Here is a 214819-nt window from a genome sequence, read left to right as displayed (position 1 = left end):
GATTTGCCTCCACATCAGTGGATACTATGGCAACTCTGCCCCCTTAGGGCACTCATCCAGCTTCCCAGTGACCACACCACTCCAGGGACTTTGAGGGACTGTGTCTCACACCAGGGAAAGAGGCAGATGGCTTTTGCTGCTTCCCAAAATGCATAGCATTGGGATAGACTGGAGTATTTCCCTTCACAGTCATCAATTATAGTGCAAAAGAGGTATACACACACACACACACACACACACACACCCCTAATGCCACACTGGGCAAATAAAATTATTCATCAAAGAAGAAGTTATAAGTTGAGAAATAGCAAAGCACACATGAGCTCCTGAGCTCTCATTTTCTTCACAGAGAACTGTGCTTAAGAAAGCACTTCAAAAAAAAAGAAAGAAAGCACTTCAGCCACATAGCACACAGAGATCAGCTCAGTGCTTTGTGACCACCTAGAGAGGTGGGATACGGAGGGTGGGAGGGAGGCGCAAGAGGGAAGAGATGGAAATATATGTATACATATAGCTGATTCACTTTGTTATACAGCAGAAACTAACACACCATTGTAAAGCAATTATACTCCAATAAAGATGTTAAAAAAAAAAGAAAGCACTTCAGTAGACAGGGACTCCCCAACCCCTGCAAAGAACCGCTACCCAATGCTCTGTCTAGATGAAAAGGGGTCAGAGAATACATGTGACCAATAGCAGTGATAGCAACCTGGTCGAGGAAGTGGCCTTGTTAGAAAGGGGGAGCCTCTGGAGTTCCGGAGCTAATACCAACATGTTCTTCCTCTGAGCTAACTTAGAATCTGTAGAAAGTAGGTAAAGAAAGAGCCATTAGGGCCAATTCAATTCATCTTTTCTCAGCTCTCCATCTAGTAAAATGAATGAGGTAACAAAAGGAAAAAACTCTTCAAAATTGTCAGTGTCAGGAAAGAAAGAAGGCTGAGAACTATTTCAGATTAAAAAGAACCTAGAGAAACAAGACAAATACTCAATCCTGGGTGGGATCCTTTGTCAGGAAAAAAAATAGTATAAAAGGACATTATTGGGACAGCTGATGAAATCTGAATATGGATTATATAAGAATAGTTTTATATCTGAATTTTATAAAATTGTATTCTGTTTATTAAAGATAATGTCCTTGTTTTTAAGAAATACACACTGAAGGATTTAGGGATAAAGGGGCATGATTTATGCAACCTGCTTTCAAATGGATCAGGAAAACACACACAGACACACACACACATGAGGAAAGGAGGGAAGAGGGAGTGATAAAGCAAATATGAAGCAGATGCAGCCCAAATGTCTGCAATTGGTGAATCTGAGTGAGGGTATATTGGAGTTCTTTATCCTCTTCCTGAAATCCTTCTGTAAGTTTGAAATAATCTCAAACTAAAAAGTTTAAAAAATGAGAATGTAGTAGACATATTTGTAATTTGGATTTATCTCCAAGGTACAGTACTGGTAAGTCAAAAAGCAAGGTGCTTAAGAGTTTGCCTATAGTGTGTCCAAATGCTTATACATATACATTTAAATTTATATATTTATACTCAGGCTACACAAAGACATTAAGAATAATCACTTTTTGACACCAGGATAAGGGATCCTGGCAACTAGAGGTGCTAACTGTTGCAGCTATTTGATCTTTGCAGCCTATTTACAGAGGAGTTTCTTGAAGTCACCACAGTGGTGATTCTGGAGGACGTGAACCATATCATCCTGCTCCTTTTGTCAGTGAAGTTCTCCCAAGACCTTCAGTTTCTCCTAATCAATATAGTCTTGCTAAAATTTCATTTTAATTTGATGCTGGGAGGTAAAAATACAATTCATATTCATATGTTGATCTTGTATCCAGGAACCTTTATAAACTTACTTAAGTCTAATTTTTATTTAGGTTCTTTGGATTATTTCCTTTCCAATTTCTTATGCCTTTTATTTTTTATCTTTTGAACTAGCTAGCACCTCTAGTAAAACACTGAATACAAGTGGGATAGTAGGTATACATAGCTCATTCCTGAACTGAGGAAAAGTTTTGTATAATTCACCATTAATTGTGATGCTTACTAAAGGCATAGTTGGGTTTTTTTTTTGGAGAGTTGTAATCATGAATAGATTGTGAATGTGATCAGGTTTTTCTGTATCTTTTGAGGTAATCATGAGATTCTATCTTCTTTATTCTGTTATCGTGGTTAACTATTGATGATGGTCACACATTAAACCCATATTCTATCTCTCGGAGAAACCTATCTTACTTGTGATATAGCATCATTTTCATGAATTGCTGGATTCTATTTGCTAATCTTTTGTTCAAGATTTTTGTATCTATGTGCATGAGTAAGATCACCCATGGATTAGTGTTCTATGCTGTGTAACAAATTACCAAAAAATTAGTGGTTTAAAACAACACCCATTTACAATATTATCTCAGTTTCTGTAGGTTGGAGTCCGGGCATGGCTTAGCTGGGATCACATATTGCATTTTGTTATCACATCTCTCTGGGATCCTTCAACCTGAAAGTTCTTATATATCTCCTTGACTTTCAAGAACTTGACCCTTTTGAAGATTACTGGCCAGTTATTTTGAAGAATACCCCTTAATTTGGGTTTGTCTGATGTTTCCTCATGATCAGATTCACTTCATGCATTTGTAATACAAATATCACAGAAGTGATGCTGTGTTCTTACTGCATCATATTAGGTGCAACACAATTTTGATCTGTCCCAGCACTGGCAATGTTAACTCCAATCACTCAGATAAAGTGGGGCCTTCCAGGTTTCTCCAATGTAGTTACTTTTCGTTTTTGTAATCAGTATTTTGTGGGAAGGACTTAGAGACAGTGTAAATGGTCCATTCTTCATCAAACTTCCACACATTAATCAATGTTGCTTAGCTGGATTAATTATCACTATGGTGGTTGCCAAGTGGTGATTTCCTAATGCTGTTATTCCAATTACATTCATTAGCTGATCCTCTACTATAAAGAGAAGTTTTATCTTTTCCTCATTTGTTTTTTTTTTTTTTAAATCATGGTGGACTCATGAATTTCTGTTTTATTCACTGGATTAGAATCTGTTATTATTATCATTTATTTCTGATGTATAAATCGTCTCAAGATTAGCCAGCAGGAGGCCCTTCAAGATGTTTTCTGTACCCATTTGACATGCCCCCATCATTCTTTGGGCACTTCCTTACTTTTTGGTACAGCAAGGTCTTCCAGACTTACCTTGTCTTGTCCCTGTCCCAGTCCTGAAGTCAGCCATTTCTCAAAGAGCCCTGGTTCCTGTTAGAGGAGAACAGTATTTAGAAGATCTGGGAGCTAGGTATACTCACACTATTACAGTGTCACAGCCCCCCATTACTCTCAATATGTTTCCTTATTTGATCAACCCCTATGCATGTAAATTATCTCCTGTTGCTGCCACCCCTGATTCCCACCCTATTACACTACACACAGACACCATCCCTACCCTGCTTCTCTGACACCCCACATCAAGTCACTGCTGCCCTGCAACAATATGAGACCTAACTAGATTGGTCTCAACTATGGCTTTTAGACTAAAGTGTGAAAGAACGAAGGAAGAGAGGAAGAAAGGAATCAGGCTCTCCCTGTTATTTTCTGCTTCTGATTTTGATCGTTTACTTTTTTTTTTTTTTGGTCTCTTTTCTCAGATGGCTTTAAGTTCACTAAAACTGCACCAGAAATTAAGCAATATGGCTTTTTAGCCTGAGAGTGAGTGTACAAGTGTTGGGGTGGGATGAGGCTGTCAGCAATTGTAGGCAAGTCTTAGCGGACTTTCAGCGGGAACAGACTGCAAAGACGTGTGGGAAAAGAATTCTAACACACGTGGGTAGATTGCAAGTGTTCTGACAGAGGCCAGTAATGCCCACAGGGGCCACTCACACTGTCATGGGAAGAACCCGAAAAACATGGGTCTGTCCTGCAAATGTCTGTTGTTGTACAACTATTTGAAGTATTCTCTTATGATTGTATATCTTATCTGTGATATTGATTGTAACTTCTCTTTCATTTCTAATTTTATTTATTTGGGCCCTGTCTCATTTTTCTTAATGAGTCTGACTAAAGGTTTATCGATTTTGCTTATTTCTTGAGTTAGGCCTGTATTGCTATAAACTTCCCTCTTAGAACTGCTTTTGCTGCTTCCCATAGATTTTCAAAATTTGTGTTTTTATTTTCATTTGTCTCAAGATATTTTCTGTTTTCCTCTTCAATTTCTTCATTGACCCATTGGGGTTTTTCTTAGTAGCAAGTTGTTAGGTCTCCATATGTTTGTTTTTCCATTCTTCTTCTTGTAACTGATTTCTAGTTTAATCCTGTTGTGGTCAAAAAGAAGCTTAATATAATTTCAGTCTTCTTAAATTTATTGATAATTGTTTTATGGCCTAGCATGTGATCTACTCTGGAGAAAGCTCCATGTGTACTTGAAAAGAATGTGTATTCTGCTTTTTTGGGGTGGAATATCTTGTACATATCTGTTAAGTTCACCTGTTCTAACATGTCATTTAAGGCCAATGTTTCCTTATTGACTTTTTGTCTGGATGATCTATCCACTGATGTAAGTCAGGTGGTAAAGTCCTCTACTATTATTGTATTACTGTCAATTTCTCTCTTTATGTCAGTTAATATTTGCTTTATGTATTTAGATGCTCCTATATTAAGTGCAGATAGGCACACATTTACGAATTTATAGCCTCTTTTGGATTGATAGCCACTTTATCACTATATAATGCCCTTCTTTGTCTTTTATTATAGACTTCATTTTAAAGTCCACCTTATCTGATGAGTACTGTTACCCCAGCTTTATTCGTTTCCATTTGCATGGAACATCTTCCATCCCTTCATTTTCAGTCTGTTTTCAGCTCTGAAGTGAGCTTCTTGTAGGCAGCATACAGATGGGTCTTGTTTGGTTTTTTTTAATCCAATCAGCCACCCTATGTCTTTTGGAGCATTTAGTCCACTTACATTTAAAGTGATTATTGATAGGTAGGTACATATTGCCATTTTGTTACCTGTTTTCTGGTTGTTTTCGTAGTTCTTTTCTGTTCTCTTCTCTTAGTCACTTCTTTGTTGTTTAATGATTTTATTTAGTGTTATGTTTGGGTTCCTAATTTTTGCATATATATTTTTGGTTTTTTATTTGTGGTTACCATGAAGTTCATATATATCGACCTATATCTACTTATTTTAAACTGATAGTCATTTCAGTTCATTTTAAAAGATCTCCATTTTTCACTCCTCCACCATGTTTTATGTTTTTGATGTCATATTTTACATCTTTATGTCTATCCCTTTACTGTTTATTGTAGTTACAACTGATTTTACAATTGTCTTTTAATCTTCATGTTAGTTTATTTCAGTGGTTGATCCACTGCCTTTACTGTTATTTGCATTTGCCACTGAGATTTTCCATTTCATATATTTTATTTCTTGTTATAGTTTTTTCCTTTTCACTTAAAGAAGACCCTTTAACATTTCTTTTAAGGCCAGTTTAGTGGTGATGAACTCTTTGTTTTTGTTGTCAGGCATACTATCTCTCCTTCAATTCTGAATGATAACCTTGCTGGGTAGAGTATCTGAGATTATAGGTTATTTCCTTTCACCACTTTAAATATATCATGCCACTCCCTTCTGGCCTGCAAAGTTTCTGCTGAAAAATCAGCAGATAGCCTTATGGGGGATGCCCTGGATGTACCTCTTTGTTTTCTCTTGCTGCCTTTAAAATTCTCTATAATTTCTGCTGTTTCAATGATGGTATGTCTTGGTCTCTCTTTGGGTTCATCTTGCTTGGGACTTTCTGTGCTTACTGGACCTGGGTATCTGTTTCTCTCTTTGGGTTAGGGAAGTTTTTAGCTATAATTTCATCAAATACATTTTCTGCCCCTTTCTCTCTCTCACTCCTCCTTATGGGATCCCTATAATGTGAACCTTAGTACACTTTATGTTGTCCTAGAAGTCGCTTTAACTATCACTAAAATATATATATATATATATATATATATAATTTTTGGCTGTTCTGATCGGGTGATTTCCATTATTCTAACTTCCAGGTCACTTGTACGTTTTTCTGTATCACCTAATTTGCTATTAATTCGTTCCAGTGTATAGTTTTCATTTCAGTTATTGTATTCTTCAGCTCTGATTGGTTCTTTCTTATATGTTCTGTCTTTGTTGAAGCTCTGAGTTCCTCAATTTTTCTCCCGAGTTCAATGAGCATCTTTATGACCATTTCTTTATAGTCTTTATCAAGTAAATTACTTATCTTCATTTTATTAGGGTTCCTCCCCCCTTGAGGTTTTATTTTGCTCTTTTGTTTGAAACATATTCCTGTCTTCTCATTTTGTTTGATTTTCTCTGTCTCTATGAAATTAGGTGAAAGTTACCTATCCCAGTCTTCATGGTGTATGGGAACATACCTATGCAGTGTGTGTGTGGCCAGTGGCTTTAGTGGGAGAGCAGGACATGAAGTGAACAGGGGCCATGTCTTCTCCTGGGGTGTATTGGCAGCTGCCTCCTTGGTGGGAAGTAGGGCTGGGGTTGGAGGGGCTAGAGTCAGTTGCAAGCTAGAGCTTCTCCTGGTTCAGTGGTGGTTGCTGCCATCAGGGGGGTGAGTCCAGGGCCCAAGGGGCTGGAGCAGGAGCCCTGAGGGAGCTGGGCTTCTGCTAGGAGCAATGGCAATCTCTGCCATGGTTGAGGGCATGGCCAGGGTCTGAGGGGGAAAATATGGAACACTTCAAAAATTTGTGTGTAATCCTTGTCCAGGGGCCATGCTAATCTCTGTATCATTCCAATTCTAGTATATGTGCTGCTGAAGCAAGAATTAGATTTTTTCTTTTTGCTTGAGTTTATCCTTAATATTTTCCAAGAGAATTGTGAACTTTCTGAGAAAGCCATTAAATAGCTGGGTTCAAGCTCCCCCTTTTCACTTAACAATATTGCTTTCTTGTCTCCTCGATACTATAGGACAGGTGAAAATTCTTATGTCAATCTGATTTTTCTCTCCTTTGTATACTTACCTTTTTTTAAAAAATTTATTTATTTTTGGCTGTGTTGGGTCTTCATTGCTGCACACAGGCTTTCTCTAGTTGTGGCGAGCTGGGGCTGCTCTTTGCTGTGGTGCGTAGGCTTCTCATTGCGGTGGCTTCTCTTGCTGCAGAGCATGGGCTCTAGGCACGTGGGATTCAGTAGTTGCAGTACGCGGGCTCAGTAGTTGTGGCTCACAGGTTCTAGAGCACAAGCTTGGTAGTTGTGGCACACAGGCTTAGTTGCTCCGTGGCATGTGGGATCTTCCCAGACCAGGGATCGAACCCATGTCCCCTTCATTGGCAGGTGGATTCTCAACCACTGTGCCATCAGGGAAGCCCAGTATACTTACTTTTTTGCTCATTTGCAGTGACCAAAATGTGGCATTAAGTAGGTCTTTTCACTTATTTCCTCTCTTCTAGGTCTTTTAATCTGGAATGCCTATTAAATAGTTATTATATCTCATTTATTAATCTAGAAGATATTTATTGTGACTCTACTTTGTACCAGTCTCTGCGCTGGGTGTTTAGCAGTGAATAAAATACAAGTCTCTACCTTCAGATAACTCACAGTCTACTGACCACTTAGATTTATTCTCTGTGCTTCCAACTCTTCCCACAAATTTTCCATTATTTTGACTTCCGTACACTTGCACTTGTATGGTTACTTGACTTGAATTCTCTTGATGTTTTAGTTTTACCTTTGTGCTTAGGGCAACTTTTTACATCTTTTTTTTTTTTTCCTAATCTCACTCTTAAAGTCTTAAAGGATAACATAAAAGTGCCTTCAATTGTTGAGATGATGATGGAAAAGACATACACTTTGAGCACATTATACACATATACACGTCTCTTAAGCATGTGCTGACATTTTAACTACACTAACAAAAGAAGCTACAAGATAAGTTCCTTTATAAAGAGAGAAATCACTCTCAGAATGTTCTCTATTCATCATACCCTCCTCTCTCTATTAGAACTTCCAAGAGAAAAAAAGGTAGCATGAAGAGACCTATTATTTGAGTACTTTTATTTGCTGAGTACTTAACTCACTGCTTCACAATATGAGACAAATATTGTCAAATAGGCTTGCTCAATAAGTTGGTCAGTCATGGAATAAGTGGCAGAGCAAGAATAAGAATCCGAGTCTATCCAGCTTCATTTTGCACTGTGATGTATACAGTTACTACAGAATTGAAAGGCCCATGGGATGTTGTAGGATATATCAGTACTTCCTTTTATAGCCGGATAATATTCAACTTTTGGATATATCATATTTTATTAATCCATTCATCCAAGGGACATTTGTGTTGTTTCCACTTTTTGGCTGTTATCAATAACGCTGCTATCAACATCTGTGTACAAGGTTTTGTGTAGACATTTTCATTTCTCTTGAGTATAAACATACACCAAAGATTAAAACTGCTTTGTCATGAGCTGTCTTTTTATTGATGCAAGTTCTTTACACAAGTCCTTTATCAGATATACTACTTGCAAAATTTTTCTCCCATGCTGAGTTGTCTTTTCACTGCTGATGGTGTACTTTGAAGCACAAAACTTAAAAATTTTGACAAAGTTCAATTTGTCTATTTTTTCTTTTGTTGCCTTTGCTGTTGGTGCTGTATCTAAGAAACTATCACCTAATCCAATGTCACAAAAATTTACACCTACGTTTTCTTCTAAGAGTTTCATGATTTAGGCTCTGACGTTTAGGTTTTCAATCTTTTTTTTTTTTTTTTGGCTGCATTGGGTCTCAGTTGAGGCCCACAGGATCTCTGTTGAGGCATGCGGGATCTTTCCGTCACAGTGCGCTGTCTGCTTGGGCTCCTCTCTAGTTGCGGTGCGTGGGTTTTTTCTCTAGCTGTGGTGCATGGGCTCCAGAGAACGTGGGCTCTGTAGTTTGTGGCAAGCAGGCTCTCTCGAGGTGCTGAGCACCTCAATAGTCATGGCACGCAGGCTGTTGCCCCACAGCATATGGGATCTTAGCTCCCTGACCAGGGATCAAACTCACATCCACTGCATTGGAAGGCAGATTCTTTACCACTGGACCACCAGGGAAGTCCCTTCAATCCATTCTGAGTTGACTTTTGCATATGGTGTGAGGTACTGATTCAACTTCATTCTTTTGCAAGTGGGTATATAGTTGTCACAAAACAATTTAATGAAAAGTCCATTCTTTCCCCATTGAGCTGTTTTGGCACCCCTGTAGGGTGCCAAAATTAACCACAAATTTCTGGACTCTTAATTCTATTTTATTAATCTATAAGGCATAACACACTGTCTTGATTTGTCTAGCTTTGTTTGGGAAGGAGTATTTTAGCAGGCTTTTCAGATAGTTGTGGACATTCTTATTTGAGACAATACCAAAATTTGACAAACCCCTGTAAACTTCTTCTACCCTGCTAGAGTTTCACTCACGGACCATTTTGTAATCCATGCACAGAGCATCTGGAGAACATTGGTTGTTTTGCAGATCATCCAAATGTTGACACATTTCATATAAACTATCAAAAACAACTGTTGTTAAATCAGCACTGATTATATTGGAAAAGTATTGGGAAGCTGTCATGCTACAGTGTGAAGAGGCAAGTTTTCTAAAATTCCAACTTTCTCTTGAAAGTTCAAATTTTAGCAGTAACAAGTACTGTTAGTTTTCTGCCAAACACTCAAGTCAGAAGAACCCTGGTTTGTCTGCCAGTTGTTCTTCCAAGTAGACATGTTCAATGAAAAAAGTGACTAGTTCAGTTTGTAACTCACACAATTGCATAATTGCCTTTCCTTTGAAACAATCATCACAGTTCATTATGTAGCAAAAGTGCTTTATGTATATTTTTCATTTTGTTCCACAGACTATTAAAGACATGTTTTCAAGATCAAGATTAATTAAAAATTGAAATGAACTTAAGAAAAACTGTGGCATGAAAGTGAAGACTATCATGAACAATAGCACAGTTTGGTGCTACTGTCTTGATTCATGCTAAGGTACCAGCAGCTTTACCCATCAATAATTTTGCTACATCACTAAAACTTTCAACACATTGAAAAAGGTAAATAATAACTTAGAGTTATGAGGAGTTTTGACGTTGTACGCCCCGTGAAAGTGTCCTGGGGACTCTCAGGGTCTATGGTCCACTTTGAGAACCACTGACCTAATTAATACATCTAAACAATGACCACCAAAAAGACAAGGCCTGTGTCTCCTAGTGGAAGTACACACCACCACCAATGAAGCATTCTTCTCAAAAAAATCAATCTTGAATTTGACCAAGCTGCTAAACCTAACAACTAGTTTATGGCATATACAGGAAACATAAACATAAAATGACAACTAAGGAAATAATCAGCAAAACCTTTTATGTGGGAAACTTTTTAGAATGAATGAGCTGGTTCTTCAAAAAAAAAACTGGAAGAAAAAAGGTGGGAGGAGAAACCTATATATTAAAAGAAAATGTAAAGACAAATCAAGCAACTGCAAAACATGAATCTTATCTGGGTCCTGATTCAAGCAAATTATAAAAATTTTTTTTTGAGAATGACTATATTATCTGATATTAAGTAACTTAAGTTTTTTAGATGTGAAGATACTACAGTTCCTGTATTTTAGAAACATATACTAAAACATTTAGTTCCATAATGCAGGACTCCAGACAAATTCCACTGAAAAAACAAGGGCGAGAGCTAAATGTGGGGTGGGACAGTGCATGAAAGAAAGTACCCTGATGAAAAGTACTGTTTACTGTAAACTGGCGCATGTAGCATTTCTGAAGAATAACCATACCCTTTCCCACCCCTCTCATGCCCACTAAGGTAGAATCAAGAAACTCAGGAAGAAACTCTGCTTTGAGGAATTTCCAAAAGGCCTAGAAAGAGGAAAACATATTCCAGAGAGGATCAGAACCTTACCTTGGGATTTCTCCTAAGAAAAAGCTCACAGATCATCTAATATTGGAAATATTCTGTGGTACTTCTTCAATACATACTTATTGAGTACCTATATTGTATGCTACAAAATCCAGCAAGGATCCAAGGGAAATACAAAAATAATACAACTCTTTGTTGGTAACACAGACGATCTAGTTTTGAGAGACACACATAGTGGGTGAGTAGTTTTATTACAATATATAATTACTCAGTATTTAACTAGGTGTTTAACTGTGACAGATCTGAGAAACTGGGTTCCTCAAATACAGATGCCTTGTGTGAAATCTAGCTAGGAAACAATCAGAACAGATGTGGTAAACAAGGAGTACTCAAAAATCCCTCCCTGACCATAGATGCACCCCTTCCTGCAAATAATTATTTCATCTCTCTTGTGATAAACAGCTGGGTCTGCACTGGGTGCTTTTGCCTTCTCTACATAAATACACAAGATGGTATCATTTTGACCTACCTTCAAGAGAAAGTTTGATATTGTGGAAAAACATTTAAAAACTCAATTATTTTTACAAAATGTCTGTCACAAGGCATGTGGTATACAAGGTGGTGGGTGCTACAGGAGCGAAAAATCTTAAGGGTCCTTTCCTCTGTGAATTGTACAGTCTAATGGGGTATAAAGACACATGGTAACTATGAAAGCAACATAGTTCAACTTAAAGGTCGAAAAGGAGGGTAATTTTATATTTTTCTTTACATTTAAAATTGTTTCCATATGTTCCAATACAATCAACGTGCATTACTTTTACAATAATAGTGGCTCACATATACCACGAGACCAAGGAAGGCACATTATTAGAGAACATCTGCAGAAGATATTTTATGAAGTAATACTTGGTAAAGAGGTGGAGCTCTGTTCTAAGTAGGATGCAACTGACAAGAAATGTTAAAGAGATTAAAGTAAATGACACTTTCAGACAATGGAGTAATAATGAACTTTAATCTAAAAACAACACTTCTTTGGAATGAGAAATGTGGTTTTCAGGTAAACTGTTACTTTCTACAATTAACAAAAAAAGTTAATGAAGTAAATTTGTTTCAGAAAAGTGACTAGGAACTGGTACAGAAATCATCATTGGTCATTATGCTTGAAAGTTAATACGGCACGGGGCTTAAAAGCATAGATAAAAGCCTATCTGCCGCTCATCCACCAGAGGGGAGAGAGCAGAAGCAAGAAGAATTAAAATCTTGCAGCCTGTGGAACAAAAACCAAATTAACAGAAAGATAGACAAGATGAAAAGGCAGAGGGCTATGTACCAGATGAAAAAACAAGATAAAACCCCAGAAAAACAACTAAATGAAGTGGAGATCAGCAACCTTCCAGAAAGAGAATTCAGAATAATGATAATGAAGATGATCCAGGACCTTGGAAAAAGAATGGAGGCAAAGATCGAGAAGATGCAAGAAATGTTTAACAAAGACCTAGAAGAATTAAAGAACAAATAAACAGAGATGAACAATACAATAAATGAAATGAAAACTACACTAGAAGGAATCAATACCAGAATAACTGAGGCAGAAGAATGGGTAAGTGACCTGGAAGACAGAATGGTGGAATTCACTGCTGCAGAACAGAATGAAGAAAAAAGAAAGAAAAGAAATGAAGACAGCCTAAGAGACCTCTGGGACAACATTAAACTCAACAACATTCGCATTACAGGGGTCCCAGAAGGAGAAGAAAGGACCCGAGAAAATCTTTGAAGAGATTATAGTCGAAATCTTCCCTAACATGGGAAAGGAAACAGCCACCCAAGTCCAGGAAGCGCAGAGAGTCCTATACAGGATAAACCCAAGAAGAAACATGCCGAGACACATAGTAATCAAATTGGCAAAAATTAAAGACAAAGAAAAATTATTGAAAGCAGAAAGGGAAAAATGACAAATAACATACAAGGGAACTCCATGAGGTTAAGATCTGATGTCTCACCAGAAACTCTACAAGCCACAAGGGAGTGGCATGATATACTTAAAGTGAAGAAAGGGAAGAACCTACAACCAAGATTACTCTACCCGGCAAGGATCTCATTCAGATTCGATGGAGAAATCAAAAGCTTTACAGACAAGCAAAAGCTAACAGAATTCAGCACCACCAAACCAGCTCTACAGCAAATGCTAAAGGAACTTCTGTAAGTGGGAAACAAAAGAGAAGAAAAGGACCTACAAAAACAAACCCAAAACAATTCAGAAAATGGTCATAGTAACATACATATCGATAATTACCTTAAACATGAATGGATTAAATGCTCCAACCAAAAGACACAGGCTTGCTGAATGGATACAAAAACAAGACCCATCTATATGCTGTCTACAAGAGACCCACTTCAGACCTAGGGACACATACAGACTGAAAGTGAGGGGATGGAAAAAGGTATTCCATGCAAATGGAAATCAAAAGAAAGCTGGAGTAGCTATACTCATATCAGATAAAATACACATTAAAATAAAGAATGTTACAAGATACAAGGAAGGGCTCTACATAATGATCAAGGGATCAATCCAAGAAGAAGATATAACAATTATAAATATACATGCACCCAACATAGGAGCACCTCAGTACAAAAGGCAACTGCTAACAGCTATAAAAGAGGAAATCTACAGTAACACAGTAATAGTGAGGGACTTTAACACCTCACTTACACCAATGGACCAGATCATCCAAAATGAAAATAAGTAAGGAAACAGAAGCTTTAAATGACACAATAGACCAGACAGATTTAATTGATATTTATAAGACATTCCATCCAAAAACAGATTACACTTCCTTCTCAAGTGTGCACAGAACATTCTCCAGGATAGACCACATCTTGGGCCACAAATCAAGCCTCAGTAAATTTAAGAAAATTGAAATCATATCAAGCATCTTTTCTGATCACAACGCTATGATTAGAAATGAATTACAGGGAAAAAACCGTAAAAAACACAAACACATGGAGGCTAAATAATACATTACTAAATAAGCAAGAGATCACTGAAGAAATCAAAGAGGAAATCAAAAAATACCTAGAGACAAATGACAATGAAAGCACAATGAATCAAAACCTATGGGATGAAGCAAAAGCAGTTCTAAGAGGGAAGTTTATAGCTATACAAGCCTACCTCAAGAAACAAGAAAAATCTCAGTAAACAATCTAACCTTACACCTAAAGGAACTAGAGAAAGAAGAACAAACAAAACCCAAAATTAGCAGAAGGAAAGAAATCATAAAGATCAGAGCAGAAATAAATGAAATACAAACCAAAAAACAATAGCAAAGATCAATAAAACTAAAATCTGGTTCTTTGAGAAGATAAACAAAATTGATAAACCATTAGCCAGACTCATCGAGAAAAAGAAGGAGAGGACTCAAATCAATAAAAGTAGAAATGAAAAAGGAGAAGGTACAACAGACACCACAGAAATACAAAGCATCCTAAGAGACTACTACAAGCAACTGTATGCCAATCAAATGGACAACCTGGAAGAAATGGACAAATTCTTAGAAAGGTATAACCTTCCAAGACTGAACCAGGAAGAAACAGAAAATATGAACAGACCAATCACAAGTAATGAAATTGAAACTGTGAATAAAAATCTTCCAACAAACAGAAGTCCAGGACCAGATGGCTTCACAACTGAATTCTATCAAACATTTAGAGAACAACTAACACCCATCCTTCTCAAACTCTTCCAAAAAATTGCAGAGGAAGGAACACTCCCAAACTCATTCTATGACCATCACCCTGATACCAAAACCAAAGACACTACAAAAAAAAAAATTACAGACCAATATCACTGATGAATATACATGCAAAAATCCTCAACAAAATACTAGCAAACAGAATCCAACAACACATTAAAAGGATCATACACCATGATCAAGTGGGATTTATCCCAGGGGTGCAAGGATTCAATATATGCAAATCAATCAATGTGATACACCATATTAACAAGTTGAATAAAAAACATATGGTCATCTCAACAGATGCAGAAAAAGCTTTTGAAAAATTCAACACCCATTTATGATAAAAACTCTCCAGAAAGTGGGCATAGAGGGAACCTACCTCAACATAATGAAGCCCGTATAGGACAAACCCATAGCAAACATCATTCTCAATGGTGAAAACCTGAAAGCATTTCCTCTCAGATCAGGAACGAGACAAGGATGTCCACACTCACCACTATTATTCAACATAGTTTTGGAAGTCCTAGCCATGGCAATCAGAGAAGAAAAAGAAATACAAATTGGAAAAGAAGTAAAACTGTCACTGTTTGCAGATGACATGATACTATACATAGAGAATCCTAAAAATGCCACCAGAAAACTACTAGAGCTAATCAATGAATTTGGTAAAGTTGCAGGATACAAAATTAATGCACAGAAATCTCTTGCATTCCTATACACTAATGATGAAAAATCTGAAAGAAATTATGGAAACACTCCCATTTACCATTGCAACAAAAAGAATAAAATATCTAGGAATAAACCTACCTAGGGAAACAAAAGACCTGTATGCAGAAAACTATAAGACACTGATGAAATAAATTAAAGATGATACCAACAGATGGAGAGATACACCATGTTCTTGGATTGGAAGAATCAATATTGTGAAAATGACTACACTACCCAAAGCAATCTACAGATTCAATGCAATTCCTATCAAATTACTAATGGCATTTTTTATGGAACTAGAACAAATCATCTTAAAATTTGTATGGAGACATAAAATATCCCGAATAGCCACAGCAGTGTTCAGGGAAAAAAATGGAGCTGGAGGAATCAGACTCCCTGACTTCAGACTATACTACAAAGCTATAGTAATCAAGACAATATTGCACAGCAAGATCCTTTCTGACCCACCTCCTAGAGTAATGGAAATAAAAACAAAAATAAACAAATGGGACCTAATGAAACTTCAAAGCTTTTGCACAGCAAAGGAAACCATAAACAAGACCAAAAGACAACCCTCAGAATGGGAGAAAACATTTGTAAATGAAGCAACTGACAAAGGATTAATCTCCAAAATTTACAAGCAGCTCATGCAGCTCAATAACAAAAAAACAAACAACCCCATCCAAAAATGGGCAGAAGACCTAAATAGACATTTCTCCAAAGAAGATATACAGAATGCCAACAAACACATGAAAGAATGCTCAACATCACTAATCATTAGAGAAATGCAAATCAAAACTACAATGAGATATCATCTCACACCAGTCAGAGTGGCCATCATCAAAAAATCTAGAAACAATAAATGCTGGAGAGGGTGTGGAGAAAAGGGGACACTCTTGCACTGCTGGTGGGAATGTGAATTGGTTCAGCCACTATGGAGAACAGTATGGAGGTTCCTTAAAAAACTACAAATAGAATTACCATATGACCCAGCAATCCCACTACTGGGCATATACCCTGAGAAAACCAAAATTCAAAAAGAGTCATGTACCAAAATGTTCATTGCAGCTCTATTTACAATAGCCCGGAGATGGAAACAACCTAAGCGTCCATCATCGGATGAATGGATAAAGAAGATGTGGCACATATACACAATGGAATATTACTCAGCCTTAAAAAGAAATGAAATTGAGCTATTTGTAATGAGATGGATAGACCTAGAGTCTGTCATACAGAGTGAAGTAAGTCAGAAAGAAAAAGACAAATACTGTATGCTAACACATATATATGGAATTTAAGGAAAAAAAATGTCATGAAGAACCTAGGGGTAAGACAGGAATAAAGACGCAGACCTACTGGAGAACGGACTTGAGGATATGGGGAGGGGGAAGGGTGAGTTTTGACAGGGCGAGAGAGAGTCATGGACATATACACACTAACAAACGTAGTAAGGTAGATAGCTGGGGGGAAGCAGCCGCAAGGCACAGGGATATTAGCTCGGTGCTTTGTGACAGCCTGGAGGGGTGGGATAGGGAGAGTGGGAGGGAGGGAGACGCAAGAGGGAAGACATATGGGAACATATGTATATGTATAGCTGATTCACTTTGTTATAAAGCAGAAACTAACACACTATTGTAAAGCAATTATACCCCAATAAAGATGTTTAAAAAAAAAAAAAAAGACAATATTGTACTGGCACATAAACAGAAACATAGATCAATGAAATAAGATAGAAAGCCCAGAGATAAACCCACGCACTTATGGTCAACTAATCTATGAAAATGGAGGCAAGGATATACAATGGAGAAAAGACAGTCTCTTCAGTAAGTGGTGCTGGGAAAACTGGACAGCTACATGTGAAAGAATGAAATTAGAATACTACCTAACACCAAACACAAAAGTAAACTCAAAATGGATTTGAGACCTAAATGTAAGACAAACACTCTAAAACTCTTAGAGGAAAACATAGGAAGAACACTCTTTGACATAAATCACAGCAAGATCTTTTTTGACCCACCTCCTAGAGTAATGGAAATAAAACCAAGAACAAACAAATGGGACCTAATGAAAGTTCAAAGCTTTTGCACAGCAAAGGAAACCATAAACAAGACGAAAAGACAAACCTCAGAATGGGAGAAAATATTTGCAAACGAATCAACTGGCAAAGGATTAATCTCCAAAATATATAAACAGCACATGCAGCTCAATATTAAAGAAACGAACAACCCAATCCAAAAATGGGCAGAAGACCTAAGTACACATTTCTCCAAAGAAGACATACAGATGGCCAAGAAGCACATGAAAAGATGCTCAACATCACTGATTATTAGAGAAATGCAAATCAAAACTACAATGAGGTATCACCTCACACCAGTTAGAATGGCTATCATCAGAAAATCTACAAACAACAAATGCTGGAGAGGGTGTGGAGAAAAGGGAACCCTCTTGCACTGTTGGTGGTAATGTAAATTCATACAGCCACTAGGGAGAACAGTATGGAGGTTCCTTAAAAAACTAAAAATAGAATTACCATATGACCCAGCAATCCCACTACTGGGCGTATACCTAGAGAAAACCATAAATCAAAAAGACACATACACCCCAATGTTCATTGCAGCACTATTTACAATAGCCAGGTCATGGAAACAACCTAAATGCCCATTGACAGACGAATGGATAAAGAAGATGTGGTACCTATATACAATGGAATATTACTCAGGCATAAAAAATAATGAAATTGAGTCATTTGTTGCGATGTGGATGGATCTAGAGATTTTCACACAGAGTGAAGTAAGTCAGAAAGAGAAAAACAAATATCATATATTAACGCATGTATGTGGAAGCTAGAAAAATGGTACGGACGAACCAGTTTGCAGGGCACAAGTTGAGACACAGATGTAGAGAACAAACGTACGGACATCAAGGGGGGAAAACTGCGGTGGGGTGTGGATCATGGTGTGCTGAAATGGGCGATTGGGATTGACATGTATACACTGATGTGTATAAAACTGATGACTAATAAGAACTTACAGTATAAACAAACAAACACAAAAGCCTATCTGCCTGTGTTCAAATTCTAGTGCTGCTACTTACTAAGTATAAGAATCTGAGGAAAGTTACTTTACCTAATGCTGTGATCTTCTAATCAGCATCACAGGATAATAATAACACCTATTTCATAAGATTGTTGTAAGGATTAAAAGGGTTAATGTATGTAAAGTACTTAGAATAGTACATGACACATATTAAATACTAAGTAAGTGTTTACTATTATTATTTGTTTTAAAATTAATTAATTTTATTTATTTTTGGCTGCGTTTAATCTTCCTTGCTGTGTGCGTGCTTTCTCCAGTTGCAGCGAGCAGGGGCTACCCTTCATTGTGGTGCGCGGGCTTCTCATTGCGGTGGCTTCTCTTCTCTTGTTGCGGAGCACGGGCTCTAGGCACGCGGGTGTCCGTAGTTGTGGCTCGCGGGCTCTAGAGTGCAGGCTCAGTAGTTGCAGCTCACGGGCTTTGTTGCTCCGCGGCATGTGGGAACTTCCTGGACCAGGGCTTGAACCCATGTCCTCTGCATTGGCAGGCAGATTCTTAACCACTGAGCCACCAGGGAAGCCCTCAACTACTATTATTATCATGTGAAAATAATCAACAAAATATTAAATATCAGTAGACAATTCATATCCCTCTTTTCTGACATAACAAGAAACAGATCCAAAAATAAATAACTAAAAACACAGTAGGAAATCAAGATCACGTTAAACATTGTACAGGACAGGAGATCAAAATGCACAGGCATACAACTGGTTCATCTGAAAAGAACCTGATATTCTGAAAAAAAATTAACAGTGAAAATATTAATTTTTCAGAATGATTACACTCAGTAAAACATCTTTAAACAAGAATAAATTTATTTAATTTCTTTTAAAGATTTAATGACATACAAAATGTATATAGTATAATATCTTTAATACATTTTTTCTTTCTCCCCCCCATCAATATTAAACACTATTTGAACAGCTTATCTCTTTTTCCCTTGTCTGTATCTATGAGATACACTACTGAATACAAATAAGATTTACACTGCTCCCTCCCAAATAAAAATTAAAATTAGTACCTAGGGGAAAAAAAAAGAAAGAAAAATAGTCAAAGCACAGTACTTCAGACAGATGAAAAGCTTTTCTTGTTGTTGAGTATTCAACAATATCTGGGGCAGTTAAATTACATTTTATTGGCATAAAGTTGCATTGCAATCTCCCAACATCACATAATGATAATCCAATTCAATTTCTTAAGTACCACAAACAATATTCATGTTCAGATGTTCCTACACAATTTTAAATATATGCAAGAATTCATGTTTACATTCTGATTTGATATACTGGTCAATAAAATCTTTTGAGAAGTATGTAACTTCCAAGTTGTAACTATAGTAGATATAGATAAGAAAAAAGCACTTTAACTTTTCTCACAAGGTAACTTCTCTTGGACAGTGAGTTAAGTTTCTCCTTTGATATATTTAGGTTATACCAGTCTACCATGGCTTTCTTCTACTTAACAATGTTTAAAAAAAAAAAAAAAAAGCACTAATACTTTGCACAATTTGGGCTCTATTTAACGAAAAAAACTGGCTCTACCTTTTAAATAGGAGCCTAACCCTGATTCATAAGGTCCCTCTTAGAAAATGGTTTTCTGCTTGGGCTTTCTATATCCCTGTAGATCTAGAATTGTAACAAGCCATCTCCTTTCCCATGAGATGGGAAACAACAAGCATCTAGCTGGGCACTAGTGACATCATCACTGAACACACTAAAACACACTGAGGAAGACACCTGACTGCCATTTAACCAAAAGACTGGGTGATTTCTTCATTTTGCTAGCTGAATGGAAGTAAACCAGCTGCCAATAAAATCTGCACGGACACCTAACTTTGGTTAATGGTATTGCACCACATGAAGAGAGGGTATTACCCTCATCAGAACAAAGTCAAATGAAATCCTCTGTTAAAAAGAGCCCTTTAAAAAGTTATAAATACTAATTTTTCTTTACCTTTAAAATTTAACAGCTGCCAGCTGTATTGTATAGGGAGTTCCCGACTAATTTAATCAGGTCAAAAGAATATTGACCTTTTAAATGTGCCAGTTCAGCATATTCAATTAGCACACGCTTTTCTTTGTTACCAAACAGTTCCCTCCTAAATGAAAAGCGACAGTAACATTTTTGTGAGGTGTAGGCAAAACCAATGATTCAGTAATATTATAACATCAGACGAATAGAATTAGTTGATTCTGATTCTTTGGTGGAATTTCCAGGCTGAAGAGTCAAATCAGAAGGCTCATCCTGAGGAAATATAATTTTGTCAGGTGTATAGTCATTCCTCTTCAGATCTATATTCATGACCCCCAACAAAAAAAGAAAAAAAGAGTATCGCTTAGAAACAAAAAATTAAGAACATTTTCTAAATCAATTTCCCTCTAAACATGCCAGATCTATTTTCTACAAGGTTGTTATAAATTCAAAAGTCACAGAATTTATACACATAAAAATGAAATCATTCAACAAATAATTATTACACTCCAACCATGAGTCAGTAACTCATGTAAGTGTAGAAATGCAGCAGTGAACAAGGCAGGTAAGGTCCCTGTTCTCATGGAGCTTATATTCTTGTAGGTGAAGAAAAACAAATAGAAAAATGACAATTATAAGTAGTAGCAAGTGTTTTGAAGAAAATAGTGTGATGAGGGTCAGGTGGGAGACGGTATGAGGTGATTCTTTTAGATAGGGCTCGGCAGAAAAGCCACAGGAGGTAACATGTAAGACCTGAATACTAAGAAATCACCTATCAAAGTCCCAGGAAGAGTACTCTATGCAGAGAAAGTGAACTGCAGACTGCAAAAAGGAAATGGACTTGGTGTGTTCCAAGAATGGCAAGAAGCAGCATGGCTTGCATGTAGTGAATGAGGGAAAGACTAGGAGAAAATGAGGTCAAACAATCATTAACGGTCAGCAGTTGTCAAACTACAGCCTGTGCGCCAAATCTGGCCTACTTGTTTTTGTAAATAGTTTTACTGGAATGCAACCGTAGAAAATTTGTTTACAGATTGTCTATGGCTGTTTTTGTACTACAATAGGAGAGTTGGGTAGCTGTGACACAGGCCATATGGCCCACAAAGCCTAAAATGTATACTTCCTTTGTTTGCCTTTTACAGAAAAGTTTGCTGACCTCTGATTCATGGTTTGCAAACTAAGTATAGATTACGGTGAAAACCCACTGGAAGGTATTAAGAAGTCTTAAGGGAGGAATGTAATCAAATTTGTTTAAAATGACCGTTCCAATCGTCACATGAAGTCTTGTTAGAGGGCTACTGGTAAGAATCCAGGAAACAAAATGGTGGCAATGACAATGAAGAGAAATTGATAAATTCTAGGGAGATTTCAGAATTTGAGCAGACAGAATTTGACAGATTGGTTATGAAAAGTAAGAGAACAGGGCTTCCCTGGTGGCGCAGTGGTCGAGAGTCCGCCTGCCAATGCAGGGGGCATGGGTTCGCACCCCGGTCCAGGAGGATCCCACGTGCCACGGAGTGGCTGGGCTCGTGAGCTGTGGCCGCTGGGCCTGCGTGTCCGGAGCCTGTGCTCCACGGCGGGAGAGACTGCGACAGTGAGAGGCCCGCATACCGCAAAAAAACAAACAAACAAAAAGTAAGAGAACAAAGGAACTGGCTAGCTTTTAGGTTTTGAGCCTGAGCAACTGGGTAACCATTAATGAGACAAGGAAGCAGAATTTCGTGGGTAGGGGTGGAAAATGAAAGTCAAGAGTTCTGGAGTGAAAGTGTTACTTAAAAGTAATTCAAGTAGCAATGTAGGAAACTCAATATAGAAACAGGAGCTCAGGAAAGAAATTAGTCTTCAGTTGAATTTGGTACTATCAGGATATAGACTGCCTTTATAGCTATGGGATAGGATGAACTCAGGGAGTAATAGACATATATGACAATGGTTGCAGAACTGGAAAACAATGCAGTAGTATCAAATTTATACTTTATAAACAAACCATAGTCGTGCATATATCCTTACACTTTTATCTCCATGTAAAATAGAACTAACACTCAGAATATGAACTGTTAATTTTAATTTCAGTAATAGTCTATATTCAATGATCCAAATACATATTTGCTACAGTATGAACAATTTTGTTTTTTGCGATATGCGGGCCTCTCACTGTTGTGGCCTCTCCCGTGGCGGAGCACAGGCTCCGGACGCGCAGGCTCAGCGGCCATGGCTCACGGGTCCAGCCGCCCCGCGGCATGTGGGATCTTCCCAGACTGGGGCACGAACCCGTGTCCCCTGCATCGGCAGGCGGACTCTCAACCACTGCGCGACCAGGAAAGCCCCAGTATGAACAATTTTTGATAAACTTTAAATTCAAGACTTTGCCAGTAAGGCCTTAGGGAATGCAAATTAATTTGTAGCTGAAGTGTACACAAAGAACAATGGACAGAAACACAATTATAATTCAAACACAATTATAATTCAATTCACAATTATAATGCTGTTAACTAGGTGCAACCATGGGCAAATCATGTAAACTCTTATTTTATGTTCTGTAAAACGATGGACTTGGACTGGGTTGCTTTTAAGGTCCCTTCCAAGCTGTAAAATCCTTTAAATGACAATTTAAAAAACAGATATGCTATTAAATATTGCATTGTATCAAAACCAAATAATTATATCTGGGCTGCCTGTTAAATTCATCATTGTGTGTTCTACTTCCGGCTTAAATGGACTAAGCATATTCCATCCTCTCTCTCTCTCACTGATTACAAATAAAAACTGATTACAAGTAAAAACATGATACATAAAGCAACTATCTCAGATTTCTGAAAAGTAACAGCAGACATATAAGAGAAGGAAATCAGAACTTAAAGAACGATTTATATGGTGGTGAACTTCCTGTTTTTTTCCCATCTCTTATTTCTGGGTTTAGACTTGAAAATAGCTCAATCACAGAAACATACAGTGAGCATGAACACAAAAAGCTCCAAGACCTTCTGGCCACAGGATAAGGAAGGAGGACCCTGTGGGATGGAAAATGTTGAGGGGAATTCCCTCTTTTTAATTATTCTTTTTGCTCTTCTGCCCTTTACCTAAGCCCTGGTCATGAAGAGGCATTCCTACAGTGGTGGCAGTTGGGCAAGAACCTACAACTCCAAGAGAAAACCCTTCTCTCTGACCAGAAGAACTGAGAATAGGTACCTCTATGATCCAAAAAGTATTATTTTCAGCACCAGAAACAGACCTAATTGCAGAATGTGTGTGACAGCGCAGGGATGCCAAAATCCTGGCTTTCTAGTCAGTGTACCAAAAAAAAAAAAGGAAAGAAGAGGCCCCCGGGAGTCACAAAGTATGGAAGAAATCATGGAGAGGAGGAAAATGGAGAGAGAGATACCCTAAATTTATGTATGAAATCCCAGACTCAGGCTTGAGTGGCACATATATGGAAAGACGGCATAGCATAGGCTTTGAGAACTAAACTATGGTGCAGACCTTCACTTGTGTCCCAGACTTGCCCTTGTTTGACACACATGTGAGAGACCTGATTAATAATGCCAAGTCTTTAAAAACTAAACTGACAGTAGAGGGACAGCCACACAGAAAACAGACTGGGACTTGTGAACTGAATTTAACTGAGTTGGTTGCCTACTAACACCAAAAACCTCAAGGATTCAAAATTCAAAATTCTCTATAGAGGATTTTTAATAAGACCTCAAAAATCTTATAACATAATATTCAAAATATCCAGGACACATTCGAAAATTACTAGAGATACAACAAACAGGAATATTTCAAAGATTCTCAAAGAAAAAGACAACCAAGAGAAGCCAATCCCAAGGTTACTCAGATGGTAGAATAATTAAAAGACTTTAAACTACCAGAACCATACTCCATGACGCAGGACAAACAGACTTGAAATGAAAGGAAAAATAAGTTTTCAGCAGAGAAATAATCAGTATAAAAAGACCAACAGGAAATTATAGTACTGAAAAATATAACTGAAATAAAAAATTCAGTGTATGAGCTTAATAGCAGAATGAAGAGATAAAGAATGAGGAGTCAGTGAATTTGTGTGTAGATCAATAGAAATTATCCAATCTGAACTAAAGAAAAAAATTAATTTTTAAGGATGTAATCAGAGCCACAGGTTCCTGGGTGACAATATCAAAAGGTCTAACATTCTTTTTATGAGAGTCCAGAAAGAGAAGAGATTGATGCAGACAAATATTTGATGAACTAATAGCTAAAAACTCCCCAAATGTGATAAAAGTCATAAATTGGCAAATTCAAGAAGCTTAGTAAAACTGAAACAGGATAAACTCAGAGAAAGCTACAACTAGACATAACTGCTAACTACAGTTAACGTAACCACAGAATCAAACTACTCAAAACCAAAAATAAAGAATAAATCTTGAAAGGAGATAGATTATAATGATACATCATGTATAAGGGAAGAACAATTCAAATGACTGGAGTTTTCATCATAAATAACAGAGGCTAGAAGACAGAAGAACATTTTTTAAGTGCTAAAAGAAAGAAATGTCAACCTAAAATTCTAGATCCAGTGAAAATACCCTTCAGGAATGAAAGCGAAATACATTCTTAGGTAAGGGGAACTAAGATCAACCACTAAAAAAACTAAAGATAAAACAGAATACTAAAACAGAGTGAGGGCTGTAGGGTGTGGGGTGGAGAAAACAACAAAAAAACCAAACCAGAGACATCAAACAGAAAACAATAAAACAGCAGACCAAAATCTAACCATATCAATAATTACATTAAATGTAAAGGGTCTAAAACAGCTATTATAAGATGGAAATGGTTAGATTTAAAAAAACAAATTAAACCTAGGAACTAACTATATGCTGTCTACAAGAAAACCACTTTAAATAGAATTAATATATACAGGTAAAAAGAATGGGAAAAGATACCTGATGAAACCACTAATCACAAGCTATGTTAATATCAGACAAAGCAGACTTTAGAAGAATGAGAATTACCATGGCATTAATTTAATAAAAATTAAATCACCAAGAAGTCATAACAACTGTAAATCTGTATGTATCTAAGAGCAAAGCTTCAAAATACATGCAGGAAAAATTGATAGAACTGAAAGCAAAGCAACAATTATACTTAGAGACCTTTCTTCTAAGTAATAAATAGAATAAATAGACAGAAAATCAGCAAGGATATTAAAAACCAGAACAACACTATCAAAAAACTTTCCTTCATTGGGACTTCCCTGGTGGCCCAGTAGTTAAGAATCTGCCTGACAATGCAAGGGACATGGGTTTGAGCCCTGGTCTGAGAAGATCCCACAGGCCACAGAGCAACTAAGCCCGTGTACCACCACTGCTGAATCTGCGCTCTAGAGCCTGTGAGCTACAACTACTGAGCCTGCGTGCTGCAACTACTGAAGCCCGCACACCTAGAGCCCCTGCTCTACAACAAGAGAAGCCACCACAATGAGATGCCCGCACACCGCAATTTAGAGTAGCCCCCACTCGCCACAACTAGAGAAAGCCCATGCATAGCAATGAAGACCCAATGCAGCCAAAAATAAACAAAAAAGACACCTGTAATTAATCCACAGATCAAAGAAGAAATCTCAAAGGAAATAAGAAATATTTAAAAAAGAAAAACAAAACTAAAACATACCAAAAAAAATTTTTTTAAATACCAAAATTTGTGGGATGCAGCTAACACAATGCTTAGACGAAAATTTACAGCACTAAAATGTTTTCTTAGAGAAAAAGTCTCAAATGAATATTTAAAATTTTTATCCTAACAAACTAGAGAAAAAACAAACTAAACCCAAAGCAATCAGAAACATGGAAATAATAGAGAATAAGTCAATGAAACTGACAACAGAAAATAGAGTAAAACAATGAAAACAAAAAGTGGTTCTTTGAAAGTATCAATAAAACTGATACACCTTAGCCACACTGACCAAAAAAACAAAAAGCACAAATTACCCTAATGAAAGATGGGATTCACCACAGACCCCCCCACAGACATTAAAAAAATAGTAGTATCATTGACTCTATGTCCATAAGTTTGACAATTTAAATAAAATGAAGACAAATATTGTATGATCTCACTTATACATGGAACCTAAAAAAACAAACAAACTCACAGAAACAGATGACTTGTGGTTACCAGAGGTAGAGGGGTGAGGGGAGGGAGAACTGGAGGAAGGTGGTCAAAAGGTACAAATTTCTGGGCTTCCCTGGTGGCGCAGTGGTTGAGAGTCCGCCTGCCGATGCAGGGGACACGGGTTCGTGCCCCGGTCTGGGAAGATCCCACATGCCACGGAGCAGCTGGGCCTGTGAGCCATGGCCGCTGAGCCTGTGCGTCTGGAGCCTGTGCTCCGCAACAGGAGAGGCCACAACAGTGAGAGGCCCATGTACCGCAAAAAAAAAAAAAAAAGGTACAAACTTCCAATTATAAGATAAATAAGTACTACGGATGTAATGTACAACATGATGACTACAGCTAACACTGTTGTATGATATACAGGAAAGCTGTTAAGAGAGTAAATACTAAGAGTTATCGTGAGGAAAAACATTTTTTTCCTTTCTTTTTATTCTATCTATACAAGAAGATGGATGTTAGCTTAATCTAGTGTGGTAATCATTTCATAATATATGTAAATCAAACCATCATGCTATCCACTCTAAATTTATAGATATGTATATCAATTATTTCTCAATGAAAGTGGAAAAAAACAATAAAATGGACCAATTCCCCAAAAGACACAAACTACTAAAACTCACTCAAGAAACTGACATCTATTTTAAAAAACTAAAAATTAAAAAGCATCTGACAAAACTTCAGACTGATATGGTTTTGCTAGACAATTCTATCAAACATTTGAAGTTGGGATAATATCAATTCTATACAATCTATTCCCCAAAACAAAAGAGGTATAAACACTTAAAACTTATTTTTAAGGTCAGTATTATCTTGAAACCAAACAAGACAAACACAGTACAAGGAAAAAAACCCCATAGACCAATATTCTTCATGAACATAGATATAAAAATCATCAACAAATATTAGAAAATTGAACCCAACAACACATAAAAAAGATAATATACCGTGACAGGGACTTCCCTGTGGCGCAGTGGTGAAGACTCTGCACTCCCAATGCAGGGGACCCGGGTTCAATCCCTGGTCAGGGAACTAGATCCCACATGCATGCTGCAACTAAGAGTTCACATGCCAAAACTAAGGAGCCCGTGAGCTGCAACTAAGAAGCCCGCCTGCCACAACAAAGACCCAGCACAACAACAACAACAACAAAATATATATATTATAATAAATATTATATATAATAATATAATATTATATATATAAAATATACCAAGGGCTTCCCTGGTGGCGCAGTGGTTGAGAGTCCGCCTGCCGATGCAGGGGATGTGGGTTCGTGCCCCGGTCCGGGAAGATCCCACATGCTGCGGAGCGGCTGGGTTCGTGGGCCATGGACGCTGGGCCTGCGCGTCCGGAGCCTGTGCTCCGCAACGGGAGAGGCCGCAACAGTGAGAGGCCCGCGTACCACAAAAAAAAAAAAAAAAAAAATATACCATGACAAAGTGGAGTTTGTCCTCGGAATATAAGACTAGCTCAACATTTAAAAAGTCAATCAATGTAATTCGATGTAATACTAACCAGTTGAAGAAAAACCAAATGATCATACAAATAGATGCAGAAAAGACATCTGACAAATTCAGTGAACATTTAGGATAAGTGTCTTCAAGAAATGAGGCATGGAAGATGTCTACTCTCACTACTCCTATTCAACATTGTACTTGAATTCCTTGCCATTACAAAAAGTCAAGAAAAAGAAATAAAAGCCATACAGATTGGAAAGGAAGTAATAAAACTGTCTCTGTTGTCTACCCAGAAAATTCCAAGGAATTTACAAACAATAAACAAGAACCAAACAAACAAAAACCTCCTAGAACTAAGTGAGTTTAGCAAGAACACAGAATACAAGGTCAATATACAAAAATAAATAATTTCTGTATCTATTAATAATGAACAATTTTTAAAAATTTACAGATAGTAGTATTAACATGCTTACTATGTGCCTGTCACTGTTCTAAGTACGTCACAAATACCAACTAATTTAATCCTCAAACAAACAAAAAACAACAAACCTCTACGATATAGGTATTCTCTGAGGCCCTGGAGTCTGGCTCCCAGGTCCAAGCTCTTAACGACTACTATATTATTGGTCATAACGAGAGGGACTTTTAAAAATACAGCTCAAGGGTGAGTGCCAGGCACCTGTAATTTTGAGAAAGTTCCACAGGGGATTCTGACACACACCAAAGGGTGAGAACAACTGGTTTGTGATATAACTTATGATTCAATAATAACTTGTAATTCTTCGAATATAAGATGAAGTTACTATCGTGAGAGACTGTACCTTCAGTTCCTCTTCCAGTTTCACAGAATACTCTTTTCCCAACTCTTTTCCAGGCTAACTTGAAAGTCTATTCATCCTTCAGTTTTAGGCAAATCTGTTAGTTCCCCAGGTAGCATTCCCTGACTTCTAAGTTTGTGTTAGGTGATCTGCTTACCTGTTCTATTTTTTCTGCTTGGCATTTATGATAGTCCTATAATTCTCTGTTAATCTTGTCAGTATCCAAGACCTGGCTAAACTCCACCCAGTGCAGGGACCATGTTTGTCTTGTTCACTGTGCATTGTTAATATCTAACACAATTCCTGGCATCCAGCAGACACATAATAAATATGTATTAAGTGAATGGACTTTGTGTTTTTATAAGTAATGAATGAAAGCATAGATCCATTTATAACCAAAAATACGTATTTATGCTTCTGGCCTTATGAAGTTCTGTAGTAATTAACTTTGCTAACAATTTATATATTATACTGATTAAGAAAATGCTTACCTGGAAGTTTAAGCTTTCTACAGCAAGAATTACAGTGATGTTTTGCTCTGAAGTTTTTTATTGCATCTTCTCCTAGGTTTGCTGGGCCAAAAACCATATCACAGGATCTGTGGAATTGGTAGTTAAAAGAAAAAGTCAGTTAATGAAAACAGAAATGTAGAATTTGAAATTACAAAAATGTCTTAATGAAATTATTAAAACTTATTACCTCTTTTCTTCTGCCTTTATCACAGATGGGTCAGTCAAATTTTCACCCACACCTTTATTTGTATATATTAAAAAGACAATTTTATTATATAATTGATATAAATACTTAAGTATAATAAAAGTCACAAGAGATTCTATAGCATCATCAACCATTACACGACGTTAAATTATTCAAAAGAGGATAGTTTTTCACTCTTGATATTTCATAACTTGACTTATGACCTCAACATTGCACTAGGAACAAACACAGTTCCTTTGACATGAACAACAGTTAAATGTCAGAATAGGTAGGTAGGCATGTAATCTCCTGGTGACACCAGTTTCTGATGCAACAAGGCCAAGCTGAAAGTAAATATCTCCTTATTTACAATTTGCCCTTGTTTCAGCTTACTTAGCAAAGAACAATTAGGTACATGAAGGCATGATCTATAGGTCATTTTACAAGTCTTTTGGATTTTTTAAAATCATAGGCTAACATATAAATACATTTTCTTGCAAAAGATTTAGATTACATAAAGAGTAAGATTGTGAACATCTTCCTTCACCTCCAGCCCTGTCCAGAGGTGTTAAGTGTGGTTAAATCTTTTCAGTCTCATCTATTCATTCATATAAAGAACTACTGATATTTGAATAATCATAAAATATTTAACCCATTAGAATGAAACCTAATAAAATGGGTAGAATTTCACAATAGGAAAAGCTAGAAAATTAAAACATGAGTCTAATTTCTACTCAGATTGGCAAAGATTAAGTAAATATTCAGTAATGAAGAGATGGCGAAGAAATGGGCACAGTGATGAGTGCTCACAGTGCTGAGTATGAATTCACATAACCTTTTGGAAAAGTAACCTGGCCGTTGCTATTGAAATTGTACTCATCTCTAAAACTAAAAATTGGGTGACTGTCTCATAATAGAGGATGTAAATCATGCTATGCCTCCATACTACAGCTGTTAAAAGGAATGCCTCAGATTTATCAATAATGATCCAGAAGACGGCCATCATGTATTATTAGGTAGAAAAAAAAAAAGTGAAATACACACACACACATACATATATATAGCATGATCCCAGCTGGAGGAAAATCACAACACAAAATGATTAAAAGTAAGTTTAAAAATTTGTAATTTGTCTTCACAAAGGTAGAGGAACAGTAAAGATGGGAACATTTTGTTCTTTATATATTTCTATGCTGTTTAACTTGTTTGTAGTAACTGTCTAAAATATTTCTATGAAAAAAATGGCTCCATGAACACATTAATTTTGTAGAGAACATCACTATTACTCTGCTTATTAAAAATAACTGCCATCTTTTAATTAACAGTTTGGCCTCACTTCCTAGGCATATTTGAAGATGGACTGGCCCGTCTAATAATATACATCAGAAATTTCACTATATGTATCATTTAATCATTTATGTAAAATGATGAATTTACTGAAAAAAGGATAGCTATTTTTACACAGATTTTCTTTCTTGAGTTGGTATTGAAAATCAATACCAACTGTTTGCTTTTCAACAAATTGTTTATATTTGGGAGTATCTATATAATGAGAGAAGTCATCAAGTGATAAATATTCTAAACAATTGTTTTTATGTGATTTGAAATCTGGTCTATGTTGACATTTGAAATTAAAGCTGCTCTTTAGGGGCAAAAAAAAAAATGGAACCTATAATGTGAAAGTGTCATCCAGGCAGAGCTGGCAATTTGCTCAATTTCATTTTTCTTTGACCCTGCTGTGAAGCTGCATAAATATTACTCTAAGCAAATCACTGCTCTCTCCTAGTCATAATTTCTTTTTTTTCCTCCCTTTTACATGTATGAAGGAATCTGTCTACAAAGATGGCTATGCTCAGTTTTCCCCTCCTTGTATACATGCTGCTCTACCTTCCAAGTGCTTGAATCTATTCCCTACCTCTTGAATCTGAGTTGTCCTTATAACTTACCTTGACCAGTAAAATGTGGCAGAAGGGATGTGGGCCCATTCTGGTCCTAACCTAAGAGTTTCTGCTTTCTCTCTGGAGGAAGCCAGCTGTCATGTAAGAAGTCTAATTACCTGAAACTACCATGCTACAAAAAGTCCAAGCTACCCAGCCATGTGGAAAAATCACTTTGTGGTGAACTGAGGAATTCAGCTGTCTTGAACAGAGACCTAAGACATTTGGCTCCAGTCAAGCTGTCCAAACTAGTCTCCAGCCATTCAAACCCTCCAAGGGGACAGTAGAGATGAGCCATCCCCAAATTCCTTAACCAAAGAAGTGTAAGCAAGCAAAATGGTTGTTTTAATCCACTATTAGGTAGTTTAGTTCATAGTAATAGATAACATAAACACCAGGAACAATACAGATGTTATTGTTTTAAAGAAATGGTCTTTATACTTTTAAAGAAATTAAGGCTACAGACCTATGAGTGGAATAGGGGATTTCACATGTTTTTGCTTATTAAAACATCTGTATTACCTAAATAACAATTAAGATAGCATCCCACTCTTCAGGGCCCTGATAGCTATATACTATGGCTGTTACTGACTTGCTTTTTTAACAGCTTCTGCTGACCTAAGATTTTACCTATCCATAAATTAGCAGATTTCTATATATTGCTCATAACACATGAATAGATGAGAACCTAATGCATAATTCCCTTTTAGCAATATTTTAATAAATTTACCTTGTAAATCAAGTACCAGTAACTCCCCTCTTGTATATTCATAAGTCCAATGGCTAAAGGCTAGCATGATCTCTTCCAGTGTATTTGTTGGAATAATCTCATCACCATTATTGTTGTTGTATTTTCTAAATTCTCCAGTCATACATTCTTCCACAGCGAACCACTGTCCTGCTGAATGGCAATACAGCAGGAAAACTTCAAGGAACCTTATGAAAAACAGTTATAGATATTACTAGTAGTTTTTTTTAATGATAAACAACCAAATGACAATTTTTATTGATTTAATCTTAACCAATACACAATCTATGCCATATATAATTCTTTCAGCTCTGCAACCACCTACACTTATTCACATTTTTCAACTCAAGTTCAGTGCCCTCAGATAGGTTCCTGCTCAATTTAGTCATTTTATCCTATACTAGTAGTTTTCTTAACAAAATTCTAATCCACCTTTAAAATGGGTAACTAATGAAATATTCAGCATCAATAATGAAGGTCAAAAGAGAATGCTATCCACATAACACTAAAAGATCTCAAAAATTTTAAAAGATTTACCTTGGAGAATATGGTATGGATTTGGGTTTCATTTGGTTGAAGGCAAATGTGAGCTTTTGTGCTGCTCTCTGTTGTTGAATTTCCTACAGAACAGAAAAAAAAAACCCTCGTTCAACACTGAAATTAAGATTTGATTTATCATACTTTAGAAGTGAAAACATGAAGCTCAAATAATGCTTCACTGTATGCATTCACTAGCACTTACTCTAAGACAAAGATGCAGAACTGTATCTTCTTTATAAATACTTGACCATGTATTAACCACCTCAGGAAGAAAAGATTTGATAATATAAAGATGTCCTGATTTGAGGATATCATGTTCTGACCAAGTACACTGTACTTTGACAGCTCTTCGTAAACCTCCTCCCATCTCCTCTTTACTTAAAAACTCTATTTTGGCACAGAGGCCTAGCTGTGACCACGAAGACATGCTGTTATTCAGTATGTTGGGAGAACTCTCTTCCAAGCGATACACTGTGACAGGCTCACCTGCAACATGAATAGACATATTTTAAGGTCAAAGTATGACTCTGAAAATCACAAGGTAGAAATTGGCAGGTATCTTTGGTTAAGATTAAGTGAGGAATAGAATATGAGATGGACCAAGTTGTAGTTTTATAAAAGAAGTTTAAGGGCAAGAAATACTCAGAAACCAAGGATCTAATATCTCTAAATTCACCTGCATTTGGTAATAATAAGCATTTTTGAAATCGTGAACATTTTCGAGAAAAACTTTTAGAAAGCAATTAGACGTCTAAACACTTCTAAGCTAAACTTTTTAACAGGAGGTTAGATCTGTTCCACAAACCCTGTGATATCAATTTATTAACGCTTTCATTGCTAAACTACGGATCAAGAGCTTTTCTGAATTAAAATACACCACTGCTTCCGATATGCCAGAAAGAGAGAAAATCAATACTTCTGATGTTTCCTTCAGTTTAAACATACCTGAATCTTGTAGTAATCAGACTGATTAAAATTTATATGAAATTAACAATTCTTAATGTGATCCTTCCTCTTTCTGTCACCACCCATGTTCTATATTACAGTTAAAACCACATGTTAATTAAGGGTTTATTTTCCCTCTTATTTCTTTACTTTTTGGATTTACCTCTTGGAGGCACAGGTGTAAATGGAATGCTCTGGGATAATCTCATCAAGTTATTTCTTTCCACAGCTGCATAAAAATGAGAGAGAAATAATGAAATCCCCAAAAGCTCAAAGAACTATTCAATTTTGTTTTTAATATTTACTATTACTAACCTGAGTAATAGTAATTTGTATCCATAACTGGTTTAAATGGAGAAGCAAGACCTAAAATGGTAAATAAACAAATGAGACCCTTTTAAAAGTACTAATGCAGCATAAATTTCTGTTCAAGCATTCTCATTTAATCATCCCAAGTTTCCTTCATGTAAGCTCTGTTCACAAAAACAGAAAAAAACATGTAATAAATTATGTCCCTCATGTGCTTTATTACTCTATTTCATTATGGCAGATTAGTGGTAACTGTGTAGTATGACACCTGGAAGGGAAAAAGCACATGATGGTTCACACTCTCCTGTTATAAACTGCATTCTTCCCTTATTCCCTACTCAAAAAGAAAAGTGTCAGACCTTTGGGGTGTGGGGCTGTAGCCCTGTAACCATTTTAATGGGTTGACCATGAGAAGATATAAAATAACAAAAAAGCCCCTCTTCCAACTCTAAGTATATCTGAGGACTTTACTTTTTTAAATTTTTTTATTGAGGTATAGTTGATTTACAATGTTGTGTTAGTTTCTGTGAGGACTTCATTTTTTTTTTTTGCAGTACGCAGGCCTCTCACTGTTGTGGCCTCTCCCGTTGTGGAGCACAGGCTCCGGATGTGCAGGCTCAGCGGCCATGGCTCACGGGCCCAGCCGCTCCACGGCATGTGGGATCTTCCCGGACCGGGACATGAACTCTTGTCCCCTGCATCAGCAGGCGAACTCTCAACCACTGCGCCACCAGGGAAGCTCAGGACTTCACTTTTTTATTTTTTATTTTTTGGCCACACCGTGCAGCTTGCAGGATCTCAGTTCCCCAAACAGGGATTGAAACTGGGGCCATGGCAGTGAAAGCCTGGAATCCTAACCACTAGGCCAAAAGGGAACTCCCGAGGACTTCACTTTTTAACTGTACTGAGAAAGATGGAGAATAAGTTGAACCAGGAGAATGAATTGAACCTGCTATGTGTTAAGTTTCTAGAATATAAATGAAAAAGAACCTATCGTCTTGCAGAAGAAGAAAGTTAGTTAACAGTTATATCATTGTGTGAGAAATATAAAATATGGTGTGTGTATGTGTGTGCATGTGTATGTGTGTTCTCACACATGCACACAATACAGGACTGTAGAGGAGGGGTACCAAATGTCTCCTGGTTGAAGGTTGAAGGATATCTCAGAGGAAGAGGGCTTTGTGAGTGCAAGGTCAAGGGGGTCAGGAATACCTCCTGCTCAGGTTTCACTTAGCTGACTGAAAACGTACCATTCACTAACACATGGAATATAAGGGAAGAAGCAACCTGAGCAGCAAGGATAAAGGGGAGTGGGGAGACTTTTGTAAAACGATCATCATTCACACGGTGAGTTCTTGTATTTGTGAAACACTTATAATGAAGAGAAACAAGCTGAAGGGAGAACTTTCTACTACCTTGGCTTTTTCAAATATGAAGTCTAAAATTTCTTACTTAGGACAATGTAGTATTTGCTAAAGTAGATCATATACAATCCTCAGTTTTTCACATTAAATCTACCACACAGACTCACCATTCAACGTTCCTTCTTCAGATGGCCTAAAGAAACAACAAAAAATATGTTATAATTTTAGTAACTTAAAATTAGTTTTGGCTACCACAAAACTTTTTATTTTATGAAGTCACTGTTATTTAATATAACATTATTAAAGGAATTCTGAGATTCAGATTCACTTGTTTGAATATTTGCCACTTCCCTTAAGCTTGTACCAAATTCATACACAGATATGTATAAATCCATATGCATATACTTTATCAACAACTTTTACCTCCAATTTATGCCTACATAAATATTATTAGTAGTTTGATGCCAAACTGAAGGTTCAGTACTAATACAGTAAAATATTCCATGACTCCTCTATTTGTGGAGATTCATTCCAGTACTTTAATAATGCCTTGAAATGACTTTGCAGGATTCTAAAAATACTTCAACAGAACTGATGGGCAAAGAACAGAGAGAACAGCAATTGTATATCATTTTGCAAAATTCAATTGCTAATGTTGAAAAAACTTTTTTTTCCAATGTGAATATGTTTATTTATAACAACATATACTGGTACCAAGTGTAGGTTCTATTAATCCCAAAGATTCCAGTGCAAATTAGAGACAAGTGTAGTGGAAAGGAAAGGGGAATGGGAATCAAGAAAAATAGATTAGAAGCTTAGCTCTCCCATTATACAGTTATGTGGCCTTGCTCAGGACTAAAAGGACTAGATCTAGAAAGAACCACTTGAGTAGGAGACCTTGGTAATCTCTTTCTAGCTCTTACATTCTATCTGATCCTGATATTTCCTGCTGGCTTTCACCTTAGTAACATCAATATTTCCTATAGGAAATACTTTGACCCTAGCATCAGCCCTTTGTCTACTGCTGATAAACCACTCTTAGCACACCCAAAGAGTACTGACCAACTCCACCTTTCTGGGTACTTCTATGGGTCAGCATTCTGTAACTCAAAGTTCTCTTGTTAGCCGAATTAACATCAACTTTAAGTACTGATTCTGCATTCACATTCTACAGTTCTACTTATAAAAGACATTATTCTCTGAAGAGGTCTGATTATAAACAGATCTTCCAAATGCCATTCAGGGCCAGGATACCTCCACAATTTGAACAACTGCATACCCACATAGCACCTGGTTTACTCTCTTCTCTATATATTCACATCTATTTCTGATACAGAGAAGGAAATAGGGAAAACACTATATAATATATAATAAATTGGCTCAAATTGGCTTCCCTTCTCAAGCAGTTCACATTGGAGAGTAACTTTACCATGCTTCTAGTATCAAATGGGTGTCAAAACAAGATTACTCTTTTTTAATTACTCTTTTTTAATGTCCTTTGGAATCCTAAAATACTAATTTCGAGGCTGGAAAACAGAGAGATTATCTTTGATTCTTCTTTTTGTTATGTTTCATCTGTACTGAAAATTTTCACTTTCTGGGGATGACTACTTGTAAGATTGCCTTTTGTTTCTACTTTTGGTTCTGGATTATCACATCAGCTTTCTCGTGGATCTTCCTGTATGCAGGCTTTCTAATGTACACTGTGTATTACTGCTCTAATTATCAGTGCTTCCCAAAAGCAGAAGAAAGGCTTGTTGATTAGAACGATGGGCAGAGAAATTATTAAAGTGTCAAACTAAGTTGTTGAACAAGTTTATTCAAAAGCAAGCTGGAAACAGGACTAAATAATAAAATCATAACTGTATCATTATAATGAAAATTTTATTTGAGCTGTGGTTAATATGACTAATATAACTATATAAAATCATAAATTAAAATTTATACATTAACTTATAATAAATGATTCCCCAATCTCTTCTATGTAAAGACAGGAGATCACAAAATAAATAATCAGCAAGAAGTGTTAAAAAGATGATGCAAAGAGCAGGAAAAAAACAACATTCAATACCTATGATACTTTTCACACTAACAATGAGAAAAGGCTTACTTACATTTCTCTATTTGATGGTCTATCTTGTAGCCAATCCTTTAGTCAGAAACAAACACAAACAAAAAGTTAAAGAAAAAAGTCTCTAGATAAAGCATAACTGTTTATCTGTTTTGTATCCTACATGTTTGATGAATGAAGGGTTGAAAAGTTAATATGCATTTGTTTTATACAACTGAATAAAATAAAAAACTGGTATAAAAGCTACCGTTAAGGCCATTCCACAAGGTAGAATAAAGAATTTCATGAGTGTTATTTCCTACAACATAATTGTAATTGCTGACAATTTTATTTTCTTAAAATACATATTTGTTTCTATGACTCTAAAAAGAATATGTGCCTGGTGCCAAAACACATCAAAGTATAAAGATAAAAATTAAAATCATGCAAACTGTGACAAAGAAATCACTAATAACAGGCATATTTCATTGAAGCCCTTTTGTGTTGTGTACGTGGTAGGCTTTATTCTGCAGTTTTATAATTATTTTTCTAGGTGTGGATTTATTTTTACCTCCCCACTTTGGGACTTCAGCTTCCTGAATTTGAATCTTCATATATGTCATCAATTTGGAAAATTCTAAGTCATTTATAATCTCTTCAAATTGTCTACTCTCTTAAGGCCAATTTAGAGGTATTTTTCCATTTGTTTATGCTTAACACATTTTCCACCTAATTATAATTCTATGTTACATTGTGGTCCAATTTAGCAAAATTCTCCATTCAGCTGTGCCCAATCTGTTATTTTAACCCCCACTGAGATTTTTTTTTTTTTAATTAACTTATTTTTGGCTGCTTTGGGTCTTTGTTGCTACATGCGGGCTTTTATCTAGTTGTGGTGAGCGGGGACTACTCTTTGTTGCGGTGCGCGGGCTTCTCATTGCGGTGGCTTCTCTTGTTGAGGAGCACGGGCTCTAGGCATGCAGGCTCAGTATTTGTGGCACACGGGCTTAGTTGCTCCACGGCATGTGAGATCTTCCTGGACCAGGGCTCGAACCCATGTCCCCTGCATTGGCAAACAAATTCTCAACCACTGCGCCACCATGGAAACCCCCAACTGAGATTTTTTATTTTTTCCCAAATTTTCCAGTATTTCTGAGTAATATCTTTTCTTTTTTAGAAATATTTATAATACTTTTTAATGGCTTTAATCAGACTTATAATGTGTAACCAATAATTCTACTATCTCAAGTTGTCAGAGATCTAATACTGTTTGTATAAGCTGGCTCCCACAAGTTTTGTAATTTGGCATTGTGAGGTCATCTTCAATGGAACCTTATTTGTAGCAAAACTGTGCAGCTTAGGTTCAGGATGAGTCCTTCCAGAAAGGAGAATTTGTTACTGTGAAACTCTGCGTTCACTAAACACCCTTCCCATTGAAATAATTTTTTTAATAAAATGATTTTTAATAATATAATCTATCTCTTTACAGCACAAAGTAAGTTAATATGGTTAATGTGTTCTTTTTTTCTTTTCTTCAGGCTTCTAAAATGTTTTAATAAGAATGGGCATCTGGGGGACTTCCCTGGTGGTCCAGAGGTTAAGAATGCACCTTCCAATGCAGGGGACGCGGATTTGATCCCTGGTTGGGGAACTAAGATCCCACATGCCACAGGGCAACTAAGCCCGAGTGCCGCAACTACTGAGCCCACACGCTGCAAAGAAGATGCCGCGTGCTGCAACTAAGACCCAACGCAGCCAAATAAATACATAAATATTTAAAAAAAAAAAAAAAGAAGAAGAAAAAAACGAATGGGCATCTGGGACAACCGGCAGGCGAGTGAGCAGGGCAAACTGGGATCACTGGGCAGCCGGAACTCCTTGCTGGACCCGATCCTCCTGGTGAGCATTTCTCCGCTCAGGGTCACAGACTGCAGACTGGGCAACACTTTTCTCAAATGTTCCTGGGCAAGGTACGACTGCCGGGGAGGGGATGGATTCCTCACTCCCCATGCTGGGCCGGTTCTGGGCACTGGAATTCACTTCCAAGGTTCACTGCTGGCTGGCCTCAGCTGGTGCGAGTGTCGAAAAATTTTTCCCATCATCTTCAGTAAACATCACAACCTTTGTGCATGCGTGAAGAAAGTTTCCTCTCCCCCAACCCCCTTGCTGTGGCCACAACAAAGGAACATGCATAAATGAGATGAATACAGTAATATAAAAAAAAAAAAGAATGGGCATCTGATGGACTTAGAAGATCCTCTTGTTTCCTTTCTGCATTAGATGATGGAAATGAGCGAAACAATAGCAGCAGCAGGTCAAAGGCTTCTAACAGGGTAAGATAAAAAAAAAAAAAAACCTGGAGTACAAATACACTGACTGGAATATCCAAGGGGTTTCCCTTTCAGTTTATCACAGAAATGAATCCACATCCCATTCGCACACTGAACCACTTATAGTGCCCAGTTCTATGCACAAACTGGGATTTCTCCCCCGCCTGCTCTGGCAGCTTCCTGGAATCTTCTCCATCACTTTTGCTTGCCTCACCTGGGGCTGATAACACCTGGTTGAATGACTTCTTTGTCTTCTGAAGAACCTCCAGGCTCTCATGGTTGCCTTGCTTGCCAGGGTGGGAGCAAGCAAGAGGGTGTGAGTACATGTGTAGCGTTCAGTCCAGGGGGATGGGGCCAAGTTAATATGCTCTTGATGATCCAGGATCATAATTATGAGCACTAATTTCTATACTTGACTAGAAAGGAGCAACTGTTTTTGCTTTCTCCCAAGCTATTTGTCTTGGTTGCCAAAGTCTGCTTTTAAGGAGTGTTTGTAAAATCAAATATTACTCCAGTTGGCTGGGAATAATTTCATATCATTAGCTTCAATTCAAACAGAGATTCCTACCTTTCTTTCTTCTGCATACATTTTTCTTTAATAATTCCTGACTATTCACTACAGGAAGAAACTCTTTTCCATAACTGCTACTATGCACTGAGGTCAGTTTTCTAATGTTAAAAAATTTTTGAAAGCTAGATATAATCTCAGATAAAATATCACCATCTTTTAGCTCTTATCTAATAAATAATTTTTTTTTTTTTTTTTTTTTTTTTTTTGGCGATATGCGGGCCTCTCACTGTTGTGGCCTCTCCCGTGGCGGAGCACAGGCTCCGGACGCGCAGGCTCAGCAGCCATGGCTCACGGACCCAGCCGCTCCACAGCATGTGGATCTTCCCAGACCGGGGCATGAACCTGTGTCCCCTGCATCAGCAGGCGGACTCTCAACCACTGCGCCACCAAGGAAGCCCTAAATAAATATTTTTAAATACACATATGTTTAATTGAAATGTACAAACCGGTAGTAAAGCTGCTTTGGAATCTACTTCATGAGTGTCTTCTATAGATGGCCTTCTACTGTTACTTTCCACTAAAAGAAAATTAAAAAAAATAAAAAAGTTATACAAGTAAAACAAATTTTTTTTAATACCAACTAACCAAACACAAAGTGTTTCGAGGCATAATATAACTTACCTAAGATAACTTATCCTCTCTCCAACACTGATGAATGTAAGAGTTATATGAGTCTCATGGGTCTCTTGACAGGATATCAAAATTATTCAATTTATTTTTGTGAAAAGGCAATATGAAATAAAAGAGTATGGAAAAAAAAAGTCTTGCTCTTCCTCTGTTCCCAAATTCCTTGTGTATCCTTCCAAAGATATTTTGTGTTTCTATATATACCCCTGAATCTTCGTTTTTTAACATAAATGCTAGTATAATATATATATCTTCAGGTTTTTTGTTGTTGGTTTTTTAAATTTAAGCTTGGAGATCTTTCAATATCAGTACACAGAGGATTTCTCTATTCTACTTTGATATTATGCTGAACTTCATACACTGGATATACAATAATTTATTTAACCAAACTCCTATTGATGGACATTTGGCCTGATTTCAATCTCTTGCTGTAACAATGTTGCAATTAATAACCTTAAACATCATTTTACAGTAATGGAAAAAAAACAGTTCATCTTTCCCCCCATTTAAGATGCCACTTTTGTCACATTGTGCTTGTTTATGCTAAACAAACTTTAGAATTAAGCCTATTTTCCAAAAGAAGTGAGGATGTTAAATTTTAAACTAATTTAGAATTTACAGCCTCATGATACAATAAAGGAAAACCTCAGAAAGAACAGTGAAGAGAAATCTTAGAACGAAAGAATGAACGGTGAAAGGAAATCTTAGAACATTCCAAGTATAGAGGGCAAAAAGAGCAGATTGAGATATATTAGGGGACTCTGGGCAAAAGTTTTTCAAGATGATGAAACTGAATATTTTGAAAAAATTTATTCAAAGAGCAGAGAATCCAGTGTTGATCTAACCAAAATCATGACATAACTACACTGGTGGGAAAGGGTAAAGACATCTGTGCATGCATGTGGGCTAGGGAATAGAGAGGGGTGGGGACGGCGGTAGGGAAGAGCTTAATCCTTGTCTTGTTTAGTGGGAGGTCAACAGATACTGCCTAAAACTGAAATACGAGGATATAAAATTACAGACATCCTAACTTTAGAAATAATATCCACGTTATCCAAAAATAGTGAGTTTTATTTCTTCCCTCCTAACCCTTCTACCATTTATTTTTCTTCCTTTTCTTCTTTGGCTAAAATGTTAAATAGAATCCTTGTCTTGTTCTCCTTCTGGGGTGTTCAATACTTCACTATGAAGTATGGTATCTGTGGCAAGTTTTTGTTAGATACCCTTTATTCAGATTAAGGACACTCCATTCTATACTTACTTTGCTAGGAGTTTTAATCATGAATGGATGTTGAATTTCATCAAATTCAGCCTTTTCTGCAGCTATTAAGATAATCATATGATTTTCTTCTTTAATTTGTTACTATCATGCCTTATATTTTTGAATGTTAAACTAATTTGCACTCCTGGAATAAACCCAACTTGAAGAGAATAAAAGGAGAAATAATGGTGAGGGGAATAAGGAAATACTGCTTTTCTTAAGGAACCTTATAAAGATTAAATGTACATAACTGAAAAGTTAGATAACAATAAATTTATACGCATATAACTATGACCCCAAAAAAGCATGATATGGAAACATCTCCAGATCATTAAACTTCTTAAATGAAAAATTAAAGATGCAGGACAACATGTATGGTATGCTACCTTTTGTGTAAAAGATGAAGAGGTAAAAAAGACTATTGTCATACATGACTACATAAGCATGAAACTAGAGAAAAAACAAAAATAACAGTGGTTACACATGGGGTTGGTGTGAGACTGAGACTGATTTTCAAAGTGCTTGTGTGTGTGTGTGTGTGTGTGTGTGTATTTTAATTTTGAACCAAATAAATGTATGTTATTTTTAAAGGTTAAAGCAGAAAAATAAGTTGATTAAATGACTATACAGATTAAAATACAACCGATTCATTTGTAAAAAAGCGTATTTGTAAAAAGCGAGTCTTTGCCTTTCATCTTTTAAGTCTAAACAATTTGTTGAAAAATATTAGAATGTTCAGATTATGTATTATTCAAGGTTAAGAACAACAATGATGGACCAGAATCTTCATTTTCTTACTTCTGAAACATTCACTGCTCAAGTGTGTGACATACATAAAATACATTTAAAGTTTAATGATGTCCATAAAATACCTGTAAAGCTTAAATGAGTATATTTGTTAGCATAATTCATGAAGTCAACATACTCACCTTGCTCTGAATGAAGAGGAACAGAAGTTTTGTGACACTCAGTAAATCCAGCATGAGAACTCACAAGTTTCAGAGTGTTTTCAGAAGGAATATCATTCTGCATATTATACATATACACAATTTTAAAACAATTGAACTAAATTTCAAATTATTGCTCTAAGTAGTATAAGAGCCTCTGGATCTATTTAGCTCAATATGCTTTAATCTACCTGGACTCCAAGGGGTATATTACAAATTACAGTTATTTTCTTCAATGTCAATTTCAAAAACTGCCATCAAAACACCCTACTTGCTTATTGTTCATAAATCCATCTGAATGAATCCTTTTTCATAGCAATACAAGTTCATTTAAAAAATTGGAGGAAAATAGGAAACTGTAGGGAAAATAATAAAACATTTATCAATTCACCTTAAAAAGAAAAAAACTATTTTACACTAAAATTGAAACAGCAATACTTTCTTCTTTGGAGAGTAAAAAAGTGGAGGGGAAATTTATTTTGGGGAGTTTTGGTAGCTTTCTTATTGCTTTTTATAAGCTATTTGTATAACAAAGATCTATCTGGTCATTATTTGTCAAATTTCAATTTTTTTCATATTTGTTTTATCTATGCTTTATATTTTTAGGTACTCATCTCTTTTCATCCTTCCCTTAATATTTGTTTTAAAAGCCCTCCTAGTTTAATGACTTAATATTTCTATTTTCTTAAGTTTTTTTTATACTTTGAATTTTTATATTTAAATCCAGAATTCATCTGAGCTTATGAAGCGATATGAAACAGACGTTTCCTAATTTCTACCCAGTTGTCCAATTTGTGTGTTTACTGACAAAGCATTCCTTTTCTCATCAATTTCTAATCCAACTCTTATTAAATTTGTATTTGTAGAAGGGTTATTTTGGAGTCACCAAAATGTTTCACTAAGTATTCATGTTTCAACTGTACCACTTGTTTAGATATTTTAGTATCTAACAACTAATTCTCCCCCATTTTATTCTTTTTACCTATTCATTTTTCCAGATGAACTAACGAAATTCATTAAACTAATGCGGAAGATCTGATACCTTCACCCTGTTTTTTTTTTCAGCTATACACAGGTCATACTACTATGTAACTTTAAAATATTTCCAAACCTCTACCACCCCTCAGAAACAATGAGTTTTAAAATGTTACTACCACAATAAGCTATTACTTTCATTAAATAAATTTAACTTAAACATCTCAAGAAAATTAAGTTTTTCTACCTTTGATGTTTCACATTCTTCACATTACAGCTGATTTATTGATATATAGCCAAGCAAAAAGTGCTAACCTTTTTCCTATTGTCACAAAGCAACTCTGATTTCCTTTCTGATTTTAGTTGTTCCTTTTGGAACCAGTTCTAGCTATTTCTTGATTGTTTTACTTAAGTATTTTCCTTGATATATACTCTTTGATACAATGACACATCAATTTCATAGAACCATCTTTGATAGAAATTCTAGTGTGGGGCTGATGAGTGGGCTTCGAGGTATTTGTAAAACTCTATACTTTAAAAGAAAAAATTTGTATATGTGCATTTGCCTGGGAAGGTGGTCTGTAGTTTTCATTAAATTTTCAAAGGGACGTATAACCCACAAATGTTCAAGAACTCAAAACCTCTAACCGTCAAGAGCTAGAGCTCATTATTCTATTATTACAGTTCTTTTCCTCTAACTAAAGTACTCACAGTTGTTAAATTTAAAACATAGCCACCACTTTTCTTCCCACTCACAGAAACTTGTTATTTCTTCTTGTTTTTACCAGGAAGTTATTTGCTCACTTAAAAATTTTCAGCATACTCCTGTTTTAAGCTCATTTAATAGGTCCATTGTTAAAAGGTGCAATCTGTGGGGAAAACCTAACATCTACCATTTACCATTAGGAAATGTCCATTCATTATAAATGATTTCCCACCATATATCAAGTGCTTCACAACAGCAAAATGCCATCAGTGTCATCAAATTCCTTCAACTGCTGCTGTTGTGACACCTTGTTAAAGATACCTTAAAAGTTCAATGAAATATAAATTAAGAGAATTAACAGCCTAAGTCAGGGTAACTATAACTACTATAACTAAGGATTGAGAAAAGTAGAGGCACTAAAAAAGTATTTAGGAAGCAAAACCAGGTAGACTTGGCTGTTGACTGGAAGGGTAGGATGCTGATGCTATTAACAGAGGTAGGAAATACAGGAAGAAAAGAAATATGTCTGCTGAGCGGGGAGATGATGGTGAATTTGAGGTTTTGACATGATGAGTTTGACAACTCTCAGAGTTCCAGCTAGTTAGCAGTTCTAACCTTTTATTGCGGTGTCATGTCAATTCTCTAAGTCATAATCACTCCAAAGATTTACTTTCTCCATATCCATTCCTAGCCTTCAGAATTTTCCTGGCTAAAATTGAAGTGTACAGGTTTAGAGTCAAACTTGGGGTCAAATGCCACTTAGGCACTAATGCCCCTATTACTAAGTTTTATTACTAACTGCTAAAAGGTATCAATAAATATCTCTAAAATTCTAGGATACCAAGTACCCAACTATAATATTTAAACATTTAAAAAATTACTTTCACTAATAAAAAGTGAACAAATATACTACCCAAATTATCATGTACATCTCTCTTGAACAACCAATTATACTATAAGGAAGGACTAAAATAAGAGGCATTGGGCTCTCTTACACTGACACAAATGGACTCTACAATTGAGCAATATAACATACTGGGTCCATATTTTTAATTAAAGGGTATTTGCATATAGGAGAAAGAGAGTGTGATAGAAATTTTATTAAACTTAAATAATTACAAATTACAAAAAAACTCTATTAAAAGTTACAAAGGTCCATAAAAAACTTCATTTACTATAAAATCCACTTCAGTTAAAACCTGTTCAAGAAAAACCCCATATGGAATGTAGATATATCACGTCTACATTTTAAGAATTATAAAACCAACTCTGGTAGAGCTTTGTCAGTTCTTCTTTCTACTTATTCCTTTTTCTCATTCATTTATTCTTCCCTTGTTTTTCATCATCACGTGTCAGCTAATGCTACCTAAATGCCTTCAACCTATTTATTTAGTTCTCTGTAAGGCATCATATATAATGGAAAATTCAGATCTTTAGAAGTATGTCACAGAATTAAAATGGTTAGAATACATCATGCAAATTAGTCTTATGGTAAGTTTATCTTACCTACTTCCTCCATCTAAATGTATATGTATATTTTAAGTTAACTTTTTGACTCCTACAAGTACTAAAGAGATTTTACCTGATATTTACGCATCTTTGAATATTCCATAATCGTTATTTCTTACATCATTCTGATGGTCTTATTTGAGGTAAGAAATACAAACTTAAAGGCAAATACGGAAAGAAAGGGACCTCATGGAATCACTACATCTCAATTTCCATATAGTCACCAATTAAATCCAAAGTTAACAAAATTATTCACTTTTGTACAATAGTTCAATCAAAATATATGCTATTAAAAATACAAATGTTGGGGAATTCCTGGCGGTCCAGTGGTTAGGACTCTGTGCTTTTACTACCAAGGGTGCAGGTTCAATCCCTGGTCAGGGAACTAAGATCTTGCAAGCTGAGTGGCACGCCGCCCCCCCCCCCCCAAAAAAAGTCAGCATTTATATTATAAAAAATGCACTTGAGTCTACCTTTTAGATGTAGGGTAATAAGTAACATGTCCTGACAGCAATTTCACAATTAACGATAGATCATATGAGAAATAATCATTTATAAAAGCTTATATTATATCATTATCATTTCCTTGGCTCTAGTTTTAGGAAAAACTTTATTTCCGTTATATTTATCACTTGATCATTTCTACAACTTAAGTTCTTAAGGGATGGAGAAGCTTAGCACTTTTCCAGGTCTTCCTAATTATCTTGATGTAGCTGTTATTACCCTTAAAGCTCAAATTAGTTACTGGTAATTTACGAAAGCAACAGTTAAGAAAAATTTTCAGCCAGGAAACACACCTTTTTGCTAGTTGTTCTGTACACTTTAAAACTCATTTAACCAACATTTATTGAACATCTTACACTTGCACACGATACTGTAGTTACTGGCATATTCAGCTTTTTATTGCTAGACCACAGGGTCCTTGAGAAGCAGGGTTATATTCTAATGAATTCTGGGGCCTGGGAAAGAGTTGAGTTCAATGAGTAGTCTGTGGAAACCATATAGGGAGAAGCATTTTTTAAGAGAAATGTTAAATAGGTGATTTTTAACTTCAGTTAAAAAATGCAAGCTATTTGTACATTTTTTCATATTCTTCAACTGTTTCTTCTTTTTTTCAAATTGTGTATAAGCTTCAAATATTTGGAACTCTCATGCTGATGATGGTTTCTGCTAACACTGTATTTTTCCTGAAAAATATGTTTAATTCTATTTTGAACTAAACTCCAAAACAGCAAAATAATCGCACTGCTATAAGGATTTACTTACGGATAATATTTCTTTTATCTTGTTTGACGTTTCTTTAAACCTCTGTAAATCCATGCTATCTCTGTGTCCTTAAAAAAGAAAAAAGAAAAGATTACAACAAAAAATACTTGTTTTTTTTAGTTCTATCAAAATAATGTCATTGCCTAGTCTATTCAAACAAGTGACGTATGTTGTCTTGTGAGTAGTTTTGATGGCTCTGAAGTTTCCTGTAGCTTTCCTGATAAATACTGAAAATAGGTATCAAAAAGCTGGAGAAGATGAGTAGTTCAAGTTTACAGTAACAGGATCCTAAAAGAATCCAACATGTGATATGAAGTAAACTGCTTGAAATTTAGAAAAGGGGGCGCAATCATTTTTACTCTCAATAAAAAAAGCATTATATATAATTATTATACATATATACATATTACATATAAATATAGACATCAAACATGGATATCTATAACTACATATCCATACCAGTGGCAATATATTAACAAACTAAAATATGTTTTTAAAAAATAAATTGGGATAGATTTTATGTAGGAAAAGTTGTCTCTATAAACCCACAGTGAACTCACATAGCCTAGCAGTAGAGATCAGCATGCTCAGTACCTAGATAATCCATGGGGTTGGCCCGAATGTGGAGAATTTTACATGGACATAACATTCTGTGAACCATCTCTATACATGTTCCGTGACTAGGTAAATTCCTAGGCTGGGAAGGCTCATATAAGTGTTAAAGACAAGGTTGGGAAACCACCTGAAGGAAAAATTCTAACTTGAAGAGACAGAGGGCCTTCTTCAAACCTTGGAACATTCTGGTTATGTCCACGAACAACCGAAGTTGTTTTCTAAGAATTCTTTGTTAAATACTTTTATCTTTAATAATCTAAGAGGAAGGCTGTTAGAACACTATATTCTACAAATATTTGGGGCTTAGCTAGCTCTACAAAGCATTCCCTCTTCATCTTTTCCTTCCACGTGGCATAATGTCAACATTTAAATAACAAAACATCATTAAAAACAAAACAAATAAAACCTTAAACATACAAACCACAATATTAGTTCTTTCTTTCTGCCTTCATTGCCAAGCTTTTGAGTCGCCCCCCATCACTCTCTACATTCACTCCCATTTGTACTTTATTTCACTATAATCAGGCTTCTTCCTCTATCACTTCCTTCACTGAAACAGTTTTCACCAAGGTTATTAACATGTTATCATTGCCAAAATAAATATATTTTCAGTCTTTATTTTACTTGAGGTGAGGTATAAGAATGAATCGTTCCTTTCTGAAATGATCTCTGGGTATATACTCTCTGGGTATATAAATGGGTTGACCATAAATACTCATTTTCCAAGTAGAGTCTTGGCTTTCCCTATTCTCCTAATGTAAATATCAGTAACACACCCTTTCACTCTCAAAAGTGTACTGGTTTGGATGAAAAATTATATGGTCAGCCTATTTATAAAACACTGTTCTTTTCCAGTTACTTCTAGCCTCCCCTATACCTTTGTCTTGCAACACTTACACATCACGCAAATTCTTTCAACAAAAGTTGATCAAATTCAAAAGACTATGCTTAAATTCAAAAGACAGAGTCCAGGGCTTCCCTGGTGGCACAGTGGTTGAGAGTCCGCCTGCCGATGCAGGGAACACGGGTTCGTGCCCTGGTCCGGGAAGATCCCACATGCCGCAGAGCAGCTGGGCCCGTGAGCCATGGCTGCTGAGCCTGTGCTCCGCAACGGGAGAGGCCACAACAGTGAAAGGCCCGCGTATCGGGAAAAAAAAAGTCCAAATAAGTTTTCCATACAATTGTTATTATAGTAAGTTGCACCAAAGAGGTATGTGCTAATATAACTAGTAGAGCCCAAATCAACCTACTTCCCCGACTTCTGACTCCTTAAAAAATTTTTAGAACTATACTCTATGAAAAGGTAATCCACTTGTCACACAAGTACATGATTTTATTAATTAGCAATTTATTTTTATTTCTAAGGTGATAATTACAATTAAAAAATAAATAACGTTGATATACAAATATCAGTTTGCCAAACTTACCTACGAATGCTCCAAATTCTACATTATCTCCTTCTGCAGCTTTAGAACAAACAATTTCTTGATCTTTGGTTATAGTTTCCAAGTGGCTTTTGCAACTTGGCTGGGATGGTGTACTAACAAAAAATTTGGTTGGTGGGGATGATAGATGTGGTATGCTATTAGACGAACTGCCTGATTTTTGATTTTTACTAAACATTTTTAAGGTTTCTACTCCATGTTGTCTCTGTCGCAGTTCTGGAGGAGAGACAGCACTTGGGAATAAGGCACCACAAGAGGAACCAGCCTCTGGAAAATTGAATTCTTTTCTCTGGGGTATTACAGGTAAATCCTGACCAGATATGTTAAATTGGGAATCTTTTTCATCTTTCATAAAGATATTACAAAGAAAAGGATTATTACTTTCAAGACCACTTTGAGGAAGAGAGGAGCTAAGTGTATTTACAACACTGTGCTTTTTCCATACAGAAGGTCTTACAGGACCATCATCAATAAGGTTTTGAGCCAAATGTTTGGAAATGCTCAATTCTCGTGTGATTTCATTGTGAACTTTGCTAGCTTCTGAAGCTTTCTGGGCAGTGAGTGTTTTTAATGTATCCACAGTCAGGGCCGAAAGATCTTGCAAATGGCCAATTTGAGAATCTAATGATTGTAATGATCTTTTGATATAGTTGACGCGATCTCCAACTTCTTTAATCTGAATGGACATCTGCTCCACTCTGTAAGGGAAACACAGGAGTTTTACAAATGTTAAAAATTAATGGTTTCGAAATATCTGCCTGCCAATGCAGGGGACATGGGTTCGATCCCTGGTCAAGTAACTAAGATCCCACCGGCGGTGGGGCAACTAAGCCCGCGTGCTGCAACTACTGAGCCCACAAGCTCTGGAGCCCACACACCACGACTAGAGAGCCCACACACCATAATGACTGAGCCTACCCACTCTGGAGTCTGCATGCCGCAACTAAGACCCAACGTGGCCAAAAATAAATAAATAAATAAATATTTAAAAAAAAAAGGATCAAGTGCTAATCCTATTATAATAAAAATATAAGATTTTAAAACACACTTTTGTACCATAGGCTATTTATTCCCCCATCAGAGTAACACAAAACTCTGTATTCAGCTACATACACATAAACTACTATTACCATTATTGTACCTACACAAATACCATATACTTTTAGAACGTAGCAAAACTAATGAAAAGAAACATGTTTTAAAATAATTAAGACAGTTTTACTTTTCTCCACCAACTCTTTTCTGCCCTCTGTAACAAGGGTCAAAAAACAGTTAAGAGACTGACTGACTTACATGAAGTCTTAGAAGTAAAGAACTGAACTGTCTCACAATATATTATGTAAAACCATTACTAAACTTACTTGTTTGACAAACATAAATTGAACAATGACCATGTGTAAGAGACATAACTAAGAGAACCCACTCTGACATAAAATCAGTTACAATTAAAGAGTTTCTGAACCTTTCAAAAGTGACACGAATTCTCTCTTCACTCCCAGAATGGAATTTGTCATCTTTTTCATTAAAATACATCTCAACACACTGCTCTTCAAAATCATGAAGTTTCTTTTGATCTTCTTCTGTTAGAAAAAGTTCTAAGGAGGGAAAAGAAAAAAAAATCAATAGAGACATCAAGATAAACTTTAGCTCATGAGTTTTATGTTATTTAGAGTTCATAAAGCTATGTAAATCATCAGCATTTTTTTTTTCTCTTTTTACTGGTGTGTTTCTAAAGCCCTAAACAAGTATTTCTACTTCTTTCTTCACTCACAGTGTGATGTTGGAAGAATAGTTTCCAGTATTTCCTCCTTTTCGAATCTCCGTTTCCTATAAAATACCCTTCCCCATCTATCTCTCACACCTCTCCTTCCCATACTCAGGTACAAGAATATAAGAACTGATTTGGTAGAATAAAAAGCCACTGTAAAATTTTAGGCAGAGTTTATTATGTCTCACGTAGTACATAGAATGTACTAAAAGTGTTATTGTTTACACAGCAGTCAAAATGGTTTGTAGAATGGCAAATGTTATGGCTTACACTAGCATTTTAACAAAACCGAATTGAGATGCCATACCAAAAGGGAAGTTTAATACTAAATTTACTTTTATAGATAAACATATTGCACTTTAAATTCTTTTATGTTTAGGCAAATTCAACAAAAGGCTTTACAATAACATTAACCAGTTAAGTCTTCTGAATAAAATTAATACTTAGCTTTCAGAGACTTCCCTGGTGGCACAATGGTTAAGAATCTGTCTGCCAATGCAGGGTACAGAGGTTCGAGCCCTGGTCCGGGAAGATACCACATGCCACGGAGCAACTAAGCCCATGCGCCACAACTACTAGGCCTGCACTCTAGAGGCCGCAGGCCGAGAGCCTGTGCTCCACAACAAGAGAAGCCACCACAATGAGAAGCCCGCGCACCGCAACGAAGAATAGCCCCACTTCACCGCAACTAGAGAAAGCCTGCGTGCAGCAACGAAGACCCAACGCAGTCAAAGATAAATAAACTTAAAAATAAATTTATTAAAAAAAAAATACTTAGCTTTCAGTGTGATACCGATAAGTGATAAAATAAAAACATTTGCCTTAATATATCTTACTTACTTGGTCCATCCGAAGTCTTGTCTTTTTTTCTTCTTTTACATATGCAGCAAAACAGAGAAACTATATGGCTGAGAATGATAAGTGGTGGAGGCAGAACTGGTTTCTCATGATAAGCCATAATAAAATGATAACGTTGGTACTTCCATACAATATTGGAAATTGCCTTCACTTGTAAATACACATTGCTTGAATAACAAAGAATAAAAATAAACAAACTTAGCTAATCACATTTTAAAGTTTTAAATACTAAAATTTTATTGTAATTCTGCTCTAAACAAGGATTCAAAGGAGTACTCCACCACAAACAAGACTAAAAGGTAAATGCGAAACTGGAAAAAAACACATGCAACAGTATAAGGCAAAGTTTGATACTGCTGAGGGTCTTAATCATAAACTCCCAGAGAAATAGGCAGAAAATATGATTTTAAGTTTTTTAAATTACATATAAATGACAAAAACAGAAGAAAATATTCAATCTGAGTAGTAACAAAATAAGTGCAAATAAAAACAAGACTCTTATGTACTGTCAAATTAGCAACCATTAAAAAGATAATACCTACTGTTAGCAGAGATTTGGAGACACAAGGCCTATTTTGACTTAAATAGAAGAAGTCTGAAATATACATATATTGAATAGTTCTACTTTTAGGAAAACACTCTAAGGAAATACATAAGGATTAATAAAAAATTTAACCACAATATGGTTTTGGGGAACAAAAAATTATAAACAATCGAATGGAGCAATATAACATATTGGCTTAAAAATTACAGTCTATATCATGGAATACGAGGTAGTCATTAAAAAACTGGAGAGGGATATTTATTAATGTAGGATAATATTCATGTTTTGCTTAGTTAAAAACAGTATACAAAATATAAGAACATTATTTTTAAAAAGAAAAAGTGGTTCATATATATAAAATATAAAAAGGATGTATACCAAAATACTAAGGATGGGATTACTGAAGTATTTTCTATTTGCCTTTCTGTTTTGTATACTGCATGTGTATTCCCTGTCCACCTTGTAATAAATACCAAATAAAGATTAAATTTATTAAAGAAGTGCATGTTGAAAGATAGAGTCTCAAATTTAGAATTAATTTGATTTTGAAAATGCATGCTTTCTTATTTGTAATTTTCAAAAATAATTTTTAGTAGTTTAAGCCTCAATAAAATCTTTATACTTTAAATTTTGTATAGTTCCTTCAAAAAGAGAACTATATATTAAATGATCTCATTACAATAAGCAACCAAATAAAATTCTTACTTGAAAAATGCAATAAGAAGATTGACCATAATGATATACTGTACAAAGAGGTAGACTGCTTGAAGAAATGGAGTCAACCATGTCCCAGGACCACAGATTTCAGTGATAGTGGAATCCTTTGCACAAACTTAAGAAAAAAAAAAAAAATTAAAACAGTAATTTACCAGTTACTGCTTCTAGTCAATATTTGTGTACGTTTGTTTGAAGGAAGTTTTGATTATGTACATATCTGTTTCACAGATTCTAGCAAAAGCTTCTGGGCATGCAGCCATACAAACACCAACTTAACAGTATTCCAAAAGAGAAGAATTTTGTGAAGGATGTGGGTACTATTCTACGACTCTACTCCATACAAGGAAGTATATATTTCTGTATTATGTCTACCCTCCAAGGTAGGGTTTAGCCAGAGGAGCATTAAGAAGAATAAAACTCCCAGATTCAGCCACACATTTCTATAAGAAAAATAACTGAACCAGAAAAGAGTATGATAAACTCATAGTAAATCTACAAACATAATGAATACTGACTTTAGCTTATTATGCCACAAAGGAGGGTTGAAGGAATGGTTAAAGTGCCTCTTAAATATACAATGATTAGATTTGAATTCCTTGCATTTCATTGCCTCCATCTGGAATGTTTCTGAAGCCGTAACACAGCTGAATTAAGGAAGGAAAGAGCTTTAATACCCACCAGACTTATGAGGAATAAAGTAAAATAAATTCAAGTAGGGCAAGGATTTGAATTAAACAGTCTTGAATTAGTGACAAGTTTTATACAAATATTTATAATACACTTAGCACCTGGTGTTTTGTAAGCATTTAAAAAATATACATCATTGAAATTCTCATCATGGCTGTATCATTCCTTTCACATAAAATGGTTTTACGGGCAAACTGATGCATAACGTCCTTTCACTCCTAAAAAAATTTTTTTTTTTTTTTTTTTTTTGCGGTACGCGGGCCTCTCACTGTTGTGGCCTCTCCAGTTGCAGAGCACAGGCTCCGGACGCGCAGGCTCAGCGGCCATGGCTCACGGGCGCAGCCGCTCTGCGGCATGTGGGATCTTCCCGGACTGGGGCACGAACCCGTGTCCCCTGCATCAGCAGGTGGACTCTCAACCACTGCGCCACCAGGGAATCCCCTAAAAACTTTTATGAATCTATTTCCACTCTATTCAGATTAGTTTGTTGAAGCAAATACCCAAGAAAGAGAATGCAGGAGAGTAAAAAACTATATCCAATGCTGTATAACTAGACTAGAGCCACATAAGAAAAAGCAGACAATAAAAACCTGGAAATGACACTAAACAGGAAGCCATTAGACACAAAATTTTACCAGGCTGGTAAAAACCTCACTGTTTTAACCAACATCTCAAAACAACTGATGACTACTATGTGACCATCCCCTGATCTAATCACCTATAAATAGGTGGGTAAGGAGCAACACAGAATGGGGGTGATGGAGGAGTAAAGTAAGATGGGTGAGAGAGAGCAAGAGAGAACATGAACAAACTAACAAAATAAAGATTCTATAACTCAATGTGAAGGTCAGAAGAACATCCTTGAAAGTTGGCAGTATCAACTATGTCCACAAGTTATCTAGCCTTTTAAACTAAAACAACAGAATAGCTTTATGCAGAGAATGTATTCAGAGTTGAATTTTACAATTCAAGAATATATACAATCCGGGCTTCCCTGGTGGCGCAGTGGTTGAGAGTCCACCTGCCGACGCAGGGGTCACGGGTTCGTGCCCCAGTCCGGGAAGATCCCACATGCCGCAGAGCGGCTGGGCCCATGAGCCATGGCCGCCGAGCCTGCGCGTCCGGAGCCTGTGCTCCACAACAGGAGAGGCCACAACAGTGAGAGGCCCGCATACCACAAAAAAAAAAAAAAGTATATACAATCCAACTAATCAATGTAATTCCATTACCCTTGCCCTGGACAGGTAGACTGAAGCCAATCTGAGCTAATGAGATTAAAAAATAGGTTCAATAGAAGGCATCTGGGAAAGGGACTTTTTCCCCTGAAGAGAACCAATGGAAAACAGTGTCTCTTTCCTCCTGTTGCTTGTGACAGAGTCTTACAATTGTAAAGGAAAACCTGTACGAATCAGACACTTATTACAGAGGACTGGGATGAAAAAGAATGTGTCTTTAGCATGAATTAACCAATCCCAAAGACCACAGACCACTCTACCTCTGAACTTTCTGTTATGTGAGCTAATATATGTCCTTATTGTGTAAGCCAGTTTAGGCCAGATTCCATTATTTGCAGCTAAAAAAAATTTTGAAAAACTTTTTTTCAATTAATTTTTGTTATGTTTCTTCTGGGATTAACTAATGTATCATGGGAGGACTTAGGCTGGTTAACAGTTTGATTTGTGAAAATCTGTAATATTACTATAATGCAATTTTGACTTTGAAATATGAAATAACCAAAAGATATATCTGTACACATAAATCCTTACCATCAATTTCATATGCATAAACTTCACCAAAAATCATCCAGTATGGATGAAAAACTATGTCTTTAGCAAGAGTCCAAGATGGTGCTTCGCGAGGATAAAGTATTGCCTTTCTGGGAACACCAAAACTAAGTAATACAAGAGCCATAATCACTACAATGTAGAACATATTGGCCACCTGTTAAAAAATGAACACTGTTAAAATACATGGGAATTGAAACACAAAGACAATTCTTCATCTTAAAAAACAGTTTCTAATGTTCCAACAGATAACTTGAATCTTTGAGTTTCTTTTTATTCCTAGCATTAGCATTCAAGAAACCTCATCACTACATAAACCTTAACATCCAGGAAATTATGTAAAAACTGATCTGTAACATCAGGTAAGTCATAGGCATCTTCTACATAATGAACCATATCACAGGCTCAAACTGGAGTCTGCCTATCTCATGTCCATGAAGATTTTAAAGAAGTAAAGACATAAGGGGCAGATTCAGGGAACCAATTTCCATGAGAGTTCTTTCCTAAAACTGTTCTGTTCTTATACAGGAGGTGCAGACTATCTTTTCTACCTTCCTTTGAGAGTATCTTTTGCCCACTTCACAAAAGAAAGGCATTCTTTTCACCCATCGTGAACCCTACCATGGTGCCTTGTCTCCTGGGCTGTGAAAACCTCCTAGGAGGTAAATAAAACAACAAACTGAATTATCAGTATGGGTGTTGAAAAAATTAGTGATACCCGTATCTGGTTAACAAATTCTTTTGCAAGTCACGTAGTTTAAAATTCTTTAATTTCAACAAAATTGAAAAAGAGCCTAACTGAACTATCACATAATAAATCATTAAAAAACAATTTTTATTGCTAAATCACAATGTGAATTTTGACATCATTACTCAGGAATTCAAAGAATTAAGTGAAATGCTATAATGAAACTTCAATTTCTATCCACTTATTTATGTGTACAAGTGTTCAGCACTTACATCTAAGAAAGTGAATGTAGTGTCACTCTGGTAATATGTAATAATATTCATCCACAAATAATAATCTAAGGGGAAAATCCCATGGAGATCAAGAGACTACATTTACAATAAATCTGTACTTTAATCTACTATGAACTAACAATAATTGCCGTAATAAATCTATCTAAAAGAAATTACTAAGACATTTTCATATGTTTTGAACAAGTATATAGTGAGAGTAGAAATGGAAGGCAGGACTGTGAAAAGAGGACAGTAAGTCTACACTAGATGGAGAAATTATAAAATATTTATTTATAAATAATCATTTAGTCTTGATCCTTTACCTTTAAAATTGTTAGATCTGCCAATAATTTTTTTTAAAATTAAGTTAGAGTCCCTGTGACTTACAATAAAAAAATCCCATACACCGCCCAAGATTCAGTTTTTTTCTTTGTAAAATGGTTAAATAATGCCTTATTTGACCACTTAAGAGAACTACTAAAAGAATATATGTTTTCAATAAACAAAATCTTGGGATAAAAGATTTTTAAAGGCAAATAATTCATCAAAACATTATTCACGGCATTTGCTGTAATTTGAAATCCAAATTAAATAAAGAAAAAGCCCAACTCAAAAGTTCAAATCAAAACCTAAACCCGAAATATTCTAGATTTATTCAAGGTCTGTTGGCTGATGATTCAGAGTTCTCTGGATTTCATACTTTTCGCATAAAGCCTATTGGACAATCTTCCTTATATTTGATCTAAATTTAACTAAAATATCTGAATATTCCATTTCTTATATCTAAAATGAGGGTTCCTAGCTTGAATGTATAGGTATATGGAGTGAGTAGGATGAGTTCAGCATTTACCATGTAATTTTCATTAGTCTGATCTCTATTAAAGATGTCAAATGTGAAGATTTCTTCTACTTTAATCTTTCATATCTTTATGAAAGATATGAAGCTGTTTTCTCTGATTAGAAATTCCCCACTCAGGAAAAATTCCTACCTATTTTCTAAACTTTTTTCAAATACCATGTTCCTTGTGAAAGCTTTGTCTTCACAAAACAGTTTATCATATCTTTCTCTATCTGCTCACATGCTTGTCTTATATACTAGACTGTGAATTCCACGAGGATCTGGACCATGTCTTATTCATCTTTGTAGTCTCAGCTTAGTATAATGCATAGCATATAACAGATGCCCAATGATTAAAAAATGTTAAGTTACTCTAGGAATCTACTACATACTATAAAATCATCTCCTTTATTCATTAAAGGTATACTTTAATGAAGGATTTCTTATACTTTGCAGCATCTACTTTAAGCAGATAATTAGAACATTAACCATCTGAGAGTACTGAAGGAGGTAGAAAGGGAAGATGGCACTAGGAGAAAAACGATAATGATATGATAAATAAATGGTTGACAAGGGGAAAGACATAATTCTGGTGGAGGGTGGCTCTAAAGAAGATCAAAGGTAAAGAAGAAAATGAAATATATATTTCAGCTCCCTATAATTGGGATGGGAGAACCGGTGGGAGTGTTGGGAGTATATTAGAGGTAAGATTCAGATGGAAATCCAGACAGCTCCACTCTCTCTTGGCTTCCTTACTTTTCCCAGCTCCATCTGTTATTAAGATTGTTCACTTTTATACTTCCTGCACCTTCCATTTACTGTATATCACCATTAAATTAACCCAATAATACTAAGTCACTAAATAATCTGGTAGACAATGAGAGCTAGAGCAGTTTTTTGCCCTAAAACGTTCGGCTAAAACCAGTTCCTCCCCCAAAACCTTAACTCCCCTAACTTTTCCTGGAAATATCACTACTTCATGAAAGAATGCAAAATGGATGAATAATAAGTACTTCTTTGATGTGACAAATAATAAACCAGTAATTCTTAACTGGGGAGAGCAGGATACACTCTCCTAGAGGGAAAATGTGTAGTGCGGAAAATCAAGTATAATAATGAAACTCTGTATTCAAAAAATGTAAAAATTTTGTCTTCATGATGCAAAGCAATGCTGATAACCCTGTGAGCTAGTGGGGTTACTTAAAAGATAAATTTAATCTAGAAGACCAATTTTAAAAAGAACTGAGAAACAGCATACACATAATGAGCCCATTTCTATAAAACTATTATATACATTTATTCGTGTGAAGTTTGACACAAATAAACACACGTATTCATATATATGTCTTGAAGGATGGAAAGGTATACATCAAACTGTTAATATTGGATGTCTCTGGAGGGTAGTTTGTCTGCACTTGCTAAAATTTTCTACAATGAATAGTAATTTTAGAACGAGGAAAGGAAAGTTACTTTCACAAAAGCAACAGAAGCATAATAGAGTTTGCCTTTTTCAACTGAAAACCGAAAGTAATTTATGGCAGGAGTAGGCCCAAATTTATGGCAGGAGTAGACCCAGTACATTTTAGATTTTTTCAGCTCAGTGCATAAAAAACTGCACATTAAACTTGACATCTGTATTTTAAAAACAAAACCTGCCAGTTGGTTAAGCCTATGGGAAGAGCAAAATATTGGGCATATTATATCAGGAAAAGATTAGATGTTCTGGATATAAATTTTAAAAGTCTGGATCAGTAAAGATAGGAGGAAAGAGGTACCTAAAGACATAAACCACTGACAGTATTTGTTTAGTTAGCATTATCTTGCAAAGTGCATTAATAAGGGACAAGATTAGTGTGGTGGGTTGGAACTGAGCATGAGGAACCCTTGTGAGACTTCTTCAGACTGCCTCACTGGTTGAAAATCATCATAATGAACAATCTGACTAGCTGCTTTCAATATCCATACACTGAAAAGTCACTCCAAGATGATAAGGAAAGACAGAGAAATGTCAACCTACTTCTTTTATGGTAAAGAAAAATCAAAAATTGGCGGGAAAACTCTTCAATGGTTTCCCCTATATTTTTCTTCTCTAAAGTCCTAGTTTTCAATGTTCTATATACTCCAAGCTACTACGCCCTGTCTAACCAATCTGCTAACAAACTATACCTTATCACAAAAAAATTTCCAGTCAGGCTGTTCCTTTTTACTCCCATCTCTCTCAAGCTTTCGAAGAATGGCTCAGATTCCACTGCTTTAACAAAAGCCTCCACAAATTTCTCTCTTTCCATGAATCCCTATATCCCCTACTCATTAACTTAATCAATAAACCACATTGATAGTTTTACTAATATCTCATATAATTTCCTAAAATACTTTATGTAGGATAGGCTCCTCAAGCTAGATTATGTAACTGTTAAAAATAACTACAGGACTGATAAAGTCAAAAAAGAGCAATGTGGTTTCACAAAGTTCAGGGACAATATCCTAATAACCAATCTGCACTGTCTTACATAACAGTGAAAATATAATAAACATTAAAAACTACTTGGTGAACAATTACAGTTTTTTAAATTTATAATCTGCTGCTAAGGATATAAAAATAAGAGAAAAAAATCTTAACTACCAACCTATGAAAATACAATTAATGTTCAGTATTTTTATGTTGTTTTTTTCCTACTTGAAATGGTTTTATCCACCCAACCAACAAATATTTACTAAGGAGGAATCTACTAAAGTGGTAAGTATTGAGATACTAGAGATATAAAGGTGACCAACATCAGACAAGGTTTCTACTCCAAGGAATTTAAAGTCTAGAGGAGAATATAAATAATACAATAAGAATGTAGTTTAAAATACAGCTAGACACAGATAAATATTCTGAAGGGAAAAACATGGGTCCCATAAAATTATACAGCAAATAAACTTGATCTAGTTGAAAAAGATCAAAAAAGCTTCCCTGAAAAAAAACATGTTGAAGCCAAGATCTGGAGGACAAAACTAAGTTAATTAATGAAAAAAGCTAAGGATATGAGTGTACATGAGGGTGATCATTTTACACAGAAAGAACATGAGCTATTCTTGGTTCTCTGATAGGGGCTGTGTTAAAGGAAAAAGATAAAAGGTCTGTGTGACTAGAACACAAATAAGAGGTCAAAAATGGTAAGAGGTGAGACTTAAGAAAGCAAGGAAGATGTTACTACTGGAGGAAACTAGGTAAAGAGTACACAGAATCGCTCTGTATTATTTCTTACAACTGCATGTTAATCTGTAACTATCTCAAAATTTAAAGGGAGGGAGGGAGGGAGAGAAGAAGGGAAGGAGGGAGGAAGAAAGGAAGGAAAGCAACAGTCAAATTGGACAAGGCTTATGGGTTTCATTATTAAGTACACTGATTTCTAGCAGTAATGCAAAATCATTAAAAGATGTTTTTAAGAAGAACATATCCAGAGAGAACTGACATATCCAGATTTGCATTTTGAAATATTACTCTGGCTATAATATTTGAAATATTACTCTGGCTATAATATTATAGATTGAAGACAGGCCAGAGTGCTTGTGAGTAAACAGATTACTATACTACTGCCCGTGCCAGATGATGACAGATTGGGTTTAGGGTAGTGGTAGTAAAGATGAAAAGAAACTCATAGATTGGAGCTGGCAAGTTCATATTTTTTCAAATAGCCCTAGCAAGTAACATTTAAAAATTAAAGTATTTCAAGAGAAAACAAATAAAATAAGGTTTCCTAACTTTATCCCCTCAAATATTTTCTTCAAAAGTTAATATCTTGGGCTTTCCTGGTGGCACAGTGGCTAAGAATCCACCTGCCAATGCAGGGGACACAAGTTCGAGCCCTGGTCCGGGAAGATCCCACATGACACAGAGCAACGAAGCCTGTGAGCGACAACTACTAAGCCTGCACTCTAGAGCCCGCGAGCCACAACCACTGAGCCCACATGCCACAACTACCGAAGCCCGTGCACCTAGAGTCCATGCTCTGCAACAAGAGAAGCCACCGCAATGAGAAGCCCGCACATCACAACAAAGGGTAGCCCCTGCTCACTGCAACTAGAGAAAGATCACACGCAGCAACAAAGACCCAACTCAGCCAAAAACAAATAAATAAATAAATTTTTAAAAAAGCTAATATCCTTAGGAATGGGGCTATTTGCAATATGAGGCAAATAAATATGAACTATCATTCTCTGGTTCAAGTAAAACTATATTAATAACATATTTTTATGATTTTAAGAAAAAATATCAATAAACCCATGAGTATTATCACACACCTCTCAACTTACCATTTTTCCAATCATCATTACATAAGGTCCTGCCTGTTGATTTACAGCTAGAAAATCTAGCAAACGCACATACCAAAATATTATGTTAAGACAGTAAATTAATCTTCCAGCCACAAAAACATGATTATCATATGCATTCTCAAAGTTCCATTTTGCTCCAAATCTTAGTCCAAATCCAATGAAGAAAGAAATTATGGCAATTGTATCACTGATATTGAAGTAATCACTAAACCACACTTTAATCTTCTGGCTTATTTTTCCAGCTTCAGACATAAAGATCTACAGGTTAAAAAAAAAAAAAAAAAAGGTTTCATCACTTTCTTCCTATTAAAACATATACCAGAATTCAATTATACTGTCAGAGCAGAATTTTATATATCATTTAATATTTCAAAGTATTTTGACTGTCTTGGCATTTGATCACCAAAACAATTCAATAAGATATCAAAGACAGATACTTCTTATCCTCATTCTCTATATATAGGGGAAAAAAAAGTAAAAAAAAGACCCACAAAAAAATGACCTGCTCAACCAAGGTCATCCAACTAAGACACTGAAAATCCTGGATTAGAACACAATTCTCTAGACTTGGAATGTGAGATACCTATCAAAAGTTGTTTTATTTTTCACTGAAACAACACTAGGATATCCAGGTAGGATCTTCCAAAGGTGCCTTATTTGCAGAAAGTAAACAACTCAATGGTTTAAGTAGCTATACTTAGCTCTTTAATATAAAAAATATTTTAAATTTTTTGTGGGGAATGGTAATACATTTAGAGCTTCAAAATCATAGTGTATCAAAAGTAAATACTGAAAAGTCTCCCTTCCACTCTTCACCCCTAGCCAACTAATTCTCCTTCCCACTAGAGGCAATCACTTTTATTACTATCTAATAAATCCTTGCAGAACTGTTTTATGAATAAAAAAATTATATGCAACTTGCTTTCACAATTTAACAACTTAATTTCTTCAAACATGTTAGTAAAACAACAGATTTCATAAACATATGGGCTGTGGCACTCAAAGGCATTTAAAATGCATAAGCTATTAAATTCCTATTATACCTAAGTGGGAGGGAAGTACAATGCCTTCTATCTATTTTTGCAATTTCATGTACTCTCTAAATGTAGATACATGAAATAATTCATATGTATTTAAATAACTGTGTTATAAAACAACATTTATATAGGTACTAGATTAAACAGAAAGTATAAAACTTTTTTAAAAACCTTTTTTTCCAAAATCAGGATATTAGAAAATTTACAATTTTAAACTGAAAACTCTGATGGACAAAGGGATCTAAATGATAATTCAATGGGCAATACAGTACACTTTAGAGCAGTACAACCTAAGAGCAAAGTAAGAATATACTTATAATTTATCTACCTGATTGGCTATATGTATATTTAATACTTTTTGAGAATGGCAAAGAACATAAATATGAATGTTGAGGAAATAAGACAAAAACAAATCTATTTTTTGAGACAAATCATTATCTTTGTAATTGTGACAAAGTTAACCACACAATCTCTATTCTTTGGCCATCACTTTTAGAACAGCAAAACCAAACAATCTATATATTTCAATAACATCACCTACTGGGTGATATAGGTGGGTATATGAATATACTCACCTACATCATGGTTATGTGTGTGGGTATGAATAACACATACCCACACACATAACCAAAACAAAACGTAACACCCTCCATATATACACTAAGTTATTGGTAGGAAAAACTAAAGACATACCTCACGGACTTTCTCAATAGCATAGGTAAAAATATAAGCAATAACAATCCATTCTTGAACTGAAGGTAATTGTTCCATTTGTACGAGAACGACAAATGTATAAAGCATCAGAAATCCTAAGTATGCCAACTAATAAAAAAAAGAAAATACAAGATATGAATAAAATTTATTATAAAATACAATTTTACTATGAAAATTTCCAAGCATACACAAAAAAAGAGACAAAATGAGCCCCTGTGAAGTATCTCCCAGCTTCAATCATTAAAAAAGTTTCAGAAGTAACTCTTCTTCCATGCAGACATTGCATTTATCAATCAACCATTTATAAATGGTCCCCAAGGTAAAAGTGTGTTTAGTTGACTTTTTAGTACTTCTCATAGGAAGAATTTTATAATACCAGGTTTATGTTCTCAGTATAGCCCACATAATTTCACTTAACTTATATTATACCTCAAGTATCATACTATAGAACTTCATCACCATCATCAAGAAACACATAATATGTGGCTCCTCCTTCCCCCAACCAAGTAGTATTCCTAAGAAAGACAACTGGTATTGGGTTAGCCAAACAGTTCCTTTGGTTTTTAAGTAAAAATAAAAAACACATTTTCACCAAGAACTTTATGGAACAACGTATTCACCCTTTTGTTCCACTACCTTCTGCCATTTTTCAGGCAACTTCATAATTCCATCTTCCCAAAATTTTTATATTTTTGAGCAAAGAACTGTTCCAGATGCTTTTTACAGTCTCCCAGGGAATGGACATTTTTTCCATTAAGAGAAGTTTGCAAAGACCAAAATAGATGGAAATCCGAATGTGCAATGTCTGGTGAATACGACAGATGAATGAGAACTACTCAGCCAAGCCATAAGAGTTCTTGCCTGGTCATCAAAGAAACATGTGGTCTTGTGGTATCCTGATGGAAGATCATGCATTTTCTGTTGACCAATTCCAGAAGCTTTTCATTGAGTGCTGCTTTCAGTTGGTCTAATTGGGAGCAGTACTTGTTGGAATTAATTGTTTGGTTTTCTGGAAGGAGCCCATAATAGAGGACTCCCTTCCAATCCCACCATATACACAACATCGCCTTCTCTGGATGAAGACCGGCCTTTGGTGTGGTTGGTGGTGGTTCATTTCACTTGCCCCATGATCTTTTCCATTCCACATTATTGTACAGTATCCAGTTTTCATTGCCTGTCACAATTTTAAAAACGGAATGTTTTCGTTACATTTAAGTAGGGAATCGCACGCAGAAATACGGTCAAGAAGATTTTTTCCACTTATGTGGAATCCAAACATCAAAGTGATTAACGTAACCAAGCTGGTGCAAATGATTTTCAACGCTTGATTTGGATATTTTGAATATGTCGGCTATCTCCCATGTGGTATAACATTGATTGTTCTCGATGTCTTGATTTGATCATTATCAACTTCAACTGGTCTACCCGACCACGGAGCATCGTCCAGCAAGAAATCTCCAGCATGAAACTTCACAAACCTCTTCTGACATATTCAGTCACAGCACCTTCTCCGTACACTGCACAAATCTTTTTTTGCATTTCAGTTGTTTTTACCTTTCTTGAAACAATAAAACATAATATGCTGAAAATGTTGTTTTTCTTCCATCTTCAATATTAAAATGGCTACACAAAAATTCACCAATTTTGATAAGCTTTTTTTAAATGCACGCTGATATGACAGCTGTCACAATACAGCCTAACAAAACTGTTTTGAATGAAGTTAAAGACAACTAAGTGCTACTACAGTCATCTTACAGAAAAGACCCAACAAATTTTTTGGCCAACCCAATATTTTCTTAGCTCCCAATCAGTGAGGTTGAATCCCAAGAAATGTAAACAAATATGGAAAACATTCTCCCTAGGTAAGAGAACATCCCACCTTTGAGACTCTTAACAAGAAAGGTTTTAAGGAGATGATAAGGAACAACATATAATAACATCTGAAGAGTCATTTCATTTCAGAGGAAAACCCAGACTCTCTGACCCTTGAACAATTGTGGCTGAGAATTCTCTCATCATTTTCCTTGCCTCTACCAGTTTTAAAATAAGCCATATCTTTGATTTGAACTATGGCGGAGTAGAGAAGTAAACTGCAATATGCAAAGAAAGAAAAAAGAAATTCCTAGAGCTACCTGAATTGTCCATTTTTAAATAGCTGTTCATACGAATGCAAACATATGAAACCTATGTTATTTCCATTAGTGGAGACAGAATTTGGGGATTATATTAGGTAATTCAGATTTACAATTTTAACATCTGAACAAGATGGAGCAAGAGAATTTTTGTATTGGGAAGGAAGCGTAATGAATTAGTCTCAGGTTAATGGGCATGTGTGTAGGTGAGAAAGCAATGGTTGAAGGAACAAATTCTCAAATGTTCATATTAGCATAAAGCTAACAGAGAACTAACATTTGCATACTTTGGCAATTCAAAAAAAGCCTGATAATGATGAAAATGAAACACAACAAACATGACAACAAAAACCAAAAACAACTTAAAAGTTTTCCTGGGGAGTAAAAACTCATTCACTTGGCCCCTGGAAAAAAGTAGGCACCAGTCTCATGTGTTTCTCAGATGGAGTCCATTCCTCTATGGACATGTATTCTCTTTAACCTGGTAGTAAAATTTGTTCTTCCACTGGCAAGGGAAAAACCAATTATGTGACAGATAACCAAACATGTACTATGATTAAAGAAATAAGCTATTATACCACTGAAAAATAAAACTATATGAATAATCTAGATTACTTTTCACCATCAACTAACACTGCAGAAAGGTTTATTTCCAAAATTTTAACATTATGTGCAAAATCCAAAAGCACGAAGAAATTATAATTGTGTATCAGAGAACGTACTGTTCTTTTAAGTGGAAAATGGATTTCCAGTGATCTAAGTTATATCAAGATTAGTATGGACTCTAAACCAAAGGTACCCTTAAAGCCTATCTTTTAAAAACATTTTGCTGGCTCTGCGGGGACCTGGGTTCCAGCTCCATTCCGGGCGGGGGGTGGGGGGCAGTGGGGGCGGGGCCGCTCCGCCCTCAGTCACTTGGGGGAGAGTGCAGAATGCATGGCCCCACCCCTAGGGGGTTCCTGGAGGGGGTGCCCCAAGCCAGGGGTGGGGCGCGGGCGCCCACAGCGGCCGCAGCCCCAGCCAAATAATACCTAAATGTTGGAGTTTGGAGCAGAGAAAGGTTTACTGCAGGGCAATGCAAGGAGACTGGTGGCTCATGCCCCCAAAAACCCAAACTCCTGAAAGGGTTTCAGCAAAGCATTTTTGAAGGCCAGGAGCTGGTTATTCCTGTATTTCTCCTGAGACAAAGGATGGGAGAAATTGGCCTTTTCAGCATTTCAAAGTCAACTATGAAAGTTCGGCCTGTGCGTAGGAGCTGGTGAGGGAGATGTGCTGACACCTTTGAAGGTATATTCTCAAGATGCTGATGTGTTTCTTCAACATAATATTGATGAAAAAACAACCCAGAGCAGGAGAAAGAACAGGAGGAAATGGCAGCTTCTCAGGGACTGCTGACATTCCAAGATGTGGCCACAGATTTCTCTCAACAGGAGAGGGAATGACTGGACTTTGATCAATGGGAATTGTACAGGGACAGATGTTAGAGAGCTTATAGGGATCTGGTCACCTTTTTGGAGCAAAAAAAGGATCTCTAGGATGTGAAGGGAATGGAGACAGTAGCCACATACCCAACTATGTCTTCTTACGACACCCAGATTTTGATGACCACAAAGTAGGCATGGAAGATTTATTCCAAAAAATGCTGCTGGGAAAACATGAAAGTTGTCAACTTGGAAATTTAAACTGCAATAAACTGTGTAAGGTCTTAACCAAGAGCTCTATTTTTCAATAACTACAACAGCATTTATAATGGAACAACAAGCTATCCCTGCATTGAATCAGACAATAACTTTGACCGAGACTCAAGTCTTATGAAACATCAGGGCACTGAATTTTCAGAAAAACATTCTAAAAGTAATAAATACAGGAATGTCTTTTATCAAAGCTCAAATATTACTACATATAAGAGGATTCATATTGGAGAGAAGACTTACAAATGTAGTGAATGTGATAAAGGTTTTAATCAGTCTTCAACATCAACTTACTCAACATCAGAGTAATCATACTAGAGAGGAATATTACAAGTGTAATAAATGTAGGAAAGTCTTTAATCAATCATTAAATCTAAGTAGACAAAGGAAAATTCATACTGGAGGGAAACTTTATAAATGTAAAGACTGTGGAAAAGCCTTCAAATGGTGCTCAAAATGTACTCAACATCAGAGAATTCATACTGGGGAGAAACTATACAAATGTAAAGAATGTGGCAAAGCCTTTACCCAGGGCTCAAATCTTAAGCAGCATCAGATAATTCACACTGCAGAGAAGACTTACAAAAGTACAGAATGTGGCAGTACCTTTAATCAGCATTTGTATCTTATTCAGCAGAGATCTCATACTGGAAAGAAACCTTACAAATGTAGCAAATGTGGCAAAGCCTTTAACTGGCTCTCAAAAACATCAGAAAATAATAGTAGAAAAAGTAGGAAAAAACCATAATAGCAAAAAACGTACAAATGTAGAGAATGTGACAAAGCCTTCAACCAGAGCTGTTACCTCGCTCAACATCAGAATCCATAGTGGGGAGAAACCCTACAAATGTAATAAGTGATGAAAGACATCAGTCCTAAATATATACTTCAGAAAACACCTGAAGAGTTCACAGTGGAAAGAAACTTGAATGATGAAAATAATGTGAAAGTACTTAATCAAAAATCAAATCTAAACAAATATCAGACTACATAGTAGAAAGCATTAAAGTCAATAACTTTTCTGGCGTTACTCTAATTGAGAATATTACAGAAAATAAAGTTAAAACACTTATAAAATTTGTGGTATTTATCACAGGATCACAGGGAATGATGTTTGGGCAGGTGTAATTATTATCAGCATCTTTTTTATATTGGCATTATTTGAGATTATTTGAAAATAATATTAGGTAGCAATCATTTATTTTTACTACTCCATGGATGTTTAAAGAGCCTGTAATGTAAAATGTACAATGAAAATCTAAATGGAGATGACATCTGTCATTGATTTAAATCATTCCTATAGATCACCATTAGTTAAGTGTTCAAGGAATCATTCTTTGTATTAAAGACAGAGGATCACTGTAAACTTTAAATAGTTGTGACCATTTGCTTTTAGGATAAAAGGATGTTAATTCATTAAAACCTTGATAAACATTCATTAAATCAACAGATAGAAGTCATGAATATTAGTTGGCATATTTGAAACAAATACATCTTCATCAATAACTAAGAAAAATATAGGTAACCCTTCCATAAGAAGTTATAAAATTACTGTAATCCATGTTTACTAAATAACTAGGCTTCTTTGTATAAATCAAAAAAATCACAATTCTCAGATCATTCAAAGAACGAGAATTCTTCTGAATTATTGTAATCTGTATTTTGATAGGGAATCATAGATGGATTGTTAAAGGTTTATTTAGACCATGTGTGAACTTAATATGTTAACTAATAAAACTGAATGGTTTTTAATGTGGTAAAAACAATTTTTGCTCAATTTTAAAATATACCATGTTACTAATTCAAAAAGATACATGCACCCCAATGTTCATAGCAGCATTATTTACAATTGCTAAGATATGGAAGCAACCTAAGTGTCCATCAACAGATGAATGGACAAAGATGTGGTAAATATATACAATGGAATATTACTAAGCCATAAAAAAGAATGAAGTTTTGCCATTTGCAGCAACATGGATGGACTTGGAGGGTATTATCTTAAGTGAAGTCAGACAGAGAAAGACAAGTATTGTATGATATCACTTATACGTGGAATCTTAAAAATACAACAAACTAGCGAATATAACAAAAAAGAAGCAGACTCACAGATATAGAGAACAAACTAGTAGTTACCAGTCGGGAGAGGGAAGGGGGGAGGGGCAATATAAAGGTAGGGGATTAAGAAGTACAAGCTGTTAGGTATAAAATAAGCTACAAGGATATATTGTACAACATGGGGACTATAGCCAATATTTTATAATTTTATAAATGGAGTATAACCTTTAAAATTATGAATCACTATATTATACACTGTAACATATAGTATCAATTATACTTCAATAAAAAAAAATCATACCGTGTTAAACCAGAATTTTACAATTGGTGCATGATAAAAGGCATAAAACTTCCGTGTGATTGGAAGCTTTTTTGATTTTATTTGTATCTCCAATTCATTCTTCCCTTCATTCCTGTCCAATATTCTTACTTCTTTAAATACTTCCTAAAATAAAAAGAACATTTATTGTACATTTATTCACAACAAATTTATATTTACTTTAAATTTTTTCTCCTCCTTACCATGGGAATCTCTTCTGTTATGTTCTGAAAGTTGTTCTCACTATCTTCCATTGTCATTTGATGAGCATCTTGAGATTGTGGAATATGAGACATTTCAGCCTTAGTTTTATATTCTAACATTAATATGGCAGGTGGAACTAAAATGCTGAGTATGACCTAAAAATTTTAGAAACACAAAAGTTTACATTTTAAAATTAATGGCCTTCAAGAATATAATAAAGGCAATAAAAAGGTATACAATCTCCTGATTATTAGTTAGCCATTTTTCCCCTGGTGGTGCAGGGAAAAAACAAAAACTTCACATTTTACTTATATATAAAGAGGCCAGGTTGAATTGTTTTAAACAGTAACAAAACATTTGAGTATTATGATATAAGGGTATAGAAAAGATTTAATAATTATTATACACTTGTCCTGTTAAAAAATCAGGTTACAATTTGTTCAGAAAATACATTTTTGTCTAAATAAAATGTAAGCCTTATGAAGTTAATATGTGCTTAATTTTATCCTAAATCTCTCTGCAAGTGTTCCATGTCACAACGTGATTACTCAGCTTGTGCCTCTATAAACAAAAAGGTTTATTTCCAAAATTTTATGTATTACCTGCAAAATCCTCAAGCACAAAGAAATTATAATTGTTGTGTCAGGGTTTCTATTATAATTGTATATCAGGGTTAATCCTTCACCATTATTTTTAGTATATGATCAGTATTTATTATCCACTTACAATGATCAGTGATTAAACTACTTGCCTGATTTCTGCCTTCTATATTTCTATACCTTTTTTCAGACATAAAATAACAAAAAGGAAAGTTTAAAGTAAAATCTCTCACTAATGAAACTGAAAGTACCAGACAACATTTTACCCCAATTTTTAACCATAAAAACCGAGCAGATCCAATATACTTCAAGCAAATTAAAAGTAACAAATTATTAAGTTAGTAGATAGGTCCTGAATTTTAGAATTTGGGAATCATCTTTTCATAAAGCAACAACTTTTTTTCATGGCTGCTATAAATGCCAATACTCCCATTTGTTGCTCTCATGCTTCTGCCTCAGACTGGGGAAACAATCACTACACACCACACCTGAAAAGGATTCAGAGTGAAGACTAAGAGGGATAAAATGCCAACACCGCAACCCCTACCACCCTCACAAATCAAGGCATTTTACTATACAGCTGAGCTAATTCTTCTGTTCTTTTTTATCTAATCACACACTTTATATTAAATTATTTCTAAGGTATACCTTGTACCAGGAATTTTTCCTCATATTCAGCCTTCCCATCCACATATCAGATAACAACATTTGTGTACAGGTGTGGGCTACAAAAGGTCTAAGTCTTGAAGAAACTGCTAACTTAAGACAGGTGGAATTACTCCAATTTTTCAGTTCATAAGTGAGCAATTTCATAGCCATGGTTTCATCTTGTCTGAAGGATTGTTCTAATAATTCAACTGCCAGTTGACCAAAATCACTATCAAAAGATAAAAGCCAAAACATATTCAGATTACCAAATTGCAGTTTTAAACCATTATCCTTAAGTCATTCATAACATGTTCCAGTTTTTAATATTTTCACACACACACTTAGGGAAATGTGAGGCATCAGAATCATAGTAGCCCTGCGTTTTCAGATATCCACTATGTGAAAATCACAAAATATTAAAACATGCCACATTAGGAACAAGACTGAAAATGTGACTCCGGAGCACTTTCCCCTGGTCCTAGAAATAAACCTATAGACTCACAGGAAACCAAAACTGACAATATTCAGATGCTCTGTTCAGAAAGTCTCTATATAATATTTCAAACATAGAAGAGGGTTGGTACCCAGTAGAGAGGAAGAATAATGTGAATAGGGATTAACCTAATATGAAGAACATCTTAATCTTAAATCCCTGGTAACATGATCACAGGATCTCTATTTGAGTTATTTCCAGTAACAACTCTTACTCTCTTCCAAAGACAGCCCATTTTGGGGGAAGGTGGTCCTATTCTCTATTATAAAGCTTCCTACAAACTACCTTTCTAGCTTAATATTCTATTACTCCCCTAAGTAGACTGTAAAACTTGTGAACTATTTTATTCTTCTACATATGTAGTCCCACCATCTGAAATGCCCTTCCAGCTGAATTAAATTTATTTCCTTAGACTACAGCTCAAACCTCACTTTCTTCCTTTCCCTACCACTTCAAATGGAACTTTTCCTAATCTAATTGCTATTATGTACAACTAATTATTAAACTGATTTCTGGCATTTCTTCTTTCTTGTTGAGATATTTAACTCTTGAACTGCAAACAATATACATGCCTAGGCAGCAGTTTCTTTCTGAGTTTTTTTTTTAAAAACTTAAACATTTAGAAAGTGGGTTTCTCTTAAATTTTCCGGTAAAATTATAATACGTAACCTAATTAGTGCATGGCACTATAATCTCCACTTAAACCCCATCTATTTTGTATTTTAAAATGTTTCAAATGATAAAATGTAACTTACTTGGAATATTGTTTCAATTCCTCTGAAGTATCATCTACGAGGTCACTCTGTTTTGCTTCATATGCCATTGAACGATAGATCTTACAGGCAACTAATGCTTTAGCCATTGATTCTTCACCATGCTGCCACAAAAAACGGGCCATGACCTGCCTCTTCATAAGGCAAGCCCAAATTAGCAGTTCATTAAGTGGATAAGGAAAGCGCTTGGTTTCTGGATCATCAATATCTACAATTTCATCTTTGGTTCTTTTCTTCTTTCCTTCTTCCACAGCTGTATCAATCTTTAAGAGAAAATAAATGTTATAAGGCTCAACAAAATAAGGCCATATGACATTCATGTGAGAATTTTAATAAAATACCCTTTATTCTTCAATTTCATACAGCTGCACAAATCAAAATAGTATAAATTTTACACATTTGATTTTTATTATAGCTATTCATTTTATAGAAATGTCATTTCCAAAAAAATGTCTTTGCAACGAAGTTTTCCAGGATTAAAGAAAGGGCCTAAATATTTCAACTAATATCCAATAAAACACAATATTAATGAAAAGAAAGTTTGGATAACACCTCTGTCTTGCATGTTGTTAATCAAGTAAATATGGAATAAAAGGAGGCAGTTAAGCAATAATCAAAACATCTAAAAATTTTGGTCATTATCATAAATACTAAAAAATAACAATCATTAAGTAACAATGAATATCTTTTGGCATATAGGAAAATGAAGAATCAAGGATATAATACCATATCTAAAACCAAAAGATAATTCTTACTAAAACAAGTAGTTTTTTGCTTCATAATACTAAGTAATTTAGAAAGAACAAAATGTGAAAGCCAGAAAGGGTAATATTTAAACAAATATACCTTTGGTCGGTAGGGCTGTGCTGTTTTAATGAAATGATTATGCCTCATTTTTTCCTTTTTATCTGCTCTATTGCCAAAAGATTCCTGACTCTTTCGCAATTGAGGAGTGCTGCTAGAGGTATTTCTGCCAGACCTCTGAAAACAAAAGCTTATTAGATTTTATAGATTTAAATATGCTGTTATGCTATAAAAAAATCAGTTTTTACTCATGTATGTATATGTAAATATATGTGTGTATGCACACCAAAAAATATATATAGTTTCTTCAGGATTTCAATTACAAAGTATTTCTAAGTACCCTTAGTTTAAAATCTCATGTTTTTAAGGCAATCCCACTTTTACCATTCTAAGTAATTTTTAACTTTTAAAGTGTGTAAGTTCATTTTAAAGCACATCTATAGACGTCCCCCCAAATATTAATTACATACCCGATTATTTCCACCAAGACTATTATATATTAATCGAAAACGTTTCCGAGTGTAGGTGCATCTATAGGTTCCTCCCATAAGATATTCAATAACAAGTCCTATATCAATTAGAGTGATCTTATATCCTGGAGGAAGATTTCCCTGAAAACAAAGCATTAGTTTTAAAAAGACAAAATAGTATTTCTCAATATTTCTATGCCATGCCTAGAAATGTGCCTACTACTCTCCAAAATAACAAATGTTTACTTGTTACAGGAAGCTGGAGTTGCCAGCAGCTAACTTTACAGAAGAAGGGAGTGATTTGTTTCTGTTTCCTTTTGTAAGAAGAGAGATTCTTAAGTTTTGAAGTCCCAACGGTGTGGCTCAGGACAGGAGTATGGCTTACAACAGGAAGATAATTTGATCTCTCCACTGTACTAATACTTCACACACACAGGCAAAGAAACCTCTAAGTGCCAAGTATTCTGTTTCACCGTGGCACATAAGTTGCATTTTCCTGCATAAATAATGCTATAAATGTTTCCTGAAGGGCCCATTAATACTTATAAATATTTTTAACCAAAATTATATTGGCCATATTGTAGATTACACGTTTTTATAGCCTTGACTAGAATTCAACTGCCGCCTATAACATTGTTCAGGGATAAAAATTCATTTTCCCAGGGCATCAATTTACAAATAAACTTTTGGAACATAATCCATTTGTGAGTTTGGAAAGACAGTTTCAGAATGAATTACTGGTTAAAGGGTTTAATCATCAGATGAGTTACATATGTTAACCAATTCTGCCCTCTTACACCATCCATCACCATTCTTTTCATTTCCCTAACTATAACTTCATGAACTTAGTACTTTTTAAAATGCTTATACTTTTTATATTTTGGCTGCATCTGTGAAGCTTCTAATTTCTAGATACCTATATTCTTTAGATTGCTAATTTAAAAACTAATCAAAAAACATATTTTCACCTTAAGTACAAGATTTTTGTTTTTAATTTCATCTTAAGCAACCTCAAAATATGCTCTATGATTAAGGATGTCAGGTATGATAGATATTTTAGTTTTATTTTTTTTTAATCTGACAAATACCCTTATGTTATGAATTCACTTGTATGGGAAAAACTTAATTTAAGGAAAATAATGTGAGTTATCTAAAAAAAAGATAAGCAATTTCTCAAGCTATACAAATAACTCTTAGAAAACTCATTAATTTGAATTAGAAAATATTCAATTACTGATTTTACTTCAGGATTTTTCACTTATGCAAGTAGAAAAACTGGGCTTATTATTACAGCCATCAATGTAAAAGAAGTTAACATATAACAAATCTCCTATGTGAGGTTCCCAGAATTAACAACTACAGTTCTGCTAAACCACATAAGTAAATCATAATGCAAATGTGTTTAATAAATCCCCGGACTGAAGGTCTCCCTCATTATTCAAGCTTTCTGGGAAGAAAAAGAAAAAAAAAAAAGAAAGTTTTAGTTACTTAAACAAAACAAACAAAAATTAATGTGAACTGTCCAGAATAGGAAAATCCACAGAGATAGAAAAGAATTAACAGTTGCTTAGGGCGGGCTCAGAGGCAAGGAGTAGAGAAGGAGCAGGAATGGGGAGAGACTGCTAATGGGTATGAAGTTACTTTGGGGGGTACTGTAAATACTCTAAAATTGTGGTGACGGTGGCACTACCCTGAATATAGAAAGTCACTGAACTATATATACACTTCACGTGGATGAATGTTATGGTATGTGAAATACATTTCAATAAAGCTACAAAGAAAAGCACATGGAAAAAAATAAAAAAAATTTTAAGTATGACAAAGTCTAAGTTCTTTCTATGAAATGTTAGTTTAGTATTAAACATATTAAAAAACACAGAAAATGACATTTCTATCAAGTTTTCCATTTTTTAATAGTATACTCACTCACACTTAATGGCAAGTAAAACAGTTGAATGAAGAATTCTAGAAGGAAAGCATTTCAGTTCAGAAACTTTAAAAATAATTCAATTAACTAAATATGAGTACTTTTTCACCAAGGGAAATAAAACTATTGGATATCAATAGTTTAAATTGTTATAATTTTTAAATAAGTGTTTAAAACTATTAATTCACAGAGAATTCAGTAGAAAAGAAGAGGAATATCAGTGTATCAAATTTAGTCACCACAGAATGGCTTCAGACCATATGAGAGCCTTATATATGAAATCACTACCAATACTGAATATAAAAGAAGGGGGAAGAGGGAGACAGAGATGGTGGCAGGGGGGCGGGAGAAAGACATACACAGAAAGAAAGACAGAACATTTTCAGCCTTTTTATTGGCAAAATCTGCCATTGAAGATCCCCAATCTGTGTTTCTCTCAATGTCCTTTACATGCCCAGGGAACAAATTTCTTCTTAACACAGAGAAAGAAGACCTTCCTTTATGAACAAATGAGCATTAAGAAATTCATCATACTGTATCCTGGATGACTAGAAGCTCAGGTCTTAATTTCATAAACTTTCCTTTCTCTTGATTTCTGATACATTATGCTCTTTACTCCTGTATTACTATAAATTTATCCCTTATTTTAATCTCGATCTAAAAAAAGTCACTTTATTGCTAATTTTAAGATGCACTGAAATGCTTTCTAGAAACAGATGAAGTATAAATGACTTTTTTAAAATAACATTTTTCGAAAACAAAAATAATCTGTTACCTGTTTGACATCTCGAACAAGATGAAATAGCATTGGATTAGTTGGGCCTTGTTTCTTTAAGGAGAAAATAATTAGAGCAAACTATTATTTTTCTTCTAAAATAACTTAAACAACTTCCTTTTTGTTACAGGACTTTTGTACTTACACAAATTATATTGTTTTTGAGTTATACAAGTTCTGTTCATAAAATGGAACAAAGAAAAAGATGTAACTATTTCATGTTGTCATATTTACCTTTAACAAGATATATAATTTCTTATGCTCTTACATTTTTACTTATGCAAAACACAAAAGCTTTTCTTTTCTAAAAGTCATGCAAACATTGCAAGCTTCACAATTATATGTTAAATTTAATTTATATTTCATTGATAATGGAGGCATACATTCTCTTTCCTCTTGTTAAAATGTCTGTACCTCTGTTTCTGCCACTAATCATCAAGCTGTAGCAATACATTAAATATTTTGGGTAACAAACTTTTAACATTTATATAGGCCATTTTTCCCTATTATCTTAATTCTATTTAAATATAATATTACAGTACACTAATGACAAGTTTCATTTTTACATTAATCTTATTTTGATGGTATCCTGTATTTTAAAAAATACCCAGGAGTATATGTCCCCCCATCAAAACTGAGATAAATGGGCCAAAAAGATATTCTTCTAAACTTTTTGGACAGTGCTCTGATCTATATGAAATTTACTGCAATTGATTCTATGTAGCACAAATCAAGAGAATTATTGTCAATACTTTAAATCTATTGTTTAAAAGAAATACCAAATGAGATTTTTCTCCCACCACTGTTACTGTTAATTTTTATGAGGTTATTTTAGTAATCAATTCAATGTACTTCTCCATTTTGATTACATATACTTGGTAATACATTTTCAAATCTAAGTGGGTAAACTTATTATTCCTTTGAAAACAATATTATTTTCTTTGATATTACTGGCTTTCAAATTCTATATAATATCTAAAGATGGCTATAACTGATACTGCATTCTTTTTACAGTATTTAGTCTATAGACTTAAGAGCTAAGTTCCCTCAGCTCATTCTCCCCTGTAAGTTAATTTTTCTTTTATTTAAAATGTCATTTATTTTTAACATAAAGAAACTTAGTAGAAATATTTACAAAAAATTGGTAATATTTTAGTGCACTTAGACTTACAAAATATTTACAGCTCAAACATTTCTGAAATGCAAAGGATTATAAAAAATAAAGACAGAAGGCCTGTAAGTTAATTTTTAAAAAATAAATGTGTCTTCCAAGTGAATGTGAATTATTTCATACTTTTTAAGTATTAGGAAGCTTCATTGTATTTTCTCTAATAGTATATAATCAGAGAGAAATGCAATTTTTGTAATTCTATTTTATCTTAATCCATTAATGTTTATTCATTAAATATAACTTCCTAGTAAAAAATAAGTATACTTTAACACAGCAGTTCTCAAAAGTACAATCTGGGGACTCCTGAAGGCCCCCAAGACCCTTTCAGGAGGCCCATGAGATCAAAAGTGTTTTCAGAATCATGTTAAAATGTTATTTGCATTTATTCATTCTCATTCTCTCAGTGTTCAGTGGAGTTTTCCAGAGGCTTCATGATGTGTGATATTAAACTCAAAAGCAAACATGAGAATCCAGCTGCCTTCTATGAAACCAGACATTAAAGAGATTTGTAAGCCATAAAAGTATTCTACTCTCCTCACTAATTCTTTTTTGTTTTCTTGAAAAATGTTATATACATTAACATGTAATGGATTTATTATTTGTATTGAAGTACAAATTAATAAATATTTTTAAAATTTCTTGGTGTTACATTCCAATATGGTACATATCAACACACATAAACAAAACCTCTCTAGAACAGCTCTGTGATGTCCTCAATAATTTTTATGTAATAGGATCTTGATAACAAAAAGTTTGAGAACCACTGCTTTATCATGTTATATATAACCCTTAAACTTTAAAAAATTTTATCAATAATTGATGCTGAATGTTAACTATTATCTTAATAACTTTGAGTTATACAGTTAAAAAAATTACTTTCCTTGCTAATGGGACCAATTTTTATTTTTAGTGTTTTATATTTGCTTTACATTTCAGGGATAAACCTTACTTCGGCACAATGAATAATTTTTACATCTATTTGCTAGAGACAGTAGAACGCCAACAAATCCCTACTCAGGAAATTTACAATCCACAGTGGAAGACATAACTGTACTTAACAAACTGCACCACTGGGCTTCAATGTAGTACTGCCTTGGCATTTTAACTAGGTTCCAAACAAAATAAAATCCAGTAAGTGGGTAGTAGTAGCTGGAAGAAAAACACATACCAGCACTGTGTAAACAACTAATGCTTTTTTAAAAAGTTTATATTTTGGGGAAATAACACGTAGATGACATAGTTGAAATATCCACTATGCGGAGGTGGGAGATAGGAATTAAAAGGCCAAGTGAGAGAGATAGCTGAGGCAAAATTTCAAAAGCTGTAGAGCTCTGAAAATCAAGTGAAGGGTTTGAGTATTATTCTATACATACTGGGGAGCCATCAAAAGTTTTTAAACTGGGGAAAGATATGATAAAATATGTCACTATAAGAATATTTAGGTTAAAGATCTGAAAATAGACAAGGAAATTAGATTACTGAAGTAGTATAGGCTGGAAATGATTGAGTAGTACAAAGACATTAGGAATGAAAAGAAAGAGATAAATAGGTAGAAACTGATAAATAAAAGGAAACAGCTTTGCAGAGAAGTCAAAGTTAGAAAGCTAGGATTTGGTCCTAGTATTCCTCAAGGTATACTTCTATTAGTAATGAAAAACTATTAAGAAGAGTAGTATTTACCCTCTCCAATGTTAGTGATATGAAATTTGAAACAAAGTGAGAAAGGCTTTGTAAAAGGAGTAATTAGTTTTCAGGAGCTCTTTAAAAGAAAAGTTGAAAAACAGTACGTAAGCTGAAAGTATGACACCACAAGGTCAAAATCATGAATGTAAACAACAAAAAGGAGAAAAGAAAAAGCAATGTGTAATTTCTCCATTGGTCAAAGGAATCAAAAGAAATTTGGTGTAACAAATGACCACCAAGAAAAAGAAGAAATATAATGACTCTATAATTAAGAACTTGATCTTATAGTTTTAAAAAGGGTTGAGGTGAAGGAAAGGGTTAACACTAACTACATCTCTTTCCTATGTGGCTATGGTGACAGAGAAGGTCTCCAGAAACAGGAAAAGGGTTTCAGACTGTCATATAAACAATCTATACTAAGACTGGCTGTAATTTTTCCATGTAATCCAGCAAAATATTAAAGGTTTTACCAATAGGAATGAATATACTCAGGTAAAATGACACTTTCCAAAGATGATAAAACTTCGTCCACAAAGAATTTTAACATACACTTACAGTGTTGTAAAGTTCTTCCAGTCTAGGAATGGTAAGGAATTTATGCATGCTTACTCCATTTTCAATAAGAAGTTTTACAAATGCAACTCTATCCATTACAAGAGCATCAAGCATAGCTTGTTCCAAGGATCCAACCTAAAACAGTATCAAAATTAATAAAATTATACAAACAGTTCTATATGCAAGTCCTTAGGATTTATACATATTTGTTCCTAAACAGTTTTAAAACAAAATTAAAAAGATGCAAAGTAATAAAAGACTAGGACTTAAGGTATATAGGGAATAGATAAAAAGACCTCACTAGAGTAGCATTCCCTAAAAAACATTCTGTAGGACAGCAAGGGTTACGTGGGGGGGAAAACAAGAAAGAATCCACCATCAAGTAAATTTTGGGAAAAATACCTTAGAGCAATGGTTCTCAGTGTTTAAGAAAGGTTTTTTAGAGGGATCATTTCAATAATTGGGGGCCACTACTACATTTAATGGACACGGTCAAAAGATACCAGAAATCATGCAATATGCCAGACAATGTCACTCAAAAAGGAATTGCCTTGTATCTCATACAACTTTCTATTATCCTGTTAGATTCTCACAAATGAAAATCCAGTAATTCTGCTTTACATATAAACACAAAGTATTCTGTCACAAACTTTCCAAAAATACAACTACTATATAAGTCAGAAAAGATTATACTTAGTTTTCTTTAGAACTTTAACAGAAACCATTCACCGTCAGAGAAAAATCATATCTCTTAACAGCAATACAACATGTGGCACTACAGTTTAATATAACACACGCATCAGTCAGCATTTGTAGTGCTCCCTTGTAAGTTTTTAGAGACACTTTTACAGACTTCAACAGACACTGAATCAAATACTCTAAAATGAGTGAAGACACAAATACAGAAATTTCACTGAGAAGCATTATAAAAGTCATCTTATTAATGTAATAATATTAGTATGTTTAGTATTACTGATATATTAATATTTTAATAATACCTCATTGCTTCTGTATAATTTTAAATATTTTGGTATCATAGGAAAAAAAGCTTTGTGAAAATCAATACCAGAATCACTGGGTTTGGGCTTCCCTGGTGGCGCAGTGGTTAAGAATCCGCCTGCCAATGCAGGGGACACGGGTTCGAGCCCTGGTCTGGGAAGATCCCACATGCCGTGGAGCAACTAAGCCTGTGCGCCACAACTACTGAGCCTGCACTCTAGAGCCCATGAGCCACAGCTACTGAGCCCGCGTGCCTAGAGCCCCTGCTCTGCAACAAGAGAAGCCACCGCAATAAGAAGCCTGCACACGGCAAACGAAGAGTAGCCCCCACTCCCCACAACTAGAGAAAGCCCGTGTGCAGCAACAAAAACCCAACGCAGCCAAAATTAAATAAATAAAATAATAAATTTTTTAAAAATCATTTTTTTCACCTGTTTTTAAATCTTTATTGTCTTCGAAAGTTTACCATACAACTATACAACTTCTCTACAGCAGTTTCTATTACCATTTCTTTACCCAATCTACCCTTGATTTCCATTACTTTGCAAAGGATAGGGTCTCCAAAATCTTTTTAGTATACAGACTAAACGCATGCCTTATGCATGATGGATGATGATGAGACGGCAGATATGTTTTCTGTCATTTTTTTTTCACCACTCAGTTCTATTTCATAACAAGGAAAATATTTTGGCATTACACTTAAAAACAAGGCACAACTAACTTATAAGAATGTAATACGTATTCAATTTCTCATATATTAACGGCCTGTAATTGATCATGGCATGTTACTCCTATTTTAGTTAAGATTATCTCCTACTTTCTCGTATCACATACAAATCTGATTTCTTATTAACTTATTCTAACATGAACAACCTTTACTCTATTGCTCAGTTGGCCTTCTCTCCTTTCTTTTCTTATCCTGTACTTGTAAGGGGTGTTCTTCTGTTCCCCATGGGTTTTAAGTTACCAACAATAACATTCCTGTATTAGTCTGGTTAATTAAAAAAATCATCACCAAAACCTATGTCAAGGATCTTACCACCTATGTTTTCTTTTAAGTTTTATGGTTTCAGGTCTTATGTTCAAGTCTTTAACCCATTTTGAATTAATTTTTGTGTGTGGTATAAGACAGTGGTCAAGTTTCAGTCTTCTGCATGTGGCTGTCCAATTTGCCCAACATCAATAATTGAAAACACTGTCCTTCTCCCATTGTATATTCTTGACTACTCTGTCATAAATTAATTGACCATATGTGCATGAGTTTATTTCTGGGCTCTCTATTCTGTTTCACTGACCTATTTACCTATTTTTATGCCAATACCATACTGTTTAAATTATCATAGCTTTGTGACACAGTTTGACATCAGGAAGCATAATGCCTCCAGTTTTGTTCTTCTTTCTCAAGATTGTTTTGGCTATTCAGGATCTTTTGTGGTTCCATACAAATTTTAGAATTGCTTGTTTTATTTCTGTGAAAAATGCCATTGGAATTTCGATAGAGATTGCACGGAATCTGTAGATTGCTTTGGGTAGTATAGACATTTTAGCAATACTAATTCTCCCAATCAATGAGCACAAAATATCTTTCCATTTCTCTGTATCTTCTTCAATTTCTTTCATCAACATATTATAGTTTTTAGTTCACAAATCTTTCACCTCCTTGGTTGAATTTATTCCTAGGTAATTTATTCTTTTTGATGCAATTGCAAGTGGGACTGTTTTCTTAATTTCTCTTTCAGATATTTTGTTATTAGTGTATAGAAACACAACAAATTCATGCATATTTATTTTGTATCCTACAACTTTGCTGAACTCATTTATTAGTTCTAACAGTTTTTTGGTGAAGTCTTTAGGGTTTTCTACACATTGTATCATGTCATCAGCAAAGAGTGACAGTTTTATTTCTTCCTTTCCAATTTAGATGCCTTTTATTACTTTTTCCTTCCTAACTGCTGTGGCTAGGGCTTCCAATACTATGCTGAATAAAAGTAGCAAGAGCAGGCATCCTTGTCTTGTTCCTGTTCTTAGAGGAAAAGCTTTCAACTCTTCACCATTGAATATGATGTTAGCTGTAGGCCTTTATTATGTCATATACGCCTTTATTATGTTGAGGTGCCTTCCCTCTATACCTGCTTTGTTGAGAGTCTTTATCATAAATGGATATAGAATCATGTGAAATGTTTTTTCTGTATCCACTGAGTTGATTATACGACTTTTATCATCGTTTTTCTTAATGTGATATATCACGTTGACTGATTTGCAGATCCCCAGAATAATCCCACTTGATTATGGTATATGGTCCTTTAAAAGTATTGTTGAATTCAGTTTCCTAAATATTCTGAAGATTTTCAAAAGATGTTGTCTGAGGGTATGGATTCCAGTCAGTCTGAATCTGGATGCTGAAATACTTCCCTTAGGGACCCTGATAGGTAACTGCACATTCTCAACTACTGGGAGCTAGTAAAAATACAATACGTTGCTTAAACAAGCAGAAAGGTTTGAGAGAGAACAAAAAGCTGAGTCAAGGTTGATTGACAAGGCTCATCCCCTACACAAGGCTACTTCTTCAAGACTTGAAGAGGTGGTTATTTCATCTACTGTACAGAAACCAAAACACAGTCAAGTAAAATGGAGAAACTGAGAAATATGTTCCAAATGAAAGAACAAGATAAAACCTCAGGGAAAAACCTCAATGAAATGGAGATAAGTAATTTACCTGATAAAGAGTTCAAAGTAATTATTATAATGATGCTCACCAAATTGTGGAAAAGAATGAACACAGTGAGAACTTCAACAAAGAGATGGAAAATCTAAGAAAGTACCAAACAGAAGTCGCAGAGCTGAAGAATAAAAAACTGAACTGAAAAATACACTAACAGGGTTAAAGAGCAGACTAGATGAAGCAGAAGAAAGGATCTGTCAACTTGGAGACAAGGTAGTGTAATTCACCCAGAGTAGCAAAAAGAACTTTTAAAAAAGTTAAGTTAGCTTAAGAGACTTATGGGACAACATCAAACGGACTGATACATTTTAGGGTTCCCAGAAGAAGAGAGAGACAAAGGGGCAGAAATTGTATTTGAAGAAATAATGGCGGAAACCTTCCTAACCTGGGGAAGAAAACAGACATCCAGATACAGGAAGCTCAGAGAGTTTCAAATAAGGTGAACCTATAGAGACCCACACCAAGACACATAATTGAAATGCCAAAAGTTAAAGACAAGGAAAGAATATTAAAAGCAGCAAGAGAAAAACAACTTGTTACATACAAGGGAACCTCCATAAGACTATGAGCATATTTTTCAGCAGAAACTTTGCAGGCCAGAAGGGAGTGGCATGATATATTCAAAGTACAGAAAGAAAAAACTTCCAACCAAGAATACTCTACCTGGCAAAAATTCTTATTCTGAATTGAAAGAGAGAAAGACTTTTCCAAACTAGCAAAAGCTAAAGGGGTTGATTACCACTAAACCAGCCTTTCAAGAAATGTTAAAGGAGCGTCTTTTAAGCTGAAAAGAAAGGGTGGTAATTAGTAACAAGAAAACACATGAAAGAAATCTCACTGAAAAGGTAAATATATAGTAAAAATAGTAGATTAATCACTTATGAAGTTAGAATAAAGGTTGAAAGACAAAAGTAGTAAAAATAGCCATGATTACAATAATTAGTTAAGGGATACTCGAGGTAAAAAGATGTAAACTGTGACATGAAAAACAGAAAAGAGGAAAATAAAAATGTTGAGATTTAGAATGGGATCAAACAAATGGTTATCAACATAAAATAGACATTACAGATATAAGTTATTATATGTAACCCTCATAGTAAACACAAAGCAAAAACCTATACACAAAAGACAAAGAAAAAAAAATATAAGCATATCACTAAAGTCATCAAATCATAAAAGAAGAGAGCAAGAGACAGAGAAAAAAGGAACAGAATGGAACTACAAAAACAGTCAGAAAACAATTAACAAAATATCAGTGAGTACATACTTATAATAATTATTTTAAATGTAAATGGACTAAGTTCAACAATTCAAACACACAGAGTAGCTGAATGGATAAAAACACAAGACCTATCTATACGCTGCCTATAAGACACTCACTTTAGATGTAAAGACACACATATAGACTGAAAGTGAAGAAATGGAAAAGGATATTCCATGCAAATGGAAACCAAAAGGAAGCTTACTTATATCAGACAAAATAAACTTTAAAAAAAAGACTGTAATAAGAAACAAAGATGGATGGCACATAATGATAAAGGGGTCAATTCAACAAGAAGATACAATATATGTAAATATTTATGTACCCATCATAGGATCATATAAATACATAAAATAAATATTAACAGTCTTAAAGGGAGAAACAGACAGCAATACAAAATAATAGAGGACTTTAATACCCACTTACATCAGTGGAGAGATCATCCAGACAGAAAATCAGTAAGAAAACATCAGCCTTAAATGACACATTAGACCAATGGACTTAACAGATATACAGAACGTTCCATCCAAAAGCAAGAGAATACACATTCTTCTCAAGTGCACACAGAAAATTCTGCAGGATAGACCATGTTAGACCACAAAACAAGTCCTAATAAATTTAAGAAGACTGAAATCATGTCAAGCATCTTTTCTGACCACAATGGTATGAAACTAGAAATTACACAAAGAAAACTGGAAAATTCATAAATACATGAAGATCAAACAACATACTACTCAACAACCAATGGGTCAAAGAAGAAATCAAAAGAGAAATTAAGAAGTACCTTGAGAGGGCTTCCCTGGTGGCGCAGTGGTTAAGCATCTGCCTGCCAATGCAGGGGACACGTGTTCGAGCCCTGGCCCAGGAAGATCCCACATGCCACAGAGCAACTAAGCCCGTGCACCACAACTACTGAGCCTGCACTCTAGAGCTTGCGTGCCACAACTACTGAGCCCGCGTGCCCCAACTACTGAAGCCCATGTGCCTAGAGCCCATGTTCCGAAACAAGAGAAGCCACTGCAATGAGAAGCCCGCACACTGCAACGAAGAGTAGACCCCGCTCGCCGCAACCAGAGGAAAGCCCGCGCACAGCAACAAAGACCCAACGCAGCCAAATAAATAAATAAATAAAAAGTACCTTGAGAGAAACAAAAATGGAAATATAACATACCAAAATTTGTGGGATGCAGCAAAAGCAGTTCCAACAGGGAAGTTCACAGCGATAAATGCCTACCTCAAAAAATAAGAGAAGTCTCAAATAACCTAACTTTACACCTCAAGAAACCACAAAAAGAAGAACAAACGATACTCAAAGTTAGTAGAAGGAAGAAAGTAACAAAAATTAGAACAGATATAAATGAAACAGATTGAAAAGACAACTAGAATGAAACTAGAACTAGTTCTCTGAAAAGATAAAATTGACAAACCCTTAGCTAGACTCAGGAAGAAAAAAAAGAGAGGACTCAAATAAATAAAATCAAAAATGAAACAGATGTTACAACTGATACCACAGAAATACAAAGGATCATTAAGAGGTTAATATGAACAATTACATGCCAACAAACTGAACAGCCTAGAAGAAACAGATAAATTCCTAGAAACATACAACCTATCAAGACCAAATCATGATGAAATAGAAATTCTGAACAGTCTGATTACTAGTAAGGACCAGACAGCTTCACTGGTAAATTTAACCAAACATTCAAAGAACTAATACCAATCCTTTTCAAACTCTTCCAAACTCATTTTATGAGTCCAGCATTACTCTGATACCAAAACCAGACAAGGACCCCAGAAGAAAAGAAAATTACAGGCCAACATTCCTGACAAACACAGATGCAAAGAGCACTATTTCTAAAACTATTTTCAGTTACAGGATTTTTAAAGATCTATACCCTATAAAAAACACAGTTTTTATCAAGAGGCAAATAGAACTTATTAAATCCTAAATGGATCTGAATGTTGCAGAAATGTTTGGCTACAATAAGTTTGCACTTTTGACTGACAGGTAAATGTCAAGTTAGGTAACAGTTTCAGCAAATACTTTGATATTAACTTAGCTTAATTAAATTACACTGTTTATATAGATTATTTACATACCAGCCACTGCTGTCCATAAACAAATACATGATTTTTGGCAATGTCAACTCTATCCCATGCCAATGTAAGGATGAGCTGGTCAAATGCAGATGCATTAGTGCCTAATCAAATAAAGAAAACAGTCGACAAGTTCAATTAATTTATCTCCATAAAATATGAACACTTATGAATTCCCCTCCTCCCCCTTTAATTAACTTACACAGCTGGTGTTAGTCACTATTCAGAGGTAGCCTGCCTCAGAAAGATAAGGTTACCCCAGGGTTGAGGACTTTTATTTTCCAACTATAGAAAAGACACAGCCTCATCCATCGCAAACAATTCAGAATGCACAAGAATGAACAGAAAAGAAAGATGATCTGTTTCTATCACAGCGATAGTATTGACTGTTAATATTATGAAAAATATCCTTACAGGTGTTTTCTGTGCATATATAAGTTCATACATATACTTACAATTGTTTATGCAAAAGCAGGTCATACTATACAAAATACTCAGCCTGCTTTATGTATATTTAGTTTTCAATAACAGTACATACAGATGTACCTTATATATATATAAATACCTTTTAAAGGTGAACTAAAATTTATTCAACAAATATTCTAACTAGTGGACATTTCACGTTATTTTGAATTTTCTGGTAAGTATATCTTTGTGCACATATTTAACAGGATGAATCTGTAGAAGCCAAATTGCTGCGTAGAAGGGTATATAATTTAAAACTTTTGACACACTGCCAAAATATATTACAGAAAGGTTATATCATCCATCAGGAGTATACAAATACCCAGTAGGAGGATAAAAAGCTTTTTTTTTTAATTTATGTTTTTTAAAAAATTGTAACATCTTTCCATCATTTCCACATTTCCCCCAAGTATCTGTATTCTGCTAAAATCTTTTACTTAAATTTTGACTCATTTTTCCATGAGGTATTCATCTTTTTATTACTAATTTACAACACCTTTTTGTGATCCTTCCACATTCCTGTTCTTAGTTTTCTCATCTATAAAATGAGAAAAATAATAGGAAATCTTCATCTTAAGGCTGTCACAAGGGTAAACAACATAAACCACTAAAGCACAGTAACTAGTACACAGAAAGTACACAGCAAATATTAGGTGCTCTCTTTTTATTTTTATGCAATCGCATTTATTGATCTTTCCCTTTATGGTTTCTAGGCTTCCTATTATGATCTCTTATTCTCAGATGATGTAAATATGTTATATTTTATTATAGTATTTTTCAAATGTCTGATCTATTGGCAATTCATTGTAGTCTAATATTTGGGAAATTCTTGTGAATGATAAGATAGTGCCCTCTTGCTCTGCTACCTCACTGCATGCTTGGACTTTCAGGTACTCGGACAAAACAACATTTTAATTTCTAATTTTTGAAAAGATTTTTCACTATAGTATTGTTTGTCTTATCAGTTAGATGTCTTTGGAAAGATAATAAGAGGAAAACAATTCAACTGCGTGTGCATTAACCCCTTAGTCCTAGAAGATACCATTAGTTTTCTTTCCAAATTTTCCTCCCTAATGAAAATAGCACATTTAAGAATGCTATCCTTAATTTCCATTAACTAATACTCTATTACTTTTAAACAATTATTTTTCAGCCAATTAAAAATATGACGTTTGACACATTCTTAACAGGATAATTAAATAGCTCTAATGGCATAAATCCTGGTATGAACTTTTTAAAAAGTTATAAGATTAAAAACAAAAGCAAATTTGTCAAAGAAAGTGAACACTGTGTCTTTTTCAAAGAAAAACTATTGAAAAATTCAGTTCTCAAACATTTGGTCAAATTAAAAAATCCTAACTTATATAAAAACACTATAAATGAAAGACCTAACAAATGAATTTTAAGTCTTACCTTTAAGCAGTGCAGTAAGTATTGCTACATCTATATCTTGATGTTCATCTGATCCAATGTGGAAAACAGTAATCTATTTAAAGATCAATTCATAATATTATGCCTTTATATTTTATAAGCTAAGACATAACGCATATAAATCGCAAAGTAACTGCAAACTACTTGGCAGATATAGTTTTTTTGAGTCAGGAATAATTTCATTACAATCAAAACACAGAAAATTAAAGAATTTGTATCATTTACCAAATAAAATTCAAGTAGGGACTTCCCAGGTGGCAGAGTGGTTAAGAATCCACCTGCCAATGCAGGGGACACGAGTTTGATTCCTTGTCCAGGAAGATCCCACATGCCGCGAAGCAACTAAGCCTGGGTGCCACAACTATTGAGCCTGCGCTCTAGAGCCCGTGTGCCACAATTACTGAGCCCACGTGCCACAACTACTGAAGGCCGCGCGCCTAGAGCCTGTGTTCCGCAACAAGAGAAGCCACTGCAATGAGAAGCCCACACACTGCAACGAAGAGTAGCCCCCACTCGCTGCAACTAGAAAAAGCCCACGTGCAGCAACGAAGACCCAACGCAGCTAAAAATAAACAAATAATAAATTTTAAAAAAATAAAATTCAAGTATATTCAAAATGTTTGGTTTCATATTATATTAATTTTTTATATATTTTATGTCCATTACTAGAATAAGCAATTTATGAGCTAAGGCTATAGATTACTAATCTGAGTAAATACTGCTGTTTCTTCTGCAGAGTAGACACTTACTCAGTTCAAGTAAATATATGTGTTCTTGAATGAGAAGTGTTTTGTTGAATCCTTTTACTGGAAATTTATTTAAAATTATTTGAAACATAATACCATTAGAGAGAGGTTTTCATTTAATAATCTTTTCATAAAATAAAAGTCTATTGTTATAACCCCAATACAAAATTTTCAACTAACTTCATTTCATAGTATACAAAAATGAAATGCATGGAAGAAAACTGCAGATCAAACCATGTTATCATCCACCTACTTAGAGAACTGTAAAAATTTTTTGTCTCTGTAAACTTAAGCCCATGTCTAGATGACTGAAATTAAGCAACACTGGTCTCTATTTTTTTTTTTTTTTTTTTTGTAGTACGCGGGCCTCTCACTGTTGTGGCCTCTCCCATTGCGGGGCACAGGCTCCGGACGCGCAGGCTCAGCGGCCATGGCTCACGGGCCCAGCCGCTCCGCGGCATGTGGGATCTTCCCGGACCGGGGCACGAACCCGTGTCCCCTGAATTGGAAGGCGGACTCTCAACCACTGCGCCACCAGGGAAGCCCCTATTTTTTTTTTATTGGAGTATAATTGCTTTACAATATTGTGTTAGTTTATACTGTACAGCAAAGTGAAACAGCTATACGTATACATATATCCCCTCTTTTATGGGATTTCCTTCTCATTTAGGTCACCACAGAGCACTGAGTAGAGCTCCCTGTGCTATACTATACAGCAGGTTCTCATTAGTTATCTGTTTTACACATAGTATCAATAGTGAAGCAGCACTGATCTTTAATTTGAGCACTCACTCAGAGGAAAATAGGGTTTTTTCCTCCAAATATATTTTAGAGAAGCCAATAATAACTCTTTAGAGTTCTTCCTTGATCCTGAACATAATCTACTGAGGCTCAGTTATGAAACTTTTCCAAAAATAGAAGTGTAATAATACATGTCTCCACACCATATAAAAACTATATTCTAGGGGCTTCCCTGGTTGCGCAGTGGTTGAGAATCCGCCTGCCAATGCAGGGGACATGGGTTCAATCCCTGGTCCGGGAGGATCCCACATGCAGCGGAGCAACTAAGCCCATGCGCCACAACTACTGAGCCTGTGCTCTAGAGCCCATGAGCCACAACTACTGAGCCCACGTGCTGCAACTACGGAAGCCCGTGCGCCTAGAGCCCCTGCTCCACAACAAGAGAAGCCACCACAATGAGAAGCCCGCACACCACAACGAAGAGCAGCCCCCGCTCACAGCAACTAGAGAGAGCCCGCGCGCAGCAACAGAGACCCAACCCAGCCAAAGTAAATAAATAAATTAAATAATTTTTTTAAAAACCCCATAATCCTTCTATGCTATCTCTTAGCTTGAACAAAATTATAAATGACATCTTTACATGGTTAGAAAAGATTTTAAAATTTTAAATCCAAAGTTTTTAAAAAAAGTATTTCTCCAATTGGGAATTCTCTGGAGGTCCAGTGGTTAGGACTCCATGCTTTCACTGCAGAGGGCCTGGGTTCAATCCCTGGTCAGGGAACTAAGATGCCATAAGCCATGGGGAGCAGCCAAAAATTAATTAATTAATTAAAAAGCATTTATCCAGGGCTTCCCTGGTGGCACAGTGGCTGAGAGTCTGCCTGCCGATGCAGGGGACATGGGTTCGTGCCCCGGTCTGGGAAGATCCCACATGCTGTGGAGCGGCTGGGCCCGTGAGCCATGGCAGCTGAGCCTGCGCATCCGGAGTCTGTGCTTCGCAATGGGGGAGGCCGCGGCAGTGGGAGGCCCGCGTACCGCAAAAAATAAAAATAATAAAATTAAATTAAAAAAATAAAAAAGCATTTATCCAATTTAGAATGTACTTTGAATGAAATAAAAAGGCTTATTCTGGGCCTCCCTGGTGGCGCAGTGGTTAAGAATCCACCTACCAATGCAGGGGGACACGGGTTCTAGCCCTGGTCCGGGAATATCCCACATGCTGCAGAGCAACTAAGCCTGTGCACCACAACTACTGAGCCTGTGCTCTAGGGCCCGTGTGCCACAACTACTGAGGCCCACGTGCCACAGCTACTGAAGCCCATGTGCCTAGAGCCCGTGCTCTGCAACAAGAGAAGCCACCACAATGAGAAGCCCACTCACCACAACAAAGAGTAGCCCCCGCTCGCTGCAGCTAGAGAAAGCCCGCGCACAGCAATGGAGACCCAATGCAACCAAAATAAATTTATATTAAAAAAAAAAGGCTTATTCTGTGAAATGTACTTACGAGCTCCTTTCTTTTCATACATTCCATCAGGGTTTGAAATAAATGAACTGCTTCACTCTGGCCAAAGTTAAATGTTTTTTTGATGGTTGAAATAATATCAGGCTCTGCTGCATCATGAAGATTCCTGAAGTAAGAGGAAACATAACTCAATCCACTGATTTCAAATTCCATTATTTGAAGAATCTAATATCAAGTCCTAGTGGATACAGGCAAGACATTTAAAGATACTGTATTAATATTAAATACTTGACCCTGAGTGAAATTTTCTCCTTCATTAGACTCCTACTATAAGTCATAAGGGTGGAAAATGGAATGGAGTGATTTTTCTCTTTGAATTATTTCTTAATTTTTTATAAGGCATGTGTTAATGTTATCAGTTATACAGTATCTTATCATGTAAGACATTGTATAAAGATAATTTTAAGATAATATGGTGTAAAAAGCAGTATTTTAACAAAATGTGTTAAATACCAGCACATTTGCATTTTTATTTCTTTTTCTCAATACGGAATATATTTACATGCTCAAAAATATGATATAATATAAAATATAAAACTGTGAAAATTCATAGTGAAAGTGTCTTTCCCACTGTCTTCCATCAGCCATTCCATTTCAACTGCTTTCAAGAAACACTATTACTTTGTATAACATTTGAGGATCTCTTTCAATACATACAATTATCTCCTTGTCTTTTTTCCTACATAAAAGGTGTCAAAATATACGTTACTGTACATTTTCCTTTTTTTACATATATATTTTGGTAATCTTTCCAAATCTAATATACAGATACCTGATGTAACTACAGACTACTCCGTTGTGCAGATGTACCTTAAGTTATTTATCTAGTCCCCTTGATATAAATGTTCTATTTTGTTCCAATCTTTTACTGTTACAAACCACACTGTATTGAGTAACTTTATATATGTTATTTCACATGTGTGCAAGTACATTTGTAGGAACAATTATCAGAAATGGAACTGTTGCGTCAAAAGATACGTGCCTCTATTTAACAGGTCTTTGAAAACTGTCCACTACAAAGACTTATATTTTAATTCATTCCAATAATGTATCAGACAGGCTATTTCCTCAAGACTTAAGAAGGTATTTTCATATTATTAAAACACTGAAATGAATCTAATATTCTAAAAACCACAGCTTCTTTACATAAAATTATTAAAAATATGTTGTAATCATACACTTACCCTCCTTCTTCTGTCTGTTTATGAATATATGCTAGTAGATCTGCAGCCCTGCCTGTTCCTTCACATACGACGACTGGAACAGGAGGACTTTCCTGAAGGTATTCTAAAACTGTGAGGATAACATTTGGCCCACCCTCAAATATAAGTGCCACCACAGGAACACCTTGAACAATTCCTTAAAAAAGGTAAAAGATTAATTATGATATTAGGCAAAATTCAGTAATTTAATCTTACTTTTCACTCAATCAAAAATAAAATGCCAAAATATAATTTCTTATAAGACTATGTTGACTTAATATTACGTACTCAACATGATATATAGTCTGATATAAATAAATTAAATACTGAATAAATTACTTTTGCACTGACTTTAAGTCTGTTCTAAATAACAAAATTAGAAAATCCAATATATAATGAGGCACACACTATAATTTATATATTCACTGAAAAGCAATAATTATTTTGTATATTTCACTACTTTAACTCGACAAGAAATTAAAACACCAATTTGGTTTTCAGTTTTTTAATACTTTATGAGTTGAACTTCTCATATGTATTTGTCTTTAATCACTTTTAAAATGTCTATTTTTGATTCCAAATGCATTGAGACATTAATATAGAAATTAACAGAATCAGGATTACATAGACAAAACAGATCAAAAAAATCCAAGACCTCTATTAAGAGTAACAAAAAATTTAGTGAATACCAATTTTTGTTTTACAATAACTTGTACTGCAGTGAAAGAATCCAAAATATAGGCATTCCCTAGTGGGGTATGAAGGATTCTAAGATATTCCTAATTTTTAGGAGATGCTATGACTCCATCATAATCTGAAAATACAGTTCTATGAGTTTGCATTTCTATTTCACTTTGTCATAGAGCTCACCTCCTTGGTCTCCTAAAATTATTACATTTTTTTTTTTGGAAATAAAAATCCAGATGTTGAACCAGAAAGTTTGACCATGGTCAGAAAGGAAGACCAGAGGACGAAGGGAAGATGGCGGAAGAGTAAGATAAGGAGATCACCTTCCTCTCCACAGATACACCAGAAATACATCTACACGTGGAACAACTCTACAGAACACCTACTGAACTCTGGCAGAAGACCTCAGACCTCCCAAAAGGCAAGAAACTCCCCACGTACCTGGGTAGGGCAAAAGAAAAAAGAATCAACAGAGGCAAAAGGATAGGGACGGGACCTACAACCAGTGGGAGGCAGCTGTGAAGGAGGAAAGGTTTCCACATGCTAGGAAGCCCCTTCGCGGGCGGAGACTGCGGGTGGTGGAGGGGGAAAGCTTCGGGGCCATGGAGGAAAGCACAGCAACAGGGGTGCTGAGGGAAAAGTGGGGAGATTCCTGCACAGAGGGTCGGTGCCGACCAGCACTCACCAGCCCGAGAGGCTTGTCTGCTCACCGGCCGGGGCGGGCGGGGCTGGGACCTGAGGCTCGAGCTTCGGTGGGAGCGCAGGGAGAGGACTGGAGTTGGCGGCTAGAACACAGCCTGCAGGGGGTTAGTGCACCACGGCTAGCGGGGGAGGGAGTCCGGGGAAAAGCCTGGACCTGCCGAAGAGGCAAGAGACTTTTTCTTCCCTCTTTGTTTCCTGGTGCGCAAGGAGAGGGGATTAAGAGCACTGCTTAAAGGAGCTCCAGAGACGGGCGGGAGCCGCGGCTAACAGCGCGGACCCCAGAGATGGGCATGAGACGCTAAGGCTGCTGCTGCCGCCACCAAGAAGCCTGTGTGCGAGCACAGGTCACTAACCACACACCCCCTTCCGGGAAGCCTATGCAGCCCGCCACTGCCAGGGTCCCAGGATCCAGGGACAACTTCCCTGGGAGAACGCACGGTGCGCCTCAGTCTAGTGCAACGTAACGCCGGCCTCTGCCACAAGCTCCTCCGCCAACCCCCCCCTTCCCGCCCCAGGCTGAGTGAGCCACAGTCCCCGAAGCAGCTGCTCCTTTAACCCCGTCCTGTCTGAGCGAAGAACAGACCTACACGCAGAGGCGAGGCCAAATCCAAAGCAGAGCCCCGGGAGCTGTGAGAACAAAGAAGAGAAAGGGAAATCTCTCCCAGCAGCCTCAGAAGCAGTGGATTAAAGCTCCACAATCAACTTGATTTACCCTGCATCTATGGAATACATGAATAGACAAGGAATCATCCCAAATTGAGGAGGTGGACTTTGAGAGCAAGATTTATGATTTTTCCCCCTTTTCCACTTTTTATCAGTGTGTATTTGTATGCTTCTGTGTGAGATTTTGTCTGTATAGCTTTGCTTCCACCATTTGTCCTAGGGTTCTATCTGTCCAGTTTTTCTTTTCTTTAATTTTTCTCTTAATATTTTTTGTTTTAATAACTTTATTATATTTTATCTTACTTTATCTTCTTTCGTTCTTTTTTCCTTCCTTCCCTCGATCCCTCCTTCCTTCCTTCCTCACTTCATTCTTTCCTTCCTTCCTTCCTTTCTTTCTTTCTTTCTTCTAATTCTTTATTTCTACTTTTTCTCCCTTTTATTCTGAGCCGTGTGGATAAAAGGCTCTGGATGAAAGGCTCTTGGTGCTGCTGCCAGGAGTCAGTGCTGTGCCTCTGAGGTGGGAGAGCCAACTGCAGGATACTGGTCAACAAGAGACCTCCCAGCTCCACATAATATCAAATGGCGAAAATCTCCCAGAGATCTCCATCTCAACACAAACACCCAGCTTCACTCAACGACCAGCAAGCTACAGTGCTGGACATCCTATGCCAAACAACTAGCAAGACAGGAACACAACCGCAACCATTAGCAGAGAGGTGGCCAAAAATGATAGTAAGTCCACAGACACCCCAAAACTCACTACCAGACGTGGACCTGCCCACCAGAAAGACAAGACCAGCCTCATCCACCAGAACACAGACACGAGTCCCCTCCACCAGGAAGCCTACACAACCCACTGAACCAACCTCAGCCACTGGGGACAGACACCAAAAACAGCGGGAACTACAAACCTGCAGCCTGCAAAACGGAGACCCCAAACACAGTAAGATAAGCAAAATGAGAAGACAGAAAAACACACAGCAGATGAAGGAGCAAGATAAAAACCCACCAGACCTAACAAGTGAAGAGGAAATAGGCAGTCAACCTGAAGAAGAATTCAGAATAATGACAGTAAAGATGATCCAAAATGTTGGAAACCGAATAGAGAAAATGCAAGAAACATTTAACAAGGACCTAGAAGAACTAAAGATGAAACAAGCAACAATGAACAACACAATAAATGAAATTAAAAATACTCTAGATGGGTCAATAGCAGAATAACTGAGGCAGAAGAACAGATAAGTGACCTGGAAGATAAAACAGTGGAAATAACTACTGCAGAGCAGAATAAAGAAAAAAGAATGAAAAGAACTGAGGACAGTCTCAGAAACCTCTGGGACAACATTAAACACACCAACATTCGAATTACAGGGGTTCCAAAAAAAAAGGGAAAAAGAAAGGGACTGAGAAAATATTTGAAGAGATTATAGTTGAAAACTTCCCTAATGTGGGAAAGGAAATAGTTAATCAAGTCCAGGAAGCACAGAGAGTCCCATACAGGAGAAATCCAAGGAGAAATACACCAAGACACATATTAATCAAACTGTCAAAAATTAAATACAAAGAAAACATATTAAAAGCAGCAAGGGAAAAACAGCAAATAACACACAAGGTAATCCCCATAAGGTTAACAGCTGATCTTTCAGCAGAAACTCTGCAAGCCAGAAGGGAGTGGCAGGACATATTTAAAGTGATGAAGGAGAAAAACCTGCAACCAAGATTACTCTACCCAGCAAGGATCTCATTCAGATTTGATGGAGAAATTAAAACCTTTACAGACAAGCAAAAGCTGAGAGAGTTCAGCACCACCAAACCAGCTTTACAACAAATGCTAAAGGAACTTCTCTAGGCAAAAAACACAAGAAGGAAAAGACCTACAATAACGAACCCAAAACAATTAAGAAAATGGGAATAGGAACATACATATCGATAATTACCTTAAATGTAAATGGACTAAACGCTCCCACCAAAAGACACAGATTGGCTGAATGGATACAAAAACAAGACCCATATATATTCTGTCTACAAGAGACCCACTTCAGACCTAGAGACACATACAGACTGAAAGTATGGGGATGGAAAAAGATATTCCATGCAAATGGAAACCAAAAGAAAGCTGGAGTAGCAATTCCCATATCAGACCAAACAGACTTTAAAATAAAGACTATTAGAAGAGACAAAGAAGGACACTACATAATGATCAAGGGATCGATCCAAGAAGGTATAACAATTGTAAATATTTATGCACCCAAAATAGAAGCACCTCAATACATAAGGCAAATACTAACAGCCATAAAAGGGGAAATTGATAGTAACACAATCATAGTAAAGGACTTTAACACCCCACTTTCACCAATGTACAGATCATCCAAAATGAAAATAAATAAGGAAACACATTCTTTAAATGATACATTAAACACGATGGACTTAATTGATATTTATAGGACATTCCATGCAAAAACAACAGAATACACATTTTCTCAAGTGCTCATGGAACATTCTCCAGGATAGATCGTATCTTGGGTCACAAATCAAGCCTTGGTAAAGTTAAGAAAATTGAAATCATATCAGGTATCTTCTCCGACCACAACGCTATGAGACTAGATATCAATTACAGGAAAAGATCTGTAAAGTATACAAACACATGGAGACTAAACAATACACTACTTAATAACGAAGTGATCACTGAAGAAATCAAAGAGAAATTAAAAATACCTAGAAACAAATGACAATGGAGACATGATGACCCAAAACCTATGGGATGCAGCAAAAGCAGTTCTAAGAGGGAAGTTAACAGCAATACAATCCTACCTTAAGAAACAGGAAACATCTCGAATAAACAACCTAACCTTGCACCTAAAGCAATCAGAGAAAGAAGAACAAAAACACCCAAAGTTAGCAGACGGAAAAAAATCATAAAGATCAGAGCAGAAATAAATGAAAAAGAATTGAAGGAAACGATAGCAAAGATCAATAAAACTAAAAGCTGGTTCATTGAGAAGCTAAACAAAATTGATAAACCATTAGCCAGACTCATCAAGAAAAAAAGGGAGAAGACTCAAATCAATAGAATTAGAAATGATAAAGGAGAAGTAACAACTGACACTGCAGAAGTACAAAAGATCATGAGAGATTACTATAAGCAACTCCATGCCAATAAAATGGACAGTCTGGAATAAATGGACAAATTCTTAGAAATGCACCACCTGCCAAGACTGAATCAGGAAGAAATAGAAAATATGAGCAGGCCAATCACAAGCACTGAAATTGAAACTGTGATTAAAAGTCTTCCAACAAACAAAAGCCCAGGACCAGATGGCTTCACAGGCGAATTCTATCAAACATTTAGAGAAGAGCTATCACCTATCCTTCTCAAACTCTTCCAAAATATAGCAGAGGGAGGAACACTCCCAAATTCATTTTATGAGGCCACCATCACCCTGATACCAAAACCAGACAAGGATGTCACAAAGAAAGAAAACTACAGGCCAATATCACTGATGAACATAGATGTAAAAATCCTCAACAAAATACTAGCAAACAGAATCCAACAGCACGTTAAAAGGATCATACACCATGATCAAGTGGGGTTTATTCCAGGAATGCAAGGATTCTTCAATATACGCAAATCAATCAACGTGATACACCATCTTAACAAATTGAAGGAGATAAACCATATGATCATCTCAATAGATGCAGAGAAAGCTTTCGACAAAATTCAACACCCATTTATGATAAAAACCCTGCAGAAAGTAGGCATAGAGGGAACTTTCCTCAACATAATAAAGGCCATATATGACAAACCCACAGCCAACATCGTCCTCATTCGTGAAAAACTGAAACCATTTCCACTAAGATCACGAACAAGACAGGGTTGCCCACTCTCACCACTCTTATTCAACATAGTTTTGGAAGTTTTAGCCACAGCAATCAGAGAAGAAAAGGAAATAAAAGGAACCCAAATCGGAAAAGAAGAAATAAAGCTGTCACTGTTTGCAGATGACAGGATACTATACATAGAGAATCCTAAAGATGCTACCAGAAAACTACTAGAGCTAATCAATGAATTTGGTAAAGTAGTAGGATACAAAATTAATGCACAGAAATCTCTGGCATTCCTATAAACTAATGATGAAAAATCTGAAAGTGAAATCAAGAAATCACTCACATTTACCACTGCAGCAAAAAGAATAAAGTATCTAGGAATAAACCTACCTAAGGAGACAAAACACCTGTATGCAGAAAATTATAAGACACCGATGAAAGAAATTAAACATGATACAAATAGACGGACAGATATACCATATTCTTGGATTGGAAGAATCAACATTGTGAAAATGACTCTACTACCCAAAGCAATCTACAGATTCAATGCAATCCCTATCAAACTACCACTGGCATTTTTCACAGAACTAGAACAAAAAATTTCATAATTTGTATGGAAACACAAAAGACCCCGAATAGCCAAAGCAATCTTGAGATTGAAAAACGGAGCTGGAGGAATCAGGCTCCCTGACTTCAGACTAAACTACAAAGCTACAGTAATCAAGACAGTACGGTACTGGCACAAAAACAGAAAGATAGATAAATGGAACAGGATAGAAAGCCCAGAGATAAACCCACGTACATATGGTCACCTTATCTTTGATAAAGGAGGCAGGAATGCACAGTGGAGAAGGACAGCCTCTTCAATAAGTGGTGTTGGGAAAACTGGACAGGTACATGTAAAAGTTTGAGATTAGATCACTCCCTAACACCATACACAAAAATAAGCTCAAAATGGATTAAAGACCTAAATGTAAGGCCAGAAACTATCAAACTCTTAGAAGAAAACATAGGCAGAACACTCTGTATGACATAAATCACAGCAAGATCCTTTTTGACCCACCTCCTAGAGAAATAAAAACAAAAATAAATGGGACCTAATGAAACTTCCAAGCTTTTGCACAGCAAAGGAAACCATAAACAAGACCAAAGGACAACCCTCAGAATGGGAGAAAATATTTGCAAATGAAGCAACTGACAAAGGATTAATCTCCAAAATTTGTAAGCAGCTCATGCAGCTCAATAACAAAAAAACAAACAACCCAATCCAAAAATGGGCAGAAGACCTAAATAGACATTTCTCCAAAGAAGATATACAGACTGCCAGCCAACAAACACATGAAAGAATGCTCAACATCATTAATCATTAGAGAAATGCAAATCAAAACTACAATGAGATATGTCACACCAGTCAGAATGGCCATCATCAAAAAATCTAGAAACAATAAATGCTGGAGAGGGTGTGGAGAAAAGGGAACACTCTTGCACTGATGGTGGGAATGTGAACTGGTACAGCCACTATGAGAACAGTATGGAGGTTCCTTAAAAAACTACAAATAGAACTACCATATGCCCCAGCAATCCCACTACTGGGCATATACCCTGAGAAAACCATAATTCAAAAAGAGTCATGTACCAAAATGTTCATTGCAGCTCTATTTACAATAGCCCAGAGATGGAAACAACCTAAGTGTCCATCATCGGATAAATGGATAAAGAAGATGTGGCACATATATACAATGGAATATTACTCAGCCATAAAAAGAAATGAAATTGAGCTATTTGTAATGAAGTGGATAGACCCAGAGTGTGTCATACAGATTGAGGTAAGTCAGAAGGAGAAAGACAAATACCGTATGCTAACACATATATATGGAATTTAAGGGGAAAAAAATGTCATGAAGGACCTAGGGGTAAGACAGGAATAAAGACACAGACCTACTAGAGAACGGACTTGAGGATATGGGGAGGGGGAAGGGTAATCTGTGACAAAGCGAGAGAGAGGCATGGACATATATACACTACCAAACGTAAGGTAGATAGCTGGTCGGGGGCAGCCGCATGGCACAGGGGGATCAGCTCGGTGCTTTGTGACCACCTGGAGGGGTGGGATGGGGAGGGTGGGAGGGAGGGAGACGCAAGAGGGAAGAGATATGGGAACATATGTATATGTATGGCTGATTCACTTTGTTATAAAGCAGAAACTAACACACCATTGTAAAGCAATTATACTCCAATAAAGATGTAAAAAAAAAAAAAAAAGAAAGGAAGACCAGTGTCAAAAATACCAACTTTTAAGACATTATCTACCAAAGAGTGATACCTACTCGTGTTATCAACTTTAAGCAAGGTGATTCTTACTTCACCATAAAGTATATTTTTCCTCTTCAATCTTGAATTTCAAAGTCGGGTATTGGAATATGTCATACATTAAGAATATTTCTGAATTCCTTGAGCTGCAGTGGGATTACAATAGCAACAAAGCTTCCAATGAACCTCTGTGGCTTTGGCTTTGTTATCTGAGTACCCTATTTAATCTCAGACTTCCTTTCCTAGATCTTATTTTGTGTAATGTCAGTCATTCATGGTTGTTTTGTATGTTATCCTGCTACATAAGGAAATGAACACTTAAAGAACAGTCTACCGTTTTTAGAATGCTGCTCGCAATTAATACAGCCCAGGATAATTTCAACAACAACAAATTTATAAATTCCCTTACTAGCATGAATTCTTTGCTGATTAATAGTTTTTTCAAGTTCTCTTCTCAGTCTGACTTCTGCCCCATACTTTCCAACAGTGCCATCATCCACCAATATGAAATGGGAATGTAGATTATTCAGAACATTCAATTTGCTCAGAGGGTTCAATAACGTTTGGTAAGGAGCAACCACCTAAACAATAGCAAACATGAGAGTTAGTGGGCAGGATTAAATTTAATATAAAGTAAAAACAAATTTTGAAATAATCTGTAAAGGCAAGTAGGAGGTAAGATTCTATTTATGCATAGCAACAAATAGAAAATGTAAAAGAATATATCAAAAAGCATGAGCTTTTAAGCAGCTGAAGATTATTCAATAATGGGTTGAACCACAGTGTTGTATTTCGGCTATCAATGCAGAATATACCATATTTCATCGTCCCATGCAAAGGAAACAGCAGCAAACAAGCAAATAAACAAACAATATGAAGAAACTATTAAGTTATTACTGAATAAAGTGAAATATATAAAGGACACTGAAGAAAAGCAATCAAATGTCATAGTTATTTTTCCAGTCATAAGTAGAATCTTTAAAATTGAAGTTAGAAATTTAATTGCACTTGAAAGTGATCATTATAATTCAGTAATTCCTTTTTAATAATCTCTTGAAAGATATCTATAACCAATTCACATGTCTTCAACCTACTTGAATAAAACACCGGTATTTGATTACTACTCTTACAGACAATACAATTAATTCTTAATAGAAAGTCGCCATTAAAAATTTAATTACAAAGACTGGCATGACATGGAAACGGTGTGAAATAGTTATACAAAAGAAGGCAGAAACAATGTATTAACAGTACTTTTTGTATCTATGAATGCATTTTCGAAACGGTCGTGGTATGATCATGAATATTTTAGGTTGACTTCGCATTATTCTTGCTCTAATTTTGTTTATACATAAGTTTAAATGTAAGAAATTTTAAAAAGCACTCTTACATCTCTCCCAACAAGATCATTTCTGTTTTCAATCACTCCCCACGGAGCTATTCCGATAGTGCAAATCTTTCGAGATGATCTGGAAGTATGTTCTTTAAGGGCATCACCAACATGTTTTGCCACACCTGTTCATACAAAATTTAATTCATTTTATTTGGAAGTCTTTACAGTGTTCAGAACAATCCTTTGCTCAATAACATTACAATTGGTGGTATTTTTCTTTACATACACTAGATAAAAGGCAACAAGGTCCAAAAGACAAACTTACAACAGAAAATACAAGGACAAAAAAGAAAAAAAAACCCACAATGTCAAATCACTACAGCTGCCTGAAACACACGTAAAACTTTTACCATGTTATTAGGCCTAGTCTCCTCTCTTAGATTCCTCATGTTAACTGTAGTTTTTGTTACTGCTCTAAACATCATCTTAAAAAAAACAAGAGTATGGCTCAGGACTACAAGCAAAACACACATGCTCACAAAAAACTACAAAAGTTTTCCAACTGAGTCAAAATTGGGAGGAAAGTAGAAAAGATAATTCAAAAGAGCACACAACTTCTCATTATCACTTGTTATGGACTGAACTGTAACCTCTCCAAAATTCCTATGTTGCAATCCTAATCCCAGTACCTCAGAATGTGACTGTATTTGGAAATAGGTTCTTTAGGTTATCATGTGAAAATGAGGCTGTTAGGGTGGGCCCTACTCCAATCTGGCTGGTGTCCTTATAAGAAGGGGAAATTTGGACACAAAAAGAGACACCAGGGATGCACATGCACAGAGGGAAGGCCACAGGAGGACACAGGGAGAAGAGAGCCATCTGAAAGTCAAGGAGAGATGCCTCAGGAGGAACCAAACCTGCTAACATCTTGATCTTGGGTCTCCAGAACTGTGAGAAAATAAATTTCTTTTGTTTAAGCCACCAAGTCTGTGGTATTTTATTATAGCAGCCCTAGCAAACCAGTGCATCACTCAATTTGATTTTTATAACGCATTAGATCTCATTCCTAACATGGATAATGGAAACAGCACCTTCACTGTTCTTCCAAGTGATGCCTTGCCTGTTTACAGTCTATTTTTAAATCATCATTCAAGTGATCTTTGCTCTTGTCAACTCTCTGTTTAAAACCTCCCCTTCTCATTCGATTAAAAGTCATAGTGCTTATAATGGCCTACAAGGCCTTATATGATGATCTGTCTATTGCCCATGCTATTCACCACACCACCCCACGCCAGGCCTACCACCACCACCACTCACCCATAACTTTCTGATTTCATCACTTGGCACTCCTTGCTCATTCCAGTCAAGCTACACTGGACCTTTCTTACTATTCTTCCAACACTTGCCACTTCTCCTTTAAATGCTCTTGCTCCACATTATTCTGATCTTGCTCACTTCATTTCCTTACATCTCTACTCAAATGTCACCTTATCAATGAAGTCCCCTCGATCATCCCTCACTATCCCGCCTCTGTATTTCATGTGTCTCCAAAGCACTTATCATCTAATTTATTATACACTATTTAGTTATGTTTGTTGTTTGCATCTTCCCCACTAGAATATAAGTTCCATGAAGGTAAATATTTTATTTTGTGGAATGATATATTTTCAGCAGCCAGAAGAGTGCCTGACACACAATGAGGTTCAAAACACAGTTGCTGATAACAAATTAGATTTTTCCAAGCTAATTTAAATAATAACTATGTTTTACTTTGGATATTAAAATTAATTTGCCTTCAATATATCCAACCTGTATATCTGACAGGGAAGACTTAGAATGAAAGATTATAGTACATTAAAAATTAATTTGAAAAGCTATTTGTTACCAGTGTCTAGGCAATGAATTGCCATTCTTCTCTCAATTTACCAGTAGTCACAGAGTGACAAGAACAACACTTCACTTTACAGTAGGGAGTCAGCAAACTTTCTTATAAAGGACCAAATTGTAAATATTTTAGGCTTTGCAGGGCATACAGTCTTTGTCAGACCACTCACCTCTGCTTTTGTAGCACAAAAGTATGATACAAAACAATACAAAAACAAATGAGTGTGGCTGCGTTCCAAAAAACCTTTATTTACAAAAATAAGGAGTAGGCTGGATTTGGTGCATGGAGCCACAGTTTGCAAACCCCTGCTCTAAAGCATATTATTCTTGGGGATTCCCTGGCGGTCCAGTGGTTAGGACTTGGTGCTTTCACGGAGGGACGCGGGTCCCGGATTCAATCCCTGGTCCGGGAACTAAGATCCCACAAGCCGCACAGCGTGGCCAGAAATAAATAAATAAATAAAGTCTTAATTTAAAAAAAGTGAATGATAAAGCATATTATTCTTTTAAAAGAATAAATGAAAACCAAATACTTTTTCAGTTAGCATTTATACTTAGGAAGTAGATTATTTAACAGAAGAATTGAATATATTTATATTCAGTGTTGACTTTTCAAATATCTAATTGATATTATGAAGAATTTACATGCACACCAAATAAAACTGGTATAATCACATTACCTGTGTTTACTCCTCCTGTTAAAATCCAGGCTCCAGTTGTAACTGCAGCTTTAATAAGACCCTTTCCAAGCAACTGCTTGATTCGTGGGTGAAGCTCAAATTTCTGCATGCCACCGTGTACAGAGATAACAAGTTTGGGTAATTCCATTTGCCATTCTTTAAGAAGAAGTTGTAGAATGACTTCAGGTTTGGTGTCATATGATAGCCTCACATACTAATAAAAAAGGTTTTAAAACAATAATTAACAATTGAATATTCATAGGTTTCAAAATGCAACATTATATGACGTAAGAAAAATTTTGTTTGGATCAGATTATTATAAAATAAATTTCACAGGCTACTTGCAATATATTTACACTTCTAGGAATAAGCAATAGCAAATGATTTTAAAGTTGGAAAATCATTCCATAAGAGCTACAGAAGTAGTGGCACTGTAATTTTTAAACCAAGATGTAAATTTGTTACTCTTTCTGTTTATATAAACTTAATTACCATTCATCTGATTTACAAATTTATCCACAGTACTCATTGCCTTGTTTAACTATTAAGTATGCATTGAGTGAGAAGTGTTAAGGATAGGTATGATGATGGGAAAAGGGAAAATAAGAGAAGAATGGTGAAAACATGGAGACTTCTACAACTCTTGCAACTATGAGAGGCAAATACTGAATTATCTGTTTGAAAGTTTGATCAATGATCTAATCCATTGATCAGAATTGTGACTATGCAGTAAAGTAACACAGATTTTTTTAATACAGATGATTGTTTCCTTCACTGGAAGTAACTGTGGATTTGACTCACAAATTGCTGAAAATAATAAATTTTGCTCAGTATTTCAAGGTGTTCAGATGGAATCACCACTTTAATTTTTGAAAAATCATTCTATAAGGAAATAAGCTATCATATCTGTGGAGTAAGTTCCTCTGGTTTGAAAGATTAAAAAAATGATCTTTCTGGTAAGTGACATCACAAAATTTACTCGCTATGACTACTGTAATTCATTTTCTTTATCTAAAGCACCTATGACTTAGCTCATAAGAAATCTAAAATATTCAGATGTTGGAAGAAAAACACTTTTTTTTTTTGCGGTACACAGGCCTCTTACTGTTGTGACCTCTCCCGTTGCGGAGCACAGGCTCCAGACGCGCAGGCTCAGCGGCCATGGCTCATGGGCCTAGCCGCTCTGCAGCATGTGGGATCTTCCCGGACCGGGGCACAAACCCGTGTCCCCTGCAACGGCAGGCGGACGCTCAACCACTGCGCCACCAGGGAAGCCCAGAAAAACACTTTTAATCATCTCTAATAAAGGTTCTTTGCAAAACAACATATTGCCAATTCCTTTACAAATAGAGATCAAACACCAAGGAAAATTATCCCAAAATATCAGAATTATATAAAACTGAGAAGACTCCAGAATCCGTTAAGAATGATTTGTAATGAGATTTGTTCTGTACTAAGTCTTTCTGCATTAGTTCTGTTTAACTCATTATTATACTTGGGTACATTAAGTAGTGTTTGGAAAACAATCTAAAGTTAATTTTTTTAAAAAAAAGATTATGTTAGTAATAAATGAGGAATTCCATTTCCAACAATGATGGACTAGGTTGTTTGCGACTAACTGCCCCTGGGAACTAAAGAAACTAGAAACTAGATAAATAGCACCTGTTGTTAAGCTATCAGTGAGCTACCAAAGCAGTGACAACTTGTGGGATCAGGATCCAAGAGAATAGAAAAAATGGAGAGACAGGCCCAACATTTGGCACTGCTTATCAAATCAAGGCAGGGAGGGAGGCAGGTGGAACAATCTAAGGGATAATATGTTGATACATCTAAATGAATAATAATTATGATTTGGAAGTTTAATACACGAAGAAATAAAATTCATGCCAACAAGAGCACATTAGTCATGAGGGAAAAAAATGTAGTCACAAGTATTCTAAAGTTTCTTGCGTTGTCCAGGAAGTGGTAAAAGTACTAATTTATAATAGGAACAAGTTATAAATGCATTTTATAGTATTTATTATAAGATTAATCTAAAGAATAGAAAAACAATGTATAAATAAAATGCTATAAAGAAGGAAAGCTTAATGAAAAAATACTTAATCCAAAAGACCAAAAAGAAAAGAAAAAGTGAGATAGTAGACTAAACTAAAAGAAAAGGTTCCATTCAACAAGATATAACAATTCTATATTCATATATGTACCTATATAAAGAACTTTAAAATACATAAGGAAATGATTGAAACTAATTTTCTGACACAATATTATTGTCAGGTAATAAACGTATATTATTAGGTAATAAGGTAAATGAAGAAACTCAAATACATGACATACCTTAGCTCTGTAGGAATGAGAACCCCCTTGAAAATTTATGACTCCATAAGCATCCGTTGGGCTCTGTTCTGTATGTTTTTCCACAGACCACTCTTCTAATGTCTGATTAAAATGGTCACCCAATTTCACATCTGAGTATTTCATGGCAAGACTTGCAGTAAAACAAGCATGTTGCTTGACCAAGCGACCACAAAAACACCTAAAGGAAAAAAGTAATAAAATTTTTAAAAAACCTTTTAAAAAATTAGTCAATGAAAAACCATACGAAAATAAATGAACTCAGAGTATGAAAATTAATCTTTTTGATTTTAGGATATCAGTAAATTAATACCGTCACCATAGAATTAAAATAGTATAAATACATTAGTATTTGATGATACAGTCTTCTAAATTTAGTTTGGGGCATCTACTTCCTACTGGATGGGCAAAACAGCATTGGAGATTGCAGAAATAAGTGTTAGTGAACCTGAAGACAGATCAATACAAATGATCTAATCTAATAAATGGGAAAAATTATTTTAATTAAATAAAAATGAAACAGGGCCTCAGTGACTTGTGGAAAATATCAAGCAATCTAATATATGTATACCTGGAGTTTCTGAGGGAAGAGAGATAGAGAATGGGGCAGCAAAGTATTTTAGGAAACAATGGCTGAAAACTTATAAATTTGGTGAAAAATATGAACTTGCAGATATTTATGCAAGAAGTACAAAAAGAACCATTCCTAGGCACATCATAGACCTGCTGCTGAAATCCAGAATTACAGGGAAAAAAAAAAAAATCCTTAAAATAGCCAGAGGAAAAAAAGACCCATTACACACAGGAGAGCAACTACACTAACGACAGCTGACTTCTCACTGGAAACCAACAGCTAGAAGACAATATAATGGTATCTTCAAAGCACTGGAATGAGAAAAGTATCAACTCAGAATTCCACATTCAGTGAAAATATCCTTTAAAAATGAGAGTAAAATAAACATATTTTCAGATAAACCAAGCTGAGAAAATTCCTCTCCAGTATATCTGCATTATACCAAATGCTAAAGGAAGCTCTTCATCCTGAGTGTAAAGACACCAGACAGAAAACTTCCCATCTAGAGGAACAAATGAACAGGACTGGAGATGCTAAAACAACTCAATATATCTAAATGAATATATTCTATGCACTTCTTTTCCTAGCCCACCACCAAGAGACCTTCTCATCTTCCTCTTGTCTTCTTTCATCACAGCTTAAAAGAACAACATTACTCTTTAATTAGTTGCCTAAGTAAGAAATTTAGGTACCATCCTCAAATCTTCCCTTTCTCCATACATCCACCAAATCCTACTGAATTTGTCTGATTAATCCCTTCAAACATGCCTACTTCTCCTTCATCACCATAGCCAGTATCTTAATTCAGGCTCTCATTTTTTGCCAGAATTACTCCAAAAGTTTCTAAACTATTTTTTTCTCCCAATCCAATCTCCTCAAAATACCAACTGCTTTTTTTTTTGTTTGTTTTTTTTTGTTTTTTGTTTTTTGTGGTACGCGGGCCTCACTGTTGTGGCCTCTCCCGTTGCGGAGCACAGGCTCCGGATGCGCAGGCTCAGCGGCCATGGCTCACAGGCCCAGCCGCTCTGCAGCATGTGGAATCATCCCGGACCAGGGCACGAACCCACGTCCCCTGCATCGGCAGGTGGACTCTTAACCACTGCGCCACCAGGGAAGCCCCCAACTGCTTTTATTGAAGAAAAAAAAAAAAAAAAAACTAAACATGTTACTTCCCTATATAATACCCTTTTAACATGAAATCAAAACTGTGTGGCATAGTACACAAAGAGCTTAAATGATCTGGCCCTACTTATTTCTCCAGACTCTGATCTCTCCAATATCCATCTTACATTCTACAGCCTGCAGTTTCCTGACAGAACCATAATCTTTTTCACTGCGAGGCCTTCCCACATCCTGTTCTCTCTGCCTAAAATCCCTTTCCCTCAATCTTTACCTAAGTCACATTCAGCTTTAGAACTCTGCTCAGATACCTACACTTGAGTTTCAAGCAGCTTTGCCTGATCCTTCACCTCCCAAGTCTGAGTAAAGTAACCCTTAAACATAATGGCCTGTGAATTTATCCCAATGTATTCTGATTTTTTTTATACATTAGTTTTATTTTTCAAAATTTGTGCAATGGAGTTATGAAAATTACCTGACGAGTTGTTGACAAATTTGACATCCTGGAAGGCACCTATAAAACAAGGTAAATCTATTACTTAAAGGGAAATAATTTTTTTAGTTTAAACTATATAAAATCCATAAAAAATACAAAACAAAGGAAAAATTATGTATTTAGTTTAATTTTTCAGTAGATAGCACAAGACATTTATACCTTAATTTACATATTCAAATAACTACTTTTAAAAACTAACATGATTTTCATATTTTAAATATAATTAGTTGTGACTTAAAACCATAAGAGAAAAGACTGACAGATTTAACTACATAAAAAATACAACATTTTTATGTGGCAAAAATATGTCACCCATAAAGTCTAAAGGTAAACTGAGAAAAAATATTTGCAGACAAAATGTTAGTTTTCCTAATATATAAGAGCTTCATTGAATCAATATAAAATAGGAAAATATATAAACAGATAATTCACAGTAAAAACAAACATGAAAAGGTATTTGATTAGAAAAATAATTTTTTTAATCCTTTAAGACAATATCTTGGTGAGAATATAGAGGAAAGTAGCCTCGTATCTGCTGGGAGGAGTATAAATTGATAAACTCTCTATGGAGGGCAATTTGGCAATACTTATCAAAATGAAAAATGCAGACTCTTTCTCTAAGTCTAAAGCACTAAGAGTGAAGGTTAAAAAATATCTACAGCATATGTGTAAAATGATTCACTTATAAGGTTATTCACTACAGAATTTTTTTTCATTCATTCATTCGTTTATTTATTTATTTATTTATTGTGGTGAAGGAAAGAGCGGCATTTATTGTAAGGTACCAAACAAGGAGTCAGGGACGGCTACTGCTGAAAAAACCCAACAGAATTTTTTTTTCTAACAGCAAAAAAACAGAATAGCTAAAATGTCCTAAGGGAATACTAAAATTATGATCCAGATATATAATTAAAAAGGATGCAAAAATTAAGAGCAAAGTGGTTATTGCCAAGATAATAAACACGAGATAAACAGTATGTATTTAAAAGGGAAGAGGGAGGAATAAATATACATCTGCTTGGTCAGACAAAGAGTATATCTATTTCTGAAAGGTATCCCAAGGAATAGGTAACACCAGTTTCCTTTAGGGAGGGGAACTTATAGTTAAGGCACAGTGGTAAAAACGAGGCTTTCACTTATAATTTTTGGTACCTTGTAAATCAATGATTAACCTATTCATATTAAATTAATTTTAAAATCCAATTAGTGTAGGAAAAAATGACCAGCTAATGGTGTTTGTAAATTAGGTCTCATATGGATGGCTACAGGCAAGGGTATTTAATAACAGCTTGAGATTTCTTTAACACCTAATGAGGACTTGTATTATTTCTACTGCAAAGTAAAATTAACAAAATTACAAGAAATAAGCTCCTTAATGATAATACAATCTATTTTTTAATAAAGCAAAACCATAATTTTCTCTAAATGGAAGAACAACACAGTCTTATTTAGAACTGGCAGATCTAAATTCTAATCCAATCTTTATGAATTATTAGCCATGGGACCTGGGAAATGTCACTTATGCTCTCTGGTTAAGAAATGTAATCGTATCTTATCTTGTAATAAAACCTATCTTTAATAATTAGTAAGAAATACAAATAAATCATAGAATAATGATTGGAAGAGACATTAAGGTTATCTATTTTAATGATCTAAAAAGGCATTTACAGAAATTAACAAAAATTGGGGGAATATTAAAGAATATTAAAAATGTTTTCTCAACAGTAATCAAATAAATGCAAATTTAATACATACACTATTTTCTACTCATCACTTTTTCTTGAAGATGATGGATCATATTACTCTAGTCAATATTCAGGCAATCTCGTCACTACTGGTGATAATGTGTATTCTTTTATCTTTTGTAAAGTTTTTTGGCATTACACATACTAAGCGGGAATAAAACTTTAAACACAAAAGTTTTATCCACTAAGATCTCCACTGTGACCTAATTTTAATTTATAATGCTAAAAACTGAAAATAACTCAAACGGCAAAGAGCAGGATAGGTATATGAATTGTGATACATACACTAACAGAATATTAACTACCATTCTTATAAAATATCTATATCATGAAAAAATGTATTACTATAACATTTTGTTAAAAAAGCAGATTCAAAGCTTTATGTATAGACTGAATTTAGCAATATTTTAAAACGAAAGCTATGCACTGAGAAAAGATTAAAAATAGGTGCAATTAATGTTATTAATAATGACTGTCTTCATGTTTTGAAACTGAGTATTGTGCCTACTTTCTTTTTTTTAATGATAGAGTAACTTTTTTAATTAAATAAATAAATATATTTATTTTTGGCTGCTCTGGGTCTTGGCTGCTGTGTGCGGGCTTTCTCTGGTTGTGGCGAGCGGGGGCTACTCTTCATTGCGGTGCATGGGCTTCTCATTGCAGTGGTTTCTCTTGTTGCGGAGCACGGTCTTCTAGGTGCACGGGCTTCAGTAGCTGTGGCTCGCAGGCTCTACAGCACAGGCTCAGTAGTTGGGGCACACAGGCTTAGATGCTCCGCCGCATGTGACAACTTCCTGGACCAGGGATCAAACCCGTGTCTCCCGCATTGGCAGATGGATTCTTAACCACTGCGCCACAAGGGAAGTCCCTGAGCCTACTTTCTGCATCTCAAAACTTTCCAAAAGTTATCATGCACATTCCTCTTATAATGGAAATTTGTTTAAGTGAGAGATATATTCAAAATAGGTATTTTTTGCTGTTTTAAAAAAAAGAGAAATGTTGAATTCAAACAGCAGGTTTATGTAATGTAAGCAACAAAAGGTTCAGAAATTCTATTCAACAAATATTTACCAAAAACTCACTATGGACAATAATGGTGACAGGTGCTATAATTTAAAATACATCAGTTAATAAAAGATTACCTACTTGGCTGTATTTTCATAAGAGCCATATAGTAAATGGAAGTAAAGTTGCAGAGAAGATTACTACATAGCAAACAGGGTTTAACAGGAGACAGCAAAGGTAAGAAGACTAAAAATCCTTGTAAATGCCTTTTTCAATTAATTTTTCCTAAGTGCCTGTGAAAAGAGGTGCTCTGTAGGCCAGAAAATAACTGTATTTTTAATTTACCCTTTTAAGCTTCTTGCTATTTTTAGGTCTAAAGAAAAAGAAAAATATTAGGAAAAATATTTCTTCAATAAATACCTCAACAGGTCTTTTTCTTGAATTCTAACTACTGTCCTTTACTTAAAATTTTTTCTATTATCAAAGCCATTTTAAAGACCAAAAGACAATCAGAGATGCCAACAGAATCTCTGGTGATAGGTTTTCCACTAAATGCTCATTATAGCTATATTTTGGCAAACAAAACCAGCAACTATTAGGTTCATATTGGTTTCTTCAGCATAAACCATAGTGTTGGGCACTCAGTAGATGCCCATTAAACCGATACACAAACTTTTTTAAGTTCTCAGTATCAGTGAATCAATTAAAAAAGAGAGCCTTAACTGTCTTTGTAATACACTAGTATGATATGGGGGAGATTAGGGATGGAACAACACTTTGAAGAAGAGGTTTTATGTTGTGAAATGTCATTAAGAACTCCAGAACACTGATATTTTGCTATGATAGCTCCTTCTCCTAATCCTAAAAGAATAATTAACAGTAAGCACAAAAGTTAACAGTAACTACAAATAATTAATAATTAAAATTTTTAATAAATAGCAATATAATTTACATCTAAATTTCTAGAAGAGGGACTTCCTTGGTGGTCCAGTGGTAAAGAATCCGCCTTCCAATGCAGCAGACGCAGGTTCAATCCCTGGTCAGGGAACTAAGATCCCACATGCCGTGCGGCAACTAAGCCCACGCACCTCGACAAGAGAGCCCGCGCACCACAGCTACAGAGCCCATGTGCACTGGAGCCCTCACGCCACAACTAGAGACAAAAATCCCACACACTGCAACTAAAGAGAAGCCCAAGTGCCGCAACAAAGAGACCGTGCTCCGTAATGAAAGATCCTGCATGCCTCAACGAAGATCTCGTGTGCCACAATTAAGACCCAACGTAGCCAAAAATATAAGGTAGGTAGGTAGGTAAATAAATAAATTTATTTATTTATTTATTTCTAGAAGAACCCAGAAGAAAGAGAAGTATGCTTACCTGTGAGGGTCTTTTGAACTTGGTATAATGTATACACATTCCCTCTTGGTCAAAGTGCTTTCTATCCAGGATTTCTGGGACTAAAACAGAAAGTTTAAAAAAGATGGTTTATAAATTAACCAACTAATATTACAAGGAAAAATTTAATGATAAATACATTAAAATAATTTAATTCACTAAATATTTACTATATACAAACATGTTGACTGACGACAGCACACCTAAAATATTAGAATCATTCCATTTAAGTCCAGTGGGATTGAGATTACTAAATCAACAGTGCTATGCAGATACTGTGGCTTCAAATAACCAGAGAGGAGGGAAATCGAGTTTCAGCCAGAAACTTCAAGAGGGGCTGGTATGATCCTGGGAAGTGGATCATTTTAAAGCCAATTAAAAGTGACTGTCAGGGCTTCCCTGGTGACGCAGTGGTTGAGAGTTCGCCTGCCGATGCAGGGGACACGGGTTCGTGCCCTGGTCTGGGAAGATCCCACATGCCGCAAAGCGGCTAGCCCTGTGAGCCATGGCCGCTGAGCCTGCGTGTCCTGAGCCTGTGCTCCGCAACGGGAGAGGCCACAACAGTGAGAGGCCCGCGTACCACACACACACACACAAAAAGTGACTGTCAGATTCAACTAAAAATAAAATAAAACCTAATAATAGCTATACTCTGTTTCTAAGACAAATACCTAAAGCATAGGCCATGGAATGGCTAATGGTACAGGGATAGAAAGAGATATCAAGCAAATTCTAATCAAAAGAAAGACAATACTAAAAAAAAAAATACATGCTAAACATCAACAAGGATAGTGCAGGTTATTATATGATTTCAAATATCTGATTCACCAGACTACTACAACAATCTTAAATATGAATCACCAAATAAAGTAGTCTCAAAATGCATAAAGCAAAAACATCAATATGGAGAATAAGACAAATCTAGGATGACAGTGGAAGATTAACACATTTCCGTCAATTACTCTAAACCTGAAATAATTTCAAATTTTAAAGTTTTTTTTAAATTACTTTTTATACCACCACTTAAGCTTCTGCCTGGATCCCTAGACTCTGTATCCTGCTATTGGTGATTGATCAAAAAGGGATGAGGTGGACTTCCCTGGTGGCTCAGTGGTTAAGAATCCACCTGCCAATGCAGGGGACACGGGTTCGAGCCCTGGTCTGGGAAGATCCCACATGCCGCGGAGCACATAAGCCCATCCACCACAACTACTGAGCCTGCACTCTAGAGCCTGCGAGCCACAACTACTGAGCCTGCGTGCCACAACTACTGAAGCCCACACGCCTAGAGCCCATGCTCTGCAACAAGAGAAGCCACCGCAATGAGAAGCCCGTGCACAGCAACAAAGAGTAGCCCCCGCTCACTGCAACTAGAGAAAGCCTGCATGCAGCAATGAAGATCCACGGCAGCCAAAAATAAAATAAAATAAATAAATAAATTTATTTTTTAAAAAAAGGGATGAGGCATTACATACTGAGATAGGTGAAACTCCATAAATTCGGACTGAGTAGATTGAAGATCTTGAGCTTCATCCTCCACATAATATATATATTAGACATATAAACATTAAATATCTAATATATCTATAGATATAGATATATATTAAATATAGGTATTAGCACGCTCTCTCTCTCAAAATCTCTCGCCCCCATCCCCCTCTTTCTTACCAGTACAGTACAAAAAGGAAGAGCCTGTATTCCAAAAAGAAACCTCTAGGGAATTCTCTGGGGGTCCACTGGTTAGGATTCTTCTGTGCTTCCACTGCAGGGGGCATGGGTTCGATCCCTGGTTGGGGAACTAAGATCCTGCAAGCCACCACCTTCTTTTTCTAACTAAAGTCTGGTAGTATTCCTTTGAAGAATCTGCTTCCCTACATACCCCTTGGGGGGGGGGGGAAATAGGAATCTCTCCAGTTTTACTGTATTAGGAATACACCTAGCAAACGCAACCCTGATTCAATCCAATTCCCCATCTATTCCATAACTGCCTATATTAATATGACTATGGAAAAAAACAAAACAACACCCTCTGGTTTCACTTTAAAGCCCTGACCACAAACCTCAAATGTCCCTTCATGATGTCCAACAGTCACACCATATTTCCCTGGTCCATTTTCTCATTCTTCTGTATGATTTCACACCATCTCCTCCTCTCCTCAAACCACCAACATTCCTTCAGCATTCTTACTCTCAAGTGATGATCTACTTCCCATTTCACTCAGAAAATTGAGCAAGAAGAGAACTTCTACAAACCTCTACCACATCTGTCCACCAATGAGTATCTATACCCACACATTCTGCCTTCCTTCCTGTGACTGTGTTCCTATTTAAGTCTAATCACTCTTGTGCTCTAGACCCCATACCCTTACTAACTCTCCACCAGTTCTCCCTGATTTTTTCCCCTTCTTTATTAACTTATTCCTATCAGCACATAACATGCTATTATTCTTCCCATTTTAAACACAACAAATTTTGCATGACTCCATTTGCCCCTCAAGCTAACACATAATGTTTCTGTCTCCATCTACAGTAAAGATCATTGGAAGAAGTGTTTCCCTCTTTTCTTCTCCTCCCATGCTTTCTAAAACCCACTCCAGTCAGACTTTCAAGGCAAGCACTCTCCTAAAATAAGTTTCAACAAGATCATCAATGGTTTTCTCTAAATCCAAAGGTCAACTTTCAGGACTCATCTTCATTGATATATCAGCAGCATTTAACAAAATCAACCATTCTTATCTTCTTAAAACATTTTCATCAGTTAGTTTGATTTTCTTCCCTTCACTGGCCACTCCATTGCTGATTTCTCCTCTTCTCCTCAATCTTTAGACTTCTTTTTTCCAATTATATTCACTCAGACTTTGGACTTCTTTTTTCCGGTTATATTCACTCAGACTTTGGACTTTTTTTCCAGTTATAGTCATTCTTTTAGTGCTCACATCCAGTTTGCCATCAATACACTGGATAACTCTCTAATTTGTATTTCCATGTCAGATCTTTCCCTGAACTCCATGCTCACATAACCAACTGCCTACTTAACAGCTTCATTTTGATGTCTAACAGGCATCTCAAACGTAACATGGCCAAAACTGAGCTCATCTTTCACCCAAACACTATTTCTCATAAAGTCTTCCCCATCTCAGTAAATGGTAACTCTATTCTTCCAGTTGTAATTCTTTTTTTTTTTTAAAGGCAAAAATACTTCTTTTTTTTTTTTTTGGCTGCATGGCATGCAGGATCTTAGTTCCCCAACCAGGGATCGAACCTGTGGCCCCTGCAGTGGAAGTGTGGAATCTTAACCAATGGACCACCAGGGAAGTCCCTTAAGGCAAAAATTTTAACGTCATCTTTGGTTTCCTCTTCTTATGTACTTCATATATAATCCCATGGCAAAACCTGTCAGCTTGCCTTGAAAACACATCCAATATCCAACCACTTCTCACACCTCCACTGCTACTATTCTGGCCCAAGCCATCATCACCTCTTGCCTGGCTTACTGCAGAAACCACTCACGCCACCCTTGCCAAAAGAAATAAAATAATCTTTTTAAAACATTTTTATTTTATTTATTTATTTTTGGTCATGCCACACAGCATATGGAATCTTAGTTCCCTGACCAGGGATCGAACCCATGGCACTTGCAATGGAAGTGCAGAGTCTTAACCACTGGACCACCAGGGAAGTCCCTAAAGTAATCCTTTTAAAATATGTCATTATGTCACTTCTCTGCTCAAAACTCTTCAGTATTTTCACATTTTACTCAAAGAAGTTTTATAAAAGCCAAAGTCCTTACAATAATCTTTAAGGTCCTAGTGCTCTGCATCTCTGCATCCTGACTCATTACTTTCATTCTATCACCTCCTTCAAGTCTTTGAGCAAACGTCACCTTTCTCAATGAGACTTACTCTATTTAGGAATGCAATCTCCATCACTCCCTACTCCCTTATGCACCTGTAGAGCAACAGAACCATCCCCAGGATCACATTTAGAGCATTCTCCTGAGAACCAAAAGATCTGGCCATGTCAGTTAGACTGCTGGTATATTATTGCTATCCTGGCCCCTTCTCCCACTCCACAACCATAGTACACTGAAGGTAGGCAGAGCATCTGGACCTGAAGACATTTATTCATGTGACTTCTGCTTGTAACTTGAAAAAAATACCATTTGGTAGGCTGCTCTGCTACGTGATAACGTGAGCTTGAATTTCTACCAAAACCAACTTAACCTACTGCTTTAAACTCATGAAATTTTCATTAAGCTCCTATTATTAAAAATGCAGGGTTTAGGGGTAGCACTAAAATTATACTGTGATTTATCATTTAAAGGGTTGCTTCTCTCTTCTAGAAAAAACTGGAACTGGTTTGAGGGGGAAAAACAGATTAGTGGTTGTACTTGCTGCTATATTTTTACTGGTTGTTAAAGCAAGACAAAGATTTGTTTGGAATTTCTCCCTGTGAGCTTCTTTGCAAACAAATGGCAATGACCACAGCTCAGTCCCATGCTATGGTAATGAAGTCCACCAAAATCAGATTCTAGAACATATGCAAATAACCTACTAAAATAATGGCAATATACATGCATGAGAAGCACTCAGACTACTCCGGTATGAATTATATATATATGTTTTTAACTAAATCATTTGCAGTTCATGAGCATATGTCTAAAGCCTACAATATGAATGAAAGATGGGCAAAAAATGAACACAACATGAGCAAATTTATTAATTAACAGTGGACCTTTCTAAGGAGTTCTGTCAAAGACAACCACTTGACAAAAGAGGAAAAGGTCTTAGGGAGAACTTGGAAATATATGGGCATAGATAAATGCTATGAAATGCAATCTTGTACAGTTCACATCCTTTTTTTTTTTTAACCTCATCTTTTTCTTGATAGGAAAACTAGAAAGAATAGAGTAGACTTAAACAACACTGTCAATCAATTTTACCTGATGGAACTTATAAAATACTCCATCCAAAATAGCATATACTGATTTAGGACTTATTTGCAAATAAGATAAAGGACTCAGAAAACTCAACATTAAAAAAAAAATCCAATTCACAAATGGGCAAAAGACATGGAGAGACATTTCACCAAAGAGAATATGCTTACTTTACCAAATAAGTGTAAGAAAAGGTGCTCAATTTCACTGGCTATTAGGGAAATGCAAATTTAAAACTACAATGCAATACCACTTCACAACCACTAGAAAGGCTTTAATCAAAGGCTGACAATACCCAGTGCAAGCACAGATGTATAAACTGGAATCTCATACTTTACTAGTCGGAATGCAGAATGGTATAAACACTTACAAAGGAAAAGTTTGGTTGTTTACTGAAATGTTAAACATAAACTTACATATGACTCCAAGATTCCATTCCTAACTATCTTCCCCCCAAAAATGAAAACATGTCCACACAAAGACTTGTATTTGAATGTTCTAGAAACATTATTCATAATAACCAACAAAGTGATATATCCATGCAATGATATATACTACTTAACAATAAAGAGGGACAAACTAAAGATAACACGCAACACTGCTGGACCTCAAAAACATTATGGTAATGGAAAAACCCAGACATAAGATATTATGATTTCATTTACATGAAATTTCTAGAAAGGCAAAACCACAGAAACAGTAAGTTTAGTAATTACCTGGGGCTGAGAGTGAGAGCAGGGATAAACTGCAAACAAGTAAAAGGGAACTTTGTGAGGTATCTAAAACTGGATTATGTTGGTTATAAAAGTAAATAAATTTATTAAAAACCATCAAATGAAAAAAAAAAGAAAAAAAAAAAAACCCACCAAATGGGGAACTCCCTGGCAGTCCACTGGTTAGGACTCTGTGCTTTCACTGCCGAGAGCCTTGGTTCAATCCCTGGTTGGGGAACTAAGATCCCACGAGTCACACAGCATGGCCAAAACCAAACAAACAAAACAAAAAAACCCATCAAATGTGTATACTTAAAAACGGCAAATTTTATAGTATGAGCATTATTCCACAACAAAGCTGTTAAAAAGGCAGGGGAGGGTTACAAGACATGTAAAACAGAATGAGAAGATCAAACGTAAGTTTAATCAGAGCTCCAGAAAGAGAAAAGACAAGGTATGGGCAGAGACTTAGACATGAAAGTTAAAAGACTGTCCAAAGTCACACAGCTAGTAGTTTACCCTGACTCCAAAGCCTCTACTAGCTTTCTTTTTTTAGCTTTTTAAAAGAAATTTAAGATAAGCATTTGAAAATCATTTGATGATATGCTTTAAATAAGCACCTTTCTTACATCTTTTTTTGAAACCAATGAGTAGAAATATATTAATTACTTTCAAAAGTAGAATTCCTATGTAATCACTATGTATATAATTTTCTGAACATGGAGAAAAATAAAAAGAACAGAGAGCTAACATACCTCTCCTAAAAGGCATTGTTAATTGCTAACTACTGCTAAGCAGTATTAGCTTTTCCCCTTTTCTTTCTCCAATTCCACTCCTCAGCAACAGTCTACCCGAAGCAACTCTAACTATAGCTATTCAAACCCAAGTGGCGATAGGGATGGAAGTATCAACAGATTTCAAAATGACTGTTCTACAGCAACGAACTAATGCCCCAGTTAAGTCTAAATGCTGGCTTGTAAAACTCTGGATAGTTATTAATTGAAATACTCGTAAAAGTGAAACAAAGGTGGGCTTCCCTGGTGGCGCAGTGGTTGAGAGTCCGCCTGCCGATGCAGGGGACACGGGTTTGTGCCCCGGTCTGGGAAGATCCCACATGCCGCGGAGCGGCTGGGCCCATGAACCATGGCCGCTGAGCCTGCCTGTCTGGAGCCTGTGCTCTGCAACGGGAGAGGCCACAGCAGTGAGAGGTCCGTGTACCGCAAAAAAAAAAAAAGTGAAACACAGGTATATATACTTTTCATACCTTATGCCTTCCTAATAATTGTAAATATAAACATTTTCATTGACATTTTAATTTACATACGGAAAAAAATGAATCCCAAGTAGCATTTACCATAAGGAATCATCAGAGCTCTCTTTAGGAAAATTAATCAGGGAGGTAAGTAAAAGTAAGCTAGAGCCACCAGTCTTTTGGGGAGGGGCAATGGAAGCCTGGACTAGTAAAGGAATGGATACAACAGATAATTTCCAAATCCTTTATAGTTTAACACAATGCCTTACAAAAAAATAAACACTACAGATCAATTATTAATATAGTCCTGGTTTCTCATCCTTTCTTCAAATTCACCTCTGCAATTATTTGTCCAACAACAGACAACTCATCAGGGCCCAAAGGAACACCTTTCCCCTTAAACTGATGCTTCCTTCAACTTCCCCGCTTCTTAGAGAAGTATGGCTATACTCTAAATGGGGAATCAGTAAATTTTTTCTATTAAGAGACAGATGGTAAATGTTTTAGGCTTTTTGAACCACATACTGTCTCCATCACCTATTCTTTGTTTTGTTTTTTAACCACTAAAAAACGTAAGAACCATTCTTAGCCCAAGGCCATACAGAACAGGCCTTGGTCAGATTTGGCATACATGACATAGTTTGCCAACTCACGCTCTAAATCCCACAAAAGCTTCCCACAAAAAAATCTCACCATTCCACTGAGTCAATTCAATCTAACAAGTACGTGCCAAGCCCTTCAGATTCTTCCCCTACACTGTTTTTGGATATTACTAATGTCCCTTCTACCAGCCCTACAATCCCAATAGATCCTTGTATTAAGAGTTGCTTTCTAGAGGAGGAACCAAGATGGCGGAGCAGAAGGATGTGCTCTCACTCCCTCTTCCGAGAACACCAAAATCACAACTAGCTGCTAGACAATCATCGACAGGAAGACACTGGAACTCACCAAAAAAGATACCCCACATCCAAAGACAAAGGAGAAGCCACAATGAGACAGTAGGAGGGGTGCAGTCACAGTAAAACCAAATCCCATAACTGGTGGGTGGGTGAATCACAGACTGGTGAACACTTATACTACAGAAGTCCACCCACTGGAGTAAAGGTTCTGAGCCCCACATCAGGCTTCCCAACCTGGGGGTCTGGCAATGGGAGGAGGAATTCCTAGAGAATCAGACTTTGAAGCCTAGGAGGAATTGATTGCAGGAGTTCGACAGGACTGGGGGAAACAGAGACTCCACTCTTGGAGGACACACACAAAGTAGTGTCCACACTGGGACCCAGGGGAAGGAGCAGTGACCCCCCAGGGTAGACTGAAAAAGACCTACCTGCTAGTGTTGGAGGGTCTCCTGCAGAGGCGGGTGTGGCTCTGTTTCACCATGGGGACAAGGACACTGGCAGCAGAAGTTCTGGAAGTACTCCTTAGCGTGACACCTCCCAGAGTCTGCCATTAGCCCGACCAAAGACCCCAGGCAGGTTCAAAGGTTGGGTGGCCTCAGGGAGGGAACCCAGCCCCACCCATCAACAGTCAAGTGGATTAAAGTTTTACTGAGCTCTGCTCACCAGAGCAACAGTAACCTCTACCCACCACCAGTCCCTCCCTTCGAGCATCTGAGATGGCCTCATCCACCAGAGGGCAGACAGCAGAAGCAAGAAGAACTACAGTCCTGCAGCCTGTGGAACAAAAACCACATTCACATAAAGATAGACAAGATGAAAAGGCAGAGAGCTATATACCAAATAAAGGAACAAGATAAAACCCCAGAAAAACAACTAAATGTAGTGGAGATAAGCAACCTTCCAGAAAAAGAATTCAGAATAATGATAATGAAGATGATCAAGGACCTCGGAAAAAGGATGGAGGCAAAGATCGAGAAGATCCAAGAAATGTTTAACAAAGACCTAGAAGAATTAAAGAACAAACAGAGATGAACAATACAACAACTGAAATGAAAACTACACTTGAAGGAATCAATAGCAGAATAACTGAGGCAGAAGAACGGATAAGTGACCTGGAAGACAGAATGGTGGAATTCACTGCTGCGGAACAGAATAAAGAAAAAAAAATGAAAAGAAATGAAGACAGCCTGAGAGACCTCTGGGACAACATTAGACGCAACAACATTCTCATTCTCCCAGAAGGAGAAGAGAGAGAGAAAGGACCAGAGAAAATATCTGAAGAGATTATAGTCGAAAACTTCCCTAACATGGGAAAGGAAACAGCCACCCAAGTCCAGGAAGTGCAGCGAGTCCCATACAGGATAAACCCAAGGAAAAACATGCTGAGACACATAGTAATCAAATTGGCAAAAATTAAAGACAAAGAAAAATTATTGAAAGCACCAAGGGAAAAATGACAAATAACATACAAGGGAACTCCCATAAGGTTAACAGCTGATTTCTCAGCAGAAACTCTGCAAGCCAGAAGGGAGTAGTATGAAATACTTAAAGTGATGAAGGGGAAGAACCTACAACCAAGATTACTCTACCCAGCAAGGATCTCATTTAGGTTCGATGGAGAAATCAAAAGCTTTACAGACAAGCAAAAGCTAAGAAAATTCAGCACTACTAAACCAGCTCTACAACAAATGCTAAAGGAACTTCTCTAAGTGGGAAACACAAGAGAAGAAAAGGACCTACAAAAACAAACCCAAAACAATGAAGAAAATGGTCATTGGAAAACATATCGATAATTATCTTAAACATGAATGGATTAATTGCTCCAACCAAAAGACACAGGCTTGCTGAATGGATACAAAAACAAGACCCATCTATATGCTGTCTACAAGAGACCCACTTCAGACCTAGGGACACATACAGACAGAAAGTGAGGAGATGGAAAAAGATATTCCATGGAAATGGAAATCAAAAGAAAGCTGGAGTAGCTATACTCATATCAGATAAGATAAAATAGACTTTAAAATAAAGAATATTACAAGAGACAAGGAAGGACACTACATAATGATCAAAGGATCAATCCAAGAAGAAGATATAACAATTATAAATATATATGCATCCAACATAGGAGCACCTCAATATATAAGGCAACTGCTAACAGTTATAAAAGAGGAAATCAACAGTAACACATAATAGTGGGGGACTTTAACACTTTACTTACACAAATGGACAGATCATCCAAAAATGAAAATAAATAAGGAAACAGAAGCTTTAAATGGCACAACAGACAACAGAGATTTAATTGATATTTATAGGACATTCCATCCAAAAACAGCAGATTACACTTTCTTCTCAAGTGCGCAAGGAATATTCTCCGGGATAGATCACATCTTGGGTCACAAATCAAGCCTCAGTAAATTTAAGAAAACTGAAATCATATCAGTATCTTTTCTGACCACAACGCTATGAGATTAGAAATGAATTACAGGGGAAAAAACGTAAAAAACACAAACACATAGAGGCTAAATAATACATTACTAAATAACCAAGAGATCACTGAAGAAATCAAAGAGGAAATCAAAAAATACCTAGAGACAAATGACAATGAAAGCACAATGAATCAAAACCTATGGGATGAAGCAAAAGCAGTTCTTAGAGGGAAGTTTATAGCTATACAAGCCTACCTCAAGAAACAAGAAAAATCTCAAGTAAACAATCTAACCTTACACCTAAAGGAACTAGAGAAAGAAGAACAAACAAAACCCAAAGTTAGCAGAAGGAAAGAAATCATAAAGATCAGAGCAGAAATAAATGAAATACAAACAAAAAAACAATAGCAAAGATCAATAAAACTAAAAGCTGGTTCTTTGAGAAGATAAACAAAATTGATAAACCATTAGCCAGACTCATCGAGAAAAAGAGGGAGAGGACTCAAATCAATAAAAGTAGAAATGAAAAAGAAGTTACAACAGACACTGCAGAAATACAAAGCATCCTAAGAGACTACTACAAGCAACTCTATGCCAATCAAATGGACAACCTGGAAGAAATGGACAAATTCTTAGAAAGGTATAACCTTCCAAGACTGAACCAGGAAGAAACAGAAAATATGAACAGACCAATCACAAGTAATGAAATTGAAACCGTGAATAAAAATCTTCCAACAAACAGAAGTCCAGGACCAGATGGCTTCACAACTGAATTCCATCAAACATTTAGAGAAGAGCTAACACCCATCCTTCTCAAACTTCCAAACAATTGCAGAGGAAGGAACACTCCCAAACTCATTCTATGAGGCCACCATCACCCTGATACCAAAACCAGACAAAGACACTACAAAATAAGAAAATTACAGACCATATATCACTGATGAATATAGATGCAAAACTCCTCAACAAAATACTAGCAAACAGAATCCAACAACACATTAAAAGGATCATACACAATGATCAAGCGGGACTTATCCCAGGGATGCAAGGATTCTTCAACATATGCAAATCAATCAATGTGATACACTTTATTAACAAACTGTATAATAAAAGCCATGATTGTCTCAATAGATGCAGAAAAAGCTTTTGACAAAACTCAACACCCATTTATCATAAAAACTCTCCAGAAAGTGGGCACAGAGGGAAACTACCTCAACATAATAAAGGCCATATAGGACAAACCCACAGCAAACATCATTCTCAATGGTGAAAAACTGAAAGCATTTCCTCTCAGATCAGGAACAAGACAAGGATGTCCACTCTCACCACTATTATTCAACATAGTTTTGGAAGTCCTAGCCACGGCAATCAGAGAAGAAAAAGAAATAAAAGGAATACAAATTGGGAAAAGAAGAAGTAAAACTGTCACTGTTTGCAGATGACATGACATTATACATAGAGAATCCTAAAAATGCCACCAGAACACTACTAGACCTAATTAATGAATCTGGTAAAGTTGCAGGATACAAAATTAATGCACAGAAATCTCTTGCATTCCTATACACTAATGATGAAAAATCTGAACCAGAAATTATGGAAACAATCCCATTTACCATTGCAACAAAAAGAATAAAATACCTAGGAATAAACCTAACTAGGGAGACAAAAGACCTGTATGCAGAAAACTATAAGACACTGAGGAAAGAAATTAAAGATACCAACAGATGGAGAGATATACCATGTTCTTGGATTGGAAGAATCAATATTGTGAAAATGACTACACTACCCAAAGCAATCTACAGATTCAATGCAATCCCTATCAAATTACCAATGGCATTTTTTATGGAACTAGAACAAATCAACTTAAAATTTGTATGGAGACACAAAAGACCCCGAACAGCCAAAGCAGTCTTGAGGGAAAAAAACAGAGCCGGAGGAATCAGACTCCCTGACTTCACACTATACTACAAAGCTACAGTAATCAAGACAATATGATACTGGCACAAAAACAGAAACATAGATCAATGGAACAAGACAGAAAGCCCAGAGATAAACCCATGCACTTATGGTCAACTAATCTATGACAATGGAGGCAAGGATATACAATGGAGAAAAGACAGTCTCTTCAATAAGTGGTGCTGGGAGAACTGGACAGCTACATATAAAAGAATGAAATTAGAACACTCCCTAACACCATACACAAAAATAAATTCAAAATGGATTCCCGACCTAAATGTAAGACCGGACACTATAAAACTCTTAGAGGAAAACATAGGAAGAACACTCTTTGACATAAATCACAGCAAGATCTTTTTTGATCCACCTCCTAGAGTAATGAAAATAAAAACAGAAATAAACAAATGGGACCCAATGAAACTTCAAAGTTTTTGCACAGCAAAGGAAACCATAAACAAGACGAAAAGACAACCCTCAGAATGGGAGAAGTATTTGCAGACAAATCAATGGACAAAGGATTAATCTCCAAAATATATAAACAGCTCATGCAGCTAAATATTAAAGAAACGAACAACCCAATCCAAAAATGGGCAGAAGACCTAAATACACATTTCTCCAAAGAAGAGATACAGATGGCCAAGAAGCACATGAAAAGCTGCTCAACATCACTAATTATTAGAGAAATGCAAATCAAAACTACAATGAGGTATCACCTCATACGAGTTAGAATGGCCATTATCAGAAAATCTACAAACAACAAATGCTGGAGAGGGTGTGGAGAAAAGGGAACCCTCTTGCACTGTTGGTGGTAATGTAAATTGATACAGCCACTATGGAGAACAGTATGGAGGTTCCTTAAAAAACTAAAAATAGAATTACCATATGATCCAGCAATCCCACTACTGGGCATATACCCAAAGAAAACCATAATTCAAAAAGACACATGCACCCCGATGTTCACTGCAGCACTATTTACAATAGCCAGGTCATGGAAGCAACCTAAATGCCCATTGACAGACAAATGGATAAAGAAGTTGTGGTACATATATACAATGGAATATTACTCAGTCCTAAAAAAGGGACAAAATTGAGTCATTTGTTGAGACGTGGATGGATCTAGAGACTGTCATACAGAGTGAAGTAAATCAGAAAGAGAAAAACAAATATCGTATATTAACACACGTATGTGGAACCTAGAACAATGGTACAGATGAACCGGTTTGCAGGGCAGAAGTTGAGAGACAGATGTAGAGAACAAACGTATGGACACCAAGAGGGGAAAACCGCAGTGGGGTGGGGGATGGTGGTATGCTGAATTGGGCGATTGGGATTGACATGTATACACTGATGTGTATAAAACTGATGACTAATAAGAACCTGCAGTATAAAAAAAAAAAAAAAACTAATACTAAACTCTCTTTGGGTTAATTTGTATGGAAATATGTTAATATAAATGTTTCAGACATTACATGAAATTTCTAAAAATCTTGTATGTTCTGATATAATGTTATAAGTCATAATTATAGTTATTACTTTAAAATATATATCTCAGAAATAACTAAATTTCCTTGTCAACTGCATTATTATGAACTTTCATAAAATCTTTAACCGTGGTCATTTTTAAGTCTTTTTTCATTTACAGACAGTTCTAGATGTACTCTGATGCTTTTCCAAATATGTTCCTATAAAAGGGTTTCATCTTCAAGGAATTCATGGAAAAGACTCTGACAAGTACAGGTTTCTGGTAACTGATTATACTGCTGAACTGAATGAATAAGCATTTTCAGAACTCTAATGGAAAACTGATGAATTCATAAAAGTGCTAACAAAAGATCAAGATAAAAAAAATTAATTACATGGGACTGAGTGAACTGATTAGGATGATTATAATTTTTGTGACTTTCTGTTTGAATTAAAAAAAAAAAAAAACTACCCCAGAAGGACTCAGAGGCAAAAAACATACAAATCAATTTTCACTGCAAAGTAAAGGAGCTGTTACAGTAGAGGATTACTGGACTGAATGTCAATATTATGACATAGTATGAGTGTGTTTCGTGTTTGGTAAATTGCAGTCATTGTTGCTTTTGTTGTGGTCAAAAAAATAAATAAAAATATTTTTAAAGAAAAAAAAGAGTTGCTTTCTAATGAGGTGAAAAAAGAGGTGGGGCTAAAGAGTTTTAGATGTAGATTAACAAAAGTTATTTTTCCTGCAGGTTTCCTATAGCTGATAGTCACATATCCCAGCTGATAACTGCAAATCCTTCCCAATGACTGGTTTCCGCAATTTTTGAAATTCTGAGTTTCTGCTCTGCCATCAGGTATCCAATCAAATGTACCCTGGATTACAAATATATGTATATTTATATTCCCGATTTTATACTTCTTTTGCTAGACTGTATTACTGACTTTTACCAAAAGGTGGCACACTACAAACACAAATCTGAAAATTCCTAAACTTAGGAACTTTTACTAGGTAAAGTAAAAACTAACTATATCCACAGAACATTAGCAAAAGAGGGAAACTTAGGGATCACTTAGTGATCTTCAGTGGTTAAAGAGCACAGATTCTGGAGTCAGATTAACCTGTTAGAATTCTAGCTTTGTTGTTTATACTGTCGATGCAACCTTAAGCAAGTTTCTGAACTTGTACCCTCACCTATAATATAGAAAAATAACAGTACCTAATTCACAATGTTGCTCTGAAGACTACGGTCCATGTTTTAGCAAAATGCCACACACACAGTCATATTTCAACAACTCTTCAAAATTCAGTTATAAATTCTTCCTATCTGTCTCCTAGCAATAAGGGACACATATGCTATAAATAAACCTTCTAACCACATACTACTCTTCAAACAAGTCAGTAATAGCACATCCTTCTTGCCTATATGCTGAGAACAAAAATTGGGGGAAAAAAAGATTGCTCTAAAAATTCTACTTTCAAGGTAACGTGAAAATCACTCTATTTTTACAACTAAATACACTCTATGGTTCTATATATTAATATTAGAAAGGAGCTTCCAGCTATGGAGGTTCTACTGGATTAACCCTCCCACAGATAACCATAAACTCTGGACAAAATAAAAATTAACAACAACAACAAAAAACAACTACTTAATGGCACTGGAGAGGCAACCAAAAGCAAGCAGAAATCAGATGAAGTCTGTACTTAGGATAAAGGGACAGCACTGAGCGAGTTTCCCATTTTTTGCCTAAGACAGGCCCCATTCCACATCTACTAAGTAGCTAAAACTCCAATAGAAATCCCACAGTCTTACTCGCTTGAAGAACCAGAACAGCAACTTCAAGGTGACAACAGCAGCTGGAAAGTGATGGGAAAAGTGACTCTGCAAAGGGCAGAGTCACAGAAAGGGAAGCTTAAATGCTGCACAATAACTGTTCAAATCTAGCTGACCCATGAAGTACGTACACATGGGGCAGATTTCAAGCATGTCAGTTAAGAATAAAATAACTGAACAGATATTTTTGCTGCCCACCGAAGGAGACACAGTTTGGAATTTGAGTACAGTCAAGTTAATCAACTACTATCCTAGTCTGCTTTGACTGCTGTAACAAATACTGGAAGACTTAACTGTGGTTTCAACAACCAAAATTCATTTTCTCACTTCTAGAGACTGGAATCCAAGATTAAGGTGCTAGTAAGGTCTGTGTCTGGTGAGAGCCCCCTCCTTGGGTTGCAGACAGCTGTCTTTTCACTGTGTCGGGGAGAGGGAGCAAGCTCTCTGGTGTCTCTTCATGTAAGGACCCTACCTTCATCACCTCATCTAACTCTAATTACCTCCACAAAGCCCCATCTTTAAATACCATCAACACTGAATTCTGGGAAGACACAAACATTCAGTCCATAACAACTACTTTAAAAAACAATATCAGTAGTCTTCAGAGGACTATAACAGAACCCAGAGTCTCTCCAAGGTAACATTCACAACACCTATGATAACAATCCAAAATTACCAGATATAAGAAGAAACAGGAAAATGTGACCCATACTCAAGAGAAAAGGCAATCAAATTAAGAGGAAGTTTGCCTACTAATAAAATGCAATAGCTTAAAAAAGTTAAATGACACTACAGATCTAGAAATTTTGAGTTACATGATAATTTTGTACATAGGTCAACATGCCTGCCAGCAACAGCACAATGACAAAGAAAAATTAAGGCTAGCCTGAAGCAAAATGTTGAAAACAGCTGGCACTCTTTGACTTCCTCTGTCAGAGTCCTATTTATTTGATCTCCTGGCACTCCCACAGGCCCTTACGCTAGAGTTCTGCTCTTGTGCTTAATTGGCTGCCAACCACTTAACTAATTAATAATTACATATTACTGATAATTCAAATGTGAACCCTCTGAACAGGTTTTAAAGACACTGTTGAAAAGCTTCTGTGGAATGATAAACAGTTGGGGAAGTTTTCTATATTAAAAAATAAACAGGGCTTCCCTGGTGGCGCAGTGGTTGAGAGTCTGCCTGCCGATGCAGGGGACACGGGTTCATGCCGTGGTCTGGGAAGATCCCACATGCCGCGGAGCGGCTGGGCCCGTGAGCCATGGCCGCTGAGCCTGCACGTCCGGAGCCTGTGCTCCGCAACGGGAGAGGCCACAACAGTGAGAGGCCCGCGTACCGCAAAAAAAATAATAATAAAAATAAATAAACAGAATCAGATTCAGACCATGACTATGTTTGTAAAGAGTCCAACTACTATAACCCATCTTATTTTCTGTTGGTTTTGCTGTCCTGCTGACCTCGTGGAGGTTGCTACCCTGACTGCTTACCAGCCCAATACTGCCCTCAATTTAAGGGATAGAAAATGTTTGATAAAGATAAGTATGAGCAGTTGCCATCATGCCATACCATCGAGTCCAAGACATTAAATAACTGAAGACTAGACATTGGGTCTAAAAAGTGACCAACCTCCATTTAGCTCAAACAGCAGTAATTTTTTCCTCAGGTATTCCAGATAAAGTCTTACCCAGAATAATTCATTTTTACCATAAAGAATTATTATTAAAATGAAAAGGGATCAAAATTCATCATTTTAGGAGAAAAAAAGATAAGTATGTTGGCAAAAAAAAAAAAATTAAATTTCTTACACTAACTCAAGAAATTTTACCAGACTCCTAAGACTGCTAAAAAATCCAAATAAATATATTGACACAAAAGACAAACAGAACAACTGAGTAAATCACTTAGAAACTTGCACTTAAGGAAACTTGGTGTGTGACAGACAGAGCAATACAAATCAGGAGATAATACCAATATACTATATGTATATGAACTATCACACTAGAATTCAAAATGAATACTAGATGGGTTAATAAAGTCATAACTTTAAAACTTCTACCAAAAAATAAATAACTCTATAACCTCAAGATAAGAAAAAGCACGTGCTATAAAGAAAATACTGATAAATTATTACACTAAAATTAAAAACCAATGTACACCAACAACCCAAAAATAAGTAAATAGCCCACCATTAACAAAGTAAAAATTTCTTTTTTTTTTTTGCGGTATGTGGGCCTCTCACTGCTGTGGCCTCTTCCGTTGCGGAACACAGGCTCCGGACGCACAGGCTCAGCGGCCATGGCTCACGGGCCCAGCCGCTCCGCGGCATGTGGGATCTTCCCGGACCGGGGCATGAACCCGTGTCCCCTGCATCGGCAGGCGGATTCTCAACCACTGCGCCACCAGGGAAGCCCCAAAGTAAAAATTTTAAAAGCTAGAGACTGAAGAAGGTATTTGTAGCTCATAAAACAAAAACAAACAAACAAAACACAAAAATTAGTATCCAGAATACATAAAGAACTTCTAGAAGTAAATAATAAAAAAGAAAAAGATAATCCATTAGAAAACTGAGCAAAGCAATTCATCAAAGAGGAGGTAACCATAGCCAAAAACTTGTAACCTGAAATGATACACAACATTATCGGTGGACAGGGACATGCAAATTAAAACAATGAGGAACTACTACACATTCATGAATCTGGCAAAATAAAAGAACCGCATCAAAAGTGCTGGCAAAGGCGTTGGGGGAAAAAAAAGAATTCTCATATACTTCTAGAGGGAGTGGACACTGCACAACTACTTTGGTCAACACTTTGGCAATATCTACAAAGATGAAGATGCACCTACCCTATGACCCAGCAATTCTACGTCTAGATATATACATCCTAGAAAAATTCTCACATGTGTACATAAGACGATACATATAAGAATGTTACATCATTATTTGTAAAAAACCTGGAAACAACCTAAATGCCCAATAAAGTAAAATGGACAACATACAGCATATTCCTATCGTGGAATAATATATAGCAGCTGAAAGGGATAAACTAAACCTTACATGTATCAACATGAATTAATCTCCAAAACCGAATGTTCATTAAAAAGAAAATAAAGAGGTCTTCCCTGGTGGCGCAGTGGTTGAAAGTCCGCCTGCCGATGCAGTGGACACGGGTTCGTGCCCCGGTCCAGGAAGATTCCGCATGCTGCGGAGCGGCTGGGTCCATGAGCCATGGCCACTGAGCCTGCGTGTCCGGAGCCTGTGCTCCGCAATGGGAGAGGCCACAACAGTGAGAGGCCAAAAAAAAAAAAAAAAAGCTATAAGGATATACTGTTCAGCACAGGAAATATATCCTGTATTTAATAATAACTTTATTTTTTTAATATCTTTATTGAAGTATAATTACTTTACAATGTTGTGTTAGTTTCTGTTGTACAACAAAGTGAATCAGACATAAATGTACATATATCCCCATATCCCGGCTTATAATAACTGTAAATGGAGTATAATCTATAAAAATATTGAATCACTATGTTGTACACCTGAAACTAATATTGTATATCAATTATATTTCAATAAAAAAAGAAAACGAAAAAAAAGATCCATAAAAAGATGTACATAATTCTATATATATCAAACATAGAAATACCAAAAGACCACTATATAGTATACATACTCTTGGTAACAACATTACAAAAGCATCCAAAGGAACAATAAAGGCTAAATTTAGGATAAAAGTTATGTCTGAAAAAGTAGAAAGTGGAATGGGATTTTGATGGGGTACATCAAATTTTGTCTGTAATATTTTATTTCTTAAGCTGGGTGATAAGCACTGTCTGCTATATTATGATCTACACACCTGAATTCCATAACAAAAAAAACCAGCAAAGAACTCAAATTATATACATTTATTTTAAAATATTATGTACTTTCAGTCAAATAGTATACAATTTAAATTCTGCACCTTTTTTCCTGGCTCCTTATTACCTAATATTTTTTCAAAAGCAACAGCATCTGTCGAATTAAATGGATCTATCACATATACCTAATTCAATGACCATTGATTGATATGTTTTCAGATGATACCACAAAAATTAATCTGAAAAAGAGAAATCTAAAGAAGTATTGGACATTCTCTATTACAAATCTTGAGCCTTCATATTGGAGTAAACCATAACAACCTATTCTGTCCCTGAGTAGTGTGATGATACTTTGTTGATACACTCATTATAGGCATCTATAGTTTTTATTAATGAGTTCTACCTATAACAAAATCTATTTAGTTTAGTTAATGACTTTTCCAATCTATTAAGGATTCCCTCAGAATAGTAAATCTCTGCACTTCGTCAAAATACCATGTAAACAACTGAGTTATAAATAACCTATCCTAAAGTTATTACATAGAAATTTGGTAGTAAAGGAAATTCTACTAAGCTTTACAGCATTTAAAGAAAATATGGTATGACAAAATTTTTTTAAAGGTGACACATCTTTTTTTTTTTTTTTTAAAAGGATGCACCTTGCCTTTATTGAAGAGTCTTTAAAGAATTCAGTAGCTTACTTCGTATTTTTTTTAACATCTTTATTGGGGTATAATTGCTTTACAATGGTGTGTTAGTTTCTGCTTCATAACAAAGTGAATCAGTTATACATATACATATGTTCCCATATCTCTTCCCTCTTGCATCTCCCTCCCTCCCACCCACCCTATCCCACCCCTCCAGGCGGCACCAAGCCAATATCCCTGTGCCATGCGGCTGCTTCCCACTAGCTATCTACCTTACGTTTGTTAGTGTATATATGTCCATGACTCTCTCTCGCCCTGTCACAGCTCACCCTTCCCCCTCCCCATATCCTCAAGTCCGTTCTCCAGTAGGTCTGTGTCTTTATTCCTGTCTTACCCCTAGGTTCTTCATGACATTTTTTTTTCTTAAATTCCATATATATGTGTTAGCATGCGGTATTTGTCTTTTTCTTTCTGACTTACTTCACTCTGTATGACAAACTCTAGGTCTATCCACCTCATTACAAATAGCTCAATTTCGTTTCTTTTCATGGCTGAGTAATATTCCATTGTATGTACTACTCAGCCATAAATGACACATCTTTTTAAATGACCTTAACTTTTTTACTTAACAGTAACACCTGTCATCTGACATCTCACTAATAAAGATCCTTCTCCAGGTTTCTATAATTTGGCAAGTCAACACCTACTTTTCCACTTATAAGCCTTATGACCTCTGGTGAGTGGTTCTGCTTCTCTGTTCTTTATACAAATAATGGAGGACGGAAAAAGTGTCTACTTCATAATGGAGTCTTGAGAGTGATATATGTAACTGATATATGTAAAGCATTTAGAACGATGGCCACAAAATGCTAATACATGTTAGCTAATATTGTGAAAATTTGTCTAAAGCCTGTAACACACTTTGTTTAGTCAGGAGTACCTTCTGGGTAGAGCACCTTCCAGGTACTGGGTATGGTAAATTATACTTAAAAACAAGGAAGACTGCTAGTTCACATACTGAGGGGTAATTTACAGTCCCATCTTTCTATTCTAGTTAATGTTTCTCCAGTCTCCTCCTTATAGTAATAGTCTGCTTCCCAGATAACTTTCCTTCTATCATTCCTAATGTACTACCAAACTGTCAGAGAAAAGTAGGTAACTAAGCCTATTAAATTTCACTTTGCACATATTTTTCAACCACTGAACTCTGGGCTTAAGGGTGCTATATTTCTGATAATGGCTTGGCTCAAAAGCTTTTTTTCTTTCTATGAGGAGTTGGGTTTCCAAAGGATGAAGTTTTCAGAAGTCTGGCAGCTGGGATAGTTGAGGTGTTAAGTTATTAACATGTTTTCATGACGCAAGGAGGGATAAATAGTGTTTCACAGACTTTAATCCTAGTACTGCTCCTGAGGTGAAGTAGAAAAAAGATTACCATCTGCCTTTCACAGAGTAACAGTGACACTCATAAAAGAGTGTGACTTGGCAAAGATGCTTAGGTGAACAGGCAAGTCTATCAATTTCAAAGAACTGCTTACCGCCATACACCAAAATTTCTTCAACAGGGTTCTAAAACCTTTAGTCAGGAAACTAAACACATATTCCCCCAAAAGATCCAGAGTAATTTTCTAAATCCTAGGTGAACCGAACCAAAGGGTCAACAAAATATCTAAAAGTAGTAACTTAATTCAAATTAAACCAACATTTTTATAAAGATAAACTAGAAGAGGTCCAATTCTCCAAGTCACACATTTCACTTATATTCAAACTAATCTAATAATTACAAAGTCCCTTCTAAGAGTGACACACATCTAAGTGTTTTTATACCAATTCATATAAGTGACTCAGTTCAAATTCCCATAGATAGCCAAATGTTCCTCATGTTCTAAACTAATCTCAACCACTCTGAACTTTGCCTCCAGGCAACAAACTTAAAACAGGCATTTAAAGAGCAGTCTCTTAAAAAAAAACAAAACAAAATAACATTGTAAAATTTAATCATATGCTGAAAGGTTCCCCTAAAAAGAAAGGAGAAACAGAAACCCAGAGTGAAATAACTGAGCAATGGCAATAATCATCAATTGCTACTATTATGTGAATGTATGATGGGGAACTTCACAACTCAAAGATCAGGCAGCTGACAACACCAACCCACTGGTCAATCTTAACATCAAAAAAAGAAAAACAACCAGACAGCATGTGCCTCTTAATGTAATGCAATAAAAACTACACAGCACTACCTGTGAAGCAGTCTTGCCAAAACATCCAACTAGAATCTCATAGAGTCTTTAGATTAACCACTCGTTCACAGGAAATACAGAGGAGAAAGGAACATGTTACAGGATGTTATACGGATACATTCAACAAAATCCAAACTGGGAAATTCTACAGGGCAAATGATCTGGATTTTTTTTTTCATTAAATAAATGTTAAATGACAAGACCAAAAAAGCAGGGGGAGGGGATACAAGAGACTGAGATTTATCAACCAAATGCTGTGTGGACTTCTTTGGCTCCTGATTCAAACAAACCAACTGGGGAAAAAAACATGAGAAAATTAAGGAAATATACTGAATATTTAATGATATCAAAGAATTATTAACTTTAGGTGTGCTAATAGTACTGTGGATATGTTAAAGTTTTAGAGATAAACATAATGAAGTACCTGTAGATGGAACATGTCTGAGATTTGCTTTTAAATTATCCAGTTGAGGAGGAATGAGAGGGATAATAGCACAAACAATATTCACGTTTCAAACTGTTGAAAAGGGTCATGGGTATATGGTGATTCATTTTACTATTATACCTTTGTAAGTTTGAAATCTCCCACATTAGAATGTTAAAGAAAGAGATTATCAGAGTACTGTATCAAAAATATCTATGGTTGGCAAAACTCTCAAACTTAAATTTTAGAAGTGTTTGCTTCAATAGACCTTCATTTAAAAATCAAAACCAGGGACTTCCCTGGTGGCAGAGTGGTTGGGAATCCACCTGCCAATGCAGGGAACAAGAGTTCAAGCCCTGGCCCGGGAGGATCCCACATGCCACGGAGCAGCTAGGCCCATGCGCAACAACTACTGAGCCTGCACTCTAGAGCCCGCGAGCCACAATTGCTGAAGCCCGCATGCCTAGAGCCCATGCTCTGCAACGAGAGGCCACCACAGTGAGAAGCCCGTGCACTGCAACGAAGAGTAGCCCCCCCACCCCCCGCTCACTGCAACCATAGAAAGCCCGCGCAGCCATGAAGACCCAATGCAGCTATAAATAAATAAATTTGTAAAAAAAAAAAATCGAAGTCAAAAATACAATTTTAAGTACTGCCCTTAAGTATTATATTTGCACATATTAAGTAATGACTTCAACTATTACATGTTTTCATTTTATGTCTGGTTCTTCTTACTGACATTTGCTAACACACACACACACACACACACCCCTCCTCGAAAGGAACCAAGCTCTAAATATTCTAACGCCTAAACATCTCAATCAGTTCCTTCTTTTCTTCTACTACTTCTTTACGTCAAGCCCTAAATATTTTGGTCAGTCTTGCTACAGCCTCCTTATGGACTCTCTTTTCAGCTTAAACACACAGCAAGTCACCCTCCATACTGATTCCTTCAGTGGACCCCTCATCTCCAGAATAAAATCCAAACTTCTTTGCATAACATACATTGCCCTCAGAAATCTGGTCCCTGCCTAGCTTTATAACACTCCCAGACTAGTACCCCATACATCATCCCATACTCCACTCTTTCTAAACTACATACAGTACTTGTACAACAGATCTTAAGATAAATTATGGATGCTCTTTTTTTTTTTTTGGCCACACTGTACAGCTTTCAGGATCTTAGCTCCCCGACCAGGGGTCGAACTCAGGCCCTCAGCAGTGAAAGCGCCGAGTCCTAAACACTGGACCAGGGATTTCCCTGGATGCTCTTCTCTTCTAAAGCTCAGTTCCCTTAGACTAAAACCACCAATACCAAATTCTACATACCTTCTATCTCCAGGTTAATTAATTCCTATTACCTCTACTACACTCACTTCTCCTATCAGCTCCTTTGCAAGCCTAATCAGACTTTCCTTTCTCTCTCTCTGACTACCCTATACATTCAAAGTAATCTATGCAGTAATATCAAACTACCTTTTTGCTTTCTGCATATCTATACTGCCCTTCAAGACAGAGTATCACAGAGCCTGCTAGACACTAAATGTTCGTTTTGTGATGTATGCATCTCCCATTGACAACAGACAGGTAGTTCTTTTATAAATAACTGGAATGTAAGCGGTTTGAAAGTGGGAAACTTGTCTAACACATCTTTGCCACTCCAGTGCTTGGAATATATTAAACACTGTTTACCAAATGAATGAAACAAATATTTCTAATAGCCATGGTTTTTAATTTTGTAACAAAATTTATTCCACTGCAGTTTCCCTTGTGTTTCTTGGTATTTTATTTGTTTTGTGTTGTTTTCTGGTCTGTTGGCTGATTAGTTTTAAAGCAAAGGCCTTAAACAAGAGTTTACAATAAGAATTATACAGTGTAGCTACAACATACTTAGGGAAACTTTCAGGTCACAGTGTTTACCTTAAAGTTGAGGAGGCTCAACGAATTATCATTATTGGAGAACCTCAGTATTAGGTTATCCTAAGGTTTCACTGTAATTTAATTGGAAATTGTAGGGAAAAAATCACAAAACTCAATAGCAGTCAGGACCCAAGCAACGTAAAAAATAAAATCAGATTCTTAATTTCAAATTTTAAAATGAAAAATTCTCCCTGTAGAAACAACAATGCTGCATACAAACTTTGTTTCGGAGGCGGGGGGTGCATCTGCTACAAAAATGGAAAACAAACACAAGAGAAACTCTGACCACGTCAATTTTTGAAGGCTAGATTTCAAAGTGTGTAGATAGCGACATTAAGAGGCTGAACTTAACAGCACCTGAGGTAAGACTAAGAAATTGACTTTCACTAGAATGTCACTAGAAACAAAGTCATCTGGTTGCTTTAAGCAAACAGTAGGAAGCAATGGCTTTTAAGATGATGAACCGTCTTCATTTCCATTTTCTAACGTATCTAAATTTTTTCCTAAATACTTAAATGGCATGTTCAAATGTATGCTATTTACCATATAAAAAAAGGAAAACTAGACACATCACTGAACAGTATTAATGGTTTGCTTTTTTTTTAATGAAAGGCACTTTGATTCAACTTCCCCCCCCAAAATAGATTCCCTTAAAATCCACTTAAGTAATAAATGTTAAAATTTAGCGTCGGTAGAGGACCTTAACAAATCCTTCTTTTAAAAATTACGAAAAAAGGTAAAATGACGTTTTTATTGACTTTACCGAAAAATGTGGAAAATAATGGAAAGGTGTACTATTTATTCAAAGCATAACTACTTTCGTGGTTTCAATTTGTATGGTACTTGAATTAGTTTCTAGAGAAAAGTAAACCTGCCAGACTCCAGCAGAGAGAGAATTGTTTGCATGAAGCCTATCTAGTTCAACTACTGACCAGGAATACCTACCCGCTCGTCAAGTCTCTGATCTAAATGACTTTCTCTGTGAGAAATCTTCTAATTTTATTCCTGGCCTTAACAAAAACCTCTATCAGAAGGTGAAATGCGCCGCATCCCTCTCGCAACTTTGGTTTAAAACACGACCAACCCTTCTCTGGGGCAACGGATGAGGCGGTTCGACATAAATCCAGACAACACATCGCCTCGGTACCTACAGCAGCGCCCCAATAAAACCCTTAATTCTTGCTAAAGAAAATTCCAAACCAGATTTAGCGTCAATATCGTCTAATCCCTCCTCTTGGGCTCCAGAGGAAAATGGACCTGTGGAGTACACGCTGCGCAGCAAACAAGGCACAGCTCCAAAGCCGTATCCTCTATCCCGTTTTTGCTCCCTCTCAGCCCTCCCTCTGCTTCCATGCAGAACTTGAGCAGAGCATTTGGCTGCTTTATCTGCCAGCAACAAGCGCCAGGAGGAACGCGCTCCCGGGAGATGCGGAGCTTGCAGGCTGAGCGCTGCCTCTGGCGCGCTGCGGCCGCTCGGCTCTGCCAGGTCCTCCGCGGCTCCCGCCTCTGCCGCCCCGAAGAGCCCTCGCTTGAGCCCGGGCTCCGCTCAGGGGATTCCCGCGACGAGGTGTCGCGCCAGATTTGCTACCTGCTTCCTGCTCCTCACTCGCGAAAGAACTGCACTCCCGTCCCGCCACGGCAAGTCCGGAAGCCTCAAGGCAAACCGGCGGTGCATAGCCCCAGGAAGAGCGGCTCCGCGCACACACTTGCCAGCCGAGTCCTCCCCCTTCCCTGCCCGCAACCCCCAGGGCCATTCGCCCGCCTGGGCCTGCGTGGGTCCAGTACCATTCTCCTCACGGGGCGGACTCCGGAAGGGCAGCAACTCCACCTCCTCCTCCTCCGCGGCCTGTAGCCATCTATCGGGAAGCGTCTCCGGAGGCGGCAGCAGAGGCCGCCGGACAAGGACAGCCCAGGGAAACCTTCTCAGAACTAACTCAGCTCCGGCACTAGCAGCAGAAACTGAGTCTTTCATAATTGTGCGACCAACTCCGCCGGGTGACTGGCCACAGGGACGCGCCCGCGCCCGCCTCCGCCGGCGACGGGGCTGAAGACAGACCACGTGAGGGGCGCGTCGTGTGCGTAGCGCCCGCGGCCCGGGTCACGTGAGAGGCGCGCGCTCCCTCACTTACAGGCCGCCTCCATGCGCGCCGCGCGTGCGCGTCGGGCACGAGCGCCCCCAGTCCCAGCGCCTCGGGTATGCCGAGTTGGGTGAGGTGTTCTCCCCAGATCTCCGTGGGATACCTAGGCGGGACTTGCACAAACATCTGCCTCAGCTCGGGGAGTGGAACTTAAGGAAGCGATAGTTGAGGTTTAAGGTTTCAGGCCCCTGGGATCCCGCCGGGAGTTGTGGCGTGGTCTCGTCTCTGTTAACTGGGCCTGGCGTCTGCCTGCAACCCCGTAGCTGTGCCTCAGCGAGGATGGAGGCCTTCCATGTTTTTCTCTCCTAGTCCAAAATGGAAAATTATCTTGACCCAAATCATGTTCTTCCTCTAGCTTCTTCCCCTGTTTGTGCCAGCAAAAATTCTTCTGGCTTTAACTGTGGGCACTAGCCTTTCCCTCCAGAGATATCTCCCGCCGGCGCGGACACACCACACACCTGAACCTAAGACTATGGCTTTTCTGTCTTTCCTTTTCCTTTGCTCTCACACCAGCCCAGGTTTGACCATTAGGGATAGTTTACTGTTGCTTTTCACACTCCGGAAAAACGTCAAGAGTTCCTCTGTCTGATGATAATCTTATCTCTTTTTTAAAAACAGTTTTATTGGGACTTCCCTGGTGGTGCAGAGGTTAAGAACCTTCCTGCCAATGCAGGGGACACGGGTTTGAGCCCTGGTCCGGGAAAGTTCCACACGCCAGGGAGCAACTAGGCAGGTGCGCCACAACTACTGAGCCCGCAAGCCTAGAGTCTGTGCTCTGCAACGAGAGAAGCCACCTCGATCACCTCGATGAGGCACCTGTGCACTGCAACTAGAGAAAGCCTGTGAGCAGCAATAAAGACCCAATACAGCCAAAAATAAATAAAGTAAAATTATTTTTAAAAACAGCTTTATTGAGGAATAATTGACATGTCAATTAAGTAACCTATGCCTATTTAAATGTACAATTGGACAAGTATTGACATATTTATACACCCATGAAATCGTCACACTCAAGACAGTGAACGTATTCATTACCTCACACTTTCCTTCTGCCCTTTATAATTCTTCCATCCTGTCCCTCCCCATCTCCATCCTTTAGCAACTACTGATCTGCTTTCACTCGCTATAGATTAGTTTGCATATTCTAAAGTTTTATGTAGTGGAATTATACCATATGTACTTTTCTGGGGGAAGGGAGAGGAGGTCTGGCTTCTTTCACTCAGCATAGCTATAACCTTGTAAACCTTTTAAAACACAATTCACTGAAGTAGGATCTTCTCTTCAACAAAACTGATCCACCCATTTTCCCTAACAAGCTTTGGCCATACTTGTGAACAATCTTCAATTACAGACATACCCTGGAGATATTTCAAGTTCCATTCCAGACCACTGCAATAAAGTGAATATTGCACTAAACTGTGTCACATAAATGTTTGGGTTTCCCAGTGCATATAAAAGTTATGTTTACACTATACTGAGGTCATTAAGTGTACAATAGCATTATGTCTAAAAAAAACTACATACCTTAATTTAAAAATACTTTATTGCTTTGAAAATAGTATCTTTGGGCTTCCCTGGTGGCACAGTGGTTGAGAGTCCGCCTGCCGATGCAGGGGACACGGGTTCGTGCCCCGGTCCGGGAAGATCCCACATGCCGCAGAGCGGCTGGGCCCGTGAGCCATGGCCGCTGAGCCTGCGCGTCCTGAGCCTGTGCTCCGCAACAGGAGAGGCCACAGCAGTGAGAGGCCCGCGTACCACAAAAAAAAAAAAAATAGTATCTTTGAAGAGCAATAAAATGAAGTGCAATAAAACAAGGTATGCCTGTATTGTATATTCCTTCCCCATCTCACAGGTCCAGCAGGACCAAGGTTTAAAAAATGGTGTTTTTTTTTCTTTTTTTTTCTTTTTGGCGGTATTGGGTCTTTGTTGCTGAGCGCAGGCTTTTCCCTAATTATGGAGAGCGGGGGCTACTCTTCGCTGCTGTACGTGGGCTTCTCATTGCGGTGGCTTCACTTGTTGCAGAGCACAGGCTCTAGGCGCTTGGGCTTCAGTAGTGGCACGCAGGCTCAGTAGTTGTGGCTCGCAGGCTCTAGAGCACAAGCTCAGTAGTTGTGGCTCACTTAGTTGCCCCGCGGCATGTGGGCTCTTCCCAGGCCAGGGGTTGAACCCATGTCCCCTGCATTGGCAGGCAGATTCTTAACCACTGCGCCACCAGGGAAGTCCTAAAAAAAAGTTTTAAAACATGTGTCATACCTTTCCTACTAGATTGTCAGCCCCTTGGGGCAGGGATCTAAATGTTTATTTTCTAGATCTCAGCTGGGCCTACACACTTCCTGCCTTTAGGGAGTTTATAATCTAGAAGGTGGAAACAAACCAGAAAATCAAAATAAAATGAGATAAGAGTGCTCTGTTCTCCTTGGTCTTTGTGTCTCTGGCCTTTTTGTACCCACAAGTCCCCTTGCTTGGATGGTGTAGAAAAGAAACAAGAATAGCTCAATGATAGTTGGTCTCCAGAAACTTTTGGTAAATTGGAGCATTTAGTTTAGAGTTAGAAATGTTGCTTGCCATTTCAGTAAACAGCGAATGTTGCCCATGATCAAGCCATCAGCCACTATCACCTTGTGCTCTGAGGGGAATTCAGGATAAAGAAAGACAGGATACTGGCTCTAGATAGTTAAGATGCATATCAAAGGAATAATTTCAATGAGCCCAGACCCTTATTTATTTATTTGGCTACATCGGGTCTTAGTTGCGGCATGCGGGATCTTTCATTGCGGCACACGGGCATCTCTCTAGTTGTGGTGCACAGGCTCAGTAGTTGCGGCATGTGGGCTCTAGAGCACTCAGGCTTAGTTGCCCCGCGGCATGTGGGATCTTATTCCCCCCCCCCCCGCCAGGGATTGAACTGGCATCACCTGTATTGGAAGGCGGATTCTCAACCACTGGACCACCAGGGAAGTCCCTCAATGAGCCCAGACTCTTGCATCTTCCCATACATAGAAAAGCACTAACATCATTAACTTGAGATGTCTGTTTTTTTGTAATTAGCAGTAATGTTTTGATGTTCGACTACATGTCTTTTTCTAGCAAAGACTCCTACATAACCTGGCTCCTCCCTTACTCTTTGAAACAGTTTCTCGAAGCTATCTGAGAGTCTGTTTCCAGGCTATAGTACTCAGTAATGTTCTTGAATAAAACATAATTCTCAACTTTTAGGTTGTGCATTTTTTCCCACTGACACCTTAATTGAACTACTGAAAATAAATTATTTAATTTACAGGTGATCAGACAGCCCTGAAGTTTACATATGCTGACCTTCAGTGAGCAATCAGTTCTGGAAAATGAATATATTCATTCAAAAAAAAGTGTTAGGACTTCCCTTGTGGTCCAGTGGGTAAGACTCCGCGTTTCCAATGCAGAGGATCCGGGTTCGATCCCTGGTGGGGGAACTAGACCCCACATGCATGCTGCAACTAAGACACGCCTCAGCCAAAGTAAATAAATATTTTTTTTAAAAGACACTCAAACAGCCTCTGAAGAGGTACATGTGGCAAGGGGCTGAGACCTCCCAACAGCCAATACCAAGTTACTGGCAAGAAAGTGGAGCAACAGGAACTCTCATTCATTGCTTGTGGGAATACAAAATAGTAGTGACACTTTGGAAGATAGTACAACAAAAACTAAACATACTCTTTTGATAGGATCCAGCAAGTGTGCTCTTTGGTATTTACCCAAATGAGGTAAAAACTTTTGTCCACATAAAAGCGTGCAAATAGTTGTTAATAGCAGCCTTATTTATAATTGCCAAATATTCAGAGCAATCAAGATGTCCTTCAGTGAGTGGATAAAATAACTGTGGTACATCCACAGAATGGAATATTATTCTGTGATAAAAGAAATGAATTATCATGCCATGAAAAGACATGTAGAAAACTTAAATAAATATTTCTAAGTGAAAGAAGCCAATCTGAAAGGCTACAAACCGTATGATTCCAACTGTGTGACACTCTGGAAAAGGCAAACTATGGAGACATTTAAAAGATCCGTGGTTGCCAGAGGTTTGAGAGGAGGGAGGGAGGGAGGGATGTATAGGTGGAGGACAGGGCATTTTTAGGGCAGTGAAACTACACTGTATGATACTGTAATGTGGATACATGTCATTATACATTTGTCAAAGCCGGTAGAATGTACAACGCAAAGAGTGAATCCCAATGTAAATTATGAACTTTAATTAATAATAAAGTATCAATATTTGCTTATCAACTGTGACTAATGTACCACACTAATGCAAGATGTTAATAATAGGGGAAACTGGGGGGAGGGGGGAGGGTTGTGAAAGGGGTATACGAGAACTTTCTATACTTTCTCACTCAATTTTTCTGTAAATATAAAACTGCTCTAAAAATAAAGTGTATTAATTTTTTTAAAAGCATATGGGCAAAGTAGAATAGAAACACAAGTTAAGGACAAAAAAAGAATAATGCAAAATTTCCTATTCTTGAGAAGGTTACCTTTCTTAAATGAATAATGATGGGTATCAAATCATATTTAAAATCTAAGTGATAAAATTTACATTTTAAAGACTATAAATTTTTAATATTCTGTTAATTACATTTATTGCAAATATTTTAAATTATGATAAAATATACAAGTGTTACATAGTATTTTTTACACTGATACATATTTTATTGAGATATAATTGACATATAATATTATATTAGTTTCAGGTGTACATCATAATGATTTGATATATGTATATATTGCAGAATGTTCACCACAATAAGTCCAGTTAATATCCATCCATCCATAGTAGTTTCTCAAAATTATTTTAAGTGGTATGTAAACAAAAATACTTGAAGACCATCACTCCAAGTCTCTTTCATTATTTTGGAAGAAGATAGATACAGCCATAGTGTTTTAGACTTCAAGTTTCATAAGGACATTTAAAAAAATAAGATTAAGAACCATGAGAAAAGAAATGGATTATATAACTTCTAAACTGTAGAGGAGAAATGGATTAAAACAGAAAGTCAATCTAAAAAATGTCAGTGATTAGTCCACAATTTCCTCTTGGTTTTTGTAATTTAAATTTGTTAACTAAAATATACAATACTTGGTGTTGTATTTACATTTAGAATGTTTCAGAAGCACATTTTGCTGTTTTAAACACATCAACAGCTGCAGTAAGGATGTGGCAATTATAAAACAACCATTTTAAACATTAGCAGATTCTTTGTGGTTTTAGGGTATTTAATAATAAAGAGGCTAAATTTTAACCTAGGAAAAGTATTTTTAGAATGCTGCAAGTTTATTGTAATTTATATTTAAAGGGACCAATAAATAGTGCAGTTTATGAGTGATGACTATCTCTGACACTAGCCAGGTTTTATGACTTCCCACAATTATTTAAAACATGTTTCACCTTGATGTCCACACAAATGTGTATAGAGGTTAACATTCAGATAAGTAAAAGCAGGCTCCATAGTAAAACAGTTGGAAAGCATCAGAGTCCTTACTTCCTAACACTGAAGAGCAAGCATTTATTGAATGGTTTCTCTCTGCCAGGTATTATTCTAGTCACTCAACTTGTATTAACTTAAGTCCTCTGAACTCTATGAGCTACATACTATTATTATCATCCCTGTTGTACAGAGGAGGAAACTGAGGCACAGGGCAGAACCACAGTTTCAACCAAGGCAGCCTAATTCCAGAGTTTATGTCCTTAACACTTCTGCTATATTACCTCTTGTGACAGTAAAACACATTGAGAAAGCTGTTACTAATAATAGAGAACAGATTATATATGATTCAGCCTTTCACAAAATCTTTTCTTAAAACTATTTAATCAGCTAATCAAGATTCTTTATTTACTTCACTAGGTCCAAATATTTGGCTTATACGATTGTTTTCACATTAATCATGCTCTAACTTCTCCCTAAACGGATTTGCCACCAGCGTTAAGTCCCTGAGCAACCTGAGAAGGGGACACTGTGTCGAAAACTGAAGAACACTGGCAACATTAAAACAACTAAAATTGATTAAAGCATCAAAACAATTAAAAAGAGAGCCAATATATGAAGTATATGCTTTATGATCAATTTCCCTGTCACTTAAAATTAGACCCTCATAAATGTTTGGCAAATCCTTTGTATAAGCAGAGCTATTAAAACAGTTCCAAGAAATTTTGCAGTAATTTGGATTGAGGATTAATGGATTTTCTTTCTTAGGCATTCTTTCAAAAGAATTAACCTGTTTTGTAAGAGGAAAGCTAATAAAATGGCACCAAAAATGCCTGGAATCTTTCAAATATTTTTTTTAATTAATTAATTTATTTTTGGCTGTGTTGGGTCTTCGTTGCTGCGCGCAGGCTTTCTCTAGTTGGCACTGAGCTGGGGCTACTCTTCGTTGTGGTGTGCGGGCTTCTCATTGCGGTGGCTTCTCCTGTTGCGGAGCACGGGCTCTAGGGCACGTGGGCTCAGTAGTTGTGGCACACTGGCTTAGTTGCTCCGCGGCACATGGGATCTTCCCAGACCAGGGCTCGAACCCGTGTTCCCTACATTGGCAGGGGGATTCATAACCACTGCACCACCAGGGAAGACCCTCAAGTATTAATCTCTAACCCCAATAGTTTAGTACAGTGCCTGGTATATCATAAGTATTCAATAATAGTTCTTGAATAATTGAGAAGATGAAAATCAGGCTTCTTGAATTAGAGTGTATGCATATATGTTATTTATGCAATATACAAGTAATAAACATTTTTTATAACTGTTTTCTTTGCCCCTAGTTTATTTTTAAAATAAACAAAAATCATAGGGCTTCCCTGGTGGCACAGTGGTTAAGAATCTGTCTGCTGATGCTGGTCAGGGATGATCCCACATGCCGTGGAGCAACTAAGCCCGTGCACCACAACTACTGAGCCTGCACTCCAGAGCCCTCGAGCCACAACTACTGAGCCTGCATGTCACAACTACTGAAGCCCGCACACCTAGAGCTGGTGCTCTACAACAAGAGAAGCCACCGCAATGAGAAGCCCGTGTAGCACAACAAAGAGTAGCCCCCGTTCGCTGCAACTAGGGAAAGCCCATGCCCAGCAACAAAGACCCAATGCAGCCAAAAATAAATAAATAAAATTAATAAAATTATTTTAAAAATAAAATAAATCATAGACATCATGCCATTTTGCTTCTCTATACTTCAAAATACATCTGTTTAATAAAATGGACATGATGTCATTATCACATCTAAAAAAACAATATTATTTGGTATTGTTTCATATCTGGTTCATAACCAAATTTTCCCAGTTGGCTCACAAATGCCTTGTTTAATTGGTTTATTAAATTGGGATCCAAACAGCATCCACACAAGTGATTTGGATGTCATGTCACAGAAAAGTCTTTTAATTTAGAGCAGCCCTTCCTTCCACACTTTTTCCCCCTATGGTATTCATTTATTAAAAGAACCAATTCAGTTGTCCTTGAGAATGTTGCATATTCTGTATTTGTAAATTTGCTCCCTTGAGTGTCATTTAACTTCTCCCTTCATCCTCTATATTTCCCATAGTTGGAAGTTTGTGCTGTAGATTTGATGAGATTCCAGGTTATCTTTTTTTTGGAAGAACACTTCACGGTGCTTTGTGCTTCATACTATACCATGTTGAAATGCCTACAATGTCTGGTTGTCCCACACTTAATAATGCTAAGATTAATCAATGATTTCAGGTGCTGACAGATTTAGCCCTCCTCTCATCTAATGGTTTTATACACTGATGATCATTGCCTAAACCAATTATTTCGTTTGGGATTACAAAATTGTTATTTTCTAATCCTATCATTCATGAAGAACCACAGATCTCCTCTTCTACTTCATGTAGCTGGGCAAATTTTTTTCCTTGACTCTGGCAGAAAACTGGAGCTTTGTTCTTTGGAGAGAGTAAAACAGGGGTTTTACTGACTGGGATGATACCAGTTACAATCGAGGGTGTGCATGGCTAACAGACTGAAAATTGTGTTTGAGTGAATGTTTGCATGTAGAATGCTGAGACCCTCAACACTTTCCCAACCACTGACTCCAAAATATTTGGAGACCTTTTTCTGAGAAATCTGATCATCCCAAGAGAAAACATTTAAATATACTGGTATTGGGGTTTCCCAGCAGCAAAGCCAGATCATCCTACAATGTACCTCACATTTAATAAGCCCATTTATGTGCTCAGAGTGTCCAACTGAGTGTATTTTTAGCCTCTCACTCTTAAACATGAGCAGAAAACTAAAGATTACCTTCTCTCTGAAGAAAGCTTCTAAGAAATAACACACAAAAATGGAGTTGAAAGAAAACGGTGGTTATACACAGAGGACAATTTCAAAAACAAGCAAACAGAAACCCTACGATTAATATTTTCAGAGTGTTAAGAGAATATATGGCATCAATGAAACAGCAATAGAATACAATAAAAAATAAAGTATCAGAGAGCAAAAAAGAGCTCTTGGAAATTTTTAAATGTTAGCAGAAATAAATTCAATAAAAGGATTAGATACTGTTAAGGAAATCTTCCAGATAATGGGCAAAAAAGCAAGAGGTGGAATATTTGAGAAAACAGGTAAGACAGGAGGTACAACATCAATATATTAGGGATTCCAGAAAGAACAGAGAAAATGAAGGGGAGGAAATAACCAAATAATTTAAGAAAATATCCCAAAATTGAAGGACAGAGGTTACTAGGCCGAAGGTTCCCATTGTAAGATCAGCATAATGGATAAAAATAAACCCTTTCTAAGTATACTTTGGAACATACTTATACTAAGAAGTATCCATTGTTTATCTAAAATTCAAATTTAAATGGGCATCATGTATTTGATCTGGGAAACCTACATTGACCTTATCATTACCAGTAATGGCAATTCCTCATAATTTCCACTTCTAACAATCATCTTGGACCACCACTTTCCATCTATTGAACTTTTTCTACTATTCCAAACCCAACAATCATTCAGTTCTATAGGTATCTATAATGCATTTATCCTAACACCTTTTCACCATCATTTACTGCCCCCCCAAACCCTCATGTTCTTCTTTACCTAGCTTAAATTTCATGGTTAATAAGTTATATTCACTCCTTCACACACATCCTAAATTCCCTTGCTCCTCTTTTGCTTTTGAATTTGCTTGGCTAAATCACAGCCCTGGTTCAATTCAATATTATACCTGTATAACTGAATGTGGCTGGGGAAACATACACACACAAACAGAAAGTCCAATTTAAATTTAAGACTACGGACCTCATGATATGCCCCTGATGCAACTATATCATACTATATTTCCTTAGACCAGTAGTTCTCAAAGTGTGGTCCGCTGGCCAGCAGTACCAACTTCATCTGGGAATTTGTTAGAAATGGAAATTCTTGGTTGGGTTCCACCCCAGACCTGAATTAGAAAATCTGAGACTGGGGCCCAGCTGCCTGTGGTTCAATAAGCCTTCCAAGTGAGTCTGATATGCCTGGTCTCAAATTTTAGCTTGTAAAAGAATCACCTGTAAAGCTTGTTAAAAACCAGATTGCTGTGCCCCACCCTTGAAGTTTCTGATTCAGGTCTGGGTGGGGACCAAAATTTTGCATATTTAACCAAGTGATGCAGTTGCTGAGCCAGGGACCACACTTTGAGAACCTGTCCCTATACCAATCATTCTTACTTTTGAAAGATTAACTTTTTTCTTTCTCTTCAAACTTTCTGCATCTGCTCCCGAAACTGACTCAGCTGATGACCCTGATTAGCACTTCATTGGCAGAATATAAAAGCAGTCAGAATAGAACTTTCCATGCCCACACCTATCACACCTACCTCCCTATTATGCATTTATACTTACATACACTACCTTACCTCCAGTAACTGGAGGCGAACGCTCCATATTTCTGTTTAATGCAAGCCCTTCCACTTGGGCACTAGATCCCATCACCTCTGGCCTACTTAAGGAAATAAACTTAGTTAATTCTCCAATCTCTTTCCAACATCATCAAAATATCCCCTTTTATTGGATCCCCATTAACATTCACAAATGCTGTTATTTCTTCCCTTGTCAATACCCCACCCCATTCCAAACTTCTTTTTTAAAAAAATTTTTAATTTTTTTAAACTTTTTATTTTATATTGGAGTATAGTTGGTTAACAATGTTGTGACAGTGACAGTTTCAGGTGTACAGCAAAGTGATTCAGTTATACATGTATCTATTCTTTTCCAAATTCTTTTCCCATTTACCAATCTTATTTCTTGAGCCCATTTCTCATCTTCCTTTTTAATAAAACTCCATAAAGGAATTGTATTTGTTCTTTCCACATTTATCTCTTCCCATTCCAAACAGTGATACCTAAACTGAGATTTGAAGGGGATGGCTGGGTGTGGGAGGTGGGAGTATGTTTAGAAGAGCTTCCTAGGAAGAGTGTAAGGGGGCAGGAATGAAGGAGAGGAAAATAATGGGAGATTAAGTTGGAAAGAAACAGGGACTAGAAAAAACACATTAAGGTATCTAGACTATTCTTAAACAAATTTGGTGCTATTAAAGGTTTTTTTAAAGTGCTTGAATTGCATGATTAGATTTTTATCTTGGAAAGATCACTGGCTATTATATGGAAGGGGGATTGATAGTGAAATTAGTATTTGGAAGACCAATTAAAAGTCTGTTACAGTACAGATGAATTAAATTGAGTTAGTGGCAGTGGGGATGGCGAGTACCAGGATTCTTTGAGAGACGTTTAGAAGAGTATGGAGAGGACTTGGCACTTGAATTTGTCTATTTTATTTCTCTGCACTGAAAGGGGCTGGGGTAGATTTTATAGAACAAATAATAATACGTGAGGCTTCAATCAGTGTTCCAAACACATATAATAAATTTTTGGATGAAGCACTCTTCATTTGTAAAAAATTACTTGGTTTTCCATAGCTAGCAGAGCCTATTAACACATAACTATTAATTAGAATCCAATTGATACCTTTCCCACTTATCTAAAGAAGTGACCCCATGATCTAAATTGGAAAGTTGCTTTTAACATAATGACATGCCAAACCATAGACTTTCATTTACAGCTAAGGTTAAGAACTATTTACAGTAAACTTTCAAGTTGTGAACATTCAAAGATGCAAACCTGTGTTCACGTGTCCAATCACGTTAGTTCACATGTCTGGCATACATTGTCACGTGCATGCACCCTCTACAAGTGGTTGTGCTGTTGTGGACTTACCTTGTGTAGCTTACTAATGAAGACCTGATGGAATTGGAAGCCCAGAGAAAGGACGAAGAGAGACAAGAGGAAGAAGTAATTGAAGAACTAAAGAGATGCACTATGCAGGAAATGGCAAGGGGATAGTCTTTATTTGAGGAGGCACTATTAGTTTGTCTTTGTTTTTGTTTTAATTTATTTTTGGCTGTGTTGGTTCTTAGTTGCCGCACGTGGGATCTTTTGTTGGGGTACACGGGCTTCTCTCTAATTGTGGTGCGTGGGCTCAGTAGTTGTGGCATGCCTGCTTAGTTGGCCTGTTACATGTGGGATCTTAGTTCCCTGACCAGGGATCGAACCCTCATCCCCTGCATTAGAAGGCGGATTCTCAACCACTGCACCACCAGGGAAGTCCCGAGGCACTGTTAGTTTTTGAGGCACAGGACCAGAACATAGAATGGTACATGAAGTTTGCAGCAGCCATTCAGAATGCAATCCAGTGCTACCGTGTCATCTATGACGAGAAAAAATGAGCTACTACCCAGACATCACTGGATCATTTTTTCAAGAGGGTAGATAGAACTGAATCCAGCAAGGAAATAGAACCTGTGCCATCAACGTCAGACATGAGTGAAACTGCAGCTTGCCCTCCTTGTCTCCTATTGCTGATGATCCTTCAGCTCTCCCATCTCCCACCTCTTCTCCCTCCTCCAGTCAGTAACTCTTCTTGCCTGTTCACTCGATGCCAGCCCTTGTATGCCAGCTGTTGTGTTATACTACTGTACTTTTCAAGGTACTGTACTGTAAGATAAAAATGTTTTATTTTTTGTGTTTGGGTTTATGTATTATTTGTGTGAAAAGTATTATAAACCTATTACCCTATATAGCAGATTGTGTTAGTTGGGTACCTAGGCTTTGTTGGACTTACAAACAAATTGGACCTACGAACACGGTCTCAGAATGGAACTAGTTCATATGTAGGGGACTTACTGTACCCATAACCTCCTAAGAGAGCTGTTAAGAATTAGTGCCTTACTGCAATTTACAGAGCTCTCTCTCCAGAATTCTGCCAAGTCTGGCTATTGCTGCAAATGCAAAGTGTCTAAGAGCTCATACGCAGGTAGTTGAAATTTCCAAAATTTTTAGGAAGGATACTTTGTTATCATTAGTGTTGCCTGGAATTGGACATTGTTTTCCATTGTCAATGCTTTTCAGTGATTCATTATTTTTACTTTTGCCTTTTTTTTGGCCATGCCACACAGCTTGTGGGATCTTAGTTCCTGGACCAGGGACTGAACCCTGGCTCCAGCAGTGAAAGCACTGAGTCCTAACCACTGGACCGCCAGGGAATTCCCACTTTTGCTTTATTTTTAATTTGTTGTGGGTCATTTGGTTAAGGGCCACAAAGAAATACTAAGTTGAGAACTTCTGATCTCAATTCTAGAGTCTTCATGGGATTATAGAAATGGGAATGAGCTCATAAAATTTAGTTCTACTCTTATTTTCTAGCAAAAAATGAATTTCAAGCTAATAAATTTGTACAGAACATAAATTTCAAGACAAAAAACATGACAACTGGTTATTTCTCCCTTTACTCCCACTATACATATTAGACTGCTTCCAAGGCTTACTATCTTAAGAAAAATATGAGTAATTTATTAGTTAACCATCTATTAGTATGAATACCTATTAAGAGGAAAATAATTCAATAGATTTTTATGATTTGTATTTTGAATCTTAATAGAAGTATATGATAGAAAATGTAAAAGGTACTCTCACTCTCCCTCTCACTCCTGTGCTCAACCCATTTTATCCCCTCTCTTCCTAAAGAGAGCCTCTCTTTCCAGTTTCTTATGCATCTTTTCAGGTATATGGGCCTGTGGGATGAAACAAGGTTCCTCTGAACAGGACTCCTCAACATATGGTCGAGACAAAACCACTACAGATACATATCTGGGCCATCCACATCTAAGTTTAAAAAAAAAAAAATACCCCGTACAATGGCAGCAGGGATCTTAGTAATTTGTGAGAACATAAGCAAAGCTGCAAATGTCAGGGATGTTCATTACAACAGGTAGGATAGTTTCTTGGTAAAAAAAAGTCTATAGATATATCAATTCAATAAATATTTATTAAGAGCTATTATGTATCAATATAAATTTCCAGTAAATGACACTTATGGAATCTAGGTTTTATGGATAATTTGTCAGATTTAAAATAACCACACAATTTCATAAGTGATTATTATCATTTTCACCTTATGTGAACATGATCTAGTAGCTTTTAGTTCATTTTCAGTTATTTTTCACCATTCAAAATAAAACAAACTCAAATTTTATTTTAAAATAGAATTTATTGAATACCATAGTGAATTCAATACATTAAAAAAATTGTTTTTCTTGTCAGTATTGGCACATAATGAAGAGTTTTAAAGCACTGCCAGATTAACACTTCAAAAAATTTTAAATCATGTTCCATAAAAAAATAAAGCCTAGTAGTGCTATTAAAGTACTAATTTACACTAACATATAAAAGTGTTAAAAGAAAAGAATTTCACACTCTAACCTCCATCTAAGAAGTAAAAATTCAGTCTTGTACTTTAAAAAAGCTTCTCATATGATCAAAAGACAACAGAAGGTATAAAAGAAGCAAAACCCACATAATTTACATTGATTTGTCTCAGTGGGAAATCTCAAGGCTAACCAGATAAACTTTAGATACTGAAAAAAAAATCCATATTCCAAAGCAAAATAAGTTGTTTACTTTTTATGCCTAATCAAAGAAACAAATAATGACATTAAATATTCCACATTTTTTTCTTTTAGTTGCCCCTTAATTGCAAATAATGTAGGACTATTCTAAAAAATTTAGTTAAAAAAATTTTCCCCAATAAACATTTTCTTAGATACAAAAAGCTGTCCTTATGGAAATATTAAACAAGAAAATTTACATATATGATTTTCACTGTAATATGGCCTGTATATTACTCTTATAAATCATTTTGTTTACTCTGAAAATTCAGTAACCCAAATTGTGAGTACTACATAATTTCTTTCAAATTCCAAAAGGTTAAGTCATTTGATTCAGATCTCTTGAATTTACAGAGTATCTTTCTTCCAGGAAGCATAAACTGATTTTTACTCAGTATTTTGATTTTATTTTCATTACCCTCCCCTACCTCCTTTAGAATTACCTCTGAGGTAAATAGAGCACTGAAAATAAATTTTTTAAACTGTAAAATGGGTTGTTTGCATAACAACTTTTTTCCTTGTTAATGGGAAAATATAAAGCCTTTCAAACTAGTACAATCCACTAGTCTGAAAAGCAATTCCTGTTTGTGAAGTCTCATTAGCTGAGATTAAGTTGACATTTTAGAGACCAAACTTAAATAAATTAGTTTCTGCTTATATCTAAGGCAGAAATTAAAAAAACAAAGGAAAACTGGAAAGCTCATTTGTATTTACTCTAAATGTACCATTTCATTAAAATCTCTATGAACATGTAACTAACATCAATGAATGCCAACAGCAGATGGGTTAAAATTTTCTTCCTTCAAAAGAGAAATAAATTGCTGAGTCTACTAATAAGGTATTGCTAATCTAAAAAAAAAATCTACAAGCTAGAAGGAAACATAACATCGTAAAATATCAAAGTCCTTTCCCACAAACCTCATATTTATCTTTGCTGAACTAAACAGAAGTAAAAATCATTGACTTTACAATTTGAGGTATTTAATAATTTCTGTTTGATAAACTACAAAAATGTTCATAGGGAATTTCTCAGACTTTTTTTTTTGCAGTAAGTAATCTCCTACAATATTTCTTATTGTTTTAAAGACATGTTTAGGAAAAAACCAAACTTCTCTTCCCCTTAAAGTTATTGGTGGTGGGAGGGCAAGAGAGGAAGAAATGATACAGTCTTCTAAAGCCAAATTTCCATCTCCACTATCTTTTGCTTATATTTTGATTCCCCAAATATTTCTGCACTTTATTGTAATTTCTATAAATATTTTCAGTTCAGCTGCTAGAAGGACTAAGTACAATATAAAGTTGATATTGAAGATGGAGAAACTTAAGAAATTTCACTTTTTATGTTATTTCTATTTAATCTGTAAGATTTAAATAGCAAACTAGAACAAGGTTATACCTTCTTGATAACTAATGGTTGGATAAAGTAGAATTTGCATCAAAGAATTAAGATTCCAGACTTCTAGATGTAAAATTTTCTCTTAACATTCTTCATAAAATGTGGTTGAGGCTTTTGAGTATTCTAAAGCTGGGATAAGAGTGCAGATAATTTTACTTAAAAAAGCTGTATTTTGGCAAACATTTTATTGATATTATAAATGAAAATATAGTTGGAGCTTTAACATGGCACTTAATCTGTTCTATCAGAGTCTGCCAAATAAATTAAATTCTTTGGAAAAAATTAAAACTTTATATTATAGAGGCAAAATTAACATGAACTCTTACTTGTCAGATACTTATTTGTCATTTGCCATAAACCAAATGACCTATAAGTGTATTAAGTAGAAAGAAGGGCTGACTGTCAAGGGAGCTTCTACATCTATAAATTACCCAGCAACTTAACAATTAATCAAAAGCATCTAATTCCCTCAAATACTAAATTTAGTTCAAACATCAAAGGTCTGATCCATTTTTAAAGGCATTAGCTTTATCTTTTAATCAGTTAAACTGGCCTTAGGATGAAAAATCATGGATTTGTTCACGTATCTTGTACATTATTCACAGAGAAATACAAAATCCTGCTGTCTTTGCAATCACTTTTCATTTGGGAATTTCTTAGAGAAAATAAAAGAAAATGGAAAGATAATGTGACCTATGACTCCCAGGATAATGTTCAAGTCCACATCTGAGGTTTAGCAAAGAATGAGAAAGATTTTTTCAAGTTGGAAGATACCAAAGTGATTAGTTGGTCTAACATACTCATTTTGCAGATGGGAAAGCTGAGATACAGTTCTATTGAGCTAATAAAATTTACTCAAACTCTTGTAATTAAATTGAGACTAACACCCAATCTCCTGTCTTCTGTCTCCAATTCTTTTCTCTGAAGCACACTTTGTATATTAGTAAACCACTCTCCATCCAAATTTTAAAAAGTTAACAGTGGTTTCCTATGGAGAAAGGAGTAGGGAATTAGAAATTTAAGCTACATCTTCAAGGAAACAGCAGAACTGAAAACTGTGGATTTCAATTTTTGTTTCCTTTTAATGACTAGTTCTATATATTATGTTTCTCTATATCTGGAAAAATATTCTAATATAATACATATGTAGTCTGAAGTAATTTAGGTTCTCAAGTTTAAAAAAGGATTGGGATTTTTTTTAAACTTATGCTACAAAAATACACATTTATATATATTCCCAAATTATATATTTCTAACCTCTGCAGTGATAAAAGGTCTAAAATTCCATTGCTGAACTGCCTTCTTACATGGTCTTAAACAGTTGTTTCTATAGAGCATAAAATTTGCAAAATTCTTTACAGTAAAATCTGCTCAGAAATTCACTTTGACAAATACTTTTAACTATCATTAGAGTTGAAAGAAAGAGATTTCAGTAAGAAAAGTACAGGTGAAGACTTTTTTTTTAGAAAAATATACTGTATATATTACATCTTAAAAATTACACAGACCATATGCTTTTATTTAATGTGAAGGCACAACTTTAATGTAGTTAAAAGCAAATGTATTTTAATTACTTATCATGTAGTCATCAGTACCAGCTCTTAAAAATACATATTTGCAAGCACAGCACTGAAGTTTCTTTCAGATTGTCAATTCAAAAGCCAATTTAAAATGGCCAACTCTATTTGTAGAAAGTCAATTGACACATTATTGCAAGTCCACATAATATTATTATTGGACAATCTGTTCACCAGCAGTCACAGGGTTTTCTTCATTTGTTCCATAGTCCAGATGGTCCATCATCTAGGCATAAATAAAAGATGTTAGGAAATGCAAATTTTCAACTTGCCCCCAGCATTCACTAATTTGGCAAAAGGAGTCCCAGTTTTTAAGAGACACAGAGTGCTCCATGGAACTGAGCACTCTTTTTGGAGCAATGTACTGTTTCAACATCCACACTCCTAAGGAAGGACATGCTCAGAGTCATTACTCTTTCAGGAAGCTTAATCATTACACTAGGGCCAATCTGATAAGTGCTTTCTCTGGATCTTCCACTATTTCCATCTCCCAATATGAATACTGCCCTGCATGGCAGTGGGAATATCCATCACAAGATATTCCTGATGCTTATTCCAGGACACTATTCCAAGCAGTGTCCACTCCTACAAGTGGAAAAACTAAAAATGGCACCACAAATCACTGTGAGAATACTAGCTGGTTCAGGGACAGTATAACCTGGTTGACACCTTGAATTGACCTTAGGATCATTTAAAAATGATGCATGAAATATTAAAAAGACTGTATGACAAAAATTTCTACTAAGGGCAAAGAAATTAAAGTCAAATGATATCTGAAAACAAAAACAAGAATATACTTGCCATAGACTATTTTAGGGGAATTACCAGTTGAACTTCTCTCAAATGATCACTTCAGTTCCTCCCATACTCTCATAAAAATCTTTGCATGTTTGGGAATGAAGGAAGAAACACTTAAATGTTTTCAGTGTCTTTACCCTGTTCTTCAGATAAAACTAATTAAAAATAGGAAAAAAGGGACTTCCCTGGTGATGCAGTGGTTAAGAATCCACCTGCCAATGCAGGGGACACAGGTTCGAGCCCTGGTCCAGGAAGATCCCACGTGCCACGGAGCAACTAAGCCCGTGCACCACAACTACTGAGCCTGCACTCTAGAGCCCATGAGCCACAACTACTGAGCCCACGTGCCACAACTACTGAGCCCACGAGCTGCAACTACTGAAGCCTGTGCACCAAGAGACCGTGCTCCGCAACAAAGAGAAGCCACTGCAATGAGAAGCCCGCACACCACAATGAAGAGTAGCCCCTGCTCGCCGCAACTAGAGAAAGCCCACGTGCAGCAACGACCCAATGCAGCCAAAAATTAATTAATTTAAAAAAATAAAGTGTGACCTATAAAAAAAAATAGGAAAAGAAAAAGTACTTAATGTCTTTCTGAAGATTGGCAAAGATTTTTAGATTGGTGATTAAATTTAAGTATTGTGATGTAGTTTTTCCCTTCTCCTTTACTAAGAAGTAGAAGACAAGCAAGATAAATGTTCCCATTTTTATAAACTGATTCTAAAAGCTTTAGTGTTTTTTGGAAGAGGAAGCAGAGAGAGTAATAATTTTCAAATGGGGTCTCTGGACATGCCAGACAAAGAAGAATACAAACATGAGCTGAGGCTTTCAGCTGACAACTGTCTCAAGTGACAGAGACAGCTTATAAAACCCAACCTGCTGATACTCTGTGAGTCATTTCAAGCCCCTAAACAATCAGTTTTGAGGTCCTCTATTTGCCAAAGATATCCCCTAGATTAATGTAGTTGCATATTCATAGTGCTTCTGCAGTAGGTGTTGGGGGAGGCACATAAAAGCCAAATCAAGATAGGTAACAAAAAGACGAAGTTGTTGAAGAGCTGATTTTAGTCACAATTTAAATGAGAGAGGGAAAGAAGCAGCACATAAGATATATTTAGCCTCCCTCTTTTTCTATAGACACTCCAGTGTAAGAGGCTGGAGCTGTGGGGACAGAGAACTGCAGAATGGATGTTGGGGAAAAACCCTCTTTCTTCCCCAAGACCTGCTGATCCTGGTAACTGTAACCTAATGAAATAATAGCCTACATAACTCTAAGTTATAATGTGCCTCTTCTTTCCTAATCCTCTGGTACCTCGTTGGCACTGTAATCTAATCTCTAAATATAGAAATATATTAGTTAAAAAGAAAAAGACTTGCAAAATCAACTTATTGAGAAGTGACATCTCTACTCTGTATTTACTTTTCTTTACTGACTTTTCAAAGAAAAACAACACAGAAAAATAAAGAGCAAACTTGAAATAGGATTTTAAAAACACAACAAAAATTAACATAGATAATAAAATTAACCAGAAAATTCATGTAAATTTTTTTCTTAATATTTGTAAATAGGCAAGCTTAATTTAGAAAAGATGTTCTCTGAAACTGGGTCGACTAACCTGGCATTTACTGATAGCTCTGAACCAATTTCCAGAAACAGCCTAATAAAACGCTCATTAAATCGCAGGAACTGGAGAGTTGTTGATACTACAGCAGAGTTGTTCTAAGTATTTCTGTATTCTGACTTGTCAGTTACAGCTTGTGACTTCTAAAAATAATTAGAAGCACTAGTGACATTTAACAGAGACAAACCCACTGTTTACTGGATATTAACAAACTGAAAACTTACTTCCCACCCAGAGTAAAACAGCCCATTGGAGGTTGCTGCATAAATCTAACTCCACTGATTTAGGATTAGAAACAAAAAAAATTCTCCCCAAAGGATGATTTCTATTAATTGTTCTATATGCCAAAGTAATTATGTCACCGTTTAATTTTTCTCCTTAGAGAAAAAACACCTTAACTTTCTCTACACTCATTATAAAATAAGGGAAACTGAATATTGTAGCTCTTAAAGCACTCCAGAAAAATAGTTCATAAAAAATATAGTGTAAGTAGCTTTGAGCTATAAAAAAGAATATACAATTAAGATTTCCAAACTAGTATCATTTAATGAAATCCTATAGGAAACTTTACCTTTTTGATTAGAGAAATTCGTGGAAGGGCTGAATGACTCCAAGTAAAACACTAAAATATCTCTATGAAGTCTCTAAGTTTCAGCAAAAAACAAGGTATAATTTGTCCTTTGAAAACAGTATAAAAAGGCTATCAGGGCTACCCATGACTTTTAAAAATCTCCAGTGGAAAAGTCCTGCTTTCTACTACTCTTACACTCAATGCTAATATCAGGCATTAGAATGAATCAAATGATAACAGCATAAGCAAATGTGCTGTTAGATTCTGATTTTAATTTATATTATTTGCTTTACATTTGATTTTTTTTCAAAACAGTAGCAAAAACTTTTGGCACTTGCAAAAAATGGTTATATATAAAGACTGTAGAGATATGTCTAGTTTAATGTTTCAAAAGTGCCACACTTTTACAATACCTTATTAACATTTTTGGTAATTTTATGAAGGCTGCTAAAACACAACCCAGAAGCTTACACACACACACAAAAGTGATTAAAGGTCAGTGCCTTAAGGACTGAACATTATAATTGCTTTGCATGAAGAATTTCAATAACATAGACTGAGAATTTACAGTATATAAAACACTGTTATCAGCACTGTGGGTTCCTAACACCTAGGAGCTAATAACTTAAGTGAGGGAAGCACACACAAATATCTACACTACAAGGCAGGTGTCAATAAGTATTTAAAGTCAAAGTCTAAAGAAAATATGGGGAAAGGTGAACCTGATTTCAATTGGAGAACTCTTGGATATCTGCTTGGAGAAGGCAGATCTTGAGTTGGGAGTTATATAAGGGATATTCTGGAAAGAGATACTGGAGGTAGGGGGAGAAGAGGGAAAGGATTATTATACTGTTAGCCAAAGAGATGAACCAGTAATGGCCTGAGGGTTGTCTCCAGGGCTGATTCTCAGGCCTCTCCTACACTAAGTCCATACCTAGTCTCCCTTTATTTTCCCAGGCTTGTTGAGGCTCCCTGTTCTACTTCCAAAGCCTCTGCTAGCCTTATCTGATTTCAACATCCACTTGCCTCACTAAGCTTTGGGCTAACCTACCTCTATAGATTAGATTCTCCTACCTCCCTGTAAGTCCAACCTCATTTTATGAACCAGGAGTCTTCAGAGATTAAATAATTTGCCAGAACTGATGCCAAAGCTATAATATACTGTCTTCCACAAATGACAACATTTGAGCTAAATTAAGTTGGCCTTTAAAGGTTGGACAAAAGGAATGAGAGATTTTCTTTTTCACACTAACAGAAGGCATTACATTCTATAACTTTTAAAAAGGCTAGTTTTTTTGAAAAATAGACTCTCTCCTGGCAGCAGTTTATAATATTCTGCAACTAGCTTGCCTAAAATTTCAGGAAATGTCCATGCTTAATATTTTCTGTGGGAAAATGACCATGTTTAACAAAAGCTTTTCTCTGAGGCTTCTGATGGCCTTTTACAAATAAGTTAAAAGGAAGCAGATTTAACAAAGACCCAAAGTTTTAATATCCAAACCAGGAAAGTAGAAATCAGTTAATGAATTGAAAAATAACCACCAAACCAACAAATAAACCAAAACAAGAAAACTCAATTCCTACAAATAATAATAGCAAATACATTTATAGTGCTAACAACGTGCCAGGTACTGTACTAAGCAATTTGCATCTACTACAGCAACATTCTGAAGCAGGTTGATTATTATCCCATCTTACATTGGAGGAAACTGAGGCACCGAGAAGCTAAGTAACTTGCCTAAGGTCACATGTCTAATAATTAACAAAATCAGAATTCAAACTTAGGCAGTCCGGCACCAGACTCCATGCTTTTTATTACTATGTGGTATTTTATATTCTGAATGCCTTATGTAATAAAATTATGATACCACACTACAAAAGTGAGAAGTGTATTACCAAAATTGTCTTATTTTTTGACACTTTAAGATGGATTTTCCTACAATCAACTGTCTTATTTACTGTCTCTGTCTTAGAGTGAAGGCCCTGGAGACCATCCTTCTGTAACTATTTACTATGGCTTTGTGTCCAGCTGCAATGATCTTTAACTTTATATGTAGCTGTTGTGAATCAGAATCATCATTTCTTTCAAGGTCACAATTTTTAAGAATGAAACTTGAATGGTCCAGGGCAGAGCACTTATTCATAGGGAATATAAATGCATCCCTTGGTTGAAGTCCATTCTTACCTACCATCCCCATTCTCCTCAATAAAAAGCATGGAGAGAGAAAGGTGCTATAATAAACCACCCGACCCTTAAAGCTGCATTAAAGGGGAAGGAAAATTTTACAAGTAAAAATAAAATGCTGGTGATGAAAATAACAACAAACATACTTAATTCTGTAAGATAGTACCATGTGCTCTCATTAACTGTCCCAAATTTAAACTTTAACCCTAAACAAAGTTTCCCCATGTTGCTCACCCTCTTTGTCCTGATTTGCCTCATAATCAGTTAATAAGATAAGTGCCCCTAAAAGGAGAAACCTCTTGGCCACAGTTCTGTCCTGAGCCTTTTCTTCTCCCTCTACATTCTCACTCACGGAGTATGCTAGTGACACTCCCAATTTTCTGTCTCTAGCTAGGCCTGTCTCCTGCATATCAAGAGATGTTTATTCAACTGCTTACTTCTCTTTGCCTGGTAGTCCCATAGGTATTCTGAAATGTCCAACATTGAATTCATCATCTTATCTCTCAAATCTGTTGCCCTTCTTAATCTCAGTGAGTGGTGTCACCATCCACCCACTCAGCTACCCAAGTCAAAAATCTTGGACTCCACTTCCTCTCCCTACACTGAATCTAACACCAGATCACATTAATTATGCCTCTAAATTTCTCTTGACCTTGTTCTCTTCTCTCAATCTCATTACCTTTCTAACTCTGGCTACCACTGCTTCTAATTGTAATAGCTGCCTCAAGTTTTGCTCCCTCCTCCAATCCATTTTCTAGATTTCTTAAAACTCTTAAAATGGTCTCCAATATTCTTAGGATAGAGTCCAAGCCCTTGAACGTGGCTTACAAGACCCTACAGACTCTTTCCCTTGTTTCCTTCTCCAGTTTTCATCTCCTACTGCTCCCCTATTCTTACTCAATAGGATAGCCATCCTAAACTTCATTTCGTTCCTAAATCTGTCAATGCTCTTCCCTCCAAGCATTTTTTTTTTTTTTTTTTTTTTTTTTGCACTACACTGGCCTCTCACTGCTGTGGCCTCTCCCATTGAGGAGCACAGGCCCTGGATGCACAGGCTCAGTGGCCATGGCTCACGGGCCTAGCCACTCCGAGGCATGTGGGATCTTCCCGGACCGGGGCACAAACCCGTGTCCCCTCCACTGGCAGGCAGACTCTCAACCACTGTGCCACCAGGGAAGCCCCCTCCAAGCCTTTGAAGTTATGGTTCTCTCAATATGGAAAACATGGCTCAGTCTTAAAGTCTCAACATAAACTTAACATTCTTTTTTTTTCTTTTTGGCTGTGTTGGGTCTTTGTTGCTGTGCACGGGCTTTCTCTAGTTGTGGCCAGCGGGGGCTACTCTTCGTGGCAGTGAGCAGGCTTCTTATTGTGGTGGCTTCTCTTGTTGCAGAGCACAGGCATGCGGGATTCAGTAGTTGCAGCACGTGGACTCAGCAGTTGTGGCTCGCGGGCTCTAGAGCGCAGGCTCAGTAGTCGTGGTGCACAGGCTTAGTTGCTCTGTGGCATGTGGCATCTTCCCGAACCAGGGCTTGAACCCTTGTCCCCTGCATTGGCAGGCGGATTCTTAACCACTGCACCAACAGGGAAGTCCCATAAACTTAACATTCTTTAAGAAGCTTCCCTTCCTCAAATCACCTTTGACTGTCTCAAAACCATAAGCACTGGGTGTCCCACTTCTAGTTTTCATGGCACCTGCCATAATTAACATTCATCACACTTTATTGTTAGTGACTCTATTTGTATCCTCCACTAGACTCTAACTTTCAAGAGGCCATGAGAGTAGGCCTGCTTCTAACTTGTTCATCTTTTATCAACAGCACATACAACAGTACCTGGCTCAATAGGACTGCTCAATAAACATTTGCTAAGTGAAGAAACAGAAAACTATTTTTAAAACATGATGACAAAGAGCACTTCTTGGGATGTGACTTTCAAAAACTAGTATTAGGGACTTCCCTGGTGGCACAGTGGTTAAGACTCCGTGCTCCCAATGCAGAGGGCACAGGTTCGATCCCTGGTCAGGTAACTAGATCCCACATGCATGCCACAACTAAGAGTTTGCATGCCACAACTAAGGAGCCCATGAGTCACAACTAAGGAGCCCACCTGCTGCAACTAAGGAACCTGCCTGCCACAACTAAGACCTGGAGCAACCAACCAAATAAATAAATAAATATTAAAAACAAAACAAAACAAGTATTAGAGTATGTGTTGTAGGACATACTTTTACTTTTCAAAATCTATAAAACATTCCATGTGGGTGTCCTCTTTATGGAAGTTACAAGCTGTCTTACTAGTTTAGTCAAGGACCTTGTGGCCATAAACTAATTCTATGTGTATAAATACAAGTTGAGACAATGGCATTGTGAGGTAGGAAAGGCAGGTATTTATCCTAATCTCAAAGAAATTATAAGACTTAACCCAAAGAATTCTAAGCTGGTGCTTTTTTCAATTATAGTAGTCTAACTTAATGTGCTAATCACCTCTTGTTAAATAAAGATGACACTACAGGGCTTCCCTGGTGGCGCAGTGGTTGAGATTCCGCCTGCCGATGCAGGGGACACGGGTTTGTGCCCCGGTCCGGGAAGATCCCACATGCCGTGGAGTGGCTGGGCCCATGAGCCATGGCCGCTGAGCCTGCGCATCTGGAGCCTGTGCTCCGCAACGGGAGAGGCCACAACAGTGAGAGGCCTGAGTACCGCAAAAAAAAAACAAAAAAAAAGACACTACAACCAACCACAAGGTGGATATGAACTTTGAACTGTTTTTATCTACTAACAGAATTGCAGCCATCTACCCAAAGTATCTCTATTTTTGTTCATGTGATCACTGACATGCATGCATGAGGGTGGATGACAGAGGGTAGTTTGTTGTAATAGGGCAAAGAAGAGCTAACTGCCTCATGAAGGGATCAATGCCATGACCATGACCTCAACAGGCAAGGGTTTCCCAACCCTCTTTAATTTTGAAGCAAACAAACAAACTTTACAGGAATACCAAGAACATTTAGGAAAAGAAGAAAGGGGTTTAACTTCAACGAAGAAATAACTCAAACATGATAGATTCTGGTATCTGATATTCTCTGTTCTAGGAATTTTACAGAAAGATTAATCTTGATCAATTTAAATCTGAGGGGCTTCCCTGGTGGCGCAGTGGTTGGGGGTCCGCCTGCCGATACAGGGGACATGGGTTCGGGAGGATCCCACATGCCGCAGAGCGGCTGGGCCCGTGGGCCATGGCCGCTGGGCCTGTGTGTCTGGAGCCTGTGCTCTGCAATGGGAGAGGCCGCAGCAGTGAGAGGCCCGCGTACCAGAAAAAAAAAAAAAAAAAAAAAAAAAATATGAAATGAGTGCCCTCTTTCATTTCGTTAGGCCCATTTAGATGCTGGAGAGAGTACTTTTTATCTGCAAAATCTCAGGACTCTTACTATAAGTAGCTAATGTCAGTATCAAAATTTATTACTTAAACAAGGGTTTTATCTTTCATGAAGGCGACTTTTGTGTGGATTTTGAAAACTCATGTTGAGATGCCGTTTTGATTTTCCCTGATGCCCTTCCATACTTCTTGGTAGTTTTATCTTGAGTCACCAGAATTTTGGCATCCGATTGCAGTGGGGATGAGAACTGATGATGCAGCAGGTGAATAGTAAGGGGGAAGTAGTGGAAAAAACTTAGGACATCCTGACAAATTCAAGGCAACTTTTTGGCATGTAAAAGCTTTGATATATACAAGCAGTTCCCATCCAAAGTTAGGCAGTGTCATAAGATAACTTGGTAACCAAGATATAAGCACATACCTGATAGCCGCTACCTTTCCAGAACTTTTTCATTTCCTTACGTCTCCAAGCAACAACTGAGGCAGTAATAAGTGTGCAAGGTACTAAATAGAGGAGAGCAGGTTGCCCCTTTTTCATCAGCACCAGAACAACAAATGTAAGTATCATACCGACGGCATAGGCTGCAAGAAGAATATCAAGTATCAGCAATTTCTATATGCTACCAAAGGTGGATTTTAACTCTGTCACTAAAGTACTGGTTTTCGAATACTTCTAAGGACGTTTTTGCCCTATGACTTCTTTTCATAATTTCATTATTTTTCTAGATAGTAGTTAGGAGAGACATTCTACAGAGCTTCTGAAAAATTTGGAAACTGGTTAGTGTTTTCATTATAATTACCCTAATCGTTAATCATTGATAAAGATAATAATTCAAGGAAGCCTCAATTATCTGCCACTATTAAGGATGTTGAGTTGTTCCACATTTTAGGTAACTAAAATCTATGCCTCTAGGTACTAAAGTTTGCTTTTAAAAATCTTCCTAATATTGATTATATACTTCCTGGTCTTCTTCAACAAGTGCATACCAAACGTCATTTGATCTTTTATTAATGATTGAGGGTCTCATTATGAACACAGGATCTCAGAATATTGGAGCTAGAAGGGCCTTTATGGACAATGCAGTTCACCTTCTTGCTTTATAGATGAGACAATGGAGGACCAGTGAGGTTAAGTGAGTTGCCCAAAGTTACACAGCAGAGTTGACAGTCCTATTATCTGTCTTTTCATTGAGTTCTTTTATTCTATCACACTGATTGGTGCTGGACTCTAATATGTTAATACCTTTTGGGAGTACTATACTTAATGGCCTCAGACTGCTTTTCTTATTTCTTTATAATTTCCCCTTTTTCATCCTTTCACTTACTTAGCTGTTCTTTCTTACTGTCAGGGTAACTATTTCTAGCAACACCCTTTTCTACCACTAATGTACACTTTTAATTTACTAGATTTAATTCCACTGTGGAATTGAAAACCTTGCTAGAACAGTATCTAAATGGCTCTGGTGCAGGCCATTTACCTAAGAATAAAGAACTTTGGTGTACAGACTTTGAGATATCTATTTGATATGTTCAGAAGCAGAAAAGTATTTTTTGGCTTACAGCCTGTTCCTGTCTGTTTTCGATAATAGAAATAAAAGGATGAGTGACAACTACCGCTGCTGTCCCAGGTGAAATGTTATTGTGCCATAAATTTATTTATATTAATACATAATTATTGTACCGTATTTTTAAAGATTTATTATTTATTTATTTAATTTATTTTTGGCTGCATCAGATCTCAGTTGCGGCACGTGGGATCTTCATTGAGGCACACAGGATCTTTCGTTGCAGCACACGGGCTTCTCTCTAGCTGTGGCGTACGGGTTCTCTCTCTCTAGTTGTGGCACACATGCTCCAGGGTGCATGGGCTCTGTAGTTGTGGCGTGTGGGCTCTGTAGTTTGCTGTAAGCAGGCTCTCTGAGGTGAGTGAGCTCAGTAGTTGTGGCATGTTGTTGTGGCATGTGGGCTTAGTTGCCCCACAGCATGTGGGATCTTAGTTCCCTGACCAGGGATCGAGCCCATGTCCCCTGCATTGGAAGGTGGATTCTTTAACAGTATAGGGACCACCAGGGAAGTCCCTATACTGTATTTTTAAAAAATCTAGTATTATAGAATTTATTGACTACTTATGTGCCATGTGCTTTAATAAGAATTTTATGTGTAGAACCTAAAGTTTTTCTTTCACATATAATTTCCTTTTTAAACCTCCAAAACCTTGTGATATAGGTAGTAAAGTATAATTATCTTTTTGATGTAAAAAATATGTCTGATTCATTCATGGTGAAGAACTAGAATCCAGGGCTCCTTATTTTTAGACCTTTTCCTACAGACAGTACAATTCAATATAATAAAAAGAAAAAACAAAATCTTACCAACTGTGGAGGAAACATAGTATATAGAAGAACCAGCCTGAACATCAAATCTTCTACAGTATGCAATCAACAGGCCTAAAAAAACACTCTACATTATTTTCTTAAAACAACAACAGCAATACAAATTCAACTGTTAACTATGGCAACAGAACATGTTGTATTGTATCTAACCTTTATTTTTGCATCATTAGAACATTAAACTACCTCAAATTCTGGATAAAATTTTACATGCTGATTTTTTTAAACTTAATGCCATATATTAAACATTTTCCTAAGCCATCAAACAGTCTTTAAAGATATGATTTTTATTAGCTGCTTAATATTCCATCTCATGGAGAAATTTTTCTAATATTTCTGTGGTATCACTTGTAATGTCTCCTCTTTCATTTATAACTTTACTGATTTGGACCCTCTCTCTTTTTTTCTTGGTTAGTCTAGCTAGAGTTTTGTCAATGTTGTTTATCTTTTTAAAGATTCAACTCTTGGTTTTGTTCATCTTTCCTATTATTTTCCTGTTCTCTATTTATTTTTGCCCTAATCTTTATTATTTCTTTCATTCTGCTAACTTTGGGCTTAGTTTGTTCTTCTTTTTCTAGTTCTTGTAGGTGTAAAGAAAGGTTGTTTATTTGAGATCTTTCTATTTTCTTGATGTATATGCTTATCAGCGTAAACTTCTTAGAACTGCTTTTGCTGCATCCCATAAGTTTTGAAATGTTGTGCTTCTCTTTTCATTTGTCTCACAACACATTTTTACTTCTAATATTTTCTTTGATCCACTGGTTGTTCAGGAGTGTGTGTTAATATCCATGTGTTTGTGAATTTTACAGTTATCCTCCTGTTACTGATTTCTAGTTTCATTCCACTGTGGTCAGAAAATATACTTGGTATGATTTCAATCTTCTTAAATTTGCTAAGATTTGTTCTGTGGCCTAACATATGATCTATCCTAGAAAACGTTCCCTGTGTGCTTCGGAAATATGTGTATTCTGCTGTTGCTGGATGGAATATTCTGTATATGTCTCTAGTCTATTTGGTCTCCAGTGTGTTGACAAAAATTTTTAAATGTATCATCAGAAAAAAATGTATTGAAAGAGCATCAAGGAAGATAATTTCAAATTGTGATCAAAGAAATCTCTTTTCCAAGGAGAATAAAATAATTTGGAATTTTAATACAGAGAGTTCAAATGGCAATGAAATATAAGCTTTAATTTGTAAGCATGCAAGTGTACAGGAAAAAAAAATTTATTACCTATTTAAGAAATGTGTTGAACCTCTCCAAAGAAGAAATCTCAGACTGTATTTATTTGCTAAACACTATTATGAAACAGTAAGAATGACATTCAACTGCTTAAAAATATCCGAAAATAATTTTACTATCTTTATTAGTTGTTTCAGTTAATTAGTTTTGGTCCTTACATAATTAATCAAATGCGATTCTTGGTAGTTCCTTGTTATTTTTTACTATATTTGCTGTTTAATCAACATTTCCATACATTAAAAACAGTGATATCCATCCCCCCCAAATTAGAATTTAGCTTTTAGAATTAAGTCACATATTATAAAACACTCTGCTTTTTGGGGAAATATTTGTTAGTGACCTTTGTTATTTACTTCAAGAATGCAGTATTTACATACGATCACACTATTTTCACCAATTCTATGCTATGTGCTTTTTATAGCACATGGTGTGGGACTGGTAAAGTTGGGGATAAGTTTAAAGATATTCAAGAAACCTTAAGTTTACTCAGCAGAATGCTTTCCCTACTTAATCAATTATGTGAATGGAGACTCACTGAGCTAAGAGAGCTGCTACACTGGTCTTTGCGATCCAGCTCACAAGGCAACAGTTTTTGCTTATTTCTCTATCCAGCTTTACTATGTCAATGAAAGGGCTTGTTCAGAAGAGCCAGTACTCTTTACCCAGCCACAGGCAGTTAGTACATAAGGAGACTATAAGAAAAGTGAGGAAGGAAAAACTCAGCTGATTGAGAAAATTATTAATTATTTCTACACTATATTATTCCTGGGCTGGGATTAACTTTATTCTACAGGTAGCCCAGTGAGGAAAATAATGCAGAACTGCAATAACTGTCAGAGAAGACATGCTAGGAGAAGGTGATCAATTTCCACCACATGCTGTATTTTTTTTGCATTATAGTGCCCTACAAGCTATTGTTGTTCTACTATGTTTTCCTCTTGGTCATGACCTTGCTTAGTATTCCTAAACCACTTTTCCTAGAATATAACTATTATTTTATTATGATACATTTGGTAATATTAAATTCAACTTTTAAAAGGGGATTTGTTATATACTTTCTTGGGAAAGAAGGTCAAACTGATACTAGTTACTTCTTCTAAGATACTTTTTGAGCCATGGAAAATATACTTTGGTTGTTACTATTTGGGCTTTATCTTCTACCCCCCAAAACACTTTTTCTCCACCTCTGTCTCTGTGGCTGATCCCAGCTCTAGCTATAGCCAGAAATACTTAATACAGAGTAGGTAACTTTGAACATTTGACATTTGATACTATACATATGACAATGTTAAACCATCAGTATATTTCCACTCAAATTGTTACAAACAACCGCTTACCTGGTACAATAATGTCTCCAAAACCCAATATTGAAACTGGCATGAGGCACACACTCATTACTGAGAAATAGACCAGCTTTGGTACTCTGATGACTACTGGTAACTGTAATTACAAAAAAAAAAAAAAAAGAGGCTACCAATAAACCTCTTAGGAATCTTTACCCATATCTTTAGAAATGGAAGGAATGATATTAGAATAATTGTTTTAACATTTGAGAATTAACATTTTAGGAAAGCTTAGAATCAGAGAACATAAATTAGGCATATATATACTCTGAATTTATAGAAAGCTTGAAAGAAATAGATACGTAGTTTTGGAAAAACAAAACCCAACACACATGTAGGGTTAACAGTATTAATCCAGTATCCGCATATCTAACCTTTTTCTCTTTCCTTTTTACCAAAAATAGGACTCAGGCCTTGAAACTTTTTTTTTTTTTTTGGCAATCTGGATTTTTTTCCCCAAAGAAGAGTCTTGTCTCAGAGGGTATGATTTAAAGTCCAATGAACATATCTGAAATACAATCCTTACTTTCTCATGGGGAGCTGAGGGTTGAGCAGTGGCTTCCACCAAGTTTCCATCATTCTAGGATGAAACCCAAGTCAATAGGTATTTAATAATTTAGAATAACTAATAAAAGGGCTATATTTTGTGAGAAATAAAGTTTTACAATACCTTAACATGCACTACGTGACCAATGAATTATACAAGAAGGCAAAATTATTAACTGGACACACACACATACACTGGCAGCCATTTGTATTTAATTGCCATCCCTACCTTTTCATTATTTCCAAAAGGTCCAGCTGCAAGTTCAATCATGATGCTCTCACCATTCTAAAATTGAGAAGAAAGGTGAAAGAAATTGTTCAATCACTTAAAGGGAACAATCTGCCAGTGTTCAAGACAGATTTGACCCCATGGCTCATGGCCTACTGTAAGCTAATGAAAAATGGGTTGTAGACTGATTTTTTCCTAAAACGGTCTCTGTAGATAGCAAAACTTGGAGTCATCTAAGACAAATTTCATCTAGCATGCTGTTCCACTTTATCAGCGCTCAACAATTATCAGAAACTTACAGATAAACCACACAAAGATTATCCAATTGAGTTTGAGCACTGATTTATGCTGACAACTAATATCTAGCGTTTCTAATGGGCTATAAATTTTAAGTGCTTTTAATTACATTTGTCATATACTATGTGTCCTTAGTCATTCTTAGCAATAACAATGAACAGAGACACAAGAAATATTGAAATTTTTTATATTTAGATTTGTAATAAATATTGGTAACTTTATTTACATTTGACCTTCCGACTACTCACCACAATAACAATGAAGCCAAACTTGAAAAGACCCAGCCCTAAAGAACTTGAGAACATTTCTCTATCCTGACTCCTGTCCAATTTCAGCCCTGCCTGCTTTTTATGCACCAATCAAAATATTAACCTTAGCCGAAGTTTTTCTTTGTGTATGCCTAAGGTCTTTTTATGTGGGCTGTGTTTATTAAAAAGTTATTTCCTGACAGCCAAATCTACTGGGGAGAGGGAAAACATTTAGATGTAGCTAAGACTTCATGAGCACCCATCTTACACTTCACATTATGATAAATACATGCCCCAAATAGGTAGTCGGAAGATAAATAAATGCTGAATTTTAGGAAAATTTGATTGATTAGCTATCCTATTTGCCATGTGGGTGGGGTGCATAGGAGAAATTACTTGAGTATTTTTAAGAAGACTTAAAATATTTTTAAGACTCACTGACACCTGAGCTGAGTAGAAAGAAGGCTAAAATCCTTAGTTACAGAAATCTTTTCCTCATGTTAAGCTTCGGATTACAGAAGGGTTAAATCACAGGAATTTATGAAAATAAACTAATATTAAATACAAACTCCCATGATATGATTCAATTTCCAGATAGAGTTCACATCGGTTCATTTTTTTTTTTTTTTTTTTTTTTTTTTTTTTTTTGCGGTACGCGGGCCTCTCACTGTTGTGGCCTCTCCCGTTGCAGAGCACAGGCTCCGGACACGCAGGCTCAGCGGCCATGGCTCACGGGCCCAGCCGCTCCGCGGCATGTGGGATCTTCCCGGACCGGGGCACGAACCTGTGTCCCCTGCATCGGCAGGCGGATTCTCAACCACCGCGCCACCAGGGAAGCCCCACATCGGTTCATTTTTGAATTGCTATTTAAAACATTTAACTGAAGACCATTATTAACATCCTCTTATACATTCATAGATATCTACCTGAGTAACTACTATTTGCAAGATACTATACCTAGTATGGTGGTGGATGAAAAAAAAAATGAAGACAGGCTCTTATTACCAGTACTCCTATGGCTACCTGTCCTGCCAACTCATTAACAGTCTACTAATACCAGGGTCAAGAACATGTTTAGAATGTCTAATATTTAATCCTTGAAATTTTCAGTGAAAACCACAAAAATCAGAAATTACGTATCTAATTTTCATTTTCAGTTGCCTAACAAACAAACCAAACTGAGAAGAAGGTGTTAAGGTAAATCTACAACAGTGAACACTAAAGAGCACTTCAATCTTTTCCAGTGGATCAGATTACTAGAAATCACATTCCTAGTCACTGGGAACAAAGAAGGAAAAGAAGAAGATGAAAAATTCCCTCAGCACAGAAGAAAGAAGACTCAGACATCTTTATTATTACCATATACCTTTAATATACTAAAACTTTTTATGTGTAGCGAATGGACATAGTTTGCTGGCAGACAAGTTTGGCATTTATAAAGTGATACTAGTGTTAAAACAGAATAGAAAAATTATTTTTTAAAGAGTTTAGTTAGGGGCTTTTCTGGTGACGCAGTGGTTAAGAATCTGCTGCCAATGCAGGGGACACGGGTTCGAGCCCTGGTCCGGGAAGATCCCACATGCCGTGGAGCAACTAAGCCTGTGTGCCACAACTACTGAGCCTGCGCTCTAAAGCCCGCGCGCCACAACTACTAAGCCCACGTGCTGCAACTACTGAGCCCATGTGCCGCATCTACTGAAGCCCGCACACTCTAGAGCCCGCGTTCTGCAACAAGAGAAGATACCGCAACAAGAAGCACGCGCACCTCAATGAATAGTAGCCCCCACTCGCCGCATCTACAGAAAGCCCGTGCACAGCAATGAAGACCCAATGCAGCCAAAAATAAATAGAGAGTTTAGTTATAGTTTATAGCTATGCCCACTGTGCAATATACGTATCATATGGTATAACTACGTGCTGACTTATGGAAATGCCTTTGTAGAGAGAGTGCTTTACTTCCATTATGAGATCTCTGATGGAGTGACTTATAGAAACATATTTTTTTTAACCAAATAAACTGACACAAGCTAGAACAGCTTTGGAGAGAACTTTAAAATATGCTTTAGTAAATTAACAATTTTGTTATAATCCATAATACTAGTGCTATGGTTTTTTAGGTTATTATTGCAAATGAAGTCAGTGAGCCAGATGGCTCATCATTAAAGCATGGAAAGGTGCTAATGTTTTGGGACAGTTAACTACATTTGTTACCTAGTTGCAATTTTAGCTCCCCAATGGAGCACATGTTTGTCTTATGCCATTATAGCAAATATCAGAAATGCAGAGATTTCACAGATAGTAGGGGCTAAAGAATAAAGAACTACTAGGGAAAAAAGCAGTGATTATAATATCAAACACTAAATATATGAGAGTGACAAAGGATAAAGAAATGATATAAAGTTACAAAGCAAGACTCACAGTGGGGAAAGTGGAAGAATTAAGCAATAATTAAAAATATGTTCATGAGACAGGAATAGGCACAAGGTAGAAAAACTGGGCAACGAAGGATTACCACACTCATCCAACACCTCTCCCTTATTCTAAGAACAGCACCAGGATTTTATTGAGGAGCTAATGGTAAAGCTGGGAATAGATGACCTATTTTTTTTAAATTTACTTTCATTTATTCCAAGGATATTTTTTGATCACTTATGAGGGTCAAAACACATGAGAAAAGTAAAAATACAAATATGAGAACAAATATAACTTATAAGTGAAGGGACTATTATCTGTGTTACAATAATTACTTTCAAATTCATTCATAGCAGAATTTATTAAGATTTAAAACGTGACAAGTGATTCCAGATTTTTGATCAGTCAACATTCGACAGATATTTGAGTGCTATGATTCTAAACTCATGGAAAAAGCCAGTCTGAGACAATGAACATATGGACAGAAGCAGAAAGGAAGAGCATGTGCCCCTGAGTCTAGTTTCTCCTGAGGCCAGGCCCAACCTGGCCTTTGCACATGTCCTGGGTAGACGAGACCTCTTTCATATAGAAAGGTTAGGTTGGGTTCTGGCAGTGGCAACCAAAAGAATCCTACTGATGGAAAGAGAGGATGGAATGCTAGCAATACTCCCTCACCTAACTGATTAGGAAACTGAGGGCTAAGTGACTAGCAGCCCAGGGTTATAAAGTTACAGACCTACATTTGAGGTCTTCAGACTTTCAGTGTGGTGCTCTTTCTTAGTCTCACACTAGGGTTACAGAAATGAAAGTAGTAATGACACTTTTTTTATTCTTTTTGCTGTCTATATTCTCTATAGCACATATTTATAGTTTTACAATAATAAGAAAAGTTACTTTAAAATGGGTAGGAAAATTTATAGATATTCTCATGTTTACATCAATCAGGACAGATTTTTTTATTTAGCAGAATGGCTTAAAGGCTTAAAAATATCCTCTACTAAAAGGCCAATTTCAATGATAATTCTCTTAAGAGAATTAAAACTCAGTCAGTGGTAAACATCTGCAAAGTCAATACTCTAAGAGCATGTTTAAGATTCTCATCTTTTAGCATGTTTCTCATGGATTTCAAAAATATCATACCTTTGTGATGAATGGTGTTATGAAAACAAAAAATACATCATAGAGGAGGAGAAGGCTTAGAAGTATCACACATGACTGTTGAAGAAAGAAACAAATTTAAAGGTCAAACTTCCCATATCTAAATTAAGAGATATTATTTTACAAATACAAATAAACATGTAACATACGTTTGAACACTTTTTAAAGGCATTTAATGTTATTACTATTTGTAGTTTTACTCTACAAATCACATTCAAACTTTTATCTGCTTTAAGTCACTCTTTTTTTTTTTTTTTTTTTTTTTGCGGTACGCGGGCCTCCCACTGCTGTGACCTCTCCCGTTGCAGAGCACAGGCTCCGGACGCACAGGCTCAGCGGCCAAGGCCCACGGGCCCAGCTGCTCCACGGCACGCGGGATCCTCCCAAACCGGGGCACAAACCCGCGTCCCCTGCATCAACAGGCGGACTCCCAACCACGGCACCACCAGGGAAGCCCTAAGTCATTAGGACTGGTTTTTGTAATTTAAAATAATACAAGGAAAAACAGGAGCGTTATTTTAAACCTCTGCAGTCCAATATGCATTGAAGGACTGAAGGACTGAAGGACTTCCCTGGTGGTCCAGTGGTTAAGACTCCGCGCTCCCAATGCAGGGGGCCTGGGTTCAACCCCTGGTCAGGGAACTAGATCCCACATGCATGCTGCAACTAATAGTTTGCATGCCGCAACCAAGGAGCAGGCAAGCCGCAACTAAGGAGCCCATGAGCTGCAACTAAGGAGCTACCTTCTGCAACTAAGGAGCCCACACACAAAAATATCTCTGAATCAAAGAAATGTTCTTCCCTGATATCTAGTCTTGCACAGATTATATGAATTTGGCATATTATATGAATGATTAAAAATATTTTAGCTAGCAAATTAGTGGTTGCTTGGGGTTGAGGATTAGGATTGACTGCTAAAGGGCATGATAGAGCTTTTGAAAAGATAAGAAATATTCTCTAATTGATTGGGATGGTGGTTACAAAGTTACATATTTGTAAAATTTCAACAATCTGTACAATTGAAATGGGTGATTTAATTATCTGTAAATTATACCTTAATAAAGTTGTTTTAAAAAGAAAAAAATTATTTTAGCTAGCAAAGTAGTATACTTTACCTTGAAGTTGGGTAACTTCAGTGTTTTAATTAAATTCAGACAGAAAGCAATCCCTAAGATATCCTGTAAAATCCAAGCCCACCTAAAATCAAAAGAAATTACTCTATTGTTTTACTCAGTTATTTTTAAATGGAACATTTCAAAAGAAACAGATCACCAAAGTAATACTGTTCAATTGCTATGATATGAGTATTCAATTATTAAGCAGCAATTATAACAACAGAAAAACCTCTTATATTCTCCATATTTAGTAAGTTACTGTCCTAGTAGAATAATGAATACTACTACTACACTAAGAAAAAGTTGAAAGACTACCTCAGAAGAAAGTATATCGCGTAAGTGCATATTTATCTTTAATGTTTGAATTTATACATGTCTCTTTTAAGAAAGGTAGCTCATAACAAAGGACATTGATGTTAATATACATCCAGATAGCTAAAACATAAAGGAAATGAGAGCTATACAACATACTCTACCAGAAACTGACAACTGACATGAATAATTATCAATTATCATACCTGAAGCTGCCTAAAATTGTATGAGCTTTGCTCCCAAACTTTAGGCTGTTAAATCCTTTTGGGTATTAGTAATTTTATTAATAAACTGTTAAATTTTTTATTCTTCCTGCAAATGGACAGATACCTGTATATTTTCTGATATATCCTTTCTCATATGAAAGGTAGCATACTCTAGATATTCTTTCATATTTTGCTTTTTTCACTTAAAAATATATCCTGGAAATCACTGCATATTAATTCAGAGAGATCTTCATTCTTTACAGCTGCACTGCACTCCACTGTGCGGCTACACCATAATTAAGTATATTTTTGAAGCGTATTTCAGCTTAGATGTTTAAATCCTAATTCATTATTTCCTTCTCTAGACAACCTCAAATCCATTAGCACAAGATCTGTTTATTTAAGAATTTATTTAGCATGTTTCAAGACTATGATGTTCTGGGATAAAAGCCAAAAAAATCCATAATAATCATAATGAACAATTATCAAGGCAAGATATAAAGTAATCCATCCTTAGACTAATCTAAAAGTAAATACAATGAGTATTCATACCTATCTTCATTTCGAAATACAGCCCAAACAACAGCTATTGCTATGCACAGTCCAGAGAGAAAAATAAGTCTCACTTCAATGCTTTTGCCACGACACATAATCCTAAAAGAGAGAGTGAAATAGGTTAATTCACCCTGTAGATGAAACACAATGTTCAGTTAATGTAACAAATCAATGTTAGCCACAGTGACAAGAAAACTTTTGAAATATCAATTTAAAAGTCTTGATTTTAAGTATAACAAATGATACATAATAAAATATTTATCAGTTCAGTAGAACTGTGATGATGAAAATGCTTTATATCTGTGCTGTCCAATACTGTAGCCGCTAGCAACATGTGGTTATTTAGCACTTGAAATGCGGATAATGAGACTGGGCAACTGAATTTTTAATTTTATTATTTTAATTATTTTAAATTAAAATAGCGACATGCATATTGGACTGCACAGGTTTAAAATAACGCTGTTTTTCCTTGTATTATTTTAAATTACAAAAACCAACATTATAGGCTTCCTCATAAGAGATACATACATGCATTGTCCACATGGTATCTTCTGAATTAGTGCAGCAAGACAGTTGTACAGACTCATTGCTGATGCTATGCAGAAAATTGCTATCATAACATAAACTAGAAAAAAAAGATACTAAATTATATGAGAAAAGAAAGAAACATGATAAGAAAATATTTATACAATCAATATTAATTCTTTAGCTTTTTTACTGGATCATAATACTTTCAACGCAGAGACCATACCATAATCTGAATTGGTTACTAAACTGAAAATATTTAGATCTTGAGCTTTAAGGGTGGGTATTTTATGTGTTGTTTTAGTTCCATTACACACTGGTAGGATTTCTTTAGGGGCTGAAGCTGGCTCCACATTTTCTTTCTTTTTTAAAAAATTTACTATTTTTTTTATTGAACTATAGTTGATTTACAATATTGTATTAGTTTCAGGTGTACAGCTTCAGATTCTTTTCCATTATAGGTTATTACAAGATATTAAATATAGTCCCCTATGCTATACAGTAAATCCTTGTTTATCTTTTTAATATATAGTGGTGTGTATCTGTTAATCCCATACTCTTAATTTATCCCTCCCCCTTCCCTTTCCCTTTAGTAACCATAAGTTTCTTTTCTATGTCTGTGAGCCTGTTTCTGATTTGTAAATAAGGTGATTTGTACTATGTTTTAGATTTCACATATGTAATATCATATATTAGTCTTTCTGTCTGACTTACTTCACTTAGCATGACAATCTCTAGGTCCATCCATGTTACTGCAAATGGCATTATTTCATTCTTTTTAATGGCTGTGTAATATTACACTGTATGTGTGTGTATATATATATATACATATATATATGTATATATATATATAAAACACATCTTCTTTATCTATTCATCTATAGATGGGCACTTAGGTTGCTTTTATAATTTGGCTATTGTAAATAATGCTGCAATGAACATAGGGGTGCATATATCTTTTCTAATTAAGTTTTTGTTTTCTTAGAATAAATACCCAGAAGTGGAATTGCTGGATCATATGGTAGCTCTAATTTTAGTTTTTAAGGAACCTCCATACTGTTTTCATAGTGGCTGCACCAATTTACATTCCCACTAACAGTGTAGGAGGGTTTCCTTTTCTCCACATCCTCTCCAACATTTATCTGTAGACTTTTTGAAGATGGTCATTCTGAGACGTGTGAGATGAAACCTCATTGTAGTTTTGATTTGCAGTTTTCTAATAATTAGCGATGTTGAACATCTTCTCAAGTGCCTATTGACCATCTAAATGTCTTCTTTGGAGAAATGTCTATTTAGGTCTTCTGCCCAGTTTTGGATTAGGTTGTTTGTTTTTTTGATATTGAGTTGTATGAGCTGTTTTGGATATTAACCTCTTGTTGGTTGCATCTTTTGCAAATATTTTCTCCCAGTCCATAGGCTGTCTTTTCATTTTGTTTATGGTTTCCTTTGCTGTACAAAAGCTTATAAATTTGATTAGGTCCCATTTGTTTATTTTTGCTTTTATTTCTTTTGCCTTCGGAGACTGATTTAAGAAAATATTGCTACTATTTCTGTCAGTGGCTCTGCATTTTCTATCATTCAATGATTCAAACACACGTTTGCTAAAGATGTCTATAAAGTGAGTTGTAGACATTTGTGAGTATTTAATTTAAATGTAACGAATGGAGCAATTAATAAAACATTATAAATGCTTTTTAAATTGCAGCTTAAGGATGAGAACTGACACCTACCTTAGACGTTAATCATGATGTCTATATTTTCCTACAGTGGAATTTATCTCTAACAACTTTATATGTGTAAAACTAAATCCACTTAAACAAACCTCTTTGTCTAGATACGATACTAAGGTAGTTAAAATTCACAAATGCTTTTCTATATTAGCTATACTTATTTGAGAATTATTTAAAATTAAAAACATTTGATCTCGCTATTGTTAAAAAGGGGGAGAAATTATTGTACTCTAAAAGTGTTTGTTTTCTGAACTTTCTCAAAATTTCACAATGGAAATACAAATTTTAACTGAATTTTGCAAATTCCACTAGATTTCAGAAAACTATAACTCTGTTTTGTATGTGAGAAAAGAGTAAACTAGAGACAGTAAATAAGGGATAGACACTTTCTAATTGGTGATCTTGGACAAATTTTTTTTCGTTTCCTTATTATTCGCTATTGTTATTATTGGATACATATGGTAATCTGAGTAGTAAGACTGACAGTCAAAGGTTGCCAAGTTGAGTTTGGGTAGTCATCCACCAAAGGTCTCCAACCCAAGATTTAAAACTCTGGTGGAAATCATGCTCTGGAGGCCCTAAGAGAGTTTTAAGGTGTCTCATTCAATGTCATACTATACCTAAGAAAATGATTTGACATGAGAAAGAATTTGGTTAATATAACTATCTTTAGTTACTTTCTTGTATATGACAACATAAAATGGTAAGGAGAACCTGCAATTTCGTACATTGAACATATTAAGAAATGGCAGCAATTTTAGCCATAACGAACCGTTTGAAAGTATATTAAATCTTGCAATATCACACACCATTGTCAGAGTCATAATTAAATCCCATGTCCTAGGATAACCATGAGGTTAATTGATTTTCCTCCTACATTGAAAATTAGTTATAAGCAGGGTTAACTTTTTAAATACGGATGAGTTTAAGGAAATTCCTTACCAAAAATGAAAACATGCTTTAGGGTAAGGTTAGAAAAATCTCTTTTTTCTGTCAAAGACCTCTATATATATCAACTGAGGGTCAGACACAAACAGTTGAAAGCTGAGAATTAAATCAGAAAAATTAGCTGTGCAATGATGACCTAATACAAATATCACCCTGGTATCCACTCTCCCAGCAACATATTGAAATATGAGTGATATTCAAAGAAAATTTTTTCTAATTGGAAATATATGTCTTAAGTATAGTTTTAAAACTGCTGCCATAGGAAGGAGAAATTGAACAATAAGCTGAAACTAACCTTGGGGCCTCATTTTTCTAGTCCAGAAACTTATACTAATATTCTCTAAATAAGCATTGTAGCCTGTGGTGGTTTTTACAAAGGGTTTTTAATTCTCATCAGGCACACTCTCTCTTTCCCTGGGCTCCCTCCTCTTTTTGCTATATGTTGGCCACAAATAGCAAATTTCCATCCTATCAGACCACTAAGAAGACAGGCCAGGGGATGGGCAAGCCATTATCCTACCTTCTTAAAGGAAAAAGTATAATTTATTCTCTAGACCACAGGCAAGTACCTGTGTGTTTTTAGATGTAGTATGATCTGAAATGTTTATATAAGTAAAACAAAATTGAAGCAATACAACATCTTGGTTTGCAAAATGACAAAAAGAATAAACAACACTTTGGGGGTAAGCAGAAGCAATAAATCCATAATTTGAATAATCTTCTATTTCATATAACTATATATAGCCACCAAGAAATCCTTAGTCTGCTGCTTAGATACTGGCCTATTATGCTTTAACTGCAGAGAGGGAAACTTAAGGGCCATAGCAATTCTTTCAAGTCATCCATGAAGAAGTGTTCTTATTTCAAGACACAGTATATTTTTTTCCTTTTTTTTTTTTTTTTAAATTGGGGTATAGTTGCTTTACAATGTTGTGCTAGCTTCTGCTGTACAGCGAAGTGAATTGGCTATACGTATACATACATCCCCTCTTTTTTGGATTTCTTTCCTATCTAGGTCACCACAGAGCATTAGTAGAGTTCCCTGTGCTATACAGCAGGTTCTTATTAGTCATCTATTTTATACATATTAGTGCATATATGTCAATCCCAACCTCCAAATTCACCCCATCCTCCCTTCCCACCTTGGTGTCCATACGTTTGTTCTCTACATCTGTAGGACACACTATTTTTAAATTTTTACTATTTTTAAATTGTTTTTCTTTTCTTTTTAAAAAATTTTTTTTATTGGGGTATAGTTGTTTTAAAATGTTGTGTTAGTTTCTACTGCACAGCAAAGTGAAGTAGAGTTCCCTGTGCTATACAGCAGGTTCTTATTAGTCATCTATTTCATACATAGTAGTGCATACATGTCAATCCCAACCTCCCAGTTCATCCCACCACCACCCCCACACCGGACACAGTATTTTTTTAATTGGAATATATTTTTTCTAATCCCAGAGTAATAGGGGCCTAACACTTCTGACAGTTTAAAAAGTTCCTATCACTCTTTAACTATTCACTTAAGTTTTCCAGGTAGAATGCCTTAAAGGAAAAGATAAATCTGGCAAAGTAAATAAAAAGATGTATGCTAGGGGCTTCCCTGGTGGTGCAGTGGTTGAGAGTCCGCCTGCCGATGCAGGGGACACGGGTTCGTGCCCCGGTCTGGGAGGATCCCACATGCCGCGGAGCGGCTGGGCCCGTGAGCCATGGCCGCTGGGCCTGCACGTCCGGAGCTTGTGCTCCGCAATGGGAGAGGCTACAACAGTGAGAGGCCCCCATACAGAAAAAAAAAAAGATGTATGCTAAAAGTAGCAAATATAAAATATGATTTCTTACCCAACCATTTGTAGAAGAAATAAAGTAAGACCATCATAACACAGCAGATGACCACAAATATTATAACCGTTAGAGGACTAAAAGTAAAATATTCTTCCTTCTTTTTCCTCATTTCTCTATCTTCAGTGTTTGTCACTGCCTTCATGCTTTCCCTGCATAAACATACACAGGAACTTCAGCAAATCTCTGCCAAGTATAGCTATTTTAAAAATCTATCTCTAACACCAACTTAGATTTGTTTCTGATTACAAAGTATTATACTTAAAAATTACACACCAAAAAGAAATATTTAATCTAGAAAGTAAAAACTCCCTATAATTCTACCCTCAAGAGTTGATCTGTTATTAACCACTAACTTTTGAAATAGCATTTTTTTCTGGAGGCAAAATTGTTGAAACAGATGACATTTATTACATAAACAAATTAATGTGTATATTATCTAATTTGGAAACTACATTGACGTAATAAGTTTCAAATGATAACCAATTCTTTTTACACACTTAATATTACCAACTTGCAGATAGGAAAGTACTTTTAAAATTAGCTTCTCTTCAATGTAAAACACTAAATTCTTCTCTCAGTCAACTCAGTATTTTCTATATGTCTGTTCAGGGCTCACTGACATACTATGAAGTATTCAAAAGGAGTTCAAGACACAGCTTTGTCCTACCTTGATATAAGATAGCAAAATAGTTTCTAATTCTCCCAACAACATTGCTGGGTCACACAGCTAATAAAAGGCAGACACAGGAGTTGAAGAGGAAAGGGTCACAAGCTTCTTTTGTTGAGCAGTGAGTCTCTCTTCTGTCACCTAATTGTCTCTTCCCAGTTATATGGAACCCACTACATACTTTTCCAGCTCCAGTTCCTTCAACTCTGGTCTACTAAATTCTGTTCCCTTTTTGTATATCCTGACCCTTTTCATCAGGTCTGGGCTCAATACAAACTTTAGGTTAAAAAAAGATTTATTTCTATGAAACTGTACATTTGCCAAACTGCTTATTTACCAACATGCCACTTTCTTATTAGAAAACTGTGGATTGGGATGGTGACTATTCTAGGCATCTGTGACTCTAGGGAGGCAGCCTGGGAAAAGAGCTGGAAGAGGGCCTGGGGAGAGACACACAGTACCTCCCTGAAACTGTAGAGCTGGATGACAGGGTATTAACAAAAGTTTCAATGAAAGTAGTACCTGAGTGGGAAAACATGCCAACCTTTGGTATCTATCATTGCAAACAGATTCATTTAAAGACATTTCTATCACAGAACATATATAAGCCATAATAATCAAAGAGTCATATATTCATATTCAGTGTACTAAAAAGCACCAGGCAATTTCTTGAAGGAAAACATACACTAGATTTAAATCATGTTAAAATAATATAATTCATCTTTTTAAAAAATCGTACTCTTAAATCAGCTCAAGAGCCACATGCAATGAGAAGCTAAGCTTTCTTTCCTGCCATCTTGAGTTTATGATGAGAACCAGTTATAAGAAGGACTCATTATAATAGACTTTAACTCTCTACTGAGAAGTCTTTATACGGAATCAAGGCATTTTTCCTTTTTGCAAAAAGTACCTCTTTCATTTGGCAGGGTAATTCTGGGTTACGAGATCCTGTTCTGATAAATTTTCCATTCCCTAAGCCTTATTCTCTTTTCCCTTTTCTTTCAGTCTAACTCTCTTTACTTGCTAAATAACAGTCCTTGTGTTATTTTTTAAATTAAGATATAATTGACATATATTAGTTTCAGATGTATAACACAATTTGATATTTGTATATAATGCAAAATGATCACCACAATAAGTCTAGTTCACATCCATCACCACACAGTTAAAACATTTTTTTTCTTGTGATGAGAACTTTTAAGAACTACTTTCTTAGTAACTTTCAAATATGCAGTACAGTATTATTAACTATGGTTACCATGCTGTACATTACATCCCCAGGACTTATTTATTTTATAACTGGAAGTTTGTACCTTCACCCATTTTGCCCCCTCCCCACCTCCCCACCTGTGGTAACCACCCATCTGTTCTCTGCTCTATGAGTTGTTTTTTTTTTTTTTTAAGATTCCACACATAAATGAGATCATTTGGTATTTCTTTGTTTCACTTATTTCACTTAGCATAATGATATCATAATCCAGCCATGTTGTTGTGAACAGTCCTTATGTCCTCTATAATTCTACTTTTTATGAAACTTTTTCCATTTTATTACTGATTCATACTCTCTTTCTCTATACTGTCACCCCCACCACCAACAACACACACACTTAGTTCTTTCTATCTTTATCCTGCTCTTAGAATAAGCCTCCTCAATTTCAAAATCCATAATCCTGCAGGTAAAGGACATTTCCTCTCCCAACCCGGCTACTGAAGGCAACACATTCTTTGCTTTTGCCCATCATGTTTTATGAATAAAAGAACTTATACGTGCTGCTCTCCCACCTCCAATTTTCTTGAGGAAGAGCCTGCCCTGACATGTATATGAAGCTTGCCTTGCTAACTCAAAGTGTGGTCCACGGGCCAGTTTGTCAAAAATGCAGAGTCTTAGCACGCATCCCAAGCCTACTAAATCTGAATTTTTAAAAATTTTAATGAGCTCTCAAGACAGTTTGTATGCACATTACAGTTTGAGAAGCACTACTCTAGAGAAGAAACAATTTACATTATAATGTAAGTATAGTGAAGATATATATTAAATGGAAAAACATTTTCAGTGAATCAGTAGCTTTTGGGAAATTATTTATAAAGTTTCACCATATAATCTATAAAATGATTTTGGAGATCTTACATACTATGCTTTATAAAGATTAATAATGAAGAAAAATAATGCTTACTCGTGAAATCATGTGACTAATACATGCTGAAATGTGTTTTCCAAATATGTAAAATATTTTAAGCTCAATACTCTAGGAATCTACACCTGTTAAACCCTAGACTTCTCTCTTGATGAAAGTCAATCAAATTTTAGTACTTTAAGAAATTACAAATAAGCTTATTAGCTTCGGCTAGCGTCAAGTAAGCCCTTTTTAATGGAATCTATAGATCAATTCACAAGTGAATATATCGTCCGTTATGCATAAAATAATATGCTCTGAGCACAATTTTTTACTCAGAGTTATAAATATGAACTGATCCTTCTAAACTACATTGCTGGGACTTTCCTGGTGGTCCAGTGGTAAAGAATCTGCCTTACAGTGCAGGGAATGTGGGTTCGATCCCTGGTCAGGGAACTAAGATCCCAAATGCCGCGGGGCAACTAAGCCTGTGTGCCACAACTACTGAGCTCACGCACCACAACTAGAGCCCGCATGCCGCAAACTACAGAGCCCACGTGCTCTGGAGCCTGTGCGCCACAACTAGAGGGAAGCCTGTGCCCCAACAAAAGATCCCGCATGGCTCAACGAAGATCCTGCATGTCACAACTAAGACCTGATGCAGCCAAAAATAAATTAAATAAATAAATAAATAAATCTTTAAAAAAATAAACTACATTGCTTGCTTTAGTCTATAGCCAAAGGTACGTAACTGTAAGAAGACTGGGCCTAGGTTGTTATTAAATAGAGAAATCTAAATTTCACATACATTTGGCATTTCTATATTTAAATTAAAATATGGACATGTTTAATTAATATCCTCAGAATTACTAAAGCATTGAATAGAATGATGAGGTCACACTGTAATGACTCAACTCAGGAGGAGCTGAAAAACTTCCCACCTTCTCTTTTTTATTTTCTTCCAATCTAAATAGGCACATTAGAATGTTAACTATCTCCACCTTTTCTGGGAGAAGTAATTAAACATTTTAATTTAAGAGTCTCTGGTGAAATTTCAATGTTTCCTTCCCAGCAGAACAAGAGGAACCTATGACTCCCTTCTTCTCAGTGAAAAGTTAAAGACCTGAATGAGGACAAACCTGGCAATCTAATGGTCAGCACTATATTCTAAGAACAAGCAGAACTTTATGTGTTGTTACACGATAAAATGATTAACAAACAATTTTTAACCATTTATCTTAAAAACAATGAAGTTTAATTAAGCTTACAATTCAATTAGCCCACTCCAGTATCCTCCTAATGCCACAGTGAACACAGCAATTACAAAAATAACCACCATAGTATAGTCAAAGTTAGGCCACGATGGAGAATACATTTTCACAGTAATGTTATCTCCGAGAGTCTGAAAGGCAAAATAACAGTTAATACACTGGAATTAGTTTTCTTTTTACTATAGCATATGGCAGCAATATTCCAATTTCATTCTGGAATGGACACTATACATAAGATAGCCAAGAATAATAGAACTGTTTTGACAACATGATATATAGTCTCTTGTCAAAATTATGAGGCTATGCTTTGGTTTATTAAATCTTGAAAGTGCAATGTTCCACACATCACATTTTGTTCAAGGATTTAAAGTTAAATGATACAACACAAAGATTTTTAAAGAGGTCAAAGTAAAGAAATATCCCTTCTAAAGTCAGGACTCTGAAACACCTTGTGCTCAATGGGGGGGTGCATACTTTCCAAATAAAAACTTGATAGGCCTTTATAACTTCCTGTTAGCAAATGGAACATATATAATAATTTAAATTAAATATCATGGTTAAAAGTAAAAAGCTGTACTATTTATAAACTTTATCTAATATATAATTACTAATTTACCTGCTTCGTATCTTTAAAGTCTTTGTGGTTTATAAATGCAATCAGTATTTTCACATCATGAAATTCAGATTTGTTCCCTGAGGGAGGAAACTAAAAGAAAAAAACATATTGTGAAGACTTATGAACTACTAGTGTATTTACAGAATAAAATACAAGTTATTCATTAAGTACAAACATTACATCTTTTTAAAGTAATAAAACGAAGTTTCATGTGTTCTTAATGTTATAGTAAGTGTTCTCAAACTGGAATCCTTTTAGCATAAACTTAAACTGATACTTTACACACACATACACACACATTCCTAACATAGTCTTGTCTACTTTAGGAATGGAAAAGAAACAAAATTTTCCAATTAAACACCTATCATAACCAGAATGTTTATTTAAAAAGAATCCTACCATCAGATTATTCAAAACTCAGCCCCTAAACCACACACAAAGAAGATAGTTCAATTCCTGTGAAATTTGATATCATGAACTCAAAAGAAGTTATTCTAGTTTTATAACTTACGAGGACACTGTTATTGGCAACCAACAATGCTTCAGCACCTCCTGTTTGTGCAATTCTGGCTTTTTCAAGAAAATGGCAGGTTCCCCACTGTACCACAACTGCTTTGTTCTTTATTCCATCAGGAGGAATATCAGAAAGGTTGCACAGTGGTGTGGTAGTCAGATTCATCAAACTAATGGAAGTCTGGAAAGAAGAAATGTCTTTAATATTATAAATATCATATTTCACCTTAAATGCATTCAATGACAAAGTGTCAACATTGGTTTAATACAAGGTTCTTTTTTTTTTTTTTTAATTTTATTTATTTATTTATTTTTGGCTGTGTTGGGTCTTCGTTGCTGCACACGGGCTTTCTCTAGTTGTGGTGAGCGGGGGCTACTCTTCATTGCGGTACGTGGGCTTCTCATTATGGTGGCTTCTCTTGTTGTGGAGCACGGGCTCTAGTCACGTGGGCTTCAGTAGTTGTGGCATGTGGGCTCAGTAGTTGTGGCTCGCGTGGCTCACGGGCTCTAGAGTGCAGGCTTAGTAGTTGTGGAGCCCAGGCTTAGGTGCTCCGTGGCATGCGGGATCTTCCCAGACCAGGGCTCAAACCCGTGTCCCCTGCATTGGCAGCTGGATTCTTAACCACTGTGCCACCAGGGAAGTCCCAAGGTTCTTTTAAATTAGAAATATTTGATGACAATCAGGCTTTGAGGCAAGTATTTTTATTTTTATTTATTTATTTATTTTGAGGCAAGTATTTTTATTATCTAACTTGTTTTTCTCACAGAGAGAAATACTTAAGCAAAAGCAATAAATATTTATTAATCATAATATAACTAGTTTACATTCTAAAACATAATAATCACTCATTCTTACCATTCAATATTTTTATGTTTATAAATAAATAGAAGCTGTGATTTACTTACTGCATTTTCTAGGGTACTTGGAAGAGCTGTCCAATGAGGGTTATATAGCATGCAGTAGTCCTTAGATGGTGAAGGCATGCCATTTCCAGATGCGTGCAGGATTGCTTCCTGAGCAGCTGTCTAGGACACAAACAATAATTTTCACAGTGGCAATAATTCGGCTTGCCAAGAACTAAGCATTTTAATAAAGCTATTTATATACAGGTTTGACCACATTTCCTTAAGGGGGAAGGTCCTCCAATAAATTGATTTCTTCTTGTTTGAGGAAATGGTAAAACTGTACATGGTTGCCCAGAACACATTCTTTAAGGAAGATAAGTCACTTTCTTACAGGCCCTTGTTATAAGGGCCATATCCCAGGGAGGAATCTTGTTATGATTTTATAAGTTCAATACTCCCTTTACAGTCTGAAACTTTATTTCCCAATCTCTTATGAGTTATTATTCCATTGTTCATATTCTATAAAAGAAAATGAACTTGAAGTCCCTCAACCTATATTACCTTCCATATTCTATGAGTAACTGGGGTAAAAACAAAGGTATCATTATTTCTAAGTGCTATCTTTGGAAGAGAACCAGAGCAACTGGAAATCTCAAGTTTTCAAGACCCTGCAACTGCCTATTCCAAAAGACCAGTCTAGAGTTTAGAGTGGAAAAAGAAGATATAGAAACATGTTCATTCCTTTTACCTCATTTCTCACTACCTAGAAAAGAGAGACAAGAGGTAAGAAGTGACTAAAAAGAACATCCATTGTACATGGGGGTGGGGGGTGGGAGTGGAGCCTATGACATGAAGAAACAGCCTAAGATAACTAGAATACCACTACACATCCCAATTCCCTTCAAACTTGGATCAGTCCAGATCCTTCCTCTCTCCTCCTTTGAGAAAATCTTACTCTACAACATAAGGGAGAAAAATGATTGTTTGGCAGATAAATATGTTGTACTACTAAGCCTCTGCCACTAAAGCATGCATTAGGTCGAGCTACAGGAAACTGCTGATATTTGATCATTTTTGATCTATAAAATTGTTTATTACATAGAAGTCAATTTAAATGTCTAAGAAGTACAGAAATGCTCTAATCCATGCTCTCCTACCTGAAATCTCCCTTGAACCTTCGAGATTAGAAAACTTTCTAGCATACTTGGGACTTTATTAGCTTATGGATCTAAACAAGTATAGGGAATTCTTGAAACATGCCATCAGATTACATAAAGTAATTACATAAGGAATCTACTTCTGGAAAAAAGAAATGTAGTTTTCATTCAGCTATATACTTGGTGGCTATGAATGGATTCTGACAGGAGAGGTAAACTGATATGTTAAATTCTTACTGTACACAAACTATTTTTAGGTGTAAACAAACTACACAAATTCAACAAAGTATATTTAGGTTAATGTCATACATTTATTTGATTCATTGTCAGTTTTATAAATGATGGCTCTGAGACTCAGAGTAGTTACTAACAACCTACGTAAGGTCACACATCATCTACAGTTCTAACTATTGCTGGTAATTTTAGATAATCATAAGGGTTGATTAGACCCTTATGACATTAAACATTTTTTAAAGAATACTATGTAAGTGAATTGGGTACTTCTTATTGCACCCAACAAAATGGCAGATGATATCAGGATGTCCCGCTATTAGCAATGCTGAGTTTGATTATTTGGTTAACATAGTAACTGCAAGGTTTCTCCAATGGAAAGTTAAATATTTTTTTCCTCTTGTGATTAGTAAGTAATCTGTAGCACAATGTGAACAGTTCAGCAACTTATCACCTAGGGTTTTAGCCTCCATGCCTGAATTTAATTTTACATATTATGTTGGGGGTTGTGAAATGGTGAATGTCAAACCTCTATATTTATTAGCTTGTACTCTTCTTTTTTTTTTATAAATTTATTTTATTTATTTATTTTTGGCTGCGTTGGGTCTTCATTGCTGCGTGCGGGCTTTCTCTAGTGGCAGCAAGCAGGGGCTACTCTTCATTGCAGTGCGCGGGCTTCTCATTGCAGCGGCTTCTCTTGTTGTGGAGCACGGACTCTAGGCACACAGGCTTCAGGAGTTGTGGCACACGGGCTCTAGAGCACAGGCTCAGTAGTTGTGGCACATGGCCTCAGTAGTTGTGGCTCACAGGCTCAGTAGTTGTGGCACGCGGGCCCTAGAGCACAGGCTCAGTAGTTGTGGAGCACGGGCTTAGTTGCTCCGCGGCATGTGGGATCCTCCCAGACCAGGGCTCGAACCCGTGTCCCCTGCATTGGCAGGCGGATTCTTAACCACTGCACCACCACAGAAGCCCTTGTACTCTTCTTTTCTAAAAAAAAAAAGAGCTTTACTCTCTCTCTCTACCACCTTTTGTTTGCTATCACTAGAGATTAATTGACTTTTTAAAATTCAATGTAGTGCAATTACAATTATTCGTTTGATGTTCAAATTACCCCAAATTTGGCCAGCAGAGCCTCTTCCACCTTGCTCTTTGTATCCTTTTGGCAAGACCCCATTAGTCTTTGAGGACTTCCTTGTTTTAGGCTGACTTTATCCTTTACCTGCCATAGATTGGAACCAGTAATTCTACTAAGCTCCTTTTAGAGAGAACTGTATTTAAATTAGGATTTGGGTTTTAACAATGCACAGTGCTGAAGTGGTATAACCTTTACAATAGACAATTGGCAATATCAATCAAACTTTTTTAATACTTTTAATTCTCTGATTCATATCCTACAGATGTATTACATAATGCACAAAGATTATACAAAGATAGATGTACAAGGATATTCACTGCAATATGTTATAGCAAAAACAAAAAACATCTTCCACAGATAAGAATCCGTTATATTATGGTATGCATAGTACACAGCTATTAAAAAGAAAGAACTAGAGGACTTCCCAGGTGGTGCAGTGGTTAAGAGTCTGCCTGCTAATGCAGGGGGCACAGGTCCGAGCCCTGGTCTGGAAATATCCCACATGCCGTGGAGCAACTAAGCCCGTGCGCCACAACTACTGAGCCTGAGCTCTAGAGCCCGCATGCCACAACTACTGAAGCCTGAGCGCCTAGAGTCCGTGCTCCAGAGCAAAGAGAAGCCACCGCAATGAGAAGCCCACACACCACAACAAAAAGTAGCCCCACTCGCCGCAACTAGAGAAAGCCAGTGAGCAGCAATAAAGACCCAACGCAGCCAAAAATAAATAAATGAATAAATAAATTTATTAAAAAATTTAAAAAAAGAAATAACTAGATCTACCTGTAGAAATAGATGTCCATGGAGAGAAAAGCAAGTTCCAGAAAGATATTTATAGTGTTTTCTATTTTTATAAAAATGACCCCCCCTCTAAGCTCCCTATATGTATTTGTACTGTTATGTGAACTTAAAGAATGATGTGGAGAGAGATCAGGCTATTAAAAAAAGGAGAGGAAAACAAAAGCAAAGATGAGGGTGTAAAAAGATTGGAATGAGAAAATTAAAAAAGGAAAGAAACAACCAAACAAAACAAAAAGGTATGAAGTCCCTCTCCTCTCATCCTGGTTCTCACAGTCACCCCTTAGGGGCTTCTCTTATGTCTTTCCAGATACTATCTACGAATATTTAAGATAGATAGATATTGGGTTGGCCAAAAAGTTCCTTCGGTTTTTAAGTAAAAATAAAAGACACATTTTTCATTTTCACCAAGAACTTTATTGAACAACGTATTCACCCTTTTGTTCCACTACCTTCTGCCATTTTTCAGGCAACTTCATAATTCCCTCTTCCCAAAACTTTTTATATTTTTGAGCAAAGAACTGTTCCAGGTGCCTTTTACAATCTTCCAGGGAAAGGAAATGATTTCCATTAAGAGAATTTTGTAAAGACCAAAATAAATGGAAATCCAAAGGTACAATGTCTGGTGAATATGGCAGATGAATCAGAACTTCCCAGCCAAGCTGTACAATTTTTGCCTGGTCATCAAAGAAACATGAGGTCTTGCGTTATCCTGATGGAAGATTATGCATCTTCTCTTGACTGATTCTGGACGCTTTTCATCAAGTGCTGCTTTCAGTTGGTCTACTTGGGAGAAGTACTTGTTGGGATTAATCATTTGGTTTTCTGGAAGGAGCTCATCATAGAGGACTCCCTTCCAATCCCACCATATACACAACATCATCTTCTTTGGTTGAAGACCGGCCTCTGGTGTGGTTGGTGGTGGTTCATTTCACTTGCCCCACAATCTCATCTATATCACATTATTGTACAGCATTCACTTTTCATCACCCATTACAATTTGTTTTAAAAACAGAAACTTTGTTACGTTTCAGTAGAGAATCGCGTGAGGAAATATGGTCAAGGAGGTTTTTCTCACTTAACTTATGTGGAACCCAAACTTCAGTGATTAACATAACCAAGTTATTGCAAATGATTTTCAATGTTTGACTTGGATATTTTGAGTATGTCTGCTATCTCCTGCACGGTATAAAGTTGATTGTTCTCAATTAATGTCTCGGTTTGATCGCTATCAACTTCAACTGGTCTACCCGACCATGAAGCATCGTCCAGTGAGAAATCTCCAGCATGAAATTTTGCAAACCACTTTTGACACGTTCGATCAGTCACAGAACCTTCTCCATACACTACACAACTCTCTTTTTGCGTTTCAGTTGCATTTTTACCTGTCTTGAAATAATGAAGCATAATATGCTGAAAACGTTGCTTTTTTCTCCCATCTTCAATTTAATAATGGCTATACAAAAATTCACCAATTTTGATTTTTTTTAATGCATGCTGATATGACAGCTGTCACATTACAATCTAACAAAATTGCTTCGAATGAAGTTAAAGACAGCTAAGCCCTACCAGAGCCATCTTATGGAAAAACCGAATGAACCTTTTGGCCAACCTGACAGATAGATAGATAGATAGATCTCAAACATATACATTGTTGTGTGTTTTACACATATGGGATCATACTATATATACTACTGTGTAGCTTTTCTAAAATTTTACTTTTTAAAGTTTATTTCTTTGAAGTATAACTGATTTACAATGTTAGTCTCTACTGTATAGCAAAGTGATTCTGTTATATATATATTCTTTTCCATTATGGTTTATTACAGGATATTGAATATAGTTCCCTGTGCTATACAATAGGACCTTGTAAGTCCATCCTATATATAATAGTTTGCACCTGCTAATCCCAAACTCCCAATCCTTCCCTCCCCCACGCCCCTCCCCCTTGGCAACCACAAGTCTGTTCTCTATGTCTGTGAGTCTGTTTCTGTTTCATAGATAAGTTCATGTCATATTTTAGATTCCACATGTAAGTGATATCATATGGTATTTGTCTCTTTCTGACTTACTTCACTTAGTATGATAATCTCTAGGTCCGTCCATGTTGCTTCAAGTGGCAGTATTTCATTCTTTTTTATGGCTGAGTAGTATTCCATAGTATATGTGTACCACATCTTCTTTATCCATTCATCTGTCGATGGACATTTAGGCTGCTTCTATGTCTCTGCTACTGTAAATAGTGCTGCTATGAACACTGGGGTGCATGTATCTTCCTGAATTATAGTTTTCTCTGGATATACGCCCAGGAATGGGATTGCAGGATCATATGGCAACTCTATTTTTAGCTTTTTGAGGAACCTCCATACTGTTTTCCATAGTGGCTGCATCAATTTACATTCCCACCAACAGTGTAGGAGGGTTTCCTTTTCTCCACACCCTCTCCAGTATTTGCTATTTGTAGACTTTTCAATGCTGGCCATTCTGACTGGTGTGAGGTGGTACCTCATTATAGTTTTTTTTTTTTTTTTTTTTTTTTTTTTTGGTACGCGGGCCTCTCACTGTTGTGGCCTCTCCTGTTGCAGAGCACAGGCTCCCGACGCGCAGGCTTAGCAGCCATGGCTCACGGGCCCACCTGCTCCGCGGCATGTGGGATCTTCCCAGACCGGGGCACGAACCCATGTCCCCTGCATCGGCAGGCGGACTCTCAACCACTACGCCACCAGGGAAGCCCTGTATGTCTTTTTGGAGAAATGTCTATTTAGCTCATTTGCCCATTTTTCAATTGGATTGTTCTTTTGTTGTTGACTTGTATGAGCTGTTTGAATATTTTGGAAATCAAGCCCTTGTGGGTTGCCTCATTTGCAAATACTTTCTCCCAGTCTGTAGGTTTGTCTTTTCATTTTGTTTATGATTTCCTTTGCTGTACAAAAGCTTGTAAGTTTGATTAGGTCTCATTTGTTTATTTTTTCTTTTATTTCTATTGCCCTGGGAGACTGACCAAAGAAAACACTGGTATGATTTATGTCAGAGAATGTTTTGCTTACATTCTCTTCTAAGAGTATTATGGTGTCACGTCTTATATTTAAGTCTTTAAGCCGTAAAATTTAAATTTTATATGTTAGATTTTCCATATTGATACATATACACTACCTCCTCTTACACAACTGTATAATAGTCAGTGTTACTTTTATAATTACAAAAGCTAAGGGATTTTAAAAAAAGCTTAAAAGTACAAGGAAGTACAAAGGTATCCAACTATGAGTAACATTTATTGCTATAGACAGATTACAGTCTTTTTTACAGTGGTAGAAAATTTATCATTGATATAAGCAAAATTCATTGATATGGGAATTACTAAGGCAAAACACAAATTTTAGTGGAAGATTAGTATGAGAGAGGAAAGTATAACCATACATAATTGTAGAATAGTTCATATTGGATGTGCAACATGCAGCAAATTTCATGAGCAAGCTAATATATCCAAACAACTTAAGCATTTCCACTACAGTTTAACATCTTAGTAAAATTTCTCATAGAGATGATATAGTTTTGAAAATTCAGTTTATCAACAATAGATATCATATGTTCTGGAGTTAGAGACCTAGGACAGAATGGCAATTTCACCATTTATTGGCTATGTTACAAGTCATTTAAACTGTTTAAGCGTCAACATCTTGGTTTTTTTGTTTTTTGCTTTTGGTCCCGCCTCGAGGCTTGCGGGATCTTAGTTCCCAGACCAGGGATTAAACCTGGGCCCTGGCAGTAGAAGTACGGAGTCCTAACCACTAGACCTCCAGGGGATTCCCTCCTCAGCTTTGAGATGACAAAAAATGTCCAGACCTCACAGAGCTGTCATGATTAAGTCAGATGATGCAAATGTTTACACATATTAAGCTCTTAATAAATGGTAACTATTATTATTAATAATACATCTAGCACCTTGCCAAGTACTCGCACAATGCAGAAGAAATACAAGATGATTAGTGGTTGCTTAGGGTTTGGTAGGATGTGGGGATGGGGGTGATAGCTACAGAATATGAGGTTTCTTTCTTTCTTTTTTTAAAATAGACCTTATGTTTTAGATCACCTTTAGGGTCACAGCAAAACTGAGCCTGAAGTACAGTGTTCCTACATATCCCCTTACCACACACACGCATAGCCTCCCTCCAACCTCCATTATTAACATTTGTTACCATCTATGAACCTACACTGACAATTCATTACCACCCAAAGTCCACATTTTACATTTAGGGTCTCTCCTGGTGCTTACATTATATAGGTTTTGACAAATATGTAATGACATGTATACACCATTACAGCAACATACGGAATATGAAGTAGTTTTATTGCCCTAAAAATCCTCTGTACTCTACCTAGTTGGTTTCTTTTTGAGGTGATGTAGATGTTTTAAAATTGACTATAGTAACGGTTGTACATATCTGTAAATATATTAAAAGCCACTGAATTGTACACTTTAAATGGGTGAATTTTATGGTATATGAACTATATCTCAATAAATCTGCCCCCACCAAGAAACACTAAACAAGAAATTATAGTCTTACTGGGAAGATTAAAAAGAAACCTGAAAAAGATAATGACAAACAGAATGTGATTTAAGTCAGTCTCTAGTAAAAGCTTTAGTAGTTCTTAGGGTGTTGGAAATGCAAATTTTTGGACCCTATTCCAGACCTACTGAATCAGAAACTCTGAGAAGTTTATTTCTAACAAGGCCTTATGGAGATTTTGAGGCTTGTTAAGGTTTGAGTACCATAGCTATAGGAGCAGTGCTTCTAAAGATTTAACGTGCATACAAATCACTTAGTGATCATATTAAAATGGAGATTCTGATTCAGTTGGCCTGGGTGGAATGTGGGATTCTGCATGTCTAACAAGCTCCCAGGTGATCCTGATACTGCTGCTCTATGGTCCCAACCTTGAGCAGCAAAAGCCATATGGGAACAAGAGCACAGTCATCCCTCAGTATCTGAGGGAGACTGGTTCCAGGACAGGTAACAAAATCCAGGTATGCTCAAATCCCATAGATTTGATTCCACACAAATTCAACAAATTGTAGATCATAAACAAAGTATATGTATTGAAAAAAATCCAAGTATAAGTGGACCCGTGCAGTTTAAACCCATGTTGTTCAAGGGCCAACTGTAGTAGAAACCACATCACTATGGGCCACTTAGGTTGGGAAGCACAGAGGCCTGAAGCTCAAGTGTCCCTTCAAACATTACAAGTACCAAATCAGGAAAGACCTGTGGTCTACCCGCGCTAGTATTAGATCATCTGACAAAGACCCTATGGTGGATGGACAGGATACCTTCCTTTATATTTTTCAAGTTAGAAACATGCTTCAAGACATCTGAATTTTCCTTTGTAATCAACTGTGGTCTGTTCTTCTATGACTTTACTCAACCCTTAAAAAATATCTGTTTAAAAAAAAAAACAAAAAACAAAAAAAAAATCTGTTTATATTTTCAACCAATAATGAAAATATTCTCTTAGTAAAATGCTTAGTATCAAGAGCTTGAAGGGATTTAGGGATATCTAGTCCCTTCATTTCACAGCTCAAACAGGTCCAAAATGATCAAAATGAAGTCTCAGGGGCCAGATTAGAATTGAGCTCTCTAAAACCCAGACCAGCAGTCTTTCAGCTCTGCTATCACTTCAAGTTCCCTTATGCAGCTAGATCCGCCAGCACCCCTTAGTACCCAATCATCACCCTCCAGTTTTAATATTGGTCATATATATCTCTGCATTAGCTGTTGATTCCCTCTCTGCTGTGATTCTGGGCATGGGTCTCCTACCACCACTCAAATTCCTCTAATACCCAATTAGTTCCTCCCACACCCTAAACATCCCAAACTCTAACTCCTTTCCTTACCCTCTTCCAAGTACCCCCACTTCTAGGACTCTAGAGTTTCATGGAATTCCTTTCCCTATGAAAAGTGCTCCTTACTGCTCACCCCAAATCCTGCCTCTTAATGGCAGTTCCTACAACCACTGGCGGTGGAATCAAGTGTTCTTCATGGCCATCAAATCTTTATATTCCACATCTTGCTTGATCCTCACATGCAAGGGAAGCAAGTTTACTAGCCCACAGTGTGAAGTAGTACTTCCTGTTTTTCTGATTCAAATATACCTCACATAAAAATTCATCGGATGCCTGTTGTTTGTGAACGTTTCCAAATTTACTTTACCCAGATCACTTGACTTCAGTCTTATTCCATATCATCTTCTTTTTAAATCAATGTTTAAGTCTATCTTAATGTCAGAGTTGCCTATTCTTTTGATCATTTTTCTCCTAAATAATTTTTGGTATGATAAGTGCCAAATGATTACTCAAAGTCTAAAAACACCTCAACTGTAATGGAGTACACTATACTCACATCCTTGCAGGTGTCCTATTTCCTCATTTTCCCAAACCAATCAGAGCTTAAACAATGGGACATATATAAAGAGCTTTATTTCATCAGAGAACTTTCACTGAGTCAGTCTTGCACTGACCTTCACGTCCCTGTCTCTTGAGGCTATATCTATGCTTTATACTCCAGTCTCTTGGTAGTCCCAAGCATGGGCATTTGTATTCCTGGCCTCTGTTCAAACGGCCTCCTGATGCTGACTCACCAGCCCAATATTAACCTAGGAAACAGGCCTTTCTACTCCTGTCCAAGCTAATAGCACAGTTCAATTCTTCTGTGACTTTGTTTCACAGGTTTAGTTTGCCTTCTACTCTTCTTTCTCCTTCAAAAGGAGAAAGTAGATCCAGCACTGGATCTACTTTCCAAATTTAAGTCTTCACATATTCCTTTTGAAAATAAAAATTCTTCAGCTAAAACTTTATCTAATATACTACCCCCTACCCTGAATCCACGCCATACTTTGGGTCTGCCAGGACTCTGTATCTTGGCCCATTTTCACCTCATCATGATGGAGCTCTGATTAATACAATGCTAACTTTTACCCACATATATATTTAATTCCCTTTAAAAGCCTTAAAAGATTAGTCAAGCATGGTTCTTCTTTTTTCTTAGAGATTATGGTGAGTAATCTGGGCAACAATTTCTTACCCTTTATTATAAATCAGTGCTTCTTGAATTTAATGTTCTGTTAAAATCAGATTCTGATCCAGCAGGTCTTGGGAGGAGCCCATGATTATACATTTCTAGCAAGCTTCCAAGTGATGCTCTGATGTTGGTCTGCAGAGTACATGGTTATAGACTTCATCATGAATAGCAGTGAAACTCATCAGATTTCCAGACATTACTCCGGTTCTCCTAGGAATTTTCTTAAGAGGTGAAAGTCGCACTGTACCTGCAGTATGCTGGTATAGCCAACGTTCATGTATTGGCCAGCAGTTCCCCCATTTCACCCATAAGTTCACTCAAAACTCTTCAGCATTTGTATCACTGGGTCCCAGCTTCCCCACCCACCTCCACAGTCTGTCAATTAAACATGGTTCACATTATTCATATTGTTATCCATTAGATATACTTAGTCCTTTGGTTTCAAGGGACAATGTGTGAATATGATGAACCCTCTCTCCAATGAACCCCCCTTACAATCTTTCTTCATAAAATCTACAAAGTAAACTACTCCTCTATCTTTAGATACCGAATATGAGGGCTGGGGGTTTGGGGCAAGTTTTGCTAATAAACAGAATTTATTTAAAATGAGAACTAGCAATTAAAAAAAAATTATTTCTAAACCAGAAGGTAAAAAGTTAAAATGTAATCACTGAATGCTAGATGTCAAAGAGTAATAGTCATCTACCCATTACCCTTATATCATAGCAATGTAGGAGGTATCCTTTTCTTTACAAACATCTTTCTCCTTACACAGATTGAGTTTTAAGTCAATAGCAATACATTAAGAGTTGAAAGCAGCCTCTACAAGAAAGGCAGAATTGGGGTTATATGTCTGAATGACACATGTTCCAAAGCCAGGTCTAAATAACTTCCAGATTCACTATTCACTATTATATTTTCTATGCCTCTTTCCTCACTAATAAGTTATATAATCAAGACAATCTATGTTCTTTCTACTCCTACTTCCAATATTCAAGGTTTATGGAAACCATGCACTGAAACTGACCAGACTCAGACCCTCAGAGATGAAGTGAAATCTTGATTACTTAATTAGTGGCTCAGTGGGAGCTAGGGCACCAAACAGGGATTTATAGAGAATCAGAGGAGTCTGTGGGACATGGGGAAAGTAGATCCCCAGGATCATTCCTTACACTTGGAGAATCTGGGGGCATGTAACAGGCTAAGATGTACTAGGGTGGAGGGAAGAGACAAGGTAACCATTCATTCATTCAGTACTCTGCAAACTATGAGGTGCTAAGGGAGACAGCAGAGAATGAGTCAGGTAGCTTCTCCTTCATGGGGCCTATATTCTATGTTACCTAGATCCAGCCTTCTCCCTGGGTTTCCTTAAGTAATCTTACTACTTAACTATTATAGAATTTACGATTTACACTAGAATTCATAAACTCAAATGCGTAAAAGGCCAGGCAGGTAAATAAGAGTTGATTTCAGACCATAGGACATGGTAACATTTGGCAAATTCTGGCCTAAAGGCAATGAAATTTTTGAAAAAATATTTAGTATCTTGGGGTAAGAATCCATACCTGGAGACTTTATGGTCTAGATTTCTATAGACAGATCCAATTTCAGGTGAATTTTTAACAAAGACAAATTATTAAATATATAATAAACATGACTTCTATCTTTAAACCTTTTTTCATGAAAATAAATTCACAAATTTTTCCAATCAGTCTTGTGATCTATTTTTGATCAAAAAAAAAAAAACACTTAGTGGAAATGTATAAACAAATGTCTTAGAAACTCTGGGTTCTAGTCCTCTTTTTCATGACTTTCTATCTGGTCTAGGACAAACTGTAATCTTCCTGAAACTTCTCTCAGGATCATTTTGAGATTCTAAGAAGATGTATGTTTAGATGTTGTATTTTGAGAAGGAGATAACACAGCAATTAGTGACTTAAAAATTGGACAATGGGATGCAGAATACACAGAGACAGCTCTGATTGTGAAGAATCTGACAGTTAAAGGAGAAATATGACATAACCAGCATGTCTAAGCTTGGGCTTAGACATGTACCACAGACTATGTGGTTTAAACAACAGAAATTTATTTTTCACAGCCTGGAGCCTAAAAGTTTCAAGGTGCCAGCATGGTCCAGTTCTGGTAAGGGCTCTCTTCCTGGCTTGTAGAGAGCCACCTTTTCACTGTGTCCTCACATGGTCGTGGGGGGCAGGGGGAGAGAGAGCAAGGCAATAATCCCATTGTAAGGGCCCCACCCTGATAACCTCATCTAAGCCTAATTATCCTCAAAGGCCCAGTCAATCTCCAAATAACGTCACACTGGGAGTTAGGGCTTCAACATGAGAATTCAGAGGCACACAATTCAGTTCACAGCATTTCTCCCCTGGCTCCCAAAATTCATATCCTTCACACATGCAAAATATTTATATTCATTCCATCCCACCGCCCTAAAAGTCTTAATTCATTCCAGCATCAACTCTAAAAAGTCCAAAAGCTCATCTAAATGTCGTCTAAATCTGATATGGGTGAGATGCAAAATTCTTCATGAGGTAAGATTCCTCTCCAGCTGTGAACCTGTAAAACCAGACAAGTTATGCGCTTCCAAAATATAATGGTGGGACAGGTATAGGATAGACATTCCCATTCCAAAAGAAGAATTCAGAAGGAAAAAAGGGATGAGGGGACCCAAGGAAGTCCAAAACCTAGTAAGACATAGATCTTAAGGCTCAAGAAGTATCCTTTTTGGCTCTATGTCCCACTTTCCAGGCCCACTGGGGAGGAAGTGTCACCCCCATGGCTCTGTGGGGTAGCCTTTGGTTCTGTGGGATACCACCCCCAAGGCTCCTGGTAGAGGCCAAAAGGCTTGTTGAAACTGAAGTTGTGGCCCTGATGATCTCTGAATCACCTTTGGGGGTCATTTCTCCCTCTTCTTGAAGAATAATGCACGTTCACAGCCTAATAGCTCTATCATCCCATCCTGTCAGATCCAAAAGATCCAACAGCCTTTCTTCATTTCATCCTGTCTCCTTCCCCCAGAGTTAAAAGTGGCAGTGTTTTTGCTCATAGAATCCCATAAGCTACTTATCAAGTGATTGTTCAGCCACACTCTTAGTGTTCTTTCCAGAACAAACTTTCTTTCTTTTTTTTTTTTTTGCAACATGGATAGGCTGAGAATTTTCCAAATCTTCAAATTCTGGTTCCTTTTTGCTTAACAATTCCTTCTTCAATTCCTCTCTCCCCTTTGCATTTCACTAAAAGCAGTTAGAAAGAACCAAGCTGCTCCTCCAATGCTTTGCTTAGAAATCAACTCAGCTAAATATATTTCACTGCTTACAATTCTTCCTTCCACACAACACTAGAACATAGTTCAGCCAAGTTCTTTACCATTTTATGACAAGAATTGCCTTTCCTCTAGTTTCCAATAAACTGTTCCTCATTTCCATCTGCGTTCTCACCAGAATCACCTTTAATGTTCATATTTCTAGCCTCTACCCATTACCCAGTTACAAAGCTGCTTCCACATGTTTAGGTATTTGTTACCACAGAACCCCACTCCTGGTACCAAAATCTTAGTCAGCTTGGGCTGCCATAAAAAAATACGATAGGGAGAGGGGGAGGGGGCAGGGAGAGCAAGCTCTCTGGTGTCTTTTCTCATAAAGGCACCAATCCCATCACAAGGGACCTACTCTCTGACCTCATCTAAACCTAATTATCAATATCTCCCAAAGGCGCCATCTCCAAATACCATCAGTACTGGGGGGTAGTGCTTCAAGATATGGATTTTGGGAGGACATGATTCAGTCCATAGTACAGTAGCTCAGCATGTCTCTGATAGGTTGGGTAGCAGAACACTACTAGTTTCCCCAGGAGGTTGAGGCAGGAGGACAGAAGAGAAGGAATTAAAGAAGACTCTTTGAGTTGGTGTAGTATACCAAAGGAATGCAGATTTCAGTAAGAGATTTTCCTGTTGGGGATTCTGATTACCACTTCATTTTCATAAGCTCAAGATGTGGCTATATGACACTTCAAATTCTTTGAAGTAATGAAAACATGAATACAACTTTTACAAAAACATTATGAGAAAGACTCAGGATTCTTCAGAGAACTTTGAAGCAATTTTAGAAAACAGATCCAGGCTAAATTTCACTCATTGTGTTTGAAACAGAACCCTGTGACTGGGTCCGAATAACACTAAAATAAAGGTCTAACAGTTGGGGCTAGCGGTGGGAGTTGGACTAGGGAAGGACAAGTGTGATATGGAAATATGGCAAAGCCAAGAGAGAATTAATTACCCGCCAGGCACTCTTTTCATGTCTAGACTTAAATGTTTAATGGGTTTAGAAGTCATTAAAACAGCCAGATGTGCTGTAGTTTGTGTTCAAGATACACGGTAAGGTCACTCTGATGTGATGAGGACAGACAGAGTAGGGTAGGCTACATGATGTTGAAGGGGCTTTCCAATGCTAAATACTCTGCCTCTTCTACAAGGATGTGACTCTTTCTGGAGATTAAATGCTGCTTCTAGATGAGGATGATGACCCTTTTTTTTTTTCTTTTAATTTTTGGCTGCATTGGGTCTTCGTTGATGCACATGGGCTTTCTCTAGTTGCGGTGAGGGGGGGCTACTGTTCGTTGAGGTGTGAGGGCTTCTCATTGCAGTGGTTTCTCTTGTTGTGGAGCATGGGCTCTAGGTGCGCAGGCTTCAGTAGTTGCAGCACACGGGCTCAGTAGTTGTGGCTCACAGGCTCTAGAGTGCAGGCTCAGTAGTTGTGGTGCACAGGCTTAGTTGCTCCGCGGCATGTGGGATCTTCCCAGGCCAGGGCTCGAATCCTTGTCCCCTACATTGGCAGGTGGATTCTTAACCACTGCACCACCAGGGAAGCCCATGATGACCCTTTTCTAACATGACCAAGGGGAAAGAGGCTCAGTAGGGCCAGCTTCCAGAGACCAGAAAGAAGAAATGAAATGATTAAGCTGGCATCATTCATTCAAATGAACTCAGAGAGGCCACCTAGGGCTGTAAGAGTAGGGAAGAGGAGTAAACAAGGGCTTCAGGGAGAAAATGGTTAAAATAACAAAAAACTTAAAATAGTGGAGGAAAGGAACTAGGTATCTAGTAAACAGAAGGAAAGAGAGAGCTCCTGCTGAGAAAAAGGATACCAGATTTATTTGAGTTCCTCAGAAAAGGAAAGGAATGAGAAAGAGATCCTTTCATGAATTTAAAGGAAGAAAGAGTGTAGAAGAAAAAAATCCACTGTGGAATCACTAAGAAATAGAAAATCAATAATACGAGTTAGCACTGAAAAAGATCTTCCCAATTTCGAAACATCTTGTCAGTGTATTCACAGTTACCAGCACAGCTCCTGGCATATAAGAGATAACACACTAAATATTTGTGGAGTGAAAGAATGTTACTGAGTCCTCACAACAACCCCGCAACCGGGGAATATAGAACTCAAGATTAACATGGTGAAATATGACAAAATATATATGTGCAATATAAAAAGAATAAAATCTAGAACATCAGAGAGACAGACTAGCTACAATTTAGAACACGGACAAACTTTAGACTTGTGAAGCACTTGAAATTACATGAAAATTTTGCTTCCATTTTTCTAGTGAGAGGCTTCAGAGCTTTATTAAGAATTTCAATAAGAGTTTTTGAACAATTGATGTATTATTAGGTTAATTATTAATTTGTGTTGAGAAAGGACAGGTGGGAATTTATACACACATGTATATATTCTTAAAATTAGCTTAAGAAGTTCAAATGAAAATGAGTGCAAAAACACTCAAAACATTTCATACCTAGGTTATAGTTTTACGTGTATTTACATACTACCTGAATTATCTTCTGGACACGTCTGATTACAAGGTAAACAACACCTCAAAGATTCAGACCAACACTGCCACTTTGCTATTCTCTTTATATCCTACTCCTCCCCCCGACCCACCTCAAGCAATTTTTAGATACATTCTTCCTAATGCTGCCTAGCAAAGTTATGAATACAAGGAAGGCACTTGAACCACTTCAGGCTTTGAGTTTGGTTTCTCAATAAATGTTAAAAACACTTTCATATTGAATATATTCACTGGTAGTAATCATTTAAACTGGAGAGTAAGCAAAATATACTCTTTCAGAGAAGTACACATTCTAATGGAAAGAACTAGACAGCCATACACCATACCAATTCTGTACAAAGCTCATAAAAGTTTCCAACCTGAAACTCCCTAAGTGAAATTTACAAGAAACAAAAACTGAAACACTGAACACTGGCGTCCTTACCACCCATTCACTGAACCTTCTGCTTGGTGTTGAATTTTAAGACATTATTACTTTTCTCTAATTACGAAAACAAACTTGTGTACACATATTTGTTACTGTTACTTAACCGGCTCTCCTCCCCTTTAAACTAGGCAGAGAATTGAAACCCACTAAAACCCACTAAAAGAATTACACTTTGGTGTGTTCTTTAAGAAATTATTTTAAATTATTGCTGTTACCAGAAAGCCCCAGAATGGAATCAAATGAGCCCTAAGGCGAAACAGAAACTAGAGAAGAAAAAAATCTGTATGAGAGCAATTAAACTACAGCGCAGTCCTTGAACCGCTAAACATCCAGGGATCGCGTATACGTTTTTTCCTTCTTTCGGGGTTGGGGTTGTGGGTAGTGCCGGTTAAGCAGCGATAAGAAAGACTGGACAATAAAATTCAGAGGTCAATTCAAAACGCCCGGAACAGTGAAACTACAGAGGAGAAGCACCAAAGTCCGAGTCGTATTAGGGGCTCGGCAGGTAGCTTTCTCGGGGGTAGGTACCGGGACTTCAAAGGACGGGAATGGGGGCTGGACCAAAAGGGAGTAGTGGGACAGGGATGGGTATGAAAGCAAAAACCCAGAGCAGGCCGCGTAGGCGCGGGAGAGGGCAGGCCGGCAGGGAGCCAGTGGGGGTGAGGCGGCGGCGGCGGCGGCGGCGGCGGCGGCGGCGGCGGAGGGTGGGGTGGGGGGGGGTGGGGGGGGTCCGGCCCCGCCCCGGGGAGGCCCGAGCGCCCGCCCGTCCCCCTTACCAGAGGGAGCAGGAAGCCCCACAGCAGGGCGGCGGCGGCGGCGGGGGTCAGCGGTTGCTGCAGCCCCATCAGACTGCCTGGTGAGCGCCCCGCGGCGCGGCGCGAGGCGGGGCGGGTTCCGGGGTCCCCTCGCGGCGCTGCTTCGGTGGCTGGGCCGGACAGGGGCGGGCAATAGGTTCGGCTGGGGCCGCCGCGGCTGCTGGAGCCGCAACTGCAGCGCCGACTTCCTCTTCCGGCCCCGCCCGGAGGCCGCGGAAACCCCCACGGGGCAAGTGGAGGCTGGGACCGCGCGCGCTGCCCGCCGGGCTCTCTCAGGCTCCCGGCGCTGGCGAGCACCGGCAGCGGGTCTGGGTGTTTCTCTTTACAGCTACGTGACCTGAACTGTTCCCCGGTCCGGGCAGGCGAAGGGACTTTTTCAAGCCCTCCTTCTTCCTAGAAGCGGCAGAGCGCCTGTTCAGTTCCCCACCAACTACCCAGGTGCTCGAGCCAAAAACCTACATGCTCTGAGTCTTAATTCACCTGCTCATCAGCCGTCCTAGGCTCTCTCACATGTATGTCCCCAAAACGCCCACCTTCTCCTAAACCGCAGTGACCACCCCCAGACCACCGTTGCTTCTCTCCTCCAAACTGGTTTCCGTTTCCACTCCCCACATCCCATTATCCACACAGCTGTCCTGGAGAGATCTTTTTGAAAATGTAAATCAGATCATGACACTCCCAACCACACTTAGAATAAAATCAAAGCTCTACTCCGGGACTTCCCTGGTGTCCCAGTGGTTAAGAATCCACCTGCCAATGCAGGGGACAGGGGTTCGAGCCCTGGTCCCAGAAGATCCCACAAGCCATGGAGCACTGAAGCCCACGCGTCTAGAGCCCATGCTCTGCAACAAGAGAAGCCACCGCAATGAGAAGCCTGCCACTGCAACAAAAACCCAACACAGCCATAAATAAATAAATTTATTTAAAAAAAAAAAGGAACACTCTACTCTGGAGGACAAAGTTTATATAACATAGTCCGTGCCTGCTTCTCTGACCCCATCTTCACTGTTTTCCCACGCTCGTTTCAAGCCACATGGGCCACATTCGGTTCTTCCGGCCTTTGTACTGGTGGTCCTCCCTGCTGGAACGCTCCTCTCTCTGAATACCTGGCACACTGGCATTCACTTAGCTTAAATGTCACTTCCTCAGAGGGAACTTATTTATTTACTTTTTTAGTTAATTAATTTTGGGCTGCATTGGGTCTTCGTTGCTGCGTGTGGGCTTTCTCTAGTTGCAGTGAGCAGGGGTTACTCTTTGTTGTGGTGCGTGGGCTTCTCATTGCAGTGGCTTCTCTTGTTGCAGAACTTGGGCTCTAGGTGCGCGGGCTTCAGTAGTTGTGGCACATAGACTCAGTAGTTGTGGCTCACGGGCTCTAGAGCGCAGGCCCAGTAGTTGTGGCACACAAGCTTAGTTGCCCCACAGCATGTGGGATCTTCCCAGACCAGGGCTTGAACCTGTGGCCCCTGCATTTGCAGGCGCATTCTCAACCACTGCGCCACCAGGGAAGTCCCGAGGGAACTTATTGACATACCCCATCTAAAGTAGCCACCCAGTCACTTTCATATCACATGATTTAATTCTCTGCACAGCACTTTTCACTCTTACTTATTTATCTCATCATTTATTTATGATGTAGATTCCCACTTGATAGAAAGGTGTATCTTTGCTTTGGTCACTGCTGTATCCATTACAACATTTGGCTTAAATTTGGTCCTCAAATATTTGTTGGATGAATATTCAATACCAAACACTGAATAGAATGCTGTCCCTGCCATCCCACAGCTCATGGTTTAGTGAAGGACATAGATGTGTGAGCAAACAGTTCAGGGTGAGTAGTGACCCTTTTGTTTGCACAAGATGCTATGGGAGTATCAAAGGGACATTTTAAAGGGGTGCCAGGAAAAATTTCAACCTAAGCTGAGTCTAGAAGGCTGAGTTAATTTTAGCCAGGCAATGGGTAGAAGGGGGAGACTTCCAGGAAGAATGAACCATTAGTGTCAAAGCCAAAGGTGACATTGGAAGAACTGCAAAACTTAGGCTTGGCTGAAGTTATGAGTGATGATAGATGAAGTGAGAGAAGAAGGCAGAGGCCAAATCACAAATAGATAGGGGTATCCTGCTTGGAACTTTAGGCTTCGTCTAGTTGGTGATGGAAAGCACAGTGACAGACAATTTTTGTTTTAGAAAGCCCTCTGTGATGGCAGGAGGGGTGGCAGATGGATTGAAACAGGGCAAGAGTAGAAGCCAGGAGACCTATTGGACAACAGTAGTAACCCAACCCAGGCAGGGATAGTGAGGGCCTGAACTGAGACAGTGGCAGAAGAAATGGAAAGGAGGAGGAGGTGGTGGATCTGAAAATTCGTAGCAGAATTTGGTATAACTGAGGGTACATGAGAGATGAAGGAGAGGGATGATTCCCAGGATCCTGCCCTGGGCCCTTTATTGAGGTGATCATCCCAGGAGATGGAGGGGGTGGGGGATGGGTGAGGAATAGGAAAGAATTTTGGACTTGAGTTTAAAATGTTTGTGGGACATCCAATTGCAAATGTCTGTAGGTTGATGGCTAAGTGGGTTGGTCTGAAATTTAGTGGCATAATGAGACCAGAACTCAGGTCTCCTGCCTGTCAATCCGAGACTCTTTTCACATTTTCTAGCTGCCTAGGGCAAACCAGATTTCCCTTTTGTAAAATGACTGTGATTAGATGACTTCATCTCTAAATATTCCCTTCTGTCCATAATGGCCTTTCGCCTAGTGAATCTCCAAGGTGGCTCCTGAGGCTGAAGATCTCTGGTTTTCCTGTCTACAGTTATGCCCATTTTTTCTTCCCCTCAGTCGGAGAAAATTTTGTACCTGCAGTCAAAGAACCTGTGTTATAGGCTAGTTCCTTGTGCAGTCTCTCTTTGCCTGCTTTAGTTTTCTCAGCTGAAAAATATGGAGAGTAATACCTGTTCTGCCTGTCTCAGATGAGTATTGTAAAAATTACATGACTTGTAATTTGTGTATAATTACTCTGAAAATTTTTTAAAAAAGAAAAAGGGAGAGGAGAGGAAAAACAGAAGGCTGTGTTATTGCTGTAGTCCAGTGTCAGCACTGTTTGTCATAATTCTTCTGCCAGAATTTTTTCTTCTTGGTCAAAGTCCCTGTGCACGATGAAGGAAAATGGGAGGGTTGATGGAATACTGAAAAGATTCTTAATTCATGACTTTACTGTTGGAATGGCTGTTAAAGGATATTTGGAGTATACCTCTATTACACATGAATTTCCATGGAAGTATTAGGTAGGATAAAATTTACCTGCATAATTTTTAGTCGATATTTTTCTTCTCTAAATAAGCTATGTATAAAAACCCAATTATGGAAAATAACTATCATTAAAGATTGTTTTAATTTCTAAATATATTTAGTTAATGGAATTTTTTCCCCAATGATAAAAGATAGAATGTTATTGGTTGTCAGAACCTTTCTATAGTGTAAGAAATGGTCAAGAACTATTGGCTTCATTTTACAAATGTGTTAGATGACAGCAGCAGAGGAGGAGCTAAAACTCAGTCTCCTACCTTAGTACACTAACAGTAAGTAAACCTGTTGTTTGCTGGTACTTCCACAGTGTTTTTTACTCAGAGGACATTGATGAAGTGTTGGTAATGTGCCCCAAAGACTTTCTTGGGCAATCTAGATCATTACTTTAGTATAGAGCAGTGATTCTTAGCCTTGATTATTTATTAGAGTCACATAGGAGAGCTTAAAGGATACTGATGCCTGGGTCCCACTACTCCCCTTTCCCCATGCAGATCCTAAATTTAATTGGTCTGGATGTAGCCTGTGTATCATAATTTTTAAGGCTCCTCAGGTGATTCTAATATGCAACCGAGGTTGAGAAAGTGGCTTAATCAGTGATTTTTAAAATGTGGCCTCGTGGACCAGCAGTGTTGACACCACCTGGGAACTGTGAGCAGTGCAAATTCCTCCAGACCTATAGAATCAGAAACTCTGGTTCTTCTGACTATAGAATCAGAAACAAAAGCAATTTGTGTTTTAATAAGCCCCCTAAGCAATTCTGATGCGTGCTAAAGTTTGAGAACTATTGGTTTCAGAGCAACATTCCTTAATTCTGCCTGCATATTAGAATCAGATGCAAAGTTAAAATAAAAAGCAAACCATTTGCTCCAACACTAATCAAACTGAAAGGAAGAACAGACAAATCCACAATTACAGTTAAAGATTTCAACTCTTCTCTTTCAATAATTGAAAGAATGAGTAGGCAGAAAATCAGTAAATACAGAAGACTTGATCAACATTATCAACCAATCTGACCTAATTGGCATTTATAGAACACGCCACCCAACTTATGCATGATACACATGATTTTCAAGTGTACATGGGACCTTGACCAAAATAAACCATTTGGCCATAAAACAAGTCTCAATAAATTTAAAGTTTCCAAATCATACCAAGTATGTTCTTTGCCCACAATATAATTCAATTAGAAATTAATAACAGAAGGATACCTTGAAGATCTTCAAATAATTAGAAACCCAACACACTTTTCTAAATTACCCATGAGCCAAAGAAGTCACAGGAATTAAGAAAATATTTTGAATTGAAGGAAAATGCAAACATGACATGTCAAAAGTTGTGGGGTGCTTAAAAGAAATTTGTAGCACTTACAATAGAAAGGTATAAACATTTAAAATCAATGACTGGGACTTCCCTGGTGGCGCAGTGGTTAAGAACTCATCTGCCAATTCAGGGGACGTGGGTTTGAGCCCTGGTTGGGGAAGATCCCACATGCTGCAGAGCAATTAAGCCCGTGTGCCACAACTACTGAGCCTGTGCTCTAGGGCCCGCAAGCCACAACTACTGAGCCCATGTGCCACAACTACTGAAGCCCACGCACCTAGAGCCCATGCTCTGCAGCAAGAGAAGCCACCGCAGTGAGAAGCCCGCGTGCCACGACAAAGAGTAGCCCCCACTCGCCACAACTAGAGAAAGCCTGCGTGCAGCAATGAAGACCCAACACAGCCAAAAATAAATAAGTTTAAAAAAAAATAAATTTATTTATAAATAAAATCAATGACCTAAGCTTCTATCTTAAGAAACTAGAAAAGAAGAGCAAATTAAATCCAAAGGTGAGCAGAAGAAAGGAAATTAAAATATCTGAGAAGAAATCAACAAAATAGAAAACAGACAAACAAAAAACAATAGGAGAATTGGTGAAGCCGAAGACTGGCTTTTTGAGAAAATTGATAAGCGTTGGGAAAACTCTAGTCAAACTGATTAGAGGAAAAAGAGAAGATCCAAATTACTAATATCAGGAACAATTAAAAAAATTACTAAACATCCTAAAGACATTAAAAGGATAACATGTAAGTATTATGAACAACTTTATGCCAATAAATTTGACAACCTAAGTGAAATGGAGAAAGTCCTTGAAAGACAAACTACTCAAAAAGAAATAGATATTAGTGATAGATTATCTATTTAAAAATTTGAACTTGGGGAATTCCCTGGCGGTCCAGTGGTTAGGACTCCATGCTTTCACTGCTGAGGGCCTGGGTTCTATCCCCGGTCAGGGAACTAAACTCCCATAAGCTGCATGGTGAAGCAAAAAAAAAAAAAAAAAAATTAATTTGTCATCAAAAACCTTCCCACAGAGAAAACTCTAGGCTCACACGGCTTCAAGAGTGAATTTTACCAAACATTTGAGGAAGAAATAATATCAATTCTACACAAATATTTTCAAAAACTTGAAGAGGGGGTAATACTTCCTAATTCATATTTTGAATCCAGCGAAATAAAAAATGATATATCAGTTCTAATTAAGATTCATCCAAAACATGCAAGATTATTCAACATTTGTAATTTAATCAATGTACCTCACCATCTCCACACTACAAGGTCAATAATAAAAGATTCAACTGTGTTTCTCTACACTAGAAACAAACATTTGGAAATTGAAAATACCATTTACTATAACATCAAATAATATCAAATACTTAGGGATAAATTTGGCAAAGATGTGCAAGACTGAAACATCAAAAACTACAAAACATTACTGTGATCTCTTGATTATTAAGTAGTGTATTGTTTAGCCTCCATGTGTTTGTATTTTTACAGATTTTTTCCTATGTTCATTGCAGCTCTGTTTACAATAGCTAGGACATGGAAGCAACCTAAGTATCCATCAACAGATGAATGGATAAAGAAGATGTGGCACATATATACAAGGGAATATTACTCAGCCATAAAAAGAAATGAAATTGAGTTATTTGTAGTGAGGTGGATGGACCTAGAGTCTGTCATACAGAGTTAAGTCAGAAAGAGAAAAACAAATACCATATGCTAACACATACATACGGAATCTAAAAAAAAAAAAAAAAAGGTTATGAAGAACCTAGGGGCAGGACATGGGGAGGGAGAAGGGTAAGCTGGGATGAAGTGAGAGAGTGACATGGACTTATATATACTTCCAAATGTAAAATAGATAGCTAGTGGGAAGCAGCCACATAGTACAGGGAGATCAGCTCGGTGCTTTGTGACCACCTAGAAGGGTGGGATAGGGAGGGTGGGAGGGAAACACAAGAGAGAGGAGATATGGGGATATATGTATATGTATAGCTGATTCACTTTGTTATAAAGCAGAAACTAACACACCATTGTAAAGCAATTATACTCCAATAAAGATGTTAAAAAAAATTACTGTGAAGTGTTAAAGGGGGACCTAAATAAATAGGGAAATACACTATGCTCATGGATTGGGAAAGTCAAAATACTGTTAGGATGTCAGTTCTGGGACTTCCCTGGTGGCGCAGTGGTTAAGAATCTGCCTGCCAATGCAGGGGACACGGGTTCGAGCTCTGGTCCTGGAGGATGCCACATGCTGTGGAGTAACTAAACCTGCGAGCCACAACTACTGAAGCCCGCGCGCCTAGAGCCTGTGTTCCACAACAAGAGAAGCCACTGCAATGAGAAGCCCGGGTAACACAACAAAGAGTAGACCCCACTTGCCGCAACTAGAGAAAGCCCGTGCGCAGCAATGAAGACCCAACACAGCCAAAAATAAATAAATAAATTTATTTTTTAAAAAGTCAGTTCTTTCTAAATTGATCTTTAGAAATAATGCAATTCCAATCAAAATCACAGCCAGATTTTTGTTGCTGTTTTTGAAACTAGGATGCCAATTACAAATTTATATGGAAATATAGAAGAGCTAGAGTAGCCAAAATAATTTTGAGGGAAAAAAAGAACCAAATTGAGGACTTAAATACATGATTTCAAGACTTTTTAAAGCTCGACAGTAATCGAGTGGGGTAGTGGATATATATATATGTGTGTGTATATATATATATACACACACACACACACATATATACATATAGATCAATGAAAGAGCATAGAGAGTCTGTAATTAGACCTACACATATATAGCCAATTGATTATTGATAAAGATGCTAAGGCAATTCAATGGGGTAAGGATAATCTTTTCAATAAATAACTGGGTTATTTGGTACATGCCTCCCAAAACAAAACTTCCCCCAAAATGAAACTCAGTTCTTACCTCATAACATATTCTAAATTTAACTTGAAATAGATCATAGACCTAAATGCAAAGGCTAAAACCAAAAAATTTCAAAGAGAAAACATAGGAGAAAATCTTTTTCTCCTTTTTCTCTGCTACCTTTTGTTAGGCAAAGATTTCTTAAATAAAACACAAAAACCAGAAACTATAAAAGAATAAAAATTGATAAACTGGACTTCATCAAAATGAAAATTTTCTTTTCTTTGAAAGATAATGTTAAGAGAAGTAAAGGCTAGCCACAAACTGGGAGCAAATATTTGCAAAACATATCCAACAAAGACTTGTATCCAGGAT

The 214819-nt window shown here is 36.7% G+C and overlaps 2 protein-coding genes and 1 pseudogene across 5 annotated transcripts; all 3 read right to left on the bottom strand.

Annotated features, from left to right (window-relative positions):
* Positions 1 to 6728: 6728 nt before the first annotated feature.
* On the bottom strand, positions 6729 to 6828 carry LOC116750060 (annotated as a pseudogene).
* A 12394-nt stretch (positions 6829 to 19222) lies between these two features.
* TRPM7 (transient receptor potential cation channel subfamily M member 7) lies at positions 19223 to 140758 on the bottom strand. Of its 3 annotated transcripts, none has more exons than XM_032621934.1 (39): positions 140493 to 140758; positions 114122 to 114201; positions 109973 to 110011; positions 107787 to 107985; positions 105453 to 105666; positions 102946 to 103070; positions 101965 to 102136; positions 93351 to 93525; positions 92149 to 92272; positions 89140 to 89212; positions 87265 to 87365; positions 80183 to 80317; positions 76774 to 76827; positions 74072 to 74212; positions 73644 to 73778; positions 72780 to 73060; positions 71532 to 71760; positions 70284 to 70439; positions 70063 to 70206; positions 63863 to 63991; positions 62112 to 62390; positions 55997 to 56171; positions 53532 to 53658; positions 52265 to 52449; positions 51119 to 51251; positions 49639 to 50354; positions 47597 to 47664; positions 43123 to 43219; positions 40752 to 40822; positions 37469 to 37503; positions 35522 to 35547; positions 33997 to 34047; positions 33845 to 33910; positions 32939 to 33222; positions 32734 to 32816; positions 32179 to 32384; positions 29515 to 29566; positions 29307 to 29413; positions 19223 to 20716 (listed from the first exon to the last, which is right to left on the bottom strand). In XM_032621934.1, the coding sequence occupies exons 1-39, from the start codon at positions 140493 to 140495 to the stop codon at positions 20586 to 20588; spliced, it is 5601 nt and encodes a 1866-aa protein (XP_032477825.1). In that variant the 5' UTR covers positions 140496 to 140758; the 3' UTR covers positions 19223 to 20585. The 3 variants fall into 3 exon arrangements, with proteins under 3 accessions (XP_032477825.1, XP_032477827.1, XP_032477826.1); XM_032621936.1 differs by having other exon boundaries at positions 19223 to 20669; positions 140493 to 140736; XM_032621935.1 differs by lacking the exon at positions 76774 to 76827 and having other exon boundaries at positions 140493 to 140736.
* Positions 140759 to 156018: 15260 nt separating this feature from the next.
* On the bottom strand, positions 156019 to 207255 carry SPPL2A (signal peptide peptidase like 2A). 2 transcript variants are annotated; one of them, XM_032622150.1, is made up of 17 exons: positions 206907 to 207154; positions 199845 to 199973; positions 189508 to 189627; positions 188600 to 188782; positions 188089 to 188178; positions 187470 to 187603; positions 183418 to 183569; positions 178907 to 179003; positions 178376 to 178477; positions 177306 to 177387; positions 176173 to 176247; positions 172076 to 172132; positions 171827 to 171880; positions 171295 to 171397; positions 168700 to 168774; positions 166749 to 166909; positions 156019 to 158002 (listed from the first exon to the last, which is right to left on the bottom strand). In XM_032622150.1, exons 3-17 carry the CDS (start codon positions 189583 to 189585, stop codon positions 157931 to 157933), a joined length of 1515 nt encoding a protein of 504 aa, XP_032478041.1. In that variant the 5' UTR covers positions 189586 to 189627; positions 199845 to 199973; positions 206907 to 207154; the 3' UTR covers positions 156019 to 157930. The 2 variants fall into 2 exon arrangements, with proteins under 2 accessions (XP_032478041.1, XP_032478040.1); XM_032622149.1 differs by lacking the exons at positions 171827 to 171880; positions 199845 to 199973 and having other exon boundaries at positions 206907 to 207255.
* Positions 207256 to 214819: the final 7564 nt, after the last annotated feature.

Source organism: Phocoena sinus, chromosome 2, assembly GCF_008692025.1.
Source record: "Phocoena sinus isolate mPhoSin1 chromosome 2, mPhoSin1.pri, whole genome shotgun sequence".
Lineage (NCBI taxonomy): Eukaryota > Metazoa > Chordata > Mammalia > Artiodactyla > Phocoenidae > Phocoena > Phocoena sinus.
The sequence above is the reverse complement of the archived record's forward strand: the minus strand, read 5'-3'. Positions and strand labels throughout refer to the sequence as shown.

What these genes read in the sequence shown, in the direction of transcription:
- TRPM7 (XM_032621934.1), bottom strand. An exon ending in TCCTCTTCATTCAGAGCAAG is followed by an intron (nt 40,823 to 43,122) that starts GTGAGTATGTTG and finishes ATTTTCTTTTAG; the next exon opens with TGGAAAGTAACAGTAGAAGG. An exon ending in CCAAAGCAGCTTTACTACCG is followed by an intron (nt 37,504 to 40,751) that starts GTTTGTACATTT and finishes TTCTGACTAAAG; the next exon opens with GATTGGCTACAAGATAGACC.
- SPPL2A (XM_032622149.1), bottom strand. Translation starts at nt 206,975, where the DNA reads ATGGGGCTGCAGCAACCGCTGACCCCCGCCGCCGCCGCCGCCCTGCTG. An exon ending in TGGAGTGGGCTAATTGAATT is followed by an intron (nt 183,570 to 187,469) that starts GTAAGCTTAATT and finishes ATGTTTATGCAG; the next exon opens with GGAAAGCATGAAGGCAGTGA. An exon ending in CTATGTTTCCTCCACAGTTG is followed by an intron (nt 166,910 to 168,699) that starts GTAAGATTTTGT and finishes TTCTTCTTGCAG; the next exon opens with CCTATGCCGTCGGTATGATA.